Source organism: Astatotilapia calliptera, chromosome 6 (genome assembly GCF_964374335.1).
Source record: "Astatotilapia calliptera chromosome 6, fAstCal68.1, whole genome shotgun sequence".
Taxonomy (NCBI): domain Eukaryota; kingdom Metazoa; phylum Chordata; class Actinopteri; order Cichliformes; family Cichlidae; genus Astatotilapia; species Astatotilapia calliptera.
Genome location: NC_137427.1, coordinates 27725305 through 27955113, shown reverse-complemented (window position 1 = coordinate 27955113; position 229809 = coordinate 27725305). Strand labels below are relative to the sequence as shown.

Sequence of the window (229809 nt, the reverse complement as noted above, 5' to 3'; positions counted from 1 at the left end):
AAACATTCCTTTAGAGGTGACATTGTGGACCATATTGACATGATAACATCACACAGTTGCTGCAGATGAGTTGGCTGCGCATCCAGTGATTCAAATCTCCTGTTTCACCACATTTCAAAGGTTCTTTCTTGGATTGGGCTCTCTGTAAGCCCTAAAGATGACTGCTTGGAAAAATCCCAGTAAGTCAGCAGTTTCTGAAATGTATTTGCAATATTTTCATTTAAAATGGGTCCACAAGAAAAAACATTTTATATGAATTAACATAAAAAGATTTATTTCATAAATACGGGACAGCAAGCTACCAAAATGTTTCTGTAACTTTACACATTTACAATGTAAACCCCGAGAATGTGCTGATAGATTTCTTTTCAGTTACTAAAGATGAAAAACTTTGGCATAGAAAAACTAATTTGCACCGTAAATGTGTAACTAAACGTTTTTACACTGACGGTCTGATTGAGTTTAGATCATAGTGGGCTGGATGTGGCCCACGATATAAAATGAGATTGACATCTCTGGTGTCTACGCTCGAATGCATCTACCATGTGATTGGCTGATATTTATGTAAAATTGTGGTTGAATGGGTGTACTCAACAAAGTAGCCAGTGATTGTATTACACGAGTTAAAATAAAAATAAAATGTAAGAACCCGAATTAAATTATATTTCTGTTATTGTGAAACGCCTTGGGTCGATTGTTAGTTAAATTCAGTGATCAAACGTATGTTGTTTGCGTCTGGAGAAGTCGTTTCGTGGACGTTTGTAGCTGTTCTCGTCTCGGCACGCCCCTGAACGTAAAACGAGCGCATCTCTGAGTGACATCAGCATCTTTTGTTTACCAGTCAGCAGAGAGTCCCTCAGGACCACACAGCAGCAGTAAAGGGAGAACATCCGCTGCCAGAGCACGACTGGGCATTTTTGAGGCCTTCTCTTTGTCACTTAGAGAGCGTGAATTTGTTTGGTTAGCGTTTAATTACTTGCCTGTGAAAAATGTCGGAAAACGGATCCGGACCTGGAGTGGACGATACAGACGCAAAGCCAGGCAACGGAAAACAGTGAGTCACTGGATTAAGCTAGTTAGCGATCTTTATGTGTTGCGATCTATTGTGTTCATATCCTGTTGAAGGTTCAGGGTAAGAGTGAAACCGTTTGTCGTCCTTGACCTCAAAGATCACAGCCGCTCGTTTTGTCTTCTTCTTCTTCTTCTTCTTCTCCTCCTTTTTTACTGCTGTATTAACGCTCTGCTGTACTTTAACATTGTGCTATTTGATCGTTTGATATAACGGAGCTGCAACTGTAGTCCAATCTTTGCATGCTTCTTTCTTTATTTACAGCAGCATTTCTCTGACGTGCATTATTTGCTGAGTTTCTAATCACACATTAAACTTCTAAACTAAATGTTGGCTTGTCCGTCAGATCAGCGGGCTCTTCGTCTGCTTCTGTCCCCATGGACGTGGATGCCAAGCCCCAGTCACACAGCTTCAGATACCGCCTCGATTTCCCCAGAATTGGCCAGTGTATCATCATCAACAACAAGAACTTTGACAGGAGTACAGGTGAGCATTTGGGCGGTCTGTTAGTTTCTGAAATTTAAACTCTAAACGAAACAGCTGTAAGTAACATCTAAAATTAATCTTCCTGATTCAGTTTCAAGCGCAAATCGAAAGGTGATAAAATGTCACATATGTGAGAAGCTGTAGAGCTACACTTGGTATATACAGCAGGTCTGTGACATTTAACGTGTGTAACATTAGACAAACTGATGATCCATTTCTCTTTAGGTGAAATGTGCGATGATTTGACCAGCACTGCATAATATAGATGAGTTGGGTGAAGAAATTAAGGCTTTAATTTTGGAACTATGCATGCAAAAGAGCTCATCAGGGTTCTGCTGCATGCATACAGTTCATAATTTAACTTGGATCTACTGAACTCCATTATGCACTTTAGACATAAAAATTGACCTAGAGCTCCCTTGTCACAAAGGGTGACTTTAGCAGGGAGCTCCGCATGTTTGATTTGGCAGAGTTTTTACACTTGACGCAACCCCGAAGGGATTTGTGTCTTCGACTGGAATCAAACCAGTGACCTTTCCCTTCCTAAGAGAATGCATAAACCACTCCAGTATGGCTGTACATTTGACATGAAGGTCTTAAAACGTGTTAAAGTGTTGGGATGTGTGTGCGGGAATTGTGCTGCTGGAGTTCAGGGCTTTAGCAATTTATATTACAACCAGTTCATTGCAAGATATTTTATGGATCTGGACATAAAAGCAACCACTATGTGGGTTACAGGTTATTTATTAGCTCAGTTTTGCTCTTGTTGCACTTTGTTGTTCAGCCAAGTTAGGGCCCTTACGTGAAGTAATAAACTAGTGATACAGAGACCAAAGCTGATATAGAGGACAATGTTTGCACAACTGTTGAAACCAGTTGCTGTATTAACACATTAGAAAATGTATTTGCTTTGTTTTCTTCATGCTTAGTAAATAAAAACAGGTATGGGTGGTGCACCGAGTTAACTATTTACATAGGGAAGTGAATCCAGACTAATGGTAAAGGTTAACTTTGGGTAATGGATCCATTGTCTCAAATTTTCTTTGTTAAAACTTTAATTAGGTGTCATTCCCATACTAGTGTTTCTATTGACAATACATCCACCCCCCCATTTTTACTAGACGCCTTTGACACAGGGGTGTGCATGGTAGAAAGCTGGAGGAGGGGACTTCTTTGAGTATTAAATGTGAGGTGATGCCACCTTGTTGTATGAGTGTGTGTTGAGGCTAAAGGCTCACGTTTCATCTGCCTGTTGACAAGTGTTTGTTAGGGCTTATTTGCAATGCTAAGCTCTCCCTTGGTAACGTGTCGCATCACTGCGTTGAGGCTTGAACTCTGTGCAGTAATGGCCCACACTGTGGAGGCAGTGCTAAAGTGTGGCTTCTCTTCTCCTCTATTCTCTATGTAGGACAGAAACCAGGTGATTCATCTCACTTCTACACCTTTTGAGAGTTTATAGGTGTGGAAGGTTTAACCTTAATGCTGTGGATTCCTATTTCCTCCATTCACTGCAGGTTTATTAGATGTTCTGGTTGGATCTGTTGCAGTTTACGTGTTAAGTATCCTTGCATTTGATGACAGTAGGTTTTGGGAGCTGCCAGCACATTTTACTGTCAGCTGGCTCATCAGCAAGTTCAGACACATGACTCAAAGTATGATCAGGCACGCAAGGCATGGGTGTGATCTATAAGATGACTGGCACCACAAGAGAGTATGCTGATCAGTTCCTCTTCCTGTTCAACATTTGCTGTGGAGTATTTTGTTTGAGAATATTCAAAATGTAGATTTTTTTGGGAATGACGTTGTTTTAAATAGTGTTGCTTTTGGGTGTTGGCACAGAGTTCTTTATCATTTTCTGAGGCTCAGATGATTATACTGGTTGCGTGATACTGGCTTTTTTTCCATTTACTTTCAGAGATTAACCTTTCCCTCTGGTTTGTGTTCTCTAACTTTTTCTTTTTTGTCTCTCCAAAAACCTGTTTGCTGTTTTACTGTTTGAGGTAATCAGAGGGCCTCCAGGCTTGGTGGTTGTGGGCTGTGTTGTCCTGTTTTCATGTTCTTGTTTTAAAAAAGAAAAAAGGTTTAACCTCATTTCAGTGGGGTTGGAATGTAAATGACAGAGAAAGGAACAATACATTTTAATGCACTTCTAGCAAATATATCATTAATCGGCACATATTAAATAGTTTAAGAAATCAAACTTTTAGCTGATTATGTTCTCTGAAATTGTTCAGAGCCCTAAAACTGTAACGGATGGTTGGTGCCATCATTGCGCTCGAGTTCAGGCTCCTCGAAAGCTGGTGTGTCCTTCTCTGACCTTTCATCTTGCTCTAATATCTCATCCCTCACACTGCGATAAGTCTGAATCTCCTACAATTCTGAGCAAAAGTGAAGTACTCAGGAATTAGTAACTCCTATTGCCAACCATAGAGGACACTGAATCAAAGTTTTGCCCATCATTTTGAAAAGAAAGCCAGAAAGCCCAAGATGTACACCTGACTATACTGATGGATATACAGGTCTCAGGTCCCTTACGTGATAGCAATGAATAAACATCAAAATAAACATCAAATGGCAGCTTTTCATTTATCTTTGTCAGTATAGCCATGTGTTATTTGTATCTACTGAAATGGGAATATCTCTTTTTTTTCTTTTTTTTGCCCTCTAAAAATCAGAAGTGCCCCCAAACCCCCCAGTCTCAGTCAGCTTCTACATCTGTCTTTACAAACGTCCTGTGATGGTCTTAATATTCCATCAGATTTGTGTTTTTGAAAACTTGTCTGGCAGGACTAAAAGGGCACACACGACTGCGTATTCAACATGCATCTCGATGTTCTCAGAGCAAACACGTCGAGTCAAGTAAACATCAGTAGTGGTTGATCCTGTACTTCGTCGTTTAGTTAGCGGAAAGGAGCAGGTGTTACCTGAACAATAACAAAGCTCTTTTTCTGTTCAGGTGCCTCATGACGAATAAGCCCTGACAGTGTGACTGTAAAGCAGTCTTTTTTTTTCTCGTTTTGTTATTTTCTGGCTCATTGCTGCTCAAGATGGGCGGAGATCATGCGTTAGTAAGAATAGGTGCGCCTGTTAACACCAAAGTCATTGGGTAGATCCATGCAGACTCGCTCCTGCTTCGCTTGAGTCTAGCACACCGAACAGCACATGCTGCTAATGCTGACCTGCCAGTGGCAAAAAAACCCTTGTACCAACAGAATCCAATATAAAACGGACCGATAATGTGGTTTTGTACAACACTTAGAAGCGTGTTAAAAGAAGAAATTGAAGATGCTGCTGTTTAGCTGCAGTACACCTCCCTCCTGCTACATCCAGTCAGGTTTCTCATGCCCGGCTGTCGTGTGGAAAAGCTAAATCAAAATGCGCTCCATTTATATTGTTTGTTTGTTTGTACACTCAGAAGGAGGAAATGTTGATTTGTCTTGCACATGGTTTTCATGTTGAAGTAACCAGAATTGTGGTTTTGTGTGTTCCAGGCATGAATCAGCGAAACGGTACTGACGTGGATGCAGGCAACGCCATGAGAGTATTTAAAAATTTAGGTTATCATGTGAAGCTGTACAATGACCAGACAGTTGATCAGATAATGAACGTTTTAACTGCTGGTGAGAATGATTTAAACCTCCCACTGCTACTCGTAAAATTAAAAATAAGCCTCATGCTACTGACTCTTTTCACATGCTTTTGTTATGTATCAGCTGTACGTGTATTCATTTATCCATCTCTTTGTTTTTTTAAGCATCCAAGGAAGATCACAGCAACTCAGCCTCTTTTGTCTGCATTCTTTTGAGTCACGGGGATGAAGACTTGTTCTTCGGCACGGACGGCTCAGTAGCGCTCAAACACCTAACTTCACTTTTTCGAGGCGATCGCTGTAAATCACTGGCGGGAAAACCCAAGCTCTTCTTCATCCAGGTACCGTGGTGGTTTCTCTTCTAGTCCACTTCCTCTAACCTGCAAACCTGTAAACGAACACTGCTTCTTTTTTTGTGCATGTGTTGACATTGAATAGGCTTGCAGAGGTACAAATCTGGATCCAGGCATTGAAACAGACAGCGGAACTGATGGTGTTAAGATCCCTGTGGAAGCAGACTTCCTCTACGCCTTCTCCACTGCCCCAGGTTAAAATAAGGGCCTTTCCTTTTTCTTGTCTTGGTTTTTGCATGCTTGCATATTGTTTCCTTTAAGAAATATTGTATTTGAACAAAGCATATTCCATGACTCATCTACACACAGGTTACTACTCATGGAGGAATACTCAGACTGGGTCCTGGTTCATCCAGTCGGTGTGCGACATGATCAGCAAGTACGGAAAAGAACTGGAGATCCTGCACATCATGACCCGAGTGAACCACAAGGTGGCAGTAGAGTTTGAGTCTGCCTCCAATTCTCCGGGGTTTCATGCAAAGAAACAAATCCCCTGTATTGTGTCGATGCTGACCAAAGAGATGTATTTTTCTGGTTAATGTCAGAAAACTAGAAGAAAGGCTTTGGGAGTGCTAGAATTTTTTATTTTATTTAAATGTACACTTTGCAACTCGATATCTCTTCTAACGTTCATATTGCTTGGAGGGCAGACACGATGCAAATGTCAGTGATGCTTCACCACCTTGGCATTATTAAGTTTATTCAGTGTTGAGTAGTTATTTAAGTTTGGCATTCACTTTTACCCCAGCAGCAGGCCCTTTAACCAAAAGGAAGGTTATTTTTCACATACCAACATGACATAAAACCTACAGATGTCTACAAGTAATAACAGCTTGAATTTCCGGGCTGAGTGTGTTACACGTAGATGCCTTTTTGCTGTTTACACTGCACATTTCAGGGAACACTGTTGTGAGTCAGTTTGATAGGAAGTTTGACCTTCTGCGTTCGTGTAATCATGAAACCATAGATGGGCTGATTGTCCACCAGCAACAATATCTCATACATGAGGAGCCTATTGTAACTTAAGTGTCTAAGCACGAAGATGGTCTGTCTTTTTTGTTTTCGTCTCTATTTACATTTGTATTTGTCTCCATTGTTGTGTGAGTGATGTCATTCACTGGATCGGTACCTGATGCGTTGTGCAAAGCCTGAATGAAAGCACCACCTGAACCTGGTGGGTAAATTATTATGTAGCAAATGCAAGAGCATCCTGTAAGTTAAATGTATGTGGGTTAGAAAGCTCAGAATTACATTTTTAATTTTCTGGGGTTTTTTTTTCTTTTCTAAAGGTCTATTTCTTTCTCTTGCTTGTGAAAATCTTTGATGGGGAAACAGGTTTAATAGCCTGCATGGGAAGTGCTCAGCAATCCGCACAATGCTGTCTTTTGAGCCATATTTTAACACGTTAGACATACTTGAACTTTTTTATTTCACTACTCTTTTCATGGCTTCTTGACTGGGCCGATTAACCTCATAGGCAGTCCACGGTGCAAAGTGTTAGACATTTCAGGATGTGGTTAGTTTAATTTGCCAGACAACCGGAACTACAAAGACGGATTTGTTCAGACAGGTGATACTTTCACTTTGTTTTTTATCTTGTGTAGACACAAAGTGTAGTACCATCCTTTCCCCGTAAACTTAAGAGGTTTGGTCAGACCAAACATGATCTTTGAATATGTTCACTTTGGCTTCAGGGATCAGTGATGTGCCTTTTTCCACAAACAATGAGCCAGTAAAAGAAATATTGAATATTGATGGAAAAAAGCTTTTGGTTGCAGCCTTAAAGAAACATTCATGGTGGCTTTTTTTTTAAAAATTAATAATTAATAATGAAATGCAAATTTACTAAAGACATTTTGTACTTCAGTGATGCAATTTTCTTAATAACCACAAGCAAACTGAGTAAAAGTTCTTCTGCAAAACTCATGTCACCATGAATATCAACTAATTCATAAGAGATGAAGCAGTTTGATTGCACATTGATGCTGTTTTTACATGTGACAAATCATGAGAATGCAATTGTTTATGTACAGCAAGCCAGCTGTATGTGTCACTTACGCTGTTAAAATAATTCATCGTTGCATGTTTGACACGCACTTCTCAATTTGGCTTTTTTGTAAAATCGTGATTTTGTAAGCAGCTGTGATGTAAGGTTGATGAACTGTCTTTCACGCAAAATAAAGACCACTTTGTATTCTGTGCTGTGGAATTGGTTTCATTGTTTAGTTTTGGCTCATCCGTTGCAAGAATATTCATAGCACCAAAGATTACCAAACCCATTTTTTGACACATTCTTGGCAAACTCGTTCCAGTTTTTTCAGAATATCATAACAAGAGCTAACCTGAAACAACAGTAAAAGATCCGCTTTTACGATGCCTTGAGTTTAAATATGCAGGATTTCTCCAGATTTGCCTGTAGGTGAGAAAAACTGAACCACCGCAACTTGAGACCCGGGGACAGATAAAACTGTCTTGAGCACAAATGCACTTTACTGAAACTGCTCCCACAAACAAGTGAATTATACATTTACAATCGACAGTGATTAAAATGCTTTATCTTAACTTTGATACCTGAAACTAATAGTATAAATAAATATGGCATAACTGAACCTAAAGTAATAATTTCTAGCTGCAGTGATTAGATTCACTGTGTTGTATGATATAAAAAGTAATTTCCCTCCCCCAACATAGCCATTTAAGACTTTCAGATTCCACTAAACCACGGTGAGATCATTTTCCACAAATGGAGAAAACTTGTAACGGTGGCGAGCCTTCCCAGGACCAAAATCACTCCAAGAGCGCATCAACAACTCATCAGGTCACAAAAGAACCAGAACATCTAAAGAACTGCCGGCCTCAGTTCAGGTCAGAGTTCATGATTCAGCAATAAGAAAGAGAATAAACAAAAATGGCATCCATGTGATAGATCACCATTTACCAGAAAAACACCTTGATGATTCCCAAGACATTTGGGGAAATATTCTGTGGACTACTTTTTTCTGCACTTTTTTGGGAGGCTTGAGTCCCGCTACATCTAATGTGAAACTAACACAGCATTTCATAAAAATAACACCACCCACAGTCAAACATGGTGGTGATAGTGTGATGGTCTGGAGCTGCTTTGCTACTTAAGGACAAAGGGCTCCAGAAAACAAACAAACAAAAACCCAAACACCTCAAAGCGTTCCCACTCCAAAACCTGTACTGGCATCTGATTGAAATTCTTTTGCGCGACTTTAAAAAGGCCATTACTGCTCGCTGTCAGTTATTGCAAATAGCTGATTGCAGTTCTTGCTACCAAAGGTAGCACAAACAGTTATTAAGGTTACAGGGCAATCACGTTTTTAGAAAGGGTCAGGTAGGTTTCGATAGCTTTTCTCCTTTAATAAATGAAATCATCATTTAAAAACTACATTTTCTTATTTTGCATGTTATTTTCCTATAATATTAAAATTTGTTTGCTCTGAAAAATGTGACAGGTGCCAAAAAAAAGTCAGGAATTGGGCAAACACTACTCAAAGAAAATTAAAGGAACACATTAAAAACTTCAGATCTCAAATCATGCTGGATACCTATACTGATATGGACAGTGTAATGTGTTAGGAATAGGCCGAATTCTTAGGCAAACCAAAAATAAAAATGAAAAAAATTTGTGGCAGCCTCATCATTTTTGATGTAAATCCTTGCAGTAATTCAAGATAATACTCAGTAGTTTCACCCCTACCTGGTTCTATCCATGCCTGACAACATCAGGGCATTTTGTCCTGGAGGATCCCGTCTATCAGCAGTCAGGTCATTAATAAACACGAGTGTTCCTTTATTTCTCCATACTTTTCTCTTCCAGTCATTCTGGTAAACGTTCATCTTGGTTTCATCTGCCCATAGATTTATTTCCACCCAGAACTGCAAAGCCTCTTTTAGATATTTTCAGACATCTGGCCTTCCTGGTGATAATTGTCACCAGTGGTTGTTGTAAACCCTCTCTATTTACATTCATAAGGACATCTCTTAATTTGTTGAGTTATGCAATATTATGACTCAACTCCTTACAAGTGTTGTCTTGTGGTGAATGAATTTTTTTTAACTAAGGAAAGAATTCAGCACTCCTCCACTTTAATTGTCTTCTGTGGTCTTTTAGGCCTTTCGGTGTTGCTGAGCAGGCTGGTGCATTCCTTCCTTTTAAGAATGTACCCGATTGTCTATTTGGCCACTCCTGGAGCTTTTGCAGTCTCTCTGATTCTTTTATTGTGTTTTTCAGCCTAATGATGTCCTCCTCCAGTTGCATCAGCATCTCTTTGGATTTCATATTGAGCTACCAAACACAAATTCAACACTTCGAATCATATCCACATTTTTTATCTGCTTGGTTTGTAAAGAAATCACAAGGAAACATGAAAAAAATATAAATCTACTTGAGAGTCAACTGTACAATTTTTGTCTATAAAAATGTCTGTAATACCCACGCAGTTACTTCAGATTTTTTTGTTAAACATCTTCATTTAAATCTGCCCTTCAGTCACACCTTAATTGTTTGGTTTAAAATTCACACAGGCAAACCTGCAAAAACCATGCAAGGCTTGCTTTGTCCAAAATCTTATAGACCTGGCTATCTAATGGCTTAATGTTCAGCAAGTGCATGATATATGGTCCATTTTGATAGTTTATTTTATGGTACTGTTGGATTGCATAATAATAAGGCATTTTTAACACTATATAGAGCAGGGGTGGCCAACCCGCGGCTCTCGAGCCGCATGCGGCTCTTTGCCTGGTTTCATGCGGCTCTTACGTTCATATCAAAGTTTGTGTTTTGGGGTTTTTTTGTGTTGTTGTTTTAAAATGTGCACGTTCGCTTCGCTTGAGTTCAATACGGTATTTTCATTAAATGGCCATGTGTGTGAGATGAAAATACCGCAAAGTTTCCCAGTAGGAGCAAGTTTGCCCTTAAAATGGCAAGGAAAAAATACACAGCAAAAAGAAAATATGAAGATGAACATAGGATGTTTTTAACAGAGTGGGAGAGTTTATATTTTTTTGTTGAACGCAATGGCAAGCCATTCTGCCTTATATGTCAGACGTCATTAGCGCATTTCAAAGCTTCAAATCTTCAGCGCCACTTCAGCTCACTCCATGCTAACATCGACCAGAACCATCGACCCAAAAGGGACTGAACTTCGCAAGCACGAGTTGGCCACTTTGAAAAGTCAGCACATACAGTTTTTCCAAAAATTTACGAAGCGGTCAGAGACCTTAACACTCGCATCCTATCAGCTGGCTTGGAACATTGCACGGGCTAAAAAGCCATACGATGAAGGGGAGTTCGTTAAAAAATGCCTCAGTGACGTTGTTGAAATCTTGTCTCCTGAAAACGACAAATTAAAACGCATGGTATCAGACGTCCAACTGTCCCGCCACACTGTTGAACACAGAATATCGGACATTAACACGGCTATTGAAACACAGTTGCACTCTGACCTTCAAGCATGTGAGTATTTTAGTGTCGCATTGGATGAGAGTTGTGATATACAAGACAAGCCTCAGTTGGCAATATTTGCACAGTCTGTGTCAAACGATTGTGTGATCAAAGAACTCCTGGATATTGTGCCATTAAAAGACAGAACCCGTGGCACAGATGTGAAAGAAACCATGATGGCTGCATTAGAAAAAGCAAATCTGCCCATAACGAAATGAACTGCAATAGCCACGGATGGAGCACCAGCCATGATGGGATCTGTGAACGGGCTTGTGGGGCTGTGCAAAGCTGACCGAACTATTCCTGACTTTTGGAATTTCCACTGCATCATCCACATGGAGCAACTCGTGTCTAAATCATTGAAATTAGATAACGTCATGAAGCCTGTGATGGAAATCGTCAACTATATCCGCACACATGTGCTTAACCACAGTCAATTCAAGAATCTCATTGCTGAGCTGGACCAAGGGCTTCCAGGTGACCTGCCGCTGCACTGCGAGGTGGCTGTCAAAAGGCCAGGTACTCTCTCACTTCTTTGAGCTTTTGGATGCCATGAAACTGTTTATGGAAGAGAAGGACAAGGACTATCCCGTGCTCTCGGACCTCAAGTGGATTATGGATCTGGCCTTTTTGGTCGACATGCTGTGTCACTTGGACAGACATAACCTGACCCTGCAGGGTAAGTTAAAAATGCTGCCTGACCTGGTGCAAAGTGTGTTTGCGTTTGTCAACAAACTGAAGCTGTTCAAGACACATATTCAAAAGGGAGATTTAACGCATTTTCCCACTCTGCTAAAAGCCAAGCGGGCAAGTCACCAGCGCTGCCCTGAGTAAGCAAAGAGCCAGATGTGCAACGCTGATTGAAAACTTGCACGAAAGCTTTGTGACCGGGTTCCATGATCTACAATTGAAAAGGCCACAGATTACGTTCCTCGTCGACCCATTGAATGCAGAGACCGGCTGTTTGAAAGTCTCGCTAGTCACAGATAAAGCTGCGGCTGAGTTGGAGATGATCGATCTTTGTGAGGAGGACCAATTGAAACCTGCTTTAAGGGAAGGGACCATTGAGTTCTGGAAAAGTATGCCAATGGAAAAATACCCCAATGTCAAACGGGCTGCGCTTAAGATACTGTCAATGTTTGGGTCAACATACAAGGCAAGGAATGCCAGAAGTCCCATTAAACAACATGCATTGTAAAAGTAAATGCTATTGTAGATTATTATATTTTTGTTTGTGGACTTGGTTGAACTGAGAGTTTGTGTGTGTGAGACAGTGCACACAATTGTTGAAAATGACTGGCCTGTGGTTTTAGTACTGTAGGAGTCATTATCATATTGGTGTGTGTGTGTGTGTGTGTGTGTGTGTGTGTGTGTGTGTGTGTGTGTGTGTGTGTGTGTGTGAGAGAGAGAGAGAGAGAGAGAGAGAGAGAGAGAGAGAGAGAGAGAGAGGAGGAAAGGATGGGTGATGTTCATGTGTGCCCATGTGTAGGATGTGGCTCTTTGCGGTAACACAGTAAAAAAAAAGTGGCTCTTGGTCTCTGACTGGTTGGCCACCCCTGATATAGAGAAAACTCGTCTCTGCAGTGGTCCACTTTGTTAACATACAGACAGATATATATCTGGAGTCTAACTGTAATCATTATTGTTTCAGTCCGGTGCACACTACGTTTTCTGTGGCAGTGATAAACGGCACTGATGACCATTTATGTTTTACATATTGTGTTGTGTGTTTTATCTGTTTTTTAATGTTTTATGTGAAAGTCTATGTGTGTTCTGTATAGTTATAAAAAATTAAACCATGTGTAAATTGTAAATATCAACAGAAAGTAATGAGTTGCAAATCTGTTAAACACATATTTATTTTCACAATAGAACATAGAAAAGAAATCAAACGTTTACACTGAGAAAATATAACTTTCGACAAATATTGTCTCATTTATAATTTTTTAATTTGGCAGTAGCCAAGTAACATGACTGGGTGAAAAAAGAGCATCTTAGAGAGGCAGAGTTTCTCAGAAGTAGTGATGAGCTGAAAATTGAGCATCTACAGATTGTGAAACAATTTCAGAATGACGTTTAACAACATAAAATTGCAACGATTTGTCTACCATACATAATTTCATTACAGAATCCCAGGAATGTGGACAAATGTCTGTGTGCAAGGGACAATATACAAAAACCCAGTGTGATCTTGTGGTGATCTTCAGGCCCCCAGGTGGCACTACATTAAAAACAGGTGTGATGCTGTCATCAAAAACACTGCATGGGCTCAGGAACACTTCCAGAGACTACTGTCTGTGAACACAGTTCATTGTGCCATCTGTAGGTTAAAGCTCTATGATGCAAACAAGAAGACAATCCAGAAACACTACCATCATCTCTGCTCATTTGAAATGCAGTGATGCAATCAGGAAACTGTTCTGTGGACAGATGAATCAAATTCTGAAATTCTTTTTGGAAAACATGGATGCCGAATCCTCCAGAGTAAAGAGGAGAGAGACCATAGTCCAACTTGTTATTAATTCAAAGGGCTGCATCTCTTATACTATAGGGTTGTGTTAGTACCTATTAACTTGGCTGCTTACACCAAGATACCATCAGTGCTAAAAGGTATATGCAGTTTTTGGAGAATCACGTGGTCTCATCCAGATATAATCTTTTTCATCAGGACAATATTTCAGCAATGCTAAACCTCACATTGCAGCTATTACAACACATAACATTAACAGTACAAGAGTCCAGGTGTGGAACTGGCCTGACTGTTCAGGTCTTACACCAACTAAAAACACAGCATGAAAGGGAAAATACAACAACTAAGACCCAGGACTGTTCAGTAACCAGAATCCTAATTTATAAGAGAATACGATGATATTGAGCAGCTGCCCTGTTCAGTTTCCAAACGTTTACAGACTGTTTTTAGAAGAAGAGGTGATGATACACAGTGGTAAACATGGCTGTGTCCTACTTTTTTGGGGTGAAATCTTGCTGCCATCAAATTCAAAATTACCTTTGCAATATCCTTTTTTTATTTTTGAATGTAATTAGATTTTTTTTTTAAATTAAATTAACTTTCATTTAGGCTCCTGTGTGTGTGTGTGTGTGTGTGTGTGTGTGTGTGTGTGTGTGTGTTTAAAAACTTTAGTTTTTACTAGTTATATTTGGGTATTTAAAATAGAAATGAAAGAAACTGAACTTGATTCTTGTGTTTACAAATGTGGCAAATACCGAAATCATTACTTTTTGTTATTATTACTTTAAGTATTGGCTAGTTTTCATTTTTCATTGTAGCTGTCTCCGATCACTTTGGTTGTGTAAAGCCGGCTGCTACACATTTGCTTTCCATTCAAGCATCGCGAAAGCTTGAATTGAAATTCCGTTTGCATGTGTTTTTTTCTCATATTAGAGTGCTCCATTGGTGTTTTAAGACACTGATGACATTAAATTGTCTTAGACGGTTAAGTAAGGATTAGACCAGATAGGGATTTCTATCAAAAACGTGGATTTTGACCGTCTAAAGTGAAGTGTGGTAGTTTACAGGGAGTGCTTGAACGCATCACAAGTGCTCGCCTTTTTTGTCGCTGAAAGTAGGACCTAAACGTCTTTGACAGTTTGGGAGAGGTGGCTGCAGGGGACGGGTATCAGGTTGCTGATTTCCCTGGTTTTACATGGAGCACCTGTGTTTGAAACATTTAAAACTCTTTTTCTGGGAAGTCTGGAACTTTCAGAGGAATCTGTTTCTTGAAAATGCCCAAACAAACAAAAACTCTCAGTTTGGAGATAGAACCGCGATGGAGACCTGCACTGTCCGAACCATGCCGTGCAGGGAACAGACTGTAGTTTCCGTTTGAGTCCCAAATTTTGACCGGAGCGACTATGGACAAGTTCCTCCAGATCGCTCCGCACTCCCTGGCGCTGGTGCTGTCGCGCCTTTGCAGAGGAGATGGAGAGGACTCACCGTCGCCACCGGCCTTGCTCTCAGTAAACTTAAAGCATCACTCTGGCTATGAGGTCTTCGCTAATTTCAAAGCCGTCAACATGCAGCATTTCTGGAACAAGGCGCTGACACACGCGCTGACAGAGATCTTCTTCCTGGGCTGGATAGATGAGCATGTGCTGCTGATCCAAGGGAAAGAGGTGCACCTTCAGGTCCTCAGGAACGGATGGACGAGACGGACCTTGCAACCTCCCGAGGGCTTTGACATCAAATACATAGGTGGGTAAATTGTCTAGACATGCGTGATAACAACTACAAAGCATCTTAGAAAGTTAAATGTAGCCTCAGGGTTTTCTTGTCTTCCCAGATGGATGTGTTCTAATATGGGTTGTTTGGGTTATAGAAACAAAGTACTGAGTCCTTTAGAAGTTTAAAATACCCTATTCATAGTTGGAGACAGTATTCAGCAGTAAAATAGACAAATCTTATCTCAAAGTTGTGTTAACGGAGATATTCATCAGAGTGAAAAGAACTTGCTCAGATGTCCTTATAATAATAGCCGAAGGAAGAAGAAGAAACAAAAATGTTCCCCATGTTCACCTTCTAGTGCTAGACTTCAGACTAGGCCTTTGAACTAACTGAAATTTTTCTTCTACAACATTTGTGATGATTAAATCCTGACCCATGAAGTTCAGGTGCAAACAACAACAACATTAAGCCGTACATATGTTTTTATTATAGTTTCATATGAATTCAAAGCACTCATTAAAAGAATTATCAGCTTCATTAAAAACAAAAAAACATTATAATTACTAATTATCTAGTAATGATTACTATAATTACTAGTTATCTCTGGCTCTCTTCCACAGCATGTCTTTGTCCTGTCTTCCTCCCCTAACTCCAATTATTTGTGGCTCTCTGTCAGAGCTTTCTTCCTGTTAAAAGGGAGTTTTTCCTTCCCACTGTCGTCAAAGCACTTGCTCATAGGGGTTCATATGATTGTTGGAATTTCTCCGTTTTCTTTGTGTGATTGTTGGTCTTTACCTTACAATATAAAACGCCTCGAGGCAACTATTGTTGTGATTTGGCGCTATATAAATAAAACTGAATTGAATTGAAAGCTGGATCGCTCTATTAAAATGCTGTCCACTTTATAAACTCCCTTTTTGGTGTGTCGTGTGAATCCGTTCTCATCAGCAGATCTTCTCGTCTTTTCTGGCTCTTCAGAGCTCTTCTGTGTTTTTGTTTTTCACGCTGACGTCCACACCTCTTTTTTTACGAGCTGGCAGAAACTACTGATTGGCATTTTTAGAGGTGAGAGCTCAAATATGTTCTCCTGCAGTTGAATAATTGAATAATGTGAGTCTGTGAGTAACGTTTCGACTGGCTAGCCTCAGTGAAAAAAAAAGGGAGTGTAGGCATCATATCACCTTTTAACCTCAGCTGCTTCATGTCATGAGGCTTACTCATCCAGATAGCACAGACAGGATTGGAGCCCAGTTTGACTCCAGTTCAGCATTCCCACACTCTGATTCCGATTCTTCTGACAAGGCCATAACTCATATATGTGCTGAGACAGGTTGTGACGACTTGAAGTGTTGTCTAACCACTGCACCATCATACTGAGAGTTCATCATACTGGGTTTGCTCTGTGTGTGCATACGTCTGTGTTCAAATGAGACAGAGAGGCGTGCAGCTTGTCAGAGATCATCTTATTTATGTTTATTTCACAATAGAGCCAGGGTTTGAATCATCTTGTTTTATCGGTGAGCAGCATCAACCTGCAGCAGGGCAAATGCAAACAGAAAGGTCAGCAGGGTTGGGTGTGTGAAAGAAGTGAAGACTAAAAGTTTTAGTACTTGTCTTTTACTGCATAGGCTGATATCAAGAGTCTGCAATTTGAAGAATATGAGCAAAAGCATGGTTTCCAGGATTGTTTGCCGTGGACGTGGATCCTAAAAACCTAAATGTGGAGGAAATTATTGTGATTCAAATGATTGCAGCCATGACAGTTAATAACTTTGATAATGCTGACAACATTAGTGGTCATTTGAGAATAAAGTCCTGTCCATATATAAGGTAAGCAGTTGGCCACTGCTTACTCTCTGGCTGGAAGCTACTAGCCCAACAGCATCCTTTGCTCCCAGTAGTAAAAACTTAAATTCCATCCATCTTCTTCTGCTTTATCCGGGGCCGGGATGCAGGGGCAGCAGCCTAAGCAGAGAAGCCCAGACCTCCCTCTCCCCAGCCACCTCCCCTAGCTTATCCAGGGGAATACCAAGGCGTTCCCAGGCCAGCCGAGAGATATAATCTCTCCAGCGTGTCCTGGGTCTGCCTCAGAGCCTCCTCCCGGTGGGACATGCCTGGAACATCTCACCCAGGAGGCGCCCAGGAGGCATCCTTGTCAGATGCCCGAACCTCCTCAGCTGGCTCCTTTCGATGTGGAGGAGCAGCGGCTCTACTCTGAGCCCCACCCGAATGGCTGAACCTCTCACCCTATCTCTAAGGAAGAGGCCAGCTGCCCTTCGGAGGAAGCTCATTTCTGCTGCTTGTATTCGCAATCTCGTTCTTTCGGTCACTACCCACAGCTCGTGGCCATAGGTGAGGGTAGGGACGTAGATCGACCGGTAAATTGAGAGCTTTGCTTTTACACTCAGCTCTCTCTTCACCACGACGGACCGGTGCAGCTTCCGCATCACTGCGGCCGCAGCACCAATCCGTCTGTCGATCTCCGGCTCCCTTCTCCCATCACTTGCGAACAAGACCCCGAGATACTTGAACTCCTCCACGGGGCAGGAACTCATCCCCGACCTGGAGTGGGTACTTAAATTGATTGCCTTAAAGTTGAGATCCGTTTGACTGCACAGTGGTATGTTTGCCATTACAACATTAAATTGACTTCACACACTCACCTACCACACTTTCACTGCTTGTTAATATGAGTACCTACTCAATCAATCACATGGCTGCAGCTCAGTTCATTTAGGCATGTAGACATGGTCAAGACGACGACCTGAGGTTCAAACTGAGCATCAGAATGTGGAAGAGAGGTGATTTAACTGACTGGTTTTTGGTTCCAGACGGACTGGTCTGACTGTTTCATTAACTGTTGATATTCTGGGATTTTCCCCCACAACCGTGTCTTGAGTTTATAGAGAATGGACAAAAAGAAAATATTCAGTGAGCGGCACATCTCTGGATAGAAATTCCTTGTTGATGCCAAAGGTCAGACGAGAATGGCCAGAGCTGATATGAAGGCAACAGTAACTCATGCTTGTTACAACCAAGCTATGTAGGCGAGCATATTCATCAAAGCTGATGAGCTACACAGCGGAAGGCCACACCTGTTCTTAGCTTAGCTTACACCTGTAAGCTAAGAACAGGAAGCTGAGGCTGGTCTGATGGGGGTCAGAATTTAGTGCAAACAACAAGAAAGCACAGATCCATCCTTCCTGGTATAGGAGGAATGGGAGATTAACAGCTGACAAATCTGGAGCGTTATTACTGAAGCAGCATTATGTTATCATGTTAAAATGAAATTTTGTAAATTGTTGCTAGACCTTTTTCTTAGGTGAATCTCTGGATTGGGTTCTTCATATCATCAAATAGCTCAGCAGATATTTTCCAGGTAGACTTTCAGGGTTATTCACTTCATCTTGCTGTTTAAACAGTTGTAGGAACACAGACCATCAAACCAAACTCTTCACTGTTAAATTTAATAAAATAAATAATTATTTTTGTCTTGAGTGACTTTACAGTGAGTGTTATCTTAACTCTGCCTTTGAGCTGCTTGAAATCAACTCTGCTGAGCTGAAAAGCTGCTAGTTCTGTTACAAAAGACGTGATAGATTGGGATTGTGTTGTTCTGTGAGAAAAGGTGGCATAGCTTGATTGATACCGGTGAAGCAAACACAGATAAGCTCTGGAATGTTTGTCTTATAGCTAATAACTCACCAGACGTTATAAATCCTGAACCAGCTGACTTTGTATGCTGTGAATCCAGATGCAAATGACTTTCTTATGTATGTAAGCTTTGTGTAGGATACATATTTTTAAAACTGAACCCCAAAAAAGACAGACTGACATCATTTAGAAGTCATCAGTTAGCTGAAGGCTGTTTTTGTTGTTCTGTTGTAGTACAGTTTAAGGGGTTGTGTTTTTGCACTTACCACCACTAGGAAACCTATTCAGTCTCTGATTTTGTGGTGTTGTGTTGAACTTGAACCATTTTGCCTCTTTTGGCCTGATTTCAGTTTATTTTTTCCAGATTGAAACACTCAATATGTGTTTCTTTACTTCTTTGTGAAGTAACAAAATGAACTATAATTGTGATATCTCAATGAAATCTTCTGATTTTCAAAAGTGAGCTGCAAGTTTTACTGACTCGTTTTCCCAGCTGTGGTGTCAGGATGTTACTTTTTGGTAGACAAGTTCTAACAAAGATCAGACAAATTTCCACCATAGGGTACTCATTAACTAGAGGTAAGTGTTGGGGGGTAATACATACACACACACACTGATATGATATTTCATTAGCATTGCTATGGAAAGAAAATTCTTCAGAAAAAAAGCTTCAGGACTTAAACTATGCAGTGAATTTAAAAAAAAAGGACTGTACTTGCACATAGTCCAGATTATCAACCAAACAGTCTGAGAATGTTTGATTGGGGCTGTGAGCCAAATAGCAGTCGGATTAATATATTTAGAGAAAAGTTGTGGATTTTCAGCTATGTGGAAACAAAGTGTTTTTTAATAGACGACTCAGTCTGATTAACAGAGGGACTTTGTATCCTTTAGCAGCCTACAAACAATAGACAGGGGATGGGGTGTACCCCTTAGGAAGGAAAAGTGGAGTATTTGTTCCACAAAAAAAATTCTACTCAGCTGCATTCCCAGCCACAGCACAGCTCTCCACTGGACGGAAAGGGAGGGTTTTAGGAGAGAATTGAGGGAAATGTTTGACGCAGCGGAGAGATGGGATGCTATATATCTTAATGTCAGATCAGGATGTGTTATGGTGACTGTTGTGTCAAAAAAAACCCAAAATATTAGTGTCTTAATTCGAGAGTTTGAGGGAACAAAAACATGTAATGCTACGAATGTGCCGCAGGAGGGCAGACCGCTGGGAAAATGCTTCTGCTTCTGTTTGTGAGGAAGTTGGATGTGAGTGTGTGTTGAGTGGAATCTCTCCAGGAGCATCACTGTTAGTCAGTCGACCAGTTTAGTCCAGTATGGTGGACTAATGCTATGGTGTTTGGTGCAGTGTCCCTTTGGGGTTTTTTTTTATTATCAGGTGACTATTTTTTGCAATATTTTTGTTAATGATCAACTAGTAGCAAAATTTAAAAGTAGTAGATTTGAATTTATATACAACCAAGTACAAAAAAATTAAAAAGGCAGCTGATAGTGGTTTAAAATTTGACCAAGACATCCCGTTTTCCTTACTACCTTTCTTTCCCATCTTCACCACATCAGGCTTGAGATGATCTATAAACAAATGCGTTTAATGTACAAAAATTAGTTGGCAGCATGCGTGATGATAGCGTAGATGCACCATATCGCCAAAAGTATTCGCTTATCTGCCTTCACACACATATAAACTTGTGTGAGATCCCAGTCTTAATCTATAGGAGTTAATGATGTATGCCCAACCTTTTGCAGCTGTAACAGCTTCAACTGTTCTGGAAAAGTTTTCCAAAAGACATAAGAGTGTGTTTATGGGAATCTTTGATCATTCTTCTAGAAGAGCATTTGTGAGGTCAGACGCTGATGCCGGACAAGAAGGCCTGGCTCATAGTCTCCTCTCTAATCCATTCCAAAGGTATTCTGTCAGGTTGAGGTCAGGACGCTGTGGAGGCCAGTCAAGTTCTTCCTCACCAAACTCTCTCATCCATGTCTTTATGGACCATGCTTTGCACACTGGTGCTCAGTCATGTTAGAACAGGAAGGGATAATCCCCAAACTCTTACCACATGAAGCATTAAGAGTTCCTTTCACTGGAACTAAGAAGAACTCCTGAAGAATAACCCCACATCATAATCCACCAGAATTTACACTTGTCACAGTACAGTCAGACAAATACCATTCCCAAACCCAGACTCATCCATTGGATTACCTCAGTGGGATTTTTCACTCCAGAGACGATGTCTCCACTGCTCTAGAATCCAGTGGCGATGTGCTTTAAACCAGCGGTCCCCAACCTTTTTTGCGCCACGGACCGGTTTATGCCCGACAATATTTTTACGGACCGGCCTTTAAGGTGTCGCGGATAAATACAACAAAATAAAACTAGTACCGGTACCGAAAAAAAGAAGATTTATTCATAACACACGTGAAAAGACCCAGGAAAACAGAGTTAATGATAAAAACAATAACAAAATAACGCTGAAAACCAATAAAAACCTTGAAAACCATACATTTCACACCTGAGCCTCAACTCTCGTGGCCCGGCACCAAACGACTCACGGACCGGTACCGGTCCGAGGCCCGGGGGTTGTGATGAGGAATGGTCTTTATAAGTACTGACTCTTAATTAAGATTAAATTGCCACTAAAAGTCTTCAAAGCATATTGTTCTTCACAAAAACTTTCGAAGATCTATTCCTGCCCTGTCAGTGCTCTAAGGTGATCACAACTTGTTGACTTCTGCTCGTCATCCTGCTTCTTAGCGATTGAGCACAGATTTTTAGTCAGATAAAGATCTGATCATTGATCCAAATTGTAATTTGACAGTTTCTTGCCTCATGGTTAGGCCTTTTTCCTTATGACATGCATAGTTCCACTATGGAACATGAAACTAATGTGCTGCGCATAGAGTTTATAGCTCTGTTATTTTTCAACCTTTCCCTTGTTGGGCTTCTACCAATTCATTGTCAAGTGTCTTAGGCTACGTCCACACGCACCCGGGTATTTTTGAAAACGCAGATTTTTCTATGCGTTTGCACCTTTCGTCCACACGTAAACTGCGTTTTCGGTCACTGAAAACGGAGATTTTTGTGGACGTAGCCTTAGTTTGTGCTAACTTTGTCTTAGTAGTCTCATCTTTACATTTCCTGAGGATATCTTACAAGTATTAAAAGTTGAAATAATCAATAAAACAGTAGATTCACATATTTATGTGAATTTTTACATCATTACTACTTTCTTATGCGTGCTCCAGCCTCAAACCTTTCTAGAATTGCCCTCAGGAGATGCAAGCTTAAAGGCAAACAGCTCACTTACGACAAAGTCCATGTCATGTCTGATAAGGACAAGAGCTGATGCACACTACCTACTTTGGTGTTCTGTATTAAAAAAGGAAAACTTTAATCATTCTCTCGGGTCCAAGTCACCAATTTCAGGAGAAATTTGTGAAAACAGCTCATGATGCATGTTTTTTTCTCAGTATATGTACCCGTGTCTTATAGGCAAAGTTGAAGGATCTCCATTTTTCAGCATCACTGCAGGAGCATCGTGTGTCCGTAGAACAGGCAGTCCTTGTGCGTGCGTGTGTGTGTGTGTGGAGCCTGTCTGCTTTCTATTTTGAGTAGCTGGCTCTTTAAGAGAACAGCACTCAAAGGTAACAGCTATGAGATCATCGGCTTGCGTCGTCATGGCAACAAAGGCTGTTGCAGCACTACTGAGAAATAAAATGGCTGGCATGGTGGTGTCGCTCTCCCTCCTCCTCCTCCTCACCACCCCTCCTTTGCTCTCCTCTTTCTTTTTGGTATCAGTGAACTGGAGCAGATTGGTTGTGACACCGTCCACCCCTCTGCCTGCACCCCATCCTGCCCTCACACTTTTCTGCTCCTTATTCTATCCCCCACCTCAACCGTCCATTCACACTCCACGCATGTGAGTCAGCACGAGCCGGCTTCGAGCGGAGGAGCTGTCGCTTTTGGACGTTATTAGGGTGATGCTTTTGGGGTTTTCGGTGCTCCACACAGTTAAGTTACTGAATCAACTGGTGGAAAGCGCTGATGAGAAAGACCCAAATCAGCAGGTTTAAAATGACTTCCACACTAGGTTGTGGCTTCACAGTCAGCTGAGAGACAGAAAAAAAGAAAAAAAGAGGAAGGCTGATTGTTCAAGGGGCCCCTCATCCTTCAAGAGTACAGCCAGTAATACGGAGAGGGTTGGAGAACAAGAGTAGGAAGGGAGGATGTAGAGACTGAGAGTTTTTGCAGTTCCCCTGGCTATCATCTGGATGCTGACATTTATTTATTTTTTTCTTGTATCTATTTTTCGAGCTGTTAATATTTGCTCTCCTTTCTGCCTTCTCTACGTCCCCTCTCTCTCTCTTGCTCTCTCTTGCATCCTCTCCTCTCCCCTCCCCTCAGCCTCAATCACCCAGACACAGACGCATGCATGCTCACGCAGAATCGCGCGCAGCAGGCGGATGCGCGCATACACTCTCTCTCACACACACATACACACACACACACACACACTCACACACTCTCTCACACACACACACATACTCACACACCCTTCCTGGAGGTGCTGGGAGCAGCTGCAGCATTAGCGTTGAAAGAGATTTGCCGTTGACTGGAGTTTGCATCCCCCCCGTTAATGAATGGATGCTATGGCGATCAGCTCAGGAGCTTCTTCCGTCGGATTGCGGGATATGGTGGATATCTATTCTTGAATTTATTTATTTATTTCTATGCTCTCCATTTTTTTCTCCCCACCCTCTGCTGGTGTGCTGTTGTCGAAAGGACGATGGGGTCTTGTGCTTGATCGGATAAAGATGGAGGTGAACGTGGCGTCTCCGCTGCTTGGCATACTATTGAGGTTTCACTGCCCATTAGGGTGAATGGAGCTTTTATTTCTGTGTTTTTTGAAGCGGGCTCTTTTGTTTTACGGGGATCGGCCGAGCACTCCTGTGGTGAATTGAGCTATTGTCGAAGACTGGGCCTCTCTTAAGCTTTGAATCTTTGACCATCCATCCGTCCCCTGCCTCTCTCCCCCTGCTACCTTCTACTCGAAAGGAACAAGCAGATCCCAAAAACCTCCGCTGAAATCTTCCCTCACCGTCCTCCTTCTTTCCAATGCCCCATTTCCCTCATCTCTACCCCTGCCCCCCCACCTCTCTCCTGCTCCCTCCTCCCACATCAGAGTGGCTACGTAATGTGCCTCCCTACGCATGCAAATGGGGATGCTACGAATGGTGGCTGGGACTGATGTCGATGAAAGGGTGATGCCTCGCGCAGTCACCTGCACCTCTGCTGCCACTGCCATCAATCCAGATCAGCCTGGGAGAGCCCAGCAGCCGATGACAACCACCCACAGTGCGAACACGGTCGTTTGTAGCTTGCTCGTGGATGTAAATGAGACATGTGTATGTGTGTGAAGGAGCACACTGGTTCCTGCCATGTCTGGTGTGTGATCGCTCTAGCGGGACGTTCTTACTAATGCGGGGGAGGCACTGAGCCCGAGGTTTGTCGACCTCCCCCTGCACACACCCCCCTTCCCCCTTTCCCCTTCTCCCTCCTTCCCTCCCCCCCCCTCCCTCCCACCCCATTCCACCCCCCTCCCTCCAACCTTATCCCGAGAAGCCCAAGGGGGGTGAAGACCACCTGGTTTAAAAAAAGAAAAAAAATACGATTTTGAAAAAAGGGGGTCACGATGAAGAAGAACCGCAGCAGCAATCTGCGGCGGGCCTGGCCCAGCTCGGAGCTCGCCGAACGCCCGCTGGAGCACAACCTCTCTCGTAGTGAGAAAGACATCCGTGTGCAGAAGCAGCATCTTCCTCCGCCTCCTCCCCCTCATTTCTCTCCATCCCCGCCAAGTTATCGTGCGCCAGGTGAGTCAGGCCCTCCCACTCTCAGAAGCTCCACCCTCTCTACTCACGACTGCTCAGTCAGTAAACTTTGGTCGCTCTGAAGTAGGAGGTGTTAACAGCTCCTTTTTTTCTTTTTTTTTAGTTTTCCAGGGTGTTATCATAGAATCAATGACTTTATTTGCACTTTAACGAGTCCTGCTTTCTTTCTTAAGGTTTAGGGCTTCTTGTTTTTCATATTCTGAATTAATATTGTAGTGTTTTAGTAGATTTATACGGTGTGTCTGAATAGTCTCAGTACAAGAACAAGTTGTGCATTCTGTGGCAGATTTGTATTTTGTGTTAGATAAGATTATGTAAAGGCTTGTGGCTATCCCAGTATCAGAAATGCAATTACCGGGAATTTTTTGATCCTTTCAGTACTTCTGTTACAAACATTAGCTTGTTCCTCTGTTCTCTTTCTCTTTCTGTTTTTTGTTTTTTTTTTTGCTTCTTTGGTATAAGACATTATAAAAGCAAACTAGGAGGGGATTTACTTTTGTGCCGATCTTGAGCATACGTGGCTTTTCTTATGTTTACTAGAATACACGTAAAGCCTTGTACAGCCACATACAGCTTAATAGGGACTGTGATACTGAGTAGAGATAACGTCATTGTGTTGCTTAACTGACCATTCAGCTGAGCAGGCTGAGGAGGCAGAGCCCTGCACACATTTCATCCTAGGCAGAGGAACCATGGGCAGCACCAGATCTGTTTTCAAGTTGCTGAAGATGAGGAAGCACAATGCTTAATGAAAGATTAAATATAGATGCTCTGATGATGCAGTTTCTGCACCTTGTCATATGATTGTCAATCACCTGATGCAGGTCAGAGGACAGGGTCACTACAGCAGATGCCGCAGCAGTGGATTCAGTGTGTCGCTTTGCAACCTTTCAGCAGAACCAGTGTTTGCTCTTTAAAGGGCTTGAAGCTCGGGCGCCTGGTTGTAAAGATGATTTCACTACTCACTACAGCTGACGGCAAAGCTAGCTTATGGAGAATTTATCTGGGGTAGGTCATCAAAAATAGCTTTTCATTTAAATTTCAGATATGCTGATTGTCCAAGTTCCTGTTTCTGTTCGTAAAACGATGTTAATCAGATAGCTGCGCTGTGGAGATTCAGGTGATCTCATACTCCGGTCGCCGCAGCAGCAGCTGCCTCGCTTTGCTAAGCTACGAGAAACGGGAGGAGCAAGAGGCTGAGGAAGCAGAGAGGAGGGGTGGAGCCGTTACAGGCAGGCGGCATACACACTGCTGCTGTTTGACCATTACATCATAGCTTCACACGCTGCGCCTGCTGTTCATTCATGATCTAACAGTTGTGCTTTTGCCTCCTCCTCCTCCTCCTCCTGCAGGTGACGTGTCTCCGATCAGTATGTCACCTATCAGCCAGTCACAGTTCATCCCGCTGGGAGAGATCTTGTGCTTGGCCATCTCTGCTATGAACTCTGCCCACAAGCCTGTCAACCAGGAGGCACTGGTGGAGCACCTCACTGCCAGCTTCCCAGGTATGCCCTCGCACCTGCGTCTTAACATGGTACTGCACTCAAACATGCCTTTAATACATACAGTATTAAAATAAAATGGATCAGTTTTTGTATAAATATGATAAATTTAACACAAAATCATCCTCCATTTGGATTTATTCAATATAATTAATACACGGTTTGAACAGTATTGGCCAGTCAGTTTGTCCAGTTACGTTTAAATCCTCTGAAAATGGGAAACTGTGTATAAAAATGGCTATAAATCTTGAACAGTTAAAAATTTTAAACTCAAAGCATGCACTTTGATAACATCCTGATTATTTGATTTGGAATCCACTATAGTGGTGTACAGAAGAAACAATAACAACAAATGTATGATTTTCCGAAACATTATGGCCCTAGCAGCATCTTACTTTCATATTTAACATTGTAAAACTCGTGCAAGAGAATTCAATTTTATGAAACTAGAGTGTTTATTGAACAAGTACAAATTCAAAACAAAAAAGAAAAGACATTAAATCAGTAATATCACTTTGCATATGTGAGTTTTAAATTTAGCTATATCCAGCATTTTTATACAGCCGTTTCCTCACAATAGCTCTGCATGTGTTTTGACTGGTAGAGGTCTCAAACTGTGATCATTGTGTAGCCTGTTGTCATTCACAGATATACTTGCATATGTTTCCTTGCTGTAAAGCAGTTAAAATAAATAGTCGCATCATTTCTGTGTTAAAAACTATAACTGATATAATGTCAATACATTATATGAATGTCTATATAAAGGTTATGAGTGAAGTGAACAGCTTTTGATGATAACTGGGTATTTATTAAAGGGTCAGTCCATGTCAGATCATCACATGCCACCCAGCTGAATATGTCAGATATGCCTGAAAATGTCACACAATGCCTATATTTTACAAGGTGATATAAGATGTGAGTGATTATCCCAATCACTTGATGCATGTGGATGTGATATTAACAGAAACTTACTCTTTCTGAAAAAGGTGTTCATATCTGGAGGATATGATACTAAAGGTTGATGAAAATGAATTTTCCCCATATTTAAGTTGGAACTATTCACCTGTTTTGGACTGTTTTAACCTCCTAAGACCCGAACTCTTTAATGGCATGCATTTTTAATTTCTCTTTGATATTTGGGCTGATTGGGACCTGATGAATGTAAAAACAAAGAATTACCAGATTTTTTTTTTTTTACCTAATTTTTGTTTCTGAGAAAAATGAGAGCTACATATGAGGATATTCATTTGAAATTTCGATAGAACAGTAGCAGCATAATGTCCTGGTTATCAGGCCCTTGTAGAGCAAAATTGAGTATTTTGGTCTAAATAACCCAAAATGTGATGTCCATCTACAGGGAGTGCAGAATTATTAGGCAAATGAGTATTTTGTCCACATCATCCTCTTCATGCATGTTGTCTTACTCCAAGCTTTATAGGCTCGAAAGCCTACTACCAATTAAGCATATTAGGTGATGTGCATCTCTGTAATGAGAAGGGGTGTGGTCTAATGACATCAACACCCTATATCAGGTGTGCATAATTATTAGGCAACTTCCTTTCCTTTGGCAAAATGGGTCAAAAGAAGGACTTGACAGGCTCAGAAAAGTCAAAAATAGTGAGATATCTTGCAGAGGGATGCAGCAGTCTCAAAATTGCAAAGCTTTGAAGCGTGATCATCGAACAATCAAGCGTTTCATTCAAAATGAATGTCAGAAATGTATATTTGTGAATGTGGAGATGTTATATTGGTTTCACTGGTAAAAATAAATAATTGAAATGGGTATATATTTGTTTTTGTTAAGTTGCCTAATAATTATGCACAGTAATAGTCACCTGCACACACAGATATCCCCCTAAAATAGCTAAAACTAAAAACAAACTAAAAACTACTTCCAAAAACATTCAGCTTTGATATTAATGAGTTTTTTCGGTTCATTGAGAACATGGTTGTTGTTCAATAATAACATTATTCCTCAAAAATACAACTTGCCTAATAATTCTGCACTCCCTGTATGTGGACGCCAGGTCCTAGGAGGTTAAAGAATATAATGTGCCTTGTGTTTAATAAGGTTTAAACAAAATATTGCTCCTTTCCTGCAAAATTGTGGTTTCTGCAGGTCTCCAAATATGCTGCCAGAGATTACACATCCAAATTATTAGTGACATCAGACATTGATCATGTTTGCTTGTTTTTTAAATTAGGAATTGAATGGAATAGCCCAAAAACAAATCTTTTCGGAAACTAAACGTGCATTGAATCCAGACTAGAAATTCTCACAGTTTATCTGGAGTTTGTGTGGAGACACTGGCACACATGGCAACAATAATTTGCACATTTGTGAAGGCAACATTAAAACCTGAACAACATTTTCAGGTTTTGGGGGCAGCATGTGCTGCTATCCAGATGGCTTCTAATGGAGGGCTTTGCTTATTTCAGCAAGATAATACCAAAGAACATTCTGTACGTATTACAGCAACATGGCTCAGGAGTAATAGAGTCTAAGTGCTAACTTGGCCTGCATGTTGTCTCAGACTTGTCATCCATTGAAACCATGTACTGTATTGTGAAAAAAAGCATACTGCAAAACATGCATCAAGTTTCTGAACAGCAAGAATGGGAAATGCAAGCTAAACACCAATTAGCTGTAAAACACTCTTTTTATTTAAAGTCAAAACCCCCTTCATTCTCACGGCATGGTCATGTTTAACCTAGAAAACACAAATTTATTTGGGATTATCAGGGAATTAAATAGATTACATTTAAAATTAAAATACTGGATCTGTTTTTGTGGTAAACTTTCACCTGTGGTGAACCATCAACAAACCAGAATCCAAAAAAATCCTGAACTACATTCACCAAACATAAGAAGCACACTAAAGATGGCATATGAGTAAAAAGTGAGACTACTACTACATTGTCCTTTAACACAGGGTATTTAATAGCCTGGATTTGATTACAGTTGCAGCTGGAAAAAAAATCCCTTGGTTAAGACTGTTCAATTGGGTAACTTTTTGCATATAAAGAGGGAAATTCACTTTGAGCAGCGTGTCATGAAAAGGTGAGGCAATGCAACACGTGTTAAATAAAAGTTTAAAAAAATAAGTAAATTCAAGACATTGCTGATATCATCCCCTTTTCCACTTCTTTCTAAGTCTTAGTCTCTAAGTTTTTTACATTCCACTTTCTTTGCCTGCAACAAATGTTACCTACATGCCTGTATTTGAAGTGAACTTCAGGAATTTGAAGCTTTTAAAATAAAGCTGTGACTCAAATAATTTTTCATCTGTTTTCTGCAGGTGTGCCTACACCCAGCTCAGAGGTTTTGCGACATACCCTAAACATGCTGGTGCGAGAGAGGAAGATCTACCCAACTCCAGAGGGCTACTTCATTGTCACTCCCCAGACCTACTTTATCACTCCTTCTCTCATCAGAACAAACAACAAGTGGTATCACCTGGATGATCGACTGCAAGAGCGTCCACAGCAGCAGCAGCAACAACAACAACAACAACAACAACAGCCACAGCAACAACCTCAGCATTGTGCTACACCTCAGTCTGGCAATGCCACACCATCCACGCCTGGCTGTCTGAGGGAGAGGCCTCCTCGCAAGAATAACAATGATTCGTACAATTCCTATCGCGAAGACCCGTCCAAACATCACCCCCCTGCACTCCCGAGCAAGTCACCAAAGGAGCACAGGGGAGATTCCTATCAAAGTAAGCCACCCAAGGATCACAGCGGCGGGGATCCTCCGCTGAGTGCGTCAGCCAAGGAGCACCGAGGTGAGCCGCCATCGTACCCCCATCCCCCGGCTCCCACCTCTCCCCCTGCCCAGCAATCGCCGTCTCAAGATCCAGCTGATAAGGGCAAAAGCATCACTTCTTTCCCCTATAAAACTGACACTCTGACCAAAAAGAAAGAAGGTAGTGGTGGGGGCGGCGGAAGCGGCGAGAAGCAATCCAAAAGGTTTGGACTCAGGCTCTTCAGGCTGAGTTTTAAGAAGGACAAAATGAGGCAGCTGGCAACCTTCTCAGCCCAGTTCCCTCCGGAGGAGTGGCCGCTTCGTGACGAGGATGTGCCAACCACACCCATCCCCCGCGAAGTGGAGATGGAGATCATTCGCAGAATCAACCCCGACCTAACGGTGGAGAATGTTGCGAGGCACACGGCTGTGATGAAGAGGTTAGAGGAAGAGCGCACGCAGAAGAACAAAGCGGGGTCTTCAGCCCAGCACAGCGCACGCAGCAGGAGGGGCAGAGGCCACCGGAGGGCTCCACATGGTAAGTCCCGCTCTCATAGCAAACCGCGGACCTCCAGGGGAGACCCATCTGAGGGTTCAAACTGGGATCTTGTGTTCATGGAAAGGGATTACCGCTTCTTTAGCCACTCGTTAGTTCGCTCACCCCGAGAGGCTATGTACACCTTGGAGCGCAGGCGAAGTGGCGGCGCGACATACCTGGTCCACAGCAACCCCAACATCACTGAGTCATACTGCCCTGTTACCCCTGAGTGGGATGTGTCTGGGGAGCTAGCTAAGAGACGGACAGAGATGCCCTTCCCCGAGCCTTCACGTGGAACATGCCAGTCCAGAGTGCAAAGGAGTCACAGTCACAATCAGGACAGGAAGTCTCGTCACGAGAGGTCAGATCAGGCGAAAGAACGATCTCGGTCCATGGACAATTCTCTAAAAGGCCCGTCACTGGGTGCACCAGAAGACTTTGAACCAAGTCTGGAGGAGCGTAGTCATTACTACACTGATGATGGCACCCTGCGAGCCACGCAGAAGTCCTCCCATTACTCAAGGATCATGTTCTCTGCTGCTAAGTTCCACTCTGATTTCAATGTGCCTGATTTGGGGAAAGGGAGTTTGGATGAGTCAAGGATCCGGAGTACAATGGAGAGGAACAAAAGCAGAGACAGCCTGCCAACGTACAATGAGCTAATGGGACTTTCTTCTAAGCCCTCAACAGATGAGTACTTCCAGTGCAATACGTCAAATGAAACAATCTTAACTGCCCCTTCGCCTCAGGCAAAATCAGAATATGACACATTAACCTCATCAGGGGGACTCCGAAAGGGCTCTCCGGCTGACCGCCAAACGCCTCACCTCACCTCTCCTCACACGATGGAGTACAAAGAGGACTTGTCGGCAGCAAAAGGACAGAACGGCTCAACGCGACTGACGCCAAGCCAGACGCCGGAGCCGGCGCAAAATGCCCGTTTGACGCCACACCAACACAATGTCGATCCCGGAGGGGGAGGAGGTGGTATGGTGATCAAGAGGAAAGAAATCTTCAGCAAGGACACTTTGTTCAAACCTCCACACAATGCCTTGTCCAGCGGCTACGTGGACAGCAGCTACACCAAGTCTGGCACATTGCGGAAAGCCTCACATGCCAAATCAACAGAGGCCCTAGACAATCCTGAGCCCCAGCAGCCTTCCAATTCAGCGACTTCCTCAGCGTCACCTGCAGTTTTACAGGGCTGCTTAGAGCCAACAGTCCCCTCCGCCTCCTTTGACTATTATAATGTATCCGACGACGAGGAAGAGCCAGAGGAGGACTCGCACAAAGAGTTGGCTTCGGCAGAGGACAACAAAGACCACGGGGAAGGGGGTGGTAATGGTGGAGGCAGTGGTGGTGGTGGGGAGGGAACCATGCAGTGGCTCCTGGAACGGGAGAAGGACCACGATCTGCAGCGAAAACTGGAGACCAATCTGACTTTACTCAGCCCCAAGGAGACAGAGAATAGCAGCAGCCAGAAGTCAGCCCACTCTGCCCGTTTGGACAGCATGGACAGCAGCAGTGTCACGGTGGACAGTGGATTCAACTCCCCCAGGTATGTGCTAAAGTAGAGCTGGGCGATATGAGATTTTTTCATATCACGATATGTTTTTTCATTTCAGGCGATAACGATATCTATCACGATATGAGCCAAATAACTATATTTGTAAGATTTAAATGTGCCGTTGCTCACAAGTAAAATGTGAAATAATCAGCAGCTTGTTTTTATTTAAATATTTATTTCCCATAATAAGTTCAACAGGGTAGATGTACTTAAGGAACATGAGACTTTTTCAGATAAATAAAGGCAAATATTGCAAACTACACAAAAGGCAGCCGCTAAAGCGTTTAAGTTTCAAAATAGAACAAACAAAACAGACTAAATTGTCAATTCCACTTAGAAACAAAATATTAATTCTAAAAATAAATCTTAGTTTGTTTTACAGAAGAACAGACAAAACTGACTAACTTTTGTCAATATCAAATAAACTGAGAACTAAAAGGAAATTCTCAATCTCTCCTTGTTGTATAGCTGAGCTTTTCAAACAGTTTTAACAGTTACTTTAGTCTGACAAAAGCCGAATGACGAGTTAGCGCTTCCAGTCAGAGACTGAGGCTACGTCCACACGTACACGGGTATTTTTGAAAACGGAGATTTTCCGTTTTCGTTTTAAAAAATAATCCCGTCTACACATAAAGGCAGAAATGAAGGAAAACGCTGCTATGAACATGCCAAAGCTGCAGGTGGCGCTAGATTCCTAACCGTGCAGAAATGTTGGCCAATCAGAAGTCTAGAAGCCTCGGTGGGAAAAAGTAAACAAAGCTGGGGCATAGAAGCAGAACAGAGTCGTATGTGTGGAGGGACAGTAACTGTGTGTATATGTAAGCATTTAAACACTGCAGAGAGTACAATTAACAGTAACAGTATTGTAGAAATTCATTTCACCGAAACAATAACGTGGCGCACAGTGTGACGCATGCACCAGTTTATTGTATTTCCAGACTTGCTTTCGGCACAATTTGCAGTGCACGCTACTCTGTTTTTTGTCAGACTTGAAATAGCCGAAATACCTTCACACTACGGAACTTCTATGGCTCTTCCGTTCGACAATCTCTCCGGCATTGGAACCATCATCTGTTTTCTCTTCGGTCACGCTCGGTTGATTTTTCTAGTCGGCACACTCATTTCCTCCATTACGCGCTGGCTCCATTACCCGCTGGCTGCTTCCCAAACAAACACACGTGCGGCTTGGCACTTGTGCTGTACGTAACAAGTCACGCGACGTGACGCTGCGGCTGTGATTGGTTCGGCTCTGCGCTACTTGATTTGGATTGGCTGACCCTTTTTTTTTTTTCTTTTTTTTTAAGAGGACAAGAGCGGCGAGGTCTATCGCGATAGCTTAATTTCTCTATCGAGTAAAAGTTATATCGCGATACATATCGTTATCGTTCTATTGCCCAGCTCTATGCTAAAGTAAACTGCGTATGACATAAAAGTGCAACTTAGAGTGCGGTTAGGATGCTGAGGTAGAGCACACGAGGGCCTGAATATTTCCTCTAAAACAGATGTCGTGGTTATGTGTAGTTTGTTGAAATGAATAAAGCTTCTTGCACACAGACCTTAGTGAAAGATGTCATGGGTCAATATGAAGGCTCCAAGACCAAAGAATACTTAATTATAATTGATCTTTTATCCCGTCGTCAACCTTCCTGGTTATGAATCTATTCACTGTAGCTGGCTAACAATCAACTCATCTGAGACTACTCATATCAGTGTCGTGTTACACTGTTTGCTTATCACTAGGCTGAAAAAATATGAGCTTTCAGCTTTGGCAATAGTGCTGTAAAGGTTCTGTATGTATGTCAAAGTCCATCCATTGAAGATGCTGGTTTGTGCTCATCCACCGATGTGCTTATTTAGCTGCTGACTGCTTTGTTTAAAGCAACAATGAGGTTTGTGCATGTGTAAATAGGGTGTGAACATCCTCACAGTTATTCTTTTCAATAAATAGATGAAAGTGTGCAAAATGGCACGCATTAACATCAGATTCTTGATGGTGAGCAATAAACCAGTCTCTGCCTATCAAACTTCTATTTTTTTGGTCTTACAGGATCTGCACAGTTTTCACTTTAAACACACACGTACTCGGTGGATGACACTGAGTTGTAGGAGGGTTGTGTCATCATACACAGTATGAGCTTAGATGGGCGTAACTACTGTGATGTCACTGTCGGCATCTGGCATGGTTGGAAAAGACAAAAACAAATGTGAAGAGGATGAGCGGGTCTGAGTGTGAAACTGCACACTCATTGATTTATGCCTTGTGATTGACAATTTATTAGCTAATGACTGTGTGGTTTCATACCGTGGGAAATCTTACCACAGATGATCAGGATTTATAGCAGGAAATATACCTTATTTTTTCTTTTTTTTAATTCAGTATAACCCAAAATGAGTGATCAAGCCCATACAATCAGACTTCTACAGCACCAGTCTTTTTGACACCACAGCCCTCTGCTGGCCTTCAGACAGAATGCAGGGTTAAGGCACCTCTGCTTTGGCTTTATTGCTCAAACCTGGAAGCTACAGCTATGTTTGCAGTGGTCATTACTTTTTGGAGAAGGTAATCTAAAAAGGACTGTATAATATACTATATGGACAAAAGCACTGAGCCGCCTACATAGTGCATTTTGCGAAGCTCCTGGTGTACAGTATTTGTGCTGATGTTAATGCCAGAGGAGGTTTGGAGCTCTGTAGCTATTCGGTCAACTGAGTATTGGCAACATTTAAGCGCTACTGATTTGGTTCTTTATAGCGAAGTTGCTTTAGTTCCTAAACGCTTCCACTTTCCAATATTGCCACTTACATCTGATTGCGGAATCACTGGGAGGGTGGAAACTCCACAAACTGACTTGATGCAGCATAGCATCCCATTACAGTACCACGCTCAAACTCACTGAGAAACATTTCTGAAAGAACAAGCCTTTCTTCCAGAAATGTTTGTAAAGTCAGACTGCATGGCTAGGTGCTTGATTTTATGCACATGTAGCAATGGGACTAAAAACACTTGAATTCAAAGATTAAACAGCGTATCCCAATACTTTTGTCCATTATGTAACCAGAGATGGGCGTTGCTGTAATCTGATTACTTTTTTCAAGTAACGATTAAAGTAAGAGATTAATATTGCAAAAAAAGTCATTTGATTACTGCTGCTTTCCCATAGCCATGCTGCGTTACTGCGTTACTAAACCGTGATTTTGTTTGTGAGAGTGTCGCGTGTCAATGGTGTAAGCGCGCGCGACGTCTGTGGCAGCAACAGACGTGTGCAGATCAACATTGGATAACATGGAGGGCGGGAGAGAGTACGACCATGCAGCATTTAAAGCTTGGAAGTACTTACATTACTTTTGAGTTTGATTCCATAAAAAGTGACAAAAACATTAGCGTCCGCTGTAAACTGCATGGAAACAAAACGTCTTTCTACAGCGAAAACTTAACCTTCAAATCTGAGCAAGTACCTAGCACGCTGCCACAGGAATGTGAAATTCACAGAGAAACCCCCGGATCCTTCCACTGACATGACCTAATTAGTTTTTAAAATAAGTAATCAGTAAAATAACTGGATTACTTTTTTGGACAAATCGACAGTAATTAGTAACAATTACTATTTTCAAGTAACTTGACCAACACTGGTTTTAACTGTAACAAACTTAACTTTGAAAAATACCCAAAAGTAAACAGCGGTACATAAACGAATCATACAAAGCTATTCCAACTCCATATTTTACTGGTTGCAAGCATCTGTTTTACAAGCCATTTCTGTTTCTTTGAGTCAAATATGAAGCAAGATTAATGTGTGAGAATCATGTGTGAACCAGTTCTGGATAAACTGACAGACAGTACAGGGGTGTATATCTTCCAGAAGCTTCTAGAAGGCATGCATGCTCTCATTTAATATTATCAAAAAGTAAAAATTCAAACCTAAAGCAATCGATGCTGGGCAAGCTCCAAAAAATGTTGGATGCTACACTTGGTAAAATAGAACATCTGCCATTAAACCTGCCTTACTATTATAAATCTTTGCTTTTCAAACTCACTGGCACTTACAGTACTACTTCGCATTTTGTAAATGTCTCTAGTTGGTAAAAGAGAATGATGGTAGATGTTTTCACACACTGATGATCATGTGTAAAATGGAATCGCCACTGTAATACATTTTTAAATTTTGCTGTGTATTTAGCGTTGATACAAATACGAATATTTATTTATAAACTAATAAATATCCTGTATTTTGGAACTTAACATTGGGCTTAAAGATACAAGAAAGTAATTAGCATAATCGACATGTGGCAGATCTAATTGTTAACACTTGACTTACATTACCTTTTTGTTTAATAGCGTGATAATTTTGTCAGTAACCTATCATCTTTTTTCCCCTCAGCATTCGAAGTCTGCTTTAAAATGGTATCAAAAGTATTTCAGTGGGTTTCCAATATGTTTTTTTTTTAAACAAACTCAATTTATGTAACTCAATTTTCGTAACAAAAAAACTGCATGTCATGTTGTCTTTGTCGTGCAGGACACGTGAAAGCCTTGCATCCAACACATCCAGCATAGTGGAAAGCAATAGACGGCAAAATCCAGCGCTGAGCCCCGGCCACATTGGCACCAGTAGTATCGGACTGCCATTCAGCTTTCGCACCATCCCAGAGCCCCCCACCACACAGCCTGAGAAACTCCAGAAGTCATCGAACTGCCTGGCCTCCATCACCAGCGTCTGACAGGCAGCACAGACTGAGACCATAACGGTGGTGGAGGAGAGAGGAAAGTGGGGTGCTTCACCAGTTTTTTTCCACCCACGCTTTCCTCAACCAACACACACACATAAACACTCACACGCGTACATCTTCAGACTCCTGAGAATCCATTTACTGGGACTGTTATAAAAACAGGCATGGCTTCAATAGACTGTTCCCACAGCTTCAAGAACTTAACTGCAAAAAACAGAAGAAAAACTACAGAATATCCAGACAACTGTAGGTGAAGGAACCTACCTGAAGTACTTTGATTTTGGTGACATGGACTCTAGTTTGGCTTATATCAAGATTCTTGACTATTGGTATTGGAAAGTAGTAGACTATAGGATTCAAGTTACATTTGGAAATATCAAGGAAAAAAAACAACTTTTTATATTGCTTAACAATACATGTCCAATTAAATGTTCTCCTTCCTGAAATAGTTCTTCAGGACGATTTAATGTATCAGCACAATGTCAAGATAATAAAAGTTGATCCTGAGAACAACAAATGAAAGATATTAACACATAAATCAGCTCAGATTTGTGTACCGCAATGCAAATTATGTATGTATACTCGATACTTTTGATATCCTAATTATTATAATGGTGGTATTAAAGATGCTATGTGACCAAAAATGATGTTTGGGTAAAATTAGCTGCACCTCACCGCCTACACAAGCATTGCAGAAGATCAAACGGCTCTTGCGGCGCAGCGTGGTTTTGTGTCTGATTTTTGGAGCTTTTCTTCATATCACATGTGATGTTCAGGAAAAAGCAGATGTTTAAATTTCGTTTTTGCCTCAGGACCTGAGTGTTGGCCTAAAAGCTGAAGTCATAGGTAACGGCACACTTTCAACGCTCATGCTGAAGTTGTTTTGGAGCGCTCAGTAGTCTAATCATAATATTCCCGAGCAGATGGAGTGTGTTACCTGTGTTTTATCTGCTTAATGAAAGGTAAAAATGTGGTGCATTTTGGGAAAAATTGGGCAGATTTGCAATAGCTGAATCAGTTGTGGTTTTTTGTAAAAAATTTTGTTGGTACTTTTATTCTTTTTTTTTTTTTTTTTTAATTTCAGTAAGTAGGCTGTTCCTGTGGCTTACACGTTAGCCTGCCAAGTAAAAGATCCATGGCGTGATTCCACAAGGAGATGCACATCGTTTTGGGGTTGCATCTGGTGTAAATATCAAACGTGCTGTGGTGACGCCCTGCAAATAAGAGAGTAGCTGACAGTCACTTAGTACATAAAAGTTCCTGTTAAAAGTCTCAAACTGACCAGAGGTGATTAATCAGTTAACTAAAAATCAACCTTTCTGATGAAAGTTTTGGTTGATCTTTGACCAAAAAATTCTAAAAACTTGTTTCTGCTCTCACTATGTTTTTTTCAAGAGGGCTTCTCATAGTCCATTATTAGTCTCACAAAACGACTCACTGTGGGCTTTGAGTGGACTTTGAGGACTTTTGATGATCAGATGGTAAAAAATAGAATATTAATTAGATCAATCAATAATGAAATTCATTATTAGGTTTATCCCTACACACGGTGCACTAAGGCAGAGTACATAAACTGTATGAGAACAGCTACAGTAACTCAGCTGTTGTTGATGTTTGTTTAGAGAGAAAAAAGGCACGGGGATTTTTCACTTTTTTTTTTTTTTTTTGACCACAAAATCAGTCATTTATAACTCTATAACACAAAAGGTGTTGCAAAGCTGAAATTGTTCGCCCAGCACTACTGCCTTAAAGGGCATAAAGTCTTCCAACCAAGTGGGAGGAGCTGTATTCTCTATGGTATTCATTTAAAAAGCCTTTCCTTCAATTCAAAACAAACATGTTTCAGATCTCTATCAGGCTTCAAAGCCTTTTAATAAACAGATCTATCTTTTAAATAATAAATTGTACAATATTTTTGGACCAGTGTACAAGAGAACGTGATGTTTGCTCGTTTTTTCACCCTAAAACGTTGAGAGATGGTTACATCAGTCTGGCTGCAGTTCTCTGGGTGAACTGTAGGTGGAGACAAACACAGGTCTAACACACTGCTGCAGCAATATTGGGAAACAAGCATGAAGGGACGCTTTAAGGTGACTCTGTCCGGACGTTTATGGTTTCATTTCCTCATTTTAATGACTAAAAAGTGTAAAAAGTGTTGTACAGCATGTACATGAAAGTTTTCCCCATGATGAAAGTTTTAATTAACAGCCTTGTATGCCTTTAAAAGATTATTCAAGAGTTTTAAATATTTCTAATCAGTGTTGTGTTCATCTGGGAGAATACCAGAAAAACAGATTTCTAATAAAAAAAAAAAGATTTCTTTTATTTTTGGGGGCTCTGACCTTTGAAAAACTCATTAAGGGCGCACTCTAGTGGTTGTCTCCTGGTAAAGCAGCGGCATCAAACTGTTGGGAGTTTGTTGCGCCGAATGAGAGAGTGAAGCTCATTAAACCGATCTGATAAAGGTAAGATGAGTTAAGATCTTCTCATGCTGAAAAGCTGTGGTTTTTTGATGTTTACAGGAGTCCAACAAAGAAAAAACTCATTCACAAGAGAGAGTGGACTGCTGTTCGCTGTGGCTGTGTGTTTTTATGCGGAGTGTGCGCCACTTGAATACTTATAGATATTTTTTTATGAGTTTATTTAAAAGTATAAAATTATTTAGTAGCACCAAAGTCCAAAATCTAATTGGACGACTGTTACTTAGCTCTGTGATGACGTTCCTGTGTGATCAGCAGCTGTCCAATCACGTCTCCCGCTCTGGCACGTTGTGTAAGCATCGTTAAATCTACAAATAGCAGTGTTTGAATTAAGAGTTGAAGCCAGAGAGTAAAGAATGAAAGACTATAAGATAACACAAATCAGGAATTCACCTCGAAATGCCAAAAGGTAGAAAGTAGGCATTCGAGCTGCACGTGCATACTGCATCCAAAGGTCAAAAACAAGGTGTTAGGGTCAAAAGTAATAATGAAAAAAAAACAGCATGTATGAGAAACCCTTATGTTTCCATAGCAACTTGTCAAACCAAGCCAAATCTTTATCAATTTAATAATTGATAATTTGTGCAATTTCCTTTTAGAGGACAATGAGGAATTCATATTTTCAGCATGACAAATAGAACTGAAGATCCACGATGTTGTTTTTTCTTCCAAACAGTTACTGAACAATGAAACTTAAATTCAATCCAGTAACAAAGATAGAGTTCATCTGTACTGCCAGTGTGGGTTTGCGCCCAGAGTCCAAAGAGATGCTTGTTACGTAAAATGGTAAATTCTGACTGTGATTGTTTTTCTGTCTGTGTGTTAGCTCTGTGATGCACTGCCCTATATGCATACCTAAAACAGGTTTCTGCCCTTCTGAAAGATGAAAGTCACAGAGCTTTATGTTTTACTTGGTTCCCAAAAGCATTCTCTGAAGTTTCTCTGAAAACTTTTTAAAAATGATCACTAAAAGTGATCGTGTTGATAAAACACGATGCTGTAACATCATTAAAACATTTTTGGTGGCAGGTTATTTAAATGAATGCAGGCTGACCCCTGCTGACAGCACAGAAAGAACCCAGCTGCCCAACAGTCTCAGACCCAGTCAACAAGTCAAGTCTTAAATTGAGGTTTTATAAAATACAATATGTGTCACTGGATAAGTGATGAGGTCACAAAAACTGACTGGGTTGTCTGGTGACTATAAATTTGATCGGCAAATTCAGTGAAAATCCATACGGAAGCTTGTTTCTGACACTGAATCTTGATGTATTTTCCTAAAGAAGTCCAAATTATGGGTTATTATCTCAAAAATGGATTTAAGGTCAGGTTTGGTCTTAGACTTACTCATCTGAAACTCTCAGAAAATGTTCTGCCATCCCCAAAAAAGTGGGAAAGTAATGCTGTGAGAAGGTTTCAGATATCAGATATCATGCTGTCACATGATAACCACCTCAAGGTAAATGCTAGGATTTTATGAACAGATTAATATTTCCTTTAAAAACAAAAGACAAAGAGAACACGAGTGTGGCTTCAGCCTGTGTGTATTTTAATGACCGATGCAGAGGACGTCATGTCAGACCCAGAGGTGGAACGATAAAGCAAAAACTACAGTTAACAGTGGGATCAGGGTCACCTGGAGCTTGGCACATACAGCAATGAGAGATTCAACTTAAAAACACACAACTTAAAAGACACACACGCACATTTGCTCTAGAATCACCTACGACACACTAAGAGAAACAACGCAGCCCATTTGCAACACATATCCTTCGAATTGTCCTTTTTTCCCCTAAATGCACAAAAAACACGCGTATGTGTGCATGTAACCACAAAAGTGACACAAACACACATGCACTGCAGATATCGTCTTACACCCGGACTTCACGTTTCATGTCTTTTTGTTGTTGCTAGTTGTTTGTGTTTTTTTTACAATTAAACCAATCTCACCAAACAAATCAAAACATGGCGCCGACACGAGACGTAAGAGCGACGTCCGATAGCATACATTTGGTTCTAAGGCAATATTGTAGTTCCATAGGACTAGTGCTGTTGATTGCAGAGTGCTGTTTGCACGCTGTCTCCATTTGAAAGCCTTCATTCAGTCTTTCAGTGTATTCTTTATTTTTAGCACCATGGGAATCTCTCCTTCAGTCACTGACTTTCAAGAGACAGCTGTGTAAAATATTCCCTTCTGCTATCCACTGGGGAAGAAGAAGAAAAAAAGAAAATCACATGTTCACTGTGGAGGAAGGGCAACTGGACACACCCACAACTTACAGTGAGGCTTAACATTAACATCACACATCGTTTTGGAAGTCTTTATTTGCATTTAATATTCTTTATTTTCTTTTTATTCCACAATCTGCATAAGCTGTAAGCAAGAAAAACAACAAAAAGGGCAAAGGGCAGACTCGAGCCTCTTTGTTCTCCCCCCCACACACACACGCACACTCACACAGTAAACACAATGAGTTTTACAATACAAAGACATGGAATAAAATAATCTGCAGCCGTTCTGAGCTGGGCTGAAGAGACCAGTTCCCAGGCCTCAAAGGCAATAAAAATGTTTGTCAGCAGTTTGTCGTGGGTTACTGTGGATGGTAAGCAGCCGTCTGATCACAGTACGTCGCACGGTTCCAGACTCTGGACTCCCTCCTCGGATGCATTTTTAAGGTCTTTAGTTTCTTTGGCATCCACGGTTTATATCTCCGAATATGAAACTAGTGTTTGTGCTTTTTATTTGCATTTGTTCAGCTCCGGGTATCTCAGTGAATCTATATGGATCTCCTGCAACCATGTCGTCCTGTACTGATCACATAGCTTTGATGTGCGGTAACAAAACCATCTCCTCCGTGAAAACGGCTCGCGCGGTCATCGGCGCAATCCCCCAAGTGTTTGCTGATAAGTCTCGATGTTTTTCCTCGTCTCATCTCGGAGTGCAGTGACCTGTGTGGAGCCACAGAGGGAGACAGATATCCACAGAAGAGTCATCTTCTTCTCATAGCTGGCCAAGAGGGGACGAGCTGTACTTTTCTCATTGCCGTGGTGAAGGTCAGGGTAACAGTGGCTGGGGCTGCACAGAGGTCAGAGGTTACGGGCTACGACTGTAGTCATTTCCTGGTGTGAAGGTTCTCCTGGAACTTGGTGCTCGTGTAGAGGATGTGGAAGCCCTTCTTGCTTATTGTGTCGTCGCTATGGAAACGGATCAGCATAGCATCTCCAGGTGAGTAAATCCCCTCTCTAGGCTGAGGAAGGGACAACAGACACACAGTGAAGAGATTGCTTTTTATATATTTCAGGATACAGAACTATGCAAAAGTTTTGATCCACGTCTTGACTAATTTCTATATATTTTGCTTCCAAGCAGCCAGACTTTCTTCTGCTTTTCTAAAGTGCTTTTAAGCAACACTTCTCCAGCAATGTTCCCTCTAAGCTGCGCGCGTGCGCAATTGCGCCCTGCTAGCACGGTCTCTGCGCAGAAAAAAATCTACGTTGCGCACAAAAAAAAGAATCTAACCTGAATTGAAATTAAAGTAAATATGTTAACAATTCTGTTTTGCAGTGTTAGTCAGTGAGTGACTGGCTGCTCCCGTATGGTATTAGAACGATGCCACCTTATCCCATAGTCCACCCAATAATGCGATTCACATTCGTATATACGCAGCTAATCAACGTCGACAGGCTATGACAGCGTCCTTATGTGCAGACACCGGTGTTTTAGCTAGCAAAGCGGCGTGGCTGATGTGGAGTGAAGCCACGTTAATGACAACGTGTACAACCATTGGAGATGTGAGCAGGACAGACGGAACAATTGGAAAAGCGTGGACTTTATACCAGTTTTTAAATTGTGTTGATAGGCCACGAAAACCAGAGTTATGATAAAAAATATATGCAATGTTTGGCTTTCTTCCTAAATACTATCGTTGTTTATATTTACTGCGGGAAGAAATGGTAAAAACGGCGTTTTATAAGGAAAACATTGGCTGCTTTTTCACAAATTTTCAGTCCTTGTACCTGAACAATTTCATGATGATGTTGTTTTTGTTTGTTAAGCCACTAACACTGACCTATGAATCATCCAAGCATTAAAAAAATACCTTCTCAATGGATGAAACAGTGTTGTATATACACAAAACAGATAACTTAGCAAAGAAAAAGTCTTAAATCGTAAATTTAGGCAATTTGTTATGAGCAACCTGTTTGTTGAATTTATAAAATATGTCACAGATAAGACAGTTTGACATATATAAAAGAGTATTTTTGCACCAACAAGGGCTGTTTGCTGAAAACGTGGCACATCTTGGCATTATGTACAGAAAGTCATGCCCTTAAGATCTAGCTGCTATTCACTGAAGCTTCATCAAAAATGGTGTGGGTCTTTCTTAAACAAGGCAAACAGAAGTAAAAGGCTGAGGTATGTCAAACATCCAAAGAACTGGACTGAGAATCAGTGAATCCAAATTAAAATTTTTGGTTCAAATTGTTGTTAATACGTATGGAGGTGATTAAAATAGAGGTACCACACAGTGATTGTCTGCTATCATGGTTTGTGGTACATGTCAGCCAGTGGTGTTGGGGATGGTGTCAAAATTGATGAAATTATGAATGCAGTAATGTATCATCACACTTGGATCCACCATGCAATATCATCTGGACATTGTCTGATTGGTAGACAGCTTCATTTTTAGCATGACAATGATCTTAAACACACTGTCAATGCAGTAAAAGCATATCTGGATAGAAAAACAAACAATGTAACACTATCATGGACTGGCTTCCCCACCATTACTAAAACAGCGTGGGATCATCCAAAGAGGAGCTTTGACTGTCCTTCAAGAAGCCTGGAGAATTATTCCTGAAGACTCCTTAAGGAAATGACAAGAAATCTGCCTAAGAGAGTTCAGGCTATGTTGAAGAATAAAAGCGGACTTTCAAGCTCATTAAAACTGCCTTATATACTGCCTTTCCTATGTATGTTTGCACATTTCAATAAATCGTGAACACTGCAAAAGTTAACATTGCAAAGTAATACAATGCACATTTATAAAACTAGTTAAAGCTTCACTGACTCAAAGTGCCAAAGCAACCTCATGTCTAACCTGAAGTGTTTCATTGTCGACCACTAAAACATGTGGCGAGTCCTCCACAAGTCTTTCAAGTTTACAGAACTCAGAGACGTCCCTGAAAATAACGGTAACTCACCCCTGAACCGCAGAAGCGTCCCAGTCGGTGTGAGTTGGCATCATACCCATTATAGAGCTCGATGTAGTCATAACCACAGTCGGCCTCCTCCTCCACCTCAAATGTAATGAAGCTGAGCTCGATGCCGTAGCCCTGTTCTGCCGTCAGCAGCCACTCGCAGTCAGTGTGACCCGGATAATTGTTGTCTCCGAACTGGGAGTGGGAGTAAAGGTTCTTCTGATGAGCTTCTGCTTTCAGCCGACCTCCACACTCTAAAGAGGCACAAAGAAAGGAAAAAGTATGAAAAAATGGTTTTTGGGGCACTTTTTGTTCTTCCCAGCAGTGAAGAACTAAAGTCAGATTTCATGACGGGTTATTTCAGCATGCACGTGCTGTTAAAGACCACTAGAGGGGGACATTGCTCCTAACTTCAATTAATTACGCTGATGACTTTGAGTGATGCTCTCGACAGATATGGTCTTGCACAGTGTTCCAAGAACAGACTTAAAAAATCGACTTTATTTACTACATAAGGATATTTATATGACCACAGACCTGTTGAGTGTGAAGCTTGGAAACCCTTCCTTTGCACTGAGGCGTCAGAAATGAAGCGTAGGTACATCTTGTTGCCAGTGGACACCAGCGACTCCGGGATCTTACTGCCACACAGACGACCCAAGATGGTGGCTGTGTCACTGTCCCCGTCAAACGCCTCCAGATGGTCATAGGCACATTCCTGATGCTGCTCGATCTCAAACTCATTGAAGGTCTGAAAAGAAGGAAGCGGGGAGAATGGCAGAGACGGAGAATGAATGAATGAGTGGGTGTTAAGACAAGAACCTTATAGGAGCTACCAGAGATACTCAAAAGGATACTTCCTATATTCACAAAAGTGCTAAGAGTGACCTTTATACAAGTTGGCGTCGAAACATTTCTCTATTGATGAAATCACGAACTTACACATGTATCTGCATGATTGGCTGGCAGGTGACAAGCAATTCAAGTTTGTAATTCTAAAAAACATGTAAGTTGTCACTCTGAGAATTCAATCTTAGGGTTTTACAGTTCTGAGTGATGGTAGCATGGCTATGGTGTCATATGCTAGATCACGGATGTCCAACTCGTTTTACATCATGGGCCGTTTTGCTCTCATGTGGGCCAGACCAGTGAAAATCCTCTTTTGCCTGGTGTGTAGAAGTTTTTCTATGATAAAGACAAGCTATTAAGATATCTTTATTTATCTTCCTTCAACCCTACCTAACTTGGCATTTGTGTATGGACAGCAAAGGAAGAATTTCATTGCACAGAGAAATGCTATTTCTTCTGTACACATGACAATAAACACTTTGAATCTTGAAAGAAATGCTGCTGTGATAAAAGAAAGAAATCTGTCAGCACATCTCTTAAACTGTAAGAAATTAATGTGTAAACTTTTAGATAAAGTTCTGGTCGTTGCCCAGACTGTTTGGTAAATTTAAAACAGAACATTTCTGTTAATGCACAGCTTATGTCCTATTTTTTTCACCGTGGATCTACTTTTCTGTCATTTAATTTTTTATCTACTACTTAATTACTTTGGTAGTGTATGAATGGGGCATTTGGGAGGTCTTTATCAATACAAAAAGCTGTTAAAGTAAAAAGTCCAAAATGTATGTGCTTCTTCATGTTTTCCAAAGCTGCTCAGTGCATTTGATTGGAGTCTGTGTTGGGCTGATTCTGCCCCTGGGCCTTATGTTTGTCACCCTGTTTGGTCAAGAAAACTACATCTAAAGCCGAGTTCCTGATTTAACTCTTGGCACTACATCTTTGCTGAATTTCATTTTGCTGCTTTCGCTCTCTCTCTTTTCCCTTTGTTTTCAATCTGTTTCTGCTATCCAGTAAAGGCAACACGCTCCGAAAAATCTCTAAATATGCAAGAACCCTTTCGTAAAGATGCTGCACTACTAATCTAATCTCTCTTTTCCTGAATTTGTATCATCCTGGCAACAGGCAGGCATTCTGAGGTCCCTCACCGGTCTCTCTGAGCGACATTAGTTGGAGAACGGCACGAATAAAATCCCTAAAGTTGTTCAAGTCACTTTTCCATCTCACTTCTTCATCCAGGTGCTGTTGAAGGAAAGGGCTTAACTTTATCTGCTTGCTTGGCTCCGTAAAGCAGATTAAATTTGTCCATGTGAGGCACGAAGAGCAGAACTCGGAGATCAACAAGCTTGTAGGTACGAAAAATATTTCTGTAGTGTTTACAAAGTCTCAAAACGTGAGGGCTTTATTATTTTAAAGAATTATTTATAGAACTCAGGAATGTAGACAACATGTGCGAGCTGAAGGAAAAAATAAACACAAAGAAGAGCAGACTGAAGGAAGAGAATGGATTATTTCCAAATGTATTGTGTGTTTTTATGAAGAAATATCTTCACGGTAAGTCTTTCATTAAGCATCAAATCATTTTTTAAACAAAGAGAGGTAAACATGAGTTAATGTAGCTGCAATGGAAATGCATTATTGCACTGTTATTGGGTTCTAATTAAGCATGAGATACCCAAATTCCGTCCCCAATGAGCTAACTGACTGCCTGTCAGGGGCATGCTTAAAGCTTCCCAAACATCCCTGGTCAATAGTACTGTCAGTCTAAGAAATCCCAAAGCAAAGTGAAGTTATTAGAAAGTAATTAAAATTAGCTGAGGCCACAATACAAAAGAAAATACACACTGTCTCCTCAACCCCATATTTATTTCTGATTTCATTTTCTTTTTCCCATTTGTGGCAGATTAAAAATAATTCTTGTCATTGTCCAGGCTGCATGATATATTACACTGGGTTGTTTTTTTTAATGAAAGATGCAGGATGCTGCATATCACGTTTAGGCTGTTAATCTATCAGTCAGATACGATCTCGTTTTAGAAAACAAATGTTATTTTCTTTCTGAGCGTCAGAGAAGAAACCCCCGGCCCATGCAATGCCTCCACGCGGACCAGCATGTACACAGTGTCACGATTTATAATCCAACCATGTCACCGTGAGCTGAGTCATAACACCTTGCAGGCCTCGCTCCCACACAGTCACACACTTGATTGGGTCTGTCACGTCACCATAACCATCACAACACTCTGATTTTTTTTTCTTTTTTTCCATAAACCAACTGACTTGAAGCAGAAAGGAGGGTGAAGGTGGGCTGATGCGTGGATTTCATTACACAGATGGGAAGTGTTTGATTCTGAGGTCGTGATGGTTTCCAGATGTTTCTAACCATACCTCAAGCGAGACACTGGTTTGATGGTCTGACTTGAGCCGTGTACTACATCCAAGCAAATTGTGTGTGTGTGTGTGTGTGTGTGTGTGTGTGTGTGTGTGTGTGTGTGTGTGTGTGTGCCAGACAGAGTGAGGAATAATTAAATGATCTTAATGCCATGTTCAGATTTCTGGCATTTTATATGTCCTTCTTTGATGTCATTACTGTGGAGAAAGAGAGCACCCCTATTTATTATATGCATACATTTGTACTCATGTCTTTGTGCATACTCACTGAAATGCATATATCTTTATTGAAAAGAGAGTTTACTAACATACAACTACAAAAAAACTCCTCAAAATCTAGCATAAGGGGAATACATCGTTTGATTTCGCCCTTACCCTACTTCTAAGCTGACTGTAACACTAAATCAAATGAATTTTAATACCTGACCTAATTCCCCCCCCCCTAAAAAAAACAAAAACAAAAGTGCCCTCACTCCACAAGTCTAAAATTTAAAACTGGTCCTCACAGATATATGCAAAGCTAAAGTGCACAAAACAACAAGTAATATTAAAAACATAAAGACAAAGGAGTGTGTATTTAGTATCGTTTGAATCACACAAAGTTACAAAGTTGCATTCAAAACGGGAGCAAAACCTCGTAACTGTGCTATCGCAGATGATGATGTAATGTGTTTTGGTTACATAAGCGGTCATTAGAGATTATCAAAAACTAAATGACGATGGATGACAGTTTTGATAACAAGCCCATATTGTGGCTGCAGAGTGGAAGTAAGGTGAAGAGCCAAACGTTTAATGCATCCTTTCAACAGTGTGTGTGTGTGTGTTGGATAGAGAGAGACACATGCATGGGAACATGACTTTAGGAGGATTATCTAAAGCATCCTGTGTAAATGTGAGCATGTGAGTGATTTCATTCTTCTGTATTTGTTTTTATTATTATTTTTCTTTGAAACCAACCTCTGGAGCTGAAACATGAAGCCAACACAAGGTTTGTTTGAAAAGTTAGTCAATCCACACAGACCTTCCGATAAAAAGCCCAACATCTACATTACATCTGAAATAAACAGTTTTATCCCCCATTTAAATTGCATTAAGACTTCAAATTATCCATGATTAAAAGAGTGGCTGTTTTGGTGAGGGCGGCTGACATAGATGGCTGTACTGTAGCTGGCAGAGGTCTGCTAGTCAGAGAACTGGACTATTGCTGTAGCAGGTTCCTGTGTCTGTTTTGTGCACCCATGCAGTGGATGAGCCTTGCTAGACAAGCTTGCTAGCATTAGCTGATAACACAGTTACTCTACCCTGTTGTTTAAATATGCTCACGGCAGTGTTTTTATACGAGAATATCGGTGACGCAGTAGCTCATGTGGCTCATAATCAATCACAATTCACAGGTTGTTGCCTCGAAAATAACAAATGTGACCTTGACCTTGAGCACAGACTGCATGAAGACCTGTTAGGACAGAGGTAATAAACTCATTTGCATTACATTTTACATTGTAGGTGTCGTGCTTTGATCTCTGGTGGGCCGGCCAGTGAAACTCCCCTTTCTGTCAGTGCGATGAAATTTTAATACACATTTAATCTCTTATATCTCTTATATCTTAAGATCTTAAGATATAAGATAAAGAAGTGCAATTTCAACAATGCATCCATTCTCTTCCTCTCATCCTTATCAGGAGCATTGGAGGGGCCTGGAGACGGGATACACCCTGGACAGGTCTTCAGTCTGATGCAGGGCTAACACAGAGACAGACAACCATTCACATCTATGGGCTAATTTAGAATCACCAATTAACCTAACCCCAATAACCACATGTCTTTGGACATGGAAGGAAGCCAGACTACCCGCAGAGAACCCATGCAAACACGGAGAGAACATGCAAGCTTCTTGTAAAACAAGAAAGACTCTCCAGATGGGCGAGTCAAACTGAGGAACTTCTTGCTGCAAAGCAACAGTGCTAACCACACCACCATGCTGCCTCACAATGTCAACAATTTATCTCTGTTTTTTTTCTACATAAGAACACAACGTCAGATTAAACTGTGAAAAATAAAGGTGTAAAATTATAGAGAAATTCCTGCAGCTCATAGTATGTATAAAGTTTTTGTTATTTTACAGAAAATGTCTCTTTTGTAGACTCATAGTAGTTCTAGAGTAGATGGTGAAAAAAGAAGAACTTTTCTGTAATCTAATTGTTTAATTTGGTGTAGTATGAATGGCCTTCGAGGATGACTTTATCAGTAGTAAAAAGTCCAACATGTATGCCAGCATTCACATTTTCAGTCATTCAGTTGGCCAGATTGGAGTCTAGTGTCAGTCCGATTCTGGCCACTGAACCTTATCTTTGACACCCCTGTGTTAGGTGGTTATTTTGTATAAATATGATTAAATTCTGACCAGTACTGATTCAGAACACAACTCCACAAACCAATTAGAGGCCAGGTTCCTCCCCCTGTTATTTAGTCCCTTGTGAGAACAAATATGAGCTCTGCACTTATGACGTTCATACCTTTAGAAAGTAAAAGTAGTAGTCTAACAGTCAACTAACAGAAAGTTACTTGAAGGCTGCAATAATTAACAGATTAAAGCCATTCTTTAATCTTAAATGCCACTGAAACTCAAACCAATTTTGGCTTCATAATTGAGAAGTCTTACTAATACTCGTAACGAGTGACAATACATATTATAGTTTATCTTTGGTGGACTGCGCTATTTTCTGAACTTTCTGAAATGTATAAACTAAATTATTAATATATTTAAGAGAAAAGTTACAAGTAATCATCTTTTTGCAACATTTCTTGGACAAACAGTGGAAGCAGTCATGATGTAAAGTAAGGTTATGACTTGTTTACAGCATCATCTCAACATGTTTTAGTTGACCTGTCTTGTGCTTTATTACGTTCTTAAATAAAATGTTTGGTCAAGATGAACATTTTTAGAAGCTGAAGACAAACATCAGCTGTCATTTTATCCTCTGAAGTGAACCCCCCCCCCCCCCCAAAGATTGTATGTCATCGCTGGTTTTCTGTTTTGTTGTTCTGACATGTCTCCATCTCTATCCATCCATTCTCTTCCATTTATCCGATTCAGGGGGGCGGAAAAGGCGGGGGTACACCCTGGATAGGTCGCAGGTCTGTTGCGTGGCTAATGCAGGGAGACAGACAACCAATCACACCTATGGGCAATTAAGAATCATCAGTTGACCCCACAAACTGCATGTCTGTGGAAACGCAAACTCCACACAGAAAGACCACTATCATTGCCCCTGTCATCACCTCCATCAAGCAACAGTTCAGAGTTAGATTTCTCCCTTTAAATGACTTCCTAAACTGCCAAGGACCAAATAACCATTCAGATTTGTCTTGGAGCTAAAACTATGCTTAGCTTGCAATTCTCACATCAACTTCTCTAGAGAGGCAACACTGAAATGTCTGAGTTTCTGCAGCAGAAACAAACACTTCACTAAATGGTACTGGAGCTCAATTTTAATGGTGTCTTATAAACACATACATGTGCACCAAATTAGAAAATACGCAAAAGACTTTGTATGTGTGTGTGTGTAGGCAGCACACATGCATACACAGGCATAGAAAGGCACACTGACACAGATGGCCACTGCCCAAGGCCTTTCTGTAATGCATGAGCACTCACTCACAGTTAGCCCAAATATACAAACATGCACTTTCTCCCTCATTCACATTTGGGTTTCATAAGTGGAACACGAAAGGAGAAGCCAAGCCAAGGCTTTACCATACAAGATGACCCCACAGACAGAATGGTGCGTCGTTACAGTGGGGTGGGATTCCTGTGATTTCCAGGAAAAACACACAGAGAAAGAAAAGCCTGACAATGTTGAACCCGCTTTTACGTGATGCACACTTACAATTTTGACTCTGTGTCCCGGTGTGGCTGTGATGTCCCAGGTGCACTCTTTCCGGCTGGGGTACTTGTCTGGCCAGTTTGGGCTGCTCAGGGTCCCACTGGGACTGTGGATCTTATGCTCACACTCGGCTGGAGACACACACACACACACACACACACACACACACACACACACACACACACACACACACACACACACACACACACACACACGCAAGAGCACACACAGAGAGGAAGTTTAAAAATCATGGCTGCACAGGAAAAGGTCAGAGGAAATGGAAAAGGAACAGGAAGGAGAGAAACACAAGAACTAAATGAGAGAAGAAGATTTCAAAGAAGCACATCCTGGTGACAAGTTCACAGTGGGTTTCACTTGAAATTGGCAGCAAGCTTTGCACAAACACTGCAGTGGGACCTTTGCACTTTCTATACTGTAGCTGAGTACATATATGTATATGTACACTATTTGTATACAGTAATTAAAGTAAGAACCATATCATTATTTTGGATTTGGGAGAGGAGGTGGGCCTGAATGCTTTCTATATGCATTCAGTGAGTTTAGACTGACAAACAGTGTACATTTGTGTAACCATACCTGCACATGTAGCATTCAGAGTCTGTTAAAGATTGAATGCTTTTCTAAACACCATTGCATTCATTGGAGAAGTATCAAACTCAGTGGTTTTTGTTTTTATTCCTGACGACTACTCTGTCATTTGCCCCACTTTCTTTGATTTTAAGGCTTTGTCAGCTCCACCTACTCATTACGTTATAGAAAATCGTACTCAGCAGTCAGCTCTTTGTTGCCACAGAATCTCAGAAAGCGCAATGAAAAATATCAGCTGCACTTCATTTGTCACTGATGGACGAGTCTGGAAACACACAGGAGCTGTTTGTTAACACTGACTACTTTCCTCCTGGAGTCTGTCTCAGGTTAAAGCCGTCCAGAGCAGCCCACACACAGTCACACATGGCATTTTCATGCATTCGATTTTAATGAGACAAATGCTATGGCTTTATGAAGGTGCGGGGAGGCAAAAGGCATGCACACGACAAAGACGATGTGTTTGAAAGTGATGGCTTTTATTTCTCAGGAAAACCAAACTCATGTACAGCATGAAATGGCATCCACAAGAACAACACGTGAGTCTGAAACAGCTTTTTTTTCCCCTTTTTTCTAGCATGCAAAGTATCACATACAGATGTCAAAATCTCCACACAGTTTTGTTTTTACAGAAGAGTGTAACATCTCATGTTACAGATAGAGCCATGGGTACAATCTGATTGAGTTGCTGGTAAAAACGAACAGTTTCAAAGTCATTGCAAGAGTTTAAAATGAGATCCCTGAGACTTTAAAGGATGCTGTGTGTCATTTTTTATATTTCCCACTGGTGTGAAAAGCCATAAAGGTGAGTAACAATTATGCTTACTGATGAATCCAGGGTGTAACAACAATTGCTGAAATCTTCTCAAACAAGCCGAAGCTCATGTATATATATAAACAGGGGCACAGGCCGTGTGACGGGAATATGAATTAGTGTGACACGGCAAGGCTCGCTTACACTGGTGTTGTGCACATATAAACACACATGTACGCACAGGAAGACAACGCTACACGCAAAGCTTTCAAGGTCCCAGATGTTTGAAACACGAGTCTTTTTATGAGCATCACGGGGAGTCTTTAGTGAGGTGTGTATGTCAGTGCTGATGTTGTGAGTGTGTGTGTGTACGTGTTCAAAAGTTCAACTTCAAAGAGCTGTGTATAATATGTCCATTCAGCAGGGTGTGTGTGTGTGTTTGTGCAAGTGTGTGTGTGAAAGTGCAAATAACCTTTAATAAATAATGTTTTCTGTCAAACTAAAACTTTTTTCCACCCTTTGTCCGTTTCTCACACACATCAGAGTGAACAGAGTTTTAGAGACTGCCAACTGGTTTTTAGGTCATCTGAGAAAAGTTCAAGAGTATCAAGTCGTTTAGAGTGGAGCATCTCCTGAAGTTAATCCCCTACATATAATTTATAATGTCACAGTTTTGTGGGACATTTCTGTGGTAATTAATTTGGACTTGGTGTGTTTCTGTTTCAGGAATGTCCTTTAAGAACAGTCCAAGTTAGGTCTTTTTTAGTCTCACTACACAAAATAAATACTCTTAATATATAATTAAGTTTTTAATTTTTGCTGATGATTTTGTCTCAGTTTTTGTTAAAGAAATAGTAATATGTCATGTTTTGAAGTTCACCTGAGGTTGTATTTACCTAATTTTAAGACCTGTTGAGGACTAATTTATTCTTAATATATCCTGATATATAAAACCTTAAACTTGTGTTCCATTTTGCCTGTAGTGCTATTTATTTTGCCTGCATTGTTTTGGTCTGAGCAGGTTCACACAGCACCTATTTTCTTTCTGTCTGCCAAGCTTTTCACTACCCAAGAGGAAGAATGCCTCTACCTGTCCCGAGGCTCATGCGAGTGACAGCGTGACAGGATGTAAGTACTGATGGCGTCTCCCCTCAGCTGAGCTTTAACGTTAGCTAGCTGCATGCCTTCTTTGGTTGGTGGGTGTAGTTTGACAGAAAGAAAGCAAGGTCATGATTTCAGGAAAAAAGACATTCCTGCGGAGTTTTTCAATTTCCTTTTTCACTGGGGCGCACTCCAAGGCAAATGCCATAAGGTTTTATTATATTCAGGATATTGCAGACATTTCTACAGTGGACATCCCAGAAATTGGACAACTCTCACTTGAACAATTTAGATGAATAAATAGCGCCACAGGCCAGAAGATTTGGGGGTGAACTGTCCCTTTAATCTATGTGAAAAAATATAAGCCAAAGAAAAAAAACTCCCTCAAATGTAAAGCCTGCTATCATGTGGATGTGTGTGGACAGCGCGTGATGGATGATGGCTATTCTTATGAATGAGCACATGCTTGTGTTGATGCGCGACAGCATGCACGTGTGCTCCGGTGCTTTTATGCCAGTGTGTGTGTGGGTGTGAATGCACATGAAACCCACCTTCCTTACAGTCATGTTTGTTCTCATGCAACACGAAGCCATGGCGACAATGACACACGTAGGAGCCCACCGTGTTGATGCACTCGTGTTGGCAGCCGCCGTTGTCCTTGCTGCACTCGTCTTTGTCTATGAGGGATACACATGCAACACGTCAGTGATGTGGAAACATCAGAGAGATGAGATGGTGGGAAGGGAGAGAAACAAAAGAGGACAGTAATGAGGTGCGGGTGCAGTGGAAAAGGAGAAAATGAAGACAAGTTAAACATTTTATTGCAAGGCTGAGAGTTAAAGCCCAGCAGGATGATCAAGTGAGCCATCCCGGCTTTGAACGCTCTCTGCAGCTTACTTTTGTTTTTTTACTACAGTAACAGCTGGAGATCAATAAAGGAGAAGTTACTCAAAAAGGCAAAAGTTTGCATTGATTGCCACGGAGAAGAATATCTAACGAAAGAAAACAAAAAAAAACTTTCTGAAGCTTGTTAGTTTGTGTAAGTCTGTTGTTGTGTTGCAATCGTCTACGTTCAGGTCACAGCAGCTGTCTTATTTAGGTTTACTGAATTTTGATTATTCTTTGTGTTTATTTTGAAAGTATTACTTCCCTTGTGTGTCCCAATGTGTTGTTTTGCGTCCTTAGTTGTCCCTACTTTGTGATCCATTAACTTGTCCCTGATTAGTTTCATCTGTTTTTTGTTAACATACCCTGCTTGTGTATCTTGTTTGTGTACTTGTTTTAGTCTGGGGCCCAGTTGCAGTCGAGCCCCTGTAACCTCTCTTTGTTATGAGTGTAACACAGACTGAAAGCACGCGTGGCTGCTGAAGGGTCTCTTAATTAATGGGTAGGGTAGAACCACAGGAGTAAGCTTTGGGATGCACTTGGCTTTCTCTAATGATGGAAGAAACTTCAAACCATCTGCAGTGATTTATACAGCTATCAGATGGAAGTAATAACATCATGTCCATAACTTTCAACATGCATACACTCTAATGAACAGTCTCTGTTTATGTTATTCGTATTTTAGTGTAGAGAGACAGAATATCAACCAAAAATCCAGAAAAAAAAAACACATTACATAAAATGTATAAATTGATTTGCATGTCATTGAGTAAAATAAGTATTTGAATCAAAACAGTCTGAATTCTGGCTCCCACAAATTGGCTGTGTGTCCATGTGGCACACAAATTACAAGATTGTAGACCTGCACAAGGCATAGTGAGCAACAACACCATCCGCAAGATGCTTGGTGAGACGTTGACAACTACTAGTGTGAATATCAGGAAATGGAAGAAACATAAAATGATCATCAATTGCACTTGGTCTGGTGCTCAAGTCAAGATCTTGAATCACAGGGTTAGGATGATCATGAAAAAGGTGGTAGATTTGGTAATGACCTGAAGACAGTTGGGACCAAAGTCACCAAGAACACCACTATTAACACACTATACCGTGCAGCACCAATGAGGTCTCCCTACTCAAGAAGGCATATGTAGAGGTCTGTCTTAAGTTTGCCCGTGAACATCTAATGATTCAGAAAAGGCTTGGGGGGGAAGTGTTGTCGTCAAATGAAATCAAAATCATACTCTTTGGTGTCAACTTCATCTGCCAAGTCGGAAAGAGGAGAAATGCTGAGTATGACCTAAAGAACACCATCCCCACAGTCAAGCATGGAGGTGGAAACATTATGGTTTTGTTTTTCTGCTAAGGGTACAGCAGGATTTCACTGGCTTAAGGGAACAATGAATGAACCTCCTTCCCTCAGCCAGAACACTGAAGATGGGTCGTGGATGTGTCATGACAACAACCCAAAAAATATCACCAAGGCAACAAAGGAGTGGCTAAAGAAGAAGCAAATGAATGTCATTCAGTGGTCTAGCAAGCCTCTTTTATGTAATGTGTTGTAATGTGTTTTTTCTGCATTTTCAGCTGATATATCTCTTGCTGCATTAAACTGAAACTATAGTAAAAGTGAGAGAGAGTTCATTTCTTTGGAAGTGAGCAAACTTGCAAATCCAGCGGGTGATCAAATAATTATTTGCCCAACTGCATGTCATAAACTGTATGATTTTTTTCAATTCATCATTCATTTTTCTATGTGCTGATACATAAAAGATTTCATCATTCATCAACTGTATAGGGAATTGGTCAGAATCCAATAAAAACTTCTTAGTCACTTTTGGAACCTTTAAGCCTCTGTATTTATGTTTATACCCCACCATGGTACTTTACAGTCCCATCATATACTACATAATTATGTTAGATTATTATTGGAGCTACATATTGGTTGTACTGAGTAAAAGACTCCAATATATATGCAAAATATGAAAAAATATTCACAAGGTTAATATAAATTAAATAGTTTGTTTCATCATTCAATACACATTACCTCAAAATTCAGAGTGAACATGTGGTGTCTTGCGAATGTTTTGGGAATCTGAAGAATCTGAATAGAATTTTAAAATAAGATTTGAACACCAAGTAAATGCGCATGCTACAGTATTGTTTGGTCTGTTCATCTTTTAGTCCATTGTTATGCGGTTGCTAGGTAACATGATGATGTTGATGAATATATCAAGCATCAATCAATTTGTTGCTATAAATTAGAAATTAGTTATTGTTGTGAAATGTCAATGATACAGTACCTTTCGGTGTTATAGATGCATAAAAGCTGCAAATGGATTATTTTATCCTCTTGGTAACTGGCAACATGATGACATCATAATGTCTGATATAGATGAGAACCTTCAGGGCTTAAGATGTACTTGTGTACCAATGTTGTTTGCACCACTCCCGATCATGTAAGAGGAGTTTTTAGGTAAACAGACACAGATTGTTTGTGTTATAGTAAAATGTTTGGCTTGGCACAGAGCTTGATCAAATTGATCCGGTTGCAGGTTAAAGGTGGAAACGTTTTAAAGTCCAAAAACAAACTCACTTCCCAATCATTTTCTCTCCCTCATACTCAATTTGTGGTGTCCTCTAACCACTTGGATTCACCACAGGATGGGCTGGGTGAGAACAAAGACTTTGGTGAGGCTGAATCCCGGGTGGAGGCGGAAGAAGCAACGGAAGGTTCGCTCTGCTCGGGGTTGCCACGTTAAGCGCAGAGACAGAAAGAGGCAGAGGAGGTGAGGATGGATTGCAGACCGCACAGGAAGACAGAGGATGTATGGGGAGAGTGTGGGAGCACAGTGTGTTTGTGACTGAGAGAGAAATAGATTCCTATAAAGAGATGTGAGATTAGACACAGACGCCGAGTCTCACTTCAACTTTGGAGCTTGTGAATCAAACTAGATCTGCTTTTAATGAAACCACTAAATCCTCTCTCTCTCCCTCTCTTTCTCCGTGTGTGTTTGTCTGTGTCTGCTGTGGTATTACAGTGCTATTGTGGGCTCAGTCTCACCCTATCACAGGCTAAGAAGCTTTGCGGTCGATGCTACACAGTGTTCATTGTAGTTGTCTTCAGGTCAAGCACAAAATGTCCACACGCACGCACGGGCAAACACACACGCACACACACACGGATTAGTAGTATGTGGGAGGCTGAGGGGACCTCCCTAAAGCTGCTGGCTGTTCACCAACCAAAAGCTATCCCTAAAAGCTTCTGACAGTAACTGAGCCACACAGCAGCTTTTAACACACAAGTACGCACATTATTCGTATCTGAGTAATTTCCTTTTGCAAGCCTGCCCCACTGAACTGTTTAGCTGTGTGTTAAAGGTGTGCTGCAGGTTAGTTGAATGCAGTTAACAGCTTTTCTTCCTCTGAAGTTGAAACTGTCCTGATTTTCTCTTCAAGTTTGCAGTAAATTGTTTGAGTAAAAAAGAGAAATCTGTATCATAACATCCAACAAATTTCTCCCTGAAACAGCAAGCGGGGAACATTTGTTGTATTTTTAGTGGAAAACCGGGCTGTGTCCCAATTTCATACTGTTTAAGACTGTCTTTGAGATTGCAGTTTAAAAAAAAATCAACGTACATATATTTGCATACGATAATCATGGCCTGGATTTATGAAAATACATGATGGTGACAATACTTAAACATTTTGGATAATAAAAAGCTTTTTTCACATCATGCATGCTATATTTCTTTTGGCCAGCTTTGATGGCACAGATTTGAGGGGTGTTGTTTCAGTTTGCACTGTGACCACATTCATTTCCATCTAGACTTGGATTTTTTTCTCCTGTATTGATGATGGGAGAGTCTTTTTCAGCGCATCCCAAACATTCTTAATGGGATTAAGGTCTGCACTCTGTGATTACCAAGCCAAAGAGTGATGTGTCATGCTTCCCAAACTGCTCTTTTACTCTTAGAGCCTGATGAATCCTGGCATTGTCATCTTGGAACCACCAACAAGGAAGTAAAAATCCGCTGATGGAAAAAGCTGACCACTAAGTGTATTCAGGTACTCAACTAACCTCATTTTTTTGCAGGGCCACATTACGCTGCTGAATCAAGACCTGACCAACTGAACCAAACCCAGATCATAGGACTGTAGCCAGAGGCTGGCAGTAGGGAGTATTGCTTCATTTGCCTCTCCTCTTACTCGCATCACTGTCCTACTTTCATTGTTCCAGAGTCCAGTCATTATGGTCTTCAGCAAACTGGAGCCACACTTCTTTGGTGAAGATGATGGTTCTGCATTATACTTCAAGGTCTTTAATAATGTGTAAACCTAATGCTTCTTGGTTCAGCAATCTCCATTTGTTTTATTTGCCTGATGCAAACCAATAACCCTTTCAATCCTTCTGAAAAACAATAACATGTTTTTCACAACCACAGGATATGTCTTCTAACATGGTTGGTTAAGCTCCTCACAGCATCAGTTATGGTTAAATAACCTGTTACCATCCAAAACATAGTAATCACTGCAGTAATTATCTAGTGTAAGTCTTAGTTTGCTTAGTTAACCAGGTGATGACTTGTTTTTGGACAGGTAGTGTATATTACTTTTCATTCAGTAAACAGTAAGTAGCCATATAGTACATTTATTTGCTGAATATTTTAGAACCTGTAAATTGATCAAACTCACCACTTTCCTCATTACTTTTTTCCATATTAGCTATCATGCAAACACTGTGTGACATAAAACAATAACTACACATTCATTATGGGTAATTCCATTATTTACTTTACTTACTAATTTTTTAAGGGTTTTCATTTAAGGCCTAGTTGGGAGCTTTAATTTGGATGACAGAAAGTTGTAGAATAACATCTCATAACTCCATATTATCACAATTTTAGTCCACCGAATCATAGATTTTATCAATAATTTGTACAATACTGGGACACAGAACGTTTCCTTCTGGAGCAGAATGGATAAAGAAAGGATCCACATCAATAAAGTAGGATCTATCCATTCCCTTAATTGACCAGAGCCAATCAGAGATCAATCCCGATTGTGAGGTCATGTTACCTCTGACCTTTGATGAGATTGCCAGCCTGGTGCCGACATGACCACGAGTTGAACTGACGCGCGTTACGTCCTGGCACGACTCAAACACAAACATACGCTCCTGACACTGTGCCAGTCTGTCTGAGGGGAGAGAGGGCAGAGAGCAGGGTGAGTGGAGGAAGCCAGAGAGCAGGTGGAGGCAGCATGAAAAAAAAAAAAAAAAACAGACAAATATGCAAACAGCTCTGCATACACATGAACATTTCACCTAATACTAAACCATGCAAACAACCTCAAATGAATTCACAGCAGAGGGAGATGGGGACACAAAATGAGGCATGTAGATGCTCAAACAAGAGTGTTTATAAGAGTGCTAATGCCTCCTAAAGCCACTTCTTCTGCTCTGGACATTACACGGTTACCTAAATCTCTGCGGCACAGTCAGTGATGGCTTAGATATCAGTAGCAGTGTCTTTCTGCTTTTTTCCAAGCGAGTGTTTTACTTACCTAATCTAAACAATCTAAGCAATCCAGATTTTTTGGTGAGTGCAACATGACTGGAAAACTTTAACACAACACATGGCTAATTCTGACTAATCTCTCTTATTTCTCCTGTGTGCATCTCACCTTTAGACTGATATGTCTCGTTAGTCTAAACACTGAAACAGCTGCCAGCTTCAAAGGTTAAAATGTTTGCAGAAGGGGAGGATCAGTGTTCGGCATGAGTTTCTGGCAGTGTGACTGAATTCCAGTGGTGCCGAGCATGAAATACCAGAAACCGCCCCTGCACCATAATCCACTTCTCCTGTGTCCATCTTATTTAAAGACTCCTGACATTCCAGTAAAAAACAGGCCTGACACACACAGTCTCACACACGCTGAGTCACACGTGTGTTTTACCTGAGAAGAAGTGAGCTTTAAAGCCTTTCTTAGAAACGGTGTTGTCCGACTTGAACTCAATCCTCATGTTGTTGTACTGAGAGGTGATGACCTCCGGGACCTCGGTACCACAGTATTTACCATGCAGCTTAGAGTCGGATGAGAGGCCGCTGCGCACTTCTACGTAGTCGTATTTACACACCTAAACAAACAGGCAAGGCTCTTGTAACAAACAGTCACGAGGTGGCTGCTATTTTTACCTGCTTCCTTTCTCTCTCACTGAAATGTTGCATACAAATACATGGACGCACTCACCTCGTTGCCTTCAAGCTCGAACGCTTCAAACTGCATGGAGATGCGATACTGAGTGGGCGCCACCACCTGCCACACGCAGTTTTTGTTGGGTGGGTACTCTTTAGGCCAGCCAGGTGTGCTAATGGTCCCATTTAACTTTGATAGAAGACCACCACATGCCGCTGGAAACACACAGGTGTAATCAGTTAAGAAAAGACACAAATTCAGCTTTTTTTGCCTTCATTTGACAGTTGAAATGAACAGAGGAAACTGATTCTGTGTAAAGTAAGTTTTTTTCATTATTATAAAAACTTTGGGATGCACCTTCTCATTGAATTTAGTTTGAAAAGCTGCTTGAAAAAAAGACAGCAGAGAGTATCTGAAAAGAGTTGAATCACTACATTTACAGTTGTAGTCAAAAGTTTGCATCATGATCAACTGAAGTTTGCAGCTGCCCAAACTAAATGCCTTGTGGAGAACAGTTTTATAGTCAGACCAGACAAAGGCTGAGATATTTGTCTATTCACAATGTGAATAGATGTATGTTTGAGGGACTTTCAAATCTAAGACCTTTGTACTAGCTGTGAAGCACGGTAGAGGCACCATCATTGTCTGGGGCTGTTTTGCTGCCAGTGGTACTGGGATATTGCAAAAAAGCGGATGAAATAATGAAGAAGCAGGACTACCTCCAAACTCTTCAATGTTACCTACAATCAGGATGTAGACAATTGAAACTTGAGTACAACTGGGTGTTCCAACAGGAAAATGATCCCAAACACACCTGGGATCATTCCACAGGTTTTGGAATGAAGAAAGCAGGCTAATATTAAGCTTCTGGAACAGGTTTCCCAAACCAACCAACCAATTTAAAGGAAATCTATCAATTTTGCCAAAAACAGTGATCATCTATCAAACCAGAATCATGCCAGAAGCTTGTTGATGGCTACTAAAAGTGTTTTGTCAAGGTGCAGCTTGCAAAGAGATATTTAACCAATTATATATTTGATCCCGTATGTTTGCTTTTGACCCAGTGTGGACTGAAGAAACTCCAAAATAACTTCAAACGTATACACCCTATATTTTTAAAAGGAAAAGAAAAAGAGAACAGAAAGAAATCATTAAAAGCCATTAAAGTTCATTCTTAGATCCATTTGTCGTGGTATTTATGCCCATGATGAATGTAAGTAAACTTCTCAGCACAACTGTATATGTTTTATTATGAAGCACCAGGAATCTCCAGCGTCAAGCAGAAGTGAAATGATGTTTTGGTCACTGTTACAACTACTACAACATGACATGATTTCACTTCCTTCAACAGCAGGATTTTTTTTAAATGACAGGTTAACCTTTTTTTTTAAAGAAAAGGTCACTTACTATTAGAGGAAATATGGCATTGATGTAACTAATTATAAGGCAACAGCAATGCTGTTATGCTATTATCAAAAATCTTATATTAAGAATGCTATAGCTAGCTAGCCCAAGGTGAGCATACATCAGGTGTCAGACAGATATGTTACCATTTGATTTTACTCGAACAGTTTAACCTTCCACATTTTTGAAATGCTCCAAAAATTAAAAGGATGTTTTATTACCTTTTCATCTTTGCTGGTTAACACAGACTAGAGAAAAAACTGATCAAATTCACTTTGCTTCTCTATGGCAATCGAGTAGCAATTTTTAAGGGGGATCGTTTCCATGCATGCTAATCACTGTATAAATAAGCAATGAGTAATCTAGGTACCTTAAATATAAAAATGTTTTATTATTGTCTCTCTTTTATGACAGCTACTTTCAAGCACCTGTAGTCCAAAACCTAAGCTAAAGAGGCGTAAACGTCAGCTGCATGTCTGTGCCCCGGAGAGTCACTGCACTACAAACACCTGCAGTTCCACAAATTCTGGTCGGTCCCCCAAAACCTTTACCACAGAAATATCCAGGTTTACGCCCTGATACAAATAACAGCTTCAGTCTCTAAAGCTATTTTTCTTCAAAACTGTGCTTTATTTTAACTCACTGCTTTTTGTGTTATTAGTTTATTTCACTGAGTGTAATCTAGTAGTATTTTAATTTAATTTATATGTTAGCACTAATTAGCGGGCATCTTTATCTGTGCATGTTGTGTAACAACATGTGTGACTTTATAGGATACTCACAAAACACCTGCCTCATCTAAGTCTCTCCTGACTGTCTTTTGACCACCAGATGTGTACAAAAATGTGGCTACTTCTCTGAAGAAATACTGAAAGGCATCAATTTAAGTTAATTTCACTAGAATAGCTTTAATTTCCTTCACTCTCAGAAGTGGTTTGGTTATTTGTTTCAATATGTTGCTCATTACAGAGTAATCTTGAGGGATTACAGGGCAAAGCATGTGGCCATGAATCAGAAAGATGTTTTTTTCCTGTTGACGGCGACCATTCGGATGTTTTTTAGTTTATTTTGCCAAGTAACATTCACATCCTACAGAAACACAATACAGAGGAATGCACATAGAAGCAGGAATGCAGCGTGCCAGGCACACATACTAACTGTTACCTTCACAGCTCTTCTTGTCAGGGGCTAGTTCATAACCTGGGTCACAGGCACACTTGAAGCTGCCGAGAGTGTTTACACACCTCTGTTCACATCCACCATTGTCTGGCTTGGCACACTCATCATCCTCTGAAAACACACATACACGTCAGAGTGCATAACAAATGCTTTGTGAAAACACAATCAACTGACGCACAGCTTCTCTTTTTCTCATAGTCACACACACACACACCTTTGAAAAAGTTAGCAGCAAAGCCGGCCTTGTTTACAGTCCCATCTGAGACAAACTTCATCCACAGCGTGTGTGAGGTAGAGCGCACGTCCTCGGGTTTGTCGTAGCCACAGAATCGCCCAATCAGAGGGCTTGTTTCGAGCGGGCCATCCCGAACTTCCAGGTAATCGTAAGCGCAGCTGTCGTGCCTCTCGATCTGCACCAGAGGTATGCACAACAAAAACAGTGAGATACACGAAACATCGTCCTTTTTACATCGAATCACGGCTCATGCTTAATCGTCTCCCTGCATCGTAGTTCATTTTTCCCTCTTAATCTAAGCTAAACTGAAAACACGACCTTTGACCTTACCCATGTGGAGTCAGATTGAGTCGTTTAGCAACCTGACATTTCAACAGCATTCAAACTACAAAACTAATCCTCCGCCGCCTGCTGTGTGTCCCTGCACACTCACACAGACACACACATGCATGCACCACTACATTTATTAACTTCTTAGCAGCTCTACAAGCGTGAAATTTGACCCAGACATTCCTAAGCACAAGCACGGGATACACATAAATGCATGCACAGAAAGGCACACACACACACAAAAGGAGTGAGTCACCTCGAAGGCCTGGAAGCTGAGCCCAACGTTGTATCCCTCAGATACAGCGATCCTCCACACACACTCTTTGGAGGGTCTGTAGTCATCAGGATAATTGGGAGACTGAATCTGCCCCGAGTCCTTGGTGATTTCCCCTCCACAGATCGCTGCACCGGGGAAGACGAGAGGAGAGAGAAAGGTTGGGTGTGCATCAGCTGCACTGACTAAAGACACCTGAAACACAGTCTGTGTACACTATGAATAATGAAAGCCCCGAGATAACTCACAGAGCACATAAGGTCATCAAATTCACAGGCTGGAATTATTATTCACAGTAATTATTAAAGGTCTCTGGATTCGAGTGTACGAATGCTTTTATTTGTTAGTTTGTTTGAATGAAGGCGTTTACCTTCGTAAATGGCAGCGAAGCCTTTTCCTACCCAGTTGCTGCTGCTGCGGAACTCAATCCACATCCTGCTATCAGTTGAAATCAAGACGTCGGGAACTTTATCTCCGCAAAACCTGCCTGTGAAACACACACGCAAAAGCAAACCCTTTAAGTCGTGTCATTCAGTGACTGCTGGGGCAATGCAACTCACAGCTGACAACATAGCTGTTACAGCCTCCTCGTTCATTTCAGTGCGATCGCTGCAGCTGGCAGAAAAAAATAAAGTCATCTGCCACTTAGAATGTACAGGCATTCACACTGTGTAAGTAGAGTGCACTATAGTGTGTCTACACGTATGTGTGTTGTAATACAACAGCATACTGTGGAAGCATGAAGACAAGAAGAGAAAACTATATTGCTGCTGCAATACTTTTGCCTCAGAGGAGTTTAAACAGCTGTGAAGCATCTTGTTATCTCATCAACTTTCACCTGTATTTCCTCGCATGGATTTCACATAACACCATTATGTGTGTTAGTGCAGATTGTGTTGATGTATACAATTAGCGCAGTTGTCAATCCTAACACAGCCTTAAGAGCAATTAAATGAGTCAAGAGGAGTTTAAAAAGCCTGTTATCTATTTTAGAAAATTGCTCCTGCTTCTTAATCTCGGAGTTTTAAAAGCCAAGTGGAGTGGAGGAAAAGTGAGCTGCCACAAGCTAAAAATAGGAGTGAAGTTACTCATTAACTTAGTCAGGGAGTAATAGAGTAATTAATTTTAAGGCAGTCAGCCTGCTTCCTGCCTCTTACCAAGCAGCGGAGCTTTCCTCCAGTATCCATCTCGAACTTCAATGTAGTCATACCAGCACAGACTGCTTTTGTACAGATCCATGGTGGTGAAGTTCAGAACAATCTGGCAGAGCAAAAATATGGAAAAACAACAACAACAGCAAAAACGTGTTTAGTAAGTTTAGTACAGATCTGTTCATTGAAGATAAGGAGAGTGAGAGGACAGGAAGAGTGGCCTACCTGCAGTGTTAAGACTTAATCAATATCCAGTCACTCTGGCAGAGGTTGCTTATTTTTTATTGGCTTTGCATGCACATTCACTACACTGTAGGGTGCTACTGAGTGTGTGCGCATGCATGTGTGTATGTGCGCACCTTTTCTCCGGGTGTGACAGATATTCTCCAGACACAGTGTGTGTATGAAGGGTATCCATTGGGGTAACCAGGAGATGAGAAGTTGCCTGTTGACTCTTGGAGCGTCTCCCCACATGCTGCAATACACACACACACACACACACACACACACACACACACACACACACACACACACACACACACACACACACGCACACACACACACACACACAAATGGAGTTACATTTTTGTGGCAAACCCTGCCATCGTGTGCAGTCCTTTCAGCTTTGTACTGATGGTTTACAATCGGTACATTACTAAAGAACACATGGCTCTCATATTTATTATTACTCTCAACCGTCACAAAATGTTTTAACTGCCATTTTAAGTAAATATATTTCAGGCTATTTATTCAAAACAATAGCATCAGACATGCTCTGTTTGTGAGCCATTTATGTGTATATTATCTGATGCATCCATATGGAAACTGTTAGACATTATTTCTGACGTAGAAACAAACTCGCGTTCCGTGTTGCTTTTGGCTTCTTTCAGTTTTGCATGTAGGAGGCTACATTTTTTTGTCCCTGTGTGCATCCGTGTTCATGTGAGGTCCAACCTCAGTCATGAAGCCCTTTCACCATTTAGCAGAATTAAACATTCCTCAGTAGTAAAGTCACTGACTGTAAGTGAATAGAAGTGGCAAACTTTTAATTCATCACATAGGAAAAGAACAACAGGGCTGAATGGAAAAAACAAACCCGCTGCTTTTCTCTCTTTATCCGTCATCTTGAGTTCAGTGCTGTCACTCTCTTTCAAAAGGAGGTTAGCCAAATGTGCCCCTCCAATCCCATGATGCATGCTGTTTTCCCCCCACAATGCCCTGGGGCTCTGTTCATCTGTCAGTGAATATGGTATCACTCAAATATGACCTTATAAGGCTGAAGTTGTATCTGTTTGCAGCTGAGACCCACTAACACAGACTTGCTCACTATAGACAATCAAAATTATTAATGGTATGTATGCATATAGTACTGAGCCACCCATCATTTCTTGATATTTTGCTAGGAAAATAGGAAATAGGTGTGTACTGTTTTAATGAGGTTGAATGTCAGTATTTGGTGTGACCAGTTTTTTCTTCAACACAGCCTGAACCCTCTTAGGCAGCTTTCTAGTAATTTCTTTAGGTAGTCTTCAGGAATAGTTCTCCAGCATTCTTGCAGGACATTCAAAGCTTTGGATGTTGGCTGCCTTTTGTTCTGTTCTCTGTCAGAATGATACTGCTTCAGTAATGTTGAGCTCCCGGCTCTGGGGAGGCCGATCCATGACTGAAAGTGTTCTGTTGTGGATTTTGCTTTCAGATCAACTTTGCCTCCTATGTTGATCTTTAGAGTTATATTAAGTTAGTTTGATGTTTTTTAAACTGTAATATATGTGTGTGTTCAGGTGTAACAGTAAATGAGACTACATTTACATGTAGGTATGGCTCTGAATCTTGTGTAGTGTGTGCACTGATCCTTTAAATTTGTGAGAACACACTTACATCAAATGACCACCGCCATCCATTGTGGTTCTGTGTAAACTGCTGGCATACACACATGTCAGATCTCACACATCTTAAGTAGGCCCGAGTGACAAATTTCACATTAGTTGGCTGAATTATCTGACACGTCATAGACTTGGGGATGAAACACATTTGAATTCATCAATCCATAAGAACTGTTACCACTGACTTTCATTCCGGTTCTTGTGTAATTTGGCAAACATCAGCCTTTTCTCTCCATTTTCCTTCCTTAAGAATGGCTTCCTGACAGCCATCCTTCAACTGAGAGCATTTCTGGTGAGACTGGGTAGATGGATCAACTAAAAGTCCAGCTGCAGGTCCCGTGTCAGCTCTTCGCTGGATTGTTTATATTACGGTACTATTTAGTGAATCCATGAGTTTCAGATACTTTTTTTTCATTTTCTTTTTCTGTCCTCTACTTATTCAGTTTCCTCAAATTATTTAGGGACACACTGCAGAGCAAGTTTTCAGCTTATGTTTTTAATTAGCATGTTATTAGTGCAAAAATACTATTTTATGCCTTAAAACACAATCTGAACTCAAACTGTGTTATCATTGGCGTTTCTTCATAGATTGAAATAAAGACATGGGACATTTGCAAAGGCACATTTTTATGCTTAAATGATTAATAGATCAGTTTTAAGTGAATTAACCAACACAATTCCTCTGAAAATGGTCAGGTACACAGACTGGACTAAAAATGAGTTGTTAAAAAGCAGCTAATGTCCAATAAAATAAATCTTTGAAAGAAATTAAAAATAATTTTAAATTATTTTTTAAATAAAAAAATATTTAATTTTCTAATTTCTCCTTAAACTGGCTCCTTGAAAGCAAAATGCAAAGAAATGAAGAGCAAATCACAACTTTTCCACAGTACTGCATATGTCAGCAGTAATATAGTAACAGAATACATACATTAATAAAATAAAACTGTGGTTTTATTTAAATATGTTATTTATTGTGTCCCACACTCCGTAGATCATGAAGCACAGAGCTTATTGTGTTCAGTGTTCAGTTATTCAGCCAACTACTCCACAGTACCTTCATCACATACCTCCTATAGCTGAAGTTTGCCTGCATACATGGCTGGACTTTGGTGTGCTGTTGCAAATCGCACAATAACACACTGCACTTAACAGTTTATAGATATCCAGGTGCAAGTGCAGAAATAGGATCATTAAAGGATCAGTAAATTTTACTGTGTTTCTACAATGAAACCAGAGCAGCTCTTCTGTCTGTAATGCTGACTCTTTTGCTTTAGAGATACGCATTGATTTTGCTGCTGTCAATTTGTGAGAACAGTACACGTAATCAAAATGACCAACACCATGCCAACAGTTTGGCATGCATACTCGTCAGACCTCACATCCAGGCCCGGGTGACGATTTTGACGTTAGCTGGCTGAACTGATGATGCCTCATAGACTTGGGGATGGAACTGTGTTTGTGCGTCTGTGTGTTTTCATATGTGGTCAAAAGTAATGGCATCATTTGCAATTATAAACCTTTGTGACATCGCTGCACTTCATTGTGAGAACAGATCCAGATCACATTAGAACGACTCACCAGGGACCAGAGGAACGCCAGACAAGCACGGGCGTGCACTTGAAATGTGTGTGTGTGAGAAAAAGACACTGAAAAAATGGAGGGAAGCATCACATGAAAAAACAAAACATGTTACTCAATTTCATGTCCAGACCCTGGAGAATGGAGGGCCGGGCCGGTCTTACGCCAAAGACGTAAGCAGATAAACAGAAGTAATTTTTTTAGGTACGCGCTATGACGACAGCACTCACATTCACTGACGCACACAAACATGCACAGACACACTGCAGACTGAAAGTAAAAGCATCTGTACCTGGACATCTATACAGCTTTCTTGCCTGTGCAATGTCTCCTTTACTGAGCCTGGTCCGCTGACCAATTGCAGGCCGGACCCCATTTTCATCTCTGGATGGAAGGATGGTGTCGAGGAACATCCCGCTTCAGCGAAGAGAAAAGAGACAACATGTCATTGCAACACATCAGTAAAATTAAACAACAATCTAACAGTATGGACAAGCAAACAATTTTCACCCAACCATTGCAGTTTTGTGTTTTCTCTAACATGTGCATTGGAACTGACTGGGGAATGGGAGGGCTTATATAAGCGGGTATGGCGCAGATTAAAAAGCATCCTCAGTCGGAAAAAATGTAAAGTAAACCCATGACACTTTCTGCTGCCAAATCCAAACTTTTTTCACCATTTTAAATGGTGCAGATGTATAAAAAAATTGGAAAAGATTTCTTAATTCTGAAAGGCTTCCATCAGCTTCACTGCATCATGTAAACACATCTGATTTCAGATGAAGTAAATGTGCTATAGTTGTCAAAGTCAACACAAGCACAGCTCAGTAGGGCACAAATATGCTTCAAATGCAAAGTAAATCATAAAATCATAAAAGTTGCAAAGCAAAAACAAACAGTATGAAATACATGACATGGTAATGACAGGTGAAAATAGTTTGCGTTACAATAAAGTTTGCCATTTTCACTCATGCGCTTTTCTAGACGCCCCTCTGAGCTTCATTTGACATTATAAACTTGCGCAGCAATCAGACTGGACATTAAACGAGCTTTAGCCTGCCAGCTACCTAGTGTAAGCAATGTATGATGCCCAGCTGAACAGATGTAAGAATTGTGCAATCAGGTTGTTTTAAAGCTAGAGCTCTGTGTCCTGCTGCCTCCAGCAGCAGCATCTCCTGAATCAAAAGGAGCATTTATGGTAGTGGGAACTACTTCCTGCTGTGTACTGCATGTGAAAAAGATCAACTTTGGACAGGGTCCCAACCTGATTCTCCTGAGGTTATGTAGCGATCATGTGAGAAAGAAGCTTTTGACATGTGGGTAGGACACCTAAAAATTGTTAATTGGCAATTATACCAACGCTGGTTCACAGTGTTTCTTGTTGTGTTACTATGTGAGTAACACAACAAGTGAGGTGTTTAATTTATGCATAGCTGATGTTTGTGCACGGAAAGACAGACTGGAGCTAATATAATAAAACCAAACAAAACAACAACAGCACAACACAGAAAAAGCCCAGACTTTACTGTTAATAACTAAATCAATCTTGGCATATCATAATCTTTGAAATTCAAACCACTGCTTACCGTGAGAAGGTGTTCCTGGCGTAGTGCATGATGCTATCAAAATCATATGGCTCCCCAAGAGAGTTCACCTCCCCTGGCTCCATCTTGAGGAAGTTATATTCCTGGCCTGGGAACCAGAAATTCCACGCACGCCGTACAAACACACACATACGCACAAATATTTGCACACATGCAGATGTAGCAGCATGAGGAGGTTTTAGTTTGATCAACAGTCAGACTGTAACTACTTAGTTTGCTTTCATAAGTGCAAAAGCAAACAGCCTGCGCAACACATCTATAAAAAAAAATAAAATGACTAAATGTGAACAGAAAGGGTATCTTGGGGCTTTTATTCAAATACTTAAAGTCCAGCAGAGCAAAACTGGTGAAAGCTCTGATTTGCTTCTAAATAAAGCCGTGGGTCAGGTCTGAGATACTGCTGTGTGATATGATTTCACACCTGTCAGATTACACTGTGGTGCAGAGAGGTGTGTTTGAGCAGAAGTGACAGACTGTGGTGAGAGCGGTCCAGGTGACTTCACAATCATTAAAAGGCTCATTCACACTCACTCAGCTTCTAGACTGAGTGTGAATTTGGAAACGCACACACTCGGTCTAGAAGCGTTGCTGTTTGTCTGCGTCTAGAAACAACCTGAGTGATCCCAGCAGAGACCACAGGTGTCTAATAATAGGTCTCACCTGGTTGGATGTTATCCCGGATGATGGTCACGTGATCGTCACGGTCGGGCCGCGTGTGTTCGTGCCAGAAGCCAATGACGTGGCCCAGTTCATGCACCACAATGCCAAACTTGTCACAGTTCTTTCCTATGGAGATGGCCTGGGGCCCGTTTCCACGACGACCCACATAGGAACAACACCTAATGAGGATTAGTAGGAAGTTGATAGCAGAGAGATAGGTAATTTACTACACAGTTGGCAGTGGAAATAAGAATCTGCAGTGTTATGTTCAAGTAACAATAAACGCACACACACACACACACAAGCGCACACACATCTTTTCAGGATTTCCTGGCCTCCACTACATCCACAAGAGGAAAAGCGGCAGGATTTAGGTACATAAAACACTCTGATAATGCTGCGGTTTCATAACCCAACGCTGTGAGAATTCACATATCGCTGTTCAGAACGCACACATGCACATAGACACACACACACACACGCTTTCCTTCTCTTTTGCTGGGTAGCAGAGACATTCGTGCCAGGCTAACAAATCTGATTAAAGTTATCCAGTGAGCTGATTGCACGGTAAGGATCAGGAGTCACTGGAGTAGATACAGTCTCACTCTCTGCTTTTTTGGGTGGGGGGGTGGAGGGGTGGAGGGAAACCGTCAGTAAATTCATACAAACACACAACAGATGTACATGTACTGTGGTTATGTGTGCATTTTTATTTTATGTTTCCTTGTTTGTCTGATTTACACACATCCACACTGCACATCCAACCTGCAGGGTACTTAGACGTCAGCTTAAAGTGCCTAATGCAGCCAACCAATCACAGAACACGAGCAAGTGACATCACCAGTTAACACATAGATATTTTCCTCACCTGCTGGTTTTTACATTTAAAAGCAACCTCATTTGGACTCATCCATGTATAACTTTTTGAGCTTCATCAGGCAACAAATATTATGGTTTGAAGTATTTTTGATGCTTGTGGCTGCACGGCTGGAGATATCAAAAATGCAATTTCTTTATTGGAAAATTATAAAGATGTCTTTCACAATTTCAGAAAAAGAAAACCACAAGTTAAATTCCTTCTTTACACAAAAACACTGTCCAAAAACTTCACATATAAATTACAATTGCTCTAAAATTGGAGACGTTTATTGTCTCCCGTTAACTTTTCCTTTAAATGTGCTTCAGTGCTTTTGATTCATGATGCCATGGGCACATTTTAGTCTACGAGGTTTGATACCACAGTCTGTTAACATGTTTGCGAGAAAATTTCCAAAGGTACAGAGAGTCTGCAAGCAAGCATGTGATTGTATTTAATTCTCCAGCCATAAAAAAAAGTGTTTCAAGATGTGACTTTGCCACAGTCAACAAGGGTATTATAACTAACTCAAACCAAAAGAGAAACCAAATTAAAACTACAAAAAAATATTGCAAGAGACACTAAAAGAATCCTAAACTGAATTCCAAATTTATTTATTTATTTTTTTAAATCAAATTTGACTCTACACATCTACAGCTTGAATGTTGAGGTAAGGTTACATTTCTCAATGCATCAAAATAATTGATCAAATAAGTGTTAAAAGTTCAAATGACTCAGCAGTCAGAAGCAAGTCTTAGAAAATGTTATGATCTTCTTTTTAAATTTGGTCAAATTTTTTGGGATGTCGTGTCTGTGACCCAGCTAGGCTGTGATTGTAAAACTTGGTTCAATTTTAATAATAAAAGCCGCTATAAACTATATTAAACGTGGGTGTTGATTTACCTCACTGGGTTGGGCAGGTAACCCAAGGCTAATGCAAAGGCACTGGTTTCTTTCGTATTGCAATAAAAACTAAAAAGGCCTCAAATATGTAAATATTTTTAACTCTAACTGAACAAAGACAAAAAAATACATTAAATTGTATTTATACAGCACCAAATCACAACAACAGTCACTGCAAGGTACTTTATATTGGTAAAGACCCTGCACTAATGGAGAGAAAACCCAAACAATCAGATGACTCCCTATTAATAATACTTGGTGACAGTGGGAAGGAAAAACTCCCATTTAACAGTTAGAAACGGATAAAAGAAAAAAGAAAATGGAACTATAATAACACTGACAAGGATGCGGTGAAACCAGCAGGTACTGGATATTTGGTCTTGAATATTAACTTTTGAATGTGTCTGTTCTGTTAACCACAATAACCGCTAATAATAATCGATGTACACATACTGTAATAACTACACAGTCTCTTAATGTAAACTTTTGTGGTGCTAGCAGAACATTGGATAAAAAAAAATCTATATATTGTGAAAATCCTTGTTTCAAAAACATGAATTAAAATTTTTGTTACTCCAAGTCAAAAGCTCCAGTTTTGCATCTATAAAACACTTTGTCATATAAGCAAAAGCTGGAACGAGTGAGAATTCTGCATTTTGACATTATTAATACTTGTTAAATAAGAATTGTTTCTAGGTCATTTTTACACCAACTCTGTAAAGTCACAGTTGGAGCTGGATATCCTACTCTTTCAACCATGTGCACAACACTGTCTCAGAGCGATAAATGCCCTGATCTCAGGCACCCTACAACCTCCCATCCAGTCAGTTGAAGTGTCACCACTGTACAAACACACTCTGACCCACCGTGCTGCCACTCGACAGAACAATGCCCTTCTCCAGAATATGAACAAAAAAACTGCACGAACATACAAACACTTAAGCCAAGCGCCGTGATTGGTGGGATGGGGAAACAGGAGCAGGACAGGAAGGAAAGTAGAGCTATTGTTGAGTGACCACATCGTCTCTCTGTGTGACAAGGTCACTTGTGAACTCTAGGTACACACACAATCACAAACAGACACACATTTCCAAACCAACCCGCAGGGTCTGTAGGTGAAGACTATGTAGCTTTCTTCATCTGTCTTCTCAATGAAAGTCACGCATGTCTGTTTCTCCCAGTGGCGCATGGCCTGCTTGAACATGGCCCTCTGACTGCCTGAAACACACAAATTTTACATCCTCCTTTTACACAATCACTCATGAGTGTGTGATTTACTGCTGATCGGGCAGCCGTCCAGCGGAGTTGCTTACCAGTGAAGTTTCCTCCTATGACGTAGGGAATGACTCCTCCAGGCCATATCCTCTCAGCTCGGGAAGTGGCTGCTCGAGGAATACGAGTTTTCACAAACTTTCCATTCTTCCCAGCTTTCCCACTTTGACTCTTTGGACTGGCAGCTCCCTTGCTGTCATTTTTGGGGAGATAATCTAACAGAATGGTGAGAGGAAAAGTCACAGTTAATTAAGTGTTGTGTTCAAACCTAATAAATGTTATAAATATGAGGTCATAAATGTGCTTCCACAGTATTGGATAATGATGCTTCTTGTTATATTTGACCTTTCACAGTTTGTTTTAAAGGCCCACAGTAATAAAACTCAAACAGACATAATGTAGTTATGCTAATGCAATGCAGCTTTTTACATTTACATTGAGTCAAGTTCTAAAAATAAAAGTATAGCAAACTTTCAGTGGTGCCAGATATCAGTGTGTAGACCAGAGGTTGTGTTGCAGCTTTGTCAGGTCTATCAACACTTGGAAGAACTGAAAACAAGTAAACTTGTAATGGATTCAGTCTCTAGATCTGCTTCTGGTGTCTCTATTTCCTCATTGTGAAGTACTTCATTTGCCTAAACAGCAAAACAGGCTTTTAGGGTTTGATGAAATTTCAATTTAAAATCATCCCAGAAAGATGAGCAAGTTGTCTGAGGATTCTTGGAAGGAAAAGGCACTTTTCTAACAAGCTACCATGGTTGTTACTTTCTACGATGTGATTATTTGGTGCTTCTTCTAGAAAAATCAGCTTGTCACTGATTTGTGGTATGACTTTGGTTTTCATGAGTGGGCCCTCATAAAAGTTTATGGTGTAGTTACAGCCATGTGAAAAAGAGAGCTTTCACAGCAATCTGTGAAACATGACATATTTCACTGTGTCACAAAGCAAAACTAAACTGCAGAAGCAGAGGGTGAAAAACGTAGTACAGCCTTACTGCTTCTATTGGAATTAAGGGTTGAAATAGCAGCCAGGCGCTGCTAATTAAATGCACTCAAGTAACTGATCATGAGAAAGTGTGAGCACCTCCATAAAACCAGAACTTTCGGCAGTCTGGAGCATTCAGCTGTGTACTAACGAAGTGCCACAACCTGGATGACCCCACAACGCTTGGACTGCAAAAAACCCAAGAGCTACATCTGAGACTCTACAGGCCCCAAAGTGTTAAACGTTAAAGTTCATGACAGTTACACTTAGAAAGAGAACAAGTATGGCTTGTTTAGAAGGCTCTCCAGGAGAAACCCCAAAACTTATAGAACAATGTCTTTTACACAGATGAAATTAAAATGAAGATGGTTACCCATAATGCACAGCACCACATTTGGAGAAAACCAAATACAGCATATCACCAAAAAACACCTCACAGCAGCTGTCACCACTGTGATGGAGCAGTGATGATTTGGGCTTGTTTTGCAGCCACACAGCCTGGACACCTTGCAGTCACTTAGTAGACCACGAACTCCAGTATACAAAAGTATTCTAGAGTCAAATGTGAGGCCATCTGTTTGACAGCTAAAGCTCGACCCAAATTAGGTCATGCAATAGGATAATGATCTCATGCACCACATGAAATCTACAAAAGAATGACTGAAAAAGAAAAGAATCAAGGCGTTGTAATGATGCTGTCAAAGTCCAGACCTCAACCCGATTGAAATGCTATGGCGGGACCTTAAGAGAGCTTGCATAAGCAAAATGCCCACGAACCTCAAAGAAGTGAAAGAGACGTTGTTATGAAGAGTGGGCCAAAATTCCTCCCCAACAATGCGAAGGACTGATAAAGTCATACAGATAATGATTACTCCAAATTATTGCTGCTAACGGTGGTTCTCCTAGCTAAGGAATCATGGGGTGTGCTTAGTTGTTTGCAGGACTGTATAATGTCCTGTGGAAATTCTTTCACATGACACAGCATATCACCACGATTCCTATTGAATTGAAAGAAAAAAAGTTTATCTCACTGGGACTGTAGCCTAATTTATGTATCTTAAATGCTTTACTGTGTCTTTATTGTTTTTTTCTTGGTTGCAGTTGCAAGGGGAAAAGAAATTTTGCTTGCAAAGAAAACCAATAGGCTGTCTAGGTCATTCAGTTCCATAAACATTAATGACTAACAAAGTAAGTTAAATAAAGTCCCTAAGCTCCACCATGCAGACTCAGCAGGTTTCATGAAGTTTGAAAAACAGCATGGGATGAATTTTAGTTTGCTTACCAAAACCAAACCTACGTATTCTTTCTAGCAGAAGGTATAAAGACCCTCTCTTCTTCAGAGTTTCATGTTCCTCGATTCCACCTGGCAAACAAAGAAAGAAAAGAAAAATTAGACAATGACAGATCCTGTTGTCCTCAGGTGACCTCCTGTTTACTTCCTTCCTTTTCAAGCTACTCTACTCTGCAACTGATGGGTAATGACAGAGTTTCAAAGAAAACACAAGACAGTCACAGTTAGAGTGAGTCCACTTACCAGACGTGTGCCCCTGTCGAGAGTGTGTGTGCATGTGTGTGTGTTGTGTCAGGTCTATCGTCCTGTCAATCTGGAACATGCGCAGGTCTTCCTCATCTAATGCGATGTCACCCCAAAATACAGCTGGAAGTAAGAGAACATTTTCCAGTTATTATCAAATCCTAATACTGTTATAAAAACTCCTTAAAAACTCCTTTGTCCCACACGCCATCAGACTGTTTAACTCCTCACTGGAGGGGAGAGGGAGGAGAAACAGGGGGACAAGGGAGGGCGGGAACAACTGAGTTGTAGGGGCTTTTCTACACGGTGCAATATTTGCAATATTTGCAATATTTGCAATATTTGTTTTTTGTTTTTTGTCTCTTTCTTATATTTGACTGTGCAATAATCACTGTGCAATATACTCACTCAAATGAGCAATCCTATTTATCCATATTGTATATTCTGTATCTATATATGTGTATATGTGTATATGTGGTGTATTTATGCTTATATCCTTACTCTCATTCCCCTTAATGTATCTGTAACATGCAACTTCTTTCGGTGCTTTGCTACTGGAAACTGAATTTCCCGGAGGAACCCACCCGAGGGATTAATAAAGTTTCATCTAATCATCTAATCAAAAAGTGAAAATGCTTGCATTTCTGTTGACCATCTTAGTGCATGCTTGTAAAGTTCAAACACAAAGACCCAAAGCTAAACCATGACCAGAATCACAATGTGCTGAAGTGTAACAAATGTGTTTTTCAGTTTGAGACCAACAGGAGCCAAAGAGTGTGATGTTGTACCGGCTAATTTAACAGCACAGCAATCTAACTAAGAACAAAACAATGTTTCTGAAGTTTGTGAACTTCAGTTTTGATGGCTCAACTTGAGAGACGGTGACCACGTCGCAAGTGAGAGGCTGAGGGACACTGCACACATAGACAGTAGCAACTTAGGGTGGCTGTAGCTCAGGTGGCAGAGCAGGTCAGCCACTAATCTGAAGGTCGGTGGTTCGATCCCAGGCTGCATCCTGGCTGCATGCCAAATATCCTTGGGCAAGATACTAACCCCGTGTTTGCCTACTGGTGGTGGTCAGAGGGCCCGGTGGCGCCTGTGTCCAGCAGCCTTGCCCCTGTCAGTGCACCCCAGGGCAGCTGTGGCTACAATGTAGCTTGCTATCGCCAGTGAGTGAATGTGTGTGTGAATGACTGAATGTAGTGTGAAGCGCTTTGGGGTCCTATGGACTATAAAAGTGCTATACAAATGCAGGCCATTTACCATTTAACCAAGATGAAGTACAAGCAGCCACCTGCGCGACCAGGTCAACGTGAGACTATTGCAATCACGATCATGATTTATGAATTCCTTTTGTATTTAAAAAAGATGCTAAACTTGTAACTGAGCCCATAAACTCACAAGAAAAAATGTTTCTGCAGGTAATAAATGTGGTGAGCAGTGAGATAATTTTCTCAGAGACTGGTTCATATGTATGAGGTGTTTTTCCAGAAGCACTGTAGTTTATAAATTCTTGAACCTTAATTTGTACATGTTACATAATATATAATGTCTTTGTAATGTGCAGCCATATATGATAAATGCCACTACTCAAAGTAGTGGCATTTATCATATATGGCTGCATAAAAAACCCCTAAAAAAACAATGGATAATGAAAAATAAAAGTTAATCACAAGTTAAACAGAATATTGTGTTTCAAACACCACATGTACAACAGTTTGTGAGAGTGGAAATGGAAATGTTTGTTTCGTTCTACTTTTATTTAACACATGGGAACAGAAAGAACTTACATTTCAAGGTTGTTACAGCAGGGATTTATTTGTTCTGAAGTCTGATTCATGTTCAAAGTATTTGACCTATTACAACCTCCAGTTCAGTGGTCGTGGTTTCTCGGATTAGGGAAATACAAATATCCTTTTGTTACAGTCTGGGCAGCTGCTAAGGTAGATGTCACACATACCAGGAAATTACTCAGTGACATCTATTACTTTTGAGGTGATGACTTAATTTAACCTTCTGGCAATCAACTGTCTAACTTCCTGCACAGCTATACAATCAATTGCCAGATCCTCTGCTCTAATATACAGAAATCTGTATCTGATATAAACTCAGAGATCAAAGCAGCTGTGTATTGCTACACAGACACACAGACACACACACACAGACACACACACACACACACACACACACACACACACACACACACACACAGCTATCTTCAGTGTTGGGTGTAAACATGTTAATCGTGTCTAATCGTGTCACATTACATTTTTCAGTAACACAGTAATGTAACACATTGCTGCACTAAATTCAGTAATCACATTACAGTTACAATTACATAATCACTTTCATTACAAAGGTTCTTCAGTTGCATGCCGGGCAAATGGAAAGAAAATCATATGAAAGGTGTCTTTTTCTTGTAAATATAACATCAGCTCTCCACAAGCAGCTGCACAGACAGCACGTTAACACAAACTAGTCAAGAATCAAGAATGGCCTTAAAGTTGAGTGCATGCTGACCCCAGCCAAGCAGCCAGAGTCTGAATTTGAACAGGTAACAAAGACAATGAAGGGCAGTCAGGCTTAAAGCCTCCTTTACACCTGTACATGTTTCTACAGTATAATCACTGTGGCAATTACTTTGAAGTCTCTTTGCTCTGGTTTCAAACTTCGCTTCATGTTCAAATTTAAACACTGTAAAAAAAAAAGTGTGTGTCCTCATTGAGAGATTGGTGTGTTAGCATGTGCATTTCAGGTTGTCTTATGAAGTAATGTATAAGTAATGTAACAAGTAGTGTAATGAATTACTTTCTCCAGGGAGTAATTAAGTAACCTCAACACTGGTAACAGTGGCTGTTACAGTGGCCTGAAATCAGGACACTCACTGCTCTGCTGTTTACTCTCTCTACTCCTGCCCTTGCACCACTGACATCCTCTCTTTTTCCTGGACAAATGAGATATAATCTATCAAGCCTGTTCTGGGGCTACCTCGTGATCTTCTACCAGTTACTTTTAATGAAAGTGGAAACATCCGATCGGATGCTCAGACCACTTCAGTGGGTTCCTCTAAATGCAAAAAAGGAGCGGCTCCAGTCTTTGCTTCCTTAGGAACTTCAAGTTTCAAGCGCTTCATTTTGGTGTTTACATTTCAACAAAAGACAACCACAACATATTAGCCAAGAAAACACAAGAAAAACTCCTAAATCTCTAAAAGCTCCACGAATAAAATGCAGGATTTCTGAAAAAAGGACCTGAATGTGGCTGTGCACCTTCACTCCCCATCCATTCTCCTTTCAACCATCCTGCTGAGAAGAACAGATTGATGTTCAAATTCAAAATTCAAATTCAAATTCAAATTTTATTTGTCACGTACACAGTCATACACAGTACGATATGTAGTGAAATGCTTGGACAACTGCTCGTGACCTAAAGAAAACAAAAAAGGAAAAGGCTATGAATAAGATAGGAAATAAATATGAAAAATTAAAAAGGGTAAATTTAACTAGGAAGGAATAAAATATAAATTAAGGTTAAAAATGAAATAACTGTACAACACAAATTAGAATGAAGGGTAAATTTAACTGGGAAGAATAAGATAAAGATAAATATATAAATTAAAGTTGAAAATAAAATAACTGTACAACAAAATACACAATACACAATATAGAACTATATAAGAATGTATGAAGAAATCTAAATATAAATAAATATATACACAATAACAGCAGCTGTACAAGTATTAACCGGAAATGAAGAATATAGTGACCAGTGTTGTGCAAAAACAAAGTCCAGAAAGTCCAGTGTGTGTGTAAGAACCATATGTGTGGGTCAGTACTGTGTGGTGGTGTGATTGAGAGACCGTATCGCCTGCGGGAAGAAGCTCCTCCTCAGTCTCTCTGTGTTGGTCTTCAGGGAGCGGAATCGCTTTCCTGACCTCAACAGAGAGAACAGTCTGTTGTTGGGATGGCTGAGGTCCTTCACGATCTTCCTGGCCTTGGTCCAGCACCGCCTGCTGTAGATTGAGTGCAGGTCAGGGAGCTCGGAGCGGATGGTGCGCTCAGCTGACCGCACAACCCTCTGTAGAGCTCGTCTGTCCTGCATGGTGCTGTTCCCGAACCAGGTTAAGATGTTTCCCGCCAGGATGCTCTCTATGGTGCACGAGTAAAAGTTCCTGAGCACCTTGGAGGGCAGTTGGAAGTCTCTCAAGCGTCTGAGGTGGTAGAGACGCTGTCGGGCCTTTTTCACCACGGTGTTGATGTGACAGGACCATGACAGGTCCTGCGTGATGTGAACTCCGAGGTATTTGAAGCTGTCCACTCTCTCCACTGGGCACTCGTTGATGACGGGGGTCTGGTAGTTCCTCTCCTGCTTAGTGCTGAAGTCCACTATCAGCTCCTTTGTCTTACTGACGTTTAGAAGGAGGTTGTTCCTCTGGCACCAGTTCTCCAGATTCCTAATCTCCTTCAGGTAGGCCGTCTCGTTGTTATCAGAGATCAGGCCCACCACGACGGTGTCGTCAGCAAACTTGATGATGGTGGTGGAGCTGGTAGTGGCCACACAGTCATATGTGTACAAAGAGTACAGCAGGGGGCTCAGAACACACCCCTGGGGGGCTCCAGTGCTGAGAGTGGTGGAGGCTGAGACATGTCCGCCCATCCTTACTGCCTGTGGTCTGCCAGTTAGGAAGTTGGAGATCCACTGACACATAGATGAGCTGAGTCCCAGATGCTCCAGCTTGGTGGTGAGTGTGGAGGGAATTATGGTGTTAAATGCAGAGCTGTAGTCTATGAAGAGCATTTTAACATAATTCCCCCTTCTAGTGTCCAAGTGAGTGAGTGATGTGTGGAGGAGATGAGAGATGGCATCGTCTGTGGAACGATTTGGACGGTAAGCGAACTGTAGTGGGTCCAGTGTGACTGGTAGTGAAGAAATGATGAAGTCTCTGACCAGGCGTTCAAAGCACTTCATCACTACTGAGGTGAGGGCTACAGGGCGATAGTCATTGAGAGAAGCAGGGTGGGGTTTCTTCGGGACAGGAACAATGATGGACTCTTTGAAGCATGTGGGGATCACCGACTGAGATAAAGAGATGTTGAATATCTCAGTGAACACAGGAGCTAGCTGGTATGCGCAGTCTCTGAGGATACGACCTGGGATGCCGTCTGGTCCTGCTGCTTTCCTGGTGTTCACTCTCTTGAAGGCTCTCCTTACTTCATGCTCGGAGATGACGAACACGTTTCCGGTGCTGGCAGTATCTTCCTGTCTGCAGCCGTTAGCGCCGCTAACACTAGCATTGTTGGAGACCTTAGCTGCAGCCTCGAAGCGAGCATAGAAAGTGTTCAGCTCGTCTGCCAGAGTCACGGCCGCGTTCGTCATACCGGTTGTTGGTGCTTTATAGTCCGTTATTGTCCTTAGTCCCCGCCACAGGCTCCTAGAGTCACTCTGTTGGAGTTGTGACTCTAGTTTCCTCCCGTAGCGCTGCTTCGCCTCTTTCACCGCCCTCCGCACGTTATATGACGCGGCTTTGTACGGGTCCATGTCCCCCGTCATGAGTCCCGTGTTGTAGGCAGCGGTGCGGGATCTCAGAGCGTCGCGGATGGTTTTATCCACCCACGGCTTCTGGTTGGGAAACGTTGTGATAGTCTTTGTCTCCACGGTATCATCCGCTAGTTTCCCGATGAATCCCACAACCGCTTCCGTAAACACGTTGACGTCATCGTCGGAGCTGTTTCTGAACATGCCCCAGTCTGCGTCATCGAGTGCGTCCTGTAACGCGGCCACCGATTGATCCGTCCAGCGCGCGACCTTCCTCTGAACCGGAACTTCCTGTTTCAGCCTTTGTTTGTATTTTGGCATGAGGAAGATGGCGGCGTGATCAGATTTGCCAAACGGGGGGCGGGATTGTGCCTTGTAGCCGTCCTTGACCGTAGTGTAGCAGTGGTCCAGTGTCCTTTCACCCCTGGTGGGGCAGGTGATGTGTTGATAAAAGTTCGGCGCTGCGCGTTTGAGGTTGGCGCTATTAAAGTCCCCCGTCACAATAAGCGCAGCGTCCCGGTGTTGTGTCTGGTGCTGTGTGAGTGCCTCATGCAGCTCGCATAAGGCGGTGACCATGTCCGCTTGTGGTGGAATATAAACGGCACTTACAATGACCGATGTAAATTCCCGAGGTAGATAAAAAGGACGACACATGATGGACAGTAGTTCCAGATTTGGTGTGCAGGAGCGTGTGAGAGGAACAACGTTCGCACTGTTGCACCAGTTGTTGTTCACCATTAAACACACGCCGCCTCCCCTTGACTTCCCCGAGTCCCGTGTCCTGTCCATGCGGTGAACCGAGAAGAACTCGGCCGGCTGGATGGCGTGGTCCGGCACCGCTGGGTTCAGCCATGTCTCGGTGAAGCAGAGGAGATTGCAGTCCCGAATGTCTCTCTGGAACTTTATCCTGGCCCTGAGGTCGTCAAGCTTGTTCTCCAGTGACTGGACGTTGGCGAGCAGGATGCTAGGCAGAGGTGTGCGGTGTGCACGAGCTCTCAGCCTGTTCCTGACGCCGGCTCGCTTCCCTCTAGGCCGCCGCCGCTTCCCTTTGTTCTCCCTCGAGATCTCACTCGGCCAGCTCGGATCCGGAGTTAAAAACTTCGAATTGTGAGTACATTGTATACCAATAGAAACAAGAGTGTCACTGTCATACCTAATGTACCCAATGGTGATGATTTTGCCGATTTAGAAACGCTGAAAACTAACTTAAAAAACAAAGACAAAGAAAAAGTGGTCGGAGCAGTCGTGACGGCAGCCGACCTCACCGGCGCCATCTTATAGCGCCGGTGTTGATGTTGATGATGCTGATGTTGTATGTTGATGTTGATGATGCTGACATTAAAAAGCAGTCCAAAAAGCTGTTTTTGCTTCATTTTTTGATATATTAATGAGAAAACATGAAGTGTAATCATTTCAGGGTGACCCTGAAAACAGATAAAAATGTGCATGCTTAAAAAAATCATCATTTATCTATGTTTGTACATGAAAAGGACAAATCAAAAACTTAAACAGAACTTTTGGTCCAACATCACTGTCAGGGAGCACGCTGCTTCGATTTTTCAAATGTCAGGTCTACAGGCGAGCTGCAGTGATACCTTGATACCTTTGAGAAGCTACACGGTGGCAAAAACAGCTGCACTGCACGTACTGTAATAGACCTTCCCTCCTCAGTCTCTTCATCACCTCAGTCCAACACACACACATACACACAGACACACACGTAAACACAATTACCCCGCTAGCTTGTAACAATGGACAACTGAACGATAGTCATCTCTGAGTGATTAGCTGAGCTGAGTTATTGGCCTCCACAGGGATTCAAGACACTAATACACTAACAATGGCACGGGAGAAGATTGTCATTTAGCTAATCGGGATTGCCGCTAAAGGAAAGGGGGTCAGGGTGCCATTGTGCTCAACTCGGCACTATTGTTACAGAGAAGAGCAAACCACGGCGTCCATAGATTTATGAATAACAACATCAGATGCAGTCTGGGAGTGTGTTTGGCTCAGTGGTGTTTTATATTTTGCTTAGATTGGAAGGATAGCAATCTAAATTAGAGCTGGATGTGAAGCAATGTGTTTATTTTTATATATTATGTAAAAAATCACCTTTAAAACCAGAAAGAGCCAGCATTTGATCAGGCTGCCTTAGTATAAACTGTGGAGGTAGCTTGAAACAGTAAAAGAAGTAGATGTGCGAAGATATGCATTTATTAAACATCATGGTAATCCCTGCTTTTATTACATAATTTACCAAATGCACATTGTACAATCGAGAGAGAGCAACGATCACCGCAAATGACCAGCAGCTGGCTTTGTTCGCACAATAGTCCAAAGTAGTCTACAGCAACAAAAAGCATCAGACTTCTGAAAGTCTGAAAAATTAATTATTTTTCAGTCTTTCTTTAATTAATCTTTCATGATTCACTAAGTCTGACTCTAACTTTGAGCTACAGGTGGTGGTTGCTACTGGGTTCGTGCTGAGCTCCACAGAGATGACCAACCAGTTTTTGGTATTTTAATGAGGGTAGTACGTCACACAGCTTGTGCACAGTTCAGCTTGGAAAGAGATTTGTTTAGGAAAATCCATTCTTCATTTGTCATGAATGGTACTAATCAAACTTCTCGCTGTCATTTTTCGAGTATTTGCAGCTCTGTTATTTATGCAAGAGCGAATGCAAAACAGAATCTGCTATCCCTTTAAATATATTTTTTCCCTGGGCATTTTATAACGAGAGTCTGGATTGGATTAATCCCTGGTTGAAAGGAAAACCATTTAAAAACATATATAAAAAGAGGTTTAATACTATGTGAAAAGGCTGATCTGGGTGCGACTTTGACACATAAAGTCGCAAAAACAGCACAATTACACCAGCACGTTTTTAAAGATGTGGTCTGGATAGTCCTATTAGAATTGTTATTTCTGACGCTAAATTGCTGTGGGTGACAAAGTTTTCCTCTAGCATGTTCTCTGCGTTCATAGTGAGCCACAGAAGAGTGAAAAAACAAAAAAACTGAACAAACAATCGACTTAAATCTGCTACTTCAACAGCAAAAGGACAATGTGACAATCTTCGTACAAACACAGTCTGTATCACCTTGCATGTGCATTGGAAAAAGACTTTCCCTTCATTTTTGCTCCTATTTGTGGGGCAGCGTGAATGTGACAGTGTCCTGAGATTACACTTCTCTTGGCTCTGAACATTTCAGGACAACAAGGGAAAAATATAAGGACTAAAAGTTTTCCAGAGAAAAGGAGCTGACACAAGCAGAGATACAAAGTGAGAAGTGGAGGGGGAGTACAGTGATAGTAAGTTTGGCCCATTGATCGTTAGGGTCTTGTTAATCCATAGAGATACCATAAATAGCCCAAAGTCAAGCCACGGGGTGAGGAGGGATGAGAACAGTGATGCAGGGAGATGCAGGAGGAAAGGTATTGATCCAAAAACCCCAGGACGTCCCAGGAGGTCTACATCATGCTGACCAGGGCCTTACTGTTCGCCCTTCAGCAGGGGCACTGCAGCAAACACACACAGTAGCACACAGGGACACACACACACACAACAGTAATGCACCAAACACAGTCTGAGAGGTAGAGGCATCACTACTCACACGTATTCACCCCACCAGCCCACCATGTTGCCAGCTAGCAGCGAGACTGCTTTGTGTCTTATTGATCAAGTTCTCAAGCAGACACAGCTGAAGTCAGCTTTCTGCAAGTAATTCTGCAGCCTGACAGCGAATGTCCAACAGATGCGAGCGTCACTCATTGTCATCTGAACAAAGCACGCACACACTGATGCAAAAGAGCAATCAAACATAAGCTTTTAATACAATGATAACACAATGCAATTCAATTAGGATTTAAATAAAAAATAATGGCTGCCCTATTTTAGTCATGTATTATATTTCCCTGCCTGAACTTTTATGGTTGTTTATGATTTTTTTGTGATCACTAGATGAAAAAGATTTTTGTTTTTGCTTGGGTTTCTCTTAAACACTCAGTGAAGCAGTCGTTGCCATGTTCATTTGAGTGCTGCCACAGATATGTTTCAATGCATTATCTTTCCCAGTAGAGTTTGTGATAACAGCATTCAAACTGGAATGATAATACTAATCCTAATGCTATCAGTGAAATGCATATTTAATGTTGATTGATGTATGATTTGTCTCTTTTTTGCAAAACAAACTACGCTCAAAATGCGAGTGCAAAGAGGTGGAGAACGAGCCCATAACTATAACTGCTGAAGTTAAACAAGAATTCAAAGCAGTTCGATCGAAGTGATTATTTCCTGTGTAGTAATGTTTGTCTGGCTTCAGCTTTGTAACGTACCATCTGTTTTCAGAACAACCAGGTTTTAGTTAAAAAATAGCCTGAATGATAAGTATGTATATCTATGAATGCTCAACACACCCTGAGCACACAGCTTACAATGTTATAGATACCTGTAAAGGAGATTGTACATATTATTCATTGCATCTATGCTGATTTATTCATTATGCTTTCACTACCCTGAAAGTGCAGGTCTATAGAGAATGAGGTCAATCTGCTGTTATTCCATGCAATGAGTTGCAACTCAGATGTCCAGTTAGTCCTTTTAATTACTTGGCAGGTTTGTAACACAGCCACTGATGGCCATGTTCCAACCAAACAAGGCATTATGGGATTGCTAAGAGCTACGCTAACAACAACAGCGGCATTTCAGGCATTGAAAATTGCATATGTGACCAGAGAACACCTTCATTACCGCATCTGTCGGTATGGATTTATTGTGCAAAGTTTCCAAAAAGACAAAGAGACTCGAGGCTTCATTAAAGCTTTTAAAAAGGGTTTTGATCACATCACAGCCCTCGTTTAAAGGAGACGCCAGCAGCTTTCAAGGGAAGAAAGTAAACTACTTAGTTCTCAAGATATTTAATCTGTCACATAAGACATTGTCAAACTAAGATGGTGAAAATGCAGCTAGATTAACTGATTTTTTTAAAACAAATTTGTTTGCTTAAATGTTATTTGTGATAAATGTAGCAGGTGTTTTTCTGTACATTTTGACTGCACTACAGTACAGTATACAGTTATGCACTACTGCGTTCTGCACTCATGCTGTACTCACTGGGGTGTATCTAACACAAACACACATACACAATGACTGCACACACACACACCTCACTAAGCTCCTCATTAAGCAAATATAAGGTCACAGTGTAGGTGGGCTAAGATGTGGGCATCCATGTGTGTGAACATGCATGTATATGAGCCCGTTCACTCATGTGATATTATTATGCTGTATATAAATGTGGCTGCAAACGTGCCGTTATATTAAAAAAGAGATTATCTCGGCCCCGTTTGAGGATTTTCTCCAAAACTAATCATTGTGCAAGCTGCTTTATCTACTTTAACCCTTTGCGACCAACAGCAGGTGCTGCAGTTCAACACTGATGGTGCCAGAAAAGGTCATGATGAGGCAAAGTACCAAAAATGCAGGCCTCAAAGAGTTACAATATGGCATGCTTTTGAGGTGAGAGCTTATGAAGTGGATTTATTAAATTGATGCTCCACCCAAATATCTGTTCACTATTGAAACCTCAGCTTTGTTAAGAAGGAAATCTGTGTTTATACTGTAAAGACCTTTTTTGTGCATTTTTAAAAATATATATATATATATACTGTGTGTATGCTCTGTTGTGTAGTGATTACCACATTTGCCTTACACATGAAAGATTCCCAGTTCTAGACCAGGAGGAGACATGAACCCAGCCTCAGGGGTCGCAAGCTGGTGTAATCCTAGTGCCGGATAAACAGGAGGGTTGCATCAGGAAGGGCAGCCAGCGTAAAATTTGTGCCAAATCAAATATGTGGATCCATCCGCAGTGGTAACCTCTTGGGAAATAAGGGAGCAGCTGAAGATCATTCCTTTGCATTGGTCAGGACTGGATTATCACACTTTGATTTACCCATTGGTGCTCCTGATATTTTGAAGCATTACTTCACTGTCTGGCTTCAAATTCTTTTACTTCTTTAGGCTCAGCCTCGATTTAAACTCAACTCTGCTATAAATGATTCTGTTTTAAAGGAAGTCCCGGATGAGCAAGCAGCCTGTGTGATCAATTTATGCACAAGACTAAAGCGATTGTGCATAAATACTCAAATGGAAGCCAATCATATTGGCTTGTTTAACTGACTTTAACTGAAACATCTAGTCGAGCAAACCAGTGGCAAAGTGAGGGGAAATATCAATGAGCCTGGAAGCTAACATGATCTTTTAAGTGTAAAAAATATGATTACATTAAAAAGCCTAATATGGATTCAAGGTTTCCATGTTCCCTTGTAAGAGGCAACAGTGATACCAAAGATTAAAAATGGATATAGATGGCTCCACTGGTTTGTCAACTAATATTCTGAAACCTCAACTTGGACATTTTGCCCATCACCATCTCGGTCTTTTAAAGTTAGGCACGACAAGTGGAGCTGACTGAAAGACTTGGACACTGCTCAGTGTAACACCAAGATCTTTAAAATCAGCTCCATGATTATTCTTTTTACCAAGCTGACAAAAAACATTATGACTTAGAAACTATGAATCTTACAAGTTCAGTATGTATTGTCAATATGTATAAAGTACCATAGAAAGAGTTAAAATATCATGTTGACCTCTGACCTCTCCTTCAACATCAACAGATTGATCTGAAAGTCAAAGTTTCTTACTGCCATTGTTTGTATCAAAAACATATTGGCATATAGAAAATCATATCTACATGTATATGTGACACGTATATCTTCTAAATACCACATTATAGTTTGCATCCAAATATGATGTCACATTTTTTTTTTCATTTTGATTTTGATTTTATTGATTAGCATTCAAATTCAAATCTCAGTGAAAACAGTGGGGGAAAAAAAACAGTGAAAGCAGAACAAAAATCTACCATAAAGAAAGAAAGCGTGAGACAAGGCTAATCAAAAGGTATTGGCTGAAGCATTTGCTTATTACGCCAACCCTTTTCACAAAATATCTTTTTGTATGCAGCTCCTGTACACAGGGCTTGAAGAAAATAATAAAACAAAGCAAAAACCAAACAAACAAACAAACAAACCAACAAAAAAAAAAAAAAAAACAAAGAAAAAAAAACTTTCCACCTTAGATAAGTAACTACATCAAAGCAAAAGAATCAAGAGGTTATTTTTTTTTCTCCTTTTTGCTCTTTTCATTCTTGATTTATATATTTTTCTAATACTCTATTTTTAAACATGTTTTTAAACAAGGAAAATGAACTACACCTTTTTAAATCACTGTCATAACTATTCCACAGGTTAACTCCTCTAACAGAAACACATCTCTGCTTTATGTTTGTCCTTATCTTGTTTTTTTTTAAAGAAATCTGTTCCCCTTAAGTCATATTGACTTTCTCTGACTTTGAACAGCTTCTGAGTACTGGGGCAAAGCAAGTTATTTTGTGCTTTATACATTATCTGTGCCATTTTATATTCAACTAAATCATAAAATTTCAGGGTATTCAGATTAATAAACAAAATGTTAGTTGGTTCTATATAGTTTGATTGGTTTATAATTCTTATAGCTCTTTTTTGTAACTTGAAAATATGAAGAGTGTTCGTTTTATATGCATTACCCCATATCTCCAGACAGTAAGTCATATATGGAAGCAACAGAGTACAATAAAGTGTGTATAATGATTTTTTGTTCAGGACATGCTTTGTTTTATAGAGAATAGCAATGGTTTTTGACATTTTTGTTTTCACATGGTTTATATGAGACTTCCAACTCAGCTTATCATCAATTATCACTCCAAGAAATTTATTTTTGTACACTCTTTCAATTTCAATTCCATTAACCCTTATTTTAGATACATTTTTCATTTGTCTAGTGCCACAAATAATCAATTTTGTTTTCTTTATATTTAATGATAACTTATTTACATCAAACCAGTTTTTTAATATATTTAACTCCTTTTCCGCTGTAGTCAGAAGCTGTTCTAAGTTTTTACCTGAGCAGTATAGAGTGGTATCATCAGCAAACAATACACATTTTAACAGTTTGGAAACACTACATATGTCATTTATATATAATATAAATAATTTAGGGCCCAGCACAGAGCCCTGAGGAACGCCACAAGTTACCTTCAACTGCTTAGATTTTACATTATTGAATTCGACATATTGATATCTTTCATCCAGGTAACTTTTCATCCACTTGTATGCTATCCCTCTTATGCCATATCTCTCTAGTTTATTCATTAATATAGAATGATCAATTGTATCAAACGCCTTTTTTAAGTCTATAAAAACACCAGCAGTATATATAACAGAAAAACATTCCAAACATTATAAAACACATCAACAATCAGATGCTCCAACTAGTCTGACTAGTATAAACAACAATGTAAAAGGACTTAACAACTACAACATTTGACCTCTGACCTCACTTTTACACTTCTACCCCAAAGTGTGTTGCATGTTTAAAGACAGGGTTGCTAAGAGACAGAGAATGAGCTGCCTAGTTAGTCATAGTGGTATAATATCATATAATAGGATCAAGTTATTCATGTCAGATCGTTTACAAATCAATACCTGTAATCCCTTATCTGACTTTTACTGCACTACAAACTTCTTGAATTTAAAAACCCAAATGAATTTATACAAAATACAATATTTCCTTTAAAGGTAAATATTGGAGAGTGAGCTGCCTTGGTGAGTTTGCTTCTTATTATCTATTTTACTCCTAATTTACAAAATTTGCAAAAAAAAAACCAACCACCATATTCGGTAAGTTTTGAAACTGGTGATTGAAACCAGGTTAATATCTGCAGAGGCCATAAATAAATAAATAGTCTTATAGTCTTGTATAGCTTTTGATTGATTTTACCAACCAAAGGAGTCAGTTTAAAGCACTTTCAAGTTGGCCTTCCTTTACAGAGTACACAGAGGGGGGTTGTGTCAAAGCCTATGTGTGACACAAGCCCACGTACCAACCTTCATAACGTTCACAACACTCTGATCGAACATTAGACTCAAACACAAATTGTAAAGTGTTGAAATTCCTGGAGATGCTACATGGATTGTCTCTATGGATTTTTTTTTATCCCGAAACCCAAAATAACTGCTGTGAAACCAAACTGTCCAAAGCCCCCATTGTCCATTGTGAAGCAAAGTATGACTTTGAGTAGCACTTGAAATTGAAACGGCCGTTTCTATTCTTCTTTGAGTGTTTAAGATGGAATAATGCTGAGCTACTGCACTTACGCCAAGGTGCTGGAATGTAAAGAGATGCTGCAGTTTTTCTATCACTGGTAAAAAAAAAAAAAAAATGTGAAAAATGTAGCTGCTTAGTCCAAGTCCAAAAATGTTCATACCCACACCCTGCTGCAAGTAGATTTGAAAGAGAGAGACACAGAGGCAAGAGACAAGAGTGACATGCAATAGAAAAAAATCCTGAATAAAACAGGGTACTTACAGTGTTGGTGAGTATTCACTGAATTGAAGCCATAATTAGAAACTTTAAAATCACCAGTCGCACTGAGGTCTGACTCTATACAAAACACGCAAACTCTAATTATATATTTTTACAGACGTAAATATAGTCCCAGACACTGACAAAGACCCAGTTACACACTTGTACACTGACACATCACTGTGTTTACCTGCGCCACAGTGTGCGTGTGTGTTTGTCTAGAGATTAGAATAAGCACAGTTTCTTCATCCGTGAACACAGCTGAAAACAGATGGCAGGGCCGTGAGGCACACACCTGGACATTTGAAATGACCCGGAATGAAGTCCAGACTGATCATAAACAAATCCAGTTAACAGGAGCTTTTGTCCAAGTGGAGCTATTTTTAGTTTTTTCAGTAAATATTGCTAGTAGTCTATGCCAAGAGATCAAAAGGAAAAGAAGAACATGTTGTAAAATGCTATGGATGGAAGGTAAAGGGTAGGAGAGCACAAATATGTTGAGTAAAAACCACCTTATCTCCACTGTTCATTGCTCAAAGGGGGTTTTCTCTTTTTCTAAGGTCTTGACCTTAAATGTGCTGTGACCTGAGATGACTCGTGTTGTGAACTGGCTGCTGTATAATTAAATCTGAAATGAATGAAAAGATTTCAAAGGCCTCGCTCACTTAGAACTCTGAACTATAAATTGACAGCGAGATCGCGCAAAGACATGTTTGGTATGAGACAGAATAACATGATATCATATGACGCATGCACTCACAGAGCTGGTGTAACCCCCTAATCACTTTACTGTGACACTGGGATTCCTCCCTAGCGGGTCATGGGTTTGGCCAGACATTGTGACGGGACGTGATTACGGCTCGGTTTCCCGTCGGCGTGCCCCGGGTCTGCACCCAGGGAACGAGCAGCCAACTGGCCTTTAAATGCACAAAGTCATAGAACAGAGAACAATGTTGTTCTTGTTGAGATCGCAGATAGCTGAACCCAGGTGTGACTACATAGTTTCAATTACCGGATGAGTAACTTCATTTGAAGTTGGATTTCAGTGCAGTTGCCGTAAATGATGAGTTTCAGTTAGATTACAGTGCATAAATCAAGTGAAGGCATGAAATCTTTCCAGTGGAGCAGCGTTCACATGAGACTCAGGCGGAATTGATTGACTCACATCAGAGGAATTTTTAAAATAATCAACTTGTAGCTGTTGTTCGTCCATCAGCTGTGCCTCAAATTCCCCTAAGCAGTATGATATTGAGAGGGAAATGGAGACATCGTTTGGTGAACTCTTTACAAAGGAGAAGCAGCACCACAAGGAGTCGTACAGCAGCAGAAGACCAAAGAAGAGGAAAGAAGAGGTACGATGAACTGCCCTCCACAGTCACCTGATCTCAATAGTGCTGATTATCTATGGGGGCAATTAAAGACTGAGAAAACCAGAATTTATGACATCATAAGGATCCTAAAGAGATCTTTGTCAGAGATCTGAACTCAAAAAGATATTTCTCTTTACCTGGTTTGGTTAAACGTATCTGTCTTCAGCCACAGGTGACAATACAGGCTAGCTCAGCTACATGGTCATCACTTTTTTCCTGTAATGTTAGCTTGCTTAGGCATCAAAGATCGCAACTGCAGCAGGTGGAGTGTAGGGAGGAGTTTGCTGCTACAATACTTAGACAACAAAACAAGTTTGACTGCCAGGAGAAAGATGCTTTTCTTCAGACATTAATGTGTGAATGGGTCTGATTTTTTATTTTTTATTTTTTTGCTTCTATAAATACCATCAGGGAAAGCTGGGTGACATAAAAGCACCTAGACATTTAATAATTGAACGGTGCATGGCAGGTGGGCGATGTGAAGACGATGCTGACTCATGGCTTCTGCTGCTCCGGAACAATGACGCTCCAGAACAAACAGTCGGCCCTGGGCATGGCCGCAGAGTTTGTGCTGAGGCGGGAATCCTGAGGAAGACTTCGGAAGCTCAGTGGCAGGAGCACTCTGCTCGGGAAAATCCTGTTTAATATAATATGAGTGAGACCACTTGCTCCCTCGCTAACACACAAAGATGCAAGGCAGCCGCGGTGCCAAATGTACACATACACATGTTGCTCTAGTTTCCTTCCTACTGATGAATGGGGGAAGGGATGAACAGTAGCTGCAGCTCATGTCACGACTTGGTGGGCTGCATGTACAGTACACAGCGAACATATACCTGCACAGGCGTTCAAATCCCAGGATCTGAGGTACGCTTGGGACACTTCTAGAAAATTTAAGTGTGAGTTAAACTCGTACTAATCAGCTGTATTGGTTATCATTACTAATTTCTTTCTCTCTATGCCACAGTGGGTTTTAAATCAAAGAATAAAGATGTGATTGAAGCGCAGACTTGCAGGTTTAATTCAAGGGTTTCAACAAAAGCCTTGCATTAACTGTTGAGGAGGAATTACAGCCATTTCATTATACAGTCTCAACATTTTCAAAGGCTCAAAATTAAATCAAAAATTGATTGACAAACAGCTCTTTTATAACCAGGTTACTCCTGTTCCTTTCTATGACAAATTAAGCAGATAAAAGATCTGTATAATTAGCCCAGTGCATTGTTTACAAAAAAGGAAGCCTGAAACACTATAGATGACAACTAAAGTGAACAACCATAGAATTATTCCCATTGTTAAGAAAAACAACAACAACAAAAGTATGGAGAAGGGGGGAAACAGTTAATTGTTAAAGTATGCCACGTCATGTATAAACCATGTTGGAGGTAACGTTATGGCGTCGACGTGTATTCCTGTTTGTGTAACCAGGCTACTTGTGTTTTTTATTTATCATGCAACTGCTGATAGAAGTAGCAGGATAGATTTTGAAGTGTACAGGGTTATGTTCTCTGCTCAGACTTAGCCAAATGCTTCAAAACTGATCAGACAGTGCTTTACAGTGCAAATGGATAATGACCTAAAGTTTATAGCAAAAACAACACAATAGCTTCTCCAGCCAAATAAAGGCCATATTCTTGATTGGCCAAGTCGGTCTTCCGATCTCATCCCAACAGAGCAGCTTCTATGTTATGGAAATGATGACAAAGAGAGCCACAAACCAGCAGCACCTAAAGGTGATTGCAGTAAAGGCCTAGCAGCACTTTGCATGGATATATTTATGTACAATGTATATCAACCTGTATATCAACATCAGATTTGTTTTCCCCAAAAATTGATAACAGCACCTGCTGTGCATCTGCAAGCCACTTTGCAACCTCCACCACAGTTCCTCCTTTTCATGCTACAGTATGTCTGACTTAATCCGTGTCCTGTTTATTTTGGATTTGTTTTGTTTGACGCTCTTTCTGCTGTTCTTCTTGACTAAAACAAACCTATCCACGAGACTTTCAAACAAGCACACCCTGCATCTTGTTCTGTGGTGAACAACATAACGCAATTGCCTCAGACTGTGGCGTACACTTTAAATGGTTCTTTAAATCCCATGTGCCAGAATCTTTTATCTGCATATAAAATGAGAAACTGATAGAACAGATCCCAGTTATTTTTACAGTAAAGTACAGTGTAGTATGGTACCTTATATATTCTACCATCACATCTGAATCAGCTTCAGCCAATGTGAAACGGTTTATGAGGTGATCCCTCCAATGAAAGGTTGAATTGAAGACTGTGATGTAACTAGCCATATTACCTGACTATGTGCAGTGACAATCTGCTTTAGGTGCACATGATGCAGAGAATAAACAACTTTGTTTCATTCATTAATTTCATTCATCTATTCTCCGAACTGCTTATTCACTTTAGCATTGTGGAAGGCCTGAGGCTATTTCAGCTTTCAAAGGGCAAGAGGTGAAGTACACCCTGGACAGGGTGGCGTGGTTAACGCAGAAATATAGACGTTGGCAACTGTGACAGAGTTTTAGACTCACTGATTAATCTGACATGCATGACTCTGGGAGGAAGTTGGAGCACCAGAGAGAACCCACACAGGCACAGGAAGAATATGCAAATTCCACACAGATGTGCCTGTGCCAGCCGGTGGATTCAAAGCTAGGACTTTCTTGCTGTCAAGCAACAATTCTTAACTATTTTGCCACTGTGCCACCCCTCAAACAAATTTTGTATAAAAATTTTTAAATCTTTTAAGTCTTATGTTGTAACACCTGATCTCAGTGATGTGTCCATAAAAAAAAACAACACACTGTGCCCACACACACTCCTACGATGGCCGACTATTGTGTTTAAAGTAGAGAAAAGGTAGTAATGTCTCTGATTCCTCCTGAAGAAAAGACCCACAGCCTTTAGATACCGAGGTTTGTTTAGCTTTCACTCGATGTGTGTGAGGATTTTATGAGAACAGTGATTTGGAAGGAAGCATGAATGACTCTTGAGTGAGCGTAGGGGCACATACGTGTGCGCATTTGTGTGTGTGGGCGTGCGCGTATGTGTGTCATCTCCAGCTGAGTAGCAGGATGCAGACAACCAGGAAGAGATAAGCGCGGGTGAATGGAGGGAGCTTAGCATGTGTGTGTGTACCGTGTGTGTGTGTGCATGTGTGTTCGTGTAGGGAAATCACTTCACAAAGGCATGGAAGTGTGTGTTCCCCTGTCTACCAGCGCGGGACTCGGAGGAGATAAGCAGACAGCCAAATATTCCCCTTGTGTTTTCCCAGCAAAAACAGGAGGCGGAATACCAACCACTCAGACCGATGCCATGGGGTCAGGCGTGGAATGAGTCGCGCTTCCACTTCTTACAAGCTGCACATAGCTGCCAAGTCAGTGCATTAATTGCAACACGATTACTCCAGAAAATCTCAGGAGATGTGTGCGTGCGAGTGGGTTTAAATTCAGCTGCACATCAGCAGACACTTGTGTGTGTCTGTCAGAGGCTCTGCAGGCTCACACTGAAACATTTGTGTGTCCGTATCTGTGGCTGGATTAGCATATTGAAAGCTTGTATTTCAGAATGTGCAGGTAGATATTAAATGACATGCTCCCACACAGTACTAAGTGGAACAGTTACAGACATCAGGTGGTGAGGATGCAGGCATAAAACAAAAAACAGAATCATTTACTCGTTTGTATTTACAGTAGTGTTATTTTTTAGCCCAAGACTTGTGCATCTAAACAATAAACTGACACCATAAAATGATGAAAACTTTGCAAACTTTGAGCCAGATGAGAAGATAAGCAAACTCAATCTGCTGATGAGCATCATGCAAAACAGGCCAAAGCTCCAGAGCACCCTCCACACCAGTGGCTCTAAAAAAAATTTCTGCCTTCAGAAGCCGTAATTGACCCCACTACACACACATGCACAGCTTTCAGCAATTATTAACAATAAAAAATGACTCAAATTGAATTTTAGAGAAGTAAAGGTCATCAACATTGCATCACCAGACTTTATTATCTCTGCACAAATCTATCCATCCTCTTCCACTTATCCGATCCTACACAAATCATTCAAGTTAATTACATTTTTTTTAACCTTGGTCGTCCACACCCCACCCACAGCAGTTTCATACCTCACCAGTGGGGCTGCATTCACAGTTTAAAAAACCTACACTGACTCTGAGATGAGATGGTTTTGTCATTTTCTTATTATAAACCAAATCATCAGAGGAGAAAGTAAAAGGAGAATGAAATTTGAGGACTCAGTATTTAATATAAATGAGCTATACATGTTCAAATGATGTAAAAAGGTGCCAGCTGTCAAATGTCCAATAAAACAGAAATGCCTGAAAACAAATGGCACTTGTAAAATTATAAGGCTTATAAGATGAACGTATGTGTTGATTATTAGGAGTGTGTGTGCCTGTGTGCGTTTATGCAATTTGCTGCAAGAAACCTCAGCAGCTGAGTATAGAAGGCTCTTTATGTTCATCGATATTTTCAGAAAATAAATACATTCGCTGTGTTTTTTCTCTCAGTTATTTTAACCTTAAAGACTCGCTCGGTCTCACAAACATGCGTAGACTTACTGACTCCCTTTAACCTGCCGGGCTCCCATCAAAACACACACAAACGAATGAACGGTAAGTTCTTTGCATAGCTAAAAAGCCACAGAGACATGGGATTGCAGAGTCAACATAAAAATCACCCATAGAGATCAGTGTGACATGCACATGAGCAAACACACATGCAGACACACACACACACACTGGCCAATGTCCACGGTTGTCAGGTTTGTGTATTTGGTATGGGAAGAATGTGTGTTGGTCAGCGTGTGGACGCTTAGCGCTCTGGGGTGGAGTTCTTATCAGTCCAATGTGTCATCGCAGACAACATTAACTACCACTAAAACACACATGGACACGCATGTACACAAACACACACGGAGAAAGACACACAAAGTCAGGAGGGTGTAACCCCAAACAAGGATCCAGATTTTAAAAGATGCTTATTTATTTTACACCATCCCAACATCCCTCTTATAGAAAGAGGAGAGGAGAGGGTCAGAAAAACCTTAAAAAATATATCAAAAAGATATTAAGTTAGATTATGAAATTCGTTGTTCTAGGCCTAAAAGCAAGAAGATCAACACACATATGTCCTATTGTTGGCGTTTTCTCTCTCATTTTGGAGCAAACTCGAGCACCTTGAGCCTACTGTGATTATGAATTGCTGCTCTATATATGAAACTGAACTGCATTTTCCCTTTTACCTAAGACACAATTACTAGGTGCCAAATGTTTCTTATTAATGGTTTGTGCACTTCAAGGACAATTAGGGGAGGAGCCAAGTAGTGGCCAAGGGTGGCCAGGGCCACCACACAGTTAATTGTGGTCATCCAACACAACACAGGATGGAGCTCCTCAGGGCACTGTGCATATACTCATCAGCCCTGAGGTACATGTATTCTTCTGTTTTACAGGAACACCTTTTTGCAGAACAATTTCTCAATCATTTTTGTTCCCAAATGAACAAAAACATAAAACCTAGGAAAAAAAAGTAATAATTTTATAGCTTATCAATATTTTAAAAATTAATAACTTGAGCAACAGCACAAGCTTGTTTTCATCAAGTGAAGGTAAAAAAAGAAGCATAAGATGTATTGTCTGTATAAGATAATAAGAAGAGTGAGGATTGAAGGATTTAATCTAATTATTCTTTGGCGTACAGTCATTTCCACAGTGGCTGGTGGTTGAATCCACTGGCCTGTTGGGCCTTTTCTGTGTGTTTGCATCATCTCCTAGTGACTCCGTGGGTTGTCTGCCGCATATTAGGTTATTAGTGATTCTTAATTGATTGTAGGTAGTGTGTCTGTCTGTTTCTCTGTCAGCCATATGACAGGCTGGTGACATGTCCAGGGTGTACCCTTCTTCTAGCGCTAGGACAGCTGGAAGAGGCTTTCACAAAAATTGTAACCCTTAATTGGATAAGCAGAAGAACATGGATGATTCACACCGCTGAAAACGTAATAATACCAGTTTCTATCTGGTGTATCTTATCTGGTGCTGCCACTGGTCATCATTACACTGGTAACAGTCTAAAACATTTCCCATATAGCCAGCCTTAATAAAATGGGGATACGTAAATGGTCACCAACAAATACTGCATTTAAAGGTTATGGTCCAGGCGCTAACAGAGGAGAATAACTAGGAGGAGAGGGACTGGTTAAGAGAGCGACTATATAAAATCCAAAATGACACCCCCCCCCCCCCCCTTTCCCGCCGCCAATAAAAGACCTATTAAAAAAATACACCTCCTATGTATAAAACTTTAAAACTTTAAAAAACTGGCAACCACTCGCTGACACAACAGACACATTTATTTTCGATTCAGTGAAAGATTTTCTTTCTTTTATTTTTTACACACAAGAAATTCGTTCATAGCGATTAAGCCACATCAGGGTGTTACTCCACAACAACTACACAAATGTTAAATGTTTATCACGTGTGCACGCGCATGTGTGTGAGAGACAGAACGTGAATCCGCGCCTGTGTAAATCCAGCTGTTATTTTTATTCCTGTTATTAGTTGACTTGACATCTGCACACGCGCGCAAACGTATGCGATCCATGCGCGCCACCAATATTTGGACTCTGGGGGATGCTTGAGCTGAATGTGAGCATGTTTGTGTGTTTGCATGCATTGAAAAGTGCATCAGACTTAACGTGACCGTCACCGTGGCATGCACGTGGCATGCATCTGCGAGATCGCTACAGACACCGACACCGGTTATGCGGTTATTGGCAGAAGCGCGCTGTCATCCCTCATACACACACGCACGTGCCGCCTCGGAGCCAGCTGTAGGAGGGCAGGATCACCGTGACCAGAGTAATAAATATAGTTCTTGTGTTACTTTTATAATTTAAAAGCTAAAATAAAGTAAAATGACTCACCAGCTTTGCAGGGGTCCTTGTAGTCAATGGTCTCCGCTCTCTCTTCCTCATAATATTCATAGTCTGGCTCCTCGTAGTCGAAACAGTTACAAATAGTAACTTTGCCCCAGAAAGTCAAGCCGGCAAGCACCAGTGTGATCCAGCGCATCTTACCAGCAAGTGCGGATGGCACACGGTCCATCTGAAGACTGAAATAACCAAATAACGGCCTCTCTGCTCGTCTCGTGCGCTACTGAGAGATGGACAATCCAATCTCCGAAGCACGGCGTTAAGAATTTATCGGGCCATCTTGAAGATTGGCGTCCTTTGTGACAGTCTGCTTGTGGATGGTGTAGGTTGTAGTAAGTTACCCTACTCCGACTGACTCTCCTCCATGGTTAAAGTACGCTGAGGTTTCCGTGCGTCCGTCTCTCAGTCAGCAAAGTGTCCGCTGAGAAGCTCCGCTGTCCTCCGCTGTGGCTTCGCAGGTGAAGCTGCTGCTAGACAAGCAAGAAAGAGGAGAGGTTAGGAGATCAGGGCTGGGTGATCTCTGAGCGTAAAGACGCACGGTGGTGTGTCTGCTGCTGCTGCACGCACGAGAATCATCCACCTTGTGTGTTTCCAACCAACACTCTTGTCCCTCGCCTAGCGCAATCTCTCTCTCTCTCTCTCTCTCTCTCTCTCTCGCTCTCTCTCTCTCTCTCTTTCTCTCGTGTCCGGTGGTGGTACTGTCTCTCTCTCTCAACCCAAGTCAGCGCACCGCCCATTCACACACACACACACACACACACACACACACACACACACACACACACACACACACACACACACACACACAACCGCACTGTTCGTCCCAAGTGGTGCAGAACCACACGTCTCTGTCTTCTTTTGTCTCCATTCAATGGACCATTCGCAGTCTTCTTCGTTCGTTTTTTTTAATGCGCAAAACTCCTGAGCCTTCTCTCTGATCTCAGAGAGGAAGCCGCTCACTAATCATCACCGGCTTAATTGGACCTTTATTCACATTGACCCGCAAAATAAAGTGAACTGGCAGTAAAGAACCGGTAGCGGTAAAAGTAACACGGTGGCCACAAATTTGCCTGTGACTCTAAGTAGGTGTTATCTGGTTATTCTGAGGCAGGTGCCAAGTAGGTGAGAGCCAAACCATAAACGCCCAGAGGCAGGAGCTTTACAGTCATGACGTGACAAGTGGTCTTTTATTCTGGCCCCCTTCTGAGTTGCTGTCATAGAGAGAGGGAGAGGGACATCAGTTTTAAACCTTTGAAACTTAAATAGTGAATTTCAATAAATAAATAAATAAATCCCTACTGAACAATGGCCTTTAGAGTGGGAGATAGTCTGCAACCCGAGATAGATAGATAGACCAGTCTGCCATTCACCTATGATGTCTTCTCTAATCTCTCATAAATACCCTTGGCAGCAGTAGGTCGGTCAACAACCGAGTTCGTGATCCTCCCCTGCATCCCTGACATCCACAGGTCCAGCGCAGCAGCCTGAGCGTGTTAGTTCATGAAAAGAACGCTAAGAGCATTTAGGCAAGAGGGGGAGAAAAAAATCCTTTACAGTCAATTTCATTTGACGTATTTTACTCTAATTTCGCACGGACTGCAAAGTTGTCAGGAACCACCCATAATCTCCCCCAGTGCTGCCTATACACGTGCACATGCACACACGGAAGACTACAGCAGTAAAAATAAAACCCCAGCAGTTGTTGACAGACAGTGAACACCTTGCCAGTGTAAATCCTCCTGAGACAAGCTCACCCATACGTCTCCACAGCTTACCTGCTGCGTTTACCTGCCCGGGGCGCGTTGGATTGCTGCGGAGCCACATAGCGACCCATCGTGCTGCAACTGTGGGGACTTTCTCCGGAGTCTCAGGGGGTCTCGGGGTGTCACTCGGTACCGGCAGTTTCAAACGTGCCTGACTCCCCCCATTTATTACCGGGAGATTACCGGAGCGCTGTCTCTGCCGCTCCCGACTAATCCTGCCCTCTGGGAGAGGTAGCGGCGCGCTGACGTCACGCCATCAATCCAGCCGCAAGCTGTCCACTATCCACGGTTGGACACAAATCCCTTAGAGCATAGGTGTCAAACTCTGGCCCGTGGGCCAAATTTGGCCCGCAGCCTAATTACATTTGGCCCGCGAAGCCATACCAAATTACTATTAGAGCTGGCCTACTGGCATTATACAGCTAATGTATATATTGTTTAGTATTAAGCTTTGCTTGTTCCATATTCAGTTTATCAGCTAAACTTGTCCATAAGAAAAGATTCATTCTTATATCTGGAGGAATATATATATATATATATATATATATATATATATATATATATATTTTTTTTTTTTTTTTTTTTTTTTTTTTTTTTTTCAATAAATATTAACGTTAGCCCGCGACTTTGTTCCAGTTTTGAATTTTGGCCCACTGTGTATCTGAGTTTGACACCCCTGCCTTAGAGGCAGCACACACGCGCGCACACGCGCGCGCGCAGGTCGACACACTCCTGGTTTTTTTTGTCCCAAAATTAACCTGCTGGACAACCTGAAAGTTTGTGGGATAGAAAAAAGGAGCAACAACCAACTCTGACAGGATGAATCTGTGTCAGTCTGATTCCTCATACTAAGATCAGGGTTCTGATATTATCAACGAGTCTTAATGGCAAGAATTGCACTAACAAGGATAATAAAAATAAATAGGTAGATAAAGAAAAACTTTGGGGAGAGCAAGCAAACTGCCATCACCAGCAGGGTGTGCTGAAGCACTACTGCTTAGCTCAGCAAAAAGTTTGGCAGGTAAATGCCACGAGCCACTACTCTAAGCCAAAACGAGCTCTTGCCCTCCCACTCCACATTTTCAACCATTGTACAAAAACAAAAGACAAATGAAATTTTAATGAAATAAAAGTCAGCACAGCAGCACTGGCTGACACTTGCTTGTGTGTTTTCCAACCAAGTCACCTTCACTCAGCTTCATTTCACTTCACAAGTTTCTACTGGTCATCCATGCCTAGGGGTATCTTATAGTTTGTGACTCACTGCACTAATCGGTGTGTTTAAGTGTGCAGTTGTTAACCGCAGGTCAAATACATTCTTTCTACATCCATGTTATGCCGATGCGTGTTGATTTGCATAGACGTTTGGGTGAAGCTGGTGGGCATGTTGTTGTTTTGGGAGTGCATGTCACAAGACTCGTACTTACCACGAGAACAGTGTTAAAGTTATTTTAAAAAGCCTCCACACTTTACTTAGTGTTTGTGTGCGTGTGTGTTTAGTGCTTATTTGTGGTCTGCTTTTCCCTCTCGAACACCTGCAAATTAACACCAGGGAAGGCATTTAGTGGCATTTTTGGCCTTTCAAGCCACTTACAGTCCATCTGTGTGGTTACTACCCACCAAATCTATTCAGCAAAAACGCTTCCTTCTTAAATAGGCTCCAGCTATTGAAATTAATGCTGTGTTCAGGTATTTGTGTCCCTATTTAAAGCACTTATCGATCAGTGAAACTCTGTGAAAGTACCTCGCCAGCATTCTGACCCAGCGCACTGACCACCACCCCTCCCTGAAGCCACACTCTCTCATATCCAAACACACACATACACCCGCACACAAATATCAAGAGGAACCCTCAAACAAAGCAGCAGCCCCTCGAGACTCCTCCAAGTGCTGTGGTCTGCAGGTATTGGAGCACTAATATTAGCTTTGTTTCTAGATGCAGTAGAATTGAACTGCACCAGGTTTGCTGCACACTACTCTGACTTCAAAGATATGCATTATCTGAATCAGGCATTTGAGTGATCCACTCTGGTTATAACAGACTGTTTAAGCTATCTTTGTCACTCATAGAGTCCCCAGTTACCTTGAATTAATTCTGCTGTAATCCATAGAAACATATCAAATCCACAGCAACATTTCCTACACTGCCATTCATCTATATGAAGACAACAGCCACATTTTCATGATATTCATGTCAAAATATTACATTCAGCTTTGATGTGCAACATATTCATCAACCTGATGAAATGCTGCTAAAAACAGAGATTTTGACCCAAAATGTGACTTGAATGAGATTTAAAGCACGACTTATCAAGCTGAAAGAAATCTGTAATGTAAAAAATGTATGCTATAATATGAGCATACAGCTGTTTTTACTTAAATAGATAAAAACAGCTGCATGCTCTGGAAGGCGGACACAGTGGTGGTGGTGGAGCATTTAGCTGAAGAAGCAGATGTTTCCCTCAGGAACATGTTAAGTATGTTATGTATATTTAGCAGGTTTCCAAGAACATAAATAATACATGTACACTACAAACGCCCCTAAATCAATGCATACAGCCCTAAATGAGATCTTAAATCTGAAGAAATTGATCATTGCATGAGAATCTTATTTCTGGTGACCTGGTGTATCTCTTTGTTTACTGCTACAGCAGTATAAGTAACACAACATGTAGTGGTACACTGTGACGCCATGTTACTGTAAGCATTGTTCAAGTAAATATCATGTATATTCAGGTAAGCTTTTGTTGCGATGCAACCTACTGAGAACCTGTACTTAGTTCTCATAGCTGGTGGATATATCATACAAACAACACAACTCTCTTTTCCTCCTTTTGCTACCATTTATTCTATTTGCATTTATTTTTGTTGGTGTTTTTTTCCACTTGATGCAGGATCAGCAGATCATTTCATTCAAATTTCTGACTTTTCTTCATAATTTAGTTTCTGTCCTTTATTGGTTAAAATATTTTTTTTAAATGGCTCATTTGTGACGTAGCACAGTGCTTTGTAACGGAAAGCATGGCTAAACATCGGTCAGTCATTCATCCAAAATAAACTCCTTGACTGGACTTTAAGGCCAAAGACTTCAAGGGTCAAGTTTTTAACCACAATAACAAGTTTTTAACAAGCCTGGGTAGTTGACTTTGTGGTAGGACTTGACTTAAGCGGTCAAAGAAGTGCAGGAGACTGATGCTTTGCAGTGTAGCAACTGATTTATTCACCATTTTGTGACCCAAACAATATTTACAAAGAAACAAATAAGAAACTCAACTCCAAATTAACTCAGTTCAAATAAACATAACTGAACTTAAATCAACAGAAACTAAGGTCAGCCTGCACACAGCTACACTGACCTGAACCTTTCTCTTCGAACACCTGAGTTTTTCTGCTTAAATAGTCCACTTAACCAAACAATTTCTCCTCTGGACTATTCCATTCAGTAGGTAAGATGAACATGATTATATTCAAACCTCTACTGCCACTCTTTACTAACAACATAAACTCTATGGTGTAATCAATACATAGTACAACAATAAATCTATTTCTCCACAAACCCTCTAAAATCAACTTTATTAAATTACAAGAATTCTTCCCCTTCTGCACCTGGTCTCATCCTGTGACCTCAGATGAACCCAGAAGCTATAAAGCAGGAAGTAAAACTACATTTCCTCCTTTTGTTTCTGGAAGACAGGTAGGTAAGGTAAGTTCTAAACAATACAAATTAACAGTTGAAATAAAGAACATGTTAACTTAACAAACTCGTAGGAATTGATTTAAACCAAGATGTTATATTATATAATCTGTAAAAGTGCAAAACATAAACAAACCCGGGATAGTAGATGTTTGCCTGTTGCAGACTACATATGAAATATGGTTTAATCAGAACAAGAATGTTGACTAAGAATATGGACAAATGGTCTTCTCACCCACTTTGTCACAGACTCCATAAAACAGTAGTATTTTTCAACACTGGTAACCTACGTGATTACAAAGACATTTCCTGTATACATTTTTTGCCCACTAATCCTTCATTTATTATATCTGTAACTTTGTTCATCCCCTGCTGTCCTCTAGTTGTTTTTCGCTGTTTTTTGTTGAAGGCCTCATAATTCAATATCCTATTTTTTAAAAATGTTTAAAATAATTACATCTCTGTATTTATAAATAGATGTAATAATTTATTTACTGCACTTTGGTCAGTGAAATCTGTGTGTAAAAATGTGTTTATAATATGTGCCTTATAAGTAAATGTTTACTATCTTACTTGCCTACTTATTTAGTTACTTTTTTGTACGAGTTTATCCCCACAAACTGCATTGTGGGAGCAAGAACCCCCAAAGAGCAAGTGATGCTGACCGCCTTTGATCGAGCCGGAGAAACCTCACCTTTCTGTATCTTTCTTTATCCTCAGGGCTTACAAAGCTATGACCACTAGTTAGCTAATAAACTAAAGTCAACTATATAGAGTGAACTACCTAGTCACATGAGGCAAGGTGTGAAAGCAGGTGTAGGTTTTAGTGGACTTTAGATAGTTATATTAGTCCCGGTGTTAGATTCAGACCTTCCTTAGAGTCTTTACCAGACAGTGTGCTTGCTTTCTTAGGCATATCAAAACTGTTATATAAAAATAATTACCTACTCTTTTATAAAATAAAAGATAAACGAGATTCCTTGGTTTCTTAACAGACACCACTGAGACGATAACCTCTACTACAGCATGAACATCATACTCTTGCCCGACCTCTGTAACTTTCACTGAAGTAAATTAGTGAAAGATAAGTTTTGGATAGCTAATAAAAGAGGGGAACAGGCAGAGGCAGAAAATGAAGACAAAGCTAAAACGATGACAATACCTTAGGTAAGAAAAAAAGAAAATATTATGTGTTCTCCTAGGTCTGCTGACTGTGGAAGTGTCCTAAGAGGTTTATGACATTCCTCAAGAGGAAGCAAAGAGGTGGCCAGAGACATCCATCACCTTTTGGCTAAAAGACAGTCTGCTGACACCACAACAGAGCCCAGCAGAGGATGATGATAATGCCTGGATATTGCTCGGTAGCTTCAAAAACACGTCGAGGCAGTTTAATTTCCTCATAACTTTTACTGCTGAAAAAGAAAAACAAAGCATACAAAAAAAAATCTCGAAACAATGTGAAACTTGAGGTTTTTATTTTTAAGTTCAGCAGCAAAAGGAATGAAGGCGCCCATGTATGCTCTCTGTCCGTGTTACTGGAAAGTGCATATATATGCAGCACTCACATACAAGACACACATGGCAGCTACTATGTGAAGTGGCTCCTTATGTAAACAGAGCGAGCGGAGGGAAGACGAGGTGTGGAGAGGAAATCCTCTGCATAAATGCCAAGCTGTGCGTGCCATTCGCTCTCCCTTGTTCTTATTTCCTCTTTTCTGCACCTCTCATGGCTCTGATTCTGCTCCTTCATCTCTCCTCCGCTACCTCTCGTGCGGGTGTGCGCGTGCCAGTTTGGAAAGATGACACAGACCTGCTTTTTGTCTTTGTGCCACCAGAATTTGCCGACACGGGAGAAGAAGAATGAAAGCAGGATGCACACTGGTGTCAAAAGATGGCCGCAGCTGCAAGGAGGTAGAGACGGAAAAACATATGCAGGAAAATGAGGAAGGGAAGATCTCCCAGTAAATGCCTTACTGTAAAAGGGTCAAAGGGGCTGTTGAACCTTTACACTCTTATATACAGTGTCTAAGATTCTTCCTTAGCTGTGTCCTGTAGAGTTCATGGATATGTTATTTTTTTAATCTCAAATCATTTGCTGGTACTGAAATGTATTTAGAGCCTAGTGCTGATATATTTATCAATGAGAATATAAAAGTGACATCTCCTATTGGTTTTGGACTTTGAACTGTTTTTTAGAACCAGAAGTTACCACATTTAGATTGAAGGGTGGAGCGCTAAGTTGTGCAGGTACACAGACACACGTATCAGCTCATTTATAAAGGCTGCAGACTAATAAAACACTGGAATTTCACCATAGCCCCATAACCGAAGCCCAACCTTCTCAGAAGGTCTGTACTACACAGCAAGCCAAAATAGAAATCTGATAATCCATTAAAAATGCTCCAAAAGGCACGATGACTGACCCACAGGTCCAGTTCATTGATTTAAAGTCGGAGGACAGGTGACTGGCTCCAGGACTATCAGTCATCCCTAACTCAGTTATCCAGATGCAAAAGTTATTAACAGGAAAAACCCTCCTGGAGCATGTGTCCCTGATCAGGACACATTATGCTCCACATTTTTATCGACTGGGTTAAGGTTTATTATTTAGTTTTTTGTTTGTTCTTTATCTACAATATGAAATTAAATGAAGAATATCCAGACACAAGATTATTGTCTGAATTTTGTTCAGATTGTGATTTTCTATCATCGTCCTCACCTTATGACACTCACTTGGACTTATTGAACTAATATCTACGTTTTTGTGTTTTTTTTTAATTTAAAAAACAACTTTTTGTTGATCCGGTCATTTTGTCATTACTGAACAAGGAGGAAGAAAGTTGAGTTGAATGTCGAGTTAGAATTTGGGGAACAGTAACAGACAGCGCCACACACCGAGTGAGACCACCTTAACAGACCAACCACCTTGCTTCTCTGAAAGCTGAAGATGCTGAAAGTGTGTGTGTGTACAGTAGCCATTTGCTGACATTGCACTTCTTCTGGAACTTGGTATTGGGTGTGCACTTGTATTACTCGTGTTATGGGGACATAAATCTATTTACGCTGTTATAACGTGGAGGCTCAGCTTTGTTTTGGGGGGCAAAAAAGCAAGTTTTCATAACATGATTTACCAAATTTTAGAAGAATTGATTTAAGGTAATGTAAGACTACACTAGGGTAAAGCTCCAGGAACTTAATATAAGTCAATGCAATGTCCTCAGAGATATGGTAACGCAGCTGTATGATCAACGTGTGTGTGTGCGCTCTGGCCTCTGCTTACTGCAGATATGCTTCTTTTCAGAAAGGCTATAGAAATATGCAGTGTGTGTGTGTGTGTGTGTGTGTGTGTGTGTGTGTGTGTGTGTGTGTGTGTGTGTGTGTGTGAGAGAGAGAGAGAGAGAGAGAGAGCGAGAGAAGAGAGTGAGTGAGTGAGGGTTGATTTGCTGTACAAAGATCTTTTAGCTGCAAAATCAGCTTTGGCACATTGTGAGAACCAATGTTTTTCTCAAAACTGAGAAAGAAGTTCCTGTTAACTGAAGTCAAGCGACAGACCATAGACTGTGTAAAAAGTTAAACAAAGATCACATTTTAAACCATATCTTGAGACCCTTTGTTGATAGCAGCCTGTTGAAAAAAAAACACATCATTTATTCACATTTCTTTATTTGAATCTATTAAAAATGCAAAAGATAACACAGTGTGAGAGGCAAATTTGACATTTGTATTCATATTGTCACCAGTAGGTCAGGAGAGGGGTACAGCAGTGCACTGTTATGATTTGGGCCTTGATTTTGGACAGTAGTGTTGGAGGTCAAATTTGATGGAATTATAGACAGAAAAAGTGTAATTTGGAAGATTTTGATCCAACATTTGGAAAGCATCTAATTGGCTTCTTTTTCAGCATGCCAAATGATCCCAAACTGCTATTAGAGTAAGATGGATAGAAAAACACACAATATAACACTATCAGTCATGGATTGGCCTCACCAGAGCACGCACCTCAACATTACTGAAGCGGTGTGGGATCATCCTGACAGAGAACAGAAGGGAGAAATCCTCATATCAAAGGTCAAACCCAGTTTCAGCTCAGAGTTAATACCACCAGTTTGAGATATCAAAATGTGCCCACGGTTCTTGTTGAGTGGAGCTTTTAAAGTTCAGAAAATGTTCTTGTTGCGTCTCAAATAATTTTAACTGAGTCAGCATGAACTCAGCTGAAGACAAGTTTTAAAATTTTGACAAAAAAATAAGTTACCGAGTAAAAAAAAAATTGGGAGTGTGAAAGAAATGTATGTACTGAACCTCTGAGCCCGCTCTCCTTCTCTCACAGCTTATTTACCATCTTATTCACCTGTAGGCTGATATAAATCAACAAGTCGATATAGATCATTGCAACTCTAATAATCAAGGAGTTTTAGCATTATTATAGATTACATATATACAGGTTCTGAGGTGTGATTTATCGTTACCACTCCTTACACATGTATCACAAAAGAAGGAGCAGAGACAGATCAGTTACTCCTCCACCATTTGTATGAAGACAAGGCTGCATTACATACTTTCAGTGAACCTGAGAATAAAACAGGTCTATATTTTTTAGTTTTTACTTACCAAATCATTCTTGGGTCATTTTTAAAACAAACAGTCTAACTTTGTTAAAAATAAGCCAAACATTTTAACAACAAATGCAATCAGGCTGTGACTTATCAGATTTGTGACTTAATGGTTTAATGACTGAGAGTTTGATGGTGAACCTTTACAGAGGGTGCAGAAACCTTTAGAAGATTGTAGTCTTCGTGTGCAAACACTTCTTCTCTCTGTGATTTGTCAGGTCGTCAGCACACTACTGTCATCTGCAGGATTTAAGAAGTAATGACAAAGACGAGCTGTGGCAGCAGGAGTGTAAAATTAGACATGCAACCAAACAAACGCATTCATAAAAGTCCTGGTTTTCTAAGTGTGTGTGTGTACAGAAAGAACATTTCTGAAATGCAGTAAAACTGAATCTGTTTTCAAATAAATCAGTAAAAGTCACGATAAACACCTCCATGCTGTTTTCTCTAGTCAAACGTCAACATTGGAACCTCATAAATGATAAACAAGAAGCCGACCCCCTATTTTTTGTTATAAATCGCTCCAACACTTATCAAAATATTTGCTGATTACTTCAGTCCAATAATTAACTAATTACCAGCACAGTGTCATCACATTTTTACTGGCCCCAGTGCCAAAACAAATAGGTCTTCCTGCATTATTGATGAGGGAGGAGCTGTCTAATATCACGTTTGACTGATCAGATTAATGTCCTCTTCCCTCTCTCTCTCTCTCAGCAGGTCCCCTCTGTGTCCCGCTCTGCCCTGAAGTCAGAGCAGCTTGATCAATGGTATTGATGACAAGATGCTAATAGCAGATGCTAATAGGGTCGGTATGAGTAATAGACCGAGGTTGCCATTGATCTGCAGAGTTAGCATCTAATGCTAAAACAGCTGATTCAACCGCATAGTTGGACTAAAAGTGCCACCCTTGCTAGGTGTGTGTGTGTGTGTGTGTGTGTGTGTGTGTGTGTGTGTGTGTGTGTGTGTGTGTGTGTGTGTGTGTGTGACTGACTGCAGGGAGTGAAAGTTAGATAACAATGCTTAAGGCCATTTTTTTCTACCAATATGAAGGCACAATATGTACAAGCACGCAGTAAGATTTATATCTAAACACAAAGCTGAAGTCAAACACTGGCACTGGCTTGTCTATCTCACATAAATTATGTCCTCCCTTATTCAAGATTCATAACTTATTAGACTAGGCAAGCAATTTCAATCCAAGAACTTGGAAGTGAAGGGGTCTTTTGACAGCAGGTTTTAGTCCTAATATGAAGCACAGATGCTTTTAATGACATTATTGATGGCTCTGATCTTTTCAGAAATCCTTGTAAGTTAGGAAAGAAGGAAAGCGAGCCAGCAGAAACCAGAACCGTGAAACTTGGTGGAATTCATCCATCTGTAATTTTAGCACTGGACAGCGTTTTTCCTGCTGTGAAATATCAGATGTCCTTCTGTAAAAACAGACTTCTGAGTCAGTGAACAGAGGCTGCTTTAAATCAAATCGGATCTGCCCTTTGTGGAGGTAAATATATGGTATAGAATAAATAAGCTGTAATATCAAAGTAAAGTTACACTGAGCTAAGTATCTCCAGACAGGCGTTCAGGTAAGTTTCAAAAAGGCTTTTACCACAGGGCCAACATCCCAACCTCCTTTAGCTACAGAACAGGCACGTTTCTGGGAGTGTTGGTGTGAGAGTGGTTCAGTCAGATTTACAGGTAAGTACAAGGCTGGCTCATATATCTCATATATTCAAGAAGCACTGTGAGCTGACAAAGGGGTCGGGAAAGCAGTTCAAAGATGCCTGAGCTATACAGGCTGAATGTGAGTAGAGCCACAATCTAAAAGTGAGTGCAGACAAGAGTCAGGTTTAAGTGCTGTCACTGAAAGACAAAAAGCTGCCATGCCAACAACAGGTGTGTCCTCTCTGGACCACACCCACCTCCGTACACGCACACAGAGGAGAGGGAGAGACAAACAGATCTTTCAATCTGAGCATCAGGATGGGGAATAAAGATGAATGTGACGTAGTCATTTGTGCCGGTTTCAGTTAATGAGTATTTTAGAAATTACTGATCTGCCAGGCATTATATGGGCACACTGAGCATTAGTTAAACGTCACTCCTCACCAGATGCGCTGTCAAAGTGAAGTGGTTAAGTGAACAAATCCATGAAAACACAAGCTCACTGTTTCTTACTTGTTCTCATTGCTGTTTGTTAAAGGTCAGTCACACCCACACATCTGTTTTCACTTATTCTGCCTGATTAGACCTCAGTTTGGAGTTGCTAAAATTGCATGAATCCACTGCACTATGCATTAATGTGCAAGGGGGAAAAAACGATATATGTAAAGTGATTAGAAGAGTCAAACTGACATCAGAAATTGAGTCCATGCCAACACAATTTAGAGATGATGTCCACTGTAACCAACCTTAATATTAATAAAATATTTACAAAAACAAAATAATTACATTCAGTGTTTAACAGAAATTCTGAATGTAACAAAATCATTTTCTTTTGAATTAAACATTTTTTTATTATCCTGATTTATAAAACTTCTTTTTTCTTACTCGTTTGAACATTGCTATACTGCTGGTATACAAGATCGAGAAGCTCCTGCAATGATCTTACTTCCCTTTTTTTTTAATTGTTTTTGCTTTTTACCAATAAATTCATAAACTATAACATAAGTTTAAGTTTATGCAGAAATGAGCTGTTTCTATAAAAAAAAGAGAAGGCTAAAAGGTTACCAAGTCAGAGAGATGCACAGCGTTGCTGCACTCAAACAGAATAGAAATCTACATCAGAATTTTATATTCTCATCTTATTTGAGCTGTAAAATGTTTAAAATGCAAACATCATCTTCTTATACAATAATCAAACAGGCACGTGCTTGTACCGGAACATCAAACTTGGTTTGGTAAGTCAGAATTTGCAGTAGTGATTGTTATATGACCATTTCACGGATGGGTGTTTGCTATAATTATAGGCGGTAACTTCTCCAACCATCCGTAAGCAACACCTTATGGCAACAGCTGTGAGCACTGAAAACCTAAAACTATATGCTGTTAGATGAGCTGACATCATAAAGTGAAATTCTTTTGCTCATGAGGAAATAAAGAAACCATAAATAAAATGACTTTGTTAACAGATTTGAGGCATTAATGCAAAACTTCTGCTGAATGTTTCCCCTGTAATCCACTGTGGCATCTCGCCATCGGGCCTATTTTTAGGGACTGTTTCTCCATTTCCTTGCAAACAGCAAATGCTTTCCAAATTATCCCTGTAAAAAAGTAAAAAGCTCAAAATAGAGGGGCTATTTTGAGCTTTTAATGAAAACCTAATAAAGGCTTTAGCCTTACCCATTTGCTCCCATCCATCAGCCTCATTAAGAAGTGAACAACTGCAGTTGCTCTCACCCAAAAAGAGCTGAAACAAAAGAGACCAGACGGCAGTTCGACAACATAAAGAGGGGAGTTTTATTGATTTGTTTATTCTTTACATTGTTTAAACCATTTCCATAGCCATACATTCAATAAATCCTTTCTGAGCTCTAAAATGAAGTGAACTGCATCCATGTAAGTCAGCCAACTGTCCACTCAAAAGATTCATGTTGCAGTAAACATGAATCTTCCTTCGTTATGTTTTACAGTATTTCCTGTGTAGTGCACATACAAAGGAATGGCTTTGGGTTGACTGATTTATTAGTGTCATGATCGTGGTTCTTCATATTTTTTTAGTTACAAAAAAAACTTTTCTTGCTATACCTAGTTCATAAATACAGTATATATTATAATATTATAACCATTCATCTTGTGCTGGAATCAAAGCTGTGCTGCAGTTTTAAAAAAATCGTAACATCAATAACGTATATGGAAACTAGCTTGCCTGTATAGACTGTTTACAATATGATGTTTACAGTGATTTTACAGTGTTTTCAATGTCCCTGATTATCTCAGTACCGTAGTGCGACATCGGCTTTATTTTACAGGAAAAAAACAGCACGAGTATCAGAGTGTGTGTTTACAGCTACTCAGACTTGGAAGGTTTCGTGTGTAGTAGCGTTGTGTATGTATTGGTACTAAAGCCTGGAGAAACAGAGACATTTAAAACAGGAGGGGAAATGAATACTTATAGACAGAGCCATGTGGCAACCATGTAAACAGATCTTTTACATACATTATTACTCAGTCAGTCATTCATTGGATATATAGGTGAGTGCCATGGTTACCAATCACGTGTACGATAAAGAACACAATACCACGGAAGTCAAGACCAATCTCACTGCCAGCAAGTTGCCTGCAAATTCCTCCTTTTGTCTTTCACTGCGCGCGCAGGATATTCAAACAATCTACAGGAGTGTGAGGCAAACTCTTACATTAATAAACAACAAAATTAATTAAAGTAAGAATGGAGAGAACACAATCAAAAGAAAGAAGTAGAAGAAGAGACAATATATTCTTTTTCAGAGCGGACGGGCACACAGAACGTTGACTATATTACATCGAATTGTGGATGCTCCGATCGTCAGCGAGACAAAATCGTTAGAAGTTCAGTGTCTCTGACATCATCTTCCACCAATCCATCAGCTCCTCCCGCTCCTCCTCCTTCCTCTCCATCAGGGACTCCAGCTCAAAATCCACCTGAGACACACAAGATACAGCAGCTGAGAACCAAGGAGGATCCAACGGACTTTGGAGCTAATGTGTTGGTTTTGTAAGTTGTTCTTTAACTAGAAACTTTTCTATTCATTCATTCAAATGTTGCTTTTTTTCCTATTTTCTCTATCCAAACATTGATTGTATCGACAGGCAGGCATTAGGATGGAATCAATACTGGATATTTTGTTGCTATTCTTTAATTCCAATATGTAAAATATGTATTAGTTTTTTGGAAATGAAAAAAATACATCTCAAACCTGCTCTATAAAGAATAGCAGAACCTTTTTGTGTTTATTGTCACGTCTACAGACGGAACAGAAGATGATCCAAAGGGTTTTAGAAACAGGCACATTTACACTCCAGGTCTCCAAAAAAAAAAAAAACAATTTCAAAATACATGAAAAGCTGAAAGGTGTGTTTTATTGTGGAAACTTATTATTGTGGAAAGTAAAAATCACAGTGATTTATTGGTCACTAAAATGTTCAGAATTTGCTAAGTCATGACACATTGCTCTCCTGCTCATACCTCTAGGTTAAAAGGAATACTGGAGCTGTATTTACCGGAATCACACCAAACGTTTCAGTATGACACACGAGTCGTTTATATGTTGAAGTTTAACATATAAACTATGATAGGTGTATTTGGTCTATATGATAGGTTTTCTGCACTTCTTGAGCTCAGTTGGTGTCATCGCACTTAATCCACAGTTACAGGTGGCCACATGTAGATGAATATCACTGCTTTCTTTGATCTCTCTCCAGGCTTTTACTGACTCAGAACAGATCGCAGCATCGAACAGCGATGTAGCAGCACCATCGACCAGGACAGGGCCGGTTGGAAGACAATTCTATTAAACTACAACTGACACCAGATCTTATCTTAAAACACTAACAGGGTTATCATGACCCCCCATATGAGACCATATCAACATAATAATAACATCTTTACTGTCATTGCACATATGCAATAAAATCGAATGCAATCTATAAGCGCAGACATCTGAAAAAAGGATAAAAATGTCTTGTATGTCAAAAAGAAATCTATGAAGGTCTCTAAAAGTAGCCATTTTCCTGTGCCTTCAGTGCGCGATTCATTCTCTTTTAAAATTTGCACAGTTCCAGCAGTGTTTAGTGCAGTTATTACTTCAGCTTTTTCATCTGTTTGTCCTTGTTTTTAATGTCCTGAAAAGTCTGGGCAGAAGTTCAAAAATAGCAGAACTGATTCCATCTGATAATAAAGACTCTGTGATGCAACTGGAAGCTTTGAAAAGATTCTTTAGCTATTAGTTGATAAACTAAAGCATCCTCCATGACAGGAAAACAACTGGTTCTCTAGAAATTAATCTGGGCAATCTTAAGATTGTTAACAGGGCTGGTAAGAAGAAAAAAATAGAAACTCTGATATCTTTTATCAAGAATATGCAATCCAGACTGATTTTGAATAGAATTCAGTTTAAATACTCAATCATTTTTCTGCTGCAGACTCACTTGGTAGCTTGCAGACTTTAAAAATTCTGCCCTACAAATTCCGTCCTATGCAGCTTGACATGAGGGCTTCTGAGTGAACAAACTCTCCTCCCTTTGTTACTCATACTAAGCACTTAACAGCTGTTAAACGTTTAGTGGCTTATTGTGAACAGACACTTCAACCGAGACCTTACATTATTACGTAGGCGGTGCCAACATTAGTCAGACATCCAGCATCTGATGTGTTTGTGGTGTCTGCTGGAGGGACCAAGGTTCAGTGACTTATTCTAGATTGTATATTTTCATATAGGTGTAGGGTTTAGAGATCCAGAAAATATGGCTGGGAAACTTCCACTCAGGTTACCTTCTGGAAAGATAAAGGACCCCACAGGGAATGTGATGGGTCATTTGTTTGTGTGTCTTACCCTGGTTGCAGGGCTGTAGGGTACAGCCACCTTCTTGATGACAGTCAGGTATCCAGGGGCAGAGGCTGCCACTTTGTAGTTTCCTGGAGCCAGTAGGCGCCAATAGTCTCCATCTTTGGCTATAAAATACAGATTGTCTTATTAAAATGTGTTTAACCAACACACTGATGCTCAGAGCAGCTCCGAGCAACAACTGCAGTACCCACACTATCCACGAGATGGAGGCATTGCACCATCTCTCCGTTATATTTCTCACATGGAGCAAGCAAAAGCTGTGATAGCACTTGTGCTTTGTGAATTGTGTGAATTTACCTGTGGTGATGTCATGGTCAATACCCTCCACAGATACAGTGGCATTGGAAATAGGGTTGCCCTGAAGGTCACGGATAAAGCCCTTAACACCACGGTGAACCTGCACACAATGCGCACATTGACACGTGAAGAACATGTTCCCTCTAGGACTGATGGCAGCATTTTTTCAGGTGTAAAAGATTTGTTCGTTTTTGGTGGAGAAGATGTAATGTAACAGTGTCCTCAGCAGAGCATTGAGCATTTAATAAATATAGAGCTTTTTCTGGTTGAGCAATCTCTTGTGAGCAAACAAAGGAAGAAGTGGCATCACCACAAATTAGTGTCTGACGTCTGGATGGGCAGTTGCAACTCTGACGGCGTAAGGCTGCATTACGTGTCCGATTATGTGGTTCCTTTTTACCATCAAAGTCACGATTCTTTCACCTCCATTAGCAGAATTAGTCACATAAATCCTGCCAGATCCAACCTATGATCTGAAAATATGTTGTGACTGTGAAGGTCAATTTTGCTCTTATAGATGACACATTTTGCAGTTTATTTCAAGCATTAGCACTTATAGACTTGAGATTGCAAGCATTGGTATTGTCTCTGGGTCAGCTGTGCAAATGGAAGAGACTGCAAACCGTGATTTATGGCATCCGTATTTAGAGTCCTGCCTACCTGCTCGATGTAGTTGACGAGCGAGTTGCGGTTCTGCTCCCAGTAGCTCTTCAGCGTTTCCTCATTGGGGAACTTGTCGCAGCTGAGCTCCAGAGTGATCTCGAAACTGTTGCTGCTGAGATAGTTGAAATCCTGCATTCCTGTAAACCGCAGAGAGAAAGAAAGCAAAACCGAAAAAGTCAACAGAATTCAGGATTATATATTTGAAAATGGGTTAACCATTTACCTGAAAACAATATACATAGTTAAATACAGTGACTTGAGAAAGTCTTCACACCCACGTCACCTTGTTCAGTTTTGTTATGTTGCAGCATGATGCCATCAATTCTTTTTTTCCTCATTAATCTACACACACTACCCCATACGGACAAACTGAAAACAGAATTTTTGTAACATCCTTCCATTCTCTTTGGCTTTTCAGGGTTGCGGGCACACTGGAGCCTATCCCAGCAGTCTTAGGGTGAGAGCCAGGGTACACCCTGGGCAGGTCACCAGTCTGTCGCACGGCTAACTCATACAGACAGACATTCACACCTATGGGCAATTTAGAATAACCAGTTAACCTAACCCCAATAACTGCATGTCTTTGGACTGTGGGAGGAAGGCAGAGTACCTCAAGAGAACCCACGCAAGCACAGGGAGAACATGGAAACTGCACACAGAAAGAAAGAAAGACATGATGGTGCAATTGAACTCAGGACCTTCTTGCTGTGAGGCAACAGTGCTAACCACTGTGCCACCATACTGCCCGCTTTTGGTAACATCTACATAAGAATTCAAGCCTATTGCAAAAAAACATATTAGCTCAATCCCTCCAGTTTCTCTTGACCGTTGCTGAGACATTTCTACGCCTTGACTGAAGTCCACCTGTGGTAAATTTAATTGCCTCTCTATAGAAGGCCTCGTGGCTGACAATGCATATCACAGCAAAAACTGTGAGCTCAAATTAACAGCCTAGAGAGCTCAGAGACAGGGTTGTTGCAAAGCCCAGATCTGGGGAAGCCTACAAAAACTTTTCTGCTGCATCAGAGTTCCCATGAGCACAGACGCCTCAGATGGAAGAGGTTTGGCGCAACCAGGACTCTTCTGAGAGCTGGTGGCTTGGCCATACTGAGCAATCAAGGGAGAAAGTCCTTATTGAGAGGTATGCTTTAGTTGCCTCTTACCTCCAGGCACACTGTACCAGGCCCCGCCGTTAGTGATGCCGTCTTTGAAGCTGGAGTCGTCATCGTTCTTGCGACACGGGGCTCGGTGAGGATCGGACATGACGGGGTTATACATGGAGTAGGCTCTAGCCAAAGACTTGAACATCACATCATCCGGACTGGCGCTGTACTCATGCGTGGATCCTTAATGAGAGGAAAGAGAACAAACAAGCGCTCGCCATTTAGAGAGCGGCTATGATGAAGTGTTAGCAGAAAACATGTGCCTGCTCAACACATTTTGTTTGCTTTGAGCGATGACGCAGAGGAACCGGCCGGTGGAAAGATTTTCCATCTGATTTAAATCAAATTTACGGCATTCTAAAGAAAAGGGACTAAAATGTTTGCTGTTACATAAACGGTTCAAATATTTATCTTGATAAACATCCTCACATGAAAGAAAGGAACAGTTTACATACAGTTTAACAACCCAAACAGGAAAAACAGGTGTGGGAGTGATCTCTTCTACTAAAGGCGAAGCAAAAACTTCACTTGCTCTGTTTGGGAAGTTTTAAATGTGGATATTTGGGTCGCATCATCAGGAATCATATCTGCGATGATGATGATGAAGAGCAGCGCCAGTGTTTTATAATGTTTTTTTCTTTTCAGTGGAGGGAATAGGCTTCAATAAAACTCAAATGGACTCTAAAATGTGATATAAATGTCCTTATACTGTGTGTGTGTGTGTGTGTGTGTGTGTGTGTGTGTGTGTGTGTGTGTGTGTGTGTGTGTGTGTGTGTGTGTGTGTGTGTGTGTGTGTGTGTACCAGTGCGGGTTTCATCATATGGATAGTTGGCCACAACGTCTCCTCCATGCAGGTTTGCCGAGAGGACGAAGGGGATGTCCATGATCCAGTGGATCACAGCCTTGGTCTCTGGAGCCAGCTGCAAATGTGAAACATTAAAAAATTACAATTACAATAATGTTTAGATAATAAATGTCTAAAGCAATATCACCTTCGACCTACACAAACTCAAAAAAAGGATTCTTGACCCTCAATAAACATGGTACAATAATTTTGAATAAAATGCAGTTGAAATATATCAAATCAAAGTTGTATTTATTCAACTGATTAATCATTAAGGAAAATATGCTTGGTATAAACTGAATGCATGCCAGTCAAGTCAATTTAATTTGATTAGATTCCATTAAATTTCATGTACGTATGTCACAAAATTAGAATTTACAAGTAATCAAATTACTTAATATTCAAAGGATTTCCCATCAAATTTGGTTACTTTTGATGAATGAACATGAAAGGGGTAATAATAAATGAAAATGCCATTTTTGAATTGCTAGTTATCAATTCATCATTTCTGCACATGCACACACAAAAAATGCCACCCACACACACACACACACACACACACACACACACACACACACACACACACACACACACACACACACACACACACACACACACAGTGGACACCCCACTATACCAAGGGTCAATTTTGGGGGGATTTTGATTCCCCACTGAGCTGGCAACCCTTCATTTAGCCATTCATTTACTAGCTTTGTTATATTATACACTTTTGATTATAGCAGCTTTGGTTCAACCTCACATTTTCCATCCTTCTACTGTAAATGTCCCGTAGATACCCACAGATGTTCAGCAATCCACACATGAAAACAGACCAGAGCAAATGGACTATTTATTCCTTTCTGTGCAACATTTCTTAAAAATATTTAAAATAAAGTTCTCAATGTTAATATCATTTATTAATGAACTTATATAAGCATATATATTACATAGCTTGAATTAGCTTGTTTCTGAGTGACACAGAAAGGGTGAATAAGACTCAAACATTTGAGTCTTAGCATTATTATTGCTACTTCAGTCTTTTCATGGTAAGTAAGAAATAACGGCCACCTTATCCTGTAATCAGTAAGTCAGTTTGTTTTACCTTGGTGTTTTCATCCACAGCCTTCTTCATGTTCTGCAGCAGGTGGTTGTTGGCTCCGCCTTCCCGCTCGTTGATGTAGATGATGCGGTCCAGATCAGGGAAGTTACGATTTAGATCCACCCCCTGCGCATTACTGCGGCCCACAAACCAGTCCTTAATCTCTCCGGGCTGCACAGTAAACAGAAATGAGATGGGGACAGATTAAAAGACAGTGTCTGGAGCTTTAATAGATGCTGCTCTTGCTGTGTAGGTGTAATTTAAAGACTTGTGGTTCCTAAATGACTGTTTGCAGGGCTGCAAGCTTAAACTGTCCAGACGTAAAGTTCAAAAAGTGATTTTTACGTGCTGTTTCTTCACCTGTGAGGCGGCTTTCTCAAAGCCGTCGGGGTTCATTGACGGCATGAGGTGGATGCGGGTGTTGTGGATGAGATCGATGATGGTCTCGTTGCCCTGCTGGTACTGGTTGCACAGGTACTGAGCCAGGTAGATGAGCAGCTCTCTGCCCACCGCCTCGTTGCCATGCATGTTGGCGATGTATTTAAACTCAGGCTCACCTGCAAGAAACCAGAAGGCTCCTGTTGAGTCACTGTCACACAGACGTAACTGTGACTGGACATAATGTAACCATCCCTGTTGTGAAGAGCAGGTTTTTGGCCGAGAGGCAGAACTGAACACACATCTCACAAAGGAGGAGGATTTGACAAAGCTGACAATGAATCAGCATAAACCACTCTCACGTAATCTCACAAAAAGAAAAAAATGCACACATACAGCTGGCCACATCGACACTATAGCGGGAAACCATCATGGAAACAATCTGTTATCTCCTCGGGACCAAACAGGTCGCATTATGATTTGTTATGGAAGTTATCGTGGACACAGAGGACGTCCACGCTCAAGGAGTGACGAACACACTGACTCATCAACAGAAAGGTTACATCATATCAAACGTCGAGCCCAGTGCTCCTCTGGACAATAATGAGAGAGACATAGTGGATTAAGCAGCGACTGTGTCACACACTGTTCTGTCAGACACGTGGCACCGAGGAGCCTGCTGATGATGGGTTTGAGAGAGAATTTAACTCAAAACACCAAAATTAATTCCCCAAATCACTGATTAACAGTCACCAACTATGATTACTGATGATTGATTAAAACCTACTAATTAACAAAGTCACTTAAAGTCATTCCAGTTACCAAATTATCAGTGTATTTTACACTTGGGGATAGTATTTTATTATTACGTCTTTTACGTCTATTAAATATGAAGGTGTTTGTCTGAAATGAGGCAGGAGGCCGTACATGGCAGGTTCAAATGCCAATCTAATTTTGGATTTTTTTCAAAAGCTTTTAAAGGTTTTACAAGCCAATCTTCACCACAGTGAGCTCTTCAGATCACCAGAAAAGTGGGTAAATGGCAAATGGACTGCTTCTTATTTCAACTTTTCCACTCAAAGCACTTCAAACAACAAGTCTCGTTCACACACACACAATCATACGAGCACTTTTTTCCTTCTTTGTAACATTCACACGCATTCACAATCTGATGAGGACAGTTTGGCATGCAGACTGTAACAGCCAAGGATCAAACCACCAACCCTGGCGATTATTAGATGACCTGCTTACCTCCAGAGCCGCAGCCACTCATTTGTTATCAGTTACATTTCAGATTTTTAAAACATTTATGTTTTGCAAATAATGGATTTGTCAACAGTAAAAACTGTGTACTGGTCACTTGTAGTTGTCATGGAAACTTGCCACCTTGTCTGCAAACACTCACCAACAACTTATTAAGCAGTATTTAAAAAAAAGAAAGAAAAAGTAAAAGTTGTGCTTACCACTGAGACCAAAAAGATGCAACTTTAACTGTGAAGGTGGACGGCTTATGTTTCTGCTTTGTGTCAGTTTTTCTAATTTTTCCCTACAGCTCGAAAAGTAAATGCTGAGTGTTTGCAGGCAACATTGCCTCAACGCAAGATGATTTTTGGTAGAGCAATTTCACCCCTCACCAAATGATCAGGGGATACACATTAGTCCTCACTGAACAGTTACCAGTCAGCATCTAGACCTGTGTGACTGGATGACAAATCTTTAAGAAATGTACTTTTATCCTTGCTCACTGAACGTCTGTGTTTAATACACATATTACTGTATTGCGCCAGGGTCGTAGTCTGATATCCTGATTATGTTTTGCACATTTCAACATCCTGTCCTGTTTTTGAGAACCTTGGATCTGAGTTGATTCTAAATTTGGTTCCTTTCTTTGTATTTATCTAAAAATACACACTGTACCATTTGGTGGATTTACTGTTATTGGCCACGTCAGTGCGTGGGTAGAAAAACTGCATCTGCTTTTCTTTATCAAAGGTGATCTTGCTTTCATATCTAAAAGCTATTTCTGTCTTGAGCCCAGTGAATTTGCCTTGTAATAAACCCACATGATCCCACCATCTGTTTTAGATACTAATTAGGCTCTTCATCTATACAAATATATACAAAACACGGACAAGTTTGAAATTGGACCTATTTAAAGCCCTTTAACAAAATGACAAAGAAGAAAACGTATGAGCTGCAGCGAGCTGTAAACATTCTTTGATTGGCTATGAATCGAAGATTAATGGCTTTCTGCGGCTGCACGAGAACAAAGTCTTTTGTTCAGATCGGTTACAAGTTATAAAATGTAGTTTGAGAATGGCAGATGTTGAAAAGCAAGCGAGTATCCAAGTGTGCTGAAGCCAAATCGCTGCAGGGTGCTGGTTTTACTGAGAACTGTGTTTTTATTGTTCTTCCTTCTACCCTGATTGGGTCATTTCGTTGTCCTTATTTTTCCACTAAAGAATAATGACTATTATTATTCTGTGTATCTTATATATATTCTTCTACAACTAAATTATTGTATAAAATGCTTTCAAGACTTTTTAAATCCATTTTGGCTGTACTCTTCATGTATTTGTAGAGTAATGCCAGCAGCTTCATGCGTGAGTAATACACACACACACCACCCAGCCACATCTGGTAGTCAGGTTATTTTTAAATGTTTGAATCTCCTCACAGTTGCTACTAATGATTTCAAGCCTGCAATTAACTCTTTCTGTCCTGGCGTTGCTGGATGTTTTTGTTTTTACAGCCTTCAGAAGCCCGACAGAGCTGCCATATGCATGTGCACACACACTCAAACACACACACTTTGATGTTGCATTCAGCCAAAAAATGAGTTACTGTGTTTCAAGCTATTAAACAGATGCTCAGTATCGTGAGACATTTCCCGTCTCCCTTACGAAACACGCGTTTATGCTGTTGAACTCCATGTTAGCATGCAGACTACAGAGCTGTGCATGTTTATTTAGAACCCATATATGTGCAGACTCATGTAGCTAGTTATGAGGTGACATGAGGAGTACGCCTGTCATTTGTTTTCATATGTTTTTTTGCAGATTCACCCTCATTAACACTTCATAACAGCTCCATCTGTTCTGTTTTTACACATGCAAACCCTCCCCCTTATTTCTCAATCTATTCCTCTTTTCTGTTAAGGTCAGAATGAGCTTTAACTCTGACACCCGCGTAAAAAACTGCTCACACATGAAACTGCAAATGTGGATTTTTCAACATATGAAACTGATGTAGCTGAGACCCTTCACTTCTGAAATGTAAGACGTCACCTGTGATAGCATTAGTTCATAACAGGAAACATTCCTATGTGAATTCATCCGTTGTTTCTTTTTATTTTAAAGCTTGAAAGTGAATATGTGGTGTGACCACATTTGTTCCTCAACACAGCCTGAACTCTCGTTGGCAGTTTTCTTCTAACTTCTTTAAGTAGTCTTCAGGAACAGTTTCCAGGCTTCTTCAAGGACACTCGATGCTCTTCTTTGGATGTTTGGTGCCTTTTGTTCTGTTCTCTGTCAAGATGATCCCACAATGCACCAGGCTCTGGGAGGCCAATCCTTGACTGTGTTTTTTTTCTATCCAGGTATGGTTTTTATGTACTGGGATCATTGTCATGACGCTGTTAACCTTCAGATGCCTTTCTGATGGTATTATATAGTGTATCAAAATCATAATTCCATCTGTTATCTTTGAAATTAGAACAGATGATGAGGTTTTTTGATAGGTTGCTAGTAACAAAGTGCATTCGGATACAATTTTAAACTGGATGTTTGCTAAGTCATCTGGTACATGTAAACACCGGTTCACCTCTTGACTAAGGTGCCTTTTTGTGCTTCAGTGATTCATAGATCAGTGTTAAGTTGCTTAGCAAACAAAAGATGTATCTGATTCTTCATCCATCTGAAAATAGCCAGGTACAAGGACTGGATTAAAAATGAGTGAAAAAGCAGCTAATGTCAAAAGAAGAACTTTAAAAGACTTTCAGAAAGTCTGGAGAACTATTACAAATTAAAAGAACTATTAAAAGAAAGTTGGACTCCTGTTGTTTTGAACTGGTGCTACAGTATATAAATTCAATTCAGCTGAACTGAAAAGAAGAAACAAGGGTTGGTGCAAGACTTTTGTACATACATGTTTTAAGTAGTCCACATATGATACTCACAAAAGCAGTTAATATTTAATTTGTAAGGCTGAACAGGTTTTACTAGTATGTAAAATATGACAAAGGTCCAGATCAGCCACATCCTTCATGTGGAAAACATCCCAAAGCCAAAACAGATTCACTTTACAGTGATTCAAATGAGGTGAAGATGAAACCATTAAAAATTTAGTCTAACTAATTGATTAAGAAGAACATCACATCATCTTTCTCTGTTTTCATGGATTTTACATATCACAACTTAACTTCAGTAAAAACTTGAGTTTCCAAATGCTCTTTAACTTTAAATCACTCCCTGCTGCTAAAGGTTAATATGACACATGCGACGCTGCCAAAATCCAATGCATCCTCCGACCTTTGTCACAAATGATCAGCAGCACTAAAGTCTCCTAGGCGACCGAGTAATTATGGCTGCAGCTACAAACGTCATTTGGGAATGACCACATTAAGCACGCTCTCAGTCGTCGTGGCAACCCTGCCAGGGGCAGGTTCTAAGGGAGATAAATGAACTGGGAGAGCGAGTAAACAGACTCTCACTCCGCATCTGTCCGTCTGTCTCGTGCCTGGGTACACAAACACACTCATATACACGCTCACATTACAGACACATGGACAAAGACAAGAGAAAGCTCACCAGTGCTCAGTTTATTTCTACCACATGAAGTCATTTTTTATTCTGACAATTATCTTTAATCTATAGTCTTTGCTTTAGATTCTTTTGGATGGGCATCGATAAAAAAATTCTTGGTATGCGGATGCTCATTCGCTGCTGTAGTCTGTAAATGCTTGATTCCCCCTATCCCCCGTGAATGCACCAGTTTCTGCTGGTGTCTAAACACCTTTCTAAAAACCTGTGAAACTGTTTTCAGAACACAACAACTCACGTCCAAGATTTCAAAGCCTCTACATTTGTAGTCTATAACATAGAACTTGTGCAATTTTTGCCTCTCATTTACACATTAATGGCTGTGCTCTCCTGAAAGAGCACTCTCACAGCCTGTGGGAGCTATAGTTGCTTATAACCGACGCCTGCCAAAAGGGAAAAAGAAAAAGGATCTGCTCTTCTGTACATACCTCAGAAACTGACAAGTGTTAGAAGCAGACTGGGTTTTTTGATTTTTGTGTTTTTAGGACATGGACATCATCAAAATCTTTCAGGATTCCACGATTGAAGACATGGGAGAGAAGTGCCTACATGTCGGCTGTGAAGCCACACAAAAATAAACTGCAAATGAAGAAACAAAAAATAAATAAAATATCAAGAGAGGAAAAAAAAGGAACAAAGAACAAAAAAGTGTAGGAAAGGGTGAGAATAAAAGCAAAGCTGACAGTGGAAGATGGAGGAAAAACATGTCAGAGCAGAGTGAAGGCGAAGAATGAGGAGGAGGTGGTAGATGGCTGTGGGTGTCTGATGTATAATGAATGACCTCTGGCTGATGCCTTGGCCTTTCTTTCATCCATTTTTTTCCATTTCTGCTGTTCCCTTATTCTCCCCGTGTTCTTCTTCACCCTCATCACACTTGCACTCCTGTGACGCTCCTGTTTTTTCAATTATCATTCCTGTCATTTTTAGCTCCTTTTCCCATCAGCACCTCTTGTCTCTCGGCTGTTTTCACCATCTCTACACGAAGCAAAATGTCCTCATTTTAGATCCCCTTCCCCTCCACCGTAATGTCTTCTAACAGGAGCGTGTAGCATTGAAAAGGACAGGTTATAGTCAACACACCCAGTGTCATCTGATATGTTATATTCAGCGGTGTGTCTGCCTGTTATATGCTTTAACCGGGCATCTCAGTCTGTGCTCACTGGGGATTTCACACTTTCACTGTCGTATCATAAAACAGACGGCCGTGCAGTCTTATGACATCTTCCACCTCGTGAGATGGTCTACAGAAGATTGGATCAAGCAGTACCTCATACTGACATATTTTTTTCACCTTCAGACAAAGCCAAGCATATTACAATATAGGGTTTCTCCTACTGGTGTTAGAAACATTGTAAATGGTTCCAGACATGAGAGCCAAAAGAGTTTAACCAGAGCCTCATTTCCCCTGATGAAAAGAAGCTTTTAGCTTAAATATAAGCCAGCTGTGAGATTCAGACTCCTTCAAATGATGGAAGCATTCAAATCCTTTAGTTTGAATAACAATCCTCAAATGGCTCCTTGAGTATCAAAAGTACATAATGTGCACTTTGAGGGACATTCACGTGTTTCTTATGTACAGTTTAAGCGGTGGTAGTAGCCTAACTATATTCAGACAGATTTAATGCAGCAGTTTCCCTTTTAAAAGGTGGATGGTGGAGAAGTGGCATATGATGAATCTACCTGAATACATAAAAATGAAAATACTTGACTTTTTTTTAAAAAAGCCTACATGTGATCACTTTCTGGCAGGCTGGTGTCAACGGTAAATGAATAACACGCCATTTTCCTCAAATCATTTCACTCTTCCTGTTTCTTTTTCAAGTATCATATCATGCCAAGTAGTTTCAGCCATGAAAAGCCTAGTCCTGAACTTTTCATGCCATCATACAATGTTAAAGGAAATGCCAAGCTGAAAGCGCATATATATGGCACTCGAAACAGGTCTGAAGCGCTGCCCTGTGATGTCGTATCACCGTGGACAGCAGAAAGAATCAGGAAACGCAACATTTACCCCTTTTTAATGGTAAGCTTGTCAGATAACAAGTGTCTAGGCAGACCTGCACATCCAGCGGAATCAGTGCAGTATTGTTTGTTTGAATCATGTGTCTGTCCACCTGGCACACCCCAGTCCATTACTCACTCTCCTTTTTTTTAAAAAGATTTGTTGACAACAAACTGCTGCAGGAAAATATGTGGGTCTTAGCTGCCTCGTGTTCTGCTGAGTTCATTCGTTTCCTGGGAAGGCATTGCTGTCAGCTACAGATTTTTTTTTCACCAGCAACATAACCAAACATAAAGACGAGAAACAAAATCAATGAGAGCAAACCAGGCACTAATTTGGGTTCGGGGGTCTGTTTTGGTGAGTGAGAATGTGACCCATTGAAAATATAGAAAGACCTGCTGATCCAGACTCCATCCACACTATGGGCACTGAATGTATACTAATGTGTTACAAGTATTTATGACTACAGGCAGGTCCAGTGCCACACCGCATGACAGATGGCTGCTTACTGACAGATGCATCCGCTCAGAACCATCACCATGGTCTTCCCTGAGCCAGACAGTCAGCCAGCCAACCACGAGCCGCTAGTCGGCTCAGTGCACTAAGCCGATCTGTTGCCCCGGCAACAGCTATTTTGGCTCCACCTTAGCTCGAACACACTGCAGGCTCAAATAAAATATGAGCAGGACGCCTTAAAGGAAGCTTGAGTTTTATCCTTCTTGTCAGTTCCCTCCTCTTACTCTGCTCTGCCCCATCTGGAGCTCCTCTCCCTCTGCGCTTCTCTGTTTCATCGTGCTCCTGCCCTCTGTGGATGTTTTGCTCGGCAGAGATGCAGAGGGAGAGGAGGAAAGGGAGGAAAAGGAAAAGGCTGAAGGAGGAGGGGAGGCCCCAGCCCTGTTTAGCGAAGTAGCGGCTTGGAAACTCATCTGGTAGTAATAACGACTCGCTACTGTGACTCATGCCTGCGTACGCCCACTGGACTATTACAGACTTATTTAGTATGTATGGTCATTAGACTCTGTGACCATGTGAGCGGAGTGGCACACCAAACCTGTGGTACACCATTAACGACGCAAAAATACACCCATAGAAAAGATACACCTCTCCACACAAATAAATCCCACAAAATATTACCTTTGTGCTACAATATAACGAGTTTCCGCTTTCCTTTGAAAACTCTAGCTCAGGATTACTGAAATGAAATCAATTATTTCCTGCAGTAGATCATGGCTAAAGCTCCCATTTGGAGAGAGCTGGCTAGGAATCACTAAACCATTCCCAAATGTTCATTAAAGGTTAAATAAACTACAGGCTAGGGTTGGACCAGCAGTGTACCTCTCACTGTTTCCATACTTAAAGCACCCCAATGAGTCTGAGCGGGTCAGCAGTGAGGTTTGGATTAAGAGGTCAAAATGATAAAAGGACTTTATTACTAATGTATGTGAAAAACAAGCCAATGCTCAGTTAGGGATTGGTGTTTTTAATGTTTACCATCATATATACAAATGAAGACATGGATTCCAAGTCTGGCATTTTAAAAAGAGAGCTAAAAGATTAAAAATAAATAAAGAAACCAAAGATTGTTTCAGTGACATCCTTCCAAGAAAGCATAAAGGCTCATATTCCGGGGAAATTTAACCACGGTCGTTTTTCCACAGAGCTTATGATCATTTGGGGCCCTGGAACAAACACCCTCTGTATTTAAAATATTTTGGAAAGCCATCTGATGAGTCTGAAGATGCAGCTTTCCTCCCAAAATGGAAGTTTCCCATCTAGGAGAGGAAAATTTGGCAAAAGGAGAAGGTGGATTGCATCTAAAACGCGGTTAACCACATCTGTAGTTGTTTTGCCTAATGCACCGCATCAGTAAAACTCATCATCTGTTGTTTCATCCAGTAAATAGTACAGAGCACTGAAGCAGATAGGGATGTAATGATAATGACTGTAGAGCCCTGCTAATGACTAATGGGTCCATTTAAGTCAAAGCCTCCTTCCTTTGAATTGAACTTCCTTTTTAAGCTGGAAAGGCTAATTCGAAACACCTCCAAATAGGTCACGGCACGATCTGTGGTGTTTTCTAAGAATCACGAATCGGGATAAGCGCAAAGAGATCATTATCAATCAGCAAAATGGCGGCTTTGCACGGCTGATCCCACTATCTAGATTCATCAGAACTGATGCAGCGGGGCCCTCGCTCGCCCCTTTACGCACAGCACGACCCACCTGCGCTCCTCCTCTGCTGTTATCTCGGGGACACAAGTCATTTTTCTATAACCTTTACACACACACACACACACACACACACACACACACAAATGAGGGCATAGCCAAACTGCTGCTATGCGCAATAGTGCATAATGTATTTGTGTTATCCCAGCGGGTGGTAATGGATTTATATTAGTTCATTCCACGACAGAAAGCAGGGACAAAGGGAGTGGGGATGGTGATGGTCCCGCGCGTTCGGTGTGAAACAGACTTTGTGTTTGCGTAAAACTGACCAGGTTCGTGCGTCCCCGGATTGTCGGACATCTCTAGCACCAGCAGCTCGCGGCCTTCGAAGCTCTCCCCGATGGTATAGATGCGGGTGATGGTCGGACACTGCAGCCACACCGACACCAGCGCTTTCCGCAGCTCCTCATAGCGGTGGTACTCGAAGGAGATCGCCCCGTCGGTACTGGCCGCGCTGACCAGGGTGACTACCGCAGCCCCGAGTATAACAACCGTAAGGAAGTGTTTCATTTTGACGCGTCCTCGTTTTCCTAAGCTTGTCTCCCTGCCTGCCGGCGGCTTGGCTCCGAGCCTTATCTCTGCGCTGCAGCCTCGCTTTAGGCTATAAATATCCTTCCCTCTGCCTCTCTCTCTCTTCCCTCTGAGTGTGATGCGCTGTACCTGAGCTCAGGCTCCCCGTCAACATACTGCGTAAAGCCAGCCACAACCAACCCCACATCCTGTCATAATTTTCAAAATAAACTGAAAAAGCCAAGATTTATTTAAATTGCTTATACACAAGGAAAACTCGTTATTGATAATACAAGAAATAAAAAGGGAGGATGGAAAAAGAACGAAAAGTAAACAAGACAACCCGCAGGTTGCAGCATGGACGTAATAAGTCAGTAGAAGAGTATGAATAAGCACAAATGACAAAATATTACAAAAAAGTTTGTATTATGGCCCTTACAGGAACTCTTTCAGGGCATTATTTATGTTAAAACACGCACATTCAGTTTAGAGAATGCATGCTGCTATAGCTTGAGATGCTTCTGTTGTCATTCCCTGCTCATTTTTGCTTTGTTTTTGTGTCATTTTTTTCTTTTGTAGAAGATATTTTACACAATAATATTCAATATTGCAAAATTAAGGACTATAATCCTAAACCTCACCCCCAACGAGGCATGGCAAGGATCGCTGCCCCTGCCTGAGCCTGGTTCAGCCAGAGGTTTCTTCCTGTTAAAAGGGAGTTTTTCCTTCTCACTGTTGTCAAGTGCTTGCTCATACAGGGCTTTTACCTTACAATATAAAGCACCTTGAGGTGACTGTTGTTGTGATTTGGGGTTATATAAATAAAATTTAATTTATAAAATTTTTTATACACTTAAGTAATCTATTAATTTTTCAAAACAACTTTTCAAAACATGCAGACATGGTCTTAGGCTGTTGAGCAGCACAGTTCACCAAAGCTCCGGTATTAATGTAAAAAGAAAAGGTGTTTTTATTTATTTGTGTGCCATTAACAATTAGAATTTGCCAGTTTTATGTATTGAGTTTTTCCCGGGTCACATAAAATGCCTCACTTCCTCTTTGGTCCTGGCTGCTGTTGGCTCACTTGATGCAGCTGCCTGTGTGCGCTGGACGGAGCTGCGGGGGTGTGTCCACAGTGCAGCAGTGAACCAACTCCATGTACACCGAAAGGCCACAACATTAAATCCACTGACAAATAAAATGAAAAACACTTATCATTTTTGAGAAGATGCTATCTTCACCCAGCAAGCCTCTGGAATGCTACTTTGACACATACAACGGGCCTAAGCATGGCAGCACTTAGTCAGTGTTTCCACTCACTATATTAAAAAAATGTCAATTTAGCAGTAATGGATAAATTTATAGCTCGCTGGCACATATGTTCTTCTCTGACTAAATTCAGAAAAACAAAACTGCTACAGCAACAACTCCTGTTTAAATTTGTTCACATATTTTATTCTGACAAAAACAGAAAAACAAAACACCAAAGATTTTTTTATTTTATATAAAATTAGAGCAGCATTTAATTATTTTTACAGGCTTGAATGACCTAGAACACATCCCCTTTTCATCAATAATTTACAGTTTGCATCAAACACGCCTGACTGGTTTGTTTTCAAAAGTCTGCATTGAGTTTATACAGTTTCCACCGAAGTGCAGATTCAGCTACAGGAAGGAAAGACCACATCAGATCAATTAGAGGAAGTGCTAAAGTGCTGAGACATTCAGAGGGTTAAAGAAGCATTTAAGTTTAAGCCTTTTGATAACAAAGAAAAATCGAAGTGAGGACTTGATGGTTTTTATTCAGCCAGCTGTTGGAATAAAAAAAGCAGACATTTCTTCTTTTCTAAGAAGGCACAGAAGGCAGACCGAACCAACACGCAGTCTGATTCATAATCAAACCACAGCTGTGCTGACTTGTTTTTTAAAAACACCTTTTGCATGTGTTTTATTAAGTGTACAGAGATGAAAATCAGCAGTAATTGCGTGGTTTTGTCTGTACGGCTCACTGCCTCTTCTCCACCTGACAGGACAGGCGTGTGTCCATGAAGGGAGGCTTGAGCAGTTTACTGCGTCTTCTTATCTGTCTGCTTCTGCATGTAGCTGTTGTACTGGCTGTCTGTCTTCAGCAGTTTGTCCCACCACGTGAAGGTGGAGGCGTAGTTCCCGACAAAGTTCATGTGGTGGAAGTCGTGGAAACGAGCGCCGGCGTAGAACGGGATCAGGTGGAGCGGGTTCAAAGGAATGTCGTAACCGCTAATAGAAATAAGAAGAGGAAAAAAGATATGTCATAATGTCACCCAAAAAGTGACCAACTTTCACAAATGAGTAAAAATCTTTGATGATAACTATCCTTCTAAAACAAAAACATTTGTCTTTTTCAGAAAGCAGAATGGTTCTCAAAGTCTGTTACTGAAGAAAAGATGGGTTTAACTTGGCTCTGTCCTCAGGCTGATGTTTTCAGTTTTAGAAGAGTGCACAGAATATTTGTACGAGACTACTTAAACTTGGTTAATCGGTTAATTAGTTTGAATCATTTTAATTATATCACAAGAAATTAAATAATAAAAAGAAGAAATCAATTGACAGGTGGAAAGGGCGCATGTCGTAGCTTCAGCTTATAAACCCAACCCTGATTTTAAAATAATTGACACTTTAAATGAACAAATTAAATCAACAACATCAGCAACCTCTGATAGAATCATGACAAAAGAAGAAGCAAGAAAGATTAAACCAATTGATGTCAGTCCCAGACATATGGGAACTTTGTATCTAAAGCATTTTCACACAAAACGTTCATCACAATACTGAATAATGATGTTAGTTATGTTCCTTTTAAACCGTTTTAGTATGCTGTACATTTTACACATTTTAATTTTGTCAAATTTCAACACTTCACATTGGCCCTAACCTTAGGTCTTTGTAAAACTCATAACCTTTACATATTTCTAAATTTCTAATGTGTAATCTATATCTGCAGGTGGTCAAGTGTATATTTCCTTTGTGTGTGTGTGTGTGTGCGCGTGTGTGTGTGTGTCTATATGTATGTGTGATGTACCGGCAGACTGTGAGCTTTGTGTCTTCCCAGAACTTTATAGTGTTCAGTAACGATGCAAATGTTTATGATCTGCTTTACTTTGACTGTTAATTTGCTTCATTATTTATAATGTTTAATGTTGATTGTTATCAAACTTATCAAACTGTTTTTCCTGAGTTTTCTGAATATCTTGACCTGAGCCTTTTCTTAAAAAGACGCTATACAAATAAATGTGTAATTTTGATTATTATTATTATTATACAGTAAACATTGTTTTCATAGAAAAAGTTAATTAAACAATATTATAGTCAAAAGTACTATTTCTACACTACAAATGTGTGATAATGTGTCCTGTATTAACAAAGGAGTTAATGAAGACTGTTTAACAGAACATCTGATGAGCTCTGTGGCCCTCTAGAGGACGACCTCGACACACCACAAACTAAAGTTAAGATGTATGCTTAATCAGTTTGATTGGGCTCAGTGATGAAGCTGTAAAATAAAAATGAGTGAAAACAAACTACATTGTCCTATTTACAGCCACCATAATAAACCATCTGGCACAAGGCTGTTTCTGGACAAGAGGTTCAGCTTAAAGAGAAATTAAAACCTCCAACTTCTCTCCTCACTCCCCCCACCTGTATCTTTCCCACAAATCTCATTGGGTTGAAGGGAGAGAATGAGAGAAGGAGAGAGATGCAAGGTTCATGTGCTTCCTTGAGCTGCATTTAAGAGACTGAAAGATCATCTTTGATTGTGGAATGATTTTCAGCAGAGCGAGGAGTTATTTAGTGAAAAGGAAAGCGCCCACTGTGTCCTACCTGTGAACATCGATGGTCTCCATCAGACGGAAGGCGACCCAGGCCCAGAGCAATAACACGTGGTTGCAGAAGATCATGATGCCAATGAAGAAGCCAGCCCCGAGGATGATCGTCTCAGCGGGGTGAGCGTATTCTGCCTGCATGCCAAACGGAGCCTGAGGCAGTGGAGAGACATGCTGACTGTACGTACACATAGTGTTTTTTTTGTTTGTTTGTTTTTTAATTGTAAACAGCTGCTAAAACACGCTTAATAAGTAACTCTTCCATAAACAGACTCAGCAGAAAGCTTTGTTTATTGATCTTATCACTCATCTGTTTTACTCACAGTGAAATCATGGTGGACTTTGTGGATGTACTTGTAGATCCGGCGGTGATGCAGTATGCGATGAAGGAAATAGTGCCAGGCATCCTCAACAACAGCACAGCCCAAGCACTGAGCCAGGAGATATGGCCTGGAGAAGAAGGCCAAGAGAAGTTTACAAAAGCACACTGAAATTATCCCAACAGACAGATCTGACAGACAATTAGCAACATGTGGAACAACTGTGTTACATGTATAAAGCATATTCAAATGTTCCCTTTCTATTTAGAAGCAGATCAACATATCAGGTCATGTATAATAAAATGTAAGTATATTTTTATATAAATTATTGCTGTGCAAGAGCGAAAAAATTCTTTAGAGTCTTAAAGAGTCTCATTGTAACCATAATTATTGTATTTAGGGAGTCCACATTTGATTTCAAGGTCACACTTTGGTAAATAAAGTTGGGTTAATACCAGTGTTAACATGATGTCAATACATTTTTTTTAATCCTATAGTTGTGGTTAATAGCAATGCATTACAGGACCCATAATTCATATGACAGTTGTGAAACCGCTCTACTGTATGTCTAGGTCATTTTAATCCATTTAGGTGTGCATTATTGATCTGCACTGACCAGCGTGGCATGGAGTCCCAGTCATAAGGAATGTTGAAATACTCGGTGAAGTAGTAAGTGCCAAAGATCAAAGGCAGCTGGATGCAGAAATGGTTGAAAAGCAGCATCTTGAAACACCTCCACTGTTTCTCCCACGTCTCTGGCTTGTCCTGAAAAAAAAAAAAAAAATCCAAAGGGATTTGTGTCTCTTCCCGGGGATCAGGAGAATGCGTAAACCATCCATCTTCAAACAAACAAACAAATAAAAAACAAGATCAATATCCAACAATTAAAAAAAAAACAAACCTGCTGAATCTTGTATTTTTGCATGAAAGGCAGGAACTGGAAGAGAAAACCGGGCAGGCAGAACAGGAAATAGATTAACTCGTGGACGATGAGCGAGCCCCAGGTGGCAATCTGGAATTTGGTGTAGTTGTCCAGCATGTAGCCCCAGGCGTGTTTCAGGGAGGGCTGGAATGGGTTTTCTGGCAGAACAGCATCGACATACTCGACTGCAAGATAGGCAGAGCTCAAAATGTTTGCAGTGCCGTTCACCGCCATGCTGAAAGATAATGCAAGCTGGCTGCAGGTCAGGAGAGAGGCCTGAAAGACAGGAACACAGCTCTTAATTATATCTGTAGGAACAAAAATAAGTAGAATCGATGCAAAATTACATTTCCACTATAGTCATGCTACACCACAGTGTAAGTTTTAAAATAAAAATATAAGACAAAAATCAGACATAATGTTAAGGATAATTATTAACTGAAAAAAAAAAATACAATAGTAGAAGTAAAGTATTCAAAGTAGGAACAGCTATTTAAAAAAAACATAATTTTCAATGTTAAGTCATTTAATAATGCCACTTTACCATAAATTTTGTCATTTGACTGGGCTACATCTCTTTGTTTGTCATTTTTTGACGAAGTTGTTGCCTACAGTAAGCAGACATTCAACTTTAGGACGTTTTTTTTAAGTTTTCTTTAAAGCTGCCAGAGAGTAACTATTTTTATCAATAAAAACACGCATAACGAAACTAATAATACAAGTATTGACACTTTCCCATCTCACAAACGCATTCAAGCTAACAGCTCTCCAATTTTAAACCCTACTACCTCTTAACACATAACATCTCATAAAAGCACCAGTGTGTCAACTGCAGGTGGCATAAATAAAATCTTTATTAAATTAGTTCATGAATCATTAACTACGTCTCAGTAAACAAGCTAGCAGAGGCCTAAATATCTTCTACAGGCTTTTGCCCGAACTTGTGGCACTATATTCTGCTGTTTTTACGCCTAAATAACAAACAAGTATTTTCTATAGAAGCTAAAAATGTTGCTAAATGCCCTGATTAGTGCCGACAACAAGCTTCAACCCTTACCTTTCCGCTGTATGTCCCGTCTACCTGAGCGAGAGGTGGCCGAGCGGGTGAAGTATAGTAATATCGGATACTCCGATTGGCCGAAAGGAAAGGAGATTGACGTCGAGGGGCCGAACTTCCCCTCTGATTGGTCCGCAAAATGGAGCGACTATAGTGAGACTGGGGGTTTCTACAGCAACAGCCAATCAGAAGTGAGGTCTGCTTTCGTAACCGAAGCATAAGTTAACAGGCTGTATGAGGGAAGAGATGGGGTGGTTCGTCCCGAGATACTTGAGCCATGCGTTATCTTCACTTTTAATTGTATTTTATAACAGATTCTGACTCCAGTGTTTACTGTGGAAATACTGTGGACACGTTGAGACGCACGTAGTATGAGTTATGTTTGTTTTTCTGTATTAAAAATAACTAATTCGACACAAATTAAACTTTAGGTTTTCCTATTTGTTACCATATTATCTAACATAAAATATAATCGTTTCTGTTCCAAAGCAAACTATGTAGTTAGTTGCCAACTGTGCAACTCCCTTTACACTACAGACAGAACCATCATTTGTTGGATAATGATGCACTTATTTTATTTTATTTATTTTTTTGTAATGTTACCTCTGCAGACCATCACAGTACATTTTAAATCAAAGACGTGTAACATAAAAAAGAAATTCTGCTAACTGTATACAAGGAATTGCAGACATTTTCAGAGGATCCAAATTAATTGAACAAACTAACAAAAGTTTACAGTGTGGATTGTTTTTAATACTTGGATGAAAATCCTTTGCAGTCAAAGACTGCCTCAAGTCTAGAAACCATGGATGTCACCAGTTTCTGCTTGTTTGTGGATTTGTCTCCATTTAATTTTTAAGAACTAAAAAGCATGTCTGTAGGGTTGAAATTAGGCGACTGACTTGCCCATTGAACAGAAACCATGCAGGCTCAGCCACCAGGGCCAGGCTCCGCCACCGTCTCAGCCAATAGGTCCAGGCTCCCCCAAGCCGAACCACCAGGACCAGGCCCTACCAGGTCCAGGCTCTGCTATAGGTTCAGGCTTCACCAGGCTTAGCCATCAGGCCCAGGCTAAGGCTTTAGGCTCTGCCACGAGGCCTAGGCTTAACCACGCTCAACCACCAGAACCATAATTTTACAAATTACAGCCCAGTTTCCTTACTTAGACAGTTCTCCAATATAACTGGACATCTATTTTTATTTTATTTTTTTGCAGGGCTTGACAACTTATTGAGAATAATACTATTTTAATCTTTAGATCAGCTAGATCAACATTTATGGCAATGATGAAGTTAGTGGAAAATATAACTGAATACATAGATAATAAAAAATATGAAGTGAGGATATTTATTGACCTGAAAAAGGCTTTTGATATGATGACCACAAAATATTCTTACAGAAATGGAAAGATATAGTGTGAGAGGGGTAAAAAACAAAAACAAAAACAACTGGTTAAAAAGTTATCTTGCCAATTCATACAAACTGCTCAGTCAAAATCTGTGTTCTTGAATATTACCTGTGGTGTCCCACAAGGTTCAGTGCTGGGTCCCAAATTGTTTACTACGTATATCAATGACATCTGTAGAGTTACAAACATACTAAGGTTTGTTGTTTTTGCAGATGATACAACCATTCTTTTTTCTGGGGAAGGCTTTAAAGACTTAAAGTTATCTTTAAATTCATCCAAAACCAAATTTATGTTGTTTGGAAATCGAGAAATGTTTATAACTGGAGACTGGAAATTGATAAAGTATCCAATGAAAGAGTATTTGAAAAGAGATTTCTTGGTGTAACTTTGGACTACAAGCTTTGTTGGAAAGTATAAATCAAACACTTGTGAAACAAGATCTCAAAAACCACAGGGATTTTGGGAAAAACAAGGTACGTCCTGAACAATACAAGATTGCACACTTTACTGCACATTGCTACTACCATATTTAAGTACGGTACTGTGTTGAAATCTGGGGCAACACTTACAAGAGTCCTCTACAAAACATATGCACAATGCAAAACAAAGCAATAAGGATAATACATAATATTTGGTATCGTGAAGACACAAATAAATTTTTTTTAATTACAAGGTTGAGTTCCCTTTCGAACACCCTTTGTTTTTGCGTTACAGATCCTTTTGTTGAAAATGTTTTTATCATGTTTTCTGTTTCCCGTGTTTGTTTTGTTGAAATTTTAATCATTTGAAATAAGAGAAAGAAAGAAAGATAAAAAAAAAAGAACAGTATGTCATTACTTTTCCTTGAGAAACTCTTTTACATTATGCTTGGGGTCAGCATATTCAAATTCAAATTCAAATTTTATTTGTCACGTACACAGTCATACACAGTACGATATGTAGTGAAATGCTTGGACAACTGCTCGTGACCTAAAGAAAACAAAAAAGGAAAAGGCTATGAATAAGATAGGAAATAAATATGAAAAGTTAAAAAGGGTAAATTTAACTAGGAAGGAATAAAATATAAATTAAGGTTAAAAATGAAATAACTGTACAACACAAATTAGAATGAAGGGTAAATTTAACTGGGAGAATAAGATAAAATATATAAATTAAAGTTGAAAATAAAATAACTGTACAACAAAATACACAATACACAATATAGAACTATATAAGAATGTATGAAGAAATATAAATAAATATATACACAATAACAGCAGCTGTACAAGTATTAACTGGAAGTGAAGAATGTAGTGACCAGTGTTGTGCAATCCACATTATGTCTTGTGCAGTGCAAATATGCTTGAAGTGATTAAGTGATGAAGTGAAAACAATGTCCAGAAAGTCCAGTGTGTGTGTAAGAACTATATGTGTGGGTCAGTACTGTGTGGTGGTGTGATTGAGAGACCGTATCGCCTGCGGGAAGAAGCTCCTCCTCAGTCTCTCTGTGTTGGTCTTCAGGGAGCGGAATCGCTTTCCTGACCTCAACAGAGAGAACAGTCTGTTGTTGGGATGGCTGAGGTCCTTCACGATCTTCCTGGCCTTGGTCCAGCACCGGCTGCTGTAGATTGAGTGCAGGTCAGGGAGCTCGGAGCGGATGGTGCGCTCAGCTGACTGCACAACCCTCTGTAGAGCTCGTCTGTCCTGCATGGTGCTGTTCCCGAACCAGGTTAAGATGTTTCCTGTCAGGATGCTCTCTATGGTGCACGAGTAAAAGTTCCTGAGCACCTTGGAGGGCAGTTGGAAGTCTCTCAAGCGTCTGAGGTGGTAGAGACGCTGACGGGTCTTTTTCACCACGGTGTTGATGTGACAGGACCATGACAGGTCCTGCGTGATGTGAACTCCGAGGTATTTGAAACTGTCCACTCTCTCCACTGGGCACTCGTTGATGACGGGGGTCTGGTAGTTCCTCTCCTGCTTAGTGCTGAAGTCCACTATCAGCTCCTTTGTCTTACGAGCATTTACACTGTAAAGCACTATCTGATCAGTTTTACAACATTTGTCTCAATCTGAGCAGAGTCTGTAGTCCTGTGCACATCACAGTTCATCCTGCTGTTTCAATCAGCAGTCATACCATCAATAAACACTCTTAATTTATTGCGTCCACCATGTTTGACCGATGTGTTACGCTGAGCCGTTCCTTTTTTCCCCTCAATACTTTTCTCTTTCCATCATTTTGGTACAAGTTCATCTTGATTTTCTTTCTTCAGACTGTTTCCCCAGAACAGCCTAATCTGGCCTTTATGTTCTTGAGTGTAATTAGTGGTTTGCACCTTGTTATAAACCCTCTGTGGTTCTATCGATAAAGAGGTCTCTTAACTATAGGCTTTAACAGTGATACACTTACCTCCTGGAGAGAGTTCTTGACTTGGTTAGGTGTTGTGAAGTTGCTTTTAACTGTTATATACATTAATATTCATTTGTTTTGTTATAACAATGTACCAGATTAAGGATGTCACCACTAAACATTATGCTCTCTGTGTGGTAGATTTATTTAGTTTTTTTCAGCCTACCTTGCACCGATAGCTCTTTGGGCCTTGTGTTGATAATTACAGTGAAAATCTATAGAATAAAAATTCAACACCCTGAATTAAAACTTCAGATGCGTTTGCTGCGACATTAAAAAAAAAAGAAAGAGGGAAAGTGTTTTACTGCACAACAAAACTGTTCATAAGCCAATAATTCAATTATTTTCGAGCCACTGAAAATAGGGGGATTATGCATAAAAATAAAATTCCTGTAATTACCAAACAGTTAATACAACACTTTTGTTAAACCCCTTCAATCAAATCCTAACTGCTTGGCTTAAAATTCCCTGTGGTGGTATACATTGTACAACAAACTAATTTTATTGTTTTGCCTAACTGGACATAACTGTAGACCACACTATAAAAGCCCTACAGTCCAAGAAACAGAAGTATTTTTGGCAAATTTAAATTACTAATGCATCTAATGCGTCAATTTTAAAAAAAAAAAAAAAAAAAAAAAGGAAAAAAGATTTTAAAAAACGCTCTGTGTTACTCTATTTGCTCCATCAATACATTTAAAGGAGAAAGAAAATACAATATTTGCCTTTAAAACAGAATAAAGCATCATGAAGTGTATTTTGTACCAGATATACTAATGAGAAATGACCAAAAGGGACACTGGGCATTATGAAATATCAGTTTTTGTAACAGGAGTAAAGCATCACACACAGGAATTTCCATTTCAAGGTTTTACTGATTTGGCAAAATATTAAAAACGGATTATATCATTTCACAGCTTTAAATACAAGAAGCATATTTATTAATGATAATATAAAACAAGTAGTGAAACATTGTCAAAGTCATTAGCCTACATGACATTCCTCAATACACTGACAAGAAACAGCGATACCAAGCGATACCAAGTAGCAATATAGTAGGAGAGGCAAGAGACTGAAGAAACAAAAGAAACTCAACAGTAAGTTTGGTCACTTTCCAGAAAGAGAGAACAGATTAGTGAAGAAGAGTCATAAAAGAGAGACAGAAAAGAAGAGACATATTAAAATTGGCACATTCATAGTATGTCAGGGTGTGCAGTAGTTAATACAGTTGCTACACCGAACGAGAAGAGGGTACGGTTTGGAGGGTAGCAGGTTAGAGACAGGAACCATGCAGTGAGTTCAGCCTGCTGTTGTCATGAGTGGTTACAACCACACTAAATATGGCTGCCAGATGACACATCCAACTGGTTTTTGTATTTTTTTTCTCCCCTCTACCGATCACTGTTTTGTTTTTTTGGCAAGGTGAACGAGGCTCCTGGCTCCAATCAAAGTCAGCTTCCTCCAGAATAATTGTACGCCGTCACCTGCTACAGCTGCTTCTCACGTTGCTGTTCTGGTTGAAAGCGAGCTAACACAGCCATCGCATCCTACCCGAAGTCAAAATGTGTGTTCTCTATCCCAGACCAGCAGCCACTCTCTGTCCAGTAACAGTACTGAAGGCATAATAGAGGAGAAGGGGAGACAGAACGTACTTTGACATTCAGGCACTCTTGAGCAGCCACCCTGCAACACTGTAAAAGATCGGAGGTCACACGGAGTGCGTTCATGCGGCATCGAACCAGGCGTCACCACACCAGATGCACACGAACACACATGCTCACATGTGCAAGCAACAGAGCACCTTTAAATGCTAGCGTACACACACACACACACACACACACACACACACACGAGCCCTCACACAAACAGACACACACGCACACACAACTCACTTCTCAATAGGATTTTTAAAAAATGAAAGAGAAACCCATTTCAGTCCCAAATGGTCCTTCTCTGCCTTCCTCTCCCATGGAGCAGGCCAGTGGTCTTTCTCTGAGCTAACATTACTAATGTTAAAATAACTCTGGAGTTAAAGTAGCTTCATATCAGTAGCGTTTCTGTGGCACTGCAGTGGTACACAGATGCTTCAAACAGCTTTGTCCAGTCACTGCTGCGGTCCTGCCACGAGAGATGGGAGGGGTTAAAACACAGGTTTGATCCCCTTGTTGGTTACAGCTCCCCCCATTCAGGTAAGTGCAAAAATCCTCGTCATCTTCAACAACATTCTTGTAATTTCCTTCATCTTCGTCAGTGCCTAAGCTAATGCTGCCCAACATTTGAAGCATTGGCATCGTAGACAGATCCAAGATCAGTATTCAGCAGGAGAATACGTTCAGCTCCCAATCAGCGGCAGGTGTTTAGAGCAGTCATAAGGGCTTGTCAATCACAGTCACACCTGAAGTAACAGAAATAAAATAAGTTCAAACAACTATATCCTCGTTTTCTTATACAACAGGCTTCCATTTTTGGTAAAGCTTATAGTGATGGCCTGGATCAGGTGACTGAATCCTCTTTTAGTTGCACTACAATAGCTCTAAGCTGCTGGGGGTTTCCCATGATGCACTGAGTGTTTCTTCTTCACTCTCTGTGGATTGAATCTTTAGTTATTATTAAGTGGTTCTCATCCACAGTGTGTCTTTTGTCCCGTTTTCCTCTCCTCACCCCCAACCAGTCACGGCAGATAGCTGCCCCTCTGTGAGCCTGGTCCTGCCAGAGGTTTCCTTCCTGTTAAAAGGGAGTTTTTTCTTCCCACTATTGCTAATTGCTTGTTCATAGAGGATTCATTTTATTGTTGCAGTTTTCTCTATGTTATTGCAGGGCCTCTACCTTACAATATAAAGCGCCCCTTTGTAAATCATTCTGCACAGTATGGCTCAAGTAACCACAAGAAATAACAAAAGCCAACTTCAAGAAAGCATTGAAAACTGTGTGGCTCCATATGTGGAGCGCTGACCTGCATAACTGCGACCTGTGCTCATGCAGGTCGGCAGTAACGTCCACTTGTCAGTGATCGGATTGTAGAACTCCACCGAGGCCAAATTACAGCTTCCGTCATCTCCTCCCACCACGTAGAGTACATTATTTACAGCACACACGCCTGCACACACAAACGCACAACGATTAAAAGACATCTAACACAAGAGCACCACACATCCGAGGCTGCTTGGTGAACACACGCCGTGTTGCTTACCTGCATTACGTCGACACATGTTCATGTCAGCTACTTGTCTCCAGCTGTTAGTGGCTGGATCATAAACTTCACAACTCTTCCTCACCAATGGACCATCGTGGCCCCCCACAGCATAAAGTAAACCTTTTAATACACCCACACCTGAGGAAGGCATTGGACATGCACTTACTAGAGATCACACTGTGCAATGTTTTTCATTTAGTCCTCTTTTATAAGTAAGCTTCAGTAAAGATTTGTACTGACAAAAAGATCAGTTGTTCCATTTAGTATTTTAAACACAAATAACTTCAAAAGTTGACACACCTGCTCCACTGCGTCTTGTTCCCATCTCTGCTATATAGCTCCACGTGTTGCTTTTAGGGTTGTAAGCTTCTACTGTACTTAAACACTGCCTGGTGGCTCCGTCATAACCTCCAACAGCATAAAGGATCCCTGAAAAACATGCAATCCATAATTTAGAACGAGGTGCAGGGGCGGATAAAAGACACAAGTGATGGAGGAACTATGATATTTTTAATCACACCGCTCTTGCCATAGTATATATCGTAGTACTGTAGTATTTTGTAATAGTGGTTTGTTTTAAAAAAGAAAAATATGAGCTCTACTGAAGCTGTTTTTCCTTAGTTTTTTTTTCACCTTCTATTTCTAAAAGCTAATTTTAGTTTGGGAATCATATTCACCATTGACAACGCCGACTCCTACACTGCTGCGTCGGGTGCTCATGGGCGCCACATGGAACCACTCGTCTGTCTTAGCGTTATACGCCTCAACCGTAGACAGACCTGCAAACACGCAGAGCGTCAATCAAAAATACAGCAGTCAAACATTTTGAAAATTCTCTGCTGTCACATTTTTAAAGGACATTTGGCGTCACACGCTGATGTCACGACCACACAAATAAAAAAAAGCGTAGCAGCAGACCTGTGCTGCCGTCAAAGCCTCCAACAGCGTACAGGAGTCCGTTGAGCACAGAGGCCCCGAGCGTCGATCGACGGTCCTGCATGCTGCTCACGCTCGTCCAGCGGTCCATCATCGGGTCGTAACAGTCGACCGTCCGCACGCGCAAAGAACCGTTGAAACCGCCCACCGCGTACACGCATCCAGCCACATACACCACACCTGAGAGAGAACACAAAGTTTAAAACATCTTTCATTCTCCTGATCAGTGCTGAGTGACATAAAACTTTATGTATTTTTTATTCTCACTTTTTCTTGGGAAAATCCTGGTAGGATGAGAATCAAACTGGTGACATTCTTCAGCTCATTTATTATGATTACTGAGGGTTTCCTACCTGCTCGGCACCTCCTAGTTGGGAGTTCAGCCACTTGGTACCATCGCTGCTCCTCAAAGTCGTAACATTCAACACTTCGAATGGCCTTAGGAGCCTGACCGCCAACCACCACCATCACCTACGCACAACAGCGATGCCATTACAAGATCACATGCTGTTTTGATGTGGATGTAAGTGTTCATAGTGTGTTAGTACCTTAGGACAGCAGGCTGGAGTCCTCATGCGTGTGCGGGCGGTCTTCATCAGAGCTCTCTGGTCGGCCGGCAGCAGGTGGTACTTCATGGCCTCAATCAGGTAGTCTTTACAGGCACTGCTGTTCTTAATCAGAGACTCCTCCTCCACCCGCTGACACAAGTGAACAGTGAGGGAGGAACCGATCAGCTTGCATGATTTACCGTTACAGTACATCGCAGTGAGTGTGATGTTTCTGAGCTAAAGTCAGCATAAGAAAAACCCATAAGAAAGTGAAAAATCTTTGGCTTATAAAATATATAAGCCAAAGTGTGTTTATATCAAACTGAATACTGTCAGCAGGCATTGTTAACTAATTTTTTTTTAATATTCAGGAAATGACTGGTATTTGTACAAGGTCATGATGTTTTTTCAGTAAAAAAATAAATGCTAAAGGACTTCAGCCGCTGCCACTTTACTGTAAAAACGATTCAGCCACAGCAAACACTGCACTCAGTTTTGCACCAAGAAATAATCAAATCCACTTCTTTAAAGCAACAGAAGTGACAAAGAAAAATAAACATTCATTTATATTTTTAATTTCATCACTTTCAATAAAAGTGCCCTTTCTGACAAGTGAAGCACACATTCACTTTACATCATAGTTTGTTTGTTTTTTATACATATCTTCAACACATCAGTGAAGTGTACACACAGAGATACACACAGACACACAACATCTTCCTGTCATAACCAACCTCACCAGCAAGATGACAGAATTAGAAAGCCTTTCTTGCGTGAGCTTGTTTGAACGTCCCAGAAACAATAAAACAGGCCATCGTTGAATGTTGAAGCACTGCTCTGCTGCACTGTTTGCACTCGCACGAGTCTGGTCTTTAAAAAGTATAAATTACATTATATTGTGTACATTGTCTACATTCATAATTTACTGTGGCACCTTATTCCTGTCAGCCCCTCTTTCATCTTTTATTTCCCACATTTTTTACTGAATTCACTTTTAATCACCTTTCCTGCCGTTTTTCTTTCTCTGACCTACATGTGGTTCATGTTCTGTATATAGTGCTTTTCTACATCACTCAAAGAGATGGGGAAAAAAAACATTAAGGAGGCTTTACACCAGCCCAGTTTCTTTTTTCTTTTTTTTTTAAAAAAGGATGACACACAAAAGGTTACTGGCAGCTGACAGTGCATAAAACTTTAACTCTACTTCATTTAAGTGCAGATTAAAGAACAGCAGCTAAACACACCTGCACCAGGTATTCTCTGGAGAGGAGCGGCAGGCGGACATGTTCCATCAGGTGAGCCAAATGCTCCTGGCGGACGTCTTTATCGTGGTTGACCCAAGCTATGACGGCCTCAAAAACCTGCACACCAGCACACACAGGCACACGCAAATCATTGTAAAGTTTTTACTCTACTTCTGCTATACGTGCAAAATGAGAACGACGAGAGAGCGTACCTTCTCCTCTGAGGGTATGGTGAGCTTGTCGCTGGCGATAAGGCTGGACACTTGCTCCATGCCCAAATTAAGAAACTCCTCACTCCCGACCACCTCTGTAAAATGTTGCTCTGCGGGCACAAACTGCAGATAAACACAGCTGCTTCTCTCCACAACTTCATTAATTACACCTGTTCTCATTCTGTCTCCCCAGATCCTCCCGGACACGCGGACTCGTTTAAATAAAGGAACAGGGAGTGCTGCCACACACGTGCAGACTTTTGAACGCACAAACCTGCGAAGCTGTTAGCCTGCGTGAGAAGCTGGGAGCAGGCGTGTAGGTCAGCGAAGGCTCTTATTCCCAGGCAGTTGGACGGATGAAGCTGAGAGCTCAGGAACTCACAGCAAGCCTTTTTCACCTCGTTCAGCTGGAGCAGCCCCGCTGCAGGCAACAGCGCCTGAGAAACAAGAACACGAGGTTTGCACACAGGTTTCGGCTTTACTGCCACAGCGTACAGATCAGTACATTTAGAGCGGTGACAGGTTGGCCTGGTGTGCAGAAGAGCAATCTCTGACTCACTGACAGTTTACGTTGATGAAACTGTTCCAGTCTTTTTCAACTTTTAGACCAAGAGAGAAGTGAAAACCTAAAAATAAACTCAGCTGAGCTTAGAGCACAGCTACCAATCAAAGTGATCACATGCTGTACGTGCATCTTTTATAGTGCCTCTATTTGCACTGTGGTGATCTGATCCTTCCCAAGTTTAAAAAAAATCTATTCAAAGATGGAAACTGCTTTTCTGGTTTAATTTCGTGGGTTTTAAAGCAAGTAGAAAACTTCTAGAGAAAAAGCCTGATTAAATCACATTTCATCGTTTCATGAATGCATTTCAGAAATATTTACGTCAGAAAAACTTAGTTATCCAGGTCAGTGTCATCTTTTTTTAAATGACACCCAATATTAAATACAGCCTTATTTAAATACAGATGCAAGTTTTAGATTTTTCCTGAAACCCAGGAGATTTTTCCAATCACACTCACACCAATTTAGAATTACCAGTTAAGCCAGCCCCACTAACTGCATGTCTTTGGACTGTGGGAGGAAGTTAAAGTATCAGGAGAGCACCCATGCAAACACTGAAGGCCCCAGACTGGATTAGAAGCCACGATCTTCTTGCTGTGAGGCAACAGTACTAACTGCTGCACCACCTTGTCTCTCTAGCTTCTGGCCCTGCGACAGGGCTCCAGACTCCAGACCTTAACCCAACCATAAGCCCTGATCATAATACACGACTTCCTACTGAGTTAAAAGATTTCAATCCTCCAGCCCTTCGATTAGTAAAGACTGCTTGAGCCACAACACCAAAAACACTGAGCCTACCAGTGTTAGCAATGTAAGATCAAACCACCAACCTTTCGATTAGTAGTCACCCTGCTTTACCTCCTGATCCATAGTTATCTCAAGATAAGAAAAGCTTAAGAAGTGTGAAGACATAATATGGAAAATATGAAAGATATCATGTACATGTACATGTACAGTCTTCACTAGATCTTCAACACTTCACTGTCCCAGTCCTGCATCCTGCCGTGTCTAAAGTCAGCCACAATTGTCCCACTGCCAAAGCATACTAACATTAGCAGCCTCAACGACTACCGACCAGTTGCTCTAACACCTGTTATAATGAAGTGCTTCGAGAAACTGGTCCGACGTCACATCATGTCCTGCCTGCCACCCACACTCGACCCACTCCAGTTTGCATACAGAGCTAACAGATCAACTGAAGATGCCATCGCTACAACGCTCCACACCACCATCTCTCACCTGGAAGTGCAGGGCCGTTACGCCAGGCTGCTCTTTGTTGACTTTAGCTCTGCTTTCAATACGATACTCCCGGACAGACTAATAGTTAAACTGCTGGAAATTGGACTTCCTTCCACCACCTGCCGCTGGATCAGAGACTTCCTCTCAGACCGTGTACAGAGAGTTAGAGTGGGGCCTCATCTTTCCTCAGCCCTCAGCCTCAACACCGGCTCTCCACAAGGCTGTGTACTGAGTCCCCTACTGTACACTCTGTACACACATGACTGTGTTAGTTCCCACCCAGACAACACAGTCATCAAGTTTGCAGATGATGCCACCGTGGTGGGGCTCATCTCAGGGGGAGATGAGACTGCGTACAGAGCTGAAGTTCAGAGGCTGTCAGATTGGTGTGCAGATAACAACCTGGACCTCAATACCACCAAGACAAAAGAACTGGTAGTTGACTTCAGAAGGAGGAAGTCCGAGCTGCAGCCTGTCAGCATCAACGGGGAGTGCGTGGAAAGGGTCTCCAGTTTCAAGTTTCTGGGTGTGCACATAGACACAGACCTCCAATGGAGCTCTAACACCTCTGCGGTCTTAAAGAAGGCCCAACAGCGTCTCCACTTTCTGAGAATCCTCAGAAAAATGGACCTGAAGAAGGAGCTGCTGACCGTCTTCTACCGCTGCTCCATTGAAAGTGTGCTGACATATTGCATCGGTGTGTGGTTCTCCAGCTGCACCACAGCACACAGAAAGGCACTCCAGAGGGTCATCAACATGGCCCAAAAAATCATTGGACATCCTCTTCCCTCCCTGAAGGACCTGTACAGCACTCGCTGTCTCAAGAGGGCATGCAGCATCCTACGGGACTGCACACACCCAGGACACCGGGTGTTTAAGCTGCTGCCGTCTGGCAGGAGGTTCAGGCTGCTGAGGTCCCGAACAAATAGACTCAAGGACAGCTTTTACAACAGGGCAATAGCCCTGATCAATGTAAATAGCTGACCTGACTGGATACCTCCCTGGACTTTTTTAGGGTGGAGGTAACAATGTTTAAAACAATAACAATAATATTTATATGTATAACAAGGTGCAGTAATAATTAATGTGCAATAATAACAGTGTGCAATACACATACACTTATTCTTCTTTTTTATACTAAGTTAATATACTGTGTTGTGTTGTTTGTTGCGTTGTGATGTGTCATATCGTGTCGTGTTGTGTTATATGTAGTGCCGATGTAGGACAGTTTTTCCAATTTCATTGTACTACTGTACTATGTATGACTGTGCAATGACAATAAAGAGTTATCTTATCTTATCTTATATTATCTACTTAGAATCATCAGCTAACCTAACATATGAGTCTTTGGACCATGGGAGGAAACCAGAGTTCCCACACAGAAAGCCCACAGCTGGCCAGCAGGTTAAAACCCAGAATAGTTTGTTTAACTCTTCACCTTAACCTGATAACCAAAGAGACCGTGTTTTTGTGTGAAGCTAACAAAGCCTTTGATGTGAATGAGCTTTAATGCATCGAGAAAGCTTGAACTGAAATGTTATTTTTGCCTTACAGGTAAATCACTTCCTGTCGAGTTTCCAGTGTGACACTGCAAATGCTGCAAACCTGCTCAGTGTGAGTCCAGGCCGTAGTTATTGAGCTAATGCATGTGTGTGTTTACCTGCACATTATCCTCCGTGACCTGTATCTCCGCCGTGTAGATGTAGTCAATCAACAGGCCCAGAGTCCAGCCATCCATCTCCTTTATCCTCACTCGTTTTGCCCTACTTTCTGCCATCTCGCCTGTTAGTACATGTGCACACGTTAGCTTTTCAGCACCACAAAGGTAGCAACTGTGCCAGGCACTAAAAACAATGAAAGGAACCGAATAGATGAGAATGGAGGAGGGCCGTTACCTGTGAACATAGCGTGAAAGTAAGGGCTCCCAGCAGCCAGAACCACTCTGTGAGCAGCAATCTCGACGTCCTCTGCCACAATGGTCACATCACACAACAGGCTCTGGCTACATGCACGAGTAGGAAACAGAAACCGTTACAGTTTACAGAAAGGATTTGGTGAGGACGAGGCAACAAATAACTGAAGAGACAGTGTGGGACACCTGCGCAGCTCGTTCATGACTTTGAACGCCTTCCTCATGTGGCGAGGGTTCAGAGTGACGGGACCGTGCCTTTCCACTCCGTCCTCTTTGTCCAGAGAGTGTGGACAAAGTCTAGTGCACCTGAGAGGAACAGTACAGATACGTAAACAAGAAGCACACAGGGAACACAAAACGCGTAACTTGAGAGCTACTCGGGTCTCCTGGTGCACGGCAATCACAGTGAGGACATCTTTTTGTTTAGAATCACTTCTAAACACCATAGCTTTAACCAAAAGCACAATCAGACACTGCGTTTAACTTCTCATTAAGTTTTCCAAAGTGTCTTTGCAATCACTTTAAACCCCGACTCGGCTGGTTTATCTCCTAGAGAAGATAAATTACTGTTGATTTGGAAACTGACGGTGTAATATTTCCTGATTTCCTGACAAAAAACACGCACACACTCAGAGGGCGCTGTATCAGGACCAAGCTTGATTTTCACATGCGTAAAGAAGGCATCTTCCCAGGAGTCCACAATTAAGATTAAACGCTCATTTGTAAACTGTTTAGCAGTCCAGTCAAAGCTGCAGTATCAGGTAGTGCTTTGTCTTGTTTAAAATCTTATCTAAAGACCTTAATTATTAGTTTATATCAACAAGGTGCAGACTCTCAGTTGTAGCATGTAAAAGCTGAACGGTTCTGCTATAAATTCTATTATCATTATTATTGCTGATATTATTAACTGTTGTTGTTGCACTAGCGTTATGATTAGAATAGGGGATGCACTGCCTGAGACACTGCTGATACTTGTGTTTGAAAGAGCAGTTTAGCACATAGCCAATGTTGCCAAAGTTATACGCTTTGCATGCAAATTCATATTGTTTTTGTTTATTGTTATAATTTGTAGTTACATAGAATGCAGTCAGTCAGCATTTGTATGATGCTGCACATCATTACTGAGACATGCTGTGATGTATGGTTTGGAGACGCTGGCACTGACAAGGAGATGAAGATGTTAAGATTTTCATTGGGAGTGAGCAGGATGGGCAGGATTAGAAATTCATTTATCAGCGGGACAGTTCAGGTTGAGAAGTTTGGAGAAAAGGTTAGAGAGGCAAGGCTGAGATGGATTGGATGGAGAGTGGATATATCAGGCAAAGGATGTTGAAGATGGAGCTGCCACGCAGGAGGAAAAGAGGACAATCACAGAGAAGATTCATGGTTGTAGGTAAGGAGGCCATGCAGAGGGTTGGTGTGACAGAGGAGGATGCTAGGGATAAGGAGAGATGGAGGCGGGTGATCTGCTGAGGTGAGAAGAAGATGCTGCACATCTTAAAATACAAACACACCCTGCATAAGTTCTCCAGTCACTGACATAAGTAGTGAAACAATGTAAGAACACTGCAGCACTAATAAAAGTGCTTATTCAATATTAATAGCGAAAATGTTCTGAGAAAAATACGAGTTACAATTTAGAAGAAAAATGACTCCTGTGTGTAAGATATTATTAAACTGATGAATCAAGTAGCACTTTCAGGTGGCACCATAGTCCAGCAGCTCTACTCAGGGGCCCTTCTCCTGAGGGTTTCATGATAAGTCTGAAGAGGTTGTGAGAGAGAACAGGAAAAGTCCTGCTACAGATTTCCATTCATGTTTGAGACTCTGGCGTGTGTTGTAAAACATTGATTAAGCTTAACCTAAGATGGAACCTTCTGACTGCCCAAGGTGTTTGATAAGATCGTGTGTGTACTTTAAACCTTCATTATTGACTATTCATTAAAAACAGATCGATCAAGTTGGCTGAACTGTGCCGGACTAGAAGTATATATATATAATCCGCACAATTACTTTGTTATTTGCACCTCTGAGCGCACACCTCTGCCCTCCCTCTCCTGAAATCAAACATTCAACATGTACATTTACATGCTGCTCCTCTGTTTTCTGTCACAAATACACCCACACACGGCTGTGAAGCACACGTCCTCAGTGCCACGAACAGAAACAGAGGCGTTAGACCAACAAGCACAACGTTATGACACCACCACAGAGCCTGCAGCCTGATCCTGCAGCCACAGTCCCCGGGTATCAGTCCTCCCCACCCGGTCATTGAGCAGCCACACCGGCTGGCCGCTGTCTCTGTCAATGCGGCACCATCCGTCAAGCAGCCACTGGGAAACGTCAACACACACAGAGAGAGAGGGGGGGAGAGATTCAGCAGCTTTTTGCACTTACAGCGGATGACTGTCCATGATTCTGGTGTTTTTCAGAGGCTGAAAACTTGGCCCAGCGGCATGCACCATTCCATATCCACAGTGTCGTCTTCGATGGGTCTAAATTCAGGCGTGAATCACGGCGATCATCTGTCCAGAGGCGGAGAGACGGGCTGACGACAGCCCCATTAAAGCAGCCTGTTCCATAGAAACACACAGCCCGACTGCTGCGGTGACACTCTCCACAGACACGTTGCGATTCAGTCCGGCTGTTGTACCCAGCGGACTGCTCCTTATGTGGGCCGAAAAACGCGCAGGAAAGGCGCACACCGCCGGGTCAGACGGGGGTTGTTTTTACTCAGCGTCCCCTCTCTATTACTCCTGGGTGTTTATGGGTGCGAGAGGCGGACGGACAAGGATACCTGTTATTTTCCAATCGCTGATTAAAACGCACAAACAAGGACATGTCGGTAAAGACGGTCCTCTGAGCAGCCAAGGCGTCCCAGAAGAAAGCGCTGTCTCCCTCTAGCTGTGGGAGACTCACGAAACTGAACAAACACTCCGTTCAGTTTGTTCATAAAGAGACAGCTCATAAACAGGAACAGAGGACCTTACATTATAAAGTAAATAATTTACAGTATCACAAGGGGAAACTGTAAAGTGACACTGTAAATACTTTAGACTTCATCATTTACTCCAGGTTTGGTCTTATTATGATGGACAATTTATGCCCTATTTTTGTTGCATTACTTTTTATTTTTTATTCAGTTTAAAAATAAGAACATGAAACGTGTTTTTTGCTTCTCATCAAGCCCAAATTTTTATATCTCTAAATCTGACTTTGTAAATCAGAAACTGCTTTATAATGTCACAGTTTTGACCTCGTACTCTAAATTTGATCCTGTTATAAATTTGACTTGGTTGACTGTTTATGATCTACGTTTGTATCATTTTCAGCTACAGACTCAAGGTGTTTGATTTACTTTCATAAACTATAACAAGTTATTTTGATATACTACCGCGATTTTGATTAAAGGACTCAAACTTTAGATTTTTAAAGTCTAAGTTATACTTTATTAAATAAGGTCAATTTATAAATCAGTAAGTTGGAATTAAAATTTTCATGGCAGAATTTAGATACTATGGATTCAGATTTTAGATATCATATTACTGAGTGTTTGCCTCATGCTAAACCTGCCTTAGCATTTCTCTGTTTTGATTTTATTACGAAATTTGTAGTATTATATTAACTAAGTCAGTTTTATTTATATGCACAGTTAAGACCAATGTGTTTTGTAGTAAAATAAATAAATAAACACATAAAATAATACTATACTATAATATCTAACAAAAATTTTCTTTGCACTACTTCGAAGCACTTTGCAATTTGTTCTCCGATGTATCTTTCTATTGTTTTTGTATATATTTCTCCTGTATGCTATTTATTCCTGCTGTCTACTATTTATATTTTATTCCAACACAGCTGATGTGGAGCACCCACGATTTCGTTGTACATGTACAATGACAATCAAGTTTTATTCTATTTTATTCTTTTCTATGTCTTTTAGCTTTATATCTTTCACTACTGGCTTAAATTCTTGTTATTCTGTTCCTAGTAAGTCACAATTTTGATTAAATTTAAACATAGGATTACAAAACTTTTATTTATTATCAAGCACAAAGTTTTATTTTAGCATTTTACTTTGTAAGTCAACATTTTCTTCATCGGCATCATATTTCTCACTTATCAGTTTACTTTTATTTCATTATTTGGACACTTACTCAGAACCCGTATACAGCAGTACATGCCTGGGGCTATTGTCATGCTGCACAATGAGATCTGATTGAGACTGATTGCTTCATTATCTAATAATTCTGTGTGTATCTCGCAAACATGACCACAAATACTCATATATCTCATCCTTGCGACTAATATGTTCTGCTCTTCTCTCCCAAGTCATGTCTTTGGAAGTCAAAAACTGACATACATGAGCATTTATATTTTTTATTAGTCTTTCTGTCAATTTAGATATCTGCCTGCATTAGACACACACTATACAACATGTTAAATGTAGTCCATGTCAATCAGAAACTGTACTAAAAGAGTGGATAACTGCTAATTAAACACATTAGTGTTACATTCAAAATCCAGGTTTCTTCATGTCAGGACCACAGACCCATTTGCAGACATTTTTGTCCTCGGAGCACCATCTGTGAGGATATTTTGCCTGACTGTACTGTTTGTGAACATGCAAGAGCTGTGAGAATGAGCAGAACAAATCTGCTGTGGTGTGAAGACACCAATTACATCAGAGACAACATGCTTTCATAATGCTCTGTACTCACTACTGACTCAGTGTAGTGGTGACCTGGAATAAAAGCTGTTGGCAGGTAGATTTGTTTAAACCAAAATGCCAAGATAGCAATGTTATTTTGTTTTTATGTAAACACAGAGGACAAATAATTTATTTCTAAATTATGTTTTTTGAGCAACAGTCTCATGTGCGTCTAGTATTATTATATCAAGTATTACATCTATTGATGTAATACTTAATTTCCACAAAACTCAAGGATTTCTAAAGGAGTATCAATACCGAACCAAAATGCCACAACCCATTGTTTTTATCCTTCCATGCCATTTAAACACTGACCCTCTGGTTTGCACCAAAGGCTCGGTTCAGTGTTTTATCAGAAGACGATGCAAAGCTAGTTTTAGAGGTTGAGTACTACTCATTTGTGACCCACCAATAAACCCGAGGAGTACACCTTGGAAATTTTACAGGGCGAGGTCAAACCTGTTTCAATCACTATATCACAAAATGCACTCTGCAAAAAAAAAATAACTAAGACTTCAGTATAGTTTCAAAAATTATCATATTTTATTTTTACAATAAAAAAAAATACACAATGAAAATATTTACATAAATGAAAACAGAGGAAAAAAACTGTAGAAATATTGTAATAACCTCCCCACATTTCTGCAGGAAAGTGCTCTTTGTTTTAGATACAGTCACATTACACTGCCATCCTTCAAATCCAGACTTTATTTGCCGATTACTTCAAATGAGGCATACACAACTGATGAATGCAAGCTCACATATCTTGTTTCTGTGTCATCTCCAGCCAGCCTTGGCGGACTCAGGTCAATCCCAACCTTGCAGAGTCTTTATTTTGGCAAGCGACTGTTTTGCTGTTTCCAGGCGGTTTATTACACACACTGGATGCATAACAGCACATTTTGAGAGCGGGGCAGTTTCAAATGATGTGACTGTACATGTGGTGTGTTAGTTTTGCTTTAAAGGGGCAGGGGGCAGATTTGCAGAGGCTTGCTCCAGAAAGGCCAGCGGTCCAGGAGGGGGAAGGTCTGAGGGTTTACGATGCTGGCCGCTCACATCCTCCAGCACTTGTTGCCAGTGGTGTAGCTTCGTCAAGTGCTTCTGAACCAGCATTTCTTTTCTCTGTAGTTCATTACGCAACTCTGACACATCCTGAAGTGAGAGGACAAGTTGACGAATTGAGAAAAATGAATAATACATACATTCATGACTAGTTGTTTATTTTATTTTGCACAAATAACAAGGAAATTTATTGGAAACATAAGTGGACCCAATTCATTGCAATAGTTTACCTCTTTCACCACTTGCTCTGGTTTCTGCACAGACAGCTGAAGCCTTTTCTGTAAGAAGAAGCACTCAGTCTGCCGAGCCACATCCAGAAACTTTTGTATGCACTGGTCCACACCTACAATAAGCACAACACATGTCAGCATACGGACTAAAATGTGAAATGTGGAAAATAAAAGTGTTGTGCTTCACTGACCTGTTCGAATCTCCTCCTGGTCTGTTCCATTAACGTAATCTTGGCTCACCAGGGATGCAAAACATGCCTAAAGAATAAAAAGAGACAACATTCTTAAATCATAACAGACATTCTGCTCAACCATCTCAAATTTGGCTAAAACTTTTAAGATCAAAGGTCCAAAATCTGGGGCGACCGTGGCTCAGGGGGTTGGGAAGCGCATTTATGACCGGAAGGTCACCGGTTCGATCCCTGGGTTCTCTGTCCTGGTCGTTGTGTCCTTGGGCAAGACACTTTACCCTACTGGTGTTGGCCAGAGGGGCCGACGGTGCGATATGGCAGCCTCGCTTCTGTCAGTCTGTCCCAGGGCAGCTGTGGCTACAACTGTAGCTGCCTCCACCAGTGTGTGAGAGTGAATGAATAGTGGAATTGTAAAGCGTTTTGGGTGCCTTGAAAAGCGCTATATAAATGCAATCCATTATTATGACATGTATGATGATTTCTGTGAAATGCTACCTTTCTATATCAGATACTTTTTAGAAAAATGATCTGTTGACCCACTTCAAGCATGTTTTTTCTCACCCTGAAATCTGCCTTGGGGAGTCAAACAAGTTCACAGTCTTGCAGCATTCATGGCAGTAGTCAACATGCCGTAGCAGTCGTAGTATTTGGGTAAGCGTGTTGCACTAGACTGCTAATTACGGCATGTGGAGATGGAAATCTGAACTATTCACATGAAATGAGTTACTAATCCCCTTTTCCCTTAATTATTTTGCTGTACCATAAATGTTGAACTGATACTTGTTACGTTGTCATGCTTTTATTTTTTTAAAGTTTTTGAGATATTTCTGATCACACACTGCCTCAGACTGCCTAGATATCTAAAATAGTATTTAACAAATGAAGCTAAAATTTCACAGCAATCATTATAAATTTCAAACCCTGAAACTTTCAAGCAAATCAAAGGTGCTTAAGCAGAAAATGTTCTTTTAAAAAAAAGTGATGATTTGATGTGGAATGAGTGATGTTCCAGCTTTGAGTCCAGGCAGTTTTCTAGACTGCTTGTCCCCAAATAGATTAATTAAACTTTAAAATATGTGAATAATACCTGCCTCCCAACCTACACAAAGAAATTAGCAATGCTGTTGATTTGCAACTGAGGAAAAATACGATAAAGACATCAATGCTAGTAAAAAACTGTAACTAGAACTACTTCTATGTTTATGCCTTAGTGAAACTTAAATACAGTCTGCATTAAAGAGCTCCATTCTTGTGTTTGTCACTGGGTGCAGAGATTTACTCTGACAGCAGCATTATTCACAGTGGTTTCTGATGTCAGGTGATAAACACCTGGCACATAAATGGCATTCATTCGGGCAGCGAGGTTTGATAGTAGCTCTTTATCTGTGGATATCCACTGGGACATCTGGGTTGTACCCTTTTTCTTTGGAGATTACATTTGTGTGAAAGTGTTTGTACGGGTCTGTCTCCAAGCTTTGTCATCTTGTAAATTTTTCCAAAGACATGCTGAAACTGGTTTCATAATATAAAACCACAGCTATTTTTGAAGAACTAAGGTGTGAGAAGCATGTGAGAAGATCCTTCGTGTAATTTATATTGTGCAAAGAGAACTCAGCGTGGCAGTGCAGCGTGTGGTCTGGACACAAGCTCAGCCGAGACATTTCGACGTGGCGTCACAAAATTAAAACGACCGCAACAACCGTGAAAAGAGTTGGATAGACATTGCTGCTCAATGTTTTCCATTAGCAATTTAGCAAAGTTGATGATGGGGGGGCTGTGTGAATGAAAGACCGAGAGGGAGAGCGAGAGACACAGTATGAGCACTCAGGTCGCATCAGAGCATCGGGCCGTATAGTATCGTGACCTACGAACTTCTAATACCTGCGACTCAATCGTACAGTTTGAGCAGGAGCTGAATGACGCGACTGAAGAAAAAAAAATCGCACAGTGTTTGCCCAGCTTAATGCTAGAAGCATAGCGCATTAAACCAACAAAGGAGTCAGATGTACATGATGTGTGAAGTGTGTGTCTATTGTGTTTTTTTCTTTTTTTCTTTAGTTAAGTGACAAAGAGGGAGGATTATGGTGTTTTAGGTGTTAGAAAAAAAAAGACAGCAGCCCGTGTGTTTGTTACCAAGTGTCTGCTAATTAGCAGGGCACAGACAGGGGGCGAGGCTGGGACTTTGTTACACGCCACAATACTTGCTCATAATAATAATAATTATTATTTTTAATAATTTTAAGAACAGGACTTGAATGTAAAATGGGTACACCCTGCGGTACAACAGCACCAGCAAACAAACACTAACTCTAACCGGCTAAAGCTGCTAGCGACAGTTAGCATGCACAGCTAAAGGAAGCCAGCACTGAAGACTCCTACCTCAAAAGAAGCCTCCAGTTCATCCACCAGCGTGTTGCTTCCTTGCGTCCTGGGAGCGGCACTAGCAAAACTCGGCTGGCCCGGTCCGCCGGGACCCCCGACAGGATGTGCACCAGGAGGCTGCTGGCCGCTAAACATCCCACTCATGGACGAAGCCATCTTGATCCGATTGTTTTTCCCCTCTACAGTCCGCGCATGCGTATACAGTCTACAGAGCTTTCTAGCCAAACTTAGGTGGACAACCTTTTGCACATCTTTTGGGACACAGTGGCAATATCTTTCTGGTCTGTTGCTTTTTTGTGGGGGACATAATTTAGTCAAAGCGTCCTCCTGAGAGATGATAGGAATCTATATCTTTATATACATTAAAGCTTCTGAGTAATGTCTCATATTTTGTACAGTTGTGTACCAGAAATTGGCAGCAGCTGCATCACTGTAGTGGAATGCAAACGTAGTTTAAACACCCCTACATACAAGTCTTTGTCCTCAAAGAAACGGTTTTCCCACTTTAGTGTGGGTGCACTCAAATGATGCAGAGTCCTGACCTCCAACTCATCGAACACCTGTGGGACGAGTGAGTCAGGTATCATCCAGGAGGAGAGGCCAGCTCACTCATTTTGCCATCTCTGAGTGGAAGCAAATCTGCAGCCAGGTTTCCAGAATCCTTCAAATAAAAGAAAATAAATAATTTAAATAAAAAACTGGGGGCAGTGCCTTGCCCCTAAACTAGCAAGGTACTGTCCACATTTCTTTTCTTAAAAATAAATAAATAAATCATCACATGACTATAATGAGGTACACCGTGTACATCCATTCTCAATAGAGCATGTTTGAACAGTGACAGTCATACAAAACAGTTTTTATTTACCAGTAAGAATTTATTTATTCATACTACAAAAAATACTGTTGATGCTACACAGCTTCAGGATGACAACAGGACCAGGGACTGGTCTGAGACTGATGCATGTGGTTTATGGAAACAGTGAAGCTCAGATGTTTTACAAAAATATCTCCATTTCATATAATTATATCAGTTTATCCAGTGGCCTGTTTCACACTGTGTGGCATTTGACCATCGTGTTTGGCCCTCGGTCTGTTCCTACACTGTTGAGTCTTGCTAGAAGATTGGGAAATAGTCTAATCAATATTTGTTGTCCATCTCCTTTTAGCCATTGTGGGCTAGACCAGCAGCAAACTCCACCAGTGTACGTGTTGGTCTTCCAGACATGCCTTTCCTCAGGTAGGGGACTTCGTCTTTGTTACTCATCACACCAGCGATGTCCAGATGAGCCCAGTGAGGAGCTTTGACAAACTCCCTCAGGAATGCAGCTGCAGTGCACGCACCACCAGAACTAAAAAGAAATCACTCATGAGAAGAAGAAAAAAAATTCCAATTCATTGCACACTGGAGCATTGACTGGACGTCTCTCTGCTGCAGCGATGCCTCTAACAGGAGATGAGACACAGATACGTACCGGCTGTACTTGCCGATGTTGTTGAGGTCAGCCAGCTGACTGTCAGTCACCTGTTTGGTGTAGTGCTGGAACAGAGGCATCCGCCACACCCTGTCACCTGTCACAACACTAGCCTACAAACACGGACACACACACGTTAACAGAAGAGCTGATGAACTGAGACACCGTGTTTTAACGTGTATCTGCAGTACCCTGTGCAGCTGCTCCCAGAGCCAGTCAGAATTTGTAAAGACTCCTGCTGCCGCTGAGCCGAGCGCTACATCCATCGCACCTTGAAGACAAAATACGCCACGATTTTGACATTTGTCTATGATTAATGTCTTGCAGCATAAAGAAAATTTGATGTCACCGTGTAAACAAACTGCTAAAGAAATCCTACCTGTTAGCGTAGCAACATTGACAATGGCTCTGGGGTTGAAGACATGTCCATAACAGAGAGCATCAGCAAGGATCAGTCTGCCCTCTGCATCTGTATTATCAACCTGGAACACAAAAACAAAAACACTGTACAACTGTACACATGCAGTAAATGTCCTGGTACTTATAGTGGTGTGAAAGAGAAAAGTTATCCAAACCTACCCGATCCTGTGTGAAAAAGTAGTTGTGCCTCTTGTTAAATCATAAATTAACTGTGATTAACCACATTTTTTGGAAAGCTGAGTTCAGTTTCACTAAATACACTCAGGCCTGATTACTGGCAGACCTGTTGAATCAAGAGGTCACTTACATAAAACCTGTCTGACAGGTTAAAAGATCTCAAAACGCAACACATCATACCATGATCTAAAGAAACACTTTTGAAACAAAGTAATCGGGATCTATCAGTCTGGAAAGGGTTACAAAATCATTTCTAAGCACTCCAATGAACCATGTTGAGAACCATTATACAGGCATGGAGAAAACATGGAACACTGGCGAACTTTCCCAGGAATGGCCGGCCTCAAAACATTACTCCAAGAGTACTTCGATGAATCATCCAGGAGGTCACAGAAGATCCTGAACAACATCTAAAGAACTGCAAGCCTCACTTGCCTGAGTTAAGGTCAGAGTTCGGGATTCAACAATAAGAGAGAGAGAGTGGGTAAAAATGACATCCATGGCATATCCAAGGAAAAAAACCACTGCTGACCAAAAAGAACAAAGGCTCATCTCACATTTACCAAAAGACATCTTGATGACCCCCAAGACTTTTGGGAAAACATTCTGTGGACTGATGAGACATAAGTTGAATTTTTAGAAGGTATGTGTTCCATTACATCTGCATAAAGCCGACACAGGATTTCAGAAAGGGAACATCATGCCATCAGTAAAATAGGGTGGTGGTAATGTTATGTTCTGGGGCTGTTGTGCTGCCTCAGGACCTAGAGGACTGCTGTGGTAAATAGGACCATGAATTCTGCTGTCTACCAAAACATCCTGAAGGAGGCTGTCCAGCCAGTCGTGACCTCAAGCTGAAACGCACTTGGGTTCTGCAGTAGGACAAGGATCTAAAACACACCAGCAAGTCCACCTTGGAATGACTTAAAAACAACAAAATGAAGACGCTGGAGCGGCCTAGTCAAAAGTCCTGACCTGAATCCAATTGAGATGCTGTGACATGACCTTAAAAAGGCAGCTCATGCTTGAAAACCCTCCAGTGGGGCTGAATTACAACAATTTTGCAAATAATTGGGCTTAATTGGTTGTTGATCAATGGTCATTACAATCTGCATATTAATGATAAAGGAACTGACCTCACAGCCCATTGTTCATTCAGTGGGCTGGTGTCAGTCATTGTACAAATATACTGTTTATAAGGTTGGGGAAACCTGCAGTCAGCTGAGACTGAAGAAGTCATTTGGATGAGTGACAAATCATTTCTCCCACTGAAAACGCTACGTCCAGACTAACAGAATCAACCCTTTGGGATCTGCAATGATCATTGGGCCAAAATTCCTCCGCAGTGCTGGAAAAGTTATCACAAACACTTGATTGCAGTTGTTGCTGCCAAGGGTCGTCAACCAGTTATTAGGTTTAGTGGGAAATCACTTTTTCCACACAGGGCCATGTAGGTTTGGATTTTTTTCCCCCTTAATAATAAACACCAGCCACAAGCACATTCTTACAGCACATTAATCCATGTCCAAGCACCTTCTAACATTCAGAAGCAATTCCAAGTTCTTGCAAATTGATCCATCAGCTTTCTGACTGGTAGATGGCACGCTCTAACACTTGAGCCACAGTGTTGGCACAAGCACACTCAGGTAGCAATTCGATGCCCATTTAAGGATTCCACTAACCTGGATTGTTTTTCCATTCTTGGCTTTGACAACATCACCTGGTTTAGTAGCCTTCCCACTGGGCATGTTCTCACATAAGGGGGCCAGACCTGAATGAATCAGGGCAGTGAAGTGCTCAGACTTACACATATTATGTATGACAAAAATAAATTTAAAAAACAAACAAACAGGGTATTTAATATCAAGATGCTCACCGACAATGTTGACAGGGAGTTTCAGAGATGCTGCTGTGACGATGGAGGCGCACACCGTGGCAGCTCCGCCCATGTCGGCCCTCATCGCATCCATAGAGGCAGAGGGCTTCAGAGAAATGCCCCCACTACAGACAGAGAATCGTAAAGACAGCACTGTATGGTGTATCTGATCCCAGCCCGTATTGCTGTGTGTTACCTGTCAAACGTGATGCCTTTCCCCACTAGGAGCAGCGGAGGCTGCTTACTGTCAGGAGAACCGTTGTAATGTAGCTCCAGGAAGACAGGGGGCTCCTCTGAACCTTTAGACACACTAAGGAAGGCTCCCATCTGTTGTTCCTCGATCCAAGCCTGCGGTCTACAATGGCACAGTTTATTAGACAAAAACACTTCTACTTCATCTACTCTTCAGAACAAAAACAGGATCGGCAAATATACAACAGTAATTCACTTATTGGGGCTATTCTGTGCAGGGTGTACCCTGCCTCTCGCCCTGTGGCAGCTGGGATAGGCTCCAGACCCCCTCTGATCCTAAATTAGGTAAGTGGAAAAGAATGGATGCATAAAAAAATATTTTTTATATGCCTTCAGTCGGGGGAATGGGACCATTTTGTACAGTATTTGATTAGAAACTGATGAGAGGAGGCAAAGTAATTTGAGAGATAAGAGATAAATCTTTATTGTCATTGCACAGTCATACCTAGTACAATAGTACAACGAAATTGGAAACTGAATTGAAAGGGTCCTGAAACCTGGAGGGGAAATTCTTAGATGCCAAAGCGCAGTTATTTTGAAGATGCTCTGTTGTTTATCTGTTTATAAGAGTATGTGCCATGCCTAAAGGCCACACACAGCTTTTTCTTTATATCAATTAAACACTGTGTGTCTATTACACAATATAAACATGGTAACATCTTGTTCAACCAATTGAACAAGTCCAAAGAAAATCAGTTCCCCTATGAAAGAAAACAGATCAGCCCATGACTTAAAAAAAAAAAAAATATGAAAAAAATGTAAATAAATACATTCAGTGCTCAGAAGAAGAAGAAGAAGAAGAAGAAGAAGAAGAAGAAGAAGAAGAAGAAGAAGAAGAAGAAGAAGAAGAAGAAGAAGAAGAAGAAGAAGAAGAAGAAGAAGAAGAAGAAGAAGAAGAAGAAGAAGAAGAAGAAGAAGAAGAAGAAGAAGAAGAAGAAGAAGAAGAAGAAGAAGAAGAAGAAGAAGAAGAAGAAGAAGAAGAAGAAGAAGAAGAAGAAGAAGAAGAAGAAGAAGAAGAAGAAGAAGAAGAAGAAGAAGAAGAAGAAGAAGAAGAAGAAGAAGAAGAAGAAGAAGAAGAAGAAGAAGAAGAAGAAGAAGAAGAAGAAGAAGAAGAAGAAGAAGAAGAAGAAGAAGAAGAAGAAGAAGAAGAAGAAGAAGAAGAAGAAGAAGAAGAAGAAGAAGAAGAAGAAGAAGAAGAAGAAGAAGAAGAAGAAGAAGAAGAAGAAGAAGAAGAAGAAGAAGAAGAAGAAGAAGAAGAAGAAGAAGAAGAAGAAGAAGAAGAAGAAGAAGAAGAAGAAGAAGAAGAAGAAGAAGAAGAAGAAGAAGAAGAAGAAGAAGAAGAAGAAGAAGAAGAAGAAGAAGAAGAAGAAGAAGAAGAAGAAGAAGAAGAAGAAGAAGAAGAAGAAGAAGAAGAAGAAGAAGAAGAAGAAGAAGAAGAAGAAGAAGAAGAAGAAGAAGAAGAAGAAGAAGAAGAAGAAGAAGAAGAAGAAGAAGAAGAAGAAGAAGAAGAAGAAGAAGAAGAAGAAGAAGAAGAAGAAGAAGAAGAAGAAGAAGAAGAAGAAGAAGAAGAAGAAGAAGAAGAAGAAGAAGAAGAAGAAGAAGAAGAAGAAGAATTTTTTTTTTCTTCCTGATTTTGAAAGCGGTGCCGGGGATGATGATGATGATTAACGAAACACTCACCTCTTGTGTATGGTGACTCGATCAGCATGTGGAGCCAGTTTCTCTTCAATGGTTTTGGCAAAAGCAGTAGGCGTGATGTGATTGGCCGGCGCTTCCATGAGAAGCCGTGCCAGGTTTTGGCCCTCTGCATACACGATGCCTTTCTCCCAGCCAACCACGTCAGCGCTAGGAAGAGTCAGACACAGGAAGTAGCATGTCGCTGTATTTAAAGCGTTAAAAACCTCTGACAGTCAGCGAGCTTCAGTTTCTCGAATCTACCTGCCGTGAAGCTGCGTTGTTACTTTGGTCTTCTTCTTGGATTTGAGCTGGTCATAATGAAACAATCCCAGAACGGCACCTTCTGCTGCTGACTGGGCATCACCACAGCTGTCCACCTCCACGTGGCTCACCTCCAGGTCCTGAAGCAACCGGCAGCCAGCTGAACGCGCATGAATGACAGAAACAAACCAGGTACGAATTCAGCATAAACCCGAATGAGTGCAGATGAAGATGTAACATGCAACAGAAGCAATTCTGTGCAATAGAACCTGAAGGTGACAATCTGCATTACCTCTGAGCTAAAGGTCAAATATGATGCATTTATTTTTACCTTTTAAACATCCCAGAGGCATTAAAGATAGGTAACATTCGTGTCCGAATCAGAGGATGTACTTTTTTAATTTACTTTCACTTTGAGATCCAAAGCATTTCAGAGGTGCTGTGCTATGCTCCAGTACCCAGAGTACACGGATTACACAAGCACTCATTCGCAAACGCACCTTAGACTTGTACAAACATTTCTAAGGGTGTCAAAGCATAACAGCAGTTTCCACACTGACAGATTATTATAGCATGACTGTTTGATTAACAAACAGAAGGAATAAGAAAAGGCAGAGTTAACTTTGTGGCTGATAAAATTAATGGTCAATGACTTTGGGATATGTCATAGATGAAAAAAAAAAAAAAAGAAAAAAAAAAAAAGAGCCAGCTGAGGTGGTTCATGCATCTGGTTGGGATGCCTCCAAATGGAGCTTTTCTAGTCACACCCAACTGCAAGGAGATCCCGTGGTGGACACTGAACCCGCTGGAGAGATTGCATATCTCACACCTTGAGATCCATCATAAGGAACTGGAAATATGTAGGAATGCCACCAGAACCATGTATTGGATAAGTGGAAGAGGATGGATGGATAGATGGGTGAGATAATCTACTAATCAGAAGATTGGTGGATTTATCCCTGGCTGATGAAGTGTTCGCTGAAGTTTAAAAAAAAAATGCTTGTATTAATGGGGAATGTTGTATAAATCTTTGAGTGCTCAAATAGAGTAGAAAAGCGCTATATAAGAACCAGTCCATAACACATTTAAGCCATATTGCACAACACTTTACTCCTTCTGTTATACACACCAACGGCATACCTGACACAGCCTGCCTGATGTTCTCCTTGCTGGTGTCCCAGTTTTCTGTGCGACAAACACCTGCGTTGTTCTTACCCAAACCGACTAATGCTACACATGGGAAGTCCTGCAGGAGACACACAAACAACATTCATCAGGAGATCTTAGACTGAGTAGACGGGGGTTTATAAACATAAAGTCACACCTTGTTACCTTGTGAAGTCCATAAAATACTCTGCTTTTGCCGTTCTTGAGTGCAGGCCCAGAGCTGGGAAATACAAATGTTTATGAGGCTAATCGCACACAAAGGATGCTGTTCACTCTCAGTCTGCAGGTAAAAGAGACTCACAGTTTGAGCAGCTCAGAGAGCTTTCCGGAGAGAGACTTGTCAAACCCTGCAGCCGCCTCTGTCAGGTGAAGAGTGCCCTCCTCCTCCTCCTCCTTCTCAAACACTCCCAGCACCAGACCCTGTAGACACACAAACACCGTTTAATATGATAAAAGATGCAGACGGCCACATTCTCACGCATGAACCTGCAGAGCATCTGAACCAACACACGGAGCCTAACTGATCTGAAACTGAATGAGTCTCGTGTGGTGATGATGATGATGTAACTGTCACCAGATGCTAAACTCACCTTTCTGTCGCTCAGCTGAGTGTGTGAGACACAAAACGACCTGCAGGAGTTTGTCCGCACCGCCGTCCGCGCAGCTGTCCTCACCAGAAACATTGTCATCTGTTGCACACACACCGAGAGCCCAAATAAATCACTTTTAAAGGTCGTACACTGAGCATGTGCGAGAGGAAGCCGATCGGTCGCGTTTATTTGTACGTCACAGTGAGACGACGGAGAGAGGGCTTTGTCGCCACCTAGCGGCAGATGGATAATTGATTAAGAGCCAGTATTACGGATACTGGTGGTATTATTTGGCGATCAAAGCAGTTTAAGAAGACCTAAAGCTGGAAAAACATGTAGCAACTTCATACTTTTAATGAACACTTTATATTTGTTTTCACGGGTTCCTTATTTGTATGTTAAAATGGCTGTAATATAAACTGATACAATCGCCTTTGTTTGACTTCACTAAGTAAAACAATCTTGACATAAACTGCAAAAAGATAAAAACACACACAGTATTTATCTTCAGTATTTTTATTTTTGACTATAACATGAATCTACTAATAAATATTCTTTCAAGCTTGACATTAAAAAGCATCATCAGTCTTCTTCTGGTCAATATTAGTAGTAGGTACAGCACGTCTCCATTATAAAAGTTAACTGTATACATGGAATGATTTTTAGGGGATTCTCTAACATCATTAAACCATGTGTATATGTGTGTGAATGAAGGGATATCGGACGTTATATGTTGTGGACCAGGGGTGGGTAGTTAATCTTCCCAATGGGGTCATATTAGAAACTATTCTTGAGGGACAGTCCAGTAAATTAGAAAAAGTTCAAATTAATGTCAGGCCGCGTAAGAAACAGTCTCAGTTTCTCATGTGGCCTTCTTTGGGAAGATTGTCCACCCCTGCTGTAGACAATCTCTTAAGAAGAAAAACAAAGCTTTGGTGTCCAGAGAAGTCATAAACTAGTCACAAAAAAGTAAGCACTTGATGTTTAATGCTATCTTATATACAGACGCCTGAACACACGTTTCTATGAAGAAGGGAGAATGGATCTTGAAGACTCTGAAATAGTTCGACCTGCTGATGTAACATGAACTCTTTTTCAAAATAATTTTTTCACTTTTTTGCTAACAAACAACTTTTTTTGTCTTCATAGAAAGCTGCATAGGAAGACTTTACTTAAAAGCACTGTCCTTTATTTAAACACATCATACAATTATTTATTGCATCATCGGCTAAGAATCTCTCAAGCTCAGCATTTAAAACTTTTTAAAAATGAAATAAGTAAATTTTAAAAAGCATCAGAAAAGGACCTGACAGAGACCACGTACTTGAGACACTACTCTGTCTTTGTCAACACATAAATATGATTGGAAAATAATCATGTATTTGCAAACAATATGTAGATGATGAATGCGGTAAAAGGTGTAATTCAGGATGGACGCTCTGCAGCTTTTTCATTCATTCAGTCCATCTCTTCTATCTCGATGTCTGTCTCCTGCATGAACTGACTGACCAAGGAGAGTGAATCTTCTTCTAGTGTGAATGATTGACATAACTAATGTAACCCTCTATTCTCTTTTGCAGACATGTATTGCTGAGCTTTGAAGTGTCTGAATTAAATTCATGATGTACAAACATAGGATTACACATTAACACTTTATTTACACGACTATTTAAAAGAAAAATATATATATTTTCATACTGACTTTAGGATCTGTGCTGCACACTGCAGCACTCATTCAAAGTATGAGATTTGGCATGTTTACTTTTAAGCTTGACTTTTACTCTGAAAAATCAAATATAACAATGTATAAATCCATATGCATCAAAGCCAGATTTATACTAATACATTAGTCATTTCAAACAGCTGCATGATCATCAAGGTAAGGACGAATTTGCCTGGGCTTTGTATGTGAGTTAGGCGCCACTTTAGTCCCAACTTGTTAATTTATGTAGTTATGACTCCATAATTTTGGCTGTAATTAACCTAAAACTCAGTTACAGCTTCAAAGGAACAGGGCCCTGGCACTGTTTTGTTTTGACGGTTGGCGCTTGTCCATCATTAGTGATGAAAATGCAAAAAAACAATATTCTTCAGTACAGCAGGTCCACAGCAGAGACAGTCGGTTCTTCAGGTTTTTTGATCTCCGGTTTGGGCAGCTTGATACGACTCATCGCGACCACTCCACAGACAGCAAAGTGAGTTGCAATGCTGCCTACGCCGAGCCAGAAAGACCAGTCCAGACTGTCATCCAAGACAACGAGGACGAAGAGGTGCTCCCTAAAGTTTGCCACTCGCTCGGTCAGACTGTGGTGTCTGACAGCTGCCAGGAAGCACAGAACACCCAGGGCACCAAACAGAGCTGCAGACAGAGGAGCAGGCAAGTCAGGGAAAGGACAAGAAACAAAATGATGCATCATCTGAGACATACCAACCCGGACATACCAGCGATGAAGTTCCACAGATAGAGTCCCTTGTGCCCTTTGATGCTCTGGTATGGAACCTTGCGTGCGTTGTAAATGCAGAAAGACAGACTGACCAGCGCGAAACCCACAGCCACCAGCAGGAACAGGATCACCATCATGTGGAGGCCCCCGTTCAGTGTCCGCACAAGCTTTGGGAAAACTGGAGAGAGCAGAAAGAATCAAATACTGCATCTTGTCAGCTCTGTTGGACTGTATAAAAAGTAGAGCTGTAACCCTCTACATTATTATGTAAATTTGTGGATAGCAAACAAACTTAGATAATTTTAGTATTTTGTTTGCTACCCAAACCCTAAAATTTTGGTATATTCATTAAAATAAGGCCACACGCTGATTTTTGTGAGTGTAAAAGTGGTTTGAGTTCACAGAATCAGCTTCTTTGTAAGGCCTATGATCATATCTTAGTAAATGTTTTATACTCATGTCACAACTAAAAGAACAAAGTTTGAGTTCAGGGTGAACCCCCCTGTAAAAATAAACAAAAGTGATGCTCACGTGTTGTTCTACTCTAATAAGACAGCATCGGTGTAGTTTTAAAAGTCTGAAATCGTCTTACTGTAAATTTTGGACCGCCTGTCCCCGAGCCCGCACCTCTTGGTCTTTCCTCCCTGGAACAATCCGTAATAAATGCTCCCGATGAACTGGTCCAGCTCGGGATTTGACGCATTCACTATCTCCACCCCGGTTTTACAGAGGATCCGCCCGGTAACCCACCGCTCCGTGGATAAAGCCACCACCAAGAGGACCACCGAGCCGATACAGAGCGCCGAGGCCACCGAGAATGTTATCCGCTTCCACAGAGAAGGCATCTTACGAGCCCATGGTGCCCCGAGGCAGGAACCGCAGTGCGCGCTCGGCGATCACCATAAGTTTATCCCACAATTTAAAAAGAAAGAAAGAAAAAGAAAAGAAAAAGCATCATAGTTGCTCCCACCGTTGTGTAGCATCAACGTGTCGCGTGTAGCTTTGACGTGTGAGTCACAAGGAAGGGGAAACTGAATCCATGGAGGTCAAAGTGATCCCTCGCCGGGAGAAACTCTATCCGTGCTGCGCGCTTGGTTTCTGCTCTCTCTCTGTCTCTCTCCCTATTTTCACTCTCCTCTTTATTCATGGGATTAATTAACCTTTGTTGCTCGGCTTTTGCATGCAGACATCTAAGCGGTGACCTATAATTCTGGTTACAGCTTTAAAAATCATGTACCAGTGCTTAATTATGACAGATGTGGTTCGTTATGTCCCAGAGCCTGAAGGTCAGCGTGGACTATTAGCTACCACCAGGGTTTATTGGTCCCCATCTTTGTGTTTCGACCTCTTACCTTCAAGGCATTGCTGAAATTAAGAAGACATAAAGACTTGATGACTTTGACCTTTGACTTCCAAATATTAAATTGTTTGTGGTCCAAGTGTATGCTTTTGGCAAATTTGAAGAAATTTCTTCAAGATGAGATGTGTTCAAAACCGAAGATTGTAGATCTACTGTTGATCTACTGGTTACATCCAAGGTACGCAGAAGAGCATCTCTGAACACAAACCAGATGGTCTAGAGCAGCAGAAGACTGCACCAGGGGCTTTTCTGTCCGGAAAGTCACATGGGCTCACCAAAACTGCACAACAGGAGATTAGAAAAGGTTGCCTTGTTTCATGGGTTTTGATTTCTGCTGTGACATCAAGATGGCAGGGTCCGAAATGGGCATAAAAGACATGAAAGCATGAATTCATCCTGCCTTGTGTCACCTTCTTGCTAGTGGTGTAATGGTCCGCCAGAGTCCGCCTTCAAAGTAAAAGTTGTGTCTCTTGAGATGTGTTGGCTGCAGCGATATATAAGAAGAGCAGAACCACGCAAATCAGCAAATTCCTTAAATATTGAACACATTTGTGTGTGTGTTTCTGTTACTTTCACACAACTAATTGCCTACTTGCCTATAGGTGCAATTGGAAAAGGGTTATGATGATAGTGAATCTATTGCATACACGGTAATAAAAACTCAATCAGCTTTGTATGTTTTATTTTGTTCATTCACAGTCTTTCTCAGTTGAATAGGTTATAATGAAACGTAAGCTGATAGTTGTGTCATTTTATACAGTCTTTTTAATGTTTTTAGCTTCGTGGGATTATAAACTGAGAAAGGGGAAAAATAAATAATGTGCGGCAAATAATCTCAGGGCTTTGGCGACATCTGCCGGTGAGTTGAACAACCTGCAGTGCGTGATGACGTCTGACCGTCAGTTTCCCAGGCAGCAGCGGCCTGAAACTTTCGTTTGGCGAAGATGGCGGAGGCGCTGTCGACAGGTCTGGGTGAAGAGAAGGAGAAGGAGGACAGCGAGAGGGAGAAGAAGGCTGCCACAGCGGGGAAGAATAAGGAGAAAGACGGAGTCACGGAGACGCTGGGATTTAACGATAAAAATGGCGCTAGCAGGGGAAAGAAGAGCAACCTGTCAGGTGAGAGCTAGCTTCGTTTCCACAGGCGCTGACTCCCAGTTTGACAGCGCTAGCTAGCAGCTGAGATAATTATTGTTTACGGCGGCTGTAGGGTGTTTTTTGTAGAGTTTCTCGAGAAGGCATGTAAAATATCAACTGAGCTTCTGCAGCTTATCGGGGCTTGCTCCGAGTTTGCACATGTTGTGGGGATGTAGCTGCAGGCAGCCTCAGCAGCTGTTTGTGAGAAACTGAGCTGGAGTAAAGTAACGAGCAGGTGGCACAATTGTGTGATATGCATCCAAATTAAACCTAGCAGGAGGATTTCTGACTGTTAGTAAGACAGCAGTACTGCATGTGATCATGCAGAAAGTCCAGGTCAGCCAGTTGGCTTCTCGTGCGGTTTGGTTCTCTGCACAGGCGCACTCGGATGAGTCGGTGGACACCGTGTGAGCCATAGGTGCACAGACACCCGTGTTGACTTGAAAGATTGCTCAACGTAATGCTTACGGCAATCATTTTTGACCCAGTTGCAAGAAGAAGAAAAAAAGGCCATGTGTTTTCAGATGATTGGCAACATAAATTGTTGTGGTTTATTCTAGTAAGATTTGTTTATTAGAAAGCGTGTACATCCCTTCCATAAAGCTCAGCTGTTTCTAAATTTTATACACTTTTCTTTCTCTGTGAATTCAGAAGGTGCACTCGCGGTCTTCTTATGTATATACTCAATATTGCTATTTTTAATGCAACTGGATAAAGATTTTTTTGACCATTCTTGGTTGCTAAACACCTACATATTTTGAACTCTGCTCCTTTTGTTCAGAAAATAAACTTTATCTATAAAGCTCCCCCAGAGCTAGAAAAAAATACAGTACTGTTTGAGCCCTTTTCATATTTGCTTCACATCAAACACTTTTTAATATTGGTCTTAGTTCACGAGAGTAAGTACAACATGCATTTTAAATTATGATTTCATTCAGTAAGGGAAAAACACTATTCAAACCTACGTGTCCTTGTGTGAAAAAATAATTCCCCTCTAAACCTGATGGCTGCGTCACCCTTGATAACACTGCAAGAACTGCAGTCAGGCGTTTGCGATAGCTGGCAAGTGCTCCAAGTGCTCTTGAGCTTCAGGGCACTGACTGCCAGACATTCTCCTCCAGGATGTTTTGGTAAAGAGTAGAATTCATGTTTCCTTTTACCCCAGCAAGTCTTCCAGGTCCTGAAGGAGCAAAGTAACCCCAGACCATCACACTACCACCACCATGTTTTATCCAGTCTCTTCTTTTTTTATTGTTGAATCATGAACTCTGACTTTAATTGAGCCAAGTGAGGCTTGCAGTTCTTCAGATATTGTTCAGGTTCTTTTGTGACTTCATAGATGAGCCGTCGATCAGCTCTCGGAGTAATATTGGTTGGCTGCCCACTCCTGGGAAGGTTCACCACTGGTCCAAGTTTTCTCCATTTGTGGATAATGGCTCTCACCATGCCTCTGTGGAGTCCCAAAGCTTTAGAAATGGCTTTGTATCCCTTTCCAGACTGCTAGATGTCAAAGACTTTGTTTCTCAGCTCTTCTTGAGTTCACGCATATAAAATATCGTTACCATAGGTTAAATTGCACTGATTTAGAAGTCAGATTAAATACCTAAATAAAAGCACTGGATGTTAATGAATGCTAATGATAGTCCATTTTAATACTAATGAAGAGGACTTCTTTTTTATTATTGGATTTATCCAAATAAAGGGAACAAAATATGCTATGAGTACTTGAAAAACCAGATGACTCTGAACATAATACTGAGTATGCATTGTCATTATATAATGTAAAAAAGGAGCCTAATATTTAAAAAAAGAAAAGAAAAAAAGAACATAGTATAAGGTCTAAAGCCGCTTCAAACATGTAAGTGAAATAAAAAAAGTTGATATAAAACCAAGTGACCAGAACAGCTTTAACTTTCCAAACCTTAACACCTTTGGGATGAACTGGAGTTCCTACCAGGCCTGATCGAACCACGAGTGGCCAACCTCACTAATACTCTTGTGGCTAAATGGGAACAAATCCCTTCGTTCATGTTTCTAAGCTTCAGCAGAGGAGTTTAGACGGTTCCAGCAGCAGATTAGCTCGAGTAGTTTTGGTTTTAGTGTAGCCAGTTCTCATCTGATGGAATTTACCATTAAGTAAGGACTCCTCTATGTGTGCTGTGTTGATAGTGTTGTTTGTGATAGATTCAAAACACAGTAAAAATAATAATTTATTCCTGTCTGTATCTGTAGACCTGTCTCTGGTCAGATTCATAACTACTGAGCTCACCAGAGGTTACTTCCTAGAACACAACGAGGCCAAATACACCGAGCGCAGAGAGAGGGTCTACACATGCCTCCGCATCCCCAAAGAACTGGAGAAGGTGAACACACTGTACACCCCCACACTTAAAGAAAAAAAATGAAATGAAATAAACACAGTTGTAATAAATGTATTTCTCCCCTCTCTTCCTGTTTTCAGCTGATGACATTCGGCTTCTTCCTCTGTCTGGACGCCTTCCTCTATGTGTTTACGCTGTTGCCCCTCAGGGTGATTCTGGCCCTGTTGCGACTCTTCACAGTGCCATGTTGTGGTCTCAGGTAACGTATAAGTATTAGAGTACATTTTATTATATATATAAGTATTAAAGTACATTTCCTTAACCCATCATTTGTTATTAACAGGGAATATTTTGATACATGTGCTTCTCATCAGTACAACTCCACCATCATTAAAAGTATATTTGCATAGATTGTGTTAGATGTCATTTATGTACGAGGTACAAATGTTGTGATTATCATGATTATCAGGTCCTGCGAAGTATAATGTTGGAGTAGAGCCTCAGCTCTTCATCAGTGATTTTTCTGTCTTCAAAATTGGTTAGTAAAACATAAGAAATCAGAGAATAATAGAGCAAAACAAAGTCGAAATGTCAGGCTCGACCTAGTCATTGCTGTCATGATGTTGTAAAAAAAAAAGCAAACTCTGGCTATTTACATTTACTGATTTGCAGCAATTTGAGCAAGATGAATAAAATAAAGAAAAAGTTGTTTACTTTATTTACAGTCTCACTAGTTTCTTGTTTACCTGTTGTCACTGTGAGTGCACCTGCTCTCACAGATGTGGAGTAATAATAGACTCTGAATCCTGCTGTGCAATAAAAGCGTCCCAACAAGCATTACATCAGTAAACTGAACATAATGGGAGTGAGAGCAAATGGGAGGGAGACGCCGACATGGAAACCATCATGTTCGTCGGGGATTTTCAATCATGTCACCTAACTTGACCACAGTTTGCAGTTTAATAATAAACTTCTATCAACATAAAAATTAAAGCTGTTGATATGGTAAAGTTGACATACCTATAAAATGCAAAACCTTTGCCCCTATATTCCCTCGGTTATGATTGCTTTTGCATTAGGAGCTGGTTCACTGATGCTGATGTGTGACAAAGTAAACAGAAAAATGCTGAACATATTGGCCCCATTCGTCTGCTCATTGTCACCGACACCCAGTCTGGCTTTCTGAGTCAGGATTGGGCTGATATACACTCCATGTATTAGGCAGGTGCATCCCTTATTAGTCCTTTGTTGATCAGTACTAATATTACACTGTTAATCAGTTTGATTACAGTCACTTAATTTTTTGTGTTGCGTTGTGAGCACCTTTTCCAAAATCTGCATATCTTGTGATATGTACAGCGTAGGCAACATGACCCATATTTAGAGCTTCCCTGCTTTCCTCAAATCCAGAATTCTTTTTAGAAACTGTAAAGAATCAAATTGTGGTTCATTGAGGGGAGAAAAAAAAAAAAAAAAAAAAAAAAAAAAAAATATATATATATATATATATATATATATATATATATATATATATATATATATATATATATATATATATATACAAATAAGAATACAAATAAGAATACAAATAAAACAGGTGCAAGGAATAAATATGTTCTGCAGTCCCACTTTAAAGGGGGCTCTGTCACCCTGGGCAAGGTCTTTGTCTGAGGCAGTGCAATGTTATTATTGACCTCCAGGGGGCAGCAGAGCTCTGAGGCAACAGCCAACTATGCTGTTCTGTTCTGGTGATTTTCTTGTGAACATTTTCCTTGTCTGTGACGTTTGTGTGTTATTTAGCGGCTCCCGCTTGCTTCAGCCAGCCCAGGTGTGCGACGTACTCAAAGGCTTTATTATGGTGCTGTGTTACTCAATGATGAGCTACGTGGATTACGCCATGATGTACCATCTCATCAGAGGACAGTCTGTCATCAAACTATACATCATCTACAACATGTTAGAGGTACACTGTGTAATCTTCCTCATTGGCCAGTTCAGTATCTAATGACACTGCACCACACATTGACTAGCTCTCCCCCGTCATCCTTCCCTTCCCTGTGTCGTCAGGTGGCGGACCGCCTGTTCTCATCATTTGGCCAAGACATACTGGACGCTCTGTACTGGACCGCCACAGAACCCAAGGAGAAGAAGAGAGCGCATATTGGCGTGATTCCTCACTTCCTCATGGCTGTTCTCTACGTCTGTATCCTCAAAAACATCACTGATATTAAAACGGTTAAAAGTTAGTCAGTTTAAAGTTGATTTGCAACATTAATCAGTTTTATCGTTCAGCAAAATGTTTTCCTGAAGTGTATTTAAAACAAATGAAATTAAAAGCTTAAATTCAGATTTTGAAACTGATAGAAAAAGGCCACATTAGAGGCAAAAGGAAAGACCTGGAAGAATAAATGCCCCCAGTGATCCCAAACAAGCGTTATTCATCACTCTGCTATTTAATCTTCCCAGTCTTCAACTTTTTTCATAAACCAAACAGTCAATCAAAGTTGAAGTAATCAGCAGCAGCAAATCTAACAGCTGTACTTCAGACTAGTAGGGAACATAAAGTCATTGCGTCAGTATTATTACAGTGCAGAAAATGTGTGTTTTTCCTCAATATCTATCCAGTTCTTCATGCCATCCTCATCATGGTTCAGGCCACAACTCTCAATGTAGCTTTCAACTCCCACAACAAGTCCTTGCTCACCATTATGATGTCAAACAACGTGAGTTTTATGCACAGACATATTACCCCGTTTAAAACATGCGGCATCTCCAGTTCAGTCCTGATGTTTTTATGTTGGGTTTTTCTTTTTTCTGCAGTTTGTTGAGATCAAAGGGAGTGTATTTAAGAAGTTTGAAAAGAACAACCTTTTCCAGATGTCAAACAGTGGTAAGTGGTGGTAAAACAGCTGGCTACGTTCCACAAAAATCAAAATTTTTGAATACTTTGTGCCTCCTCCTCTCAGTATGATTATTTAATACAAGGTAAATATGTGGAATCGAGCTCAACTGCAGTGAGCACAAAGTAGGTTAATCCTGGATTGATTTGTTTGTTTCCCATAGACATAAAAGAGAGGTTCACCAACTACATCCTCCTGCTCATCGTCTGTCTGAGAAACATGGAGCAGTTTTCATGGAATGCCGGTAACCTAATACAAAGCTTTGCAAAGAGTACTGAAAGCTATACAGCTGCATACAGATGTGCTTTATCATAGTACCCCGATTAGGTTCATAATCGGGTCTTTTCACTCTTGCTAAGTAGCTCACTGTTTTCTTTTACTACTAATACTAGATTAAATAATTATACTGATTAGATTTCAATGTGTTTGTTGTCAGACCACTTGTGGGTGCTGTTTCCTGATGTAGTCATGGTGATAGCCTCAGAGGTTGCCGTGGATGTTGTCAAGCACGCCTTTATCACCAAATTCAATGACATCAGTGCTGATGTAAGTCCTTTCTCTGTACGTTTGACGGTTTATTAACTTGGTTAAAGTGCAGTTGAGTGTTTGGCAACTAGAGGAGAAACACATTAGTTAGAACTATTGAACTATTCTATCATGTTCACCCAACAGCAATTCAGTACAATGAGAAACACAGTTTAAATCAGATAAAATAAATCTGTTAGTTAGAATGAACATCTGACAGTCTTAGCAAGCTCCGATGTGGAAAAACTTGGAATAAATCACCATAAAATGGGAAATAAGCTTAAAAGATTATTAATACAATTAAAATTGTGGACAGTTGTCTATCAGCTTCAACACAGTTCAGATATTTGTGTGGAAAAGATTAGTGGGGAGTGTCACTATTCTAGGTATAAAAAACATTTTAATGGGATATTTTCTCATTTATGTCTTAGATCTATTACTTTCTACATTTGGATGTGCTTTTGCGCATATAAGCACATCTAAATATTGGTATAGTGTCACCATGTATCAGCTGAACTTAGAAATGGGCTGCAGTTTTATTTATATATTCTTGGCATCATTAAACATCTGCTGCAGTGTACAGAGAAAAACCAGTGCACTATGATAATTAAGTTTTAGAGCTTCTTTTTCCTCAGTTATGGGCATTTCTCTTCAAAGGACGTCAGGGATCTTTTGGAAAACGTGTCATACCTGTGAGGTTAGATTTAGTATATGGGGAGTACAGACACAGCCTCGCAGATGGCCAGTTTAACCTGACACAAGGTTTCTCCAGGCAGTAACTGGGGATATGAAGGGGTTGGACCTGTGACACCATGGTCAGTACAACCTGTATATTACTTAACATCAGAGAGAATCTGTGCTTTGACAATAGTTGCATCAGAAAAGAAAGCCAACTAAGCGGTCAACAAAACAAATTTGAGAGTAATGTGCAGAATTTCAGTTGTATATGCAGGAAAAATGCTTACAGTGAGTAATGTAATGATGCCACACTAACAGGCTAACACGCATAGCAGCAACTAAGTTTGATCTGCTCTATTTTAGATTTGATATATGGTCCTATGGCAAGAGCTTAGTTTAATGCACACTGATCCAAGTGAAAATGCTTCCACTGTTTTCAATTGAAGAAACAAACTTCACCATTCAAACAGTGTAACCCATTTTACAATGTTGTGATCTCACAGCAAAACTAACAGCAGTGATAGAAATTACTTTAAGGAACTGAAATGATGGTGCATATTTTTCTGTCATGTTTAGGGTTATATACATGTTAAATCTAGTTTTGTGTTTCAAAACATAATAGGTAAAATATTTAGTATTTACCATATGGACCTCAAATTAAGATGATCTAGAACAATAACAGGATTAGAGTTCTGGTCACTTGACCCATATAAAATATGTTATATTGTAGTATTTCATGATTTACAAATCTGTGTATTTTCACTTTGTTGGTCTCTTTAGCACTATTGTTATACTGTTAGAGAATCATCCACCTGCAAGAGAAACCGTCAGCAGGCCCATTTTTTCCTTATCAATTTCTCACTTCCTTCCCTCATGAGTCGCCTTTCTCTTTGATTTTCCTCCAACGAGTTGTAACTATGCTTATGTAACAGAAAGCAGCCCCACAGGAAGGGATTAACCCCTTTATCCCCAAACTGTCAAACCTAATCACACAAACCTCACTCACATTGTAAGTGTTCAAGTACCTGTGAGTCCATACTAATCCACGTTTAATCCGCACACACACATTTTTGCTTCTTTTCGGCTTCATGAATTTACCTTTACTGTGCTTTCACGTCGCATTCATGCACCACAGTAAAGAACAAGCAGGTAAACCAATTATGAGACTTGCAGTAAACAAGTTAACATTTGTTACGTCACCACGACAAGGCAGGCGCTCTACTCAGTAGCTTATTTGTTTTATATTTTGATGTTTCTCTTGTATCGGTTGACACGTTGTCTCTGTCTCAGGTATACGGGGAATACAGAGCCAGCCTCGCCTTTGACCTAGTCAGCAGTCGGCAGAAAAATGTGAGTGAAGCGGCTCAAATCACAGTAATTTAGGAAAATACAAATAAAAGGACAAGGTGCTGTTTGTGTTTTCTCTAATGAAAGACAACATTTTCTTCTGTATGACACTACATATCATCTTATTTCCTCTTTTTTTATTATATATACTAGTCCAAAAACAAAAGGCAGGTTAGCGTTTTGAATAGATTTCATAAACCCTCACTATAATACAAGGTATGGCCTGGACTGCATATTCAGTGCCTGAGTAAGTTGAGGGATGTCTCTCCATTCCTGAGTGCAGGCTGCAGCTGTGCACTGCTTACTTGTTGCGGCTGCCTCTCATGAATTTCAACACAGCATGTCCCCGGCATGCTCAGTAGGAGACCTTTTGGGACTAAATCCTGACTGGCGCCAGGACATGCTCCTGATCTACTGGCCACTGTGTGCCGGTAACAGCTGTAGGGTGGGTTGCTGCCGCAAGAATGGCACCGGTGCAGGTTGGGGCGCCTCATCTTGGTACCTCTGTCCGGTCACATTTCCACCACACTCAGAAGAGCTCAGACATGCGTGCCAGCATCCACCATTGCCAGTAGCCCTGCCTCATACACCTTGATTCAGTTGCAGCATGATACACTGATGACGGTGTTGTGCATATGTCCTTTTCTGTTATTGCTATTCACCTCTGATCATAACATCTGATAATTATTGATTCTGATCCATCAGTCGGTGAGTAACGTTTAAACAGTGAATGAGGAACGTGTTGAAAGCACATCCAGCAGTTTTTCCTGATTTTTAGCTTATGATTTCATTAAAAGAATGGACTGAGTTATCCATGAGTAAAACTGTGCTGCTTGTTGATGTTTTACATAACAATGTGTTAACTGTGTCTCCAGGCGTACACAGACTACAGTGACTCAGTATCCAGGAGAATGGGCTTCATCCCGCTTCCTTTAGCGCTGCTGGTCAGTCGTTCTTTCACAGGATGGCTTTTGATATTGAGATGTTTGCTCCCACGTTTGCTTGCTTATAAATGTGACGATGTTTTTTTCAGCTGATCAGAGTGGTGACCAGCTCAGTGAAGATCCAGGGGTCGCTCTCGTTTATGTGTGTGCTGCTGTTTTACTTGGGGTAATTGGCCAACATGTCTTCATCATTTTTGATTATTTTCTTGACACTGTTTGTTTTCATGTTCACGTGACTTTTGCCTGTCTGTGTGAGCAGGATGATCACTCTGAAGGTTCTCAACAGTATCGTTCTCCTGGGAACTTCCTGTGTGTTTGTCAAAGAGGCCAATATGGAGGAAAAGCTCTTTAACCCTCCGCCTTCTGTCGCCTCCAGCCGTGCAAACTCTAGAGCTCACCGGACAAAACATGTTCACGTTTCACCGCAGCAAGGTAGCTCAGTCACTCTGTCTCACTGTCTCTTTTCCTGAGTTTAACTGCTGCTAAAAACTCTTAACTTGCTTTATAACAGAATCCACAGCTGACAAAGGAGAAACTTCTCTGCCGTCAGACATCTGTCAGCCCACCAACACAGCAGAAAACGCTGCCCCCTCCTTCCCGAAGAGTGACTCAGACACATTCCTGACGACTCCTGACGAGGAGGACGATGACAAAATCATCAACGCTGACACGGGACTGGAAGGAGGCGGACTTGCACACCGACCACCAAAGAAAGACCTGCTGGAGATAGATCGCTTCACCATCTGTGGCAACCGAATAGACTGAAGGACCAGTGTAGCAATCCTGGCAACACTACAGGGTTCAGGGATCAGACATGGGTCATGGAGCATGCTCAGACCGTACTTACTTTTGTGCACCTGACCCCTCAAGTATTTATTTATTTATTGACTGACAAAACCAGCAAAGGCATAAAGCTGTTACTACAAGCATCCGAGGTGGCATCAGACGTTTCCAGCTGGTCCTGCGTGTGTCTGATGAGCCAAGCGGGCTCTGGCACTGGGTCAGAGGCCTGGCGGTGACGCACTCGCTGATGAAGACAGCATGTAAAACACGGGAGGAGCAGACTACAGAGAGAAATCTGCGTATGTCAAATCACGTGTGTTCAGAAGCACAATCAGTAAGAAGCTGTTTTTAGAAAGAACAAAAGTTTTTACTAGTTTTTTTTAATTATTCCAAAAAAAAACGGCTGATGATATTTGAAATGAAGTTTTTATGACAGGTTTCAAATCTTTTTTCTAAATTGAATCACAATCACATGGAAGGATTCAAATCATGAAGTTATTCTGCAGACAGAAGCTCTAACACACACACACAGAGGTTGATCTGAGGTGATGAGGTGAGTTGCAGTCCCAGCAGGTTAAATATGGCAGCAGTGACACTAAGAATGGCTTTGCTTGGCTGCATCAGCTTCAGTTGTAATGTTTGGTTTGGTAACTTAAGAGATATAAAAAGTTGGAAGGCTTAATGTCATTTGTGTTGGTATTACCTTAAAGCACTGAGATGATGGTGCAGATTTGTATTTATTTTGAGATGGCCTACCAGGCCTGACAGGTGTGACTTATTTATGTGCTTAATTTGTACCTTTTTCATTGAAGCATGTGGCCTACAGATAATAGTGGCGACACATCACAGCCATATAACATTTTCTTCTGTTTGCTTTTTGATGTTGGAAACTGATCTGACATGTTTTCTCATTCCTCGCTATCTGAGTGAGAGTGGATGTGAAAATCACATGAAATGCTTCATTGTATGCTGATTTCTTCATAATCCAGGCCAAAACTAGCTTGTCAATGAACAAAGTGCAGGTTTTCTGTGTTGAAGCTAGTTTATATCTTTTTATGCAAAACGATGGATTAAGATTTTTCTGGGGAAGGAAGTAAAGAGTTATTACAAGGATGGGTTCTGGCTGCGTGGAAAGAGAATTGCAACTTGGACTTGCTACATCTTTGACTCAAAGGTCTGAGCAGGAGGAACGCAGGACTAAAAACTGATCAGGCACAGTTCGGTCCTTAATTTGCTGGACAGTGACACAGTTTTTGTAGTTTGAGTGGATTTAAATCAAACAGTGAAGATGTGACTGAAGTGCAGACTTCAAACCTCAGTTCAAGGGGATTTACAAAAATGATCCATTAACCGTTTGGGAATTAGAGACATTTTTATGCAATACTTATACAAATTATAGACCCAACTGTTGAACAAGATTTTTTATCTTAACTGAGACCAGTGAGGGTCCATGAGGGGCACAGCCAGGGGCCAAGTCCAGTCTCACTACAGGATCATGGTTCGTACAGTGGAAAAAAATAGCTGTATACTGCTGGAAGGAGGAGTGTGAATGCAGCATTAGTGTGTGTGTGTGTCATATGTGAGGTATTTTTCAGCATGTGGATGGATCTCTACCTAAAAACGGACAGTGTATGAGTTTTTTTTTTTTCTCTTCCATGTACAGCTCATTCGTGTAATGTATCTCCTTACGTGGTAGAAGGAGAATAAAACAAGACTGTTTTGTAAGTTTCTGGTGTGATTTTGTGTGTGCACGCATGCTTTTCAGTGAAAGGAGTCGATGCCCTCCCTGTTAACCAGGCAAACACTGCAGCCCACTGTTCCCCTTGAATGGACATTTAGAGGGGGTGTATGTCATCACACACAGGGGTAGGGTGGGGGCTTTTTGCCAAAGGTCCAGCTCACATAAATGGTCTGGCTACACGACATCCCTGATTGTGTCGACATATTTCAGGTTTTTCCACATTTAACCCATCCGGTGCCACATAAAAGCTGCATGTGAGATGAGAGAGGACGAAAGAGAGCACTTACTCATGAAGCCATCAAAGCGGTTTTTAAAGGCTTAACCAGACTATACTGTTTCCATTAAACTCAATGCTTTGTTTCCACACTTTCTTGCCAAGTCAAACCTTGCATCTTTTGCCAGATGTTCCCGTTGCTGAACTATCTAACAGACAACTGCTAAGTGTCCAGACTCACTTTTACTCACAGAGGCCCAAGGTGTAGCCAAGTCAAACAGTATTTAAAACAAGATTATTCTGAACTTCTGAATCATGCAAAGCTACTTTAGCAGGCTCAGACTAAATGTATCAAGCTTGAAACACGTTCATACACAAAAATATCTCCCCATGAACCAAACCCTTCAAAATGATGATTGTTGGATCAACTGCAGGGTCAAAAAGCTCAAAATTTATACCAGTTGCGTTATTGGCTCAGATGTTGGAAGCAGAATTTTAATTCCTGAGAGAAAAAGAACACAAACCAAAGCCAAATAGTAAGACAGTATGAATAGCAGAGGCAAGATTTATGATTTTTTTTTAAAAAACATTTTTGGTTTTTATTCACTCATTTTGTTATTTTTAGTTAACAAAAATCTCCACACCTCGTTATATTTTACTGTATTGACTCTGTCCTGGACAAACAAACAGCCTGCTTAAATCCACCTTTTGGTTTCCTGTTGTGAAGTCAGCGGGCGTGCTCAGCTGACCCTCTCTGAACCTCTGCTTGAACAGTACACCTGGGGATGAGAGAGAGAGAGAGAGAGAGAGAGAGAGGGTGACAGGTGGCTGGTCAGAGCGGTGTCGCGCGCCACAGATGCTCCCGACCAGCTTTCAAACGCGCGCGAGCGTGCTCGAGCCTTTTACGTGCACGCGAGATTAGGCTGCTCGCAGGACGAAGCCGGTGAGAATGTGTGATCGCTCGTCTTCGGCCGCCGGAGCCCCGGGAAGATGTCGGTGATGACTCCGTACCGGGAAACCCGTAGCTAACGGCTGCTACTCCTGCGACCATTGGATGTTGTTTTTAAAACTTTTCCTTAGGACGGTTGTTTTTGCGGTGGGGGGATAAAAAAAACACCACCCGGAGGGACAGGTGTCACCCCCCTTCTCACTCCAGTTTTGTGTTTCCTTTCCCCCTCATACTTTTTTTTTTTTTTTTTTTTTGGAAACCGAGTAGGACCTTGGGGAGCCATGCTGTGGACACGCTGGCTCGTGCTGCTGCTCTGCTGGGGGGCCACAGGCAGCGAAGAGCAGGCGGATGAGAGGGGCGCGGTACCGGCTGAGGTCCGGTCGGACTCCCGCAGAGAGCGCTCACCTCCGCCGGTGGAGCCGCTGGATTTTGGGTTTGTACCCGCGGCGGTTTACGACACCCACGCTTATTACGAGCCAGGGAGCATGGGGATCCTCTTCCATATGGTCCACGCGTTTCTCTACATCATTCAGCCGAACCCCTTTCCCAAAGGTGAGATTACCGACACCTCCCCACCCGTGTTTCCTATTCCCAGGACGTTGTCTTTACGGTGCACCACCGTGGCCTAGTTCAACTTCAACGTTAGTGCGGCTCGAACAGGTGCGACCAATCACATTTAATTAGGCTACCTGAGGAGAAAGTTCAGCAAGTATTTTTAGCACCCGGTTTATAATCTGTTATTTACAGCAGCAGAACTCGTTATGACCACAAACTTGACTCAACCTTACTTGTCATCCAGATGCTGCTGTACAGATGCTCAGTATACATATGTTTATGCATATCTGTCTATATATGAAATACAAGTCCACAGTCCATTTATGTAAGAAGTGCATTACTTGTCAGTGTAATCACAGTCACAATCACAGGACATGAGACAGAGAGATACTTTATTGTGTGCAATAAGTGTGCAATTGTGGTGGAAAAGTGTACAATTGAGAATGTGTGTATGCAGGGTTTCTCTTGGCTGAAAGCAGGCTTTCAGGGATGAAACTCTATTAGTCTGCATATGAATAAGCTAATTCGTTTGCATAACCTTAATAGATGTCTATGGATTTTTCTCGTATTTTTATCCATTTGAAAATCAAAAAAAATGTTTTCTGATTGGGTAAATTCAACCACATTTAAAAAAAACTAATTATAAATAGATACAGCTATATTAAACATATTTTTACATGAAAGAAAAATATTGATATGCATTTCAATATTAAAGCAAGTAAGTAAAAAAGAAAAAAAGTGGACCATTGTTTTTCCATTTAAAGGTCTGGGTCCACACAAGCTATAATTAATGTGAGAATCTAAAAATATATATATCCTGATTAAACAAAGACATTTATTTTTAGACTTTGATTCTCCTCACTGCCCACGTTGATGCCATGATTTGTTTTAAGGCATTGAACGTCAGGCAGCTCACAAATCACTCACTTGGCTTAGAGGTCGGGGACCTGACTGGACTGTTGTACGTCATAAACCAAATGGCAAAGTCCAAATAAACAGTAATAACCTCAACAAGGCTGCTGTGGCGCGAGTTATTTGTGCTGTGCTGCTGTGTCTGTAACCCTAAACCCAGAGGTAAACCTGTGCCATGTCATCGTTATCTAATTTTAACACTGCTGCCACCCCCCCCCCCCCCCCCCCAAAAAAAAAATTAAAATCCCTCAAACTCAAAGAGCACAAAGGGGGTGGTATGCTGTGATGATATGCGATTGTTGAGCAGCTTAAAGGGATCCGTAGCTGTCATAAGTCATGAATGATCTCCTGCAAGCCCATGCTCCAGGTGATTCATAGGTGATCACAGGATCAATAAAAACAATGTATGTTGCTCTGTTGTCTTTGTGATGAAGGCCAGTAAGTAATCCAGTGATCACATCCCATCAAAAACAGTTTGTTTATGTGTTGTATGTGCAACTATGGGTGGTCACGTTGGTTGATGACACACAGCAATTGGATTGAAGGTTTTAAGTTGCTGCCATTTCGGTGTCCAGGGTTAGGGCCGCTGGCTGGCTAATCAATTAGCAGATCTGCGATTAAGGGAAGCTTTCCCAGTCACCTGCATCACAGCATAATACCTTAATCCGCTGCACCATATGCTGCTATTCCATTCCAGTATGACTCACTATCACACACACAGGTAGCCCACCTGGATGCCACATCATCTCCCTGTACGTATATGTATAAATGCTTTACACGACCTGAGCCTGGTAGACAGTGGCAGGTGCATGTGTTCATTTGTGGTGAATGCAACACTGTCAAGCAAAACTGTTATGAACATTAAATCAGAAGAAGGTGCCATATATATGTTTTGTTCATTTGCTTCTAAAGCTTCCAATTTCAAGCTTACAGTAGGGGAAAAATTATTGAACACGTAAATATATTTCTAAAGGAAATTCTCACAAGATGTCTGTAACAACCCATCCAGCCCACACATGCAATGAAATCAAACCATAGATGTACATAAATTATGTGTAATAATGAGAAATGACAGAGAAAAGGACATGGAAAGTCATGACACCAGCTGAAATTTGTCAGTACTTACATAAATGATATTGATTGGCCACCTGGTTCAATCCTATCTGAAGTGCCATAAAAAGCTGTCTCATTACTAAGGTATCATACAAGAAATATGTCATTATGGATAAAACTAATGAGCTCTCTCCGTGAGCACTGTTGGGGCCGTAATCAGGAAGTGAAAAGAACATAATTTCACTATGAAATTGCCATGACCAGCTACTCCCTGCAAGATTTGGGACAGAAGAGTGAAAACAAATATCAGAAGAGTTGTCTATGAGCCAAGGACCACTTGTGGAGAGCTACAAAAAGACCTGGAATCAGCAGTAGGGCTGCTCGATTATGGCAAAAATGATAATCACGATTATTTTCACTGAAATTGAGATCACGATTATTTGACGATATTTATTTAACCCTTTAAGACCTACTATAGAACCAAGTCCACCAGAGCTTATATTATTTTTATTTTTTTATTTTTACATGCTGTAGTGCCATTTGTGGGAGCATTTCAAGTTGCTATACATCAATACAACTGTTATAGCCCATATTTTAATAATATGTATGCATTAAGTGCATAGTAATTACATAAAATTCAAAAAAGTGCAATAAACTACAAAAAAATTTGAAAATCGCTTTTGTTTTGTTTACATATATTTCTACTTGGAGAAGTTTAAGAGGTTTATCCCTCAAAACTTTAAATACAATAAAGTTGCAAAAAATAGTTTCCCACCACAGGAAATTTATTTTGAGTGTCTTCATAGTTTTATTTTGGAGATACAGCAATTTTTATATACTGCAGGAAAAACAAAAAACAATCCTATGATGCAAATTTGCAAAGAAAACAGCATGTGCATCATTTCACTGTGGGAAGTGTTACGAACAGCTGATAGGAACGGCGAAGCGTGTTTCTGGAATATTATGTTTTTGTTCCTGCAAGCGCTTTTTATGCAATTTTTGCAAAGCTATATGTGGAACGAAACCGTGACCGAGGACAAGCTGATGGCATCAGATGTAAGTACAACTCCTCCGGTTTCATGTGCAAAACAAATTATTGCGCTAGCTTACACGGTTCAGATTCTACAGGGATTTAAAAATAGTTACGCAAAACGGAGCGTGCTGCTCTGACCGGCTTTAAAGGGTTAACAATGACTTTAAAAAAATAATATAAAATAGTGTGCAACACCACTGAAGTTTTTTTTTTTTTTAACTCTTTTCAACCAACAGCAGTCACTCTCCAAATAACTTCTGCTTAGCTTTCCGAGCTTCCCTCGGGTCCTCTTAATCAGCGGTCTCCACCCTTTTTTGCGCCACGGACCGGTTTATGCCCGACAATATTTTCACGGACCGGCCTTCAAGGTGTCGCGGATAAATGAGGGAGGGGCTAATAATCGGCTCGGTCATTTTTAATGATCGTTGAAAGCCCAGATCGTAATCGTGATTAAAATTCGATTAATTGAGCAGCCCTAATCAGCAGGTACAATTGTTTCAAGGAAAGCAATAAGTAATGCACTTGACTGTATGCACACTCACCTTGCAATACTCCATTCGCAAAGAAAAGGCATGCTGAAGCATGTATGCAGAACAACATTTAGACAAGCCTGTAAAATACTGGGAGAATATAGTCTGGTCAGATTAGACTACGATTGATATCACTGGAGGCCATAATACACAATGTTCAGAGGTCAAAAGGCAGTGCATATCACCCCAGAAACACCATACCAACAGTGACGTTTGGAGGTGGGAGTATCACAGTGTATGGCCGTTTTCCAGCCTATGGCACTAGCACACTTCGTCTAATTGAAAGAAGGATGAATGGAAAAATGTGATGAGACATTCTTGATAAAAATCTTCTTCCGTCTACCAGGAAATGACATTTCAGGACATTTGAAAGACATTTCAGGAAGCAATGATCACAAACACAGCCATGAAACTCTCAGCTGGTTTCAGAGGAAGAAAACAAAGCTACTAGAATGACCCAGCCAATCTACAGAAACAACTCAGAGTTCATAGAATGGGTCCACGAAACCTCCAGGATTTGAGGACTGGCTGTAGGGAAGAACTGGCTAGAATCACACCCGAGCAGTGCATGCGGCTAGTTTCTCCATACATCGTGAAGCTGTGATCACCAACAAAAGGTTTAGTACGAAGTATTAAATACATTTCATTAAACACTTTTTCCTGTGTCGTTTCTCATTATTACATGTCACTTAATTTATAGACATCTATAGCTTGATTTCCTTGCATGTGTGGATTGGATGGGTTGTTACCGACATTAAGTGATCATTTCATGTCAATATCACCTTTAGAAATACATTTACTTAGAAATTTACCGATGTGTTCAATAATTTTACCCACTGTAAATGCTTTACACATCCTGATCCTCTGAGGTAGTGACCAGTGCATGTGTTTGTTTCAGGTGGTTGCAAAGCTGCCACAATCCCTAAATCAAGAGAAGGTTCAATAAAATACATATTTTTAAGCCTCCACGAAATATTTTCTCATAAGAAACGATAATTAACGAATATTCCTTTATCCTTAAAAAAAACATATTAACTGACGTCATGATATGCAGATAACCTTGATATTTAAACCTAAAAATGTGAAAAAATTATAATATGGTTATATTAATTGTAATATTATAAATAAATAATCCAGTAGTGTTGCTTGAATTCCAGAATCCCTTCCATCTTCCTTCACTGAAATTTGAATGATATTAGTTTTTACAAATCAAAAGAGAGACAAAACATAAAAGAACTTTAAGATACATTGATTTTTCTTTTTTTTTTTTACATTTCTATGGACTTGAGAGATACTGATAGCTTTACTCCCATGTGGGTTAGTTGAGGGTAGTCTAATTTTTGGTATTAGCGATCCCTACATTCAGATAAATTGCTTTTAACATAAGTTATGAACCAGGCTAATTTCATTAGCCTTTTGTATAATTTTTTTTCATGTACTAATAGAAGGAAGTAACAAAAATAATGTGCCGAGAGGCTGAAAAAGTTTGTCTTAAACAAAATAAAGTCCTAATAAACATAAAAATTTATGTTCATCTGAGAAACGTGTTTTTCACATACTTGGATGTGTCATGACGTTACAGTTGAAGTAATACAGTTGTGTAGTGTTTTGTGGTCTTTCCACATGCAAACACCTTTTATGTTTGCACAGCTACAGTTAAAGACTGTAGCACATCTGCTGTTTGGTCAAAAGAAACACCACATGTGATTGAGTTTAAAGCTATTTGAAAAAATGAATTATTAGTAGTAGTATCTGTAAAGCTTATACATTTAATTTTTTAAAATAAAATACTGGCAAGTATTTCCCTGTATTTTTCCAAAGTGAGAATTGCCAGGAAAGCAAGGGGTGGGAATCAGTCTGGTTATGAATGCATCTTGATACAGCAATGGGACTGAAAAATCTGAATTCAAAGAGTAAGAGGTGTGGTAAACATTGTATAACTAACTGTATAACAACTAAAAAGAAAAAAAAAACTCTTAAAATGCCAAAAGTATTTTTCAACTGTGTGGGGTAATCAGTCTGTTCACTGAGTGAGACAGCTGAATTAATTTGATTTATTGGCAATCTGATTCACTGATTCACTTCCTCCTGCTGCCTGCTTGTTCTTCGCCTCCGTTCAGAGCAGTTGACAAGTTTACATTGTTCCATGGAGTCCTGCACTAAACTCTATGTGTCCATGTTTTCTGTTGTGCTGCAGTGCATGCTTATGTGCTCAGCTTAGATGCGGTCATCGTTAGTTGTTGCAGAGGTGGCAGGTTTGTGTTCGGCTGCAGTGTTAAAGATGAGATTTGTCAGGTCTGTCAGAACATTGAAAATTAATCAGTAAAGAGTTAATCAGTGTAATGTGGCACAGTTATCAGACTGTGTCCAAATCCCCATAAATCCCCTCACTTTGTAAATTTCATTTATTTTTGGCGATTCCAGCAGAACTGTTTGCATATGAGTGTTAGCAGAGAATAAAACATGTGTGCTTAGGTTCAGCGGGGTATCAGCATTTCCTGACACTGGGTTTCCTCTGGGACTCACTCATCCCTTTTTCCACTAACAGTGAAGAAGCATTTTGGGCTCTTTCACTGAGTGTGGAGGCAGCGTCTTATCCCTCTGATACACACAGGCTGGATTAGAGGATTAGCATCCACAGGCTAATGCTAACACTGTCCTGCTACCACTGCTGCAGATGGCATTGTCACACACACACTCACAACTTTGGGTAAATACATGCACAGGCGTGTGCACACACAAATACCGAAAGTGGGTCATAGTCCTGGTGTTTGTCTGCTTGCCTTAATTACTGTGATTGGTTGTGGGAATGTTTACCAAGCGTCTTAAATTAGATCACTCTGAAGAGGAACTCGCACATTTTGGAGAATGAAATTATTTAAAATCCTGCATTTTAGCATCTGAGACTGTAGACACATTTTCTGCAGTTTCTGTACGCCTCTTATGTATATTAACAAAAATAATTATTTCCAAGCACCGTGTTTGTGAATATTAGCTGATGTTCTTATCTTTGAATGTTTGGGCAGCTGGGTATCGACAGCTATTTAAATAAATTAGCTTTTTTTTTAAACTTTTCTTTTAAGGCCATCCATTTTCTTGACTTCTCATCTAATTCTGTAACACAAGAAGCAACCTTTAGAACAAGCCTTTTGAAGGGCTGGCATACACACAGAGACTGACAACCATTAATGTGATGATTCACACCTATGGCCAGTTTATAATCACCAATGCAAGTCTTTGATCTGTGGGAGGAAACCAGCTTTTATTCATAATTTCACTTGATAATTGAGTTCATCAAGGAAATGTTGAGTAATACATTTTAAATTCAAATTCTTTGTCTTCATTTCTCATCTCTTCAAATGTGAATCTGAAACAGGTCTGAGTGTGTTGTACAAAAGCATAAAAAGACATGGCACATAATCCTCTTAGTAGTTTTGCTGTAGCAAACAGTTGGCTCTGACTTCCTTTAGTGTCTCATGCTGACATGAAGTACAGCGCTTAATGGATTGTGTAACACTCATCATTTATTGAAAGTAACAAAAGTTCTCTGTTTTTGGAAGATCTTATATCACGATAGCAACACCTTTTCCATTGCAACCCAGGCACCGATGCACTTATATGCAGTAAATGAGCGCTTTTGAATTTCAGGGACTCAAAAGGAAAAGAAATTGAATCAAGTCAGCGTCTGTCTATATGTTAGCTCTTGGTAGCTGCTAATATTGGAAGCAGCTGTTCCTAAAGTGGGGGTTGGTCAGGATGAAGGAGTTGGATAATAAATCTTGGGGGAAAAGACAAGAAAACATGGTTGGGACTGATTACATTTCTTATTGCAGATTTCCACTATAGTCGTCTTATTCACCAAGCAAAAGTATATAATACTAACAAGCGCTTGACGAGCTTGGATTGCTTTAGATGGCTAAATTTAAAAACCCTCTGATCAAAAATAAAAAACTTTCATACATAATGGTGAACGTGAGTCTATTATTTTGTTAACTGCAACACAAAGGCAAACAGTTATGAATAGAAACTGACTAATATAGTCGTTAAGTGTATGATTCATGCATGCAAATGTCTCCTAAAAGCATCAGAGGTGGTGGTTGGGTTGCATAAGATTTTGCCCACATCTTCCAGTAATCTCTCAGAGCAGGTCAGTGTAGAGGATTGTGTTTACCTACATTTACAGATTACAGTAAGATGGTTGTAAATTCTGATTTGTAGATCAGATTAGCTAACTAGAGGGTTTATTTTTAGATTTTTATTTTTATTATAATTTATTTCTGATCTTACCTGTGTCTTTCTTGCAGTTCTGATGCACAACTGCCTTTATAGTGTAAGAAAAACACTCAGGCCAGGCTGGGATTTATTGAAATGTCTTTAATTAAAAACAAAATATTCACTAACTACACTAAAACCAATCAAAAGCTTCTCTCACAAGACACTAAAAGCAAGAAAATGGTAATTTTTCTATTTATATTTGCTCATTTAAAAAAAAAAAAAAAAGAGTTGTTTTCCTCGGGGACTACTGAGGTTGTATGAGATCATGTTGGGCAGTGGTCTGTTCATCCTTTTAGGTATAAGTCTGATGCTTGTTTATCCCTTCTCTTCCTTTCATTTCCCGTAGGTAGCTCCTATACTGGGTCACTGAACTAAGCTGTGTAAGCTTAACTGCCCTCAGTGGCTAATGCTAACTAAGTAGCTGAGCAACAGCAGGTGGCACTGACCCTACTGTGAGGTGCTCATATGCTGCATCTGCAGAGTTAACCAGTAAAGATGTCTTCACACTTTGTGACAGGCCGGTCAGTGTTAGCAGCATTTTCACAGAGATTAGAGAAACAGAAATGCGAGTCCCCTCCCACCACGAGCAGAAACACAGTATTGGGTACTGAGAGGATTATCTGTGTGGTTACAAAAGAAAAGCACACATCACTGTTACTTTTGTTTGACTGAGCAGAAATGTTCAGGAAGTCTGAAAATGCAAGAAGAAAAAGACAGTTTGTTGCCAGTCAACAAAAATAAATGCATAAAAAATTAATTTAAACACAAAAAAACAAAATGTTCTGTTCAGTCATCTGGAAGATCTGTTCCTTTGTTTTGATAGTACGCAATACAAGATCTAGGATAAGGTAGCTAATTGATTTGTTGATTCATAATTAACTCTGTCAAAAATTTCTAGCACGAAATGTAAAACATTCTCTGATTTGGATGGATTTGCTGCTTTTGTGTGTGTGTGTGTAATTCTCCATGTAATTTAAAGAAACCACCTCAGACTCACAAAAGTAATTTTCTGACATGTGATCAATTAAATCTGCTATGAAAACAGACATTACTGCACACTTTCCACGGGAAAGAAAGAGAAATTAAATGTTTGGTAAGCTCGGTACAAACAGAAGATTAAAAACCATGTAGACACTGTGAAGTGCACTTTATCACCTCACCTGATGATCAGCAGGTGTGCAAGCAGAAGCTTGAACCAGAATCTGTGTGTGTGTGTGTGTGTGTGTGTGTGTGTGTGTGTGTGTGTGTGTGTGTGTGTGTGTGTGTGTGTGCACGCGCGTGCGTGTGTGTGTGTGCGTGTGTGTGTGTGTGTGTGTGTGTGTGTGTGTGTGTGTGAGGGACATCTATTTGCTAAACTGGTCTCCATCTGCTTGTTGTGTGCAGTGGCACATGACACGGTACTAATCTGAGAAGCTCTGCTGTGAGATAATATTAAGTTAAAAGACAGAAAAAAAGGGAAAAGGTTGGATATTTTTCTTTTTGGGAAAATAAACAACTTTGCCAACATTATGTTGACCTTATTATAGTTTTCTTTAAAAAATGCTTTTTGTTAACTAAAATAAAAACTTGATTTTTCTGGTAAAAATAGCAAACAGTGTTGTGCACTAACAACTAGGGGTGCAACGATACACAAAATTCACGGTTCGGTTCGGTTCGATACTTTGGTGTCACGGTTCGATATTTTTTCGATACAAAAAAATGTTCAAGCATTTTTAATTTGTCATTTATTAAAATTATAAATATATATTTTAACTCAAAAGTACAGTTTTTAAATTTAACCCTAACCCTTGTGCGTGTTTTTTATTTTGACAGCGAATGCGCACCTGCGGACCACTTATGTGCAGCCCTGGTTATTTAGCTCATCATATTGCAGCCACAGAAATTCTTTTGTCCATGAAACCATAAAGCTGCACTTTCTTTTTGCCTTATAGTCTGATTTGTCATAACTTCTCCGTTTTGTGGTAAGCTTTTCTTTGGCTGTCACTTCTTCACCCTGACCTGTCTTATTTGGCTCAGCAGAACTGAAATGCTTTTACACACGCACTCACATAAGCTCAGCGATTCTCTGCGCGATCAACCTCTCACATGTTTAAGCTTGCTGTGGGAGATTTCACTTGTCATGTTTGCATAGTAAGCTAACGATTAATAAGACGATGTCAGAGGAATTGGTGCACAAATTATCATCACTCACAGATCAGTGCTGTCACTCTCTATACACAGTTCGCACGATTGCAAAGTGAAAGCAAAAAAACAAGCGCAAATTCAATATGTCACATATTGACAGTGGCTCACCGATGCCAATGACATAATTACCCAGCTACATTTCTGAAAGAATGCAAAAGCATTGACATATATTTTTCCTACAATAGCCCGACGGGCAGGGAAGAGATAGATTTTGGTAGCCCGACTGAAAAAAATCGCTAGCCCCGGGACGTCGGGCTAGCGATATTGCGAGCCCTGTATCTGATTGAGGAATCACTCATCTTTGGAAAAGAGTTTATTACAGAGAAATGTCTCTTTCCAAAATAAAAGCTATACTATCCGCTTCTTCTGGGCTATATTCTCAGCAGCATAAGGAGAATCATGTGCTAACAGCTGTCTAAATAACTCGGCTAAAGTTAGTAGCATGCTTGCTTTTTTTTGTCTGCTTCCACTTGTCTTTGCACTAGGATGATGTCGGCGTAAATGTGCAGTCATATTCGTTGTGTTCCCACTAGTGCTTTCAGGTTAATCTCGTTGAAATGACCTTAACGCCACAACACGGCAAATCTCCGTTAACGAGCTACCGCCGATCGCTCCGTGCATGGGGCTAGACGGCCAACACGTTAACGAGCTAACTGCGCTAACACACTAGTTCACACCAATGTAATTGAGCATTGCATGGCACATCCAACATACTGTTTTACTTTAGTCCATGACTCGCTTACCTTCAGGGTCATACGTCACATGAAAACCAAAATAATTCCAAACGCCAGATCTGAATGAGAGCGGGGGAGGTCCATGTTGCAAGGAGAGCTTAACTTCTGTCTCGCTAGCTTGCCCTGCACTCTTCCTTCTGACTATGCTGTCTGTGTTGAGCCCTCAGTGGATCTGCGCTCGACAGTGCAGCCTAGGCGGAGTAGTCGAACACAGATTCACTGAGCACTCAACACAGACAGCATCGTCAGAAGGAAAGTTGATAAAATAAATTACAAATGTTGTATTGTTCGATACATATGCGTACCGAACCGAAAGCACTGTATCGAACGGTTCAATATCGATACGAATATCGTTGCACCCCTACTAACAACAAAGTAAAAGTAGTGGAAATGCTCTCACTTTTAGTTTCAGCCCACCCGGCACAAGGACTGATTTTTAGTCCGATTGTTTTTAATCACTTAATGAGTCTTCACCCAAATTATGCTCAAGATCGTATTTTTGTTGTTTCCTAGGAGCTTTTCACCATTTTCACAAGAACCACTCCTCCTCCTAGAGTACTGGTCAGATTTTAGTGAAACAAGATATGACTGTTTACAGGACTCCTTCACTTCTCAGTAGATTTTAATTCTCATTAGTTTGTGCAATACTTGAAAAACATAACTTTCCTTCTGTACTTCACATTAGGGTTGCCTGGGAGTTGTACTGGATCATGAGCTACTATGTGATTGAAATGTATCAGCACATGCCGAACAAGGCCCAGATGCAAATGTCTACCGAGATTTGAGATCTCTAGACGACTGAGAGTCAGCTGCTTTCATAAAGTGTTGTTTTGTTTTCTGTTGTACTCTGTATGTCTAATAGGTTGCCCATGACAATCACCTGTCATATTAGAATAATTAAAGACTAAACCCTACACTGAAAAGAATACAAACTAAACCCACTCCGGAGACTGTCTGGAAACAAAAACTTTAAACAGAAATAAAAACTAATAAGAAAAATGCAAAACTTTAATAAAGCCGTTTGAGTGTTTGAGTTAAATAATGTGTGTAAACGACATTTGTATCTTTTTGAAGTGAGACCCGAAAAAAGAAATTGTGAACTACTGATTTAATGTGAGAAATCTGGCAAACAAACGCTGTGAAGTCATTTAATTGTACAACTTCAAATAACCTCTGCTGAGTTGTCAAATACAGTATTTTGATGTGAGTGTGTTGGAACGCTTGGATGTGATTGTATCTATACGTGGCACAGATATCCTGCTTTTAATGCTGTCAAATAGGCATACATGTAATATGTATGTGTGAGCTTGTGTCCATAGAAGCATATCGTAATCATCTTTTACATGCTGAGTAACACTGCTGTGAGTCACACTGCAGGTAGGCTTAGCGCTGGCTGACCTATATACAGTAAACACAGACAGCTGGACTGAACTGAAGTCACTGGTGACAAACTACACAATTCAAACAGCTCCCGTTAAAACACTGAAACACGGTCTCAGTGCCGTCCTCTCCTCGGAAATTAAAAAACGATCCCACGTAATCCGCGTTGTCTGCTTGTGAGCACATAAATGGATTCTTTTTTACCCTCTCCAACTTTGCTTGTCATCACGTACCTGCCTGTAAATCACTGAAACACAGCATCTACTCTGTGCGGCAGTTTTTCTGTATGTAAGCACTCGTCTGTATGTGTGTGTTCTTTTTTTTTTTTTTTGCAGATCTCATTGTCAAAGTCATTCAGCAAAACATGGGTGGAATCAAAATAGAGGAATGGAGAAAGGTATGTTAAGTGTTAAAATTACTAGCAAATGGTAATGAACTGGTTCTTTTATAGTGCTTTTCTATTCTACTTGAATACTGAGAGCACTTTGTAAAACATGCCTCATTCTTACAAGCACTTGCTTTTTACACTGAAGTGCTTTATAACTTTCCCATGATGAATGGATCACGGTTCAGTATCTTGCCCAAGGATGCTGAGGTATGCAGACAAGAGCAGCCTGGGATCCAACCACCAACCTTCCAATTAACAGATGACCTTCTCTACCTCCCGAGCTGTAGCCACCCCAATTACCCTCCACAGAACCCCCACATGCTCTTCTGATACAGTAACATATTTTGAATGGACGTTAGACCATTGGGTTTCTAAATTGTGTACTTGCAGGTTTTTGCAATTGTATTGGGGGCACACTGCTCACAAATTACTAGTAGATGACACGTCACTGTGAAGTATAATTTAAATTTAATTTATTTAATTTAAATCTTTAAAAGAAGCACTATCTAATTTTATACTTACACAAAACAATTGAGCAGTGTATGAAAAAAACATGTTTTGTGTCTCACTTTAAAGTTTATTAGTTTTATGTGTTTGGATAATTTTAATGAAATTAAAATATCACTTCACAGCAGGAACCACAAAGTGACTGTGTCACATCATGAAAAACTTTATTCATTTAGAAATGAGGATTCTCCTTTTTTTAATCCCTCTGTTGTCACATTGACCTGGTTTGCATGTCTTCTTTTTGTTCATGCTTGTGTGATTTCTGCACACCTCCACATCTGGTTTGGTGCTCCAGCCAGAAAACGTCGTCTTGTTGCTGCAGGTAAACTCCTCTCAACACAGCTTTCACTGCATATCTCTGTCAAAAGTAAAGGGCAGAGAGCAGATTGATAACTGGGTGAATGCTCTCCTCCCGCAGTGGATCCAGTACGAGTCCGGATTTCTCATATGTGCAACCTTCGGCGTCGTGTTTGTGGTCCTTATCCCCGTCATAGCTATGTGCTTCTGCATGTGTCGATGCTGTGATAACTGTGGAGGGGAGATGCATCAGAGACAGAGGAAAAATGCAGACTGTCACAGAGGTTTCTATACCGCCTCGCTGGTTGCTACAACCATCTTCATCATGTGAGTCGTCATTCCTCTTCTTCACAGTTTTTATCATTATCAGTCTGCTATACTCCAAAATGAGGATGATTTTAATGACACTGGTTCTCCTCTACTTTGATTTCTGTATTGTGAAGTACCTGTAAGATTTCACCTTCTGCGGTGATTTGTTATTTTTGCATATTTGTCACACATCCACACTTCAGATCATCAAAGACATTTTGATGATTAAAAATGATCACAGTAACCAGAATAAACACAAAATGCAGATTTTAAATGATTCTTTCAATTTTTAAGGGAAAAGGCTATCCAAACCTACCTGGCCCTATGCAAAAAAATCATTGCCCCTTTTCTAAATCATGAATTAACTCCAATGAATCACATTGGAGTATAATTTCATTAGTCATTTCCAGCTATGATTATTGCCAGACCTGCTGAATCATGAAATCATTTAAACACTTGTTTAAAGCACCTGTTTTTGATACAACTGTGTAAACATTAGAAAATTTAAATTTTATTGTTGTAATTTTAATATGTTTGTCAGAAACAGGTCTCTTTTGTAAATGAGACATTGATTCTCAAGGGGAATACCTGCATAAATAGAGGTTAAATAGAAATAAACAGAATCTGCCTGACAAAGTGAAGTAGACTAAAAAATCTGAAAAAGCAACACATCATACCACGATCTAAAGAAACTCAAAAACAGCTGAAAAACAAAGTCATTGACATATGTCAGTCAATAAACAGATGGAAACTGCATCTACAAGCCTGATTGCTCATTACTGCTTTTGTTATCTGTTGAAGTTCAGGGTCTGGTTGCTGGGCTGAGGTCAGCATTCAGTCAGCTTTATAGCATCACTCTGGGTTCTTGGCTAGCTTAGCATTAGCATGCTGTCTGTGCAGGTGCTTGCAAGGAGCCGAAGTTGTGTTGGCAGCATAATGCGTTTTTTTTCTGACCTGGATGCAGTTTCCACTTTACCATCGTGCTCTTGTCCTTTTGTGTAGTAAAACTAAATGTAATGACTATATCCAGGCTGTAGACCGTACCACTATCTTCCATCTCCGGCACACAAACTGAAATTAGCTGATTGAACTGCTGCAGAAACCGGTAAATGGTATTGATAGGCAAACAGACTAACAATTCCAAAGAATTTGACTACTGGGAAACGGTTCTTGTACAGAACTGGTTCTCGATTCCCATCCCTGCCAGCAAGCTCACCTCTGAATGGCTCAAAAATCATATAAGAGGCCATTCATGCTTGAAAACCCTCAGATGTGACCAAATCAAAACAATTAAATAAAGAAGGGTGGGCCAAATTCCTCCACAGTGATGTGAAAGACCCATTGCCATTTATCACAAACACTTGATTGCAGCTCTTGCTGCCAAAGGTGCCACAACCAGTTATTAGGCTTAGGGGTCAAATTACATGGTGCCAGGTAGGTTTGGATAGCTTTCTTCACTGCATATGAACCCAAAACGTTACACAAGTTATCTGTTTTCTCAAATAGATTACAACCTACAAGCTAAAAGACTATCAGGTGTCATGCCAGACTATTCGTTAAAATTAGTTACGACTTAAAATATGAACAAAAATGCTCCTGAAAGCAGTCTGACCAAAAAGTTAACAACCCTTGTAATAATGAACAGATCTCAGCAGGTCAATGTTGGCGCCACATATTTACACGTATAATTTTTCACATATGTAAAAATGCTTTCCTTTATGTGGGGTAAAAAAAAATGTCCAATAACTTTATTTGCTCATATGCAGAGAGCATGCGGAGTACCTGCTGTGTGGAAGAGGCAAGCCCACTGAAATTTGATTTAAATGTGGAGGACAGTTATGTGTTACCGATATTACTTGGCTGACCATGAGAGGCCTCGCCATCTGAATGAGTCCTTTCACAGCACAAATGTGAATGCTCACATCCAAAGAACAATATAACCAGTTGGTTGCTTTTGTTGATTTGTTTTTTTACTGTTTCTACATTGTTTTTGTTTGTTACAGAAAGTCTAAAATATCACTACTGTAAAACTAATAAGGTGTTTTTGCAGTGAATCACAGTGAATTCTAACCACATAATCCTAATGCTTAGCTTCACTTTGCATGTTTAGCTTGTACACTCAGCCGTACAGTTTTTCTTACATCACTAACTGTGGAGGGCAGAGTTGAATCTTCAGTGAGCAAGAATTAAAACTCATAATGCAGGAGTCCCCATTATGTAGCTGTGCTGCTCTCTGCTGTTAAAGTGTGGTCACTGCACTGCTCTTCTCCTAATTGATCCTGCATGTGTTTTTCAGTGTGGGTGTTCTCATTGCTCTCGCCGCAAACCACAACATCAGCTCACAGGTCAAAAGCACTCGGCGGCTCATTAACACCAACATGAGAGACCTGAAGACGTTCGCTAACAACACGCCTGCAGTATGTCCTCACAATAACCCGTTTATTTTTGAAAAAACAAAAGCCAATAATATAATATAACTAATATCTATTAATACTGTGTGTCTCCTGCTGCAGCAAGTCGATTACCTGACAGCCCAGTACACCACAGCCAAGAACAAAGTCCTGTCAGACCTCGACAGTAAGCTCGACCCTGCATGTTTGCACACAGTGTTTGTCTGATATCTCTCACTTTACATAACTGTGCTGAACTTTCTGACCTTTCTGTGCTTCCTCACAGACATTGGCCCTTTGCTGGGGGGTAGGATCCACATTCAGCTGGAGAAATCAGTGATTCCTTCGCTGGACACCGCCCTGCGTATGGCAGGAGGTAACGTCTCTGTATAAACCTCCCGTTGAGATTACACAACTCGGACTCACAAACCAGTGTGCAAGTTCTTAAACAAAACTCAGTTGTTCTTTTTAAAAGATGTACTGTAATACACATAAAATTTTAAATTTTGTAGCAAATTTAAGTTTCTAATAAAATCAGGAGTTTTTTAAGTAGTTGCTACGGTTACAGCTAATGCCATTTAAATGCCACAACTTCTCTTGTGGGTTTAATACTAAAGACAGTCTTTAAGGAAAAGTACTCACCATTTAATTTTCATTTCTTTTTCTTTCTTTTTCCCCCTCTATGATTCTCTCACATTTTCTTTTGTCTAAAGCAAAAGTTGAGAGTGCCATCAAAGGTAAAGTGAGCTGAGTGGGACTCAGTGGTGCAGTGTTCGTAGCTGTGTCTGCAAAAGTGTTAGAAGCAGATGGTTATTCTGAACCTTTGTGTTAAGTTGGAAACTGTTTTTTGTTATAGTTTTCCTCTGTGGGTTGTGCCTCTGTGGTCGGTGTAAAAAAGCCCAGCATGCTGTTGTCTCAAGAAAAAGTAGTTTCACTGTGTGTCATATTGCTTGTTGTTTGTAGCCATGCGGGAGACCAAAGAGGCCCTGGAGAACGTCAGCTCGTCCTTGGAGGTGCTGCAGGACGGGGTGGGGAAGCTTCAGGCCAGCCTGTCAGGAGAGCGCGCCTCTCTGTCCAACACCCTGTCCGACCCCGCCTGCACGAACGGAGCTGTGTCACATACCTGTAACACCATCCGCTCCACACTGTCCCAGCTGGGAATCAATGCTGACTTCTCCAAGGTGATAAGAAGCAATATGCCATCTAATACTGGAACATTTTAACCGTGAGAAATATCTCCAGGTTTACTCTGCTTCTTTTTCCTGTCTGTCAGATCCCAGATGTTAATCATGCCTTGGCCAATGTCAATACTGTCCTGAAAACAGATCTCAGCAACATTGTACAAAAGGTTAGTGGCCGTCTCTCACTCAGCATCATCATCTTGTCCATGCTAAAACTTTTTGTCTCACCTGTCATCTTTCTTTTCTCTTATTCTGTTCATCTACAGGGTTACGCTTCCTTTAACGACACGCCAAGACTGGTTAAAGAGCAAACAAAAAACATTGTTGCAGGTACACGTGTGTGTGTGTGTGTGTGCGTGCGTGCGTGTGTGCGTGCGTGCGTGCGTGTGTGTGTGTGTGAGCTAGAGCTCTGTTTTGTAAATGAGATAAGAGTGAGTATAAAGTGTTTCATGTTCTTCTTTCATCTCTGTCTGCATACTTGTGGATGATGAAACTGCAGCTCTGCCTCGTAAGTTTTTCTCTTCTGTGTCAGACACATTATCCCTTTTTCACTTCACCTTAAAACCCCCAGCCTTCCAGTTTATTTCTGTCTGACTTATTTATTGTTACAATTGTGTTTGTAGGAGTAAAGGGGATGCTGGATAAGATCGGTGCAGAGATCACCGGCTTCTCCAAGATGTTCCCCGTGGAAGCTTCTCTGGCAAATTTCACCATTTTCCTAAATGAAAGACACAAAGCTATTGAGTCCTATTACCCCCAAATCGATCAGATGGATTTTTACAGGTTTGTGTGTTTCTCTTTAAAAATCTATTAAGAAAATGTGAGGATGTTAAAACGTCATAGATAGAAACAAGGCTGTTAAGGTTCAGCTCTAGTTATAACACACGGTCCTTCTCACTGCTTTTAAAAAATAAATAAATAAAAAGAACCAAACTAGTTGAACAGCTTGTGAGAAATAATCTCACTCTAGGTTACAATGAATTAGGTTAAAGTGGGTAAACCTCTCTGTCTAACCTTCAGGTGGATCGCCTGCGTGGCGGTGCTCTGCATGGTCGTCTTGGTGATGGCCTTTAACATCCTCGGCCTGCTGTGTGGTAACTGTGGCTACGACAAGCAAGCTAGCCCGACCACCCGCGGCTGCCTGTCGAACACTGGGGGAAACCTGCTGATGGCGTAGGTTTCCATCACAACACTCACTCGCCTGAAGGCATCACTCAGGGATCTTTTTTTCAGGGTGGAGTTCAAACTGTAAAAGTGGCTGTGATCCATTTAGCTTACAGTCATATAACAAAGGAAGCATTATAAGCACTGAGTACAGGTTTACTTTACAAAAAATGAAGACTCACAATAGTGTTCTTCAAATAAGATTAAATTTAACAGTAAATGCATGAAATAATTATAGAAAGGTCTCAAGTTCAGAGAGTTTCTTCACATTAATACTGGTTTTATCAAAAGTGGACTCTTACGGGATTATCTCTTGTGATATATGGTGGGAAATAACAGCAAAAATATTATTTTTGTCTCTCAGAGTCTGTTTTTTACTCTTGCAGTGGTGTTGGCTTCTCGTTTATCTTTGCCTGGGTGCTGATGGTCATCGTTACCACCCTGTTTGTTGTCGGGGGCAATGTGGAAAAGCTGATATGTGAACCTCTGGCTAACAGACAACTGTTTAAGGTGTTAACTCTCTTTTGTCTTTTATTTTTATTCTGCTGGAGATTTTATTATTTTCACCTTTTATCTGAGCCGTAAAATGGCCAACACTGCTTTCTTAAACTGTGTGTGTGTGTCTGTAGATCATTGATACGCCGTTCCTGGTCCATCCTGAAAAGAGGAACTTCCTTCCTGGGATGCTTTTCCAGAATCCAAATATTGATTTAACTCTAGGCGGCATGTACAGGTAACATTTAAGTTATCACGAAAAAGTAATGAATCCATTTTTCTAGTTGTTTTTGTAAGAAACTCATTACCTGTAGTTAAGCAGAAAACATCACAGCACTGTGTTTGTGATGATCATGGTTTTGTCTCACAGGGAGTGCTATGACAACAACGGTCTGTATCACGCTCTGCAGCTGGAGACCATGTTCAACATTAACTCCTTCCTCAACAGAACAGTGGTAAGAGCTATGTTACTGTATGTCACCATTACAGGTGCATTGATGGCAGAAGGTGAATGGTAGTTTGACTCTACACATGTGTTTCACAACAGTACAACAGGGACCTGGCCAAAGTGTTTGATAGTGTGCAGGTGGACCTGCAGGGCATCACGCTGCTGGAGCAGGCTGGCAGAGACAACCTCATCAACTTTGCCAACTCTGGAATTGGACAGATTGACTTTCAGGTTTATCTCACTGAGGTGAGCTGTGTGCATCTGTGGTTGTGTTTATGTTGAATGGCACGATGCACACCGTTTACTTCCTTTATATCCTGTGCACAAAAAGCCCTTCACTCCGCTTACATGCACATACACTCAGTAAAAATTATTTCCATTATTCTGCTAATTTTATTTTTCTTGTTTAATGTAAAATATTTTGAATGCAATCATAACATCTTCCAGTTTTGTTAATATGCATAAATAAAATGCATTTAATTTGAAACAGTGATTATGCAACTTTAAAAGCTATCCCTAATAAAAATACCCCCACCCCCAAACAAACCTTAACTAAAACCTTTTATACTAACCATCTTTCATGTGTAAATTCCTGGTTTTTAGGTAAATAAAGGAGTCACTCTAATAGATCTGCTGTCCTTCTGTAGCGACCTGGAGGGTCAGGCTGACCAGCTGGTGAGTCATTAATGTCTGCACATGTGTTGTAGATCAGCATCAACATATTGTATGCATGCACGGTTACAGCCTTTTGTAGAGCAGTGGCAGTCAGAGGTCCCACTATTGCTCTCTTGTGGATGCAAAACGGGTGAAAAACTATTAGCCACGATGTCACAGTTGGTTAAAATTATGAACACTTGAGCTGCTGAATTAGTCAGGTTCTCACCACAGACCTAAAGTGAATCTTCACATCTGTCTAAATGATCTGATTAAAAGTGGATTTTTTAATTTCATCTTCATGAAGGATGGCACATCTCTGGCAGTACTTGACTTAATACTTGACAGCAGGAATGTCATATATACGTGTTAGACCGGCAATTCTAAACATATAGTCAGACACCCATGTTGAAGGAACTTAGGGTTCATGTTCACGTTGCACACATTTATGCCACGTGTTCGGGTTCTGGAGCTTGTTACACAGGGAGATGTTTGCATGTGCCCTTGTAGTGAAACTTATAATAAAACAATGACAAAATATTTGTTTTTAGTTACGTTAAAGACTCAAAATCTATTCTACATTTTCATGGGAACCTAAACAATATACATCTGTAATAACATATTGTATCCTTAAAACTGTGTTTGTTTACAGCCCCGTGGTGCTCTGGAGAACGCACTGAGAGGCCATGCCAGCAGCATTAGATTCATTCACCGAGAACAGGTGGTGCCACTGGAGCAAGCAATGGTAATCAACTAACCACAGCACAAATACAAACAGCACTATTAACAGTTCAACACTTATTTCTCATAGCTTATTTTATATATTCAGCTACCAAGACGATGAAGATCACCTGTTTATTTTTCTTTAGCAGTGTCCTAGATGAACAGAGGATTTTGAATTGAGGCTTTTTTATTTCAGGCATCACAACAAAAAACGTAAATTTTTTACCCATTTTTGGGTAAAATGAAAATCATTTTGACCCCATTAATGAAACAAACTGTCAGTGGTTGAGCCAAATGCTGTTTCTGTTACTAAAACAGATACCTACAGGGTTGAGGAGGTGAGGATAATAGTATTTGAGTTAGTATGAAGCAGTGACTCTCATGTAAAAAACAACAGCACGTATTTCAGCAGCGTCTCACCCCACATAGAAGGAGAACCTGTGAGTTGGCCTAGCACAGGAAAGCTGGTGGCAAGTGGCCCAGGGAGGATTTGCACATCTGCACATACTGAATGAGGCAAACATGTAGCATTACACCTAAGCTTTTTTCTTTTTTTTTTACCATTATTTAATAGGGAAATAGTGGTAATTACGTAATCTTAATGAACAGAGAATGTCTTCAGGGACAAAACACATCTACATGGTCTGTTTTTTGCTCTGTTCCTCAGTGTTCCTTCTTTTTGTTCTTTTCTTTCATAATGTGGTGACAGAAATATGTCAGAGCACGGGTAAGCTGCTGTTGATGTGCAGCACTGTGACAGTGATTTATTTTCTTTTTTTGTGTGTGTTGTCTTAGCAACGTCCTTCATGTTGTGACAGCGGTGGCGTGATGTGATGGATGTGTATCTGTAAATAAGGAGGGAGTTGTGCGTGTGTCTGTTTCACCGTGCGACTGCTTGTGCTTTAATCTTCTCACACAGAGTACGCTGCACCAGAGTGTCAAACAGCTACAGAAGACATCCAACGACCTGCCAGTAAATATGAAAACTATTGTTATAGACCACAGATAGCAGTGTAAACAATTATTTCCTTAGCAACCTATCCACGTTTCGTGAACTAATTTCTTTTGCTTTTATTTCTCTCTGAGGTCAAAGTAACAAATGTCCTGAGTGCCATTGATGCAGCAGAGTACCTCATCGCTCATAATGCCTCCCACGTGGTGAAGCAGGTACATCGATCAAGGCTTCAACATAACATGGTGACATGGAGCATCAAAAGATAAATGTTGAACACACAGCAAAAAGCTCTTTAATCATGCCACAACAGGCTGCAAACTTCCCATGATGCACTGGGCATTTGTGCTCCACTCCTGTCTTCTCTCAGGGGTTTTTACACCAACACTCACATCATTAAATTGTCCCAAAGTGTGCGTTTTGTCTTTGTGTCCTTATGGTCTCCTTTTTCTCTCTTTTCTTTCCCCTCATCCCCCTCTCTGATTCTGCTGGAGATTTCTTCCTGTTAAAAGGGAGTTTTTACTTCCCACTGTTGCCAAATGCTTGCTCATAGAGGGGTTGTATGATTGTTGCAATATTCCCTCTATTATTGTAGGGTCTTTGCTTTATAATCGTAAGGGCTCTGAGGCGACTGGTGTTGTGATTTTGTTCTCTGGTAGCAAATGTGTTGCCTCAGAATAAAGACGACTTGTTTTTCTGTGGCTTATTAGAGTCCCATTGTAAGCAGACTGATTACATTATTATAAATATTTTTTGTGTTTGCAATCCAAACTTGATTCACTGGCCAAGAACGTCATTATCGTAGTGCTCAAATCAGGTTACATTTTAAAGAAAAGTGTATAAAGAGCTAATCTTGATCCAACAGGGAAATGAACTCCAGAGCTTGAAATCTCAATCGTGATCATAGTGAGTACTCATGAGTGTTTTTCATTTTTTTGGTTGTAGGAAACAAAGGCGTATGTGCAGGGCTTGGTGGGATACTTCAAACAGTACACAGAATGGGTTAAAAACTCTGTGAGTACTCTGCCATTTTCTCTATTGTTTTCTTCAGTGTCTTTGTACAAAATTTGCAGTATAGTAAATCCTTCCTCTGCCTCTTCTGATTATCTGAGTCAGTGTTTAATTTAGTTTTAGTGTTTAAGTTTTAGTATGGTTTAAGAACTGCTGATTTAACTTGAAGTTAATGAATAAATGTGGATTCTGAAGAGAGATCAGCCAGCATGTGTGTTTTTATCCTACAGCTAACTACAGAGGTGGCCCAGTGTAAACCCATCAGCAACATTGTGGACAGTATGGAAATAGTAGGATGCAGCTTCATAATCGACTCACTGGTAAGATGTCATTGTGGTTACCTGTATGTGTGGATGTGTGTTTTCCCAGCTGTTTGCACAGTGCATGTACCTTCATGTACCTGGATGTAAACTAAAAATATATCTGTGGTTTTATGTGAACTGTTTGGGGAGCTCAGAGTTTTAGGAGGAGAACGGTGTGTTGTTCACAAACACTGAGATTAAATAAAGCCTGTTTTGTGTCTGGGCCGGGGATTTACACACACACATGGATTCTTCCGTGTTTTCACTCCTGACCCTGAGGAGTTATAAAGGTTTATGTTTTTATACTTGCTGTATATCAAGCATGCGACTTCCTGAGAGTTTAATGAGCCCAAACAGGCCAAAGACTGTGAGCAATATAAACAGGATTTTAATTTTTGCACTGCCTGCAGCTACTGTACATTTAGATGTGCTTTGTGTGTGCATGTGTGTGTGTCTGTGTGCACACATATTTTAGGCTTCTGTTCGTGAAATGCAGCTGCATAAATGTGTGACATTAGCAGTACTACAACAAGTATATTTATTATTAATTCATTGGTCCATGATGTTATTATGTCTTTAAAAGTCACAGTCCTGACATTTCATTCAGTGATGATTACAAATAAAAAGTCCCCTGATTTAAGAGTTGTTGCATATTAACAAGTACCTTAGCTCAAGCATTTGCAATTACTCTTTTAGTCTACTTTAAACTTGTACATCAGTACATTTCTAAGGTAAACATGTTTTTATGGGACTCTCTACAGCCCTAAAAAAATTAAATACACCCTTACTTCTTCAATAGGAATTAAGGTCGTCAGTTGCAGCCAGATGCTGCTACTCACTGTTAATCACTTGATTCGCTGATCCACAGCAAGTCTGAAGATCATTACAAAGGCGGACATTTTGGTAGTTTGTTGGTCTGGATGTTACAGGTGTTGTGTTAACACACATCTGAATATCCAGATGTGTGTTAAGGTTGCCGGTTCGAGCCCCGGCTTGGACAGTCTTGGTCGTTGTGTCCTTGGGCAAGACACTTCACCCGTTGCCTACTGGTGGTGGTCAGAGGGCCCGGTGGCGCCAGTGTCCGGCAGCCTCGCCTCTGTCAGTGCGCCCCAGGGTGGCTGTGGCTACAATGTAGCTTGCCATCACCAGTGTGTGAATGTGTGTGTGAATGGGTGGATGACTGGATATGTAAAGCGCTTTGGGGTCCTTAGGGACTAGTAAAGCGCTATATAAATACAGGCCATTTACCATTTACCATTTACAATGCCGCAATCTCTCAGGAATGGATGTCCCAGCAAACTCACACTCAAGTCAGGCTCAGAAGGACTGAAAGTAATCCAAGAGCTACATCTCAGACTCTAAAGGCCTCAGTTCATGACATTCAGATTAGAAAAAGACTGAGTAAGTGTGACTTCTTTAGGAAGGGTTGCAGGACAAAACCTCTTACCTCTAAAATGATCATGGCAGCACGATGAGGTTTGCAAAGTAACATCTGAACAAACCACAAGACTTCTGGAACAATGTCCTCTGGACACCAGAGACCAAAGTGAAGTATTTAATGCACAGCACCACATTTGATGAAAACCAAACACAGCAGCACAAACACCTCATAATGGCGGAGGATGGATGATGAATTGGGTTTGTTTTGGAGCCACAGGAACTGGGCATCTTCCACTTCCACTCCATCTGTGTGACAGATAAAGCTGGACTCAAACTTCTCACACAGAGTCCTGTGTTATCGGGCCAAAATTCCCAATAAATTTCATACAGGAAAAGTATCAAGTTATTGATGCTGAAGATGGTTCTACAAGTTATGGACTGAAAGGGTGTACTTAGTTTTTCACAGGACTGTATTGTGTTACAATAATGTTAGAATAATATGAAGCAGGTGGACCATAAATGATAATAATCAATAAAATAGTGGTTTCGTTGTCTTGTTGTTATGTAGAAATATATTATAACCTCCACACAATGTTTCAGTCTCTGCAACTTTTGTCAGGTACAGAGAAACGGGTACAGCCATTGTGCCAAATATGAGTTCTTATTATACCCACATTAATATCAAGATTTGAAATCTTTTTGACAGTGTTTTAGCACTAAGAGTTCAGTGTTTAGTGAAAAGTAACAGCAATGAATGAAATCGCATAAAATGTGATTACTGGTACTTTTATTTTCCAGAACACATTCTGGTTTGGTCTCGGCAGCTGCTGCATCCTGCTCATCCCCAGCATCATCTTCTCTGTCAAACTGGCCAAGTATTACAGAAGGATGGACACAGAGGACGTCTTTGAAGAGTGAGTCCAAACCTTCCTCGTTATCCTCCTGGGTTTTTTTCTGATGTAAATCAAAGCCAAATTCATTAATAATTTTCTTTCCTTTTCTCTGTCCATTATTCCTTTTCACGGACACGGATTCTCCTCGTATTTTCTCCTTGTGTTGTATCCGCTCACTCCAGCTCCTCTTACCCATGGCTTGTTGCACTTTAACATCGATAATTCATGCACTTTCTCATCTTCTCCCACACACTTACTCGCTTTTTGGAACGGGACTGTTCAGCTTCGAATCTCTTGAGCTTTTTCACTCTTTCTTCTGAAATCACGAGCTCGGCATTTTAGCTCTTAACATGGACTTTCCCATCACTGCTCGCGCTCTCTTTCTTTCCGATGCGAGCGTCGCTCTCTGTGGATCACTCCATCCCTGTCACTTTCACAGGAGTCTTCCCCTTTTTCATCTGCCCCTCCCCTCGTTCTTCTCTTGCAGTATGGCTAATACAGGTAATCACGGTGAACAGGTGTGTGATATCCATGGAAACCTTGCCATCAGGTACGAGCCGCGTGGAGCTAAATCTGACTTGCATGCTGGAGTGTTAATTGGTGGAGGGATATTTGGAGTCCTGTCAGCGTAAATTTTTATTTACCACATATAGAGATATAAAGAATTCCCTGTGTGTGTGTGTGTGTGTGTGTGTGTGTGTGTGTGTGTGTGTGTGTGCATTCAGCTCTCCCTATTCTGACACTCTGACTCGGTTCCCTCGGGCCTCTGCCCCCCCGAGCTACTCAGTCTGGTGACCCACTGGAACTCTCTCCCTGCTGATGAGGTATTGACGATCACTGATGACTCCACTAACCCTTACAGCTACGCTAACAACCAGCCATGTAAGACCATCCAGCATCCCACCATCACTACGCTGATTTCATTTTGACAAAAACATCCTTCTTTTTCCTGACTTCCCTCTTATCTTCTTCATCCATCACTGCATTCAAACATCAGAGCCCACTGAAATGAAGTTTTCTGTGATGGAGGTAACTGCTTATATCCACATGATGCTGCCACGTGTCAGGCATCCAGATTGTGCCTCAATTAGATCAGTTTTCATCCTTGGATATATGCAGTGTTCAGTCAAAGCTGCACAGGAAGAGAGAAAAATCTTTTGCTTTTGTGTTTGAAGCGCTGTTGTGTTCTCCAGTTAAAGGAAAATGAGCCTCAACAGGACAAAACAGAAGAAACCTAATGCGACACTATTTTTCTGAAACATTTTTCTTGTGTTAAGACCAAAAATGAATCAATCTATTATTTGGAAAAACAAAAAAACAAGAAAATCATTTTTTAGATTCCTGAAAGGTCCCTGGTTTAATCCTGGAAGGAGTCACGAACGCACGTAGCTCTGCATGATTGATTTGTGTTTCCTTCTGAATAACAGAGCACCCAAAACTACTTTCAAACACTAAAAAAATGTTGGAAAACTCGTGTTTTCCCCACCAGTTGTGAAATAACAGTAAAGGCCCCAAAACACAAGTCCTGGCTTTGAATGTGTGCAGGTGAAAACCTCACAGGAAAATAAATTAATAAATATTATTCTGTGTGTAACTCTCACATATTTCAGCTATAGAAATATGAATACAATTCCTGTATACCTGTGTACATGTTTACCCTCCAATCTTCAAAGATTTGTGGAAGTGATTCCCATTGTGTGGACCACAGGAAATCATTTGCTTTTTATAATCATCTACTATGTGGTTTTAAAAAAAACCATCACCCTCACCCTGCAACTTATAATAATAGCAATGACAGTAACAGTCACAAGGTGTCGCAACAGCTCCAGATGCTCTTCCTGATGATTTGACTGATGTTCCAGTCATTAACATAAAACATTACCTTTTCTTTTCCCTCCACAGTGGACAGGAGAACTGGAACTGATCTTCCCTTTGTGGTAAGCGCTCATCTGTATCTCTTCACATATTTCATACCTGACTCTTAGTGCACTTTATTTTTCTAAAAGCTTTCTTCGTTTCCAGGATCACTGGGCTGTTTAGGCTTCCGATTCAGATCTTTTAACACTTCCAAGGACAAAAGGGAAGAACAATCGTGAACTCTGGGATGAAGGCGTCTTTCAGTAGTCCTTCAGGCCATTTGACAAAACCACTAATGCCAGCAAAATCCTATGAAGTGTTTTCTCGACCCCTTTACCATTTTATTATGTACACCAACAGCTGCATATTTAGCTGCATAGAGAATCAATTTGTACTTACATAATCAGTTTTAAACAAGGCAACACAAGTGTACAGTTTTTACACTTTCAAGTCTTTTGAAAGTTTTATATATTTTTTGTTAAACTTTGTTTTATAACATGTAAGTAGGTTTGTAGTAATAGCTTTCTTTTTCTCTGTGAATATTTGTAATATAGCTTACATAATTTGCATCAAACAGGTTTCACTTAGCAGGTGTTTATTTAAGGAATGGTTTGACAATTTGAAAAAAAAAAAAGTAGCTACTCGCTTTCTTTCAGAACTGACACAGATCACATCTCTCATGGGAATCTACCAAACAGCTGTGCAGCTGTGTTTTTGACCAAAGAGACCAAAGGTATTGAATTATTCATTTAAGCAGCAAAGCGGCAGCTCTGCTCGGCTCAGTACATCCTTGAAACATGAAGACTGCGCAGTTTACTACAAAGTGTTACAAGCTATTAAATACACACATGTGCTTATTCTATTGAATCAGCTTTTATTTAACTAAATTTAATTAAGTTCCTGTTTATGTTGTTGTTTGTTCATAAAAACTGTATGTAGGCTGTCAACTTGTTTGATCAGCTTCAAAAGTTTGGTAAGCGCTGTTTTAACAGGATTTAAGGAGCGATGACACAAAATATCATGTTTCACCAGACTGTTAATGAGGGCCTGTTGCTTGTGTTGTCAAATAAAATTCCCAGAAGCCTCTGCAATATTAAAGGTCTGAAAAACACAACTCGGCTTGTGGTGAGGATGCAAATCTCTAAATAAAAACTCAAATCCAGTGTCGTCTGTTTTTTATTGCATAAACATGGTTCATAAATCACACGTTTCTAAATATAAAGGAAATGTTTTATTGTGTGCAAAACCTTTAAAAAATGACTTAAAAGGAGTTTGATACGTGCTCAGGAAGACACGTGATGCTCATGTGGCACATGCAGAGATGAATTATAGTTAACTAGATGACAAAATATTTTAGCTAAAATAAAATGAACTGAAATGGTACTATGAACTTTTTTAAAAGTGTTTTTTCTTATTACATCTGTCCTGATTTTCTGAAAATTGGCCTCTGACATGTGCTCCATAATAATTAAAAAGATGGAAACTAAACTGAAAATTAGAAAATCCATCCTGAAAACTAAACTGAATTAAAACAAGTAAAAAAAATAAATAAAAGCTAATTAGAAAATACAAAAATATAAGTGCAATGCGCACACAGCAGCTGGAGGTAGACACAGGAAGTGATGATGGTGCTGGTGGTGTTAGAGGCAGTATTGGTCAAGTTACTTGAAAAAAGTAATCAGTAACTAATTACCGATTACTTCCCCCCAAAAGTAATCCCGTTACTTTACTGATTACTTATTTTCAAAAGTAATTAATTACTTAGTTACTTTTTAAAAACACGATTTACAACCTGAAGAGGTGATAAAGCGATAGATCTTTCAGCCCAATTCTACTTTTTCTGCATAATCCATCATACAAAATGTAATCAAATGGAAAAGTCTCTTTTTAAAACTTGTTTTATTAGTTTTAACCTTTTAACTTTATGCATCAAGCAAAAATTTAATTATATGCAACATTGACTGGAAGAAATTTGTTTAACATTTAAACCTATTTTCTGCACATTCCAGCACATAAAATAATTTTTTTTGTGTGTTTACACTCACTCTTTCAAATAGATGCAAGTAAAACACAGCAGAAAATAAATAACATCAAAGACTCAGCGGCCCTGTTGCTCTATTTTCACCTGTAAAGCAGGACTGGCGTAGGCGGAGGTTTACCCTGGTGCAGGTGTGCCGCAGCGGTCAGTTGAAGAATCCGTGAGTTTCTCTGTGAGTTTCCCATTACGTCGTAGCTACTCGGTGCTTGCTTGGAAGTTTAGGGGTTTTTTTCGCTGTAAAAAGAGTTTTTCTTCCCACGCACGATGGACGCTAATGTTTTTGTCACTTTTTATGGAATCAAACTCAAAGTAAGGTCAGTACTTCCACGCTTTAAACGCTGCACGCTCATACTCTCTCCTGCACTCCATATATGATCCATTGTTGATCTGCACACAGCTGTTGTCACTAACGTCGCACTCGCTTACGTCACTGTCGTGAGACATTCTCGCAAAAAATCACTGTTTTAGTAACGCAGTAACGCAGCGTTCCTACGGGAAAGTAACGGTAATCTAATTACCGTTTTTGCAATAGTAATCCCTTACTTTACTCGTTACCTGAAAAAAGTAATCAGAAGTAACGCGTTACTGCCCATCTCTGGTTAGAGGTGGTGTGATGCTGTTGCACCGTATGAGAAGAGAACTAAATATAGGAAAACATGGTGCAGACAGCCCACACACACACACACAAACTCCCAGAATGCACTGAGCCTGTGCGTGCACTTACACACTCAGCAAACAAACCCGCTAGCTAATGCGGAAATTTTCAGTCTGGTCTGACTTTGAACTCAGGCTCTCCAGACTGGTGGTGCCCAAGGAATGGGAGTGCTTATGCAGTAGGGGGGAAGGGGGGTATTTAAATTTAAACTACCAGGCAGTAGACCTACGCCATGCCCGCTCAATCCAAACAGCTCACAACATTAACAGCTCATGTATGCAAGAGCTGCCAACAGAGTCGCTGTGTGCATGTGGTAAATGATAAATGGACTGCTGTTTCTTGAGTTCACTATCTTTAGATAGATTCCCGGCTCTAACTGGAAGAGCCACAGGGATCAAACCGCTGACCTTCCACTTAGCAGATGACCTGCTCTACCTCCGCCCGCAGACTCTAGAGGTGCCCCCGGATGTGAGATTTGCAGTCAGACCCTCTCAAACTATCAGGATAAAACATTTTCTCCAGGTGCAACCAAAAACACTCCTGTAGTGTAAGATATGTACTGCAAGTAAAACATAATTTACCATCTTTGGAAACTTTGAGAGACATCCTAGAAGTCCATTTCAATTAATTCTGCAACAAAAGTCATCAAACATCTAAAGATTTGTTGTTTTACTGAGTCACATATCAACTCTTAAATCTCCACCAAGTAACCTGAGCCTGCAGTGTGGCTCTGGAGCCTCACTGCTCTCCCCTCCTGATCAATGGTCAATGAACCTCTTATGTGACACTGCATAATGACTTGCAGCTATTTGGCCTCATGCGTGTTCTTCAGACCTCTTAATTCTCCCTTGGCTCCCACAAGCCAACCCCCCTCCTTTTCCTGTCTTCATCTCTAAGTTTATGTTCACCCTTTCCTTCCATACGTTACTCCTTGGTGTTTTTTTAGCATACCACACGAACCTTGTGGTTGCTCTGTGTGTGTCTGTAGCATAAGGGAGGGGTTAAAACTTTTCAGCTTAACTGAATAATGCCTTCTTTGTGAGCTTCAGCTTTATAAATTCCCAGTTGCATGCTTTCCGTCCTTCCACACCTTAACTTTCTTTGCGGACACATCACCCCTGAGCCCTCGCCCGTCCATCAGTCCACGCTGAACACCATGAGAGCTGGGTTGAGACTGTTGCTGCTGGTTTCAGCAGCAGCTGTTTGTGTTTCAAATGCTCAAACCGACAACAGCAGCGACAATGACAAGCAGCAGCAGCGCAGCATCTGGGATGAACCCATCAGATTCAGCACCAAGACCAAAGACTCCTGCACCATGGTGGTGTCTGCACCAGAGAACTACACCCGCCTTCGTGTCTCCTGCAAGGGCCAAACCCCAGGACGCTCTTATTACTGCGACTTCCAGGGAAAACCCACCCTGTGCCGGGCCTACAACCAGAACCCTCGCCACTACTTCACACAGATGATGTGGGAGTTGAGGAAACTGAGCCACGCCTGCCAGGGAACTAAAATCTACCGCCCGCACATGTGCAAGAAATACCCAGATGAGACTCAGATGACCTTGCTGGCCTCCTGGCCCAAAACAGCCAACTTGAAGCCCTCCAAGCCCGCTCAGGAACCACGTAAACCAGCACTGCCAGGTCAGACCAAGCCTGTTACTTCTCCTAAACCTGTGAAGCCCAATAAGCAGCCAGGCAAGGGGCGTCAGAGCAGGAAGACTACTCCTAAGCCTGAGAAAACCAGTGATCACCCGACGGAGCTGCCTGAATCCACAGCTTCCCGTCTTGCATCCGATTACTGCTGGAAGAGCTTCCAAGGCATCTGCACCTACGTCATCAACTGGTTCCAAAACTGAGACGATACCGCAGCCACAGGTGAGTGACGAATGAAGGAAAAGAAAGGGCAGAGAGGGAGAGATCTTAGCAATGAACACGCTTATAAACTTACATTTTTAATGTGAAAATGTGACTTTTCTTTGTCATTTAAGTTTGAAAATGCTAGTACAATATGTTCCTGAGTGCTTTTTTGTTTTTATTTCAGTTGGAGTGCCCCATCCGCACTTCCATCTTTGACCTCTGTGTGGAAGCTCCTGGAGTCATTTGATCGAACTCCGAACTCCTCGCGTTACAGCACCCTACAGACTGAGACCAAAACCCTTGACCTACACCTGTGTGCAATTAGCAGATGATTTCTTTCCTGTAGTGTCTTTTTTTTTTTTGAATGTGTCAAAATGACAGCAAGACAAAGGAGAAAATATAGCAGGCATGTGTTTCTGTTTGTATATGATGGAAAATTCCCTCCAGCTTTAATTGCAGAAGAGAATAAAATCCGAGTGGTGGCCCTCCTCTTTTCTGTGTCCCTCTGTTTCTTCTTCTACTGAGCTGAAACAAAGCAGAGAGCTTTCACGCTCATTTATTAAAAGGAGATCTTGTTTCTTTCCACCCTTCGGCTGGAGCACCGCGACTGCTGTCCAGCTGGGGAAGCTGCTACCGTGCGACACGAAGTCTGAAAGAACCCATGAGGTGCAGGAGGTGTCTGAGCAGAGCTAAAAACGTCTTTGTATGAGCTGATGAATTGAGTCCTGAGAGCTGCTGTGTGCAGGAACAGAGGGGGTCTGTGCGCATGCCGAAGATGAGTGGAAATGGATGTGGTGGCCGTGAAACACACACACAATCTGATAAAGACGGGAGAGTTACGTCACATTTAGCACTTTGATTTTTTTTCAGTCCCAAAGACGGAATAAGCAAAAAAGAGGAAGTAGAAGTCCTGTGTGATATTGCAAATTTCTATCATTTACTATAAGTTCTATAGGAAAAAGTCTTTGAAATTTAAATGTGTTGTAAGCTAAGTAAGCTAAGCAAAAAAAAAGTGAGAATGACAACGAGCCAAATCAAAGTGAGAGCTGTGTTCTCCGTGTTGTGCTCTCTGACCATAAGAAAACTATAGAATTTGTTTCAGGTATTAATATAAGACTAAAACAAACTCTATAGTTTATTATAGGCCTGATTTAATATAATTACAACACTGGAATGTGTGCAGATATATCTTCCTTAAAGAGGAAATTGGAAGCACAAATATAAATATAAAAACCTGCAACTATTATTGCTGGAGTCAATCGTTCATCATTTTACTTTCTGTATAATCTTTGCCTTTAACTACCGTGGAGTAGAAAGTACTGTACTTGTGATCTGTTTTTAGGCTGTTTAACCTGTGGTGAACACAAGATGATGCTGCTGAGCTGGGAGCTCAAAAACAGATTGGGGCCCTGTTCTAGTGGTGACATGAAGGTGTGAAGAGGAGCAACCAAAAAGTTGTAGAGCTGCAGAAGTGTCCTCGCTGTGAGATTTTTCCCGAAATGTGTCCAAAACAAACATGGAGACAAACAAGCACAAAGTCATAGTTTGCATCACTTTAAAGGACTTTACACTGACTTGCAATCATTTCCTGAAAGCATACGATAGCTCTCTAAATCAAGTCCTCACCAATCTAATCCAATTTTATTTATAAGGCACTTTCAAATACCCAGCACAGGAACAAAGTGCTGTACAGAAAATAAGTTAAAAACAATAGAATAACAGAAAACAGCAAAAATAAATAAAAACATAATGCATAAAATTAAAACAGCCCTATATTAAAACAAAAACAAAAACAAGATAAAACAGCATCGAATCAACTAAAAACGACTAAAATAAAAAATAAAATAAAAATAAAAACCAACATCTCACGTGGTGTCAAAGGCCAGGGTAAAGAGGTGGGTTTTCAAGAGTGACTTAAAAACAGGTAAAGAACTGGCCTGTCTAATCTCTAAAGGGAGCTCGTTCCACAGTTTTGGAGCTGCTACAGCAAAAGCACGATCTCCTCTAAGTTTACGCCCAGTCCTGGTACATTCAGGAGCAGCTGATCAGCTGACCTGAGAGAGCGGGTGCGTATAAGGCTGTGGCAGCTCAGAGAGATAAGATGGGGCTAGGCCATGGAGAGCTTTAAAAGCAAATAAAAGAATTTTAAAATAAATCCTAATAGAAATGGGCAGCCAGTGACGTGAAGCTAAAATAGGGGAAATGTGCTCAAACTTTCGAGTGCCAGTTAAAAGATGAGCTGCAGCATTTTGCACCCTCTGTAGATGAGTAATATATGATGCGCTGACCCCAATATAAAGTGCATTACAGTAATCCAGCCGAGTGCTAACAAAGGCGTGGATCACTGTCTCAAAGTGCTGTCGTGAAAGAATTGGCTTTATTTTTGCCAGCTGCCTGAGCTGAAAGAAGCTAGATTTTACCACTGCCTTAATTTGATTATTAAACTTCAGATCTCAGTCCACTCACCTTAAATGATTTACAATTTACAGTATTGTGCAAAACTCTTGAGTCCTCCTTTACTTCTCTATATTATAAAAAAAGGGAAAAAGGTACAACCTCTTGGAGGACACTGCACAACATTTCTTAAGGATGTGACTTTCAGATACTGTTCATCTGCAGTGGACAGTTGCTTTTGAGCCTGTTGATTCTTCTTTCCTCTTATCCAGTTTCCCCATATTTTTAAGGACTCACTGCACACCTTGTGCCACATTTTCAGCTAATAGTTCTTTGGGAATCACCTTGTTGGTGCAAAAACACAATTTTTTGCCTGTCAAACTGTTACCTGGTATTTCTTTTACAGATTCGACTAAAGAAATGGGAACAATTCACGTGTGAGCTATGAGGAGTGGTCAGTTACTAGATACAAGTAACATGGAGTTATGTAATTTTACACTTGTGTAGGTAAAACAATCTTTTCCTATGATGGGAAATCAGAATATATGCAATAAAATAAAATAAAAAAGACCATAAAACATTGGTCTGGATTAGACACATACGTGTGCATCACAAGAGAACTCATACCAGACTTTTGCTTATTTAAAATCCAGAACAGCAACTTTGTGCCTCTGGTCTCTCTGTAAGACTCCGTTAGTTCTGTGTTTGATCTCCACCAACTCAAGGGAAGATGGATATTTGGTTCTTTATAGGGAACTATGATCAGCAGCTTTATAATCCCTAATGGTATTTTGAGTTTAACATGGAAAATTGAAGTTATGATCCAAAGAATACAGTCTTTTTTCATAAGAATGGATTGTCCTCATGTTTAATTTTTATTGTCCTCTTTTTAATCTTGGTTATTATTAGATGATCAAGAATCTTTTTATAAAAACAGGGGAAAAAAGAAGAAGAAACACAAAACCTGCGAACATAATCTGGGGACGTATCTCCTGAAGACAGCAGAGGGTTGGAGTTGTAATGGTAATCAGGCTCATGGTGGCTCTTTAGGATCAACCAAGAACGTGTACTGACATGCTGACACATCACCCACTGATCATCTTCACTTCTACTCACTGTAAGAGGTGGAAAAATCCGTTTTGGGCATGTCATAGCAAAACATAATCTGATAAGGAACTGCTGCCACATTTTCTCATTTAGATTGCGTGTGCTGGACGGAAGCAGTGGGCGTGATAGTACCTATGTATGAAAGCCATGTGGCACGCCAGTAGCAGCACAAGAAGAAGTTTTACGCACAGCAACACTAAACTATAGCCATTGTCGGTAAGTTAGGAACAGCACCTCGGTGTTGAGACATTTCAGCTGCACTTTTTTTGAGTGTCACCATTTATAGACATATATTTGCTTTCAGGTGGAAAGTTACTCTGCTGAAACACATCATGCTGCTACTAAAGGCTTCAGCTCCCTGGCTGCTGCTGGCTTTCCTCGGACAGCTGGTCTCTCTGTCCTGCGGTGCCCGAAAATCGGACAGAGCCGTGTCCAAGGTGGGTGTAGCGGGTGGCCGGGGAAAGTTCTCCACAAAGGAAAGGATGCAGTGCACGTGGGTCGCCAGCGAAGTCAGGGACGCGGTCCAGCTACTGGTCAAATGCGAGAACCCGGAGGCGCGCGTCACAGGCGGGATCGCCGACCTGCGCTGTGAATACAACGCCAAACCCCGGGGTTGCCCGGGTTACCTGTCCGAGCCCCTAAACTTTTGGAAGCAGGTGGCACGCGCGCTTAAACGGCTCCAAGGTAAAGTGTGCAAGGACGAGCGCGCGCTGGTGAGGGCCGGGATGTGTAAGCGCGCGCCACGAAGTGCGCACTTCAAGCTGGACATCTCGAGCTCCCGTGTCTCCGCTCAGTCCGGAGACCCGGGGACTCAGCCTCCCTCACCGCCCCCATCATCTCACTCCACCTCCACTGCAACGACAGCGTGCACGAGGCGGCGCGCGGACCACGGCAAAACGGCTGAAGAGTACTGCGGCAGCTCTTGGGCCAGCGTGTGCTCTTTCTTCCTGTCCATGATGCAAAGCGAGGAGGACTGCTAGCTACAGGACGCATGAGCGGCTTTTTTGTGTCTTTTTTTTCTAATCAGCAATAATCAGATTATTCTCTGTGCGCATGCGCACCAGCTTGAGTCTACAGATTTTACTCAGGTGATCTTATTTATGAGTTGAGTTTGACTTAACAGATCAGAGCTGAAGATTTTAGTTTCTTGGAAATGCCATAATGTATGGGCAATTGTGAAAAGTAAGGATTTTCTGTGTTACTCTGGCATTATTTTTTATCCTTGTGTTTTATCCCATAAAGTAGACATGCTCTAATTACCTTCACTGTTAGACATTCATCATCCATGGACTTTAATTTTGAATATTTTCTTTCATGTTAATACATTAAAATATAACATTGTGATAATTTGTACATGTATAATCGAAAAAGACACGTTTATTGCATGATCAGACATAGTCAGAGCGATAGGTATAAAGTGTCAGTTTCTCTGTGTGTTTATGTATAATCACCTCATGTTGTGTCATTGAAGCGCTGTTCTGATCCTAGGATCTAAAACCTAGTCCCCGACCTGCAGACAGGAAACATTTTAATGCTTTTGCAAGTATGATTAACTGCACTGCTGTTGTTACTTTAATGTAACTGACCCGAATGCTTCTTCCACTGCTGTTTGTCTCGCAGAAGTGCTCATTATGATGAGTTGTCTGTTTTCTTCTACCTCTGGTCATCATTCAACCACTAATGGAAGAATCTGTGTTTATCCTCCACATTTGTGTTTTTTAGTCCTTGAGCAATTTGATAAACAATATAAACAGCAAACGTGTCAGATTTTGTCTTTTCTTGTCCTCACTAAGTCTTATTTCATTAAAACAGTGTTTCCAACAGTTCCAACTTTTTACTCAAATACTTTTTGTGCATATTATTGTTGGCTGGAGTGACTGTGTCTGATGATTGGAAGATTGGTGGTTATTTCTCCGGTTCACCAGTGTACATTCTGAGATGTCCTTACACATTGAATAACAAGCACTGGGTGACTGTGGCTCGTAGTCTAAATGAGCTCTGATTGCTCAGTAAGAGCAGTAAAACCATGTGTTTTATATATTCAAGTCCATTTGCTAGTCTCATTAATCATAGTCAAGGAACTCATCATCAGTGGCGGTTTTTGATATGGGCAACATGGGCCATGCTGCATCATGGCATTGGCAATTTGCGAGGAGTAAGGGCGCCCTCCATTTACCAGGTGCCCCTGCTGCTTGCTGCACAGGGAGGAGAGGGGCGGGACAGCGGGGGATTCTCTAAAACAAATAAAAACAAAAAAAACCAGGGCTTCCAACGTTAACATCACGATTAATGCAATTAATCCACCTGGAGAATGACTCAAAATCCCTGAAATGTCTCTGTCAACGCATTTTGGGCAGTTTGTCCAAAGTTTGTCTATTTTGCTCACCAGATAGAGTGATTGCGTTAAAAATTTTTATTGCATTAATCGTAATGACAGCGTTAACGCGTTGACAGACCTACAACAAACACAAAACCAGAAGACGTTATGATAAAGACTTATCATTTGCACCGATGTGTTTTCTAAATTCTATCACTCACATATAAGTGAGCGTGAGGGCCCTCGGTGCACCTGCTTGCTGCTGCTGCTGCTCACACACAACCTGTCGAAAGGGGAGGGGGTGTGCTGCTATCAAATAGTGCAGATTTCATTCATAATGTTATCAATGGATAACAATCAATCATAACATTATCAATTCATAATGTTATCAAGCCCATTATGTATTAATTATTCTTTCCTGGGTTGTTTTGAAATCCCAGAAGAAGAAAAAAAACATATACAAAACTGATTCCACTAAGGTGTAGGTCTGTTAGATATTGTTGTGGGGTTGGGTGTTGATAGTGGAGTGCAAAATTACTGATGGAAGATGGACAAGAAAAGGTCAAAGCTATAAGGTCCTCAGTTTAGAAAAAAAGAGAAAAGAAGAGGAGAAAAGAGCGAAAGATACAGGTAAGCAGATGTGTCTTTGGATAATGGCATGTATTATGTACCCTGAAACAAGATAACATTCATCAGTAGGGACTGGGAAAACGTTTACTTTTGTCAGCCACTCGGCTATGATGGTAAACAGTAGTCAGAGAGTAGACACAGATGTGGCTTAGTTAATCTTTCGGACTGTGTTCAGCATAGTGTTAATTAGCCATTAACTGGAAGAGGTGTGTTGTTGATTTGTCTGCTATTCTCAATGTAAGACGAATTATAATGACTGTTTGTTAGCCATTTGCATACTCTCTCTCTCTCTCTCTCTCTCTCTCTCTCACACACACACACGCAAAAAATATTTATCAGGTCAAATTTAGTATGGTTCCGACAACAGTTGTCACAATAAAATATGTTAATTTGCAATCCTTATATATATATAAATGTGGAGCGAGTGTTCTCCCAGGGCACCAAACAGGCCCCTGCTCATCATGTACAAATAACTGCTCAGACTGCTTTAACATTTTAAAAATGTTCTTTCTGCTCTTGGCTCCATATGATGTCAGTGAGAGTGGATATTTCTAATATGATCATAGGGCACACAGCAATACATCTGCTGTTTAAACCTTCTGTTTTTGAGGGGCACCCAATCAGAAGAAAGTTGGGATAAAGATAGAGGGAAAAATATAAATAAACTTATTTGTTGTGCCTGAAAATGAATAAATAAATGAAATGAATGAAATGAAACTGAGGGACTGGTCTAAGCCCCGAATGAGATAAATAAGGACTAGAATGATCTGTGAAATTATGCATAGCTGCTCTACAAGTCAAAGAATAACAATATGGATCTGATAAACAGTCTCTGTGCATCTCTCCATCCATCCTCTTCTGCTTATCCAATCCAAGGTTGGGGTGTGGGCCTTATCCTAGCAGGGCAAGAGGTAGGGAACACCCCAGAAAGTTCGCTAGTCTCTCACAGGGCTAACAACAGGGCTAACACAGAAGACAGATAACCATTCACACTCACATTCACACCTACAGCCGTCTTAGACTAGACTTAGGGACAGGGGGAACATGGAAGCTCCTTACATGTGTTTTAAGCTTGTGTTTTAAAGCCCTCCAACAATTCTAAACTTTGTATCTGACATTTGTGCTGAACAAAACATCATAATGACATCACAATCAGAGCACACTTCAGTATGGCCGTTGAAATGATTTGTGAACTACACCACACAGAGTTGAGACCCAGATGACTTGCCCTGAGGTTAACACTCCACAAAATCATGAAAGACTCAAATGCATAACCGGTCCAGTTGTGCACGGCATCCAAACAGGAGGCTTGTTCCTGAAGTTTCCTGCAGAAGCCTCTAATTATCTTCTCAGTGACAGCAACCGGTGTCACGAACGCTGGTTCTCACAGAAATATAAGTAGTAAGACTCGAATGTTACAGATGCGTGCACTCATGTGCAGAGATGGGCAGTAACGCGTTATATTTTATGTGCTGGAATGTGCCCAAAATAGGTTTAAATATTAAACAAATTTCTTCCAGTCAGAGAATGTTGCATATAATTAAATTTTTGCTTGATGCATAAAGTTAAAAGATTAAAATTAATAAAACTATAAAAGTTTTAAAAAGAGACTTTTCCATTTGATTACATTTTGTCTGATGGATTATGCAGAAAAAGTAGAATTGGGCTGAAAGATCTATCGCTTTATCACCTATTCAGGTTGTAAATCGTGTTTTTAAAAAGTAACTAAGTAACTAAGTAATTAATTACTTTTGAAAATAAGTAATCAGTAAAGTAACGGGATTACTTTTGGGGGGAAGTAATCAGTAATTAGTTACTGATTACTTTTTTCAAGTAACTTGACCAACACTGCTCATGTGCGTATATGTGTGGTCCCTGGACAAGGGAGTGTTGCCTCTGACCTCTTTGCTCCCTCAGACAGACACATAAAAGTTGTCTGGAGTGTGACTTCCACCTTTTCCACATCAGTCCTCTCTCTCAGACGCCATAAAAGAGATGCTCAAAGACAAACTGTTCGAACAAATCCTTCATCACAGCTCAAGGGTGCAATCAAGTGTCACCACACAGTCAGAGGTTAAGGGTGAAGTAGGAAATAGTACCACCAAAATGTCTCCCCACCTCTATTTTTAGTCATTTTGTGGGTTAATTTGTTTTACCCAGGAGTGAGTGCAGATAATAAGGAAAATCCACAAGCAGGATACAGGGATCAGATCCTTAAATGTTTGCTTAAGGTGATCCCGTATCCAGAGCCAATTCACTTTATAAGCCATTTGTAAGTGGATTCTTCCACTCAAATTCAAGGACTGACTTCTTTGCCGTGTCTGTAAAATTAAGATAAGATAAGATAAGATAACCTTTATTAGTCCCACACGTGGGAAATTTGTTTTGTCACAGCAGGAGTGGACAGTGCAAAAGTTATGACGCAAAAATTAGAATACAATAAGAATAAATACAGTACACAACTGTACAGAATAGAATAAAATAATATACTATATACAGTAGAATAAAATAGAATAAAAATATACAATAAGATAAAAATAGAATACGAATGCTATATACAACTGAGTAAAAATACAACGATGCCAGAAAGGATTATTGCACTTAGTGTTATTGCACATGTGTGGATGTGTGTGTTTGTTCAGTTAAAGTCTTTGTTGTGGAGTCTGACAGCAGTGGGGAGGAAAGACCTGCGAAATCTCTCCGTCCCACACCGTGGGTGCCGCAGTCTCCCACTGAAGGAGCTGCTCAGTGCTGTCACAGTCTGCTGCATGGGGTGGGAGACGTTGTCCAACAGGGATGACAGCTTAGCCGCCGTTCTCCTGTCACTCACCACCTCCACTGGGTCCAGAGGGCATCCTAGAACAGAGCTGGCCCTTCGGATCACCCTGTTCAGTCTCTTCCTGTCCCCAGCAGAGATGCTGCCGCCCCAGCAGACCACACCATAAAAGATAGCAGAAGCCACAACAGAGTCATAGAAGGTCTTCAGGAGTGGGCCCTCCACCCCAAACGACCTGAGTCTCCGCAGCAGGTACAGCCTGCTCTGCCCTTTCCTGTAGAGGGCGTCTGAGTTATGAGTCCAGTCCAGTCTGTTGTTCAGATGAACACCAAGGTACCTGTAGCTGTCCACAGCCTCGATGTCCATACCCTGGATGTTCAGTGGTTGCAGTGGAGAATGCTTGTGCCTGCGGAAGTCTACCACCAGTTCCTTGGTTTTACTGGCGTTGATCTGGAGGTAGTTCAGCTGGCACCAGTCCACAAAGTCTTGAGTCAGTCCTCTGTACTCCTTGTCGTCCCCATCAGTGATGAGGCCGACTATTGCAGAGTCATCAGAGAACTTCTGCAGGAAGCACTGGGTGGAATTGTGGGAGAAGTCTGCAGTGTAGATGGTGAAGAGGAACGGAGCCAGAACCGTTCCCTGTGGGGCCCCCGTACTGCAGACGACCCTGTCCGACACACAGCCTTGAGTCCTCACATACTGTGGTCGGTCGGTGAGGTAGTCCAGGATCCAGGTAATGAGGTGATGGTCCACTCCAGAGTTCTCCAGCTTGTCCTTCAGAACCGAGGGAAGAATAGTGTTGAAGGCACTGGAGAAATCAAAGAACATGATTCTCACAGTGCTTCCAGCGGTCTCCAGGTGAGCGAGGGAACGATGTAGGAGGTGAATGACGGCATCATCCGCTCCAATGCCAGGCTGGTAGGCAAACTGAAGTGGGTCCAGTGATGAGCTTGTTAGGCGCCGAAGCTGAGCCAGGACCAACCGCTCCAGGGTCTTCATCAGGTGGGATGTCAGAGCCACCGGCCTGTAGCTGTTGAGGTCCTTGGGGCGTGAAGTCTTTGGCACTGGTACAACACAGGAGGTTTTCCAGAGCTGTGGGACTCTTCCCAACCTCAGGCTCAGGTTGAAGAGGTGCTCCATCACCCCACACAGTTGGTCCGCGCAGGACCTGACGACCCTCGAGCTGATGCCATCTGGGCCCGCTGCATATTACAAAAATATCACACACAGGAATATTAATGGACGCCTAATAGATTATTATACTTTATTATACTTTAACCTTTCTTACACATAGAATTTTTTTTAAATCCATGATTTTGACTTGATATTTAATACGTCATTTTTTAATCTTCTGTTTGTGCTTTTATATATGTGATCATGCCTTTGTGTATGGAGTTTCCATGTTTTCCCTGTGCCTGCATGGACTCTCCCAGTACTCCAGCTTCCTCCCAGTCCAAAGACATGCTTGTTAGGTTAATGAGTTATTCTACACTTGGCGTAGGCATGAACGGTTGTCTTTCTCTGTGCGTTAGCGCTGTGAGAGTCTGGTGACCTTTCCACAGTGTATCCCAACTCTCACCCTTTGACAGCTGGGATAATGCCCACCCCAGCTTTGGATGGGATAAGTAGAAGAGGACAAATGGATGGATGGCGGGAGGGATGGATGGAAAACCTCATAAAGACTGCTTTTGTGTTTTCAAGAGTTTCAGTGTGTTAAAATGAAAAGCAAATGAGAGCAAATACCAGAGGAAATTCAATCCCAGGCACTTTGGTGGCGTTGTCGGATGACTTGAAGTTACTCTCGATGGTCGGCAAACTGATGAAGTATATCAAACACACATATGAATTTATATGTGATTGTAAGATTTGTAGGTATTGGCTTGTAGTAAGGTGTGAGGTGTGATTAGGTGGGTGTATTCAGAGGAATTTGCTTGTAGTCCCACCTCACAGGTGTTTGAGCACACAGGCACACACACAAAGTTTTTCCTTTAGTCAGTTAATATTACGTAAAAAAAAAAAAAAAGCATTCAAATATTATAATATGTCCTTCTCTTGTGAATCCAGAGTCACTTTGTGAGCCCTCTCGACCTTAAACAGAAATCTATTTAAAAAAAAAGAAATGTGTTAAACAAATTGTACCTAAAGTTTGGGCTTCTGCCAAAGAGGCTTGCAGACACTGTTAAAGAAAGGAAATCAAACAAAAATTAATGGTAGTCTTTTTGTTTCTTTAAAATTCATGAAATACTAATGTAAATACATGTTGTACAGTATTTGTGTAAAGCCTCTTCACAGCATGAGGAGCCCTGTTAAGACTAAGGATTATCTGAAACTGTTACTCTAAGCCCTGATGAGGTGAAGAAGCCCCTGGGGGGGAGACTCATTATTATCAATAATCATCAGCTCATCTGAGTCATATTCAGGTATGTGCATCTCCTTATCCTTCCTGTATAGGTTACACTGGGCACGTCTCGTCTTGTTTATTCCTCAGAGGATGCTATAGCTGTGAAAGCAGCAGCCTTTGAGTCCTTGGTTCAAACTATTACATCACCTTCTTTAGAAAACCCTTTTGATGTGTTCCCATCTCCTCTTCAGTCAGTCTAAAGACACAAAACCCTTTTGTACAAGTGTCTTCCTGATGAATAATAATAAAAAACATGTGAAAACACGTTTCTAAGTCTTCAGTTCAGCACTTTAGCCCTGCTCAGAAACATTTAGACTTTAAGACTTTAATGCCAAAACAGCTGGTTTTTCATAGACTTGTAAAACTGTTAAAAAACCAAACAAACAGATTAGCCTAATTTTTGGACATTACAGTTTTTCTCAGTCGCTTTGGTGCGTTTCTCAGATCAGAATTGAAATTCTCATAACTATTAGTTCAACCTCCACAACACTCAGTCATTTGTGCACATCATAGTAGCAATTTCTCCTCTCTCTGAACAAACTGCAAATGATTTTGGACATGAATCAGTTGCTTCCATACATTTCCATACTGCTTTCTGACATTTCCATTTGCTTATGTCATGTCAGTCAAAAGTAATCATACCTATGGATGCTGAATAGTCGTTCCCAATAAAACTAATAGTCATACATCCATTGCTTGAGTCATCACACACAAAATTGTTGAACTAGTTATCACATGCCAAATATTGGCCATCTGTCAAGCAAATCCTATACCTTTCTGTATCATTTTCCCTGGAAATGTCTCCGAAATTGAACAATTGATCTCAGGTGAATTACAGCTGTCACTCATGAGGAGGCGTGTGAAAGTTTAGTTGTAACCAATGACAAACAACTTGTTCACTGTCAATTATGGATGAATCCTGTGAATCCCCAATTGGCAAGCATATATAAACTGCGCAGGAGCTAGTGTGTACCATTTCTACACTTCTGTGACACAAAATGGAAGGTCAGCACCGTGGAAGAGGGGTGAGGATGCGGGGAGGAAGGGGAAGGGGAAGAGGAGAAGAGGCAGATATAGGCGGATTCCTAATGAAATAAGGGCTACAATTGTGGACCATGTTGTCAATCACGGCCTCACCATGGAGGAGGCTGGTCGAAGGGTGCAACCCAATATTGGAAGAACTACTGTCAGTTCAATCATTCAAACATTCCGTAGGGAAAACAGGTATGCAAACAGTAATACACTGTACTGTACTGTGCCATCTCAGACACATCACATGTTACTGTACTGTATTTGCAATTTCACAAAAAGTTCACTCTGCACCACATAGGATTGTAAGATAACCTCGCGGAGGCGGAAGAGGGCCCCTTTTTACCCCACAGCAAGAAGAAGCCATTTGTGCAATGGTCATTGCAAACAATGCAATAAAGCTGAGAGACATACAAAGCGCTGTCATAGAGAATTACACGGTATT

The 229809-nt window shown here is 40.8% G+C and overlaps 13 protein-coding genes and 1 long non-coding RNA gene across 27 annotated transcripts; 6 read left to right on the top strand and 8 right to left on the bottom strand.

Moving 5' to 3' along the window:
- Positions 1-821: 821 nt before the first annotated feature.
- Positions 822-7696, top strand: casp3a (caspase 3, apoptosis-related cysteine peptidase a). The gene is made up of 6 exons (XM_026171440.2): positions 822-1054; positions 1416-1555; positions 5047-5175; positions 5310-5485; positions 5583-5691; positions 5807-7696. Exons 1-6 carry the CDS (start codon positions 990-992, stop codon positions 6034-6036), a joined length of 849 nt encoding a protein of 282 aa, XP_026027225.2. The 5' UTR covers positions 822-989; the 3' UTR covers positions 6037-7696.
- Positions 7697-14528: 6832 nt separating this feature from the next.
- On the top strand, positions 14529-37429 carry stox2a (storkhead box 2a). 3 transcript variants are annotated; one of them, XM_026171438.2, is made up of 4 exons: positions 14529-15180; positions 26055-26207; positions 29504-32048; positions 36575-37429. In XM_026171438.2, exons 1-4 carry the CDS (start codon positions 14841-14843, stop codon positions 36774-36776), a joined length of 3240 nt encoding a protein of 1079 aa, XP_026027223.1. In that variant the 5' UTR covers positions 14529-14840; the 3' UTR covers positions 36777-37429. The 3 variants fall into 3 exon arrangements, with proteins under 3 accessions (XP_026027223.1, XP_080159146.1, XP_026027224.1); XM_080303020.1 differs by lacking the exon at positions 14529-15180 and adding an exon at positions 23319-23508; XM_026171439.2 differs by lacking the exon at positions 14529-15180 and adding an exon at positions 24366-24684.
- Positions 37430-40791: 3362 nt separating this feature from the next.
- On the bottom strand, positions 40792-102314 carry tll1 (tolloid-like 1). Of its 3 annotated transcripts, none has more exons than XM_026171435.2 (22): positions 102100-102314; positions 100316-100794; positions 76984-77106; positions 76732-76812; positions 74506-74679; positions 74293-74410; positions 71434-71612; positions 70756-70861; positions 69462-69586; positions 66065-66180; positions 65712-65814; positions 64925-65041; positions 64537-64682; positions 63930-64125; positions 63701-63826; positions 61187-61347; positions 60893-61073; positions 54601-54726; positions 51592-51719; positions 45005-45218; positions 44471-44721; positions 40792-42513 (listed from the first exon to the last, which is right to left on the bottom strand). In XM_026171435.2, the coding sequence occupies exons 2-22, from the start codon at positions 100494-100496 to the stop codon at positions 42379-42381; spliced, it is 3087 nt and encodes a 1028-aa protein (XP_026027220.2). In that variant the 5' UTR covers positions 100497-100794; positions 102100-102314; the 3' UTR covers positions 40792-42378. The 3 variants fall into 3 exon arrangements, with proteins under 3 accessions (XP_026027220.2, XP_026027219.2, XP_080159160.1); XM_026171434.2 differs by having other exon boundaries at positions 100316-100791; XM_080303034.1 differs by lacking the exon at positions 102100-102314 and having other exon boundaries at positions 100316-101042.
- An 11515-nt stretch (positions 102315-113829) lies between these two features.
- Positions 113830-131091, bottom strand: cpe (carboxypeptidase E). Its single transcript, XM_026171432.2, has 9 exons — positions 130707-131091; positions 121369-121565; positions 121012-121179; positions 119868-119985; positions 119066-119248; positions 117900-118039; positions 117240-117339; positions 116928-117046; positions 113830-115017 (listed from the first exon to the last, which is right to left on the bottom strand). The coding sequence occupies exons 1-9, from the start codon at positions 130945-130947 to the stop codon at positions 114919-114921; spliced, it is 1365 nt and encodes a 454-aa protein (XP_026027217.1). The 5' UTR covers positions 130948-131091; the 3' UTR covers positions 113830-114918.
- A 1289-nt stretch (positions 131092-132380) lies between these two features.
- Positions 132381-137340, bottom strand: msmo1 (methylsterol monooxygenase 1). Its single transcript, XM_026171433.2, has 6 exons — positions 137107-137340; positions 136029-136325; positions 135744-135892; positions 135131-135257; positions 134806-134960; positions 132381-133203 (listed from the first exon to the last, which is right to left on the bottom strand). Exons 1-6 carry the CDS (start codon positions 137323-137325, stop codon positions 133014-133016), a joined length of 1137 nt encoding a protein of 378 aa, XP_026027218.2. The 5' UTR covers positions 137326-137340; the 3' UTR covers positions 132381-133013.
- A 4415-nt stretch (positions 137341-141755) lies between these two features.
- klhl2 (kelch-like family member 2) lies at positions 141756-153583 on the bottom strand. The gene is made up of 15 exons (XM_026171430.2): positions 153144-153583; positions 150933-151052; positions 150730-150836; positions 150495-150616; positions 147308-147470; positions 147034-147143; positions 146822-146938; positions 145578-145727; positions 145383-145500; positions 145012-145209; positions 144771-144872; positions 144394-144522; positions 144091-144231; positions 143854-143997; positions 141756-143295 (listed from the first exon to the last, which is right to left on the bottom strand). Exons 1-15 carry the CDS (start codon positions 153209-153211, stop codon positions 143267-143269), a joined length of 1818 nt encoding a protein of 605 aa, XP_026027215.1. The 5' UTR covers positions 153212-153583; the 3' UTR covers positions 141756-143266.
- A 2395-nt stretch (positions 153584-155978) lies between these two features.
- On the bottom strand, positions 155979-159526 carry med28 (mediator complex subunit 28). Its single transcript, XM_026171429.2, has 4 exons — positions 159320-159526; positions 156941-157007; positions 156750-156862; positions 155979-156609 (listed from the first exon to the last, which is right to left on the bottom strand). The coding sequence occupies exons 1-4, from the start codon at positions 159476-159478 to the stop codon at positions 156406-156408; spliced, it is 543 nt and encodes a 180-aa protein (XP_026027214.1). The 5' UTR covers positions 159479-159526; the 3' UTR covers positions 155979-156405.
- A 650-nt stretch (positions 159527-160176) lies between these two features.
- On the bottom strand, positions 160177-167417 carry lap3 (leucine aminopeptidase 3). The gene is made up of 13 exons (XM_026171428.2): positions 167215-167417; positions 166926-167044; positions 166790-166844; positions 166598-166703; positions 165458-165617; positions 165200-165364; positions 163464-163622; positions 163268-163392; positions 163074-163162; positions 161174-161276; positions 160986-161065; positions 160795-160907; positions 160177-160671 (listed from the first exon to the last, which is right to left on the bottom strand). The coding sequence occupies exons 1-13, from the start codon at positions 167311-167313 to the stop codon at positions 160485-160487; spliced, it is 1560 nt and encodes a 519-aa protein (XP_026027213.2). The 5' UTR covers positions 167314-167417; the 3' UTR covers positions 160177-160484.
- Positions 167418-168971: 1554 nt separating this feature from the next.
- On the bottom strand, positions 168972-170649 carry clrn2 (clarin 2). Its single transcript, XM_026169370.2, has 3 exons — positions 170251-170649; positions 169657-169836; positions 168972-169573 (listed from the first exon to the last, which is right to left on the bottom strand). The coding sequence occupies exons 1-3, from the start codon at positions 170501-170503 to the stop codon at positions 169305-169307; spliced, it is 702 nt and encodes a 233-aa protein (XP_026025155.2). The 5' UTR covers positions 170504-170649; the 3' UTR covers positions 168972-169304.
- A 1275-nt stretch (positions 170650-171924) lies between these two features.
- tapt1b (transmembrane anterior posterior transformation 1b) lies at positions 171925-183375 on the top strand. Its single transcript, XM_026171427.2, has 14 exons — positions 171925-172134; positions 174385-174515; positions 174614-174732; positions 176274-176436; positions 176541-176676; positions 177099-177196; positions 177294-177363; positions 177537-177617; positions 177810-177919; positions 179867-179926; positions 180799-180867; positions 180957-181033; positions 181127-181299; positions 181379-183375. The coding sequence occupies exons 1-14, from the start codon at positions 171963-171965 to the stop codon at positions 181630-181632; spliced, it is 1713 nt and encodes a 570-aa protein (XP_026027212.1). The 5' UTR covers positions 171925-171962; the 3' UTR covers positions 181633-183375.
- On the bottom strand, positions 183105-184382 carry LOC145429474 (uncharacterized). The gene is made up of 2 exons (XR_013909718.1): positions 184250-184382; positions 183105-184107 (listed from the first exon to the last, which is right to left on the bottom strand). It is a non-coding gene; the product is annotated as an uncharacterized LOC145429474 (long non-coding RNA).
- Positions 184383-184549: 167 nt separating this feature from the next.
- prom1b (prominin 1 b) lies at positions 184550-213323 on the top strand. 10 transcript variants are annotated; one of them, XM_026171417.2, is made up of 30 exons: positions 184550-185106; positions 197546-197607; positions 198401-198427; positions 198524-198729; positions 201008-201128; positions 201225-201288; positions 201388-201477; positions 201815-201838; positions 202065-202282; positions 202375-202449; positions 202549-202612; positions 202782-202790; positions 202906-203065; positions 203303-203455; positions 203833-203956; positions 204076-204179; positions 204312-204396; positions 204489-204635; positions 204993-205064; positions 205696-205788; positions 206476-206493; positions 206686-206739; positions 206853-206933; positions 207664-207732; positions 207960-208049; positions 210210-210325; positions 210792-210854; positions 211030-211128; positions 212207-212241; positions 212327-213323. In XM_026171417.2, exons 1-28 carry the CDS (start codon positions 184836-184838, stop codon positions 211097-211099), a joined length of 2730 nt encoding a protein of 909 aa, XP_026027202.1. In that variant the 5' UTR covers positions 184550-184835; the 3' UTR covers positions 211100-211128; positions 212207-212241; positions 212327-213323. The 10 variants fall into 10 exon arrangements, with proteins under 10 accessions (XP_026027202.1, XP_026027201.1, XP_080159153.1 ...); XM_026171416.2 differs by having other exon boundaries at positions 211030-211186; XM_080303031.1 differs by lacking the exon at positions 210792-210854 and having other exon boundaries at positions 184551-185106.
- A 2425-nt stretch (positions 213324-215748) lies between these two features.
- LOC113023313 (fibroblast growth factor-binding protein 2) lies at positions 215749-217201 on the top strand. The gene is made up of 2 exons (XM_026169334.2): positions 215749-216728; positions 216895-217201. Exon 1 carries the CDS (start codon positions 215924-215926, stop codon positions 216707-216709), a length of 786 nt encoding a protein of 261 aa, XP_026025119.2. The 5' UTR covers positions 215749-215923; the 3' UTR covers positions 216710-216728; positions 216895-217201.
- Positions 217202-220349: 3148 nt separating this feature from the next.
- Positions 220350-221969, top strand: LOC113023312 (fibroblast growth factor-binding protein 1). The gene is given in 3 exon segments (XM_026169333.2): positions 220350-220415; positions 220417-220427; positions 220516-221969. Coding segments are annotated over 3 exon segments (753 nt in total). The 3' UTR covers positions 221192-221969.
- Positions 221970-229809: the final 7840 nt, after the last annotated feature.

Coding starts and splice junctions, on each gene's coding strand:
- stox2a (XM_026171438.2), top strand. CDS start 14,841: ATGGACAAGTTCCTCCAGATCGCTCCGCACTCCCTGGCGCTGGTGCTG. Junction 26,208..29,503: donor CCTCACTGCCAGCTTCCCAG/GTATGCCCTCGC, acceptor TGTTTTCTGCAG/GTGTGCCTACACCCAGCTCA. Junction 32,049..36,574: donor AGTGGATTCAACTCCCCCAG/GTATGTGCTAAA, acceptor TTTGTCGTGCAG/GACACGTGAAAGCCTTGCAT.
- msmo1 (XM_026171433.2), bottom strand. CDS start 137,325: ATGCTTCGGTTACGAAAGCAGACCTCACTTCTGATTGGCTGTTGCTGT. Junction 136,326..137,106: donor ACGGGACATACAGCGGAAAG/GTAAGGGTTGAA, acceptor CCTGTCTTTCAG/GCCTCTCTCCTGACCTGCAG. Junction 133,204..134,805: donor GAGACCATCGATGTTCACAG/GTAGGACACAGT, acceptor TATTTCTATTAG/CGGTTACGACATTCCTTTGA.
- LOC113023313 (XM_026169334.2), top strand. CDS start 215,924: ATGCTTTCCGTCCTTCCACACCTTAACTTTCTTTGCGGACACATCACC.
- tapt1b (XM_026171427.2), top strand. CDS start 171,963: ATGGCGGAGGCGCTGTCGACAGGTCTGGGTGAAGAGAAGGAGAAGGAG. Junction 176,677..177,098: donor CATGGCTGTTCTCTACGTCT/GTATCCTCAAAA, acceptor ATATCTATCCAG/TTCTTCATGCCATCCTCATC. Junction 181,034..181,126: donor GTGCTGCTGTTTTACTTGGG/GTAATTGGCCAA, acceptor CTGTGTGAGCAG/GATGATCACTCTGAAGGTTC.
- casp3a (XM_026171440.2), top strand. CDS start 990: ATGTCGGAAAACGGATCCGGACCTGGAGTGGACGATACAGACGCAAAG. Junction 1,556..5,046: donor GAACTTTGACAGGAGTACAG/GTGAGCATTTGG, acceptor TGTGTGTTCCAG/GCATGAATCAGCGAAACGGT. Junction 5,692..5,806: donor CGCCTTCTCCACTGCCCCAG/GTTAAAATAAGG, acceptor ATCTACACACAG/GTTACTACTCATGGAGGAAT.
- clrn2 (XM_026169370.2), bottom strand. CDS start 170,503: ATGCCTTCTCTGTGGAAGCGGATAACATTCTCGGTGGCCTCGGCGCTC. Junction 169,837..170,250: donor CAGGCGGTCCAAAATTTACA/GTAAGACGATTT, acceptor TGCTCTCTCCAG/TTTTCCCAAAGCTTGTGCGG. Junction 169,574..169,656: donor TCTGTGGAACTTCATCGCTG/GTATGTCCGGGT, acceptor CTCTGTCTGCAG/CTCTGTTTGGTGCCCTGGGT.
- prom1b (XM_080303027.1), top strand. CDS start 184,836: ATGCTGTGGACACGCTGGCTCGTGCTGCTGCTCTGCTGGGGGGCCACA. Junction 201,129..201,224: donor TCGCTAACAACACGCCTGCA/GTATGTCCTCAC, acceptor CTCCTGCTGCAG/CAAGTCGATTACCTGACAGC. Junction 210,326..210,791: donor ACAGAGGACGTCTTTGAAGA/GTGAGTCCAAAC, acceptor CTTCTCTTGCAG/TATGGCTAATACAGGTAATC.
- med28 (XM_026171429.2), bottom strand. CDS start 159,478: ATGGCTTCGTCCATGAGTGGGATGTTTAGCGGCCAGCAGCCTCCTGGT. Junction 156,863..156,940: donor CCAGGAGGAGATTCGAACAG/GTCAGTGAAGCA, acceptor TGCTTATTGTAG/GTGTGGACCAGTGCATACAA. Junction 156,610..156,749: donor CAGAGCAAGTGGTGAAAGAG/GTAAACTATTGC, acceptor CTCTCACTTCAG/GATGTGTCAGAGTTGCGTAA.
- klhl2 (XM_026171430.2), bottom strand. CDS start 153,211: ATGGTGCATGCCGCTGGGCCAAGTTTTCAGCCTCTGAAAAACACCAGA. Junction 145,501..145,577: donor CTCCAGCCTGCTGTCCTAAG/GTACTAACACAC, acceptor TGTTGTGCGTAG/GTGATGGTGGTGGTTGGCGG. Junction 143,296..143,853: donor CACAGGTCGCAGTTATGCAG/GTCAGCGCTCCA, acceptor CTGTTACTTCAG/GTGTGACTGTGATTGACAAG.
- cpe (XM_026171432.2), bottom strand. CDS start 130,947: ATGAAACACTTCCTTACGGTTGTTATACTCGGGGCTGCGGTAGTCACC. Junction 119,249..119,867: donor ATATGATGAAACCCGCACTG/GTACACACACAC, acceptor CCTCTCATTAAG/GATCCACGCATGAGTACAGC. Junction 117,047..117,239: donor TGACCATGACATCACCACAG/GTAAATTCACAC, acceptor TGTATTTTATAG/CCAAAGATGGAGACTATTGG.
- tll1 (XM_026171435.2), bottom strand. CDS start 100,496: ATGGACCGTGTGCCATCCGCACTTGCTGGTAAGATGCGCTGGATCACA. Junction 70,862..71,433: donor CCGGGATAACATCCAACCAG/GTGAGACCTATT, acceptor TCTGGTTCCCAG/GCCAGGAATATAACTTCCTC. Junction 65,042..65,711: donor GAGGAAAGCTCCGCTGCTTG/GTAAGAGGCAGG, acceptor TGTGTTTCACAG/GCAGGTTTTGCGGAGATAAA.
- lap3 (XM_026171428.2), bottom strand. CDS start 167,313: ATGACAATGTTTCTGGTGAGGACAGCTGCGCGGACGGCGGTGCGGACA. Junction 166,845..166,925: donor CTCTCTGAGCTGCTCAAACT/GTGAGTCTCTTT, acceptor TGTATTTCCCAG/CTCTGGGCCTGCACTCAAGA. Junction 161,277..163,073: donor AGAATGGAAAAACAATCCAG/GTTAGTGGAATC, acceptor TTTGTGTTCCAG/GTTGATAATACAGATGCAGA.